This window comes from Taudactylus pleione, unplaced genomic scaffold (genome assembly GCF_031769625.1).
Source record: "Taudactylus pleione unplaced genomic scaffold, aTauple2 ptg000040l, whole genome shotgun sequence".
Classification (NCBI taxonomy): Eukaryota; Metazoa; Chordata; class Amphibia; order Anura; family Myobatrachidae; genus Taudactylus; species Taudactylus pleione.
In genome coordinates, this window is record NW_028284442.1 from 33,056,401 (window position 1) to 33,344,758 (window position 288,358).

Here is a 288,358-nt window from a genome sequence, read left to right on the forward strand (position 1 = left end):
GTCCGGGGCCTCATGTAGGCACTCCCTGTCCGCTATCCCGCTCCACTAACAGGGGAATGTAATCTTTGTCATCCAATTTATCCGCAGTGCTCTCTTTCTATGTAACTTCAATCCACTGTTCTAATGGACAACATGGGGAAAGGGTCGCAGAGTAAGACTCCCCGAAATACACGAGATTGTACCTCCCAACAGAATTTGCGCTCCTATTTGTCCATTTCCCATAGTACGGACCCCTCTGAGGTTCCGCAAGGGGCCATCTAGAGTCCCTCAAATCCCATGGCTGCTGCTCCTGCCCCAGGCGATATTCAAGATCATATGCCTCAACTACGGGGCAAAATCACTGAGATATTGTCCCATGTGAAGTCGCTCCCTTCCAAGCAGGATATGCAAGAGAGCGAATCTCGGATCCATGAATCTCTGCAAACACAGATTTCGCTAGTACAAGCCGATGTCACTCATCTAGGCTACCGTGTGCTCACTATGGAAGAGGACAGAGACGCTGTACATTTGCAACTATCCCTGCCACAGAAACAATAGTCAAATCCGTGGCCTTCCAGAAGATATTCCTCCTTCGGGCCTCATAGACGTCCTTAATAAGATCTTAGGGAAAATCCTGGACTTGGAAACAGACGATTCCATTGAACTCGATAGAGCCCATAGAGCCCTCCGTCCGAAGGGTCCGGCGTCGGACCGTCCACGCGATGTGATCTGCCGGATTTATTACTTCTCGCAGAAACAAAACATCCTTCGCAAGACCCGCAACTTGGAAGGTGTAGAATTTAATGGTACTCGCCTGCAGATATTCCAGGGTCTGTCGTGGTGCACGCTTCAGCAGCGTAGATTATTGAAACCCCTTACAGAAGCGCTTCACAAGAAGGACATTAAGTATAGATGGGAATTTCCACTTTCCCTTCAGGTTTCACACAATGGCGGTCTTCTCAATCTCAAGACTCCCCCAATTTCTGCTCAGCTTTGGGACTAAAAATTATAACACTTGCTAATTGGCAGGCTCTTTCTCTTCCCGATACATTACCACCCAGCCTTCCGAGAAGAGTCCGCTGGGAACAAGTTCAGCACCACAAGAAGAAGTCTAGAGGAGAAGCTTCCTCCCGTGAGGCTGACCCCCCGTGACCTACTGCTGGTTTGCCGTATATGTTTGATCTATAATTGTACTGCATCTTTTTGTATTTTTGTATAATTTGATGTTATTACTGTGAGTCAAACTGTTTTTTAGTGAGTTTATCTCCAGGACTAGCCGTTAGAGCCACTACCCAATATTCGTATTGATTTTTGCCGGCAGTACTTCCTGGTCCTGCTGTCCCGTTTTATAGTTTCCTTATATGGGTTCTCACCTAATTGCGCTGCTGCTTCGGCCATGTTCGCCTTTTGCCCGTGTTCCTCCTCTGTTAGACTATTAGGGTAATCTCTCCCTGGCGGAGAATTGTCCTCTTCTGGAGTTATGTTTAGTTTCATATATTTAGCAGTTAGCACTGTTTTTCTTTTTGCTAATTTGTTATTACTTTATTGTTTAGGATTACAAAGTTATTGCCCCCTAGTGTGCCCCCCACCGCAGAACTTTTTTTCATGACATGGGCACCCTGGTGGTCCCCTTCTTGTCCGGAGTCGGTTTTTCTAGGTTTCTACTGTTTTTATGTATCTTTCAAATTGTATTTTCTCTTCTGATTTGTTTTTCTATTCTTTTTTTTTTTTACACTTTTTTCTTTTACCCTTTTCTTCTTTTTAATTTAGCTCCGGTCCCCTACAGCCTTTTGTGTCCTTCTTTTTTTTATCTATGGCTGCCTCCAATATAAAAATGTATATTAATGCCAGGGGGCTAAATGTCCTGAAAAACGGGCTCAGGTCCTACGTTCCTTTCATGCCGAAAGGGCAGACATCGTTTTGGTACAAGAGACCCATTTCCGCCATTCTGATTCTGCCTCTCCCTTTAGCAATCTGTTCTTCCCCACAGTTTATTATTGCAATTGCACACAATCTAAATCTAAGGGAGTGGCTATTTTGTTCGCTAAACATCTTCCTGTGTCGAATTGGTTGTCCATAGATTGGAGGACGGGAGGTGTTTGCTAGTTAAATGCACTGTATTTACCCAAGCATTTACCATTGTCAATATCTATGCCTGTAACCAGGGTCAGCCAGCCTTCCTCGAAAAGATATTTGATAGGGTCGCCTCTCTTTAAGAAGGTATCTTGATGGTTGGAGGGGTCTTAAATTGGGCCCTGGACCACCAAGAAGATGTGTCTTCTGGTGCTGCTGCCTTCCCAGTTCGTACGTCATGTAAGGTAAGGCATCTTCTCCACACTCACCAGCTGTCCGATGTTTGGCGTACCCTTCACCCCACAGATAAAAACTTTACTCACTTCTCACACCCACATCAGTCCTACTCAAGGATAGATTATTTATTGTTAGGCCACAGATTTCTCCATTTAGTGCGTGACGCCTCCATAGGTCCGATAACCTGGTCAGATCATGCTCCAGTCCTGTTGGATCTCTCTCTAGGGGTCCCTGACCCGTTTTGAAGATCTTGGTGTTTCAACGAATCCCTACTGAATGATCCCTATTGTAAATCCCAACTTGCATAGGCTATAGACGGGTACATTGAGTGCAATGTAACCCCTGATGTGTTGGGGCTTACTATCTGGGAAGCACATAAATGTGTTATTAGGGGCAAGTGCATTCAACTGGGTTCCTACTTGAAAAAACAGTAGGGTTCCCACGGCTTTCTTAGCTTGAGTGTGAGGAGTTGGAGAGGCCTTTCACCATGCTTGAATTAGAGGAGGCTATCAAATCTACCCCTACTGGGAAGAGCCCATGCCCTGATGGTTTTACTACAACCTATTACAAGGCCTTTAAGGATAGACTACTCCCATTACTTCTGGAGGCCTTTAACACGGTCTCTGAACAGTCCCCTTTCTCTAGCCAGTCCGTAGATGCCCACATTACAATTATCCCTAAGGAGGGCAAGGACCCTTCCCTTTGTCCCAGCTACCGGCCGATTTCCCTCCTTAATGTTGATATCAAACTATTTGCAAAACTTCTTGCAAATAGACTAAAAGTTTTCCTCCCGTCTATTATACATAGCGATCAGGTTGGATTTGTTCCAGGTTGAGAGGCTCGGGATAACACCTCTAAGATCCTGGCCCTTATTCATCATATCTCCACATTGAAGGTCCCAGCGATATTATTGTCCACTGATGCCGAGAAGGCGTTTGATCGTATTGACTGAGGTTTCATGGCCGGTGTGCTGAGACATATGGGACTGGGGGCCTGATTCAGAGCCGGACGCTATTTGCGGTTCTAAAAAAGGGGCCGGATATTTAAATTGAGAGCTCACTCTTTGCGGTGTGTTGACGCCTCTATGTCTGAGTGAGCGTCCGAAAAATGCGCTCGCTATTTTGTAAAGATACCCCTTTGCCGTTCGCATCACACGTCATCTCCGGTATTTATTAGATTAATCGGAAACATCGAAAGGCATCTGAACTGCTCGCAGTGCTTGTGGTAGGATTTTCTTCCCGCTATCACTGCGAGCAGTTCAGGCTAAAAGACAACCAAGTGACGTGGTCGATGACGCTCCTTTACTAATTATGCACTCCCATTAAACGCCCTTTTGATCGTTAGGCACGCCTGCGTTCGGATCTCCACTCCCCGGTTTTCAAGCACCTTCCCCAGTTACCACCCACAAACGGTACATTCTGTCAATCAAATTAGCAGCCCCTCGCTGTTTTACGAGCGCACAATTTCCGACCGCAATGACTGGTTTGCGCATGCGCATTACGATCCATACGCATGCGCAGTTGTGCGAACATCGCTCAGAGCCAACTAGCAGCCGCTTACGAGCAGCTCTGAATCAGGCCCTGGGTCCTGTCTTCTTTCAACGTATCCTTTCCCTTTATCACTCCCTGTCAGCCAGGATTAGCGTCAATGGTTCCCTCTCTGAATCCTTTGTCATTAACAACGGTACTAGACAGGGCTGTCCGCTGTCACCCTTGATGTTTATCCTCTGTCTGGAGGCCTTGGCGCAGTCTATTAGACTAAACCCCAATATTTCTGGTTTTGTGCTACAGGATCAGGAATATAAACTTACCCTTTTTGCCGATGATTACTTCTCCGATTACTTCCCTACCCAAACTCCTAGAAGAGTTTAGGTTATTTGGTGACCTTTCCAACTTTAAGGTTAACTACAAATCAGTTGCCCTAAATATTGCTCCACTTAAAATTATGGCAGGACTTAAATCTGCTTTTCCCTTTGCCTAGCATGCCTCTCAATTAAAATATCTCGTAGTGGTCATTACTAGAGACCCTGGTCATTTGTTTGAAGCTCACTTCACTCCCCTTTTAGCCAAATACGTTCAGATTTGCGATCTTGGAGAGCTAGACTCTTTTCATGGTTCGGGAGATTAGGCATTTTAAAAATGAATACTCTTCTAAAGACTCTGTATCTTCTGCAAACTTTACATATTAGGATACCCCAGCGATGGTTTATGGATATTCAGTCCCTTATTAGGGACTTTGGTCTTCATTCAGAGGCGGCCGTACGGTCTACGACCGCCTCGATGTTTGTCCAGTGCACATGCGCACGAGGGACCCAGCTCCTTTATGTGCATGCGTGAGACCCGCTACGACCGACAGCGCCGGTCGTAGCGGGTCTCTTTCCAAAGGGGGCGAGCTGTCGATGTTGATTGACAGCTTGCCCCGTTTGGAAGGCGGGCCAGGGGGGTGGCAGCCCAAACGGAGGCGTTCCCATGGGAACGCCTACCGTTGGGGGAGGCCCCACTGACATCACTAGTGCCAGAAGCCAGAAGCTCTCCGGGGCTTACGACAAGTGAGACCCTACCCTAGGGTCTCGTCGTAAACCCCGATGGTCACGATGGTCTATGACCATCACCCTAGCTGTCGTTAGAGCTGTGGGTGTAAACCCACAGCCTAACGACCGAAACAGAGGCGGCCGGTCAGGATGCAAGCGGCCGCCCAGTTTCTGAGCGACCGCTTGCATCCTCCGACCGCCTCTGAATGAGGGCCTTTGTCTGGGAGAAGGGAGACCCCGTCTTAAACTAGATCTGCTCTACAGGACAACGAATAGAGGTGGCCTTCGGCTTCCCAATATTCAGGGGCATCACCACGCATGCTTCCTGACTAGAATACTTGAATGGTCCGACTGATACTCTGAAGCAATGGGTTTAGATAGAAAAATAGGCTTTAACTATGCCTATTTCAATAGTTCCATGGCTCCCTTCCCCCCCCAGCTCTTCCCAACCTACTATTGGCCCTATGCTATCTTGTTGGAGGTCTCTTCGTAGGAGTCCTTCCATCTCGTCTATGTCTTCCCCATACTTGTCTTTTCTATCGAATGTCCACTTTCTCCCTGGGTTGGACCTTAAAGCATTTAGTTGCTGGTTCAATGGGGTATTCCCCACAATACCACACTGTATACACAGCTCCCCCATAATACTACTCAGTATTCACAACACCCCCCATAATACCACTTAGTATACACAACATTCCCCATAATACCACTCAGTATACACAAAACCCCCTATAATACCACTCAGTACACACAACACCTCCCCATAGTACCATTCAGTATACACAGCACCCCCATAATACCATTCTGTTATACGCAGCACCCCCAATAATACCATTCAGCATGCACAAAACCTCCCGTAATACCATTCAGTGTACACAGCACCTCCATAATACCACTCAGTATACACAACACCTCCCATAATACCATTCAGTATACACAGCACCCCCATAACACCATTCAGTATACACAGCACCCCCATAATACTGCTCAGTATACACACCTCCCATAATACCACTCAGTATACACAGCCAGGGCTGCCATCAGAAATTATGGGGCCCGAGACTGACAAACTAGGCAGGGCCCCCATCCCTTCTCCACCAGGGCCGGTTCTAGACATTGTGGAGCTCAGGGCGAAAGTTCCTAGTTGCACATCCCCCCCCACAAAAAAAGTTTTATTAGATGGCGTTCCTCGGCACGTGCGCTTATGGAAAGGGGAGCGTCCTTCCCTGTGTGTATATCTATAGTGTCAGCCCTCCCCCTGTGTGTGTGTCTCTATAGTGTCAGCCCTCCCCTGTGTGTGTGTCTCTATAGTGTCAGCCCTCCCCCTGTGTGTGTGTCTCTATAGTGTCAGCCCTCCCCGTGTGTCTCTATAGTGCCAGCTCTAGCCCTGCGTGTGTCTCTATAGTGTCAGCCCACCCCCATGTGTGTCTCTATAGTGTCAGCCCACCCCTGTGTGTGTCTCTATAGTGTCAGCCCTCCCCCTCTGTGTGTCTCTATAGTGCCAGCTCTAGAGCTGCGTGTGTCTCTATAGTGTCAGCCCACCCCCATGTGTGTCTCTATAGTGCCAGCCCTCCCATTCTGTGTGTTTCTATAGTGTCAGCCCTCCCCCTGTGTGTGTCTCTATAGTGTCAACCCTCCCCCTGTGTGTATCTCTATAGTGTCAGCCCTCCCTCCGTGTCTCTCTGTAGTGTCAGCCCTCCCCCTGTGTGTGTCTCTATAGTGCCAGCCCTCCCATTCTGTGTGTCTCTATAGTGTCAGCCCTCCCCCTCTGTGTGTCTCTATAGTGCCAGCCCTCCCCTGTGTGTGTCTCTATAGTGCCAGCGTCCCCCTCTGTGTGTCTCTATAGTACCAGCCCAACCCCTGTGTGTGTCTCTATAGTGCCAGCCCTCCCCCTGTGTGTGTGTCTCTATAGTGTCAGCCCTCCCCCTCTGTGTGTCTCTATAGTGCCAGCCCTCCCCCTATGTGTGTCTCTATAGTGTCAGCCCTCCCCCTGTGTGTATCTCTATAGTGTCAGCCCTCCCCCTCTGTGTGTCTCTATAGTGTCAGCCCTCCCCCTGTGTGTATCTCTATAGTGTCAGCCCTCCCCGTCTGTGTATCTCTATAGTGTTAGCCCTCCCCCTCTGTGTGTCTCTATAGTGCCAGCGTCCCCCTCTGTGTCTCTATAGTGTAAGCCCTCCCCCTTTGTGTATCTCTATAGTGTCAGCCCTCCCACCTCTGTGTGTCTCTATAGTTCCAGCCCTCCCCCTGTGTGTCTCTATAGTGCCAGCCCTCCCCCTGTGTGTATCTCTATAGTGTCAGCCCTCCCCCTCTGTGTGTCTCTATAGTGCCAGCCCTCCCCCTGTGTGTCTCTATAGTGTCAGCCCTCCCCCTGTGTCTCTCTATAGTGTCAGCCCTCCCCCTGTGTGTGTCTCTATAGTGCCAGCGTCCCCCTCTGTGTGTCTCTATAGTACCAGCCCAACCCCTGTGTGTGTCTCTATAGTGCCAGCCCTCCCCCTGTGTGTGTGTCTCTATAGTGTCAGCCCTCCCCCTCTGTGTGTCTCTATAGTGCCAGCCCTCCCCCTATGTGTGTCTCTATAGTGTCAGCCCTCCCCCTGTGTGTATCTCTATAGTGTCAGCCCTCCCCCTGTGTGTGTCTCTATAGTGCCAGCGTCCCCCTCTGTGTGTCTCTATAGTACCAGCCCAACCCCTGTGTGTGTCTCTATAGTGCCAGCCCTCCCCCTGTGTGTGTGTCTCTAGAGTGTCAGCCCTCCCCCTCTGTGTGTCTCTATAGTGCCAGCCCTCCCCCTATGTGTGTCTCTATAGTGTCAGCCCTCCCCCTGTGTGTATCTCTATAGTGTCAGCCCTCCCCCTCTGTGTGTCTCTATAGTGCCAGCCCTCCCCCTGTGTGTATCTCTATAGTGTCAGCCCTCCCCCTGTGTGTCTCTATAGTGTCAGCCCTCCCCCTCTGTGTGTCTCTATAGTGTCAGCCCTCCCCCTCTGTGTGTCTCTATAGTACCAGCCCTCCCCCTGTGTGTATCTCTATAGTGTCAGCCCTCCCCCTCTGTGTGTCTCTATAGTGCCAGCGTCCCCCTCTGTGTCTCTATAGTGTAAGCCCTCCCCCTTTGTGTATCTCTATAGTGTCAGCCCTCCCACCTCTGTGTGTCTCTATAGTTCCAGCCCTCCCCCTGTGTGTCTCTATAGTGCCAGCCCTCCCCCTGTGTGTATCTCTATAGTGTCAGCCCTCCCCCTCTGTGTGTCTCTATAGTGCCAGCCCTCCCCCTGTGTGTCTCTATAGTGTCAGCCCTCCCCCTGTGTCTCTCTATAGTGTCAGCCCTCCCTCTCTGTGTGTCTCTATAGTGCCAGCCCTCCCCCTGTGTGTCTCTATAGTGCCAGCCCTCCCCCTGTGTGTGTCTCTATAGTGTCAGCCCCTCCCCCTTTGTGTATCTCTATAGTGTCAGCCCTCCCCCTTTGTGTATCTCTATAGTGTCAGCCCCTCCCCCTTTGTGTATCTCTATAGTGTCAGCCCCTCCCCCTGTGTATCTCTATAGTGCCAACCCTCCCCCTGTGTGTCTCTATAGTGCCAGCCCTCCCCCTGTGTGTATCTCTATAGTGTCAGCCCCTCCCCCTTTGTGTATCTCTATAGTGCCAGCCCTCCCCCTGTGTGTATCTCTATAGTGTCAGCCCCTCCCCCTTTGTGTATCTCTATAGTGTCAGCCCCTCCCCCTGTGTATCTCTATAGTGTCAGCCCTTCCCCTGTGTGTCTCTATAGTGCCAGCCCTCCCCCTGTGTGTCTCTATAGTGCCAGCCCTCCCTCTCTGTGTGTCTCTATAGTGCCAGCCCTCCCTCTCTGTGTGTCTCTATAGTGTCAGCCCTCCCCCTGTGTGTCTCTCTATAGTGTCAGCCCTCCCTCTCTGTGTGTCTCTATAGTGTCAGCCCTCCCCCTGTGTCTCTCTATAGTGTCAGCCCTCCCCCTGTGTGTCTCTATAGTGTCAGCCCTCCCCCTGTGTCTCTCTATAGTGTCAGCCCTCCCCCTGTGTCTCTCTATAGTGTCAGCCCTCCCTCTCTGTGTGTCTCTATAGTGCCAGCCCTCCCCCTGTGTGTCTCTATAGTGCCAGTCCTCCCCCTGTGTGTCTCTATAGTGTCAGCCCTCCCCCTGTGTGTCTCTATAGTGTCAGCCCTCCCCCTGTGTGTATCTCTATAGTGTCGGATCACCATCTTTGTGTCTCCATAATTTCCAGAACCTCCCTGTGTCACTTCCTCACTTACCTGAATCTTCTCTTTATCTTTATTCCTCCTCAGTCACGGCTGCAGGCTCCTCACTGCCAGTCTTCAGCGCGCTCATGACGTCACGCGCGCAGTGCAGGCTCGAAAAAAAAAAAACTTTATTGTGCCGGGTCACGTGATCCCAGCTCCGTGCCTCACCGACCGTTACTGGGAGCCCGGACACAATCAGTGCAGTGAGTGCACTGTTCCTATCAGGGAGGATGGGAGGGAGCAGGTCCGGTCGGGGGCGCCCGGAGGTAAGTAGTGGTACTCGCCCCCTGTGCCCCCTTTATCCAGCTGGGGATAAAGCACAGTGGGATCTGGAATAGCGGGCGGTGGCTAGGGCCTGCTGGCGCCGCTGCCAATACTATGATAAAGAACATTTTAGAGGCAGGTATTTCTATAGAAGGGACGCAACGGCGCCCTCCAGGAGCCAGGGCTCCGAGGAGGGGCGGCCGGGGGAATAGCGGTGGGCACTTGCATGCCTGCAGCGTACTACCATTGGGCCTGTCAGGGGGTAGTAGCGGGCGAACGGACACTAGCAGGTGCCGGGCGGGCCCCCCAAGTGTTCGGGCCCGGGACTCCAGTACCGGCAGTCCCCCCCCTGATGGCGGCCCTGTACACAGGACCCCCATAATACCACTCAGTATATACAGCACCCCCATAATACCACTCAGTATACACAGCACCCCCATAATACCGCTCAGTGTGTCTGATTCATTAAGGATCGCAACTGCTACAGCATACGCAGAGTGGCCGATGGTGCATACTGCACATGCCTATGCACTGCAGTGCGCGTTCATGAGTTAGCATTGCGATCGCTCTGCGATCAACTACGCAGATACAAAGCCATCGCAGACAGAGGGACGGGATGTCAGCGTTTGGGGGAGGTGATAGGGGAGTGGTTGGAGAAACGCAGGCGTGTCTGTCCGTTTGAATGGGCGTGCATAAATTAGCCACTGCGACAGCATACGCAGCTTGTGTACTCACTGTGTGTGACGAGCAATTTCTGACTAAGGTCAGACCTGCTGTAATTGTGCATGAGGTACCGATATTACTCGATGTTCCCGATATATATCCAGCACTGTAAGGAATTATGGATATGAGATAGCAGTAGTGGGTGTCTCTATGCTGACTGTGCGACGGCTTTGTGATTGCACTCATTAGCATCTTTTTTCAGCAGACCTGTGTGCGTAATCGAGCCGCGATCGCAATAGCGTTCCGTAATGAATCAGGCCCAGTATACACAACATATTTGTCACAACAAAGAGCAGCTAGGGGTTGTCTCGAGTGGCGCACATTCAAAAATAAAAATTAACTTTTATTGATTTTTTTAAAATCTAGTACTGAAGCGAAATATAAAAACTCATCACAAACACACATATATAATAAATGGTGACAACATGAAATAAAACAAAAAAAATTGTGAATTAAAAATAAAATCCCACTGTATATCTCGTAGTAGTGATCCAATATTATGATCCCACGTAGAAATATAAATGGCAATGTGCTATAATGACAATTGAATGCACAAGACTACACAATAGACTGTGATATTCTCTATATCTATTTAAGGCACCCTTACAAATAGACTCCCCATCCAATCATATGGGAACATATGTAATTGTTAGTAAACCCATCCAGGGTGCAAAAACATAGCCTTGATTGAGTGGTTTTCATTATAACCTTACAGTCAATATATTGCGCATCACTCACATATCAATAGTATGTAGTTTGGGGTGCGTTGTAGATTTGATAGATTACAGCTTTTCAATGTATTCGTAGTCGAGGGAATAATGTCCCTTATTATATAAGTAATCAATTGTTTATATGCTAGGTCACCACTCCCTATATATTGCATTCAGTTCCACATCGATATAAAAAATCGATGGTTAGAGTATGAAAATGTTAATTGCTTCTCAGCAATACGGAAGCAAATATATATGTGATAAAAGTTAGCACATTGCAAGATTTGAGATATAATATGTTAATCTGCCATATATCGCTGTCAAACTATTCATGTGTTTGTCCTATCACCTATATTAGTAATAGTGTACTGGGTAACTCCAATTCATGATTCCTTCATAGTGGGTTTATCAGATTATATATCGTCCACTACTTATAGTAGGTAATTATTGGATCCTAACCCCCACATCAAAACAAATTACCAACGATCACTGACAATATCCCCTTGTGCGGGTAGATGAAATCATATTATAGGTTAGTTGTGCCTGTATATTTAGCCAGAGTGGTTGGTATTTCAATTATGTAGATAGACACTGCCAGTTCAATAAGGCTAGTGTGATAACTAATTGTTGCCTATACGTTTGGGTCGGATAACTTAGTTCTGTTAGTATTCTTAGCACACAACAGTGTCAATTAACAGACTGCTAGTGGAGAGCGACAATGTTACAAATTATCAGCTGATAGAAATATTCGGCTGCTAGACTGTAACGATATGCAGCCTTATATTGTATCCCTCTCCACTCTTACACGCAGCCTGACCAGACAGCTGAAATAATCAGTATGTCTGTCAGTATAAGATAATCAGTATGTCGCTGCTATGAGCTATAGTAATCTGTACTGGCAGACAGGACAATCCACATTTCAACATAGGAACTCGTCATACATTTAGTAACATCATAATAATATTAACAGTGGGACATTAAGCCAGCCAACGCGCGTTTCGCTACAGACTTGTTTTTTCAAGGCTAACCAGAATGCCTCATTCTCCAGCCTTTAATTCTACAAGAGGACCTATCATAATCCATTCTCTGGTCACATGTTAAACTCAACCAATGATATCGTCAGTCCCTAATACTGACTGCTAGAAACCTTCCCGATAATATTCAAACGTGGGTGATCCTTTCTAATTCACCAATCGGGGTTCTCAAATTATGCTGCATGTTGGAATTATAGTGTTATATCCCAATATATCCCATATATTTAATTAAACAATTGTAATTTCTATTGGAATGATTGCCTAATAATTACGTTTAATCATTACTCCTTACATATAATAAAGAAAAAACATAAATAATACAAAACATAAATTCACCTAATCATTATATAATAATTAAAATTACTACCTATTATTTAAATTATTAACATCAACTAATTTCCTTCATATATATCTCAATGACTAATAGTGTGTTACCTGTATAATTCAATATATTTCAAATATAATATTTAATATTGAATAAAAATTATCCTAATTTACTATAATAATATTCGAAAATCACCTCTTTATGAAAATTAATATTCCAACAACACCAAAAAATATTATACCAATAACAATATTACTACCTATGCAGATCCTATACCTTTATAATCCTATAAATATTTCTATCATAATAATAATTATTAACGTGACGAGGTGACATTATATGTGCTAGTGCTCTCAAAAGTGTATGTGACAATAGCTAAACATGCTATGTGCTCTTAATATTGTATGAGAAAGTGACAACTAAAAACGTTTTCAATTGAGTGCAACTAAATTAAATACTAAATTGTGCAATACATAAATGTACAAAAGAAAAAAATTTAAGTAATATAATAATATTGGTGATAATAAAATAGTGAATTAAGTAAAAATAAGATCAGTTATTAATCTGAATTGGAAATAAAAGTGAAAACACCCAATAAGTGAAGAAGATGTTAATGTATATCCATTATAGCATAAACATAATGAAGAAAATATATTTAAAAAGTATATGTGAGAATATATCAATTAAATTGCTCTGTTCCAAAAAGAAGTGTCACCAATATTACAGTATCTTTAAATTAATATGACTTCCACCCTCATAGTTACTACCCTTAAATTATCGTTATGGTCCTATTAATACATGGTGTTGTAAAATGAATAAAAATATTGAAATATAGATATCTCACCATCATTGATAAAAATATAATCAAAATCCACCATTATTGGTGTATAAATCCAACATATATATATAGGGATAATGTATAGGATATTAGTGCTGCTCCCAATTCCATGCCATTAATAGAAACTACGTAACAGTTATGAAAGGTCTTCCTGATTAATCTAACCATATAATTCTTCATAAGAAACGATCTCCATAAGAGGAATAATCAACCTCACAAAAAGGCGCCATAACTATTCCCTTCATTTAATCCTTTGGGATATATACAGTCCATAAGAAAAATCATCTTAGTTTCCCATTTTAGGAGCTGTTCATCAAGGTCACCCCCTCTAATTCCCAGGTTAATTCTTTTCATACCAAAGGCTCTCAATCCTTGAGGACTCCCTTCATGGTATTTCAAAAAATGTCTAGCCACTGAGGTTAGAGGTTTAAATTTCATTTGATCCTGTCTTGAGTTTCTAATGGTACCAACATGTTCCAGAATTCTGATTTTTAGTATACACAACACCAGTGGCGGATTTTACCTAGGGGCTGCAGCTCCCCCAGTGAAATCCGCCAACTCGGTGAGCCAGTTGCAGTCCGTGACTCCACTGGCTACATTGTGACTAGCAGTGGCTTCCCATTGGAAGTTCTGTCTGCCAGTCACATACACAACATGCAGCCCCAGGGGTAGGTGTCTCCATTTCGGTCAGCCCTACCAGACTACTAGGGGCTGCAGCGACATAGCCCCTAGTAGCTGGTGATATGCGCATGCGCGGCTCCCCACTGCTAGTGCACATGCCCAGCACCTATCAGATCTAATACACAGGCGCCGGGGCCCGGCTGGGAGGTAAGTGTCTCCCCACTCCCCCTCTTGGCAAGAGGGAGTGGGGGAGTAGGAGAGGGTAGGAGCCGCCGCTGCACAACACCCCCCCATAATACTACTCAGTATACACAACACCCCCCATAATACCACTCTGTATACACAACACCCCTTTTAATACCACTCAGTATACACAGCACCCATATAATACTTTTCTGTATACGCAGCCCCCCCATAATACCACTCAGTATACACAGCATTCCCCATACTTCCACTCAGTATACACAGTGCCCTCCTCCATATTACCCCTCAGTGCACACAGCGCCCGATATTACACTGCAGTGTTTTTAGACCTTTTTGTCAGATGTTACTATGGTATACTGAAGCAAAATTACAAGCATTTCATAAGTGTCAAAGGCTTTTATTACATTACGTTTATGCAAAGAGTCAATATTTGCTGTGTTTACCCTTTTTCAAGACCTCTGCAATTCGCCCTGGCATGCTGTCAATCAACTTCTGGGCCACATACTGACTGATGGCCGCCCATTCTTGCCTAATCAATGCTTGGAGTTTGTCAGAATTTGTGGGTTTTTGTTTGTCCACCCGCCTCTTGAGGATTGACCACAAGTTCTCAATAGGATTAAGGTCTGGGGAGTTTTGGTACCAATCTTCATTCATGGCTGTGTTCTTAGGCAAAATTGCGAGTGAGCCCACTCCCTTGGCTGAGAAGCAACCCCACACATGAATGGTCTCAGGATGCTTTACTGTTGGCATGACACAATTTCGGACACACTCCAAGCATTGATTAGGCAAGAATGGGCGACCATAAGTCAGTATTTGGCCCAGAAGTTAATGACAGCATGCCAGGGCCAAATTGCAGAGGTCTTGAAAAAGAAGGGTCAACACTGCGCATATTTACTCTTTGCATAAACTTCATGTAATTGTCAATAAAAGCCTTTGACACTTATGAAATGCTTGTAATTTTACTTCAGTATACCATAGTAACATCTGACATAGCCCCCCTATGTGTGTCTCTATAGTGTCAGCCCTCCCCCTGTGTGTATCTCTATAGTGTCAGCCCTCCCCCTCTGTGTGTCTCTATAGTGTCAGCCCTCCCCCTGTGTGTATCTCTATAGTGTCAGCCCTCCCAGTCTGTGTGTCTCTATAGTGCCAGGGTCCCCCTCTGTGTGTCTCTATAGTGCCAGCGTCCCCCTCTGTGTGTCTCTATAGTGCCAGCGTCCCCCTCTGTGTGTCTCTATAGTGTCAGTCCTCCCCCTGTGTGTATCTCTATAGTGCCAGCCCTCCCCCTGTGTGTATCTCTATAGTGTCAGCCCTCCCCTGTGTGTCTCTATAGTGTCAGCCCTCCCCCTCTGTGTGTCTCTATAGTGTCAGCCCTCCCCCTCTGTGTGTCTCTATAGTACCAGCCCTCCCCCTGTGTGTATCTCTATAGTGTCAGCCCTCCCCCTCTGTGTGTCTCTATAGTGCCAGCGTCCCCCTCTGTGTCTCTATAGTGTAAGCCCTCCCCCTTTGTGTATCTCTATAGTGTCAGCCCTCCCACCTCTGTGTGTCTCTATAGTTCCAGCCCTCCCCCTGTGTGTCTCTATAGTGCCAGCCCTCCCCCTGTGTGTATCTCTATAGTGTCAGCCCTCCCCCTCTGTGTGTCTCTATAGTGCCAGCCCTCCCCCTGTGTGTCTCTATAGTGTCAGCCCTCCCCCTGTGTCTCTCTATAGTGTCAGCCCTCCCCCTGTGTGTGTCTCTATAGTGCCAGCGTCCCCCTCTGTGTGTCTCTATAGTACCAGCCCAACCCCTGTGTGTGTCTCTATAGTGCCAGCCCTCCCCCTGTGTGTGTGTCTCTATAGTGTCAGCCCTCCCCCTCTGTGTGTCTCTATAGTGCCAGCCCTCCCCCTATGTGTGTCTCTATAGTGTCAGCCCTCCCCCTGTGTGTATCTCTATAGTGTCAGCCCTCCCCCTGTGTGTGTCTCTATAGTGCCAGCGTCCCCCTCTGTGTGTCTCTATAGTACCAGCCCAACCCCTGTGTGTGTCTCTATAGTGCCAGCCCTCCCCCTGTGTGTGTGTCTCTATAGTGTCAGCCCTCCCCCTCTGTGTGTCTCTATAGTGCCAGTCCTCCCCCTATGTGTGTCTCTATAGTGTCAGCCCTCCCCCTGTGTGTATCTCTATAGTGTCAGCCCTCCCCCTCTGTGTGTCTCTATAGTGTCAGCCCTCCCCCTGTGTGTATCTCTATAGTGTCAGCCCTCCCCGTCTGTGTGTCTCTATAGTGCCAGCGTCCCCGTCTGTGTGTCTCTATAGTGCCAGCGTCCCCCTCTGTGTGTCTCTATAGTGCCAGCGTCCCCCTCTGTGTGTCTCTATAGTGTCAGTCCTCCCCCTGTGTGTATCTCTATAGTGCCAGCCCTCCCCCTGTGTGTATCTCTATAGTGCCAGCCCTCCCCCTGTGTGTATCTCTATAGTGTCAGCCCTCCCCCTGTGTGTCTCTATAGTGTCAGCCCTCCCCCTCTGTGTGTCTCTATAGTGTCAGCCCTCCCCCTCTGTGTGTCTCTATAGTACCAGCCCTCCCCCTGTGTGTATCTCTATAGTGTCAGCCCTCCCCCTCTGTGTGTCTCTATAGTGCCAGCGTCCCCCTCTGTGTCTCTATAGTGTAAGCCCTCCCCCTTTGTGTATCTCTATAGTGTCAGCCCTCCCACCTCTGTGTGTCTCTATAGTTCCAGCCCTCCCCCTGTGTGTCTCTATAGTGCCAGCCCTCCCCCTGTGTGTATCTCTATAGTGTCAGCCCTCCCCCTCTGTGTGTCTCTATAGTGCCAGCCCTCCCCCTGTGTGTCTCTATAGTGTCAGCCCTCCCCCTGTGTGTCTCTATAGTGTCAGCCCTCCCTCTCTGTGTGTCTCTATAGTGCCAGCCCTCCCCCTGTGTGTCTCTATAGTGCCAGCCCTCCCCCTGTGTGTGTCTCTATAGTGTCAGCCCCTCCCCTTTGTGTATCTCTATAGTGTCAGCCCTCCCCCTTTGTGTATCTCTATAGTGTCAGCCCCTCCCCCTTTGTGTATCTCTATAGTGTCAGCCCCTCCCCCTGTGTATCTCTATAGTGCCAGCCCTCCCCCTGTGTGTATCTCTATAGTGTCAGCCCCTCCCCCTGTGTGTATCTCTATAGTGTCAGCCCCTCCCCCTTTGTGTATCTCTATAGTGCCAGCCCTCCCCCTGTGTGTATCTCTATAGTGTCAGCCCCTCCCCCTTTGTGTATCTCTATAGTGTCAGCCCCTCCCCCTGTGTATCTCTATAGTGTCAGCCCTTCCCCTGTGTGTCTCTATAGTGCCAGCCCTCCCCCTGTGTGTCTCTATAGTGCCAGCCCTCCCTCTCTGTGTGTCTCTATAGTGCCAGCCCTCCCTCTCTGTGTGTCTCTATAGTGTCAGCCCTCCCCCTGTGTGTCTCTCTATAGTGTCAGCCCTCCCTCTCTGTGTGTCTCTATAGTGTCAGCCCTCCCCCTGTGTCTCTCTATAGTGTCAGCCCTCCCCCTGTGTGTCTCTATAGTGTCAGCCCTCCCCCTGTGTCTCTCTATAGTGTCAGCCCTCCCCCTGTGTCTCTCTATAGTGTCAGCCCTCCCTCTCTGTGTGTCTCTATAGTGCCAGTCCTCCCCCTGTGTGTCTCTATAGTGTCAGCCCTCCCCCTGTGTGTCTCTATAGTGTCAGCCCTCCCCCTGTGTGTATCTCTATAGTGTCGGATCACCATCTTTGTGTCTCCATAATTTCCAGAACCTCCCTGTGTCACTTCCTCACTTACCTGAATCTTCTCTTTATCTTTATTCCTCCTCAGTCACGGCTGCAGGCTCCTCACTGCCAGTCTTCAGCGCGCTCATGACGTCACGCGCGCAGTGCAGGCTCGAAAAAAAAAAAACTTTATTGTGCCGGGTCACGTGATCCCAGCTCCGTGCCTCACCGACCGTTACTGGGAGCCCGGACACAATCAGTGCAGTGAGTGCACTGTTCCTATCAGGGAGGATGGGAGGGAGCAGGTCCGGTCGGGGGCGCCCGGAGGTAAGTAGTGGTACTCGCCCCCTGTGCCCCCTTTATCCAGCTGGGGATAAAGCACAGTGGGATCTGGAATAGCGGGCGGTGGCTAGGGCCTGCTGGCGCCGCTGCCAATACTATGATAAAGAACATTTTAGAGGCAGGTATTTCTATAGAAGGGACGCAACGGCGCCCTCCAGGAGCCAGGGCTCCGAGGAGGGGCGGCCGGGGGAATAGCGGTGGGCACTTGCATGCCTGCAGCGTACTACCATTGGGCCTGTCAGGGGGTAGTAGCGGGCGAACGGACACTAGCAGGTGCCGGGCGGGCCCCCCAAGTGTTCGGGCCCGGGACTCCAGTACCGGCAGTCCCCCCCTGATGGCGGCCCTGTACACAGGACCCCCATAATACCACTCAGTATATACAGCACCCCCATAATACCACTCAGTATACACAGCACCCCCATAATACCGCTCAGTGTGTCTGATTCATTAAGGATCGCAACTGCTACAGCATACGCAGAGTGGCCGATGGTGCATACTGCACATGCCTATGCACTGCAGTGCGCGTTCATGAGTTAGCATTGCGATCGCTCTGCGATCAACTACGCAGATACAAAGCCATCGCAGACAGAGGGACGGGATGTCAGCGTTTGGGGGAGGTGATAGGGGAGTGGTTGGAGAAACGCAGGCGTGTCTGTCCGTTTGAATGGGCGTGCATAAATTAGCCACTGCGACAGCATACGCAGCTTGTGTACTCACTGTGTGTGACGAGCAATTTCTGACTAAGGTCAGACCTGCTGTAATTGTGCATGAGGTACCGATATTACTCGATGTTCCCGATATATATCCAGCACTGTAAGGAATTATGGATATGAGATAGCAGTAGTGGGTGTCTCTATGCTGACTGTGCGACGGCTTTGTGATTGCACTCATTAGCATCTTTTTTCAGCAGACCTGTGTGCGTAATCGAGCCGCGATCGCAATAGCGTTCCGTAATGAATCAGGCCCAGTATACACAACATATCTGTCACAACAAAGAGCAGCTAGGGGTTGTCTCGAGTGGCGCACATTCAAAAATAAAAATTAACTTTTATTGATTTTTTTAAAATCTAGTACTGAAGCGAAATATAAAAACTCATCACAAACACACATATATAATAAATGGTGACAACATGAAATAAAACAAAAAAAATTGTGAATTAAAAATAAAATCCCACTGTATATCTCGTAGTAGTGATCCAATATTATGATCCCACGTAGAAATATAAATGGCAATGTGCTATAATGACAATTGAATGCACAAGACTACACAATAGACTGTGATATTCTCTATATCTATTTAAGGCACCCTTACAAATAGACTCCCCATCCAATCATATGGGAACATATGTAATTGTTAGTAAACCCATCCAGGGTGCAAAAACATAGCCTTGATTGAGTGGTTTTCATTATAACCTTACAGTCAATATATTGCGCATCACTCACATATCAATAGTATGTAGTTTGGGGTGCGTTGTAGATTTGATAGATTACAGCTTTTCAATGTATTCGTAGTCGAGGGAATAATGTCCCTTATTATATAAGTAATCAATTGTTTATATGCTAGGTCACCACTCCCTATATATTGCATTCAGTTCCACATCGATATAAAAAATCGATGGTTAGAGTATGAAAATGTTAATTGCTTCTCAGCAATACGGAAGCAAATATATATGTGATAAAAGTTAGCACATTGCAAGATTTGAGATATAATATGTTAATCTGCCATATATCGCTGTCAAACTATTCATGTGTTTGTCCTATCACCTATATTAGTAATAGTGTACTGGGTAACTCCAATTCATGATTCCTTCATAGTGGGTTTATCAGATTATATATCGTCCACTACTTATAGTAGGTAATTATTGGATCCTAACCCCCACATCAAAACAAATTACCAACGATCACTGACAATATCCCCTTGTGCGGGTAGATGAAATCATATTATAGGTTAGTTGTGCCTGTATATTTAGCCAGAGTGGTTGGTATTTCAATTATGTAGATAGACACTGCCAGTTCAATAAGGCTAGTGTGATAACTAATTGTTGCCTATACGTTTGGGTCGGATAACTTAGTTCTGTTAGTATTCTTAGCACACAACAGTGTCAATTAACAGACTGCTAGTGGAGAGCGACAATGTTACAAATTATCAGCTGATAGAAATATTCGGCTGCTAGACTGTAACGATATGCAGCCTTATATTGTATCCCTCTCCACTCTTACACGCAGCCTGACCAGACAGCTGAAATAATCAGTATGTCTGTCAGTATAAGATAATCAGTATGTCGCTGCTATGAGCTATAGTAATCTGTACTGGCAGACAGGACAATCCACATTTCAACATAGGAACTCGTCATACATTTAGTAACATCATAATAATATTAACAGTGGGACATTAAGCCAGCCAACGCGCGTTTCGCTACAGACTTGTTTTTTCAAGGCTAACCAGAATGCCTCATTCTCCAGCCTTTAATTCTACAAGAGGACCTATCATAATCCATTCTCTGGTCACATGTTAAACTCAACCAATGATATCGTCAGTCCCTAATACTGACTGCTAGAAACCTTCCCGATAATATTCAAACGTGGGTGATCCTTTCTAATTCACCAATCGGGGTTCTCAAATTATGCTGCATGTTGGAATTATAGTGTTATATCCCAATATATCCCATATATTTAATTAAACAATTGTAATTTCTATTGGAATGATTGCCTAATAATTACGTTTAATCATTACTCCTTACATATAATAAAGAAAAAACATAAATAATACAAAACATAAATTCACCTAATCATTATATAATAATTAAAATTACTACCTATTATTTAAATTATTAACATCAACTAATTTCCTTCATATATATCTCAATGACTAATAGTGTGTTACCTGTATAATTCAATATATTTCAAATATAATATTTAATATTGAATAAAAATTATCCTAATTTACTATAATAATATTCGAAAATCACCTCTTTATGAAAATTAATATTCCAACAACACCAAAAAATATTATACCAATAACAATATTACTACCTATGCAGATCCTATACCTTTATAATCCTATAAATATTTCTATCATAATAATAATTATTAACGTGACGAGGTGACATTATATGTGCTAGTGCTCTCAAAAGTGTATGTGACAATAGCTAAACATGCTATGTGCTCTTAATATTGTATGAGAAAGTGACAACTAAAAACGTTTTCAATTGAGTGCAACTAAATTAAATACTAAATTGTGCAATACATAAATGTACAAAAGAAAAAAATTTAAGTAATATAATAATATTGGTGATAATAAAATAGTGAATTAAGTAAAAATAAGATCAGTTATTAATCTGAATTGGAAATAAAAGTGAAAACACCCAATAAGTGAAGAAGATGTTAATGTATATCCATTATAGCATAAACATAATGAAGAAAATATATTTAAAAAGTATATGTGAGAATATATCAATTAAATTGCTCTGTTCCAAAAAGAAGTGTCACCAATATTACAGTATCTTTAAATTAATATGACTTCCACCCTCATAGTTACTACCCTTAAATTATCGTTATGGTCCTATTAATACATGGTGTTGTAAAATGAATAAAAATATTGAAATATAGATATCTCACCATCATTGATAAAAATATAATCAAAATCCACCATTATTGGTGTATAAATCCAACATATATATATAGGGATAATGTATAGGATATTAGTGCTGCTCCCAATTCCATGCCATTAATAGAAACTACGTAACAGTTATGAAAGGTCTTCCTGATTAATCTAACCATATAATTCTTCATAAGAAACGATCTCCATAAGAGGAATAATCAACCTCACAAAAAGGCGCCATAACTATTCCCTTCATTTAATCCTTTGGGATATATACAGTCCATAAGAAAAATCATCTTAGTTTCCCATTTTAGGAGCTGTTCATCAAGGTCACCCCCTCTAATTCCCAGGTTAATTCTTTTCATACCAAAGGCTCTCAATCCTTGAGGACTCCCTTCATGGTATTTCAAAAAATGTCTAGCCACTGAGGTTAGAGGTTTAAATTTCATTTGATCCTGTCTTGAGTTTCTAATGGTACCAACATGTTCCAGAATTCTGATTTTTAGTATACACAACACCAGTGGCGGATTTTACCTAGGGGCTGCAGCTCCCCCAGTGAAATCCGCCAACTCGGTGAGCCAGTTGCAGTCCGTGACTCCACTGGCTACATTGTGACTAGCAGTGGCTTCCCATTGGAAGTTCTGTCTGCCAGTCACATACACAACATGCAGCCCCAGGGGTAGGTGTCTCCATTTCGGTCAGCCCTACCAGACTACTAGGGGCTGCAGCGACATAGCCCCTAGTAGCTGGTGATATGCGCATGCGCGGCTCCCCACTGCTAGTGCACATGCCCAGCACCTATCAGATCTAATACACAGGCGCCGGGGCCCGGCTGGGAGGTAAGTGTCTCCCCACTCCCCCTCTTGGCAAGAGGGAGTGGGGGAGTAGGAGAGGGTAGGAGCCGCCGCTGCACAACACCCCCCCATAATACTACTCAGTATACACAACACCCCCCATAATACCACTCTGTATACACAACACCCCTTTTAATACCACTCAGTATACACAGCACCCATATAATACTTTTCTGTATACGCAGCCCCCCCATAATACCACTCAGTATACACAGCATTCCCCATACTTCCACTCAGTATACACAGTGCCCTCCTCCATATTACCCCTCAGTGCACACAGCGCCCGATATTACACTGCAGTGTTTTTAGACCTTTTTGTCAGATGTTACTATGGTATACTGAAGCAAAATTACAAGCATTTCATAAGTGTCAAAGGCTTTTATTACATTACGTTTATGCAAAGAGTCAATATTTGCTGTGTTTACCCTTTTTCAAGACCTCTGCAATTCGCCCTGGCATGCTGTCAATCAACTTCTGGGCCACATACTGACTGATGGCCGCCCATTCTTGCCTAATCAATGCTTGGAGTTTGTCAGAATTTGTGGGTTTTTGTTTGTCCACCCGCCTCTTGAGGATTGACCACAAGTTCTCAATAGGATTAAGGTCTGGGGAGTTTTGGTACCAATCTTCATTCATGGCTGTGTTCTTAGGCAAAATTGCGAGTGAGCCCACTCCCTTGGCTGAGAAGCAACCCCACACATGAATGGTCTCAGGATGCTTTACTGTTGGCATGACACAATTTCGGACACACTCCAAGCATTGATTAGGCAAGAATGGGCGACCATAAGTCAGTATTTGGCCCAGAAGTTAATGACAGCATGCCAGGGCCAAATTGCAGAGGTCTTGAAAAAGAAGGGTCAACACTGCGCATATTTACTCTTTGCATAAACTTCATGTAATTGTCAATAAAAGCCTTTGACACTTATGAAATGCTTGTAATTTTACTTCAGTATACCATAGTAACATCTGACATAGCCCCCTCCTCTGCATACTACCCCTCAGTACACACAGCACCTTCATATTACATTCCAGTATACACAGTTCCCTGCCCCATATTGACCAAAACCACTATCACCTGAACTGCTTCTCAGATGACCCCCTGTCTCACAAGGTCCAAATGCCAAGATTGCATGCATCACATCCCTCCTATCACTCTATTCACCCAGCCTGAATCCACCCACAGAGCCCTGCAGTCCCACACCCCTACACATTTTGTTTGGCCCACTCCTAACCTGGGACAACTGTGACCGGCGCATCCTCCTTCCACCACCTGGATGTCAGCAAACCCCGGTCAGCCAGCAGAGCCTGCTATAATACCCACACAGAGAACTGCAGCGTCTATAGTCTTCACCTAAGACTTTTTTGTCTGTATGTGAGCCAAACATCATCACAACCTAACAAACTGCATTGGACACAGTACTCCATCCATAACATCTATGCTTCTATCCGAAACTTTGTTACAGTGACTCTGCTGATTTTTCACTAACACAGTGAAGCTGCACTTCAATCTCATTCCACTAGAGTGTGCCAAAGGTACTCTGGTAGACTACAAAGGCAGGATCTATGCTCTTTGCATGCCATACCTCTATATTAGCACCAGAAACTCACACTCGGCTTTCTGATTCCTCCTATAGAAAGACTTATTGGCTTCGTATCCTACAAATTTACTACTTCCATGACTATTAGCAATGACAAGACACTGGACAATTCTACTTACAACTTACACCTTCCAAGACATCAATAATTGAACCATTACTCTAGAGCAGTGATTCTCAAACTCTGTCCTCACACAGTTCATTTTTTCCAGATCACCCAGCAGGTACACAGGTGTATTCATTACTGACACATTTTAAAAGATCCACAGGTGGAGCTAATTATTTCACTTGTGATTCTGTGAGGAGACATGGAAAACATGTACTGTTTGGGGTCCTGAGGACCGAGTTTGAGAACCTGTGCTCTAGAAAGAGGGGGATATCAAAATCATAAATGTATAGAAAGCACATGCTTTCCTTTACATCATTGAACGTGCACATTCTGGACACTGGGATCTTAAATATTTTCTAATTAGCCATGTCACAAAGACCAAAACATCCAGTCAACTGCAAGCATCTTCACCAAAAAATAGAAGCACAGAACGTTCCTGCCAACCCTCTTGTAATTCGAAGCCACTATTAATTCTAACGTCCATGCCATGCTGGCATAGCTGTGATCTGGAACATTAAACCTAGTGCCTACTCAGCGTTATTTACACAACTTGAAGGTGCCACTGTAGAAATCTCTATTTTCTCTGTGGTGAGCCATTTTAGGGAAGCTGTGAAAACCTCTGAAAACACTCAAAAAATGGTTATAACTGCTTAATACATGTACCCCTAAACCTCTGACTTTCAGAATTGTTCATGGTTATTCTGAAGTTACAATTCTCGATCTTGTGCAGTCTACTAAGTCCCAGATTTATCAATTAGTGATATTTATGTTATCAATCATTACTAATCTTATATGGTGCTCCAACCAATCAGTTCCTAACTGTTATGTGTTTGAAAAATGACAATTAGGAGTAGATTGGTTGGAGCACCATTTAAGATTAGTAACGGGCGATAACAAGAATTTCACTCGTTGATAAATATGGGCCTAAGGCCCTGATTCAGAGCCGCTCGCTCTGACCAGAGCGCTCGCTCTGAATCAGGGCCCTCCTCCATTAAAATGGAGCGTCCTCCTGGACGCTCGTATAGCTATGGGTGACCACCCACAGCATATACGAGCGTCCAAAAAGATGGTCGCGATGGTCTTGACCATCGCGACCATCGGACTTGCGACGGAAACCCTGCGGTAGGGTTTCCCAGCCACAAGCCCTGGAGTGATTTTGGCTCTATCAGAGCCAAAATCACTCCCACTGACATCACTAGTGATGTCAGTGGGGCCGGCTTCAGACGGTAGGCGTTCCCATGGGAACGCCTCCGTCTGGCCGCCACGCCCCCGGCACGCCCACCAAAGGGGGCGTGCTGTCAGTCACCATCGACAGCACGCCCCCTTTAGTGCGAGACCCGGAGCGACTCGCAGTCCGGGTCTCGCGCATGCGCACGACGGAGCTCCCTCCGTCATGCGCATGCGCAGTGGGGACCATCGACCCACTTGCGAGCGTACTGCCGCTTACGAGTGGGTCTGAATGACCCCCTAAGTTTCCTATTGTACTGGGCTGGCCCTGGCTTAGCATGCATATCTCTAGCATTAACTGAGGCACCAGACCTTTGACTTTTTATTCTGACTACCTTTGTAATCAATGCACTAAGGGCCTGATTCAGCAAGGATCGCTCTTCTGCTAACACGCACGCACCGCAGTTGCTAATATCAGCTGTGAAATGCAAATGTTTGCAATTGCATTGCGATCACAGCCTAACATAAGGACGCCCACTTCCCCTTACTCGGGCAACATAGCGAATTAATCGGTAACATTGAGTAACATCGGACCCATACGCACAGTTAAGGCAGGTCAGACCTCACTCAGGAATTGCTAACTTCAGCGCACGCTATGATGTCTCAGGCTGCGTATGGCCACGAAGTGGATAATTTATGCATTCCCCTGTAACGGCGCTTCAACGCACTGGCACGCCTGCGTTTGCCCAACCCCCCCCCCATCACCACCTCCAAACGGCACTTCCTGTCAATCACTGTGCTCTGGGTCTGCGTAGCCTCTGCAGATAACATTGATGGGGCAACATTTATTATGTTATGATGTGATCAGCATTTATATAGCCATACAATAATAAATGTTGACCATCATAAAAACAGTTTTAAACACCAATTTAACAATTAATATTGCCCCTTTAGTATAATTAGTAAATAACAGTAATACTTTCCACCTAGCATATAAATAAAATAGTATTTCTACCTTTGGAGAATAATCAATGTGATCAATGTGATCTGCCGCCTTATTCAATACATAATGATTGTCCATGTTATAAGTGGATTCCTCTCCTTCTGATTGGCCACATAGTGTAAACAGCGTACTTTCTTTGCTGTCTCTCTGTCTGTGGATTTTGCAGCGGTTTATAAACCTCCCACTTCTATTCTTCTCTGAAACATGGATTCTCAGCAGGAATGCAGTGGTTTGGGCTATAGCTGGTAAAATGGCACAATCCCACTGCTTAGTAAAAATACCCCATAGTCTCAAAAGTCAGTAGTAACAAAGGCCCTGATTCAGACCCACTCGCGAGCGGCTGTCCGCTCGCAAGTGGGTCGATGTTCTGCACTGAGCATGCACACGACGGAGGGAGCTCCGTCGTGCGCATGCGCCAGACGCGACGAGCGAAGGAAAGTCCTTCGCTCGTTGTGTCTGATCAAAGGGGGCGTGCTGTCGATGTTGATTGACAGCACGCCCCCTTTGGTGGGCGTGCCGGGGGCGTGCCTCCCTGACGGGGGCGTTCCCACGGGGACGCCTCCCGTCAGAAGCCGGCCCACTGACATCACTAGTGATGTCAGTGGGAGTGATTTTGGCTCTGATAGAGCCAAAATCATTCCGGAGCTTGCGGTTGAAAACCTCAACCGCAGGCTCCGGCTCGCAGTTTCGATGGTCGCGATGGTCAAGACCATCGCGGCCATCAAACTGCACGCTCGTATAGCCTGTGGGTGGTGACCCACAGCTATACGAGCGTCCAGGAGGACGCTCCATTTTCATGGAGGGCGGCCCTCGTTCAGAGCGTGCGCTCTGCTCAGAGCGTACGGCTCTGAATGAGGGCCAAAGTAGTAGTAACAAAGTAGGAATATCAAAGAATTCCTGATAGGGCTGGATTAGGAGGGGAGGTGGACCCGAAACCCCAGGGCCCCTACACACAGAGTTGGTGTGAACCTGTCGAGAGCAGGTGCCCAATGGCAACTTAGTTACCGGAAGCTCACTGGGGCTTGTGGCAGACGAGACCCTACCACAAGGGTCTCGTGGCAAGCCCGATGGTCGCGACCATCGCGACCATCACCTGGCCGCTCGCAAAAGCTGTGGGTGGTCACCCACAGCTTAGCAAGCAGCCAGGAGGCCGGACTCAAAAAACCCCCCCAAAAATGCCCTTCAGACCTGCGAGCTGCCTCCGGCAGCAAGCAATGCAATGACCACTATATAATGTAGAGAAAACATGGCAGCTGGGGGAGGTGATGAAGGTGGTAGTAGTAGGGGGGTTGGAGTAGGGGTAGATACACACACACATACATACACATAGTCACACGTACATACTGTCATCACATAGGGGCCTATTCATCAACACTAAAATAACGTTTTTAAGGACATTTTCCTTAATCAACGTTATTTTAGTATTCATGAAGTATCTTAACGCAGGAGATATCACTGATATCTCCTGGTTAAGTCCCCCTGCGTTAATTTCCATACTCCCCATACATTAGTATGGGGATATGGAAATTATGGTATTCATCAAATTCTGGAAATTATGTATTTTCGGAATTCGATGGTGTTACCATACACCACTGTGAGGTGGCGTATATAGTAGGTAACACTTACCTGCTTTCAGCTGGGTAGGTCCCACGGCGTCTTCCTCCGTCGCTCTGTTCCCTCCTCTGGCTCCTGTGGCTGCTCTGACACTGTGTTCTCCCAACAGATCACAATAAAGTTTAGAAAAAAAAAAGTTTATTTTTTTTTTCTAAACTGTACTGTGTTCTGCCGGGAGAACACGTGTCAGCATAGCAGACGGAGCCGGAGGCTGCTGCGCAGGCAAGTAAGTCGGAGATGGGGGGAGGTGAGTGGAGGGTGGAAGGGGGGCAAGGGGGGGCACACAAAATGACCGCAGCTGTAGACAGTGCTGCGCATGTGCTGATTTTACATATGTAACAGAGCATGCGCAGAGCGGATTCCAGCTGCGGTAAGTTAGTGTAGAGAGGGAGAACTATCTATTCTTGAAAAGCTGTCATCACAAAAATGACAGCTTTTCGAAATAGATAGTTATGGGGAGGAGGAATGATGAATTCCTCCGGTAATTAGGTAGAACTCCATGCGAGTTCTAAACCTAATTACCCCCAGAGAAAGTTTAGGTATGATGAATAGGCCCCTAAGTCTCACACATACATACAATCATCACAGTCTCACATATACATACTGTACATACATACAGTCACATACACATAGTCACATACATGCATACAGACATCACATAGTCTCACACATACATACTGTACATACACACAGTCACATACATGCATACATACATACAGTCATCACATAGTCTCACATACATGCATACAGTCATCACTTAGTCTCACACATACATACTGTACATACATACAATCACATACACATTGGACATTATTCAGAGGCCGCACGTCCGCCTCGATGTTTTGCCAGTGTGCATGAGCACGAGGGAGCCGGCTCCCTTATGCGCATGCGTGAGACCCGCTACGACCAACAGCGCCGGTCGTAGCAGGTCTCTTTCCAAAGGGAGCGAGCTGTCGATGTTGATTGACAGCTCGCCCCGTTTGGAAGGCGGGCCGGTGGGATGGCAGCCCAAACGGAGGCGTTTCCATGGGAACGCCTGCCATTTGGGGGAGGCCCCACTGACATCACTAGTGATGTCAGTGAAGAGCTTCCGGCTCTGACAGAGCCAGAAGCTCTCCGGGGCTTACGCCAAGTGAGACCCTACCCTAGGGTCTCGTCGTAATCCCCGATGGTCGCGATGGTCTCTGTTCCCCTGATGTCGCCCACTGCCTCTCCCTGTCACCCTTTGCCTCTCACTGGCATCTACCCATCACTCTTTCCTGACACCCTCTGCATCTTCCTGTCACTCACTACCTCACTGCCTCCCATTATCTTTTCACCTCATCCACTGCCTCACCCTCTGATTCTCCTTGGTGTCACTATCTCCCCGTCACACTTTCTCTGTCACCCACTGCCTTTCACCTTCTACTGACATCACCCACTACCTCTCTCTGTCACTCCCTCTTACCCACTGCCTGTCACCCTCTCTCTCTCACCTACTGCCTGTCACCCTCTCTCTCTCACTCATTGCCTGTCACCCTCTCCCTGTTACCCACTGCCTGTCCCCGTCATCCTCTATGTCACCCACTGCCTCTCCCAGTCAGCCACTTTCTGTCCCCAGTGTTGACCACTGCATCTCTGCAGTGTCACCCACTGCCTGTCACCTATTTACTGTCACCCACTGCCTTTCCCCAGTGTCACCCACTGCCTATCACCCACTGCCTTTCCCCCGTGTCACCCGCTCCGTGTCCCCCACTGCCTATGCCCAGTGTCACCCACTGCCTTCCCTATTTGAAGGAGGGTGCACATTTACAGTTTGCAGGGGGTGCCAAACACACTAGCACCGGCCCTGCTGTTGTGTTTTCAGAAGAGTTCTGTGAGTTTGTATTTGTGGAGCATATCAGTGGGGGGGTCTGGTGTACATGATGGACTGGGGGGAGCCTTTGTAATGAATAGAGAGGAGAGGAGTCGGTATTAATTCTTAAACCGCCCCCCCTAAAAGTAAAGTCTAGATCCGCCACTGCCAACACTGAAATTGTACTGGCCCTGGGGGCAGATGGCACCCTGCCCCCCGGCCCAGCCCGCCACTGCTGGGAGGTGTTCACCAGTGACCCCTCCAAGAGGGATTTGGGATTAAGCTGCACCCAGTAGGCAGGTCACAGCCCTTTGGTCAGGTATCTGGCACAAGTGGGAAAAAATGGAAGAACACTACCACAGGGCAAGCACAGGAGAAAGATATTGGAGGATTGTACTGTAGTGATGTACAGAGAACACACTTAGTGGGTTCAGTCACAATGCTGGCACAGGAGATGGTATAATGAGCGAGTACTTTGATGATGTACTAAGTACACACACTGTGGCTTTAGACACAGCACTGACACAGGAGAATGGTATCACGAGATGGTACTTGAATTATGTACTAAGTACACACACCGTGGTCTCAGACACAGCACAGGAGAATGGTATGACGTGAAGGTACTTGAATGATGAACTCAGTACACACACTGTGGCCTCAGACACAGCACAGAAGAATGGTATCAGAAGATGGTACTTGAATGATGAACTCTGTATACATGCTGAGGATTCAGCTGCGGAGCTAGCACAGAAGATGACTCTTAATAAATTGTACTCAGAAGATGTTCTGAGTACACTCACCGTGGAAAACACTAGGAACAAGTCAATAGAAGGAACAAAGCTTGGAACCTGGAACGCTGCAACAGCAAGTTAACACTGGAAGTAACGACATTGTACAGGCAACTTTCTGTTGTCCAGAGCCCGGTTATATACCCTAAGGTAGCAGTCCATTGGAGGACACTGTCAGCTGACCACAACCAACGCTACCATTGGGTAAAGGGTTAGTCAGGTGAAAACAGACTGTCATGGCTACATCCATGACGGTAACCACTGACACCACAACACGGAGTGAGCACATGGATGTCCTAGCAGACCTCAGGTATAATCCTCAGCGCATCACTCACCGCCGCACCTGGCGTCTGACCGCTCTAGAGATCGGGGAAGCCGGCGCTGAGGTGAGGAACGGCCAATCCTAGGCCGCAACCTGACAGGCTATCAGTGAGGTGTGGCACTGTGATATAGCGGTTGGTGTAGTGTGGTACTGTAATATTGCTGGCAATGTGGTGGGCTAAGGCATTGTCTCATCTGCCAGCACCAATGGTGATTAAATGTGTCTCGCCTAGGGCACTAAGGACTTGATTCAGACCCGCTCGCTAGATGCGTACGCTCACACTCAGCGTATGCAAATTCGGCCAAGTGACGGCATGGCAGGCAATAGCACGGCAAGGCATAAGCACGCCCACTATGTCTTGGCGTGCGATCGCTTAGTATATGTAGATGCCCACCAGCCTGTCTTAAGATGCCCACTAGCGGGCGTCATCTCCAGGAAGTGTATGCAACCATCAGTACATCGGGTACCATCGGAAGCGAACGCAGTGCTTGAGGTTGACTATACCCTACCACAAGCACTGCCAGCACTTCAGTGTAAAAACCAGCCAGGTGACGTGTACAATGACGCAGCCTGTTAATTATGCACGCCTCTAAAACGGCGTTGAGACGCTCAGACACGCCTGCATTCGCATCTCCACTCCCCCGTTTATAGTGGCCAGCCCCTGTCACCACCCACAAACGGCTTCTCCTGCCACTCACTCTGCTTGGCTGTCTATGTGTAACGAGCAATCTCTTCCCGATCTCTCGCCCTGGTTCGCGCATGCGCACTGCGATGCATACACAGAATGCAAACAATAGCTGGCTGCGAGCGAACGCATCCTAGCGGGTGGGTCTGAATCAGGTCCTAAATTCTCTAGATACAGCTCTGCGTTCATCCTGGTTAATAAGCTCTTGCCTTTTATCTCTGATATATCTTAAATCTGTATCACCCACTAGTTTCTGGAGAAAATAAATCTACATATACCATTAAAAAAACAGGAAGAGTGGAGCAGTTATCACTTTTGAAGCTGATAAATTGTAACTATAGAACAAGAAATTTCTTAAAATATTTCTGACCCCCCCAAATGCCAAAACATTTAAAGAACAACATAAAACAAGGAAGCTCTATAGTAAAGTAAGGTGGGGTCATCTAATTAAAAACACAGTACAAGTTTTTTTCTTTTTAAAAAATCTGCATTCTATACATATATACATATATTTTGGTGAAATTGTTCGAATACTGCAAGAAGTCTTGTCTACACCCAATGTCTGTCACCAACTACTGCCCAATCCCTTTTCTTCCATTTGTTTCCAAAATTATTGAATGACTTGTTTTCAACCAGCTGAACCTTCTTGATCACATGCAGTCTGGTTTCCACCTTCTTCACTTCACATTGTCAACCACTCTCCCCTACTTGACATTCTCCGCTTCCTTGGCATTCAGGACACTGTCCTCTTGGTTCACCTCATACCACACTGGTTGCTCCCTCATCACATCCAACTCTCTCCTCCAGTCTCTCAAGGCTCTATTCTTAGCCCTCTGCCATTCTCTCAGGCCACTACCTCTTTTAGTGATCTCATATGCTTCACTGGTATAAAATACCACATCCAAGCTGTCAACGGTCAGATCTACCATTTCTCTCCTGAGAGCTATACTCCTGTCTTAGCCTGTGTGTCCAACTTTCTCTCAGCTCTCTCTATCTGGAAGACCCAGTGACACCTCAAACTCATATGTCAAATAAAATCTGAGATCATCTTCCCACACTCTGATGCTACCATCTCCGACATCCCCAGCACTGTAAACAGTAGTATTATTCCCATGCCCGTTGCCTTGCTATGATTTTGAATCTGAGCTTGTGTCCAAATATTAAGGGGTCTGTCATGATGTTAATTATCGGGGTACGAACAAACCCCGATAATTAACATTCTAACTCGCCACGGATGCCGGAGCAATTCATCATTGCTCCGGCACGGAGACAGCAGATCCAAAAATCAGCTGTCCAAGTGAATGGCTTTACTGCTGCTTACGGAGATGGGAATCTTTTCGAAGGATCCCTCTTTACAACCCGGGACTCCTTCCCATAGGGGAGGAGCGGGTAGCGGGAGAACTAACCATCTGAAGATAGCGAATGCTCCTGCAATAAACCTCTGAAAATATTGTATTTTCAGAGCATGATGAATTCTGTCCCCATACTAGTCCATACATATTTGGCCACCCCTGGGCCAAAAGTACAAAAGATTTTTATTGAGAAATTTGGCAAAAATGAAATGAAGTAAATTGTGCTTATATTGTATGTCACTCTTAGGTTCAGTTGTGTGGTGGTGGTTGACAGGACTGTGCTTCTTTTTGTCCACATATTTTTGATAGGCAAAACCAGTGCTGGTGACTGACAATCAGACTAACTAAAAATCATCTTATTTGGTACCGGACCGCCAACTCAAGGCACCCCTGCAAGTGCCCTGAGGCACCCAGTTGGGGAACCACTGGCCTAGAGAATACTAGTCTGTGTTTAGATTTATCATAGCGAGGATCTGACAACTCCCGCTGCACATCCAAATAATTTTCCCCATCTCCTGAGAGGCCAAATAGAGCAACTCAAGGTCCCTACAGCACTGCTCAAGGGCAACCTCCTTACACTTGTGAAACTGTTTCATTTCATCAACCAATTAAAATGACCTAGATAAATGCCTTAAAGGAGTCCCACGGGGTTGTTACATCAGAACAGGAGGCATTGTCCAGGTTAAAAGTTACCAAGTATGAAGTCAAATTAGAACCTGCACCCATCAGTTCGCCAGAAGGGTATAAGTTTCTAGAACCGAACCCCCTTGGGCTGTGAGGTGCAAAGGGAAACATGCACAGAAAGTGATCTGATATATTCTAGGCAAATATATTCCTCCTTTAGAAAACCGGATACTCCAGCACAAGGTCTATGCGAGAGAACGTCTGATTGGTAGTGGAGGGACAGGTAAATTGGCAAGTAGAGGGAAAACACTGTGTCCAAGTGTCAATCAAGCGTAATTCAGCAACGTATTTGGGGAAGTGGGTAGGCAGGGAGGAATGGGGCAGAGGTTACAGGATGCTGTAAGATCTCATCATGATAAAGAATGTGGATAAACACTCTGTACAGCTTTAGTAACATAATGAACAAAGTTGAAATAGCACAGGCGAAAATATCACCGGTGATGATAGAAAGTTGTAGTAGCAAAGAGCCCCCAAACCCCTGCAAGTTATAGAGTTATGAAGGCAGGTAGTGGCAAAAAAATATATAATTGTCTATGGATCAGTGGAACAATTTCTATTTACCATTGATAAAATAAAATTTTAACATATTCCTAATATACGAGCTAATGTTTTACTTTTGCAAATACAATGTTGACAGTTTTGGGCCTTGCTCCAAATGTCACTAACCTTGTATTCGTGATATTATGGATGCAGTTTTTTTTTTTTTTCTCGAATGCACCGGTGCAGGAATAGCCTATAACATGGTTAACGCCAGTTGCACAATATCTCCTGTTGGGGAAAAGGTGAGGGACCCAGGGCAGGTTAAAGTAACACACAAAAATGATTTGGGAACAGAGGGTCAGAGGGTGTATCTGAACTGACCAATCGCAATCATTTTTCCAAAGCTTATACATAAAGTGTCTCCATTAAATTGTCCTTTGAGTTACATTTAAACGATCAACGAGAGATAATCATTGCAGGAGTCTAAACAGTCTACACAATGGTATGTACGCATTTTACTAATCCATATATATTTAATACTCTTGCACTTACAGTGTACGGTTTTCAGTGTCAATTTTGCAGTATTTAAATTTGGCCGACCATTCTGTATCTGAAAACTGAAATTATATATTACCTGTTAAGCATCTTTTTTTTTATAACTATGTTTACTGACATTTTATGGTACAGTGTAGCTAAATCTAATCATATAAAAATGGTTGATCAATGAACGAAAATAATATATATAAAAGTAGGAAAAATAGGGGAGTAGTTAATGCAAAAACTAATCATCTGTTCAAGAAGAGGAACACTTAGCAACAATAATGTATGATAGTCAATTGACATAACAATCGATTTAACCATCTGGACTTGGAAATCATGGATATCCTTAAAACCTGGACTGTAATGGTGGAGTATGGGAACCTGTGCTTTAGATTCATCTTGTAATCAGTCCTCATAGAAAATAATGACATGATGGATATATATTATATGACGAAAAGATAATGAACATGAATTAAATATGTAGCAATCAAAAGCTGCTTAAATAAACTAATACCACACCTCTGGTGTGTCAGGACACTAGAACGTATTATTTTGTTTGGGGTTTTCCTTACACATGACAGCTATGGCTGTATTCGCTCCAGTTCTACATCACAGTTTCTCCATGTATGAGTACAGTAACTGAAAGGGAATAGAAATATCAGTCATCTGACCCTGCTAGAGCTGAAATTAAATATGTTTAAAAGCTGTAAGTCCAGGGGAATTCCGCAGATTTTCTAAAGGTCAGTACTTAGTAACTTGTCTGCAGTAAATCAGTAACTGATAACTTTATCTCATTGATCAATGGGTGCACTTGGTTGTTAGAGCTGTACAAGGCTGAGGATAGTCATGAATGAATACTTTGACAGGGTTTTACTGCATCTCACAAACTCACACTGCATTCCACTGGGAAACTAAACCCTAAAAGACATATACAGTATATTGTGTAATACAACCCTGCCTTTTTTTTTGCTAATTATTCCTAACTCTGTATTACACACAAAAAAACAACTACTAAACATACATACATGTCGTCACTGACATTATTTTCTAGAGCCACTGTGCTGTTGGGCTGGTGTATCTCCATGTGTTGTTTTGCAAGACTGTGCAAACATAAGACCTGATTCAGGTCCCATTTATCACCGCTATTAAACACCAGTGAAATTTTTTGTTTAGTATCGTTGTGATATAAACCAAAAATGTACTGATATTTACCAATATTTACCCCTCAGGTGAGGTCCCGCAAAGTCCTCTTCCTTGGCGAGGTCCTCTGCTGAGCTGCTGGCAGCCTAGCGCTGTCAGCGACGGGGCCCTGGTGTTATGCGCATGCGCAACGGTCCGTCTGCGCATGTGAATGACACGGGGACCCAGCAGTGCCAAGAAGGCTTTGCTGAAGCCGGAAAGGCACCGCCGGGTCTCCATTGCAGGCAATGGGGACCGCATCGCTCTCGCCATCTAAAAGGTGGCATGAGTGATGCTTGACAAACAGCGGTAATCTTAAATCCAGAAACATGGCATGACCCCTTTAGCCTCAGAGTTGTATGCAGTCCCTTATCAGTTGAAATGGACCTATGTTTTGGGGAGTGCGCATGCACCGTGCCCAGTGGCGGGCTGGGCCAGGGGGAAGGGTGCCATGTGCCCCCCGGGCCGCAGCGTCATGCGGGCCGCGGGCAGTCTGTGTCACTGTGACACAGACTGCACCGCGTGTGTAGCGCTGACCGGACGGAGTTCGGTCAGAGCTACACAGCACAAACACACAGCCACCGGAGCCGGCAGCTGTGTGTTTGCTTTAGCAGCTGATGAGAGTCAGACAGACTCTCATCAGCTGCTGCTCCCACTGCCAGAGCCGGACATCTTCCAGCTCCCGCAGTGGGTAATGGGAGTGACCCGTCACTCTCATGAAGCGTCACTCCCATAATGCAAAGCGGCGGACGGAGGAGCTGATCTCAGCGGCGGGACCAGGAGCAGGAGCGGGTGTCAGGTAAGTGTTTTTTTTTTTTTCATATTATGTGTGTCTACTGCGGTCGGTCTGCACTGGCACTATAAGGAGGAGACCACTACTGGGGGCACTACAAAGGGGGGGGACTACTTCTGGGGGCGCTACAAGGAGGGGACTACTACTGGGGACACTACAAGGGGGGGGACTACTACTACTGGGGGCACTACAAGGGGGGCTACTACTACTGGGGGCACTACAAGGGGGGACTACTACTACTGGGGGCGCTACAAAGGGGGGGGCTACTACTGGGGCCACTACAAGGGGGGGACTCCTACTACTGGGGGCACTACAAGGGGGGGACTACTACTACTGGGGGCGCTACAAAGGGGGGGACTACTACTACTGGGGGCGCTACAAGGGGGGGGACTACTACTGGGGACACTACAAGGGGGGGGACTACTACTACTGGGGGCACTACAAGGGGGGCTACTACTACTGGGGGCACTACAAGGGGGGGACTACTACTACTGGGGGCACTACAAGGGGGGGACTACTACTACTGGGGGGCACTACAAGGGGGGGACTACTACTACTGGGGGCACTACAAGGGGGGAACTACTACTGGGGGCACTACGAGGGGGGTACTACTACTGGGGGGGACTACTACTAGGGGCACTACAAGGGGAGGGCACTACTACTAGGGGAATTGCATAGGGGGGAGGGGACTACCAGTGGGGGCACTGCATCGAGGGACCACTGCTGGGGGCTCTATATAAAGGGCAATAGTGGGGGTACTGCATAGGGGGAAGACTACAACTGGGGCCACTATTTAAGGGGCACTGCATAAGGGTTACCACTACTGGGGGCACTATATAAGGGGCTTACTACTGGGGGCACAAGGGGCACTGCATAGGGGGGATCACTACTGGGGGCACTACTCGAGGCCTGCATAAGGGTGTCCTCTCCTGTGGCACAGGGTGGCACTGCATATGGGCACTACGACAGGGGGCTGCCCCTAATCTTTATTTTTACCTTACATTAATCCTATATGGACCCGCCTCCTCCCTAGAACACTTGAGGGGGGGGGGCGCCGTAGCACGCACGTTCTTTCGGGCACCCTGGCTACACGCTACTCTTCTGCCAGGGCCGCCTGCATGCATTTGCCCCCCAGGCTAAAAGTTGCCAGCCAGCCCCTGACCGTGCCCGCAGTGCACATGTGCTGCAACACCACTCAGGGCTTCATTCAGAGCCGCTCGTAAGCGGCCGCTTGTTTGTTCCGAGCGATGTTCGCACATATGCGCATGCGTATGGGTTTTAGTACGCATGCACGAACCAGTCAGTTCGGTCAGAAATCGTGTGCTCGCAATATAGCGAATGCCTGCTAATTTGAGTGACAGAGTGAGGCGTTTGTGGGTGGTAACAGGGGAAGGTGCTTGAAAACGGGGAGTGGAGATCCGAACGCAGGCGTGCCAAATGGTCAAAACGGTCGTTTAATGGATGTGCATTATTAACAAAGCAGCGTCATGACCACGTCACTTGGGTGTCTTTTAGCCAGAACTGCTCGCATGATTGCGGTAGGAAAACCCAACCACAAGAATAGAGAGCAGTTCATACGCCTTTCGATGTACTCGATTAATCTAATAAATAGCGGAGATGACGTATGATACGAGTGGCCAGGGGGCGTTTTTTACAAAAAAACGTCCGCATGTTTTGTTCGCTCGTTCAGACCGAGAGGCGTCAACAGACCGCAAAGAGCGAACGGTCAATTTAAATAGCCAGCCCCCTTTTCTGGACGAGAAAGCGCAAATAGCGTCCGGCTCTGAATCAGACCCTCAGATTCCAGTCATAGTGCCCTGGACGCTGCAGCCTGATTAAGGGGATGCAGCCATTTGGGGGTGGGGAATTATTCAGCAAGGGGTACCATTCCCCAAAACCTTAGGTTTGTGGGAGTGCCGAGGCAAGGGACTGCATCTTCCGATGCAGATTTCCTGGCCCCTGCAAGAGTTCCGCCGCTCATTCTGAATAAGTTTAGACTTACTCAAATGGGTGATGACTGCAGCCATCACAACCAATGGTCACGATGGTGTTCCGAACTGTATCTTCGGATGCAACACTCGGACCTGCGGTGCCAGCTGGAGGTGTCTTTGTTCGTCAGACGCCTCCTGCAGCATTACCACATTTTTGCGATCACGGTACAACTCTGAATCATCCCTGTAGAGTGCTATATCTACCCAATATGAAATACACATGATCATAACACAATTCTATGTTATTTACTTATTTTAAGCGCTATTCTATAATTAAGGTGCACAGGATAAGAATTGATTCTCAGAATAACATTACAGCAAGTGAAGAAGTTCTGTACAATTGTTTAACTAAACAAGGAATCTTATTAGTAACAGAAATTTCTGAGGATATATATTTAAAACCTGGAGCTGTCCCTGGAAATCAGGGCAATTGAAAAATGTGAATCTCAGTTGATACATTAATATAATCCCTTTATCGGTAGTGACTGTGATAAACTGTATTTACTAACTGTATCTTTACTATGGGGCCCATTTATTAATGATTGGGTTATTTGCCACTATTCGCGGGATGTACTAATGCACACCTCCAGGGACAAGCGTCCTCACGATGTGTAAAAGTAAAGTGATCGCATTTCACTTCCTGGGGACTTTCACTTCCTGGGACTACTACGCAGGTGCGAGTAGTAAGTGCTAGGGAGGGATCCTGTGGATCCCTCTCCCAGGACCTTTTAAGAAGTGTAGCCTATAGACAGCAATGGCTAACGCCATCTTCAGATGGCGTTAGCTAGTGAGGCCAAGCTACAGAATGCATTGCATTCCAGAGCTTGGTAAATTATGCAAGAAAGCAGCCCCCATAATTTTTTGTGGTCGAAAATGGGGACTCACAGTGGTCTCCTTAGATACATTCGGGGATACTTAACCCCGTTCCACATTTACTTCCAACACCTCAGCAGCACCCAGACACACAATCTTACCCCCTCCACATTCACTTCCAACAACCCAGCAGGACCCAGACACGCATTCTCCTCTCCCTGCATTCACAGCCAACACCCCAGCAGCACCTAGACACACACTCTTATCCCCTCCACATTCACTTCCAACACCCCAGCAGCACCTAGACACACATTCTCTCCCCAGCTTTCACTACCATCAGCCAGCAGAACCGACATACTCTCACTCTCTACATTCACTCCTGTGGAAAGACCCCAGCAGCAGCACCTACCCCAAAAAACTACCAATACCCCAGCACACAAATATTACTTGTTGCTGATCAGGGTTTTCCAGTCTTACTATTTGCTGCTCCCACAGCAACAGCAGAGGAAGCAAGTCTCATGTGTGTGAGGGGAAGAACCAACAAAGGAAGGAGAGGTCATGCACTCCAGGCACTGTCCTACCCCTTTCATGTACATTAGTGAGGTTTCCTTGCTGGAGATCTGTTTCTAGAAACCCGACTTCAGGGTGGGGGCCCCGGGAGAGGGAGGACTGCGGCACATGCCCCCTGGGCTCCCTGTTTATTCCTGCTCTGGAGCACATATAGCAGAACCTGGAACACTGGAGGAGGTCAGTGTGCTCCCCAGTGGTGTCGCTGTAGATGCTGGGCTGCCCCCGGAGACTGGGCTGTCAGCATTCTTGGCTCCTCTTCTATGACAGGAGCCGGGTGCTGTAGGAGAATGTCACATTGCAGCACCCGGCTCCTATCACTGCAGAGAAGCCGCCATTTTGGTGTCATCCCCTCTGATAGAGACACCCGGGTGCGGCCCGCACCCCTCTTTCCCCCATGACGCCACTGGTGCTCACTTTAGGGCTGGCACCCAGAGGCAACCACCTTCCAATGTCTCCCCTGTTTATACCCCTGTGGATATATATGAACATACTTTGCTTTACTGGGTATAAACCAGGCGTAAAAAAACAGGGTATTGGGGCATACACCCCTCCTGGAACCCTGCCTCCTCTCCTGTTCCCACTCTCTCCGCCATAGCCCCTCTGTCCTTGGTGTAGAAAATAAATAAATTAAAATGTACCTGCACCTAAGGGTTGATCGGTGATCTCCTCTCTGTGAACCGATCAGCTGATGTGTTCAGTCAGCTGAGATGCAGTGAAAATGCCTGCCAGGACTTTACTGCATCTCAATTGACTGCACACATCAGCTGATTGGGTCACATAGAGGAGATCACCGATCAGACGTCCGGTTCAGGTATTTTTAATTTTATTTATTTTCTATTCCTACACCTCTGTCATCAGCCTGTGGTCTATTTAGACACACAGGTTGATGACAGGCATCGGCTCCGGGCTCTGTTCTGCCTGTCAGATGTCAGGCAGAGCAGAGAAGGAGTTGGGTAACTGGAGGGAACCTTCATAACGCCATATGAAGATAACATTATTATCGCAGGGCTTCATTTGTTTATTTTTACATTTGAATATTAGTAAATGTGAAGTAGATCGCATTTCCCATTACATGTATGGGAAATGCAATCTGCTTAATTAAAAAAATTGTAAATTGAAGGGCTTGGAGGAGAATTTTGCGAATTTTCCTCCAAAAGGCCTTTCTTACTTTTAGGTGATACTAAAATAATGTGAAATGGGTGTGAAAACACCAATTTTCACATTAGTTTAGTAAAAATAATATTGACAAATATGCCCGTTAGTCACAAGACTATTATGACAGTGACAGAGTCACAATCAGATAGGAGGAAAAAACTATATACAGTTTGAAATGCACAGCAGGTAAATGGAATGTAAATTATTAAGTATATTTCTGTTATATTCAAAAAATCTGTCCACTGTTAACCCACCTCTTTCAACGTTGATAACGACAAGAGCCTAAAATATATACAACAATATAGACCCTTTTCTCTGTAATAGATGATTCTTCCAGACAAATTTTGTAGTGAGTTACTATTTGCTTAGATAGTACCACCACGCTTGGGTGGAATATGAAATAAAGGATTTGATAAGGACACAGTAATGATAACTTCAGGCTGTAGCCAAGCCTGAGTTAGAAAATACAATCATACATAACTATATACAGTATAGTTAAGATGTAGTAAACACTAATTAAGTGTACTCAAGTTATAATAAAGGTGGTTTAATCATCATCAAACACTTGGCTTAAAGGAATGAGATAATTCATAAAGTATTAAGTTGGTTGAATACATATATGTTGGGCTGGTTTGCAATCACAAGAGGACCAGCTTTGCATTGTTTAGTACACCCAAGTATTGCTCTGGACAGATATTCAAAATGTAACAATCTTATCTGAGTGACAAGCCACATTCACTTCCCTACATAGCTGGAAGTAGGAAATGACAGTATACTTTTTGGCCACAGATCAGTTTGACAAACTTCTGGTACTTTTCAAGTGCTAGAAGAAGACTGGGATTTTAAAGAATAACAAAACCTAAAATAAAAGTGTTACTAGCAACTCTCAGAGATATAACTTTTCAAAGATATCTGAAATATGCGGTGATGTGTGGGAAGGATATTTTCATGTGCAGAACAGACTTCTGTGATGCAGAACATGAGGTCTTTCAGCAAGCTCACCGATGGACCCCTCAGGAACTTCTTGGAGTGTTTTATAGACAACGCAGGGTTCAAGATTTTTCCAAAAATATACAAGATGGCAGTCATCTTATGGAAGTGTTTAGATATTCGTTTTCTAACATTGCACTCTTTTGCTAAAAATTAATCATCAGAAGTATTTAGCATGTTCCATGTCTCAGAATAGAGATTGCTGTATGCAATGTAATGGGAGGAAAAATGTTTTGAACCAAATATATACTATACTATTTCCTCAGATTTTCTTCCACTGATTTAAATATTCATCTTATTTCCCTTCACCTTTAATTTTACTATCAGTAGTCGCATAAATCATTCTTGTAAAAAGTTAAGCAATAAAATTACAATATGTTTGTTTTCCAGACTACTTACACGGACAAGGGGGAGAAGGTAATAAAACAAATACATATTTGTGGGGAATTTCCACTTTTTATCATTTCATTCTCTATACTGTCATCCTTCTTAAATTTAAACTTTTTAGCATCATCTGTATCAATGTTGGACTGGGGCATGAAGGGTCCACCAAGGAATTCAGTGGTAGGAGCCCAATCTTAAGGGATGTGGCCAGTGGCGCCACAAAGGGGGTGCCAGCCGCACCCAGGTGTCACCCGCCGAGGGGTGACCCCAAGGTACAGACTCCCCCTCAGTGACAGGACATGGCTGTTGCACTGTATAATAAGTGCAGCACTCGGCTCCTGACACTGTGAAGGAGCCAGCCGGCACTGCACACAGGGCAGTCCGAACCTCCGGCAACCCCTCTGCCCCCCAGTAATAACGGAACCACAGGGATTCGGCCATGCCCCCTTCCCGTGTGGCCACTCCCCCTTTTAGGCGGCACGCAGAGCATCCCTCCCCGAATCAGGTGACACAACGGAAAGGGATGCCATTGGGTGTGGCCAGCCAACAAAGGGGGTGTGGCCAGTTACCATAGAGGGACTTGGCCAACCATTAAAGAGGACATGCAAAGATCAGGGCCCCTTTATAAAGCAGGGACAGGGATGTGTCAGGACCACCCACTTTGATTGGCAGAAGGGCTAATCTTGGTGTAGTTTCCATAGAAACAAACCAAGCACCCAAGATCATCCATGATCCCGCTGCACCCTAGAGAAGGGGCTGGGGCCCACCAGGAATGTCCCCTGTAAACCTGTGGGCCAGTCCAACGCTGGCTCTTGGCAACTTTAAGGCTCATAGGCCCCCATTTACTAACGAGTTTTATCACCAAAATGAGTGATAAATTTCACTCTGTATGATAAATGTTGCTCCAGCCAATCAGCTCCCAACTGTCATTTTTCTAACAGTTGACAGTTGGGAGCTGATTGGCTGGAGCATCATTTATCATACACAGTGACATTTACCACTCGTTTTGGTGATAAAACTCATTAGTAAATGAGGCCCATAGCGTGTTATATATGTTTCTAATGCAGTTAAACACAGGTAAACATCTGACAGTAGTCCCCATTGTTTATAGAGTTACTATACCTACTGGGCTTTTTTTTTGTTTGTTTTTTACTAGTGTTCCATTTGCAAATGCATTGTGTTCTATTATTATATATTTTTATAGTTTTTGCATTACCACTAACGTTTTTTAAACACAATAAAATCCAGCTCCTAATCTGTCCCATGTTTTCCTTCTGTTCTCCTCTTCTCACACCTTCAATTTAAATGTGACACTTTAATCTGCTCGCACATTTGTGTATTCTGCTCTACTGATACATTAAATACCAGTGAATATGAATGTATTCTGCTTTATTGTGTACTTTGCAATAATAATACAAATGTTTTTATTGATTTCTGTAAGGGGTGACAGGAAGGGGACAGTGAAATGTCTGTCTTCACCCCGGCTGCATATGCTATTATCCAGCAGCTGGATCCTTTCTGTTGTTACTGTAGCCTTTTAGTGCAGTCAGTAAACGTCTTATTTACAATGAGGATTAAGGGTGGGTACACACCTAACAATAGCGGCCCGATTTTGTCGATTTAGCCAAATCGGAACGACAAATCGGGCATATCGTGCAGTGTGTATGCCCGATTTGCGTGTTCCCGCGGTCGCATACGATATCGTGCGTTTGGCTGTGCTGCACAGTTAATCACGCGATATCGCATGTGAGGCTGTACATGTTAATGAAGGACGGAACAGTGATTGTTCCATCTTTCATTAAATCTTTTAAGTGTGTACTGCTAATCATGCAATGTCCAGGGTGAAGACAAATCGCCCTGAACATCGACACGATTGCCGGTCATTAGGTGTGTACCCACCCTAATATTACAGATAACTATCATTTTTGGACCATGCCACCTATAGCAATATATCCTACAATACCAGTGGCAAATGCAGGAATTCTAGAAGGGGGTTTCCAAATGCTTGATTTTAGAGCGAGTGTGCCAGTCCATGAAGAGAGCATAATTAGCACTTATCCAGCTATAATATATTGTGTTGCATAATTCCAGCATATACAGAACCAGCGATCACGGTAAGCCATTAGATGCGGCAGTAAGGCAATCTGCCTGAGCCAAATGTTTTTATTGAGATGTGGGCACCATTCCAGAGCATTGGAGCAAGTCCGGGAGTCTGGGGGAGCAGCAGAAGAACCTAGCACTGCCCTGGATATTTATGTACATATTGGTCTTATTACGTACTGGATAGTGTATTATACCTTATTAATAATTAACCCTATTGATGGTCTATAGCAGTGCACCCCTAACAGTACATGTTTTCCACATCTCCTAGTTGGTGCAGAGGTGTATTTATTACTGGCTGACACATTTTAAAAGATCCCCAGGAGGTGCTAAGCATTTCATTTGTGATACTGAGAAGAACATGCAGCACTAGTAACCTTCTATTATATTACTATTTCTATTGTGGTCATGGTGTGTGCTAGGGGGGGGGGGGGTTCCAGGCAGATGGAAACCCCCCTGCGTTTGCCTATGAATACCCAATATTTCCTGCAGAATCACAGTGTTTGTGCCCAGTAGTCAGTTTAGCTATACACAATATGAAGACATGATATCTTAATTGCATCTTGTAATTGGTCCTCCCATTCATTCTGCTCTCCCTCAGTAACATTGGGTAAAACCATGTCATGGATTAGCCTCCCTGATGGGACGGAGGGGGGAGAGTACTCCTTAGAAACATTTTTTTTTTAGGTAATATTATTATTATTATTATTATTATTACCAGTTATTTATATAGCGCACACATATTCCGCAGCGCTTTACAGAGAATATTTGGCCATTCACATCAGTCCCTGCCCCAGTGGAGCTTACAATCTATATTCCCTAACACACGCTCTCACACAAACACACTAGGGTTAATTTTTTTGCTGGGAGCCAATTAACCTACCAATATATTTTTGGAGTGTGGGAGGAAACCGGAGCACCCGGAGGAAACCCACGCAAGCACAGGGAGAATATACAAACTCTGCACAGTTAGGGCCGTGGTGGGAATTGAACCCACGATCTCAGTGCTGTGAGGCAGTAACGCTAACCATTACACCATCTGTGCTGCCCTAGTGCAGTTTCAAACAAAAAAAATACTATTTGGTGAATTCAACAATATAAAACCAAGACTAACCAGTCCTATGTACATAAAGTGTGCTTGCAAACACAATCCACAATATTATAATAAATAACCTCTTGTTTTTTAATTTTAAGCATGAAAGAGGACGCTTTCTAAGCTTCCATCATCTCACCTTTTGGGTTGGAAATGCCAAACAGGTACAGTATGCAGAATAACAGTGCAGTCCAAACCATTCTTTGAATGGCAATGCAGGGATACTGTTCAATAACTACGTGACAAATATGTAAAGCTAAAGATCATTTAAAAGACATTGAAATCAGGATGCAGAAATAATTTAAAATTAAACTTTGGAAAACTGTTATTATTAAGTTTTGTGTTGCTTTCTGGTGGATAAATAAGAATACACTAAAGCTAATTTTTACGTTACGTTTGTCTGATGAAGTTAAAGCATTGTTTGATAAAATGGCCTAATTTTCTTTTTTATATATATATAATTTTTAGAATGCAGGTTGACTTTTATTTTTTTTGTAGGTTGATAAATATACAAAAGCAAAATATATTAATTTAATACAAATGATGAATTCACATGAAACCCTCTACACTAGCTCCACAGTGGCTTCAAGGGGTTGGTGGTGCCAAAATAAACCAAATTTTAATTCATTAGACAACATAATGGTTTCATAGTCTGTAGTCTCACACCTATAAGATTAAGCCAATGGAACCCTAAAATCTGTTACACAAATGTACATACTGGCACATACTATGCACTCTGGTAGTCAAAGTGTTAACACTTCACATCCTGGCATTCAAGGGGCTAAAGCCTGACACCCACAAATCACTCTGCAGATCAGATAAACTCTCCAAACCTCAGAGCGACTATCTGATCAGTGTGGACCCCTGATCAGTGTGGACCCCGTACACAATGACCTATATTTTTTCTCAGTGAGTATTTTCTTCTAAGGGATTGGCAGTCTGGCATCTAAAATTTTAAAGCTGGTTACACAATGATACATCTATAGGGCTGATCACCCAATAATGAGGGATTTGCCTGATAATTGTATAGGTGTATATGCAGCAGCAGCAGCTAATTAGATATGACTTCCTGATCCGACCGTTGCAGGAACGTTTGAAGCCGGTTATCGGCTAACTCTTCTGCATACGCACCTATTGCAATTATTGGGCCGATCAGCCGATAACGTATAACTGTATAAGTGGGTACCTAGCTTAGCATATCACACCCTAGCATTCAAAGGGTTAACACAGTCAAGCAACACTCTTCTTCATAAAAGGCTTATGGATTTGTAAGGAGAAACCTATTAAATGTTAAATGTAATAAAAGAAGTTAGTTTAAAATAAATCTAACCGATATGACATATAGGGCCTGAGTCAGAAGCTGCAGCGTCCATGTGAAACCAGCTTTCAGCCTCTTCAGACGTTCAAATACCACTCGGTGCAACTTTAGACGCACCATTGAAACGTGTACCATCTCTATGACAGGTGCAGATTATTGAAGGATTGTGGGTCTGTGTATGCAACCACTATTAGCAACATGCCTGTAACAATAGCACGCCCATAGGCTGGACCATCTCCGCAACTCCGCTTAGCCATCTTAGGGGCCCATTTATCAACGTTAATTTGAGGTAAATTCCCCGAAAACACCTGTTTTCGGGGGTTTACCTCAAATATTAAGTATCCCCCGGATGTATGAAAGAGGGACCGCAGCAGGTATCTCCGATACCTGCTGCGATCCCCCCATTGCCGCCGTTTGCCGCCTCCCTATAGGTTTCTATGGGGGATGCGATGCTGCCAAATGTATCAATATCGGGAATGCGAAGCATTCCCGATATTGGCCCCAGCAGCTAACGCTATCTGAAGATAGCGTTAGCCGCTGTAGTCTATGGGGACCTACCACATTTCAGCCGGCAGAGGGATCTCCCAGATCCCTCCGCCGGCAATGGGCGCCGCTCATGTGCAGTCCGCAGGACTGCGCATGCGCAGCAGTCCCGCATGCACTCCGGCCACATCGCAGGGACGGGCTCCTATCGGAGCTCGTCTTCCTGGATGTGCCGGTACATACATTCAGCCGGTATGATCGCATTTTGCAATGCGATCATGGGCGGTACTGTATGCCCTGATCGCATTGCAAAATGCGATCATTAATAAATGGGCCCCTTAGCCCTTTCACCGCACAGGAACGCCCAATGCATTTTCAAAACAACCCCGCTGCGCCTCAATCATACATCTGGCTCTGTGCGTACGGCGGAATCTGGACACATGCACAGTGCGACTTTGATGAATGTGCAGAAGAAAAAGAATCGCTTCACTGTGTCTGACATCGCCGCTGTGACCAAGGCAGAATCCGGCCCCTAGAGTTAGAAAAACAAAAGGAAAACTTACATAAAATAAAACATAAATCGTATAATCTCTATTCAAGGGGCACGGATGAAATGGATCAGCTCTCAATTAGATTGAGCTCCAAGAAGACTGACAGTTCAGAATAGTTGAAGCTGGATTTATCCTTTGCTGTTTGCGTCCCCCCTCCTGCGGTATCATTAAGAAGACTTTTGCTATGCTAATGAGGCTTGCCAAAACACAGCAGCCAAGGATTGTCTTCTTAATTGAAACCTTGCTGATTGGCAGTAATCCCACCTTTATAAATACCAAATCTTCTGGCTTTATATTGATCAGAAGGGTAAATGGATTGTCAGATAACAATTCACATATCTGGTCAGTCTCTGACGTGCATATAATAAGCTAATTACCTGGCAGATTGTGCCCTCTGAAATGTTTAACTACTCCCTGACATAATATAATAACCTGTTTCCTTAGACCAATTGTCCCTTTGATATATTTAAATTAATTCCCTTCCGCCCCCAATTGATCAGAGGAAAAGTTATTCATAGTAAAAAAAAATAGGATATTGATCCTTTAAATGACCCTCTGCCAGTTATGATTTATGGGTGGCGCGGCAGTTTGCGGTACTTTGTATGCTGTGCATTGCTTATTGAATATAGCAGTGACCTCTTCACCGCGTGTCTTGAATTAAAAATAATCCTCATAAAATGTGAGCAATATATATCAATACCTAATGACTCAATTTCCAAAAACGCCAACTGAAATCCACAGACCCTGCGTCCAAATCTGTGCTGCGTCTCTGTGCGGTAACAATCGGGACCCATGCGCTGTGCGACTCCGATACATGTGCAGAAGGACAGAACATTGGCCTTTTGTGTGAATATCGGCATAGCGTGCGACTCCAAATCAGGCCCGTTACCTAGAACTCTGGGCATGCATGTGCTTTACTACAATTCCTTTACTGGCAAAATTATAATTATGAGAAGCAATACAAAAAAATAGATGAAATTGTGTGTATAATGGCTGGGATTCCTCTACAGGCTGCCACATTCTACTGTGACAAGATGGGGTTTGAACCCTTTGGCTACAAAGGCCTTGAGACTGGCAGCCGAGAAGTGGTATCGCATGTCATCAAGCAGGACAAGGTAAGCAGTGCAAGGCACAGAATACACAATATTAATAAGGAATAAAGATATCCAATACAGTTATAGTCTTCATCAGCGAAGTAAAGCAGTGAAGGGAAAAATACTGTAGTAGGATTTAAATTATAGCATAATACTGTGTGCAGGGCCGTAGCTAGGGTAGTGCGGCCGGTGCCATCGCACAGGGCACCACAGGTCAGGGGGCGCTGTTAAGGCCTGTCAAATTTCTGTTTATTATCATTCTTGCTTGTAGCTTCCTCTTATTTCATCCCCAGCATCTCCTGGCCTCCCCTATCTCTTCCCTGGCCCTTCCCCATGAAGCCATGGCCCTTTTTTGGGTGCATTACGTCCCTTTGAAAAATGAGGGGGGCGCCAATGCTCTTTCTGGCACAGGGCACCAAAAAGTCTAGTTACGGCTCTGCCTGTGTGTATAATAATCACAATGATCTTTAGTAAATAAATTAGATGGTGAGATCAAATATACCCCATTGTTTAGCATATCCAGAATTGTGGTCTGATTATGCTACTTTAGTCAATAATCTCTACCAGCATGTCATGGTATAGTGACATTGTTATTATTTTCCTAAATCAGGTATTTTGATAATTAAGGTTCAGAGGTCGGTATTCTATTTTACAAATGTACTTTCTTTTTTAGATCATTTTTGTTTTTCAATCTCCACTGAATCCAGGAAATCAAGGTAAGCTTTTTCGCTCAGACATATTGATCTAACAACTACTGGTCTTTTCTTTTAATTAACTATGAGCACATTAAGAATAGACATTTTTACCCCACAGATTGATTTCATTACTCAACGTTGATCTCAATTTATACACTAAATCTACTTCTTCCCTTCCTGGGTTTATTCCTGTTATCAAGTCCACAATAATACTAGATGTACATTATGTACCATCAACCTAATTCACTCCATTCATGAGCAGGAATCACCTTCTCTGGTTTTAGCACTGGACACTCATAAAACGTTTGAACATATCACTTAGCCGTTCACGATTCAGCTGCTCCAGACTATGCGATTCTCAGGGAAGTTCATTAATGGAATATCAGCTTTATAGCCTTGCCTCACAACATCAGTCATTTCCTTCCCCTTGAAATCAGCAATTTGTGAAACAGGGGTTCCCCCTCTCCCCACACTTTTTTCTTTAATAATCAAATTTCTATCTTCAAGAATACATTCCAATCAGGATACAGTAGATGTAACAGTAGACAGCACAGATTATAAAATTGCTCTTTACATAAGGAATGTAATTCTCCCAGTGGCAGACTCTGTCCTATCTCATCTCCAGGGCCATAACTAGGGATGTGCGACCGTCACTGTCCCACAGGGCACAGGGGTATGTGGGCAGAAACGTCGCTGCTCCATGGCCCTTGCTTCTGACTATCAGGGTTCCTGAAATTGCACCTTGCAGCCAGTAACGCTGTGACAGTACCTCCTGTAGCATCCATTGGACACTACATGCAGGCATCCTGCTGTGAATTCAACTGCACGGACATCTTTGCAAGACGCAGTCCCACTGGCACCTGCAGCCATGTAGTCAGACATTCTGTCTGAGCTGTTGGAAATGGTGTGTGCAGGTGTTGATATTGTGGAGTTATGTAGGCACACACCAGCAGACGACTCAAACTATGAACAGCCCAGTTACTTAAATAGTGGTGTTGGTTTATTGAAATATAGCAGCTACAGCTGTACTCACTGTTACATGCACACTGGTAATGCAGCAGAGCAAGGTTCTATACAGCTCACCAGTGCTGCACCAGCTGCAATGGGTAGCTGTGCAGGATGCTGGAACAACTGTAACTGCAGGTATTAATGCCAGGTCTCTTAGAGCTAAGTGGGAAACGTCTGTCTCCCACTGCATCACTCTCTCACAGTAAAGACAAGATGGCCCCTACACATGCTCAGTAGTGCACTCCTCTTTCAACATGAGCAACCATTGTCTTATCAATGGTGTGTCTTTGGGCACACATTGGTGGTTTCACGCCGCAGCTAGTCGCCATCTCAATAGGGTGCCCATCGGCCACGGCATTACTATACAGCTGCTGTAGCAGCTGTGCCAAAAGTCGCAATTGCTATTGTGTCCACCTCTAAATCAGGCCCTGAATTCCATGAACACAGCACCTAGGGAACCTCATGGACTAAGTTGGGAGGTGGACCTAGGGGAAAGAATGGATTACAATAATTGGCCAGAGATTAGAGAAGACAATGCCGTCTACAGCTTAATTTGTTTATTATTATTATTATCCTTTATTTATATGGCGCCACAAGGGTTCCGCAGCGCCTTACATAGTACAGAAACATAGTACATAAACAGTTGAACAGAACAAGAAAACAGTGTCATACAGTTTAAGACACTACAAGACAAGTACATGGTATATAAACACTGCTGCAACAGAAGCAGGATGGCAAAAGTCACGGGTTAGGTGCTTTAGAGTATAGAGCAGATAGTATAAGTAAAGAAAGGATAAGCACAAGAGGATAGAGGGCCCTGCTCGTGAGAGCTTACATTCTAAAGGGGATGGGCAGACAGACAGGGGTGACACAGATGGGGTAGACAGTGAGCGTGGGACAGAGGGTTAGGATGACAGATGGCTGGATTCCTATTTTACAGTATGTGTGGAAGTCATTTGAATTAAGATTTACGCCACTGACATTCTACATTAAGAGGCAGTTTTTGTAGGTGTTTGTGGAGAGCCATGGCTGTTATATCAGTTTACGTGAAGTCTGACGGGTGGCAGAAGCCACTTCATGTGGGGCTATTTAGAGAGTGTGGTTAACGTGTGAACCAGCAGTCTCAGGTAAATGTCGAAATTGGTGAAAGCAGTTATTGTAAAGAGATGTTCAGATGTAAAATAATAAGTTGTGATCAAGTGTGAATTCTATAAGGCACATTTATTGATTTGGAGGGTGATGGGAGACATGTGAGGTTTGCAGGATATTTTTTCCATAGTATATCCGCTGTCCGTGTGTTGGGCCTGGATTTGGTGATATGTCACCAGATAATAAAAGCAGGAGGATGGAGAAGTAGATATAGTTGTCGGTGTGTAAAAGTTTTTTATAGTGACACAATGAGGCTGTAATTGTCAATTTTTGATGAAAAGAAAGCTCATTAGTTTTTAGAGGAGGTGAGTGACTCAATAGGGCGGCAGTGTGCCCAGAGAGGGGAGGTGCAGGGAGAGTTAGGGATGTTATATCCTTAGAGAAAATACAAAGGAGAGAGTTGATAAAAAGAAATGTGTAGTACATGGTGAGTTTTAGGTTTGTTATTTTTAGACAAATTTGAAAGTAATCAGTTTCTTAATCTGAAATTACCTTAGATGTTGGTTATTGTTTGTTCAACTGTTTGATTAACTGTTATGTAATCACACTTTGTGCCTTTAACACTTGGTGCTTTTAACCCCAGCTGCAAACAGCCCCAGCTGCCCCTAGACCGAATATAAAGTAGAGATGAGCGGTTCGGATTCTGTGGAATCCGAACCGCTCCGAACATTGGGGATCCGAGTCCACCCGAACCCTGTTCGGGTGTTCACCGCCTGACTCGGATCCCCGTTCGGGGCCGAACGGCGGCCGCCTGATGTCGGATTCTCACTAGAGAATCCGACATCAGGTCTCCTCGCGTGTAGGGCAGAGCGCAGTGATAGCGCTCTGCCCTACACAGACACAGACACACAGCCGCCAGCGGCAGCTGTGTGTTTGTTACAGCAGCCAATGAGAGTCACACAGACTCTCATTGGCTGCTGCACGGAGGGAGCCGGCTGGAGCTCACACATGAGCTCCGTCTTCCGGCTCCCTCCTCAGCGTGTGACAGAGCGGACGGCGCGGGAGCGGGGATACAGGTAAGTTTTATTTTTTTTATTTTTTTACTTGTCAAAGGTCCGGGGGCGCTACTGGGGGGGGGGGTCTGCACTACTGGGGGGGTCTGCTACTGGGGGGGGGCTATACTACTGGGGGGGCCATACTACAGAGGGGCCTGCTACTGGGGGGGCTATACTACTGGGGGGGGGGTCTGCACTACTGGGGGGGGTCTGCTACTGGGGGAGGCAATACTACTGGGGGGGCCATACTACAGAGGGGCCTGCTACTGGGGGGGGCTATACTACTGGGGGGGGGTCTGCTACTGGGGGGGCCATACTACTGGGGGGGCCTACTACAGGGGGGGCCATACTACAGGGGGGGCCCATACTACAGGGGGGGCTACTACTGGAGCAGCCTACTACTGGGGGGGCCTGCTACTGGGGCAGCCTACTACTGGGGGAGCCATACTACTGGGGGGGCATACTACTGGGTGGCATACTACTGGGGGGGCCTGCTAATGGGGGACATACTACTGGGGGGGCCTGCTAATGGGGGGCATACTACTGGGGAGCATTCAACTGGGGGCACTGCATAGTGGACCGTACTACTAAGGGGACTGCATAGGGGGCACCACTGCTGGGGGACATTGTGTAAGGGACACCGCTACTGTGGGCATTGTGTAAAAGGGTCACTACTGTGGGCATTGTGTAAAAGGGGCACTACTGTGTGTCGTAACATAAATAAGAGACACTACTTTATGGTGTAATGTGAATCAGGCCCTATGTGCGGTGTAATGCTAATAAGATTGTGCACTGTGACTCCTAGGGCCGTAGCCCACTTTGTAAACAAGTACTGTGACTCTGCTGGCCGTACCCCACTGGGTGGGTGCACTACTTTTCATTTCTGCCACTGCTGTGTGGCAATGTGTCATAGATGTGCTTTATACTGTGGTGTCTGTGTCGTTGTGCCGCTGCTTTGTCGCTTAGTAACCAGTCAGCTCACTGCAACCTTTGGCCAATAATGTTGAAAACAATATTATAAGCTGTGATATGGTCTAAATTGACTGGAAATTAATGTTATTGAGGTTAATAATACTCTAGGAAGAAAAAAAAGACCAATTTATGTGATTTTAGCTTTTTTTGTCAATTTTTGTAAAAAAATCCAAATCCAAATCCAAATCCAAATCCAAAGCCAGTCACCGCAGTTTGGCAAATCCAAATCCAAATCCAAAGCCGGACGACGAATTAGAACCAAATCCAAATCCAAATCCGGCAAAAATGGTCCGGCGCACATCCCTAATATAAAGGAGTGGTATCCTTGATTAAGACAGGCTACAACTGACTCAATTGCTCTGCTGATCAAAGGAGATAACTTGCTCTGAGTTGGAGCAAAAGCCAGGCCAGATATATACCATAAACTATGCTTCACTGAACAGTATAGACTATACATGTAAAAACAATTCTATGCAAGAGATGAAATATCACATACATTTAAAAACTGCACATGATTGCATGAAGGTCTATGCAGAGTATATATGCAGTAGGCAGGATGAGTTTAAAAGTCAAAGCGAATGTTCCTAGACTACTATTTGGATGAAAGACTGCCCAGCTGTTGGGTATTTTCTTCATTTACAATGTGACCATAATTAAATGTCCCCTGTCTGTAGCTTGATCTGTCAACCAGAATGTCACCAAATTTGGTAGGGAGGATTATTAGGACACAGGAAAATGGATTCTGCAAAAAAAATGTTTTATTGCTGTGTTATCACTAGTGTAACACAATAAAGGTAAATCGTTCATTACAGTTTAGTTGTGTGTCTGGCTATTTTCACATTGTACAGCGCCATATTCCTATCGGCGACTTTTTGCACTAAATATTTTTTTGTTCACAGAATCCTGCTTCCCATGTCCTAATTAGTCTCTGTACCAAACCTGGTGACATTCTTTTTGATAGATCTACAGACAGCTTTGAATAGGGGAAGTTTAATTATGGCCACAGTGTATTGTAAATCTGTCCAAAACTCTCAAATCTGGCAAGGTACGAGTATATCTCCAATTTAGGTGGGTAGACACCCTTTTGTCCCTTGGGTTCTTGCTCCTTTGTCGTGGGAGTCCCATCCATCACTTGTCATCAGACAAGGCTCATACGACATATCATCGCTGCTGCTACTGATACTTGCCAGCTAGCGGCTGACTGGAGACAGCCCTAAGTATACTTGTATCAAGCTGCAAATTTGTGATGTTATCCTGCTATACCGTGTAATAATCGGATGTACACTTGTATCAAGCTGTCATCAATAGAATCTGACATAATCAGAAAATGAATACATGACCAGCATACTTCATAAAACATGAATCTTTTGCCAAAACCTGGGAACCCTAGACATCTTTTTTTAATACTTGGGTAAGATCTCCTTTAGAGTATTCTTTCCACTGAAGTCTCCAACGCTTCATATACATATTGAAAACTACATTATGATGAAATTATTTTTCTGGTGAGCCCTCCTGGATCTGACCTGCTGTTTGGTAAACTACCCCACAACTCCCCTCCAGCCACTCTCTCCCCTTCCTATTTATTTACCATCTCATTGGTCATACTCTAAATTCAGCAATATATTTAATACAAGTTTCTGACTCAGGGCCTGATTTAGAGCCGTTCGTAAGCGGCCGCTCGTTCGCTCCGAGCGATGTTTGCCCAACTGCGCATGCGTACGGAACGTTATACGCATGCGCGAACCAGTCAGTGCGGCCGAAAATCGTTTGTTCGCTAAATAGCGAATGCCTGCTAATATGAGTGACAGGAGGAGGCGTATGTGGGTGGTAACAGGGGAAGGTGGAGATCAGAACGCAGGCGTGCTAAAAGGTCAAAACGGGCGCTTTAAGGGTGTGCATAATTAATACTGGAGCGTCATTGACCACGTCACTGGGTTATTTTATAGTCAGAACTGCTCGCAAATTTGTGGTAGCAAACACCAGCCACAAGAATAGCGAGCAGTTCATACGCTGTTCGATGTACTCGATTAATCTAATTAATAGCGGACATGACGTATGGTGCGAGCGACCAGGGGGCGTCTTTTTCAAAATTACAACCGCATGTTTTGTTCGCTCGTTCAGACATAGAGGCGTCAACAGACCGCAAAGAGCGAATGGTTCATTTGAATAGCCACCCCTTTTTGTTGAACGAACGACCGCAAATAGCGACCGGCTCTGAATCAGGCCCTTAGTTCCTCCTTACTGTGGTAAACATGTCATGGCCAACAGACACCGTGGTTTCATCATAATAACCACACAGAAGTCAAACTTACCTGTGGCATATCCCAGCATGCTGCAAGTGAATAAGATTTATGTAGGGTGGCAATGCCAATACTGCTAAGTAGTGGAGGTTTTAAATCCACTGTGTTTTATATCTGTAACAGGCTTATCTGCAATGATATATCTGCAGATCGAGTGTTCTGTAGTTATATCTGTAGATGATGGTCGTTCCTATACACTGAACGACCATCATCTTCCAGGCAGCCGCGGGTCCCACTGACCAGGGGGTGGGTCCGAGGTGGGTCCGCCCCCCACCCCACAGCTGTATGTGTAAGGGCGATCGGCTGATCGCCCGTACACACTTGCCGATGGACACATATGTCTGCAGATCGGCTGTCCATCGGCTGTGCAGCACAGCCAATGTGATATGTCTGTGAACAACGTTGTTCACAGACATATCGCTGGTACACACTGGCCGATGGACAGATATGTCTGCAGATATATCTGTCCATCGGCTCTGCAGCACAACCAATGCAATATGTCTGTGAACAATGTCGTTCACAGACATATCGCTGGTACCCACTGGCCGATCGCCCAATATATCTGTCAGTGTGTACCCAGTACAGAGCAGCAGGAGTGAAGCTAGGAGTTGTCCTCCACACATTGACTAATAAAATGTAAATACTGGTTTGAGATACCCTTTAATAACCTCTGCAGAGCCGAGTAGCACTGGTTGTCATCAGCAACAACCATTGTATAAAGTAACTGTACAAAATAACTTCTCTTTGAACAAGAAGCCAAGTAACTTGTGTGTGACACAGCTGTTGGCCAGTTTGGTAATTGTAATGCACATATATTACCATCTCAACTTGTATAAATAAAAAAAGTGAAAACACCTTCTACTTTCTTTTAGGCTAATGATAAATGGGGAGCTCTCAGCACTAGCACTTTTCCAGCTAGAACTAGGCTAGTTTTCATAGTGCTTACCTGCTGCTGTGCTGACACTTTGGAGCGATGAAACACGGAAAACACTATGTACTAAGCCTTGGGGAGTGATAAAGTACAGATAGATGAAGTGACAACCAATCAGCTCCTGTCACTTTACAGGCTGTGTTTGAAAAATTACAGTTAATAGCTGATTGGCTGGTAATTCATCTCTCTTTACTATCTCCGTTCACTTCATCACTATTTGAAAACAAGTTTGTAATAAGTGTCAAGTTCAAAAATCACCCTTAAGCATGTCAAATAGAAAAACTGCTGCAAAATAGAGGTGGCGCTGGCAGTGAAAAAAAATTGTAAAAGAACCCCCAACAATATCCCCTCCCCTTCTATAATAGCCCCGTGCTTTCAGCATCGGGTCCACTCCCCTAAGTGGTTTCCAAAACATAACCAATCAGGAACTCTGGAGCTCCTGATTGGCTGTGTCTTATCTTGAATACATAGTCACTGATTGGCTGCCCTGACATAAACTTGACAGGCAGCCTGATTGTAAATCACTGCACAGCAGGTGCACTACTCTGTTATTAAAACTATTATAAGGGCAATACAATTAATAATACTTTTATAATGGGGCACAAAATGTATTATAATTATAAGTACCCACAGCCCAGAAGTACCACGATGTGCCCAATGGTATTCAGCATTGGGCTGGTTATTTCCCCCATATACCACCCCCTTCCCACTAGAGTACCGGATCTGAAGCTGAATAGCATGGGCCTATTACAGAAGTAGATGGAAAGGGAGGGGGGCAGGGGCTAAGTTAGTTTTCTTTTTATCTCTCCCCATGGCGACATAGACCAAACCGTCGACAACGTGTGGGTTTTAAATACGCCTTACATCGCTGGAAGTTTGGATTTCCAAATCGCTGGGTATTACCTCTGGCTGTTTGGAGGGCAAAATCGCCATCTATTTACAGCAAGTTAGAACTCACCTAACCACAATATTCGCAGGCTATTACATTTCCCTCAGCCTCTATTCGGCTTAATTATAATCACCCCTGTGTGACAGGAGAAGAGCGGCCCTCCTTCAGTGTGTCAGTACGGGAGCTACAGCACTATGAATGGGAAAGTGCCAGAGATCAAAGTGTCTGTCAGACACCAGCCTTATTTGTATGCAACTCAGAACAGGAGACACATACATAGAACTCTCCGCTACTGTGCAGAATGACATCATTGTTCTAACCATTGTTTGCGGTTTAAACATCAGACGGAATCCCTGGCTTTGATCTCACTGCCTGAATGTTAAAGACGTGCTTGTTTTGTACACAGGCCGTGCCTGGCTCAAAGCTCCGATATATTCTTAGCTCTGTAAATGTTACAATTTTTAACCATTTTCTCTTATGGCATTTCTGTAAATAAATAGTAACGTTAGATGTTGAATTGCTGTCCGTACAGAATAAGCAGAAATGCTGTCACCATACCAAAGACTCAAGAATAGAATAAATTTTAATTTTATGTAGGGATATGCATGAAAATAACTCATTGCAGACGAGGAAGTTTAATTTTTTTAACTTTACGCATTTTGCAAATGGGCTGACAATACATATGGTGCATATACTTACATGTTATTGACAGGGCTTTAGAGAGCTGTGCCGGGCATGGTCTAATGTACGGAGGTGTGGCAAAAATGGGGCACTGTATGCAGGTAAGGGGGGGGGTAAACCTGGGCCCCTCCATCAAGCCCGGTCCAGGTAATAAGTACCCGCCTCCCCACTCTCGGAGCCCCTGGTTATTGATGTGCGCAATCTACAGAATAAGCAGAAGGAAGCATCCATTTAGAAAACCCATTTCTGAACGTTTAGGGGTATATTTACTAAAGTGCAGGTTTTTAGAAATGGAAATGTTGCCCATAGCAACCAATCAGATTCAACTTATAACAGCATTTGTCTAGCCCCTTCTAGAATAGCTAGAATCTGATTGGTTGTTTATTTTTCAATTGGCTGTAGTTTTTGAGATATGCATATGTCTTTAATATTTATGAAAAATTAAATTAAACAATGTTAAGAATAGTTAAAAAGATCATTTTTTTATTCTGATTCCATTTCATTTGAAAAATGTTATAAAAAGACACAGGATATTTACATACAAAAGTGTTAGGAAGCTATGAGAACCGTTTTTTGTAGGATTTTCTATTGTATTCTTGTTGTGGGCAGTCCCTCTGCAGACTCCAACAGTAATCAGCCATCATGTGACGATCCCACCTTCCTTGATATCTTTCTTCCATTACCTGAATATTCTGGTGGAACCGTTCACCCTGTTCTTCGCTTAAATCTCCTAGATTGGACGGGAAGTGATCTAAATGGCTGTACAAAAAATTTACTTTAATACTCATGTTGGCACCTACTTTCTCGAAACATTTTAGCATGATGTGGACTAATTCATGACAGTTGTCTGCCTTGTGATTGCCTAAAAAATGTTGAATGACAGACACATAACTCAGCCATGCTTCAGATTCAGTTTCAGTCATAGATATGGTAAAATTTGGATCCTTCACCAGTTTCCGTATCTGTGGGCCATCAAAAATTCCTGCCTATAATTTTTCAATACTAAGAGATGAAGGGTTCGACAAATATACGTGAAACAATCGCCTGACTTGTCCAATGCTTTTACACATTGTTTCATTAAACCCAGTTTGATATGGAGAGGGGGCAGTATGATTTTTTTCCTATCAATTAAGGGCTCATGAATGATGTTGGCTTCTCCTACAGTTATAACTTCTCTTGGAGGCCATACGGTTTGCTGCTAGTGCTTTTGTTTTGCACGACTATCCCATAAGCATATGTGAGAAGGATACTTAGTATATCCACTTTGCTGCCCAAGAAGAAAGTTTACCATTTTTAAATCGACACAAACAGACCATGTGAGGATGTCCCAGCAGGCTCAGCAGTGCACAGCCAGGCCTCCTCCCAGCATTAGTAAGGAGATATGAATGTGTTGTGTTGCTCCTCTCTGTATGCTGGGAGGAGGCGTGGCTGTGGTCTGAGGATGTCCCAGCAGGCTCAGCAGTGCACAGCCAGGCCTCCTCCCAGCATTAGTAAGGAGATATGAATGTGTTGCTCCTCTCTGTATGCCGGGAGGAGGCGTGGCTGTGGTCTGACGATGTCCCAGCAGGCTCAGCAGTGCACGGCCACGCCCCCTCCCAGCGTTAGTGAGGAGATATGAATGTGTTATATGTTGCTCCTCCCTGTATGCTGGGAGGAGGCGTGGCTGTGGTCTGAGGTTGTCCCAGCAGGCTCAGCAGTGCACGGCCACACCTCCTCCCAGCGTTAGTGAGGAGATATGAATGTGTTATGTGTCTCCAACGTGACTTCCAGCTTCGTTATCACAAATAAAACAAATTCTTGTTATTGTTGAAAGAGGGTAGTTCTTAAAAAAGCAAAACCAAGTCGATTCTGTTAAGTAAAGTGGCCTAGACTAGTAAGGTACTTCAAATGGAGAAAATAATATAATTTTATAATTTTTCATTAGTTTGTAAACTGGAGCCAATTCAGCTATAGCGAAGATCTAATGCGAAAATAGGACCTGCGAGTACTTTCACACCGATCTTAAATCCTTGGCAAGAAAAAAATAATAACTTTTTTTGGTCCCCAGTGTTATCATAACAGTCACCTTATTTGCACAAAAATATTATTTCCATTTATTCCTTTCACTAATGCCATCCAGGATTTATTTTGCAGCCCTGCCATCCTGAACAATAATTAGTATAATTCAACATATGATTCTGTTATTATAATATATTGTGAACAGGGAATTTATACTGTAGTAGCCTTTTGGTCAGTTTTGTGTGTTACAATTGAGCAAAACAACTTTGACTTTTTAAATGAAAGCTTTTATTTGTTAGCAAGATTATACTCTCACAGAAAATAATAAACCTAACCCTAACAGGAATTGCTCACTTCATCAGCCCTTAATAACCAGTGGGCAGCTAAACTGCTTGTACCTTTAAGGGATGTATTAGTAGAGCAGTGGGCTCCTTCTCTACTCCTGAGACATTTTCTTGCCACCATGATATCTGTACTGAGACACCGCTGTTTCTCTCTGGTGTGTATGCACCTTTTTAGTTCTGTGGAGAAGGACCCTCCATTCCCAGGTGTGAGCAGGTGGTATATTAGCACCACCAAGCCTGTTGTTTCCACACACCACCTCACAACCTCTTGGGTGAGCGGCTTTGGGGTAAAGGCCATTTATGCTGAAATCCTTTCTTTACACTTCCTTACCAGAGTACAACATATTAAACGCTTCCCTGTTTTTCTCTCAATCAGTGGTCTCATCCAGAGGCGTCACTAGGGTTGGTGTCACCCAGGCTGTAATGCACGGTGACACCCCCCCCCCTCAACCAACAAAAAAGAAAAACATTTGGGACCAAGGTGCTCTGAGAACTCTTCCCCCTTACCAGTCCAGCAGTCACACTGTGCTCCTCCCAGAATGCCAGGCGCACCCGGCGGGCGTGATGATACCATACCCGATATTCTGGGTAGCAGTGCTTAAAGTGGTCCTAGAGACTTTTACACAATACCCACAGTAGTGCCCCTTATACAATGCCCACAGTAGTAGTGCACTTTATTCAATGCCACCTGTAGTAGTGCCCCTTATGCAATGTCCACAGTAGTAGTGCCCCTTATACAATGCCCCCTGTAGCTGTGCCCATTATGCATTTCCCTCTTTAGTAGTGCCCCTTTATACAATGCCTCCTGTAGTTGTTCCCAATGTGCAATGCCCCCTGTATTAGAGCCCATTATGCAATGGCCCCTGTATTATAGCCCTTTATGCAATGCCCCCTGTATTATAGCCCATTATGCAATGCCTCAGTAGTGCTCCTTATACAATACCCCCAGGAGCTCCTCTTATCTAATCTTCCACATTAATCTATCTTTCTTATGTTTGGACTTTGGGAACGCTGCATATCTGTAGTTTATTATCTGAGCCCAACTGCTGGTACAGGTTGAGTCTCCCATATCCAAATATTCCGAAAATACAGAATATTTTTAGCATAACTGAGACAGTGAAACCTTTGCTTTTTGATGGTTCAATGTACACAAACGTTGTTTAAGGCACAAAATTATTAAAAATATAGTATAAAATAACCTTCAGGCTGTGTGTATAAGGTGTATCAATGAATTTCATGTACATACACAAACTTTTTTTGATGCACAAAATAATTTAAAATGTTGTATAAAATGACCTGCAGGCTGTGTGTATAATGGAGCATACACACGGTCAGATTTGTCAGATGAACGATTGAATGATTGAACGATTTGAACGATTTTACCAAAGTTTTGAACGATTTGAACGATTTTTGACTGCATTAAAATGAATGGAATCGTCCAAGTCTGACTGCAAACACATCAGATGTCAGATATCGTTATCTGACAAACGGGAACGCGCATTGTAGATCGTCCATCGTTCAGGCATGTCAGATATGTCAGATTTTCCTTCAGATATGAACGACTGAACGATTTTTAAATCGTTATCGTTCATATCTGAAGGAAAAATCTGACCGTGTGTATGCACCATAAGGTGTATATAACACATAAAAGCATTCTATGTTTAGATTTGGATCCCATTCCCAAGATAATTCATTATGGTATGCAAATATTCCAAAATAAAGAATATTCCGATATCCAAAATACCCCTGGTCCCAAGCATTTTGGATACAGGAGACTCAACCTGTACTGCTACTAGAACAGCATTACGTTCTGATATCATCACTGTCCTAGTTTCATGAGCTATTTATGCCATCCAGCCTACACTCCAATATGCCCAGCCTCTTCTGGACATTTATCTATCGGTCACCACCGAATGTCTGTCAGACATTTTTTTTTTTTTAAACGTATTTTATTGTGGTTTTCACATTGGTAAATTTTACACATATGTATAATAGTCATATCAAATAAAAAGAATGGTACATTGAATGCAACTGCGATGGTAATTTGTACATGGGTATTATTAATGAAATCAAATGATAATTAAAATGACAAATAAGAATTTAAAGACTGTACATTGTTATATATACAGTATACTTCCTTTCAATTATATAGAAAATTATACATTGAAGTTAAACCTAGAGTAATGAATTTGAGGGGGAGTGGGAAGGGGAGACAATAAGGAAGAAAACACATAAGGGAAGGGGGGAAGTAGATATATATCTCTCATTTACCAGTAATGTACATACAGAGATTAGGTTGGGTTAGGATAAGAAGCATATGAGGTAGTTGGAGGGAGCGTTTCAATCAAGAGAAGAATACAGAGGACTATTATCCTAGCGATGTGTGTTTTAAGAGCAACCAGTCTGTGTTTTCGAATGTCTTAGAGATGTGGTTTTGTACTGAGACATCTAGGGTGTCTGTATCTTCCCCATTTTGAATAAAAAATTTAGCATTTTTGTTTGTCTGGGAGTGTGGAACGACGATCAAAGTAGATCAACTGCAACATCTTCTGTTTAAGTTCACTGATAGATGGAGTTGATCCCGATGTCCAATGGATCAATATCAGCTTTTTTGCTAATGTGATTAGAATGGTTATGACCGGCAGTATAGATTGTTTGCACGGTCCTAAGTCCCAGTTTTTAAAATTTGAACATAGGCATGCAAGTGGGTCAGGGGATGTGTTAATTGAGAATGTAGTGTTAATATAATTTATAAACTTGTTCCAGAACTTTTTGATTTTACCGCAAAGCCAAAAGCAGTGAATGAGTCAGCCGAAGTCATTCTGCACTTTAAATAGGAACCACTTTAATCTGGTGCCATATATTTACGCTGTGCAGGAGCGATATATGCCCTGTGGATTGTGCGGATGTGTACTTCCTGAAGATATGCAGATTGTAGCTGTCGAAGAGTACTATCATAGTGTGAGGTCAAGGAGGAAGCGGATATAGAAAGGGATGAGATGTAATGTCGTACTTGCAAGTACATGTAGAAATGTTGGTTTGGGAGATGATAGGACTGTATGAGGTCATTAAAGGGGATCAGATTGCCCCCTGGGTCAAACATTTTATAGGCACATGAAAGTCCTCTATTTCTCCAGAGAAGAAAGTTGGAGTTGAATAATGAGGGTGTAAATCGGGATTTCCCCAAAGTGGGCCATATATAGAGGTGAGGTGATTTTTATTAAGCTTTTTATTAATAGAGATCGAGGCCATATAAGTGTCTCGGAAGATAATATGTTGCTGAATATTAGCTGGCATGTCTGACTTTTTGGTATGCAATAGGGAGCTTGGTGAAAAGGGAGCGAAAAGACTTCTCTCCAATTGCCGATCTGTGTATGAATTTTTTTCCAATAACTGATGTATCTGAAAAAGACTGACATTGAATAGGATCCTAGGTCTGGTGCCCCTAATCCTCCATTTTGGCGAGTTGTTATTAGTTTTCTCCAAGCACTTCTAGGGCGTTTGTTTTGCCAAATAAAGCAGGATATTAAGTTGTGGAGTTTAGAGATGTCAGGTTTTGTTAAGGAAATAGGCAGCATTTGCATGGCATAAAATATTTTTGGAAATATTACACTTTTTATGACAGCTAGCCGACCTAAAAGAGACAATGGGAGTGATTTCCAGTTATTTAATAGGAGTGTAAGCTTGGAGACAATTGGTGCAAAGTTTGCCTTATAAAGGTTCGATAAATCAGAAGTTATGTTAATCCCCAAATATTTAAACTGAGATTTGGTAATCTGAAAAGGTAGTAGGTTTAGGGTAGAAGTGGAGAGAGTGTGGGGGCCATTAATGAAGAGAAGTTCAGATTTGGTTATACTAATCCTATATCCAGAGATATAGCTAAATGAAGAAATCAACTCCATGACTGCTGGGAGAGAGTGTTCTGGATCAGTTAAAAATAGTAGCATGTCATCTGCGACTAGGGAGATGCGAAGATCAGTGTCTCCAATCATGATCCCCTTAATACAGTTTGATGAGCGAATAGCAATCGCCAGAGGTTCAATTGCTATATCGAATAAGAGTGGTGATAGAGGGCATCCCTGTCTAGTACCTCTATATATCTGAAAAGGGGAAGATATAAAGCCATTGCAAGAGACCTGGGATTGGGATGAGTTATAAAAAGTACGAAGAAGGTCAATAAAAGGAGGCGGGAATCCAAACTTTTGCAGTGTTTTAAAAAGATGAGGCCATAGTATAAGGTCAAAGGCCTTTTCAGCATCTAGAGAGATTATGGCGCTAAATTCAGATTCAGGGCGAGAGTTAATATATTGTATTGCCGCTAAAACCCTCCTGACGTTGACCACCGAGTGCCTTCCCGATATAAATCCCGTCTGGTCTGTATGAATAATGTGAGGTAGGACTAATTTTAATCTCTCAGACAGGATCTTTGTAAATAATTTGTAATCAACGTTCAGGAGGGATATGGGTCTATATGAACTGGGAGATGATAGATCCCTTCCTGGTTTGGGCAGGACTTTTATAATTGCAGAATTGAAGTATAAAGGAAGAGTATTAGATTGCATTATATCATTAAACATGGATACTAGGGAATGTGTAATTTTAGGAGCTAATATTTTGAAGAATTCTCCTTAAAGGCCATCTGGGCCTGGGGCTTTTGCCAGCTTTAATTGTTGGATCACTTTATTGACCTCTTCTTCAGTAATTGGATTTAGTAGGAGATTACTTAATTCATTAGGTATTTGTGGAAGGGATATATTCCCCCATGGAAAGTCTTGGAGTCGTAGTTCAGAGGTGTTAGATTCTCTAGTGGAGTGAGAAGGAATGGTAGAGGGGGAGGGAGATGCGTTAACTGAATTAGTATCGGTGGAGACATGTGGATCTGGGGAATATACAGATTGATAAAAGGATTTCAGTGATCTGGCTATTAGATTGTGTTAGAGTACCGTCAGAAATTTTTAACGGTTGGACTACCATGGGAGTACGGGTCCCAGTGAGGAGATTGGTGAGCAATTGCCCATTTTGTTTCCAAATTTATGGAACTTGTAATTTACATTGTAGACATAATTATCTCCATTAGTCTTGAGAAATTCATCAAAATGGACCTTTGCAGTATGGTAGTTTTGTTTTCTTGTGATGTTAGGGGATATTTTATATTGTTGAAAAGCCGTTGTAAGCTCTTGTTGGAGTGTCAGATAAGTGGTTGTGTGTAGCTTGCGTAGAGATGAGACATAGGAGATAATATTGTCACGTAGGACAGCCTTGGCGGTTTGCCAGAAGAGAGCTGGATTAGATCCGGCACTAGGCAAATTGTTCATATTGTATTCCTCCCATGAGGTTTCCAGTTTGTTGCAGAATTTTATAGAGTGTACTAGATGGGAAGGGAATTGCCAAGAATTGTAAGTGCTTTTGTCTATTGTTAATTGTATTACAAACCCCAAACCAAAGCATGGTCGGAGCGGGATATAGGTTCAATATTAGAAAGTAAAACTCTAGAAAACAGTATATCTGAAATGAGAGTGTAGTCAATTCTGGACAAAGAGTGGTGTGCCGCAGAGAGGCATGTATACTCTTTCTCAATTGGGTTAAGTGTTCTCCATATGTCTAGTAAATGGAGCCGTTTAGAGAAAAGGGGAACTCCCAGTTTTGGAAGTGAGGATAAACCTTTAGTGGATTGTGATTTGTCTAGATATTGTGAGAAAATTAAATTGAAATCTCCGCAAACTATCAATGAAGCGGGGTCAAAGGGCAGAAGTTTGGCCAGTAAGGATCTAAAGAATGATCTTTGGTATACGTTAGGGGCGTATATATTACATAAAGTGAATTTGATGGAATTGATTTTTACCTCTGTTATTAGGTATCTGCCAGTAGGGTCCGCATCAACTGAAATTACTTCCATATACAAGTGTTTTTTTGCTAGAACTACCACACCTCTAGATTTAGAGTTAAATGGGGCAGCTGCTAGTACCGTCCATTGTAACATTTGCAGTTTTTTAATCTCGTCGTGAACGAGGTGGGTTTCCAGTAAAAAAGCTAATTCTATGCCTTGTTTATTCAAATATGTTAGGATTTTCCGTCTCTTGGCTGGGGAATTGATACCTCCAACATTGAATGTACCTATTTTAATATTATCCATAATCTAATAAGATTATTGAGGTAAATCGTATACAAAATGAGGCTGTTAATACTTTAAATGGGTTAGGAAAAAACATGAGGGGAGAGACATTACAAGACAGAATTACAGGAAGGGGGGATGAGCAGAATGCACCTAGAGCTAGTGCATTAAATTGGAACAGTAGTGACTTCAGGTACAGTATAGCAAAGTTTGAAGTCTACAGATCATGACTATTGGTAAAAGCTGACCTACTAACTGTTTACCGGCTAATATTTAACAATCTAGATACTATGAACCAGAAATAATTTGAGAATTCAAATTGTGAATAATTTGTAACAGATTCTAGGCAGTCTAATATATGGTATTAGAAAGATATAGAACATAAAGAACTAACCGTGAGATGTTAAATTTCCAATTAGAGAAATATGATAGAACGAATACATAGGTATAAGCTTTGTACTATAGCATTAAGATTAATTCAACCATATATAACAATAATAAAAAGGAGAGAAATACAAGGTAACTATTTTTTTTTCCCCCCTATCTTTTGCTATCACTCCCCTTTTTTCTTTTGGGGGGGGGACGACAGTAAATGAGATTTACCAGATTACTGTGCTAGACAAAACTGATTACTGCAATCGGCAGAAAACCCCTCTAATACTAAGATGGTAGACTTTTCCTATCCAAACACATTGAAAGGAGTTTATCTTACATTGCGCTGAGTCAAAGGCCTTAAATAAATACTGTGGTACCGGACTACTTGTGTCCAATAATTATTGGGGTGCTATAAGCGGTTGTTGACAGATTTGCAGGCAAAGAGGGCAAGATAGCCACGTTGGAAGAGGTTCAAAATCGCCTTTCCCTTAAAGTTTAAACTTTCAAAAGCGGTGGTCATAGCAATTTTACTTAATTCCTGTACCGTGCAGGACTAAACCTTACTTGAACTAGCGTAGTTGGCTGAAATTAATGAACAGATATTTAAAAGGATTTAAGTGATTTGTTCCTGCTTTATAAAATCCATTCCTAGCTTTGCCAGTAATATGGACATTTTGAATTAACAGTGCTATAAAGACTCAGCAAACCAGTCGCACAATAGTCATCTAATATAGTGAGCACTATGTTTTCACTATTCAGTGTTTCTTCTTTTTTTTCCTCCCTCCTTTCTTTAGAAACACAAACCTGGGTTGTGGGTAATTAGACCTATGGGGTATCGTCATATGCTCCAGGAGGTGAGAAATGTTGACATGTATTAATAGAATCACTATTACTTCAACATAAAATGTCAGTGATTGATGTCGGTGAAATATAACAGGTTGAAATTACTGACAATATTATTATTATTTTTTTTCCCTCCCTTACTCTTTGTGGGTAACTATTCAATATATCATATTGAATTAGAAGAAAAAAAATCATTCCTTCTATACCCCTAGTTCTATAAAGAGGGGCTTAAAAGGGCACCCAAAGCTGGTATGTTTTCCAATATCGAGAAGTCATGTTCCTTTGCCAGATTGTGAAAAATTGAACAAACATACACAAAGATCAAATTTACATGTTCCAGGGAGAATATAAAACAAAACAGATTGTTCTACAGCTCTTTTAGGTTAGAAAATATATTAACCTTGTAGGCCCTAACATATTATATTATATATATCCGTATTATTTTAGTTTCCTCATACATGGGGTTACGTGTAACATCAGAGAAGAAAATTACAGATTTCTAAAGGTCTCAAGAAAGCAGAATGGCATATAACATTTCTCCACGGGTCTCACGTAATCAGTATGATTGAAGAGGGGAGCTATTTTCCAAGGAAATCGGATCAGATGAGGACATGGGGAGGCTCTCAAGATGGGTGATCAGGACGATCGGATGTCGTGACTTGATATTTCTCCTTAAGATAGTTTGCTGCATCATCTGGGTTGTTGTAATCTTTAAATGAGTTACCGTCATATATGAGTAGCTTCGCTGGATACATGAGTGCAAATTTGCATTTGTTCTGTGCTAATATTTTGCAGGCAGGAGTAAATGCCTTGCGGGCTCTCGACAGATCAATTGAGAAGTCCTGAAAGATGTAGATACGGTGTCCTTCCCATGTGAGAGGGACTTTCTTACGAGAGGCTGCCCAGATAGTGGTTTTGTGCAGGTAATTCAAGTACTTGAATAAAGTGACCCGTGGGCGGGAAGAAGCATTAGAAGGTGGCTGACCTTCTCTCAATGACCATATCACTGCATTCGCTTTCTATCTCCAGCAAAGCAGGTAATGTGTTGCGTATAAAATGGGCTAGGGATGGGCCCTTAATGGATTCGGGGATGCCTACAACTCTTATGTTGTTGCGGCGGGATCTGTTCTCAATATCATCGATTTTGTGCCAGAGCTGGAAATTTTCAGTTTGCAGTTTATGCACAGAGTGTTTAAGGTGAGATATGTCCTGAAAATTTGCCCCTATTTTTTCCTCCGCTTCAGTGACCTTAATAGAGAGGTGTTTCAGCTGCATAGTAATGCCAGTCACCGCCTGATTTAAGAGTGGAGCCATAGCTGTTTTGATGGCATCCACGAGGTCACCATATGTGATGGGGGAATCTGGAGCCTGTCGTACCTGTGGTGTGTCTCCATCATCCGCGAGGGAAGCTGCCGACTTCTTTGCTGCAGGTGATACAGCCACAGTCTCGGCGTCCGGCGCCATGTTAGCTTCTGCTCTGCGTTTCTCCTGTCGCTGGTGCTGTGGCGGCAGGGAGTTTTTTTGGTGCTGTTGTTGTGCTAGGAATTTGTCCATAGCAATGTCTAGGAGTGATGGTCTCAGTATAAGCTGGTTTGGAGGCTGCGGCAACAGCCTAGATAAATATTAAGCCGGGAAAGCAGCGGAGCTCAGAGACAGAGCTGCTCACTCTGGCATACCAGAAACGGAAGTCTTCTGTCGGACATTTTAAGTGGCCTTTATTTGAAAACAATTTTGCTTTCCATTGCCTTCTTGTCTATATGGACCCATCTGCACAGAGTATATCTGAGACAAACTAAATTTCTCTCTGAAGTTCTTAAGGCCCCCATACACGGCACGATATATGATATATAGGTGCTATATCTTGCCGTGTATGGGCACGATATCGTACCTGATATTGTGCTGCGCGCTCCCGCGGGATCGTATATCGCATCCCCAGATCTTCCCGCAGGTTCATCTGATCTGGGATGCGATGTACGATCCCATTCAGATGGAGGAGGGGGGAGCCAGCATATTGTGCGGTCAGCGGGGACCGCACGATTGCCAGCGGTGACAGCACGATCAGTCTTACGACGGATCGGCAGTCGCCCTACACCGTGTATGGGCACCTTCAGTCAGTTGCGTAATTTCTCTCTCTCTCTGCAGAATATTCACAGCACATTACTTGGCTATCTAGTCAGTGTTCTCCCAATAGTGGAGACTTCCTGCCACTTGCAGGTCTCTGATAGGTTCCTGCTCATATCCTGTCCTCAGCTGTTCCCTGCTACCTGCAGATCCGTACTGGCACCTCAGCACACCTTTTCATTTTACAAGGGAGGTCTGAAAAGGAGGACAACTAGCATTACCTATAGGGCAAGAGTTACTAAGCAGCAGGTTTGTTCGAATCTAGAAATTGATGGAACCCGGCACACCACAAATACAGCATTTACTAAACATAAATGAACCTGCCATTGATCCCCATCAGTTACTCTCTATCTCACCACAAATCCACCACAATCCTGCTGCAAATCCATGTGGTTTACAAGTGCTGCCAAGATCCCTTGGATCCAAGCAGGTTTATGTTTTATTAAAATGGAATAAATGTTTAAGTGCTAAAAAAAAATGCCCCCCCCCCCCCCCCCCCACACATTTTTAACAAGCCTTACACCTTGAAGAATGAGCTGGATTGAAAAAACTGGAGAGACAAAGAGCATGGGGTACCGTCGATTTTTCACTAACCAGCACAAAGCTTAAACAGCCAGGGCTAGTGGAACCATATATAGGGGAGGCCTGCAGTGTGTTGTTTGCCCACCATCATTCCACCAGCCCCACTAGTTCATTTTGCACTAGGGCTGGCTTCCCCGTTGGGATGCCAGATTGGGCCCACAACAAAATGTACGAGCCCCGTCTCCTAAGTGCTTTTATTACACATACTAACAGTGTAAGGCCGCTCTTTGATTATGTAGTTAGCAAAACTTTTTTAAGTTGAGTACACCACAAGTAAGCTAATTTTTTTTTCAGAAATCGGTCAGTCTATACTATACTATACTATACTATATGTGCTCTGAATCTGCATCAGACTCAAGTGCCTATTCATCATAACTAAAGTTTCCCAGGAGGTAATTAGGTTTAGAACTCGCATGGAGTTCTACCTAATTACCGGAGGAATTCATCATTCCTCCTCCCTATAACTATCTATTCCGAAAAGCTGTCATTTTTGCGATGACAGCTTTTCAGGAAATAGATAGTTATCCCTGCCTGCTCTAACTTACCGCAGCTGGAAGCAGTGCTGCGCGCATGACGTTACATCTGTAAAAACAGCGCATGCACAGCACTGTCTACAGATGCGGTAAGTTTGTACCCCCCCTCCGCTGACCTGCCCCCCCTTCCCCCCCCCTGCTCACCTCCCCCCCATCCAGCACTTACCTGCCCACGCAACAGCCTCCGGCTCCGTCTGCTATGCTGTCATGTGGTCTCCCAGCAGCACACAGTACTGTTTAGAAAAAAAAAAGAAAACGTTTTTTTTTTTTTTTCTAAACTTTATTGTGCTCTGCTGGGTAGAACACTTGACAGCATAGCAGACGGAGCCGGAGGCTGTTGCGTGGGCAGGTAAGTGCTGGATGGGGGGGAGGTGAGCAGGGGGGGGGGGGTTTGGCAGGTGAGCGGAGGGGGGTACAAACTTACCGCATCTGTAGACAGTGCTGCGCATGCGCTGTTTTTACAGATGTAACGTCATGCGCGCAGCACTGCTTCCAGCTGCGGTAAGTTAGACCAGAGCGCCGGAGGGAGACGCCAGGGGACCTGCACACGCTGACATAGGTAAGTGTCACCTGCTATTCGCCACCTCATAGTGGTGAATAGTAACTCCATCAAATTCCCGAAAATACATAATTTTTGGAATTTGATGAATACCATAATTTCCATATCCCCATACTAATGTATGTGGAGTGTTGAAATTAACGCAGGGGAACTTAGCAAGGAGATATCAGTGTTATCTCCTGTGCTAAGTGGCTTCATGAATACTATAATAACGTTATTTAAGGAAAATGTCCATAAAAACGTTATTTTAGTGTTGATGAATAGGCCCCAGAATTTGGGTTTGGTCTGCAATTGCACAAGAATACAATCTGTATGTGTGGCAGTTCCTAATGAATTAACAGAATAATCTCTCAAAGTGATCTCTAATAATGACTATATTTTCTACACAGAGATGGGTCAACATTTAATCAAGCATGGAGATGGTGTGAAGGACATCGCTTTCCAGGTTGAAAACTGTGAATTTTTATTCCAGGTACTTTTAGTTTATGTCATCCCAGATGTTTAAAGAAAGAGAAACTTCACCTGTTTTTGAGAAACCCATATATCCCAGTCTTTTTAGCTATACCTAGTAAACACTTGCAAGCTGACAATTCTCTGTGGTTTTTACCCCAAAATGTAAAATGACATTAACAGTAAATGCAAAATCAGGCATGTTTTGCATTTAATATTAATTGCCGTTTTAAATTTTGCAGTTAAAAATTAAGAATTGGCTGCTTGCAAAGGCCGATGCTTAGAGACTCTTGCCCAGCTTGATAGCGGCACATTGTTACTTAATGAAATAGAAAGCTTTGCCTGAACTGAAATGTAAATGTAATTGACAGTCACATCATTGTTGTAGACTGATAAGGTGCATACACACACAAGAATGTTATTAACCAACGATTTAGTGAACGATTTTCGTTCAGATTTTCCCTTGAAAAAGTGAATGAAAATCGTTCACTAAAAATCGTTGGTTACGAACGATTTTCATGAACGATGAACAATTTTTTAATCATGCATACAGTGAATGGAAATCGTTCATCATTTAACGTTCATTCTATACAACATGAACGATTTTCTGAACGAAAATCGTTTGTTGGACAGTCAGAATGGACAATGAACTACAAGCTACAAATGTGAACGCGCATGAACGATTATCGTTCATCGTTCACCTTAAAAAGATGAACGATTTTACAAACGATTTAATGATAACGACGTCGTTATAGTTAAATCGTTCAAAAAATCTCTGTGTGTGTGTACGCACCTTTAGTACTATTTACTCAATAAACAGTTCAATTTCAAAATGAAAGCAAATAAATGGTCCATTAAAATCAAACCAAACTGATATATAGATTTATTATTCAAAAAAGAGACATTGGAAACAAAGGCCTTTAAAACATTTAAGTTCTACTACTCTGTACAGCAGTGATTCCCAACCTCGGTCCTCAAGGCACACTAACAGTCCTGGTTTCAGTGATATCCATGCTTAAGCACAGATGGTTAAATCAAAATATCTAAGGTACTAATTAAGTCACCTGTGCTCAACTATGGCTATCCTTAAAACCTGGACTGTTAGTGTGCCTTGAGGTCCGTGGTTGGAAACCCCTGTTGTACAGTAAACTTAAGAACTAAAGGGGGGTATCCACTTAGCGATCTAACCAAGCGATTGCACGATAACGACGTCGTTATCGTGCAATCGCTTGTAAATCGTGCATGCATCGTGCATGTTTTGGTCGGAAGCGACCGGCAATGCGCGTGCCCGCTGGTCGCTTCCGACATCCGACATCACCCGTACATGCTGGTCAACTTGACGATCTCGTCAGGTTCAGCATATGCGGAGATGAGGGATGTGCCTGGACTGAACGAGTGAACGTTCAGTCTAGGCACATCACTAGATATACAAACGAGAGCACGACAGCAATGTCGTAATCGTGCTCTCGTTTGTATATCTATAAGTGGATACCCGCCTTAACAACCATAAACACCAAAACAATAGGAATGGAAGATCTGCTCATAGTACCTTAACATGTAACAGTTCAACTAATATCTATTTGATCTGAATATGTGACCTCGGGAGTAAGAAAAGTAGTTGTAAAGTTAGACACACGAACTGTGGTTAGGATTTAATGTAAGAACAAACATGACGGTGCTTTGAAGGACTGGCTTGTTTAATCTAAAAAAAAAAAGTCTGTTAGCAAAAGAGTGAACAAAGTGCTGAGCTCAGTGACATCACAGGCCAAATCAAATAAGCACATGGAATGAGGAGGTGAAGGTGCACAGAGTAGGAGAGAGAAAACAAGCTTATACTACAAATTAATGCTGCGATTAAATGAATATTGTAACAAGGGCCTGATTACAGCCAGATATACACCCATTCGCAGCTGTGGTGTGAAGATATGCTAATGCTGTAGCCGGCTGGAAATGTATTGAGACGCCCACCGGGATCTTTGCAGATCCAAGCAATAGCATACAAACACGCATTGGTGGTCGCAGACCCTTCGATAATCAACCATCTAAGTAACCTTTTCGTCTCTCGCAGAATAGCCGCGGGAACTGATACACTGTCGCCATGTTTTCTGCGTACGAGATTGCATTTGTAGGCTGAGACACGTCCCACCTAAGGCATAAATTAGATCATTTTTGATTGGATTTCACATTTTGCCTTTAACATAAATATAAAATGTTATTAAATGTGAGGTCACATTTGCCATATATAATAAAATTACATACAGACACAAATACAAATTAAATTAATTTATATGTGGGCAATGCCAGTGGCTTCTCCGGGTCTGCTGACACCCAGTGCGCACTTCATATGGCCCCCACGCGTCTGAGCCAAATGCAGCTGTAAAAGGAGTGTGATCTAACATAAAGGGGGCGTAGCCTAGCGGGAAATCTCAATCACATCACTTTGGGGGCGTACCCAGCATCCCTGGAGATGCTGGGTTGCCCCCGGAGACTCAGGGGCAAACACAGGATTTTTTTGGGGGGAGGGGGGTTCCATATGTATATATATATATTGTGTGTGAGACACACATAGCTCACACATACACACATGACATACACACACACAGCGTACATAACATACACACACAACATACTTACAAACACACACACAGCGTACATAACATACACACAACATACTTACAAACACACACACACACAGCGTACATACATATAGCATACTTACACACACCCTAGTTGCAGGGCTGCTGGGTGGCCAGGATGATCCTCCCTCAGCTCCCTCTGGGAGGGCTGTGTGTGATCGCGGTGCACTGCCAGGCCACGTCTGGTTCAGCTGTCATCACTTCTACGTCAGATGGTATGAAAGCACCTGATGTAGAAGTGTTGACAGCAGAACAGGCAGAGGCTGGGCAGCTTCGATCATGGGTGTCCTGCGGATGGTGAAGAGATGGCTCCTCCTCTATGACAAAACCCTGCTTGAGACCTGGGAAGAAATGTCGGGTCGATCCTGGATTTTGCCTTAGGAGCCTTTTCCACTGAGCCGCTGCCCGGGTTGACACGGCAACAACGCTGGTATTTTGGCCAGTGGGAAAGGGGTACAAGTCTCAGCATACTGTTGTTTGAGATCGTAAAGAAGATGCATATTTGACAATCGGGGATCCCCCAAAAATGGTTAGAAGCATGTGTGTTATATTTCCTTTACCGTGGGTACACACTAGAAGATGTGCAAATGACGCGATGGTCATTCTGATTTCCCTTCATCCCGAGAAATAACGATATAGTGCATACACACTGTGCAATCCTCCAAATGACGGAGCTATATATCTTGCATCATTTGGTCGGTAGATTGTTCACAATATATTGTTTGCTTCTTCAACACCATACGACCATCTTAACAATTTCTGGAAAATGGAAACAATGTATAATAAACAGCATGCGACAAGCCGACTGTAGGAAAAGAAAATGGATTATATGGGAGTGGCTTCATGATTTTCTCAAAATCTTTAAATATATCTTCCCATCTGCCGTGCAGTACAGCAGATGAAATGATGTGAGGAACGACGCATTGGAGCGTGTAAAAGTGCATACACACCTGACGATGTGGACGATATGTAGTTCCAAATCGGCTCAAAATGACAAAATGTCCAATATATCGTCTAGTGTGTACCCAGCTTTAGTCTCCCAAGTTTAAATAAGAAATACAAGGAATCACATCATCTTGTTTGTCCGGTTATGCATTCGGACACCCTTGCACCGATTGGGATGAAACCAAAGCGAGATGGTCCTTTTGGATCCTGGCCAGGTTTTAGGGGGATTTGGGTCCCGGTCGGACCTCCTGTTGGTGTACGCTGACAAACTCTTCACAGAGTGGTAACATTGGATCCCAGAAGACATACTAGGGGGTTGAGGTCCCGGTCGGACCTTCCGTAGGTGTACGCTGGGCAGAACTTTGACCTGAGGAGCCTGTTCTGGGCCTTCCACTGGATGGATTTGGATGAAAACTTCACAGAGGGATGGCAATTGGGAGGCCTAATGGAGTGGTTAGGGTCCCGGTAGGACCTAACAGCACAGTGTGCCTGGCAGAACTTTGACCCAGGGAACCTGTTCTGGCCCTTCCACTGGATGGATTTGGACGACATCACATAATAAAACTTAATAACTTGAAGATTAAACCTTTACAACGCCGGATACTTCAGCTAGTATATCATACTGAATAAATACTTGTAGTTGGTTGAATCATCCACCAGATGGCACAAGAATGTTATACATCAGTCATCACATGGTTATTTATGAAACTACTGCAAGTTTGTTATTATGGTTACAGAATGCTGCAAACATATTTTGCTTTAGTATGATATTGGGATAACTTGCTATGTACTATGGGCCTGATTCAGACTCGCTCGCAAGCGCTATGCGCTTGCAAGCGGGGCCCGGAGAGAGCGAGAAATCACTCGCTCTGGGGCTCGCAGCAAAACGGGGCTGCTGTCGATGTTGATCGTCAGCTCGCCCCGTTTTGTAGGTGGGGTGGGGGCTGGACAAACGGAGGCGTTTGTGGGCGGCCCTACTGACATCACCAGTGATGTCAGTAGTGAGCTTCTGGCTCTATTAGAGCCGGAAGCTCACTGGGGCTTGCGGCAGACGAGACCCTACCACAAGGGTCTCGTCGCAAAACCGATGGTTGCGAGCATCGCGACTATCACCTGGCCGCTCGCAAAAGCTGTGGTTGGTCACCCACAGCTTAGCGAATGGCCAGGTGGCCGGTTTTAACAAAAAAAGCGTCCGCCCTGATTCAGAGCGAGCGCTCGCTTTTTGCGAGCGGCTCTGAATCAGGGCCCATGTGTAGTAAGAGCAGTAGTGTTTTGTTTAGCACTTTTTGCAATACTGTTTGAGCAATTAAACTGTGCATGCATCCAAATCGCACTGCGTAAGTGCCAAGGTACATTACCGCATACTGTACTAGCCTACTTTTGAAATGTTCTGAAAACTAGTTTCAGGGAGATTATATTCAATAAAAGAATGCTGCATGTGCGTTGCTGAGGGGGCATGTCATGCTCCGCCCAAAGGGTGTGTCTAACTCCACCTATGGGTCTATCTATTGCCACCTAGAGTTGTTTCCTGCAGTGTCATTTCCCCCTAAGCCCCCATTCTCCAGGTCTTTGCTCCCCCCTAGCTGTATCATCAACCCCTGAGCCCCCACTTTCCATATGTCTCTGCCTCCCCCTCCGCCAGCTCTTACCTACTGTCACTGTGTGACTGGGACAAGTCCTGCTGCTGTTCTTTGCACCCTGGCAGTTCAGCCTTAGATATCATCTATTGCAGCAATTATATGTACATTTATATTATTATTATCCTTTATTTATATGGCGCCACAAGTGTTCCGCAGCGCCTTACATAGTACATAGAACTAATAGGTGAACAAGAAACAAGTAACTTACAGTACATTACAGTGCAGGACAAGGACACGATTTATATACATTGCTGCAATAGCGATTAACACACTCACAATAAGCAGCCGGGAGTTGGCAGTCACGTGTTAGGTGCCCTTATGGGGAGTAAAGATTAGAAGAAAATGTAAAGAGAAGCACATGTGGGAAGAGGTCCGTGCTCGTGAGAGCTTACATTCTAAAGGGGAGGGGTAGACAGACCAGCGTGACACAGAAGGGGAAGATAGGGAGGAAAGAGCATGAGGTGGGTTAGGATGAGTGCTGGAAAGCCTTGATGAAGTAATGGGTCTTGAGAGCCCGTTTGAAGATTTGTAGAGAGGTGGCGAGTATGATGGGGAGAGGGAGAGCATTCGCAGCATGGGCAAAATCTTGGATACGGGAGTGGGAGGAAGTAATCAGTTGCAAGAGAGGCGGCATGCATTTGTTTAGCGAACTGGACGGGCAGGAGTGTGAAGGGAGAGAAGGTCAGAAATGTATGCGGGAGAGGATTTGGTGAGGGCTTTGCAGGCGAGTGTAAGAACCTTGAATTGGCATCTGAAGGGGAAGGGGAGCCAGTGTAGGGCTTGTAGGAGAGGGGAAGCAGATGTAGAACGTCTGGAGAGGAAGATGAGCCGAGCAGCAGCATTGAGAACCGATTGTAGTGGAGAGAGGTGAGAGACTGGGAGGCCAGCTAGGAGAAGTTTACAGTAGTCCAATCTGGAGATGACCAGTGAGTGGATGAGGGTTTTAGTGGCATCCTGGGTGAGTAAAGGTCTAATCCTGGAGATATTTTTTAGATGGAAACGGCAGGACTGCGAGAGGTGCTGAATGTGTGGTTTAAAGGAGAGGGAGGAGTCTAGGATAACTCCAAGACAGTGCACTTTGGGGCTAGAGGAGATAGTTGTGCCATCAATGAATAATTAAATTGTGGGAAGTGATGTAGTGGAAGAGGGTGGGAAGTTGATCAGCTCAGTCTTAGACATGTTAAGTTTAAGAAAGCGCTGGGACATCCACGAAGAGACAGCAGAGAGACAGTTGGAGATACGGGTAAGGAGCGAGGGGGAGAGCTCAGGGGTGGAAAGGTAAATTTGAGTGTCGTCACCATAGAGATGATATTGGAGGTCAAAGGAGTTAATGAGTTCACCTAAAGAGGACGTATATAGGGAGAAAAGGAGAGGTCAAGAACAGAACCTTGGGGAACTCCTACTGTTAGTGGAAGTGGGGGGAGGAGGAATCATGAGAGGACACAGAGAAGGAACGCCAGGAGAGGGCAGTGCCACGTAAACCGAGAGAGTAAAGGATTTGCAGGAGAGGGTTGTCTACAGTGTCAAATGCAGCAGAGAGGTTAAGAGGCCTCCTTCCTGTAAATTGTGAGCAGTGGCCATGGGTCCTGTTTTAAAACTTCTGACAATTTTCTCACACAAACATGTACACCCCTATAGCACACAGTACAGCTTTAGTAACATGCAGCATTTTTTGTAAAAATACCCCAAATACACTATCCATAGTTAGTCAGCATCCATTCTATGCCACCCAGCATCTGTTAGCTCTGTGTCACCCATGTACCACATGTCACAGAGCATCCAGTACAGCACCCCATCTGTGTCACCCAACACTGCTTTCCTTCTGTCACCCAGTACAGCACCCTATGTCACTCAGCACAGCACCTCCTCTGTGTCCCCCAGCACAGCACACCCTCTGTGTCACCCTCCCTCCACCATTACAGCAAGGCAGCCTGCGCAGGAATCAGTATTAACCCGGCCACTTACTCGACCCTCTAGTTCAGATCTGTGTCCCTGGAGGAGATGTTCAGTCTCTTCCCTCACTCTCCGGCCAAGTAATAACTCAGTGCCTCCCTACCTGCGTTTTGGCTGCGTGCACGGACTGCTCCCCGGCTCCTCCTCCCTGTACTGACACGGTAAGCCCACTCTGTGGGATCGGTATGAAAAAACGCCCGCCGCTGGAAGATTGGCAGTAAAGATCCCGACAGGTAAGTATTTTAACTATTTACTAACCTAAACCCCCCTCTAACCCTCCCTAACCATAAATCCACGCCGGGAGCCCCTAACCTAACCCTCAAGCCCCCGCGCTGTCCACGGCTGCCGCCTAGCTTACATTCGATCGGTAAGCCGGGTGTCGGGCTACCAGCGTAGGTAAAATGACAGGCATCAGGATGTCGACGTCTGTCATTAAACTCTTGCCGGGATTAGACAGTCGGGAAGCTGGCGGTCGGCATTTAGGCCGTCGGCTTCCTAACTGCATCATCGCTCTGTCCTCAGTGGCTGCCTCCAGGTCCTCATATCCAGGCCCCGCCCCTGTCACCTGCGCAGTCCGGACGGTTACTCGAAGGGCAGTGGGGAGAAAGCCGGGGGATTTCTTGAAGTCTCCGGGGCAGCGGGAGACTCCACAGGGAATTGGGAGTCTCCTGCCGGATGCGGGAGGGTAGGCAACACTGCTTACCATAGTCGCTCGAATCGGCTTTTTACTCGCAGTGTGATTGACTGTCAGGGATCATTTGGAGAAGGAAACAGGAAGAGGTGGCAAAGCGGCAGACTTGTTGCATCCGTTTTGGGGGGTAGTCACACCCTGCATGTGTGATCGCATAAGCAAGAAAAAAAGGAGATTTATGTGCTTTGCGCTGGGTATAGGTTGGCGGAAAGGAGTCTGGGCACCACACAGTTAACTTTGTCAGGTACAGTCCAGGCTCCTCCTTCCCCCTACATCCTACCCCCAGCCCACCTCAGTTAAGTTAACAAGCCTAAGACAAGGAGCAAGAAGGAGAAGAAGGAAGACCGGCAAACACTCATGTCCATGCACACAAGATATGTGACCAGGAGAACAAAAAACAGAGCAAGCTCCACGCCACATCTCCTGGATCGGCCGTGTTAATGCCGTTAAAATGAACCTATTGCCTCGGTTATTACATCTATTTCAGACATTACCTATCCGGATACCTCCCTATGTTTTTAAACATCTACAACACATCACTGCGCAATTTATTTTGTCCAATAAGCGACCACGGGTAGGAGGTGGGATGATGCAGAGACACACCTCTGCTGGTGGCCTAGGGGTCACAAATTTTAAATCATACTACTTAGCCGCTAGATTAGCACAATGTGTATTGTGGAATGGACCCAAGTCTGAGAGGGTGTAGGTCATGATAGAAACTAATGAACTTAAGCTGCATTTTATCTCTTCATTATTATGGCTTCCCAGAGCGGCCCGCCCTGGGGCTGTCCTGCATCACCCTGTAATTTCTCATTCTCTGGATGTTTGGGATGCGGCTAACCGCCAATATAATATTGCCCCACATCCTAGCCCTTTGATTCCATTGTTTGACAATCCCCTTTTTCCTCCTTAGTGCATTGGAAGAACAGTGGAGTTAAATTGCTAAATGATATTGCGCAGACCTCGTCCTTTCCCACATTTTCTGATATACAGACCAAACTTTCCATTCCCCACACTTTCTTTTTCCAATACTTGCAAATACGACACTTTCACTCAACATTGGTGTCTCAAATTACTCACAGGTCTCTCACCATGTTGGAGGGCTTAGCCCTTCATGTGGCATCCCGTAAAAGGACTCATTTACACATTATACAATTTGCTCTTCCCTTCACCGGACAACAGAGATTCTGATGAGAGGGCCTGGGAGACTGACTTGGGAGAAACCTTAGACAATGATGACTGGACTGATATCTATTCTAACTTGGTCAAAAGCTATGCGTTCGCATAAAAGAAAATGCATACAAGTTATGTTTCAGATGCTATTACGTTCCTACTCGTCTTAACAAAATGTACCCTGGGATTTTCCCTTTGTGTTGGCGATGTTGCATGACAGATGGGACGTTCCTACATATCTGGTGGAGCTGTTCGAAATTAGTTCCTCTCTGGAAGGAATTGGGTACATTGGCCAATTCCATCTTAGGCAGTCAGGTCCCTTTTAGCCCTCAATATTTTCTACTCCCTATAAGTATCCCTGGAGCACCTCCTCATCAAAATAAATTATTTACTCAGATGGCTTTGGCGACCAAATGCGTCATGGCTTCAGCATGGAAGACACCTGAAACGCCTACCATGGGTTTGATAATAGCTAAAATATGGCATGTCCACTCCATTGAATACATTACTAACATAATGAAGGGCTCTTCTACAAATTTTATTAGGGTCTGGGAACCCTGGACCTCTTATTTCCATGCCCCCGCAACAGAACAAGCTCCACAAGCCAGGTGCGTCAGGATGGGAGCCCTGTGTCCCCTATGGAAGAAAAGGATTTAACAGGTAAGCACATAAATCTCCTTTTCTTATTCCTCCATAGAGAACACAGGCTTTATGCTGGGACATCCCAAAGCTGATCCCCTAAGGGAGGGGCCGCTCCTGGGCCGCACAAAAACCCTTCGTCCAAAAGCCGCATCAGGTGTGGCGAAGGTATCAAAGGAATAGAATTTCAGGAACATATAACTGCCCTACACAGCTGCTCTGCAGAAGCAGCACGCCGTACTGCCAACGAAGTTCCCACCGACCGGGTTGAATGAACCCTCACCACGGACGGTGCAGGAAGAACCGCCACAGCATAAGTGTGGCGAATAGTCAAATGGATCCATCTGGTCAGCGTCTGCTTAGTCGCTGGCCAGCTCCGTTTACGAAAGTCATACAGGACAAAGAGAGCATCTGTCCTATGCAGGTCCTTTGTCCTATCTATATAATTCTGGAGGGCCCGCACGACATCCAGAGAGGCCTCCTCTAGAGAAGAATCCGGAGCCTGGAAACCAGGAACCACAATCTCTTCATTGATGTGAAACCTGGAAACAACCTTAGGAAGGTATCCTAGCCGCATTCCAAGGCCAGCTCTGTCCTTGTGAAAGATTAGAAATGGAGAATGACAGGATAAAGCGCGCAAGTACTACACCCGTCGGACAGAAACTATGGCCATGAGGAACACAGTATCCAAAGGCTCAAAAGGCGAAGCCTGCAGGGCCCTAAGAACCAGACAAACTCCAAGGAGCCACTGGCGGTACAAATAGGGCTTGAACATGGAGGACCCCTTGCAGAAAAGTTCGAACATCAGGCAACAGCATAATCTGTTTCTGAAAGAGGACCGAAAGAGCTCAAACATGCACTTTCACTGAGGCAAGGCAAAGGCCCAAATCCAGCCCTGCCTGCAATAAAGAAAGAATTTGAGAAAGTCAAAATGACCTTGGGTTAAGCTTTTTAGTTGAAAACGAGTCAAAGTAAGTACTGCAAACTCGATGGTAAACTCTAGCCGAAGAGGGCTTACGGGCATTAAACATAGTGTTAATGATTGACCTGGAGAATCCTTTAGCTCTTAACATGGATGTCTCAAAAGCCACCCTGTCAAAGCAAGACGGGCCAGATCCGGATGCAAGCACGGGCTCTGAGATAGAAGATCTGGCCATAGTGGAAGATGCAGAGGAGCGTCGACCAAGAGGCTCTGAAGGTCTTCGTACCACGTCCTTCGTGGCCAATTGGGAGCCACTAGGATCACCCTGCTTCCTTCCAACTTCAATTTACGGAGGACCTGAGGAATCAAGACAGATTGTGTCAGGTCTGTATTATTTTCTTAACCCGGGGTGGATGCAGGAGAAGAAACAGGAACGGGTTTGTAGTATTGGAATGCAGCAGGCTTTATAGGAGTATTATTATTCATGAAATGGTAATACAGGGCTCGACAAGCACAACCCCCCATCCCCTCCCCCCAGCGCACCGTAGGGAAGCTCCATTTGCTGGGCGCCCGCTGAAATTTTACCAGCGAACGCCTGACTCCCCACAGCGGCAGCCGGAGCTCACTCCTGAGCTCCAGGGTCTGGCTTGCCCCACGAGCACTATGGAAGAGATGTCATAACGTTTCTCCCATAGTAACGCGGAGCTGCAAACGCCGGAGCTCAGGAGTGAGCTCCAGCGTCCGGCTCCCCCCACGGGCACTATGGGAAAGACGTCATTACGTCTCTCCCATAGTTCAGAAGAGCGGCGGATGGCAGCGGACGCAGGATCATGGCCTAAGGTAAGTATAGTTTTTTTTTTGTGTGTGTGTGCGCGGCAAACTTAGAGAGGGCTTAGTACTGGGGGCACTATTAGAGGGGGCTTAGTACTGGTGGCACTATTACAGGGGGCTTACTACTGGGGGCACTATTACAGGGGGCTTACTACTGGGGTCACTAATACAAGGGGCTTACAAGAGGCACTATTACAGGGGGCTTACTACTGGGGGCACTATTACAGGGGGCTTACTACTGGGGGCACTATTACAGGGGGCTTACTACTGGGGGCACTATTACAGGGGGCTTACTACTAGGTTGAGGGTCACTGAAAGGGCATGTGTGGTGGTCTGTACAAGCTTTCATATATTTTGGTAATGGACGATGGTCTGGCTCCTAAACTTTTAAGATGGCTACTAGATTTAACAAAAAATTGTCGAGCCCTGTGGTAATAAATATATAAACTGGCAGAAAATAAATAAGTCCAAGTGATGTGAGACTGAAAACAAATGTCTGGCAGGGAAAAACAAAGACCAATAATGAAGCTGGGAATAGGTGTCTGGCAGAGGAAAAAAGTCCAATGGAGGTGTGACTGAGGAACAGAGGGCTGTAGTACTGGAGTTGGTTCTGAGAAGCTCATCCAGAACCGCTCGCTAGCAAGGGGCCGCTCCTTGCAGACGTTGTTCGCTAATGTGCGCATGTGTGTACGTGTGCAAACTAGTACGAGTGATCGGAATGTGCTCGCTCGCCTTGCAAAGACAGCCCAGTGAAATGAGTGACAGGAGGGTCCGTTTGTGGGTGGTAACATGGGCAGGCCAGTGGTAATGGGGGAGTGGAGTTGCGGACGCAGGCGAGTCAGAGTGTTTTCACGGTGTTTCTGGGACGTGCATAATTTACAGGCAGCGTAAAAGTACACGTCACCTGGTTGAATATTACAATGAAGTGCTCGCAGTGCTTGCGGTAGGGTACAGTGAACCGCAAGCACTGCGGACAGATTCGATGAAACCCGATTGTACCGATGGTTGGATATACTCCTGGTGATGACGTACGCTAGTGGGCGGCTAAAGACAGGCTGGTGGGCGTCTGTAAACTCAAAGTGATCGCTCGCCAAGACATAGTGGGCGTGCTTATGCCTTGCCGTGCGAGCGGCTGCCTTGACGTCACTTAGCTGAATTTCCATGCGCTGGGAGCGAGCAACCGCATCTTGTGAGTGGGTCTGAATCAGGTCCTGAGTCCGGAGAGTTGGAGGAGTCACAAACAGTGGGGTGAGTAATGGGGTATAGCAGGGTAGATGCGGGTATCCGGGAACAGCCTGAGTTGGAGACAGAGCAGGAAACGGAGCACTGCTGGGACTGTAATAATCGCACAGGGCTCAGGAGCACAGAGAACTCTCTCACAGCTAGGACTGTGAACACATTGCACTGTGAACTAGAGGGCGTGCTGAACACCCTTAAGTACCATGGGAATGTGCATGATAGGCTGCTGAGAGTTCACACATGATGCTCTAACATGATTGGCCCATTCAAGTCACATGCCCAAAACCAAGATGGCGGCACATTGCAATCCCCAGCGCAGCAGCGCTGCCAGACTCGCCTGTCACCGTCACCACATGGCTTGTACCTTTAGGACATCCACGCGCACCTCGTGCCAACCTCCAGACACCATCACCTCCATCGGTAGGACCGCGCCACAGCACCCACACAGGTAGAGACTGCAACTCGCCAGGTATAACAGCTCTGGTCGTGACAGCTTGGAGGGAAGATGTACAGGGGCGGGAAGGTCCACTGGACCACCAAAGCGTCCACCAGAAAGGTCTCCGGATCTCTGGTGCGAGAGCAATACCTCGGAACTTGGGGACTGTGCCGGGACGCCATCATGTCGATGTCCGGTAAACCCCAGCGAAGAACCAGGAGTTGAAAGACATCCGGATGTAGGGCCCATTTGCCCGAATCAACGTCCTGACAGCTTAGGAAGTCCGCTTCCAAATTTTGCACTCACGGAATGTAAACTTCCTCCCTGATGATTTATATAGACGATAGCCGTCGCGTTGTCGGACTGTACCTACACTGGGCGACCGCGCAGGACTGGCAAGGCCCAACAAAGAGCTCTGAAAACTGCTTGAAGTTTCAAAATGTTTATCGGCAGCCGACTCTCCAAATCTAATCACAGACCCTGAAAGGTTTGCTGACAGGAAGCCACCCCCCACCCCCGAACACTTGCATCGGTGGTGAGGAGGACCAGTCCTGAACCCAAAAAAGGACGTCCCTTGACCAGATGGGACTCCTGGAGCCACCAAAACAGGGAATGATAAACTTCCAGAGAAAGAATAATCATCTGGGACTTGAGCTGAAGATGGAATTTGTTCCACCAGGCTACAATTTCCAATTGTAGAGGGCGGGAATTAAACTAGGCATACCATGTCAAAGGTGGAGACTAGAGAGCCCAGCACCTGCATACAAGAATGAATTGACACCCGGCGGTGCTGCAAGATCACCCAAATCCTGCCCCAGAAGACAGAAAGGCTGTCTTAGATGCCACTACTGTAGCCACTATTTTGTCCAATTCTGACCTTCTTAGACTCAGAATCTGCTCACCAGGAACGTAACCAGACAGCCCTCCTGGTGGACACTGAAGAGGCCGACACCTTGGACGTTAATATACCAGTGTCTATAGCAGCCTCCCCAAGATAAGAAGCCGCCTCCCGGACATGCTCCACAAGAGACAAAAGATCATTCCTGTGGGCACCCGAGATAAGGCCAACCTCCAGGCGTCAACCTAGCTACCAATTGCCTGAGCAACCCAGGCAGAAGCAAGGGCTGGGTGAGCTACAGCGCCCGCATTGGAGTAAATAGATTTCAGATAATTCTCTAACTTCCTATCCGTCGGATCCTTAAGCGATGCTGAATTAGGAAGAGGAAGGTTAGTATTCTTAATCAAGCGGAGAACATGCACATCAACCTGGGGAGGAGATTCCCATCTAGATCGTTCGGCAGCCGGCAGAGGATAAAAGCAGTAATGCGCTTGGAAACTGGGAAACACTTCTTAGGGTGGGACCAAGCTTCCGCCTAAAGATCCTCAAGCTGCACTGATGAAAGACATTCTGACAATGCCTTATTTTGCTGTTTAAATATTGGAGCATTGGAAACAGGGGCTGGTTCTGCATTCTTGATTAATAAAACAGATTTAACTGCTTTAATCAAGGAAACCACGTCCACCTGAGGCTGGGAATCCACTGGGATAGACGAAGATTCCCCATCAGAAACCACCGATAAATCTTCCTCCAGATCAGAAGGAACATAGGAGTCAGATTCAATGTCAGACAATGGTGTAAACCTGTCTCTCTTAGTAGGCCTATGCTTAATACTGCGTTCCATATCCAGCATCTGTTTAAAGGACTCAGGCACCTGTGCCAATCCCTGAACTCACTGCGTAAAGGACTGCATCCAAGGAGGTTCCATAGCAGTAGGTAGCAACTGGGACTGCATCGCATTAGAACCCTGGGCCACACCTGAAGGGAAAGCCACTGTGGGCGTTACCACAGGATCTGAGAGTCTATCCACTACATGTAGCATAACCTCTGACAGTAAGAAAATCCAAGCAGGTTCTTGGCTGCCAGTCACAGCTGAGAGGGACCCCTGCTGTGAAGTAGTAAAACAGCGAACACAAGGCCTGATTCACTACGGATCGCTATTCTGCTTATACGCAAACAACGCAGTTGCTAATATCAGCGGTGACATGTAAATGTTTGCATTCGCATTGCGATCGCAGCCTGACATAAAGACGCCCAGTTCCCCTTACTCACCTCAATATACTTGGCCTACATAGAGAACAATCGGTAACATCGGGCAGTTAATGTAGGCCAGACCTTACTCAGGAATTGCTTACTTCAGCGCATGTTATGAATCCTCATATCCCAGGGCAATGACCGCCTTAGCACCCCACTGCTCTGGTGGTCTAGGGAGGATGCGGAAACAACCTGGGTCTCCCCTGCCTGCAACGCTGGTATCTCCCATACAGGCAGTGATAAGCCGCGATCCCACGACTTCCTGTAAACAGGGAGCCGCACTTGCCTTCCTCCTGCTGCGCCGGCTTGGAGCTGCTCCATCGAGATTGGAGCATCCGTCCGAGGACCCTGGCACGTTGCCAGCGCCGAGGCCGCCGGCGCTAGGGTGATGGAGTAGCACTGCGGGCATCCTGTAGCAGGCAAAAACAAAAACAAAGTAAAACTTATGAAGTTGTTGGTACAGCTTCCACAGTGGGCCTCATCACAAGCACCAACACAAAAAACTGAGGTGGCCTGTGGCTGGGATATAGGGGGAAGTAGGAGCCTGGGCTGTGCCTCACATAGTTAACTGTGTGGTGCCCAGACTTCTTTCCACCAACCTATACCCAGTGTAAATCCTGTGTCCCCTATAGAATCGAAGTAAAGTATTTAACAGGTAAGCACATAAATCTCCTTTTTTCTTGCTTATGCGATCACACATGCAGGGTGTAACATGCCCCCAAAATGGATGCAACAAGTCTGCATTCTCCTATGGAGGAAGAATAAATATCTCCCACGGCCATTCTGCATTGCCATAGGGTTACTGTGATAATCATATGATCTGCCACTGATGCGTCTGTGAATGCAGATGCTTACATTTGCAAAGCCACAAGTGAGCATATCAATACAAATCCCGACTACTATAACATGTGTACACAGACACAGCAGCAGCGGCGATGGCATTAGCGCACAACTCTAAATCAGGGCCCACATTCACAGCAATCTATTCAGTTGTACAGTGGATCCCGATATAGTACCTGAATATTGAAATACCACACGACATTTCGCTCCACATTTAAACTCAGTATCTTCAAACATATTATCTGCCTATATTAGAACTTTTCAAAAGAATAAGAAGTTCCTGAAAGATATGAGCACTGCATGTTTGGAGATTTATAAGAGGAGACTCTACTAAAGATGGTATTCAGCATTCTATCCTTGTGTCTATGGTGTGTTGCTGATATTGGATTAATAGTTATCTTATCCATTTTGTTTACTTAAATCATTTGAGATAGATCTGTGATTTGATCCACAAGTTTGAGACTTACGTTTGATTATTAGCGCTATATGACACTAGTGCGTATAGATATATATCCTGATTAGAATTTACTGTCTTATTGTCATTGATTGTGTGTATATGTATTTATTTTATTTTTTTACTTGTGAAATGTTTGAAGGGGGGAAGTATACAGTACATGTCTCATCATTTTAATAAATCGGCATTATTACATTTATTGTGTTATCTTATTTTTGAAACAGCCTTGAGGAAAGTATGTATATACAATTTCCTTAGCATTGTGTCCTTGTTTCTTTTGTTCCCCATTTTCAGGCAGGAGGTAGCAAGCCTCCTGGGGCACTAGCAGCTGGAGTTTATGTGTTCCTTAACAGCTGTAATTTAATTAACTGTGACATCAAATTTCCTTTTTATACAGTGCCCAGAATTTTTTCTAATTTTTTCCACCTTAGACTTGCAGCCCCTAAAGCCTGGAGTGGTGGAACGGGGACAGGCAAGCGTACGTTAGCTACAGAAAGGGTGTGTACATGCAAATGTAACACGTCCCCTGCCGTTGTGGCCTAATGGGACTTGGACACATTCCTAGATGCTACTGTTGTAAAATATGTAATGATGATTGTGACACCTGCAGACTATCAAGCTGCTTCTGTTTGGCCATTTCCATATTGACTCCTGCTGCTGATAGTGTTCATTGGCGCTCTGACTCTTGTTAGACGGCAGTGCGCTCCTACTCTCTTTACTATATATGCTAGGTACTAGGACCCAGAGTCAGCCGGAGGTGCGACCTCCATCCTAATGACATCACTGCTGGTCTACTGCTCGTGCAGCTGGCACCATCTTTACTGAGTAGAGTTTAGGTGCTTCACCTCAGGAGCTAAGGGCCAGATTCAGACCCGCTCACAAGCGCATAGCGCTCGCAAGCGGGTCGATATTTGGCCCCTGCCCATGCGCTGCCTCTGGCGTATGCATGCGAGAGCCCCAGCGAGCGACGGCAGCTCTGTCTCTCCGGGGCTCACTACAAGACGGGGCGGCTGTTGATATCGATTGACAGCTCGCCCCGTTTTGTAGGCGGGGTGGCTGCACAAACGCAGGAGTTCCCTTAGGAACGCCTGCCGTTTGTGGGCGGCCCTACTGACATCACTCGTCATGTCAGTAGTGGACGTTCTGCTCTATTAGAGCAGGAAGTCCACTCGGGCTTGCGGGAGCCGAGACCCTCCTGCAGGGTCTCGCCGCAAGCCCGATGGTCGCGATAATCATGACCATCGCCAGGCCGCTCGCACTAGCTGTGGGTGGTCACCCACAGCTTTGCGAGCGGCCTGGAGGCCAAAATAAAAAAATAAGAAAACGCCCTGATTCAGAGCGAGCGCACGGAAATAGCGTGCACCTCTGAATCAGGTCCTAAGTATTGTGCATTCTAAATACCACTATTAACCCCTGCAATACCGCTATTCTGCTTACTGCTGATACCACTATGTTATGCTGGGTACGCACTAAATGATGTGTACCCAGTACGATCTCGTTCCGGCATCGACAGAGCGGGCCATGCTGCATTCAGATGCTATCAGGTCTGACGGACCTTCTAAAGTGGAGAAGTGGACAAGGTGAAGTTACCCACAGCAACCAATCAGCTTCTAGCTGGCATTTATCAAATGCATTCTATAAAGTAGAAGCTGATTGGTTGCTATGGGTAACTTCTCCACTCTTTAAAATGCTTGGCACATCTCTGCCCACTGTGTTAAAAAACAGAAAAGAATTGTAAAAAAAAAACAAAAAAAAACATCAAACATATTTGGTGCTTGTTGTTTTGGCAATCACCTTTTCATTGTTGTCTATATAGAAAATGACTTGAAAAGTTTTTTTTATATTGTAGTGGTTAGCCTAACATTGCTGTAGGTTCAGACGATAGGGGGTATATTTACTAAAGTGAGAGATTTTAGAAATGGCGATGTTGCCCATAGCAGCCAATCAGATTCTACTTAATATTTAACTAGCACCTTCTAAAAGATAATAGCTAGAATCTGATTGGTTGCTATGGGCAACATCTCCACTTCTAAAAACTCTCACTTTAGGAAATGTACCCCTAAGTATAATTCATCACTTCAGTTTATTACAAATGTCGGTCTACCAAAAGTGAAAAAGCAATTTCTGTGCTGTAACTACCTTAGATATTATTTTACAGTGATACTATTTCCTGAGGCTCAGGATGTTTCCTATATCACTCCTCAACTATATTGGGTAATTTGACATAGGTCAAGCCTGATAAAAGTAGATAACAGATGTTTTTAACCACTCCGGTGCTAAGGAGGAGTCTGATTCGTCCTCAGCATGTACATCACTGCAGCATGGTAGGTAATCACTTACCATACCAGGGACAAATGCGGGATATACTGTCGCTCGGTGCTGCATGCCAAATTTCAGGGCAAGAAAATTAAAAATGATGATTTGGGAGTAATCTAAAGTTCCAACCGTCAGTTTTTTTAGCCACTCTCTAATTAGGACTACTTTTCTACTGTAGTCTATGGGGGATTTTTGGGAAGGCATAACTCGGGGTATAGGACGAATTTAGACCTAGGGTTTGTTTTATTAGGTAGCTCTTGTTCCAAGGTAGAGCCTTTTTGGGTTCAGGTAATTGAGAAAGTTACAGTTTTTAAACTATTACCTCACAAATGCCCCATTATATAGATAGGGAGCTTCAATTGTTGGGCAGCCTCAGTAGGTGCCTTCAGCAGGGAGTGTACTGTGGCTTCACCTTGGTGCACAAAGATGGCTGTCCTTTGTGGGCGGTAGTGGCGGTGGGACCTGGGGGAGGTAACGGGTGTTAGCAGTGTCTGAACCCGGGGGAGGTGGCGGGCGTTAGTGGAGGTGTAGGTGTTTACTGCAGCGGCGGGACCCAGCTTACTTGCGGACTACGGCACCAGGCGTTGGTGCTGTGTTGGCAGCAGGTCTGGATCCGAGAGGATCCCGTCCCTGCCAGCCATTCAGCAGAGTTCGGAAGTGGTGCCCATTTCAAAAATTGAGTCTCAGCGCCATTTTTGAAATTCACACAAGATCTATTGTTCACGATCTAATGATTTGCATATTCATTAGATCATGTGCGATAGCAGACAAATGCAGGCTGGATCAAGGAGATCCGTGATGCCTGCATCTGTGTTAAAAAAAACAAAACACGGAGGAATCCGTCTGTGCTGCTGTGTTTAAAAAAATTAAAACGTGTTTAAAAAAAAATAAAAAATCCCCCTAGCAACGGGCTTTGGAGACCCAGTGCTTGTTATGTTAAATACAGGGGATAGGCAACGTAGGGGTCCACTGTATTAAGCACAATCAGCACCGGCTTTTCAGAACCAGCCCTGGTTTCCAAAATACAAGGGACAAACAACGTACTTAGCGCAACCAGCACTGGGCTCTGATCTGGTCCTGGAAATACAAGGGAATAAAATGAGTAGGGGTCCCGTGTAAATTCCTTTTTCTAGCAGGGGGGTAATTCCACAGCCAGGGGAACCCTCTCGCCGGGTCCCCCAGGCATTGCATTACCCCCGACCGCTAGTCAGCCTGGGCTGGGGATCCCTGGGGAGCTGGGGACCCGCCCAATAAAGGGGTCTCCCTCTCCAGGGCACCCCAGGCCTAGGCTGATAGCACGGGGCTATCCCCGGCACCTCTGGCCGGTGGGTGCCGGGTTGATAGTGTAGTGTGATTGATAGTAAGAAAAATATTGTCTTTTGCTGTGGAACTATAGGTGTGGAGAAGCACAAGTACCAGCATGCAGGGCATTACGGGCCTGCTGGTAGTACTACAGCAAAAAAAATATTAACATAAACACAATACACAATGTAAAAGTTTATTAAAACACACATGCACACACACATGTACAAACACAATATCACATACTCCCCTATGTATCCCTGAATCCATCATGTCCCCTTGTCCAGTGGAATCCATAGGGTACATATAAAAAAATATCCATACTTACCTCCTCCTATGCGTGGATCACGTCCTCTTCTGTCCATGTAGCATCCCCGGGCTTGGCAAAAAAAACCTAAGTTACGCGGACCAGCGAACTTAGTACTGTCTAAGGACAGTACTACCCGAATGACGGCTCCGCCATGGGAATTCACTATAGAAATCCCGGTGCGGATCGCTCATTGGCTAACAGAGGCGAGTCTTCCGCCTCACAGCCAATGAACGGGTCCCACCATTGACTTCAATGGTAAGAACCACAAAGGTAACTTAAGGCTACTTTCATGAAAATTTCCAAAATGGCACCTCAGCGCCATTTTGGAAATTTAAAGACGGCGGCCGCAAGCCAATCACGGCTCGCAACGTCATCGCCCCGTCCCCTCGGCTGGCTTATATAAGCCAGTGTGAGGCAGCAGCATGGCAGTCCTACAGCAGAGGAGGAGCAAAACAGAGCTTCTGTCCCCCGCTGCTGTCCCTGTGTACTACTCTGCTGCTGCCACTGCTCCGCACCCCCGCTGCTGCCTCTGCACTGCCCCACTGCCCTGCACGCCGCCCCCCCCAGCCGTGTCTCCCTCTGCACCCCGAAACACCTCCTGTGTGCTGTCCCCTCCAACACCAGTGCTAATGTACCATTTTGTTGTCCTTCTCCAATGCAGGTGGCCCGGTTTGCTGCTCCCATCCCTGATGGTTAATTAATTACGGTTTTACATGTCTCATTAAGGCTTCTTAGACATGATCTGAAATTTCACAAAACCTACTGAATGTCTGCCACTAAAACTTAAAAAAGCAATGAAATTCCGATCATTAAGGTGGACGTGTTCCTTGCGCAATACAGATATGGTATGCCATCACACCCTGTGGTTAACTGCAGATTCAGCACTCTCATAGAATGAGATTGCTGTCACTCACAAAATGGTGGAGCTGCTAATTCACAGATTGTGTGCTCATTGAAATAAACACATGCAGTCTGTGCAACTGAGATCTGAGCAGAAGATAGAGCTGCGTAGATGGGATAAGAGTGGTGTGGATGTGGGGAGGAGACAGAGTGGAGTAGATGGGGAGACAGAAAGGCATGTAGAGGGGGAAGATTAAGCAGTACAGATGGAGGAAACCAAAGTGATTCAGATCGGTGGAAAACAGTGGTGTGGATGGCAGGGGGGGCAAAGTGATGCAGATGGGTGGGAAGACAGCAGCGCGGTTGAGGGGGAGACAGAGTGGCACGGTTTAGGGGGACATGTATGGAGTGGTACAGAGTGGCATGGACCCGGGAAGACAGTGCAGCGCAGACGGCTAAAGACAATTTGGTGTGAGAGAATACAGACTAGCACAAATGGGAGAACACACAACAGTAGGGATTGGGGAAGACAGATTGGTGCAGGTGGGGAAGGACAGAGTGGTGCGGGTAGGGGGGGAGACAGAGTGGCACGGTTGGGGGGACAGAGTGGTGCAGATGCAGGAAGAAAGAGTGGCACAGATGAGGGGAAGACAGAGCGGCGTGCCTGGGTGGAAGGCAGTGGTGCAGATAAGAAAACAGGATGGCACGGATGCAGGAAGACAGAGCCGTGCAGATGGGGAAAGACAGATTGGTGTGGATGAGGAAATACAGACTAGTACAGTTGGGAGACCACACAGCAGTAGGGATTGGGGACGATAGAGCAGCATGGAGGCGTATAGGGGAAAAAAGTGTACATGTATAGACATAGTTTGATAGTTTTAGAAATTAAGGAGCTGAGGGCCTGATTCAGAGCTGAACGCTCTGACCAGAGCGCTCGCTCTGAATCAGGGCCCTCCTCCAGGAAAATGGAGCGGCCTCCTGGCCGCTCGTATAGCTCATATACAGCATATGCGAGCGGCCAAAAAGATGGTCGCGATGGTCTTGACCATCGCGACCATCGGACTTGCGACGGAGACCCTGCGGTAGGGTCTCCCTGCCACAAGCCCTGGAGTGATTTTGGCTCTATCAGAGCCAAAATCACTCCCACTGACATCACTAGTGATGTCAGTGGGGCCGGCTTCAGACGGTAGGCGTTCCCATGGGAACGCCTCCGTCTGGCAGGCACGCCCCCGGCACGCCCACCAAAGGGGGCGTGCTCTCAGTCAACATCGACAGCACGCCCCCTTTGGTGCGAGACCCGGAGTGATGGAAAGCCCGTCGCTCCCCGGGTCTCATGCATGCGCACGACGGAGCTCCCTCCGCCGTGCATGCGCAGTGGGGAACATCCACCCGCTTGCGAGCGTACTGACGCTCACGAGCGGGTCTGAATGACCCCCTTAATGTGTATTCTGAATGAGATGGATGTATAGAGTGAGAAGGATGTTGGAACCCAGTGGGATTGTTGTGATGACCGAATGGGAAGATTGTGGGCATTAAGTGGGATGTGTATGCCACATAACTGCTCAGACCTCAGTTGCATAGACTGGAATATATGAAGATAAAAACCCTGTAGTACAGAATATATTCAGTTTTCCAGATATGATTTAAGGCAAAGAGGTGCCTATTTTGCTTACAGTCTGCGAAGGTACAAATAGAATCAGCCTACAGTAATAGGCTGATAAACGCAAATCATTGCTGTTATTGCCTAATTGAATCTGCCTCTATGGTATGTGATAATGGGATCTAATGTAAAAAAAAAAAAGAAAAAGCTGTACCTACCATGAAGGTGACCATACAAGGTGATCAGTTTCGCTACATGTATTCTCAGTCAATTTCTGCATATATTTTTGGCGTAAACTGCCTCAAACTCTATATGAGTCTCACGTAGAGGGCTTTTTTTCTCCTCTCCCCGCTACCCCTTGCTCCGTTAAGCATACACTTACCTCCGTTCAGGTGACTCGGTGAGTTCCTCGGTGATGCGGTCAGCTGATCGCTGGGCTCCTGCTGTGACCCCAGTCATCTGATCAGTACTGTAAACTGAGATGCCGGCTGGGGCTTTCACGGCATCTCATTACACAGCATAAAGCAGATGACCAGGTTCACAGAGCAGGAGTCCAGTGATCAGCTGACCGGATCACCGATCAGTGAATGGAGGTAAATTTTTATATTTCTATTTTCTTTTTTAACTTTTTTTTTTTCACTTTCATCAGCCTGTGGTCTATCAGACACACAGACTGATCACAGAAGCCTACTCGAGGCTCTGCGTTCCCTGTCAGCAGGCAGGGAAGTCTGAGCAGGAGTAGGTGAGATGGGGGGGAAGCCTTCATAACGCCATTTCCAGGTGGCGTTTAATGTAGGGCTCTCTCCGTTATTTTTTTTACAATTTTATTTTAGTCAATTTCAGCATTTTTAGCAAATTTCCTATTACAAGTATGTGAAATGCAATCTGATTACTAAAATAATAAGAGTTTAAGGGCTTGGAAGAGAGTTTTGTGAACTTTCCTGCAATTGCCCCATTGATACATTTCTGTAATACTAAAATAATATGAAAAGGGTTTGAAAACACCCATTTTCACATTATTTTAGTAAAAACAAAGATTGATAAATATGCCCCTTAATCTGCTCTATTTTACAATAATTAAAAGGGTGTGCACTGCTAAAATGAAGAAAATAAATGACATAACTGAAGTGTTAATACTTTACTAAACGTCCACCATTCTTTATTTCACTCCCCTACAGCAGGTTGGCATGGTTGGATGGGGGTGCATAAACAAGCAGATAGTGAGTGACTGACAGATAGCCAGACTTGCTTTCAGTAACGCAACGTGTGGATTGGTTGATTCATATTCAATCAGGGTCAGTCACGTGATGTGAATTCAGCCACAGCTTTATGACCTGTATGTCCCGTTAGGACCATACCTACTTCTGAAAAAGCATTTCAGGGAGATTTTTCAAATCCCGACAGCGCATGCCCGGCATCGGTGAAGATCCCGACTGCTGCTAAAGGTAAGTAATCCTAATCTCCCCCCCCCTAACCCTCCCTTGTGGGTGCCTAACCCTAACCTCCCCCAAGTGCCCAACCCTAATCCCCCCTCTAAGTGCCTAAACCTAACTCCCCCTTCCCAGCGGCTGTCCGTGCCCGGCACCTGGCTTACCTTCAATGGGGATGCCGGGCGTCGGGCTCCCGGCGTAGGTTTTATGACCGACGACGGGGTTTCGACGTCTGTCACTAGACCCTTGCCGGGATTAGACAGTCGGGAAGACTGCGGTCGGGATTGCGTCCGTCGGCTTCTCGATTACTTCCCTTATAACCAATGCAAGGAAATTATACCAGTGACCTCATTTGAATGTATAAATCTCTGTATTTTTTATATAAAAGCTTCATAATCGGAGTAAGGTGCAATCAGGGAGATTGCTAGACTCTTCAGAGAGACAGGGAGATTGTCACTATTTCAGGAAGTCTCCCTGACAATGATTGAGAGTTGGCAAGTATGCGTTAGGCCACTGTACTAAGGGCCGGTGCAAGGGTGCAATGATTTTAGGTGTCCTAGGCAAATCTTCACTCTAATCCCCTTCCCCCAGCGATTATAAAATATATTCAGTGATTCTTCCCCCCCATATCCTTCCTGTTTTTCTCACTTACCTTTGCTGACTAGGGTGGATGCATTCAGCTCAATCCTCCCAGACTCCTAGCAGTCTGGCAGCATGCTCCAGAGTCTCGCTCCATATTCTCAGGGCATGAGACGTCATGACATCTCGGTATGCATTTATGATGCCGGCGGTTGCTATGCCGACTGCCGGCATCTCCACTACAGAATCCCGGCGAGGGTTAATTAACCTACGCCGGGAGACCGGCGCCCGGCATCCCGATCGAAGGGATGCTGGGCACCGAGCGCGGACAGCCGCGGGGAGGGGGGAGGGTTAGGTTTAGGGTTCCGGGGGGGGATTTAGGATTAGGCACCCCCTCCCTGGAGGTTAGGTTTAGGCTAGGGGGAGGGAGGGTTAGGGTTAGGCACCCCCGGGGGGAACTTAGGTTTAGGCACCCCGCCGGGGGACTTAGGTTTAGATGGCAGGGAAAGGGGGGGGTTAGGTTTAGGCACTTAGAGGGGGGATTAGGGTTAGGCACAGGGGGAGGGGGGTTAGGGTTAGGCACCCCTAAGGGAGGGTTAGGGGGTAGATTAGGTTAGATAATACTTACCTTTTGCATGATCAGGATTTCCTTCCACGTCGGGCTGGCGCTGACGGGATTTGAGATATGTATTCCTGACATCTCATCCCCAAGTGTCAGTAGTGCAGACGCAGCGCCGATTCATCCCCACCCAACCGCCGGAGGAAGCAAAAGAAGAGTGGCAGGTCAGGTCACAAGTGCCAGGGAGGGGACCGATTCTGCTAGTCTCCAGCCTTCACAGCCGGCAGCAGTGCAGGGCTGCGGAGGCTGGAGATGAGCAAAATCATTCCCAGACCGCAGATCCAGCCGGGGGGGAGCCCGTGAGAGAGGGGGGCCCAGGGGTACTCGCCCCCTGTGCCCCCCCTTAATCCGGCCCTGGGGGACATGTCAGGCGTTGCTCCATTGTCTGCACCAGGGATGTCAGCAGTGCACTCAACAGTTAGTAACAACACACAGCCAGCCAGATGCCAGGGCATGACTGTGAAAAAAAAGAAGTGCGGGGCAGTGGTAGCTGTGGCATCTTGAGATTTGCAGCGACAATAAACATATATAATATTGTCCTAAGTGGCCTCAACGGCGCCCCCCAGGTCCCAATACCCTAGGCAGCTGCCTTAAGCTGCCTAATGGAAGCACCAACCCTGACTGTACTAAAGAAATGGGAGGACTTGCAGCTGTCTGCAATGGAGTTAGATAATCACACTTTACTTTTTTTTTTTTTTTTTTTAAATAATGCTGGACTTGTATTGGTCAACACTGAACAATTATAACTACATAGTTATAATCTGAAAATCTTTAAAGTTGTGGGTGGTGGCATCAGCTGTCTTTTCTGATATGGGGGGGATAATATTCTTAAACTTAACAGCATTTATAAGGCATGCCATGCTTTAACAGCTGAAACGATCTGGTGTGTTATGAAGAGCAAATGTTTGAAGTTACAGTGCGGGTGCGTTTGATCACTATAGAACTCAGAAAACCACAACATTTTAAAAGGCCTGTGTTACATAGCCCTTACTTTTATACAGAGCTGCAGTGGGATTTGGCATTAACATTTACCAATTTAGATTAAGTAGATATTTAATCTGTCAAGTCAAAGTAAAATTAATGCTAGCTACTGTACATATAGTATGCTCTGATATTATAGCAATTAATTTCATGTATTGGCTCTGCTATCATAACATGTCGTCCTAAAACAAATCAGGCACCTCATAATGGGGGGATGTATCAAAACTTCTAAAGAGCACAGGTGGAGAAGTTGCCCATATCAAATAATTAGCTTCTAGGTAACATTTTATGGAAAGTACATGATAAGATAGCTAGAAGCTGATTGGTTGCACTTGCTATGGGAAACTTCTCCATTTGTCCTCTTTAGAATGTTTGATACTCTCCCTTGAATGGGTTGGTTTCATCCAATTCTTATCAGTGTTCATTAAGACTTATTACATGGAGTTGAATGGACTCTGCTAATGTTTCTTTGTGTTAAGGTCAATGGGCAGGAAACAGGAGCAGTTTAAGAGAGGAGGGGGCTCTATGTGGGCCCCCTTCTCTCTGTGGCGCAGTAGACTTTGGCATTGTCTACTGCGCATGCACAGGTCTACAGTAACATGGCTTCCACGCCATGGTTCAGGAAACTTCTTAACGATACTGCCTTTGAACCTCTATACACCCCTGCCTATACCTTCCGATATCCTGCCTATAAACCTCTAAGGATGACGCTATTTTGCGTATGCAGTTATACAGTAAATAAAGACTCCAGACCTAGAACCTGTGGTTCCAAAGCACAAAGTATTATTCAAGTAAAAGCACAGTCAGTTACACGCTATTTATAAGTACAATTTAGCGCAAAGGAATTATACAGACCCAAGTACAGTTATACATACGCAGTGCTCTGGACCAGATGTAGGCATCAGCAAGAAACCCCTCGTCAATCAGCATTCAGCACGAAGACTAGAAACCCAGGGTCAGAGCACACATATTTATACCCCCCAGAAATAGACAACACAATAGAGAAGTTTGTTGCTAATACCATTGGTCCTAAAGGAGAGGGCATATGTTACAAGGCATCTAACAGGTTGGTTCAAATAGACACAGTCCAACCTCTAACAACTGGTGGTCTCTGGTTTCCCGCCTCATGCAAATCCTAACAGTTGGTCATATAATGTACATTTTGTTGCTTGAAGTCTCTGCGGTCCATAAGTTGAGAATGCATGTTGCGATCTCTACATCGATGTTACCGGAATACTGTTGAGAGAGTAAGCATCAGTATAATACCAAACATGGCCTATTTATCATGTATAAAACCTTAGTTACAAAATAATCTTTATTTCATAGCAATTATAGTAAATGTGCATACTTGAATCTTATACCTTAAAGCTTATAGAACCTTATATGTGAATATGTAATGTGTAAGTATGTGGGGTTTGATGTAAAGACGCTAGTTAACTTGGGGCAGATGCGTGTGCATGAAGCTAATATTCAGCATTTTCATACAGGATCTTATGTATTCGCTAATATGCGACTAGTTAACTACGCAATTGTACGTATTAATGTGTGTATGAGAAATGGTGTAAGATGCAATCGCATGATGCTAATAGTAATATCGCCACATGCACTAAAGTGTGAGTTTATCTAAAATGGCGCTTGGGCAGCCATTCGCAAAATGGCGTCTTGCGATTTCATTTCCAAGATGGCATCTTGCGGCCAGTCGCAAGATGGCGTTGCTGCGATTCAATTTTAAACTGATCTTGTCTCAGCCAATAATCCAGCTTCGACAGTCCGCCCTTTGATAGCGAACAACATGCTATAACAATTTGATTTTAAAATATAATCTTTAGGCTTACATTTACATACTATTTAGTGTTATTATGGGATGGCACAAGGTGGTTCTTAATCCATCAATAATGTGTCTCTGAGTGGGGACATAAAACTACTATTACACACACACCACGGATCTTGGAAGATTATGTGAAAGGTGTGGGGATACACCAGTCCTATAAAGGCAGTCTTGAAAGGGAAATTTGAGACTTTACATTATCTGAGGTGTTTTAAAAAAAAAAATAACAATTCAATAATACATTCTATGCAGGTCTAAATATAATACATTAAATGATGGTATTTCCTAGTTCAGGGTTGTAATGCAGTTCTGTATTTACCTCAGTATTCATACTGACCACCATCATAATTTCGTTCTTTCGTTTTACTCTATTTTTACATTTTCCACACCAACACAATAGGAACACACCGGACACATAGGCCAATTACTATGATGACAATCAGTATAAGGATCAAGAATTTGCCTATGCTGGCGATCACTTCCTGACCCATTCCCCTAGACCTGAGAACCATTCACTGGGTTCAGCCATGAAACCCATCCTTCTATCTTCTCCCCTACTTCAGCCACTGAAGAATTATGGTTCTTACGAAATTCCCATTTTAGCTGCAGAATTTCATCCATCTTCCAGTCTATCACTTCCTTAGGGTCGCTGGTATCATTGGTGACATAGGTGCAACATTTTACTCCAAATTGGGTGGCCAACGTTACGCAATACCCTCCAGTAACAGCAGTTAAATAATTTAACACTAGCCTGTGTTGCCCCAGTGCTTTCTAGTACACTTGCAATTCTCTCCCTGTATACCTGAATGTGTCATCGTACATCTCGGTGATATTATCTATTAATTTAGCAAGTTCCTGGATATATCTAAAATTTAATGTACCCCGAGCGATCCTGGTGGGATCCAGTGCTACTAAAACTTGAAAGCCAGTTGTCTCACTAATTAACTGAGTGGCTTTATGAACGTCACCAGGTATCATATTTCATTTGCCTCTGTGTTCATATTGCGTGTGAAGATATGGTGATGGTCTGTTTTTATGTATACCAAGCATTTCAACATGTGTGAGGGTCATAACTTCTGGGACTACTCTTCCCAGGTAACACAAACCTTCGGAACTCGGGGAGAGCCACTTATACGCTTTTCTTCCACATGTAAAATATACATTATCAGGGAGAACATAAGGAATGGTATGCATCATTATCATTAAGCACATTTCCCTTGCAAACAATCCTGTTTCTGGGTCTTCCATCTGGTACATGCAAGTCTCTGGCTGTATTATTTTAGCACAATAACCATCTGGCACCTTACCAATAATTTCTTTGGTGGAACTCAATGCATACCGGTACCTAAAATGTCTCCCAATAGATTTAATTGAGCGTAACAGATCATGGTTTATGGACTCATTATCAGGCCTTTGTGAGAAGGTCATCATCTGATTATTCCCTGTCACTTCCCAACTCCCGGGTTTATTAGGGTTGGTTATGTTTAAACACAAAAGTGATCTATCTACTTGGAATTGATAGAGTTTGAAATGAGGTGGTTTGGATGAGAGGAATTTTCCATCCAATGTCTTCCCTTTCTGTAATTTTAAAATTTCCGTGATATTCAGCGGAAATGACGCCAACCCTACATTATGCTGTCCCTGTGACACATGTGAACACAGCCAGCAATCAGTTTGATTTAACACTTTGCCTACCATGCTATGATAATCCTCTAAAGGATACCCACCCCAGTACGGGTTATATTTAAGCTGGCACCGTTGGATACAATTCTCATCAACTAGGAACCCACAAAGCTCACAAATACAGGAATCTTCAGACATAAACCTCCACACCGTCCCCGAGTATCTGGAATAACAGCTCTCTTAACAATAACAGTACTAAGATTGGTCAGACACTCCCCTGATTGGCATTGCACTCCTTCTGACTCCACTCCATCAGCACTGCCATCAACTCCCCTCTCCACAATCGGTCCCCCTTCACAGAAATCGGAACCGACCAGGATGGTGAACACTCTAAAAGAGAACTTGAAAATGAACACAGCAGGCCCGTCCATTGCCACAACAAGACCTGCAGATTTCTTTTAGTTCAGGTATCTCACTACGACCTTTTCAATCCTCCCGGAACAAGCTCACGAGCGACAGGTCCACGCTATCAGCCTTGTCTCCGACTCGTTTCTCCACCGGTTGGTTGACCTTTTCGCAGTGAGTGGAATGGACCCAGTTTTCTCTCACAGCCACCTTCAAAGATGTAGTACTTGTCAGCAGCACCTGGTACGGACCTTCCCACCGATCAGTCAAACAACCTGAATGCAAGAAATTTCTGATCATAACATATTCTCCTGGTTCAACATCATGACAGTTAGTTTCAGGCATATCATTGAACAATTTCAGTTTCTGCTGCTGTTGTTTTAACTGCTTACTCATTGATATAAGATACTTTACAGTTACCTCGTTGTTACCCTTCAAGTCTTCCTGTGGACTTATAATCAAATGAGGTTGTCTACGGAACAGTATTTCAAATGGGGACAGGTTTAGAGGGGGTCTAGGAGTGGTCCTTATACTATGTAGGACCAAAGGTAACACTTCTGGCCATCCTAGTCCAGTCTCTGCCATGATTTTACTCAACTTATTTTTAATAGTACCGTTCATCCTCTCTACCTTGGCACTGGCTTGCGGTCGGTAGGGGGTGTGAAGTCGATTATTAATACCCATCAGCTTACACATATTGTGAAAAACATCACCTGTGAAATGAGTAACCCTGTCACTCTCAATGATTTTAGGGATACCGTACCTGCATAGAAATTCCTGAACTATTTTCTTGGCAGTAAACGCAGCAGTATTAGTGGCCGCTGGGTAGGCCTCAACCCAATTAGAAAATACATCAGTGCACACTAATACATACTTGAGATTCCTGCAGGGTGGTAATTGGATGAAATCAATTTGTATCACCTGGAAAGGTCCATCAGTCGGTGGAATGTGGGATGGTTCGGTAGGGATCGCTTACGTTCTTCCTCAAGCAGGTCAGACAGGACATTGCTATCTTTTCTACTTCTGAAGAAAAACCTGGTGTGCACCAGTATGCTCTCACCAACTTGCACATACCTTGCTTTCCCAGATGAGTCAGACCGTGTGCTGCCTCAGCCAGGCTGGGGTAATATGCCTTGGGGGCTACTGGCTTACCTTGTCCGTCCCTCCAGAGCCCGGAGGACTCTTGCCCACATCCCTTGGACTTCCACAAGGACTTTTTCTGAACTTAACACAAATTTTGCATCGCAATTAATTTCAGCATATCAATTGTTTGGAAAGACATAATTTTTTCAGTGGGAGAAAACATTTTTAACCCTGCTGCAACTCGTCTCCTTCCACCCTTTGTACATCATGTTGTACATATGGTAAATACCTTGCTGGATTCAGCATGCTGCAACGTTTAACAGTGATGTTTGCAGGTGTGATTAGAGCTAGTTCCCATTTGGTAAACCTAGCCGAAGAGACGTGTCTGGTTTGAGCAGAGTTCATCAGAGCAGATACAGCGTGGGGAGTGTATACAATCAAATCATGACCCAATACTACGTCCTCACTTTTACTCACCAATAGAGCGGTAGCTGCTACACTTCTCAAACAGGTGGGGAGTGATCTCGCCACAGTGTCCAATTGGGCACTGTAGTATGCTACGGGCCTACTGGCATCACCTGTAGCACAACCATCGGCTTCCATACAATACAAATCAAAAGGTTTTTCATAATCAGGTATTCCCAATGCAGGTGCTTTTGTCAGACTATCCTTAAGATTAAGGAAAGCCTGCTCTGATTCCTCTGTGTGTATGACACGATCGGGCTTTGAGGAAGAGATTAAGTCCTGTAAAGGCAAGGCCAAAATAGAAAAACCTGGGATCCACATTCTACAGTATCCACACATTCCCAAGAAGGTACGAATTTGCTGTTGATTCTGCGGCAGTATCATGTTCTGTATGGCCTGGATTCTATCATTTGTGAGATGTCGTAACCCCTGAGTTAGGCAGTGTCCCAAATATTTTACTCTGGATTGGCACGGCTGTAGTTTGTCCTTAGCCACCTTGTGTCCTGTATGCGAGAGATGAAGCAACAAAAGTTTAATATCATTCAAACATGACATAAACGAATCAGAACACAGCAATAAATCATCCACATATTGAATTAGAACAGATCCATTGGCAGGTTGAAAAGATTGTAAACAGTCGTGCAATGCCTGGGAAAAGATACTGGGGCTGTCTATGAAACCTTGGGGCAACCGTGTCCATGTATATTGCACACCTCTGTATGTAAATGCGAATAGATACTGACAGGGTGGAGAGGCACAGAGAAGAAAGCAGAACAGAGGTCAATGACAGTGAAATGGGTTGCATTTGGTGGGATCTGCATCAGGATGACAGCTGGATTTGGCACTACGGGGAATTGGCTCTCTACGACCTTATTAACACCTCTAAGGTCTTGTACCAGCCTATAACCCCTCCCACCACTCTTTTACACCGGAAAGATGGGACTGTTGGCTACACTAGCTGTACAGACTAAAATTCCCTGTTGCAATAGTCGCTCAATTATTGGAAAAACTCCTAATTCTACCTCCTGTTTTAGTGGGTACTGGAGAAATTTTGGAGCTTGCCTACCGCTTTTTAAATTTACCATTACGGGGCTTACGTTTGCCATTAATCCAATGTCCTGTCCATCCTTAGTCCAAATGGAATATGGAATTTGGGACAACATTTGATCTACCTGGGACGGATTTTCATTTAAACTGGTAGAGTGATACATTATCCTTTGGGGAGTGTCCAACATATCCCGCACCTCGTGCGCAACTCTCTCAGGGATATCTAAAAATACACTATCAGGGGTGCAATATATAACACATCCCATCTTACATAATAAGTCTCTGCCCAGCAGGTTAGTAGAAACCGCAGCAGCCAGAAGGAAAGAATGCTTGGTATGCAACGGCCCAATAGTAACCTCTGTGGACTTTGTTAAAGGATAATGTTCCACTTTACCTGTTACACCCATTGTTGGTACTGTCTCATTGGTCACCTGTAAATTAATGGGAGATTTTATCACTGACCTGGTCGCCCCTGTGTCTACAAGAAAAGGATATTCAGTACCAGCTACATCAACCATCATGACCGGTTCTTCCCTAGTACTTCCCGTTAACCTGACTATCTGTAGACTACAGGTATGACCTGACCCCTAGCGTTGGCTACCATTCTCCAATAAAGCATTAACGGCCACATTTGGAGCTGGTGCCTGCTGGACATTTGCTGTTCTCTGTGCATATCCCTTATGGGGATATCCAGGTACTCTCTGGTTTGGGGGTCCTACCCTTTTTACTCTGCAGTTTTTAATTAAATGTCCTGGCTGGTTACAATTAAAACATATTCGTGGATCGGATGAAGACTTGTTGTGAGGTTTGAGCAGGGGGAAAAGGTGGTGGATATGCGTAGGGATATGGAGGATAAGGGTATTTTGGGGTATATAAAGTTTGTGAGTAGTGTGGGACCTGTGATTGTGTAGGGTTAGTAGAATACAGCTGTGTTTGCTGTTGTGTGGGATTAGTGAGGGCATATAACTGTTCAGGTGTAGGTGTGTGTGTAGATGCAAGTGTGTCTGTTGGCTGTGATGTTACCATCATTCCTTCCAGAGCTTGAATACTGACAGCCATTAGTTTTTCGATCTGGGTCTCTCTCTTATTTGAGATGTTCTTATCATGTTCTATGGCAAATTCTATGAGTGTATCTATTGTGACTCCCCTCCAGCCAGGTTCTGAGGTCTGAACCTGAGTCTTTAAGTTTTCCTTAAGACCGTCCATGAGTACCGTGACTATCATTCCCCTGTGGTGAGTGCTATCTTTAATATCTTCTATCCCAGTGTACTGGGTGATAGCCTGCAGAGCCCGGTCGCAATACTCTTCTGCAGATTCACTCTCCTTTTGCTTTATGGTGAAAATTTTGTTCCAGTTAACTACTACCGGAAAATATATACCCAATTGAGTTACAATGCGGGAAATGTTATCTTGGTTTACTTGGTCTGTTAAGGGAACGTCACCATCCAATACACAATCCGTGATAAATTTTGTCACGGCGGTATTGCGTGGTAGACAGGCCCTTAACACCACACGCCAATCTTTATTAGTTGGCTCATGAGAACTACCCAAATTTCTAAAAAATCTTTGACATTTAGCTAGTTCCTTTTTGGGATCGGGGAAATCATTTATGATGGAATTTAGTTCTGCTCTTGTCCAAGGACAATGCATTACCACTTCCCTCGTGGGCACTACACCGTTCGCATCTGCATTTCCATTCGGAACAGTTATTGTCCGAATGGGATGCAGACCGGTAGTGCTGCTACCTTTGACCTTGTTACCTTGCTGGGGGTTTAATCTGTTGCTGCTACGTATGGTATTAACAACTTCCTCTACGGGTGCAGAGTGTGTTAGCACTTCCCTTGCTGTTACCGATGGAGATGGCGGCACCACTCGTGATTGTCGTGGCGTAGCATCTATCATTTGTACAGCATGGGAAATGGCAGACATTACAATAAGCTCATCATCCACATCATGAACATTTTCTTTATAGTTGCTTAAGAGAGGGTACAAATTGCTTGTTACATTTTTATGGGTATTTTTGATAACTGTACTTGCACCTCCATCCACATAAGGTGGGGGTGTTGTGCGTGAACTGCTGGCAATACCTTCCGCAACGCTACCTTGCTGCATGTTTGCACCATTTTGCGGCTCGCCCGCATTGCAATTCAGCGTCGCGGATGTATTCTCTGGCAATGCGCTCGCCGCAACTTTAAACATTCATAATATTTGACCTTTTTCTCTCGGGAGCGCATCAGACTGATGTGATCCCGGACATTATCTAATACATCTTTATCAAAACTACCAATTCTGGGAAACGGTCTAACACTCTTCATCATCATTTTAAACCATACATCACAATACCTTATTGCATAAGTACCGTACTTAGTATGCATAATACGACGGGCCAATCCAAGCGGCGCTTCCATTAGCAGTACATCATTGTCTAACATCTCTATTGTTTGCGTGGCTCCCATTCTGAGACAACTCCTACGTTTTTCAATAAAGATTTAAACTGGTGAAAGACAGTCAAGATACGTTCACTTACCTGCGAATGTCTTGGAAAAAAGGCGTATTCGCAAACCTTATGGAGGACCTCTAGACGCTTCCACTCACCTACGGAAGTAAAGGCCGCTTCCTCTCAGCAATCCCTTTTTTGACTACTTCTCAACTGCTAGGGGGCAGCAAAGTACCCTTTGTGTTCCAGTTGATTTCGTCCACTCTCCCACCAGCTCACAATCACAATCTAGCCAAGATTATGTGGTTCAATTATAGTGTTCAAATAAGCCTAACAGATCACACACATTGATTACTGAACGCTATACTCACGCTGGGGGCTGAACCCTAACAAAAATAGCAAACCATACACCTGCTTTGTGTAAAGTAAACGGTAAGCTGCTACCGAGTCACTAGGCCAACTCCTGCGCCTAGCACTTAAGGGTCCTACGATACCCTTAACATTTAGGTCCCGTGTTACACCCTAAACAAACACTCACAATTACACACCTTTTTCCTGCGCAGAAAAATACACGTTAACCCAGATATTTAGCAACAATTGATAATGTAAACTCAATGGCTTTGTTTAAACATGTGGCAGCACAATCGGAAGTACATATACGCTTTTGTGCGACCAGTCGCATACACAATAATGCGACTACCACACAACCGTATGACAACCTTTAGCTGCGTACACAAAAGTGCGTCTTTACTGTGCGCAAAACTGCGACTCAGCCGCGTGTTCAATACTGCGGCACCCCTTTAAATGTTAGGTTCTATCAACAAAGGAAAACAAACTTTTTCCTCTCTTGTCCCTGGATTATAGTCAGCGTCCCTGGCTCACACGAAAACGGGTAGCGATATCTCAGCACTGAGCGGTTGCAGGTAAACCCTGCATGTGGCCACTCCACCCTTTGGTGAGATATCGATAACCGTATGTGCCGTGTGAGTGGGTAAGTGACTTCACTACGAGCCCCCAACTAACGATACTGCCTTTGAACCTCTATACACCCCTGCCTATACCTTCTGATATCCTGCCTATAAACCTCTATGGATGACGCTATTTTGCGTACGCAGTTATACAGTATATAAAGACTCCAGACCTAGAACCTGTGGTTCCAAAGCACAAAGTATTATTCAAGTAAAAGTACAGTCAGTTACACGCTATTTATAAGTACAATTTAGTGCAAAGGAATTATACAGACCCAAGTACAGTTATACATATGCAGCGCTCTGGACCAGATGTAGGCATCAGCGAGAAACCCCTCGTCAATCAGCATTCAGCACGAAGACTAGAAACCCAGGGTCAGAGCACAAATATTTATACCCCCCAGAAATAGACAACACAATAGAGAAGTTTGTTGCTAATACCATTGGTCCTAAAGGAGAGGGCATATGTTACAAGGCATCTAATAGGTTGGTTCAAATAGACACAGTCCAGCCTCTAACAACTGGTGGTCTCTGGTTTCCCGCCTCATGCAAATCCTAACAGTTGGTCATATAATGTACATTTTGTTGCTTGAAGTATTTGCGGCCATAAGTTGAGAATGCATGTTGTGATCTCTACATCGATGTTACCGGAATACTGTTGAGAGAGTACGCATCAGTACAATACCAAACATGGCCTATTTATCACATATAAAACCTTAGTTACAAAATAATCTTTATTTCATAGCAATTATAGTAAATGTGCATACTTGAATCTTATACCTTAAAGATTATGGAACCTTGTATGTGAATATGTAATGTGTGAGTATCTGGGGTTTGATGTAAAGACGCTAACATTAATGTTAACTTGGGGCAGATGCGTGTGCATGAAGCTAATATTCGGCGTTTTCATACAGGATCTTATGTATTCGCTAATATGCGACTAGTTAACTGCGCAATTGTGCGTATTAATGTGTGTATGAAAAATGGTGTAAGATGCAATCGCATGATGCTAATAGTAATATCGCCACATGTACTAAAGTGTGAGTTTATCTAAAATGGCGCTTGGGCGGCCATTCGCAAAATGGCATCTTGCGATTTCATTTCCAAGATGGCGTCTTGCGGTCAGTCGTAAGATGGCGTCGCTGCGATTCAATTTTAAACTGATCTTGTCTCAGCCAATAATCCAGCTTCGACATCTACTGCGCAAATCTATGGGCAAATGGCAGCCACAACATTTTGCCGTTGATTTGTGCTGCAGCGCTGATGCAGGACTCCAGAGAGGTAAGTATTAAACATGGGTACAAAGTGTACAGTGTAGGTCCCCTTGGACCCAGGGGCCCTGTGCACCGCACCCTGTACCCATTATAAATACACCAATGCCAGGAAAGGTCCATATAAGGCCAGCTCTAAATTGGTTTATCCAGGGCACTGATTGTTATGCCACAAAAACACAATGAGTAACACTAATTCTTTGTTCAGACTATAAAGTTTATTTACTCATTTTTATGTATAAAATTTATTACTTTTTCATTCAATTAAATTCTAAAAAGAGGATCTAATAAACTCTACAAACATGTTATAATATAAGCAGAACAAAAGCAAAACAACATATCTCTCTCTCTAGTGAATACACTTAAAATTAAATATTTCTATAACTAGCTTCTTTACTAAAAAAAAGTAGTTTATAACCTATATATATATATATATATATATATATATATATATATATATATATATATATATATATATATACAGTCGGGTCCATAAATATTGGGACATTGACAGAATTTTCATATTTTGGCCTCTATTCACCACCACAATGGCTTTGAAATGAAACAAACAAGATGTGCTTTAACTGCAGACTTTCAGATTTAATTTGAGGGTAATTACATCCAAATCAGGTGAACGGTGTAGGAATTACAACGGTTTCTATATGTGCCTCCCACTTTTTAAGGGGCCAAAAGTAATGGGACAAACTAAACAATCCTAAATCTAACTTTCACTTTTTAATACTTTGTTGCAAATCCTTTGCGGGCAATTACAGCCTGAAGTCTGGAACGCATAGACATCACCAGACGCTGGGTTTCATCCCTGGTGATGCTCTGCCAAGCCTCTACTGCAAATGTCTTCAGTTCCTGCTTGTTCTTGGGGCATTTTCCCTTCAGTTTTGTCTTCATCAAGTGAAATGCATGCTCAGTCGGATTCAGGTCAGGGGATTGACTTGGCCATTGCATAACATTCCACTTTTTAGCCTTAAAAACCTCTTTGGTTGCTTTTGCAGTATGCTTCGGGTCATTGTCCATCTGCACTGTGAAGTGCCGTCCAATGAGTTCTGAAGCATTTGACTGAATATGAGCATATAATATTGCCCGAAACACTTCAGAATTAATTCTGCTGCTTTTGTCAGCAGTCACATCATCAATAAATGCAAGGGAACCAGTTCCATTGGCAGCCATACATGCCCACGCCATGACACTACCACCACCATGCTTCACTGATGAGGTGGTATGTTTTGGATCATGAGCAGTTCCTTTCCTTCTCTTCTCTTCCCATCACTCTGGTACAAGTTGATCTTTGTCTCATCTGTCCATAGGATGTTGTTCCAGAACTGTAATGGCTTTTTTAGATGTTGTTTGGCAAACTCTAATCTGGTCTTCCTGTTTTTGTGGCTCACCAATGGTTTGCATCTTGTGGTGAACCCTCTATATTCACTCTTGTGAAGTCTTCTCTTCATTGTTGACTTTGACACAAATACATCTACCTCTTGGAGAGTGTTCTTGATTTGGCCAACTGTCGTAAAGGGGTTTTTCTTCACCAGAGAAATAATTATTTTGTCATCCACCACAGTTGTTTTCCATGGTCTTCTGGGTCTTTTGGTGTTGCTGAGCTCTCCGGTGCGTTCTTTCTTTTTAAGAATGTTCCAAACAGTTGATTTGGCCACACCTAATGTTTTTGCTATCTCTCTGATGGGTTTGTTTTGATTTTTCAGCCTAATGATGGCTTGCTTCACTGATAGTGACAGCTCTTTGGATCTCATATTGAGAGTCGACAGCAACTGATTCCAAATGCAAATATCACACCTAGAATCAACTCCAGACCTTGTACCTGCTTAATTGATAATGAAATAACGAGGGAATAGCCCACACCTGTCCATGAAATAGCTTTTGAGTTGATAGTCCCATTACTTTTGGCCCCTTAAAAAGTGGGAGGCACATATTGAAACTGTTGTAATTCCTACACCGTTCACCCGATTTGGATGTAATTACCCTCAAATTAAAGTCTGCAGTTAAAGCACATCTTGTTTGTTTCATTTCAAAACCATTGTGGTGGTGAATAGAGGCCAAAATTTGAAAATTCTGTCAATGTCCCAATATTTATGGACCTGACTGTATATATATATATATATATACAGGATATGCTGGCACTATATAATTAATATGTTATTGATAATAGTAATAAATATAACATAAATATGAAATTTTGAATTCCTCATCCGGTGCACATAAAAGACTGAAAGGAGACTGATTACTTTATATATAGGATAATGAATGTAAGTTGTGGTTAAGATGGACAACTTCTGATCTATATATAAGACTGTTTTCAAAAAATTGTAACAAAAAAATATGGAATCTAAACTCCTTTGAAGCTTGTTTTTTAATTATGTGACATTAAGCTAATCTTTTTAAATGTGGGAAGTAATCATTCATTATAAATGTGATTACTTTGCAAAAATCTGATTGTTTTTTCATTTTGATTCCATAGTGTAAGCTCCAGGGTGGCAGAGATAAATGGGTGCACAAAGTTATTAACCTAGAGGTGCCCACACATTTTGCAATTTGTACGGCCACTTAGGCAGTTTTAGACCAGAACACATCTGATGGGGAGCTACTGTATCAGATGTAGAACCAGACTGATGGTAGATGTGGTTGGACAATGACTACATATGAACAAGTATGCTACAAATATGGATCTCAGACATCTGGCCATGCAAGCCTGGGTACATTTATTGCATATCTGACGGAGACTCAACCACCACAATGTAGCATCAGTGTGGCGCCATGCCTTGACTTATTTTAAAGTGCTAAAATGCACCCTGTCCTTATGGTGGCAGCACCCCACTGATCAGCAGGTCGGTGGGCCTGCTGCGCCCAGCCTCCGGCTATGCTGCTGCATCCCCCCTGCGGGCCACAGTGTCCCACGAGTAAGTAATATGGTGGATGAACAGTCCCCGACAGGTGAATAGATGACAGGTGAATAGATGCCATGCGCATGGCATCTGTTCACAGTGCGGGGAGAGCTTGGGGATAGCCCAGCATCTCCGTGAGTGCTGGGCATGACCTCTAGAGTGACGAAAAGGGGTTGTCATGAGGCCACGCCCTTCCAAGAGGCCACGTCCCTTTATAGGCGGCGTGCAGATGTGCCCTCTGTCATGATTAGCGCCCTGCCATAATTAAAACCTAGACTGAACACTTACAATATATGCCCAGTTTTAGCATTACCAGTGACAAGTAAAGCAATTTAGCAGGTGTCATTTATGGCTATGCACAAAAAAGTAAGCAGACAACTCTGCCACAATATGTGACTGTCAACTATAGAGAAAATAGAGATATTAAATTAAAATATTAATATTCTTTACAATTATTAATGCAATGCAGAAATTCTCTCCAGCTGTTACCATATGGCTAACAACCTATAACTCTGTCTATTTAAAGAAAGCTAAGCAGCGTGGTGCAGTAGTTGTAAGAGAGCCTTGGATCGAGGAAGATAAAGGCGGCAGGGTGAAATTTGCCGTTCTACAAACTGTAAGTTGTGACTCTCACTTGAGGGATGATTGAATTATCAGTTTCTTTTCTGACACTAGAGATTATTGAAAGCTGCTATTTTGTCTCCCTTATCCCCTGGGGCTCTGTTTTGTCCAGTGATTAAACTCTCTGGCTTTGATCTGTGGCTTCTCTCTGATGAGCTAGTTCTCCATTCTGACAGTGACTGGGAGGGAACCTTAATTTCACTTCCTAGGCTATTTGCCTACAGCAAATTCTTTCTAGGAGTAATGATAGAACCACGAGACATTGCTGAATAAATATGCTACTATTTCACTTTTTTTTTCTTTATGCAGTATGGAGATACTACACATACCCTACTTGAATACCTGGGGCCATATCAAGGTGTCTTCCTGCCAGGCTTCAAAGAACCGCTGTACAGAGATCCGCTGCTGCCTTCGTTGTAAGTGAAACTGGTGATAATATTTACAGACATATTCAAATTAGCACAGGAATTATTGAGACAAAATTGTTTTAGGAAAGAAAAAAAACAGAATAAGGAGGAATTTATTTGTAAGTAACGTGCGTGGAGTGGTCAAGCGAAGATGCACTGTGACCAATATCTTCCCTTAGTTTTCCTTATATACCATAGAGGTGCACAGCAAAATGAGCAAATAATTCCCATTAAAAAGCAGTCGGACATTGTGGTGATGGTCAGTGGCACATTGCTCAGAATTGAATTCCCCCTGAGGATTTAGAACAGTTTATGTTCATATGTGTACATATGTAAATAAATATATATACATATATATATATATATATATACAGTGTATATATATATATATATATATATATATATAAATATGTATATATATATATATATATATATATAAATATGTATATATATATATATATACACATATATATATATATATATATTGTCTCTTTGCGGCGGCACTCAGAAAAAGTTGACACGGAGGCAGGGTAGGTCACCAACGTTTCGATGCCTCTCTTTATTGCATCGTCATCAGGGACCTACCCTGCCTCCGGGTTAACTTTCTCTGAGTGCCGCCGCAAAGAGACTGTATGTGGCCCCTTGCGAGGAGACCGACGGAGGGCACCAGTATTTAATATATCTGCACATGGGAGTGCCATCCACAAAGTTTTGTGTATATATATATATATATATATATATATATATTTGAACAGAGTAATGAAGAAGTGGGTACATTACAGAAAAGTAAGGGTGTATTTGTATATAATAATAATAATTATATTAATAATCATAATAATAATGTTATTTTTATAGAACTTTTCTCCCAATAGGGTTCAAAGTGCCATACATTTGCATTTAAAACACAAAATAGAAAATAAACTTAACAGCAAAGAGAAACATTAGTGAAGGGACATTAGTGAAATGCAGGAGGAAACAGGTGAGTCTTGAGTCTGTTTGTGAAGGATTCTAGAGTGGAGGCCTCTCGAACTGTGCGGGTAAGTGAGTTCTATAGCCGCAAATCTAAAAGCTTCCATAGAGTCGAAGCCTCAAATCTCAAAGCTCCACCCTCAGGTGAATTCAGGGAGACTCTAGCCCCTGCTAATAGTCCTTTATCAGCAGATCGCAATAATCGAGCAGGGCAGTAAAGAATCATAAGCCGCTTTAAGTATCTTGGGCCATGGTTATGTATGGCATTGTGTATGTAAAGAGTACAGGTCATTAGACGAAGAAACATAAAGACTATGGGCCTTATTCAGAGCCGGTCGCAAGCGCTGAGCGCTCGCAACCGGGTCGATGTTTGCCCACTGGGCATGCGCACTTCGGAGCCGGCTCCGACGTGCGCATGCGCGAGACCCAGCTAGCAACGGGCGCTCCGTCGCTACGGGTCTCGCACCAAAGGGGGCGAGCTGTCGATGGTGATTGACAGCTCGCCCCGTTTGGGTAGCGGGCAGGGGGGGTGGCCGGCCAAACGGAGGCATTCCCGACGGAACGCTTGCCGTTTGGGGGCGGCCCCACTGGCATGTCAGTGGGGAGCTTCCTGCTCGATCGCCTCTGAATGAGGGCCTATGTCTCTGCCTTACATAAAAGGAGCTTGCAGATAAATAATATAAATTACAAATAAACAGTGCCTTAACTAGGGGTGTACGACCTGTGCCATCGCATGGGGCGCTGGACCTGTGGGCGGCACTGTCGCTGCCCTACGGCACCTGCATGTGGCTTGTAGCCAGGAGCACTACTGCAGAGGATGCTCCAGACAATGTTGTACTTCCCAGAGCCGATGGTCCCGTCCCCTAGGGTTGATGTCATGATGTCACGGGTGTAGTGGGTGGGACTAAGCAAATATATAAAATTAAAAGAAACAATGACATTAAACAATTACATAGATAATGAACCTAAATCCTGGTCATATATTTTGGTCCGGTATAATTTGTTGACAGAATGTCGACATGTTCAGAATTTCAATATTGACATGTAAACATTAAGCATATAGACACTGATGAAATGTCGACATGCTAACAATATTGACACTTGGAAGTGTGGTGATGCGGTAGTTCCGGCAGTAAGTACCTAACCTTACTGCTGCAGCTAATGCTCTGGTGGTTGTGGCTTAAGCAGGGCCGGAGCTAGGATTTTTGTCACCCATGGCAAAGCATTACTTTGGCGCCACAAGTCCAAAAAAAAAATAAAGAGGAAAGTGTGTACGGTTTCGTGACACATTAATGTCACTTACACTTTATGCCACACTATCTAATGCCCCTTATAACACATTGTGAAACACAGTAATGCCCCTTATAACATTATTCACACAGTAATGCCCCTTACACATTAGGCCACAGAAATGCCCCTTACACATTATGCCACAGTAATGCCCCTTATAAAACATTATGCCACACAGGATTGCCCATTATAACATTTAGCCACACAGTAATGCCCCTTATATCACATTATGCTACAGTAATACCCTTACACTTTATTTCGGATTCGGTATGATACACCGCCAGCCGCATGGCGCATGGTTCAAATCCCAGGAACGCCAGCCCGACATGGAAGGAAATCCAGATCGTCTAGAAGGTAAGTACTTACTAACCTAACTCTACCCCTAACCATCCTTTAGGGTGCCGAACCCTAACCTCCCCCACCTGTGCCTAACCCTAATCCCCCCTCTAAGTGCCTAAACCTAACCCCCTCTTTCCCCGCCGCCTAAACCTAAGTCCCCCGGGGGTGCCTAACCCTAACTCTCCCTCCCACTAGCCTAGACCTAACCTCCCGGGGGGGAGCCTAACCCTAAGTCCCCCCCCAGGAACCCTAAACCTCCCCCCCCCACGGCTGTCCGCACCCGGTCTCCCGGCATAGGTTAGTTAACCCTCGCCGGGATTCTGTAGTCTAGATGCCGGCGGTCGGCATTGTGACCGCCGGCATCATAAACGTATACCTTTATACCACACAGCAATACCCCTTATGACATATTATGTCACAGTAGTGCCCCTTATAACACATTATGCCACAGTAATGCCCCCGCGACTTACTTCACAATGTGTCCCTCCAGAAGCAGAGCTCAGAGTCAGGCAGGTAGGCTCAGGCTGCACTGCATGGGTGTTTGAGGGCTGCTGCTGCTTCTCTGCCCTCTCTCCCCCGCGGCCGCTCCCCGAATGTCACGGCCGGCACCGGTATTCTGGGACTCCCAACAGCCACTGCTGTACAGTAACTGTTATAGTAATGGCGACAGGCTACAGCGAGTGGACGCTGGTAGGATAACTGGGCCGCGCCACCTGAAATCTGGCCTCCATGACACTTGCCCCCCCTAGCCCCCCTCCGCCTAGTTGCGGCCCTGGCTTAAGTCAAAGTTTTGCGACATTAACCGCAACCTGTGACTAAAGTGGTTGTGTTGTGTTGGTATGTCCCTATGCCTAATCCTAACGCTAAACCTAACCATGTAACTGACAGCATATCGCAAAATATCAGCATTTCACTTGTTGACATTTGATGGCAACATTCTGAACATTTTGCAGATGTCCACATATTAGATGTCGATATTTCAACAATGTCAACATCATAACTGTCGACATTGTGACAACATGTTGACTGCATGCTTTAATTAGCATTTAAATGGATGATGATCTGAAGTTTACACAAACCCAGCAGTATCACATGATCACTCTCTTTGCAGATACCTTACCGTGAGCTTATTTGGGCAGTAGCACCTTTATCTTCTGTTTCATATCTTCCTATTTCATTTGTTTATGATATGTTATGATCTCCTCAATGTACAGCGTTCTGTAGTATGTTGTTGCATTTTACATAAAAATACCAGCAAATTCTACATTTGAAACCTTTACTCTCTTTTAATTAAACGTTCACTTTTCACAGTTGCTCAAAATGAGCTCTTTTTATAATGTACTGAGCAGTATTGGTGACGTGATGAATTGGCTCATTGGAAATGTTTCTTGATTTTAAAATCCTAGGATGTACAGAATGGAGACTGACAATAAGGTATCTCAAACAAATATGCAAATAAGTATATTTCTTCAAATATAATTATAAAAACATTCCTGCTGAACATTGTCAATAATAATTCATTATTTCTATAGTGCCATACTCATATCCATTGTGTCAGAACACAAGTAACTCCAAAAGGATATGCACTGTCTATGAAGTGGCAATGCTAACCACTGTGCCACCATACTGTATCTAGTTAACTTTACTAATAAAAATATTACTACTTTCCTTACCACAGGCCGTCAGGTTGCCTTAGCTTCATTGATCACATTGTTGGAAACCAACCCGATGATGAGATGGTGCCTGTAGTGGATTGGTAAGCAAGTGTTAATTCCAATAACATATCAGTGTAAAGCTAATGTGATTTTACAACTGAATTGCAAGTTTTCAGCTATAGATGATATATTTTATATACTGTATGTCCCAGTTTATTTTATGAACCATGGTAGTACACTAATTCACATAATGTCACATTGTATGGCTGCCAGTACACATTATGCCACACAGTACCCCCAATTCACATTATGACATACAGTGTCCCCAGTTAATATTGACTCATTACAGTGCCACTTGTTCATAACATGCCACATTATAGTGCCTCCAGTTCATATTGTGCCACACTACAGTGCCCTCCAGTTCAAAGTATGCCACATTACAGTGCTCACAAGTTCATATTATGCTACACTATAGTGCCTCCACTTCATATCGTGCCACATTACAGTGCCCCAGTTCATATTATGTAACATTATAGTGCCCTCTAGTTCATATTATACCACATTACAATGAGTAGGTCAGATTATGCCACATTAATGCGACATAATCTGAACTGGAGGGCATTGTAATGTGGTATAATCTGAACTGGAGGGCACTGTAATGTTACATAATATAAACTGGAGAGCACTGTACAGTGCCCAGTTGAGATTATGCCACACCGGTGCCCCTTTACCATTATAACATCAACTACACACACCACTCACTGAAAATGTAAAGCATCCCATTCAGGCTGGGCAACAGGCCAGACACAATTGCTTAGCAGGTAAATACGGGACATTAGTATGCAACTATACAATCTGGATCCTCTAAGCCTCTGGGCCCTATAGCAATGGGACCCCCTGCACCCACCATAGTTACGCCCAATTTTATAAACCTATTTGACTATCCACTGTGATTTTAGGAAAACTTAAATATATGCAGCAATTTTATCTGTTTAGTAAACACTGCTTAGATACAATTATATTGCAGATCTTAAATCTTTTCTACTAATATAATGATTATTTCCCTGTGACAAATAATTTCAGGAAATTACTTTATCAGTCAGTATATTTAATACTTCTTTTAATATCATTACTTTAATATTTTGTTTTGTGGTGTCGTCTGACACCTATTTGCAGGATATCAATATTAATTTTATACTCCTTATTAAAAGTTATGTTTTAAAATACATATACACTTCAAAGTGCAAAAGAGTCTACTCCTTTTCTCTTTACGATCTGCAACATAGTTTCACTTGAGTCTCAGGGCAACAACAACCTCAGAATTATTAATTAGACCACCAAGGAGGTCATTTACATTTATATGTTGGTTTTCGGCAATGCAATGCGATTTATGCTCATCAGGCTTCAGTGCGGAATCCTCTCTTTTTTGCTTCTAGGCAAATAATAATTCCACTTGTTCTTTCTATGCCTTTATTTATCTTAAGGTGCATACACACTTGCCGATATTCTGGACGACTGAACGATATCGTTATCGTTCACTATACAGGCCAATTTTGAATGCAAAAACGATGACCGACCAACGATGTGCGCTGCCGCAGGTCATTGGTCTTTGTCGTTCATCGCCCGAACATGCAGGCCAACCTGACGATATTGCCAGGTTGTTGCATGTTCGGGAATGAGGGAGGGAGCCCGGCACTGAACGATATCGTTCATGATATCGTTCAGTGTTTGTGCTCAATGTCGTTAACAACACTGAGCACACCCCTGCCAGGGACACACTAGATGATGTCGCTCATGAAGCGAATTGTCTAGTGTGTATGCCCCTTTACATTGTTATATAGTGCCAGAGCAGGTTGGGATCATGATATAGAAAATATATTAATCCAATGAGAGTTAAATGAGTATGGTTATAATAACTTCTGATAACTAATCACACAACATAAAATGAGTACAGTATGCTGTGAAGAAAAATAAAAAATTTTCTTTAGAAAGTAGTTTAGAAGATACAGCTTAATAGACCTTGTGGGCCTGAATCTATGCTGGGTGCTGCAGCGTCTGCTGCAAGTATTGCTTCTGCAACTTTATGCAAATACCGCAACAAAGACCTCCCGTGGTGTACAGACGTGTCTGCATGTGCCAGGACTGAGACGCCCACTTTCAGCGTCTTTACACACTGAAATACCACTTTTTGCATCTTTCAACACAACCATCAGTCGCATCATTAAAACTGGCACCAGCCCCATGCCAGGTGCAGACTGTCCATCAGAGAGGATGCAGTCAGGAAGCCGATGGCCGGTTTCCCGACTGTGTAATCCCGACAGGGGACTAATCCCGACGCCTATCATTATCCCTACGCCGGGGGCCAAACGAAGGTAAGCCGGGCTGCAGGCTCGGACAGCCGTGGCGGGGAGGGAGGGATAGGTTAGGGGCTCCCAGGAGGGATTTAGGGTTAGGCAGCCCCCCGGTAGGGTTAAGGTTAGGCTAGGGGAAGGGTGGGGTTAGTGCTAGGCACCCCCGGGGGAGGTTAGGGTTAGGCACCCCCCCGGGAGGGTTAGGTTTAGGCTGCGTGGACAGGAGGGTTAGGTTTAGACACTTACAGGGGGCTTAGGGTTAAGCACTAGGGGGGGAGGTTAGGGTTAGGCACCCCTGTGGGAGGGTTAGGGGGGAGAGGGTTAGGTTAGTTAGTATACTTACCAATTGGGATCTTCACTCCTGCCGGTCTTCTGGTGTTGGGACTTGAACCGCCGGACATAGGTCCGGCAGTCATTCATACCGTTTCCCCGTCAGAGTATGGCCTCCAATGTGAGTGATTATGCGTCTGAGTTCCAGCCATTTAAGTAACATGCCTGCAACACTCCCGTAACACGCCCAAAATACGAAACCATCTCAGTGCGTCTGCAAAGGGATCTCCCTGTCATCTCCCAAATATATTTTCAAGACTTTTCTGAGACCGTGTTTCTCAATCACAACAGCCACTCTGTGCGCACGGACTCTGGATGTATACGCGGCGTGACTTAGGCGCATGCACAATAGAAAAAAACATTGACATTGCGTCCGACTCAGAATTAGGTCTTGTGTGCCAGTATTTTCATTTACAAGGTGAAGTCATAAAGAATTTGAAATATTTTATGAGTTTCCTTTAAAAATGTACAGACTGAACTTGGCGCTAAACTGACATTAATATATACCAGCGGAATGGAGTTATGTATGGTGGTAAGAGATAAAAAGGGAACAGTAATATATATATCTAATAAGTCTACTTTCTTTATCACGATTGTTACATGAGACTTGCTTAAACAACATGAAGAACATGTCAGTGCTTGCCACTCACCCCTTCATCTGGGCATAGATCAATAACAATACATTATTCCTAAACACAAAAGGAAAACCACGAGTTCCAATGTATTCATTAACTATCTAAAAAGGTCAGAGTAAGAAAGGGCGATCTGTTCCTCCAATCCCTGGGCCGGGATAATAGCTTGTTGCAATGTAAATCACAAAGCACAAATTACTGTGTAGCTGGTTGTCTTTGGCAGATGAAACCCTCACTTAGGAATAAAGATTTCCAGTTTCAGCAACACAGCAATGGCATCATAGATGCATACATGCACAGTATTTGGATTGATACATATGAAATAGCATAATGTGAAAACACTCTACTTCATGTGCAGCAATCCATCTATATCAATCCTTCTAGGGAAGTGGTTACCAAACTGTACCTAAGGATGACATGTAAGCACAATTTGCTCAGTTTCCTAATTTTCGCTGAATTTCTTAATAAGAAACATTTGGCCTAGGGGCGTCTTGGAAAGAATGCTGATACTCCAGGGCACCATGATTCAAGAACGCTTGGAAACCAATGATCTAGGGCCCTCATTCAGAGCCGCTCGCAAAAAGCGAGCGCTCGCTCTGAATGAGGGCGGCCGCTTTTGCTTTGAAAGGCGGCCTCCTGGCCGCTCGCTAAGCTGTGGGTTACCACCCACAGCTTTAGCGAGTGACCAGGTGATGGTCGCGATGGTCGAGACCATCGGGGCTTGTGACGAGACCCTTGCGGTAGGGTCTCATCTACCGCAAGCCCCAGGGAGCTTCCTGCTCTAACAGAGCAGGAAGCTCCCGAATGACATCACTGGTGATGTCAGTAGGGTCGCCTACAAATGGTAGGAACGCCTCCGTTTGTCAGACCACCCCCCCACCCCGCCTACAAAACGGGGCGAGCTGTCGATCAACATCGACAGCCGTCCCTTTTGTAGCGAGCCCCAGAGCGAGAGAATGTCTCTCTCGCTCCGGGGCTTGCGCACGCGCGTGCGCAGTGCCCCACCTTCGACCTGCTTGTGAGCGCATATGTGCTTGCGAGAATGTCTGAATGAGGGCCCTAGGTGTTTATTGCTGGACATGTGAATTTCTATACTTTATATGCTTTTTAATGACATACATTTTATTTCTAAAATTGATTAAAAACATGTAAAGTGCTGTATTAAATCACTGATTTAGGCCTATATAATTTCACAGCCTGCTGCTCCAACCATCTCCCTTCCTCCTGCTCCACCCTCCTCTGCCTTCACCCCTGTCCCGCTCTGCCCCCACTCTCTATCCTGACCACCACTCTGTCCCTCCCCCATACTTACTAGGTTTCGGCGGCCCTGGTCCCCATCCTACTCCTCTCCTTCTAGTCAAGGATCTGTCCCAGCTCCCTAGCAGTGGGCGTCATTCAGACTCATGCTCTGGCTTCCACTGCACATGCACGTTAGAGACGGGACATACCTTAGAGGATTATTATATAGATAGGCAAACTTAACAATAATTGACAGCACAGTCAGGATTTTTGACTGGAAACAGGTGACATTATTCCTAACCCATCAAAATAGATGAACTCAACTGTGCAGGATTGGTGTTTAAACCCCTAATGCAAACTATTACAAGTACATTTCTGCTAATCCAATACACATAGTTCAATAGTCTCTACCTCTCGTGAAACTTACAATCAAATAAAAGCCAGATCTGTTCCAGCAAAAGGAACATAACACTTTTTTAGGTAGACAAAGAATAAAAAAGTTAGTCCCATTAAAATGAACGCATCCCAGAATTGAAATTTAGTCTAGTCACAAACTGGCGAAACGCTGTGGTCATTAAGCAGGTAGATACTCAAACAGAGAGACGTACGTTTGCACTGTTAATTAGTGGAAAATTTCCGTTTTCTTTTTAAAAAAGGCATACTGTTCCACTATTTAACCAATAGATGCCTACCCTCCCGCTTCCTGTGGGAGACTCCTTGTTCAATGTAGAGTTTCCAACTACCCCGGAAAATTAAATAAAACCTTTGGATTCCCAAATGCCCGTCGGGAATCTGGACTGCGCATGCGCGAATCCGGATGTGAGGTGGGTGGTGACCGGATGACAGGAGGTGGCCACAGGACTACATCTCCCAACAAGCCCCGGGTCTGCATCTGTCGATCTCACACTCTGCAGGCAGCAGTTCTGCCTGGGTGGCTTCTCCCCCAGTCACAAAGCAGCGGCAGCCAGAGAATGGGGGCAGGTAGCTGGGGACTCCCGGTAAGGTCTGCAGCTCCCATCACACCCTCTCTTCCCCCACTCCTGGCAGATGACTCTCCGCTCAATTGGGGAAGCCGCACGTCCAGCAGGTGGGAGATACCTGCTCCGCAATCCCTGGGGTTCATGTGAGCAAGGTGTGTTATGTGACAGCTGGCCCTGCTCTCATTGGGCGCTTCGGCCGTCAGTGTATGGACAGGTAGTCAGGGGACAGCTGCTAGCTGGATTGGATTGGTGAGGGCGTGGTCAGTGGGTGTATTTCATACCATAGAGGAAAAAATTTAATAAAAATGTACTGTCGTTGTCATACTGTTATGAATTCCTGGGAAGATTCACACAGTACAGGTAAAGGAACCCAAAGACACTGGATGAGAGCTGGCCAATTGTGTGACCATGGTCGCGTGGCACCCTTGTGGGCTGACGTGTACTTGGCTGGTTGCAACCTGAGGACTAAAGTATACTTGGCTGGTTGCAACCTTGAGGGCTGATGTGTACTTGGCTGGTTGCAGCCTTGAGGGCTGATGTGAACTTGGCTGGTTGCAGCCTTGAGGTCTGATGTGTACTTGGCTGATTGCAGCCTTGAGGGCTGATGCGTACTTGTCTGGTTGCAGCCTTGAGGGCTGATGTGTACTTGGCTGGTTGCAACATTGAGGGCTGATGTGTACTTGGCTGGTTGCAGCCTTGAGGGCTGATGCAGCAAGAGTCTAAATAACAAGAGCATATTTTGCTGCTGGTGGATGACAGAGATAGTCTTGACGTAGAATCAGATAAGGCTCTCTGAAGCTGAAATGCGACTGAGACTGTAGAAGAAAAACACAGTCCACTCTGGCGTTGTAGTGCGGCTAAGACTGCCATGAAGTTGGTAACAGCTATCTGCTCAGACGCTGTAGTGCGGCTGAGCTGCCACTATTGCTGGTAACAAATGATGCACTCTGCCACTGAAGTGCGACTGTAGAAGTTTAGAAGCAACCGTCCACTCTGACGCTGTAATGCGGCTGAGACCGCCGTGATGTTGGTAACAGTTACCGCTCAGATGCTGTCGTGCGGCTGAGCTACCGCTATTGATGGTAATAGAAGATATACTCTGACACTGAAGTGCGACTGGCACTGCTGGAACACACACTGGATAGAAGAAAACACATGAGGGTGAAATCTACACACAGAAACCGGAAGACACGCTCTAGACGCTGTAGCCGGTATCAGAGCAGAAAACCAGCATTGGAGAAAAAGAATTCAATCAGAGCAAGGCGGGGGTGACAGAGCAATCTGAAGGAAGGGCCTACGGAGAAGCCGCCCAGCTTTGTCTCCTAGCAACAAGTGCACAAGAGCATCTTGGTGCCCTGAAGTCCAACAAGACGCTACGTCGGCTTGTGACACATATAGTAAAGTCTGTGCTGTGCAATCGCAATGCCTGTAATGTGCTATAGTCATGTCCTCAGTCATGTATGTAGTGTCCTATAGTCATGTATGTACTCTCCTGTACTCATGTCTGTGCTGTCCTATAGTCATGTATGTACTGTGCTGTAGTCATGTTAGTACTTTTCTATAGTCATGTATGTGCTGTCTCATAGTCATGTCCTTTAGTATATATTATGTTATTAGCCTTAAGGTGCATACACACTAGACGATATGCTCCCTGAGCGATATCGTCTAGTGTGTCCCCGGCAGACTGTGCTCAATGTCGTTCATGACATTGAGCACAGCCGCTGAACGATATCATTAGCGATATCGTTCAGCGCCGGGCTCTCTCACCCATTCCCTGACATGCAGCAACCTGACGAGGTCGTCAGGTTGGCCTGCATGTCAGCCCGATGAACGAGGATGACGAACGACCCGCGGGAACGCGCGTCGTCGTCATCGTTCATCTTTTTTTGTGTTAAAAATGGACGATAAAGTGGACGACTGAACGATAACGATATCGTTATCGTTCAGTCGTCCACTTTAATCGCCCAGTGTATACGCACCATTAGGCTTTATTTACTTTATTTCTGTGCCTCAACATACATTCTTCCGCCAGCCACCACCAACATTTAGTTACCACAGGTGAGCGCTTGGTTCACATAATATAATAGTGTTGCAGGAATGGTTTTGGACTGAGACTCTTAACCAGGCAGATTGGAGGCAATACTGTAACAAAGACTCTGCACCTAGCATAGGGCTGGCGGACTGCCACTGCAGGACACACCCATGGGTGAAGCTAGACACACCCTTTGTGCGGAGCATGGCACAACCCCACGACAGGACTGATTAATCTCCATAAAATCGTTTTTCAAAAGTAGGCAAGTATGATTTAACCCAGTTTATAAATATTGTCATTTAATTCTTCTTTAGCCATTTTTTTTTTTGGTATAACAAGTATGTCTGGACAGAAAAGTCAGGCAGCAGCTCTGCACTTAGTAATGCAGTAACACACATATGTGTGGAATATTACTTACAGCTCATAATAACTGACTAATAATAGAACTAACTATTAAGTACAAATATTATTGTTTTCTACCTGTGTGGCAATTAACAATGCTTGGCATCCATGGAGAGGAAATAATATATATTCCTTGATTTTCATAAACCTCTAGGTATCAAAAATCCCTGCTCTTCCACAGATTCTGGTCCGTAGATGACAAACAGATGCATACAGAGTACAGCGCTCTGCGCTCAATTGTGGTGACAAATTACGAGGAGACTATAAAAATGCCAATAAATGAACCAGCTCCTGGGAAGAAAAAATCACAGATCCAGGTATGATAGAAAGTGACTTCATTATTATCACTGTATGACTGTTTTTATTTATATTTCTTTTAGGTTGATTTTTTTTGCACTAAGAAATGCAAATAATGGTGGGCATACAAGGGCTTGGGAGTGCAAGCTTGGGCACCACTGTGCTAACAAGCCTCCGTTCAGATTATCAAGTGGAACCTTACTTTCAAATGTGCTTATGATGTACTAGGTAGGACCATTCTTTAAATCGAATGCAGGCCTAATCAGTAATATAAAAACTAAAAAACACTCCCTTATGAAAGTTAGACTTTGACAGTGTTTGTTATTTTTTAGAATGTACAAGTAGCTGTGAAGCAAATAATAGCTCCAGTATGTTACCCCTTTGTTCTGAAAAATAAAAAATTATACATGGAAAAAAAAAACCATAAAAAAACCCACATAAACAATGCAAAACTGTGGACACACACATATTACTAAACACAATTACAAAATAAATGTGGCACCCTATAGTAATAAGACTAAAGATATATAAATATTTGATATAAAAAAGGATTTTGAAGCAGCAAATAATATGAAAAATAATTCTTGTATAAAACATTGTAACTATAGAAAATACATATATTTTAAAAATGTTTTTGCCCAGCTTGAAGCCTACAAATTATTAAAAGTACTGGGCCTGCCAAAGAGGTACAGCCACACTCAGGGGCACCAAGAGGGCATGGAGCGACTAATTGCCTGGGCTAGAGTGGCCCGGCCCAGGTCAGCTGCTAATTGGGACATTGGCCCTCATTCAGACCCACTTGCAAGCGCTATGCGCTCGCAAGCGGGTCGATGGTGGGGCACCGCGCGTGCGCAAGCCCGGGAGCGAGTGAGAAATTAACTCGCTCCGGGGCTCGCTACAAACGGGGCGGCTGTCGGGCTCGCCCCGTTTTGTAGGCGGGGAGGGGGACAAAGGAACGCCTGTCGTTTGCGGGCGGCCCTACTGACATCACTCTGTTAGAGCAGGAAGCTCACTGGAGCTTGCAGCAGACGAGACCCTACCACAAGGGTCTCGTCGCAAGCCCGATGGTCGCGACCATCACCTGGCCGCTCGCAAAGGCTGTGGGTGGTCACCCACAGCTTAGCGAGCGGCCAGGAGGCCGGCTAAAAAATAAAAAAAAGCGGCCACCCTCATTCAGAGCGAGCGCTCGCTTTTTCGAGCGGCTCTGAATGAGGTCCCTTGTTCCCATGTGTGCGCCCCCTGTGCAGCGGCAATGAGTCCCCTCCTCCTGCCCAGAGCATCCAAGGGTCATTCTAAACAGACACCCTACAGCCTGTTGAGATACCCGGGGCATCCTTAGGACACTCCAGGCAATTCTCTACTTCCTGGAGCCGGCGGCTGAGGCATAATGTCATGACATCATGTGTTTACGGGGAGGCATTAGGGTGTCATATAGCCGTTATGCTGCTGCTAATGCCGCTACAAAGCCCTTCCCATTCCAGACACTGTGCGTCTGAATCAGTACTGCATTAACAGCCGATACATCGCTTCACTGCGTCTGATATCGGCAGTGCGTACAACTCAGAATCAGGCCCATATTTTGATGTCAACAGGGTTTAGCCAGAAATGACCATGGAACCTGTAAGTGCAATCATCTAGACGATATGTCGTCCGATGCCAAGGATCGGAGCGACATATCGGGTACATTGTCTAGTGTGTACCCATGATATGCACACTCCCATGGGTTGTTAGCGACATCGCCCGTCTGCCCTACTGCAGGGCCGAGAGAGGATGATGCTAACGATGTCATGCTGCAGATTGACGTGTCCTTCCCCCAACCCCGTCAGATCCGGCATCGGCAAGCGTGTATGCACTTGCCGCATGCCGAGTCCCATCGCCAGCTAAATCACTCTGGGTACACATCGGTTAATGTGTACCCAACTTTACACTTCTAATAGAGCCACAACCATGCCAGAAGTGATCCGGCTGCTGTATAGTGGACCTGTTGCCAATGTAACAAGTCATTAAATTTTATTACACTCTAGATTTTTTGTAACACATATAGATGAATACACTTTAAGTAAATCTGTAACTGAAAGTGCTTCCTTTGTATTATGATGCATGCAGTCAGTAATGTGTGATCCTATCATGCTTTCATTTTTAGGAGTATGTGGACTACTATGGTGGTGCTGGTGTACAGCACATTGCTCTTAACACATCCAACATCATCAAAGCAGTGAGTAATTCAGACAGATAGGTACAAAAGGAAATGCAGCGGAGGGAGGGGCGAGCCCTCCTGTGACTAAGGCTTTGATCTTCTTGCTGTTTGACTAAGAGGGTGGTGTGTTTATATATACGAGTCTGTGCATGAATATCTGTATATGTTTTGACACATAAATGTTGTTATGTATTTTTAAGTCTCCTTTTTTGCTATTCGTTATGATGGAATTGAAGTTAAGAATTTTGTGTGTACTGACATTTGTGTTACTGGCAAAGCAGCGAAAATGTACTTAAATAAGTCCTCATTTCCATATTTGTTGTTTCATACAAAATAGGAGAAAGAGGCCCATTATTGGTTTGAACAAAATATATAAATCAAAAATACTTATATACCAGATTGAGTAGCTGAATCTTTCTAGGGGGAATTCTTGCAGTTCCGAAGTTGACATACAACAGTCAGACAATAGCAGTTTTAATATGAAAATCAAATATTAAATAAATATATACGTGTTTGTATATATAACTATATCTATCTATACTGTGTATATATATATATATATATATATATATATATATATATTTGCTCAATGCGTAAATATCTGCATTGTGTTTACATCTGAATCAGGCCTAATATAAAGCTTTTCCCATTTTATTGGTGCTAAATTATCTAATGGAACTAATGATCAGCAGAGTCCCAATGTATAGCAAGATACTGATGGGATTAGGTGACCTCATTTGGAATCAATTTCATATCAGACTTTATCTTTGACTCTAGCTAATTTGAGAACCACATATACTATTAAAATGTGATTTGGTAGATTATGGACTGCACAAAATTTAACATCGGCAGCATATAAATTAACATTGTGCAGCCTCCACAGACGGCTACCTTACACTATCAGTGTGTGACTATACATCAGAACTGCTTTAAAAATCCTGGGTTGATGCACATGAACGCGCATCAACCCGGGATTTTTGTCAGTGTAAAATGATCAACCCGGGTCCAGTGACCTGGCGATCCGACCCGGCTACCTTGCAGGATTGAGCACAGGTCGTTCCCGTGTCACCCTGCAGTGTAAACAGTGCGACCCGGGTCAGGCCGCATGCTAACTGATTGGCCGGCTTCAGCGGCACTTGGAGATGACATCATCTCCAAGCATCCACTGCGATGCTGGAAGACCCGGGTCACTGCTGACCCAGGTTCGGTGTCAACTGTGCCAACTTGGGCATAACCCAGGGTTGCACCGCAGTGGGAAAGGGGTCTGTCCCAGGTCTGATCCGGTTTGGAAACATGTTCCAAACTCCGGGTCAGACCTGGGACTTTTGGAATAGGGGGGGTATTAGTCATACTTACCGACTATGCAGCCAGGTCGGCATAGAGTGGAAGTGGTGGCCAGAAAAGTGGACAGTGCAGGGAGCGTGGTGGCACAATCCCATCATCGTGGCCCCACCCCCCGCTATACAGTGCCGAGAAAACAGGCATTGTATAGCAGGGGTCGGGGCTTCGATGACGCGATTCGCAGCGAATTGCGTCATCGCCCTCTTGTGCTCTGTAAGTGGGTGGCTGCAGGGGGGTGCGAGCGGGTGGAGGGGGGTCCACAGTGGGGTACAGGCGGTGGAGGAGGGTGTTGGAGACTTGCCTACCAGGTGACTGGGAGCGCCTCCCGATTTTCGGGAGCCTCCCGGCCATTCCAGGAAAGTAGGCAAGTATGCTAGTAGTCCTGTTTAACTTTAAAAATGTAGTAAGGCTGACTGTTATATATACAGTTTACTTAATATAGTAATTAATCATTGTTAATGTTTACTATGTAATTACAATTACATGCTATTGTATAGGATACAAGTCTTATCGTTTTGATAAAATAATATAAATAAAAACATTTTACTCTTGGGGCCCTATTTATCATGAAATATTTGCAGGGTACCCACAAATATTAATGATCCCCCATATATACTATGGAGGGATTGCAGCAGATACCTCTGATATTTGCTGTGATCCCTCCATTTTAGGCCCTGATTCAGAGCCGGACGCTCTGACAGAGCGCTCGCTCTGAATCAGGGCCGTCCCTCTGAATTTAAGAGCGGCCTCCTGGCCGCTGGCATAGCTGTGGGTGACCACCCACAGCTATAGCGAGCGGCCAAAATAATGGTCGCAATGGTCAAGACCATCGCGACCATCGTGCTTGCGACGAGACCCTTGCGGTAGGGTCTCGTTGCTGCAAGCCCTGGAGTGATTTTGGCTCTATCAGAGCCAAAAGCACTCCCACTGACATCACTTGTGATGTCAGTGGGGCCGGCCCCAGACGGTAGGCGTTCCCATGGGAACGCCTTCGTCTGGGCAGCCACGCCCCCGGCACACCCACCAAAGGGGGCGTGCTGTCACTCACCATCGACAGCACGCCCCCTTTGGTGCGAGACCCATAACGACAGCTTGGACGTCGTTATTCGGGTCTCGCGCATGCGCACGACGGAGTCGCCTCCATTGTGCGCATGCGCACTTGGCCAACATCAACCCGCTTGCGAGCGCTCAGCGCTCGCGAGCTGGTCTGAATTAGGCCCTTAGTCCACAAATGCAGCCCCAGAGTTTTCTATATGGGTTGTTCTTCTGCCACATTTACCAAGAATGCAAATCATTGCAGAGCTTGGCCCCAATAAATAATACCATATCCAGGGCGTTACCCTATAGCAGTCTATGGGCTATTTATTCAAAATTTTGATGACCGCACATGCGCATTGGCTGCCGGGGGCCCAAACCAAGAAGCAGTGTGTTAGTGTTATGCTATCACACTGCATCCAGCTCTTCACCAGGACGGGCTCTTATCAATGCCCGTCTCTTGGCAAGAGAGACTTAGTAAATACGCGTGAAAATATAAATTTTCACATTGCAAATTTGGTCAAAAAATAGTGAAGACAGCGGTGTATTCATGGCTCGCAGCCCAGCCTAAAACATTTTTTAATGAGGGAATACGAAAGCTCGTTTACAGATGGACAAAGTGTATTGAAAAGCATAGAGATTATGTTGAAAAAATAATGTATTTGTTTTTTTTTCTGATAGTTGATTAAAATAAATTCTACAGCCAGAGTGCAGATAATTTTTGACCCTCTTATTTCTCACATTCGCTTTAAAATTAATTGCTTATTGCGATGCTTTAAGATATTGATTTAATATTTGAATTCCAGATTCAAGCATTGATGATTTGATTTTTGTTTAGAATTAAGTAAATTTAAGTCAAAAGTTATAGAAATGAATTATATTGTACTGGTAATTGTTAAGGCAATGTAATTTTTTATTTTTTTTTAAATATTAACATAGGTCATGAGCAATATATTAAATCAAAGAAATCCTGTAATACCCCTTTTCCACCAAAATTCCGGGTCTGACCAGACCCGGACGCTATTTGCGGACGGTCGTTCCAAAAAAGGGGCCGGCTATTTAAATTGAGTGCTTGCTCTTTGCGGTTTGTTGACGCCTCTATGTCTGACCGAGCGAGCGAAAAATGCACTCGCTATTTTGTAAAGACGCCTCTTTGCCGTTCGCATCACACGTCATCTCCGGTATTTATTAGGTTAATCGGGAACATCGAAAGGCATCTGAACTGCTCGCAGTGCTTGTGGTAGGTTTTTCTTACCGCAATCACTGCGAGCAGTTCAGGCTTAAAGACAACCAAGTGACGTGGTCGATGACGCTCCTTTACTAATTATGCACTCCCATTAAACGCCCTTTTCACCGTTAGGCACGCCTGCGTTCGGATCTCCACTCCCCCGTTTTCAAGCACCTTCCCCTGTTACCACCCACAAACGGTACATTCTGTCAATCAAATTAGCAGCCCCTCGCTATTTTGCGAGCGCACGATTTCCAACCGCAATGACTGGTTTGCGCATTATGACCCATACGCATGCGCAGTTGTGCGAACATCGCTCAGAGCGAATGAGCGGCCGCTTACGAGTGGCTCTGAATCAGGCCCAGTGTTCCAATCCGGAATTAACCAGCGCCGAGTCAGGATATTCACGAGTCGGCGCCGCTCACACCGGAGTCGGGTCTGCATAGACCCGGCTTTCCTGGCATGAAAGTGGACGCTTGGAGATCTCCAAGCGCCACTGAAGCCGGACCAATCGGCCGGCTTGCAGCGCACTCCAGGTCATCGTGACCCGGAGTGCGCTGTTCTCACAGCAGGGTTTCACGGGCTGTGCCCGTGTTAAACCCTGCTATTTACCTGGGTTGGATTGCTGGGTCACTTGACCCGTCGATCCACCCCTCTCCCCTTTTACACCAGGGAGCAAACCGGGTTAACCATGCAATAACCCAGGTTTTAGCTCCGGTGTAAAGGGGGTATTAGTGTGCAAACAACAGTCTTAGTAGTTGAGTTTAATTTTTCTTAGTAGATTTTAGTTGGGTACACATTAGACGATCATTTAATGTGTACCCGGCTTTAGGGGGAATACAAATAAGCCGCTTTTATGCGAAAAAAGGCTTATCGTGTGAGTTTATACTTATCGCGCAATACAATTAGCTGCGGTTTTCACGGGTGCGAATTCTCCATAGCATAAAGTTACAAAAAGTTTTCACAGCCTCCTGAGTAGGTGAAAAGTTGGGAAAAATCCTTATTTCAAGGTAAAAATGTCGAGACTTGGTTCAGAACCACTAGGACATCCTCCTTAAAGACTAATTAGGCAAAAATATGTTTTTAATCAGCTTAAATAGGCCAATAATGACATGTCACTTTTGGGGTGAACAAGTGCAAAGTACATGAAAATGGGATAATTGATGTGGGACAGTTTAAAAAGACTTATTGTGCAAAAAAAAAAAACACTTGCTTTCTATAATTATTTGACTGTTTTAGAAATATGTATAAAACAGCTATTTGACACAATTTAAGGACCCCAAATAATTTTTTTAGGGTCACTAATACACTTGTGTAATGTTATCCTATATCACTTTGCCTTTCTGGGGTACAGGCAGATTTCCCCATTTTCACCTATACTTACGTGGGTAAAACCAGGAAGAATTTTTGACCGCTTTGCGACTTTTGGAATTGAATTACGTGAAAAACGAGAGCGCACATAAACGTGATAAGCAAAATTCACAAGCAAAGGGTGCGAAAACTTAACACGTGATAAATTATCACATTAACACGACTAATTGAATTCCCCCCTTAAGATTAGCTTATATATAATAGAAAATGACGGGTTCCGGACTATAGGCAGTAAAAAAGTTGACAATGTCTAAATAGACATTGTCAGACAGTCAATAGGTCGACAGGTACAAAAGGTAGACAGTGTCAAAAGGTCAACACAAAAAAATAGTTGACACAAAAATAGTCGACACGTTTTTTTGTTGTTGTTTTTTTACGGCTAGGCACTTACCCCGATGGTTAAGGTTAGGCACTTACCCCGAACGGTTAGGGTTATGCGCCAGGAGGGAGGGATAGCCACTTTCCGGAGGGTTAGAGTTAGGCACAAGGAGGGAGGGTTAGGGTGAAGATTAGGGCTAGGAGAAAACTCACATGTAGCCCATTTTTGTGTTGACATTTTGACCCTGTCGACCATTAGTACCTGTCGACCTTGTTAAATGTCAGCCTTTAGTGTGTCGACCTTTTGTCCTTGTCGACCTTGTGTCCCAGTCGACCTATTGACTGTCTAACTTCTGGTGTCTATCTAGACACTGTCAACCTTTTTACTGTCTATCTGTTAATCCACACCCGAAAATTACATTGCAGTCTCATCATTCATACATTTTCAAAAGAAATATTTTTAAAGACACAGAATAAATTATCTAATCACAAATACTTAAGTGCTGTATGTTATGTACATTGTAAAAAGAGAAGGAAAAGTAAAGTCATGACTTATTCCCTGGACATGCAGGACAAAGGAGGCATGGTCACGAGGCACAGGGAAGCGTCCGCAAATTATACAAAGACTGCCGGGCTGAGCAGAGTACAGGGAGGCGGAACTGCTCGGCCACGCCTCCAGACAGCCGGAATGGGCCATCAGATTAGAGGCCCTTCTGGCATTTGCCAGAATTTCCAAATGGCCAGTCTGGCCATAGACAGCACCCAGTATACCCCCCAAAAAATTTGTCATCTCATTGAGTCCTTATTTATATTTTTTGCTATCATCATGATATTTATTTCAAGAATTCCTGTGTTTTTTCTTATCGTACAAACAGGTAAAATAAAAAATATACCCAGTAAAACGTTTTGCTATTTCTTACTATTCTAAGCTATTGCCTTAACTAATTCTTGCTTGTCAATACTAGGAGTTTAGACAAGGCATTTACACAGATATCTTTGCCAGGGACAGTGGATAAAATTGAAGCACAACTGCTATTAATGAAATGCATACAGCTGATTTAATTAATGCCGTTCCTGGAATCTAAGCACACCTTTTTGGCTCTGCATCATACAAATGATCACTTGAATCCTTGTTGCATATAGTAAAAAAGTTAATTAATTCTTCTTAACAATAATACTATATCACTACTGTCAATCAAACATTTCTGCAGGTGAAACATCTGAAATCTCGTGGGATAGAGTTTCTTTCTGCCCCAGATACCTATTACGATGAGCTGAGAAAAAATTTAAAGAGTGCCAAGATCACCGTAAAGGAAGATATTAGTGTGTTACAGGTATATACACATATCTGTAATTCAGAATGATGAATGCTATAATGTATATAAAGACTAATACTGCCTTATTTCTTACAGGAGCTAAAAATCTTGGTTGATTATGATGATAAAGGCTACCTTCTTCAGATCTTCACCAAGCCAGTGCAGGACAGACCAACTCTCTTCCTAGAAGTTATACAAAGACACAACCATTATGTGAGTCACAAAATGTATATTTAAATATGTTCACCGAGGTGTTATTACTAACGATGCACATTTGCACTGAAAGTACAGCGACCAATCAGACATTTGCTTTCACTGGCTTGCCTACACTAAGCAGATCAAAGCTGATTGGCAGCTGTTTAAGTGCATATAGTAACTGCTCCTTTGAGCAATATTAGTAAATAGCATAAGAGGTTATTCATTACCATTTTTTTTTAAAGTGGTAGATGTGCACTATACTACAGTATAGCAGCCAATCAGACATTTGCTTTTATTGTCAAAATTGCACTAGCAGATAAATGCTAAGTGGTGACTGGTTGCCTCATATTACTGCACATTTCAGCCTTTCAATAATATTCAAAAATAATCCTCACAAAGTATATAAAAACTACAACAATCTGCTTCTGTACATTCATTTGGTTTGGGTACAGGATCCCGACAGTTGGGATGCTGGCAGTCAGAATACCGTCAGCGGCAGTCAGACCCCGACTCGTGTAGGTAAGAGTCCTAACCCTCCCCCTAACCCACCTTTCCCGCAGCCTAACCCTGATTCCCCCCCCCAAGCCGTACCATACCCCTTAGTGCAGGGGTGGGGAACCTTTTTTCTGCCGAGGACCATTTTGATATATATAACATTATTCGCGGGCCTGGTGCAGACCACGCCTCCTCTCTGTATGATGTCTCAAGGGGCGGGGTCACAATCACCGGTGATTACAGCAATGCCTGGAGCATCCTGAGGATGCTCCGGGGAGCTGTAAGGGCAGTGGTGTGACCATCTGAAGCATCCAGATGGCACTGCTGCATAGATTCTGGCTGCAGGGTGCCATTGTAGGCACCTAGCTAGCCAGATGAGGTTAGCAGAAAAAAGCTCAGAGTGCCAGACCAAATGACTCCGAGGGCCTTATACGGCCCCAGGGCCGGAGGTTCCCCATACCTGCCTTATTGCCTAGGCCTAGCCCTCCCCCTAACCCTAATACTTACCGTTGGGATGCCGGCGGTCAGGATTCTGGCACATTTATCTACCTGAATGAAAGCTTCACATCAGCGCTAGTGACACTTTGCAGTTGGTGAAGAAAAAGATTTTATTTTGTAGCATACATAATAAATCATAAGGGACAGTGGGCCTCATTCAGGCTGGATCAGCAAGTCTGCGTTCGCATGCACCCGGTCGATATTTGCGTTCTGCGCATGTGTATGCACCGCAGTGCGCGTGTGCGAAACGGCCACTGCGAACGCGAATGCAGCGGATACGCAGAGACGCTAAGAAATGATTGACAGGAAGTGACTTTTGGGGGTGGAGAGTGAGGTGGTCGAAGGAACACAGCCATACCTGTGCGTTTGAATGCTGTTACAGGAGCGTGCATAATTAAACCCCAGCAACAGCATAAGCAGCCAGAGGTCTAGATGGCGACAGGAAGTTTTGCAGTTTGTGAGTCAGGTGAAACTCAACCACAACTGTGCGCATGGGTCCGATGTTACAGCTGACTTGCGGATGTATGTAATGGGAAGTGGCCGGTTTTATAGGCTGGTGGGCGTCTTGGTTTAGTGCTGCGATCGTAGTGCAATCGTATTCATTTGTATATTTTTGCAACGCGTGGGTGCATGCGATTGCAGACTTGCGATCCAAGCTAAATGATGTCGTGTCCACCCGTATCACACTTACCCACACATTAGACTATAACAGTTGGCGTTTAAAGGTCTCAAATCAGACCACAGACGAGTTCTAGTAAACGGTTCGTGTCCATCGACACAACAGCCAGAATATTACAGGTTTTACAAGAGAATACATTGTAATGACTTACCTTTCCTGAACTGTTCTTTGACATGTTACTACTTTTTCAAACACTGGGCCTGATTCATCACGGATCGCAACTGCAACAGCGTACGCAGATAGGTCGATGGTGCATACTGCGCATGCACCACAGTGTGCGTCCGTGAGTTAGCATTGTGATCACTCACGCAGAAAGAAAGCCATCACAGAGTGAGTGAAGGAAGGTCAGCGTTTGGGGGTGGTGAGGTGGGAGTGGTCGTAGAAATGCAGGCATGCCAGTCCATTTGAACACCGTTGCATGGGCGTGCATAAATTAGCTACTCTGACGGCATACGCAGCCTATGTACTCACTGCATACAACAAGGTTAGCAATTTCTGAGTTAGGTCAGGGCTGATGTAATTGTGCGTGAGGGGCCGATATTACTCGATGTTCCTGATGCGAGGTATTAAAGCTGTGGCTGTGTGATGGCTTTGTGGCTTTGCGATTGCAGTCATTAGCAGACCTCTGAGCGTAATCGCAGCTGCGATCGCAATAGCAATCTGTAGTGAATCAGGCCCATTGTTTTTATTTTGCTGCTAACTATAAATTTAAATCAGGGAAAATTTGTGGAATACTCATTCTCCAAGCAGCAAATGTTCTTCTTATATTACATAAAAATACTTACATATTACATAAAAACACTTACATATTACATAAAAATACTTACATATTACATAAAAACACTTACATATTACATAAAAATACTTACATATTACATAAAAACACTTACATATTACATAAAAACACTTACATATTACATAAAAATACTTACATATTACATAAAAACACTTACATAGTACATAAAAACACTTACATATTACATAAAAATACTTACATATTACATAAAAACACTTACATATTACATAAAAATACTTACATATTACATAAAAACACTTACATATTACATAAAAACACTTACATATTACATAAAAATACTTACATATTACATAAAAACACTTACATAGTACATAAAAACACTTACATATTACATAAAAATACTTACATATTACATAAAAACACTTACATATTACATAAAAATACTTACATATTACATAAAAATACTTACATATTACATAAAAACACTTACATATTACATAAAAACACTTACATATTACATAAAAATACTTACATATTACATAAAAACACTTACATAGTACATAAAAACACTTACATAGTACATAAAAATACTTACATATTACATAAAAATACTGTGAGAGTCATATTTTGCTTCAAACCTTAAATACAAGTTGAGTTGCCTTACAGTAAGAGAGCTAGGAGTAAATTAACCAAAGTGAGAGTTTTTAGAAGCGAGTTTTAAAAGAGATGTTGCCCATAGCAACCAATCAGCTTCTACTTAACATTTAATTAGCACCTTCTAGAAGATAATAGCTAGAATCTGATTGGTTGCTATGGGCAACATCTCTTCTAAAACTCGCTTCTAAAAACTCTCACTTTAGTAAATTTACCCACTAGTATTAAAATATATATATATATAAGTAAAAAGTTTTAGAACCATATGCTGAATATGCAACAGTTTAAGAAAGGGGAATATTTTAGTTCTATGCACAGCAGGTTTCCTACATTTCAGATTGCTACTAGACAGTGGTAATCTCTTATAGTATGATGCATAGCAAATTAAAGAAATTTCAGTTCTATCACAGTATGGAAAACGATACATACATAAAAGTTTGGCCACAGCAAATATCTGTCTCATGTATGGAGGATTTGTTTCTTCTCAGCAGGGGCTGATGTAGGATTGGACTCATTTTATGTAAAATACATAGGTATAAGATGCACTGAAGAAAATGATAATTTTTCACAGTATGCTTAGAGGGATACATAGGCTCTCCCCCCTCCCAACATTTGAGAGAGGCGCCAGTCAATGTAATGGGTCGCAGGGTGCCAGTCAGTGTAGGGATGGAGATAACACACAGATTTTATTATTAGACTGCCTTTCATTGATTTGTTTGGTCCTCCCCCTCTCCTGGCACCAGTTGGATAATTGCCTGTACAGGTATTGGCTGCATTTTTTCCCAGAGCTGCGCGGTAGTGCTGTGTCAATGTTGTGTATGTGAGTGAGGAGACTGGGAGAGAGCAGTGATGTCCATATATAGAGCCCACATTTTTAAAAGCAAAGACCCCTCAGGCTTACTGATCTGAATCATTAGGTAGGTGATGTGGCCGGCTACTCCAGCTGCACCTGAGAGATATATGTCAAAATACGTAAATTAGCATATGTGCCAGATTGAAACAGCAGTATATGCGCCAGTTTGATGCAAGGAGAAAATTTTAGCATATGTGTCTGGTTTATACCAGGAGAGGAAGCTTGACAGTGTTAGCATGAAGATAGTTACATTTATACATTTATACACAATATAGTACTATATTGAAGTGTCATATACTGTATATGAAACACTCTCTCTTTATTTGGACATTGTTATTAATAAATACTAAAGTCACATTTACCAGGCCAACATACAAAAATGTACTAATTAATCTGAACTTTAAGCGTTCGGTTGAATGGCCAGATCTTAAAGATAACATTTAGAACAGTCAAACTGGATATACCAATTAGATGATGAACAGGATTGGCAATTTTTGGTGCCCAAACAAACGGCAATATGTGGCAATTAGGCTAGGAGCCACTGTGTTCGCTGGAGGCTACAGTGGATGGTGTTACAGTAGTCTAGATGGGATATCGTTAAAGCCTGTGTATGTATTTCAGTTCAGTTGTCTCCTGTTTTGGAAAACGGTTGGTGATGTGAGAAGTTGCTCATGCAATAAGAACGTTTGATTGTGAATAGCGGAAAAAGAGGATGGAACTTAAAATGCCATACAAAAGGCAGAAGCAATTGGAATGTTATCTGCAGTGATTGTTATGCCATTACAATTATTATATAGTAATGCTATAATTGTATGAATTATTCCATCATACTTATTTATGAACGCAGATGAACAAAGTAAATATAAAGCTTATCAGTGAAGTACTAGTGAATTATAGTCTCTTTATATTACTATACTAAACAGTAATAAGTACTCCCTATAATGATGCACTATTTATATTACAGGGATTTGGAGCTGGAAACTTCAAGTCTCTGTTTGAAGCTATAGAAAAGGATCAAGACGCCAGGGGTAATCTCACCATCTACACAGACAATGGAGAACAACATGTGTTTTATTGAAGCTCTAACCAAGGAAGGATGAGTCTATTAATTCACTGGAAAAATATTTTCAAAAGGAAAGATATCCTCAGATGGAACAACTTCAAATACCAATACAATTCAGTTAAGATGTTATGTATTTTGTTGAATTTAAGTAATATTTCTGGTATCTCTAAATACACTCTTTTTTGTGCATCCTGTTTTTATTAAAGGTTCCAAATGAACAGATATACAAAAGTAGTATAATACAAATACATCCATATGAGGACAGATAATGAAGTAGACGTATACAAATACTGGAATCCAATACAATTAAATTCAAATAAAAAATGAGAAAAGAACTAGGGATCATTGGACAGAGGGGGAGGAAGGAAAGGTCATCGTATGTGGGGTAAACTGACGTTGGAGGAGAGATGGAAGACGTATAAGTTTTACATTCCGCGGTGGACTTATATTCCAGCCATGGGAACCAAATACTGGTGAAAGTGAAATCTGTAGAGGAGCTTAAAAGGTCTTCTATCGACATGTAGTAATCGATCCTCTGTAACCAAGCTTTATGGATAGGTGGGGTGCGGGAATTCCAAAGTAATGGAATAACCTCTCGGGCCGCATTGCTATGATGGCGTAGCAATGATTTCTTGTAGGACCCTAATGAGGTATGTGAATGATTAAACAGCCAAAATGGGATCAGTAGGGATGGGGAAACCTAGAATTTGTTGCGAAATGGAGATAACCTCAGACCAAAATTTAGACAATTGAGGGCAGTCCCACCATATATGTCGTAAAGAGACATCTCCAACAGGAGCCAGATATCGTTGGGTACATGGTATAGAGTAGGGAAGGATGCCTATATAAAAAATACACTTTTTTAGAGAGATTTTTTTATCTTTGCAATATGGATATTGTGTTTTGCCTTTTCTGTATGACACCATTTTATCATGCAATAATAAAATTAATAGTAATATAAGGGATCCGGTCTAAAGACCTACAGTAAAAAGGAAGACAATGTAGACACCAGATGTTAGACAGTCAAAGGTCGACAGGGACAAAATGTCGACAGGGACAAAAACTTACACACTAGATGTCAACATTTAAGAAGGTTCACAGGTACAAATGGTCGACAGTGCCAAAAAGTCGACACATTTAAAAAAATAATAAAAAAAACATTTTAGGGTTAGGCACCTACCGGAGGGTTAGAGTTAGGCACTTACCCTGATGGTTAGGCAGTTATACCGATGGTTAGGGTTAGGCACCGGGAGGGAGGTTAGGCACTAGAAAGGACGGTTAGGGTCAGGCACCTACCCAGACGGTTAGGCACCAGGAGGGAGGGTTAGGCACCAAGGGAGCGTTAGGGAGAAGATTAGGATCAGAAAAAAAATGTGTCAATCATTTTTTTTGTCGACCAAGTTCATGTTAACCTTCTGACCCTGTCGACCATTTGTACCTGTCACCTTCTTACATGTCAACATTTTCTCCCTGTCGACTTATTGACTGTCTTACATCTGGTGTCTATCTAGACATTATCTACCTTTTTACTGTAAATCTTTCAATCCACACCCGTAATATAATATATGAGGCCTTCATCCAAATAATAGGTTGACAGCAAATCTCTAATTCTGAATAATGCTCAGCTGGAAGGCCAAGGAACCTATTGCGAGCAATGAAAAAGAACCACCTGATATTATCTACCTCAAGAAAAGTGAAAAACACATTGTGCCAGTTAATAAGAGAATAAAATACTTTTGCTGCTTTTGGAAATAAACCTATAATTATACCTGTTCTATTACATTGTTTATGACAGAATTTTCAATAATGATAATGTAATTAAAAGTAAATAAAGTGTGAAGAACCTGAGCAAAAAAAAAAATACTTCTGATTGCTACTTATTACATTTAAGTTCTATTCTACATTAGGGTTGGGTACTGGATCCCGGCGGTCGGGATGCCGGTGGTCAGAATATCAACAGCGGCATCCCGACAGTCAGAATCCCAAAGGTACTGCGTATACAGCAAGTGGGGCAAAGCAGGCATCAAGTGGGACCTTCCTTCCAGTTAACGAGCGGCATCTGACGTCATCAGAAGGCACCACACTGCCACGCGTGCTGTATAGCGGCCGGAGAAGAAAGAAGACCCACCAGCCGAAAAGGAAGACTTTGCTCTAAGGTAGGAGCAGTTAGGGATAGAGAAGGGAATTACTACCCTTGACTAAAGACCAGCTGTATCCTAAAAAACAAAACTGTTGAACCGCCCATACCCACTCCTACACTAAGTACAGATAAGGACTATAAACATTTATATTATTTTTAGTGTCATGGATACCATAATATAACAAAGTTTTTACATTTGTTTTATGTACTTTTCACCTATAGCGCTCGTTTTTTAACCATTCCTACAATGGGAGCAAAGAATATTAGAAATAAAAACTATGGAGAAAAAGTATTCTAAAATCCTACAGGTTTCCCTTCATTGGTAGCAAAAAGTAATTCAGGTCCAAAATTCATGATCTTACATACATTGCATGTTTATTTCATTTTGCCCACTCAAAAAATGTTTAATTCAAGTAGACTGATAACTAAGGCAGTTGTCTAATTATATTTTCATAGCCATATCTGTTGTCTAACATACGTTTTTAATAGCCTTGAGCTCTAAAAGCAGATTTCAAACAAATAACTTTTGCAGAGCTCAATACTAGGATACTGCACACAAATCTGAAAATGATCAAATAACCAACATTTACCTGTATGTCATAACTAGAGATGAGCACTTTGGTTCTGACTCGGTTCTTTTCACCAAATTAGTGCAAGTTCAGAATTATCATATTGCCTATCCAAAACACGTGAATACTGTACCATTTAATATAAGTATCTGACAAAAATTGAAGCCTGAGGGCCTGATTCAGACCCGCTCGTAAGCGCTATGCGCTCGCAAGCGGGTCGGTGATGGGGCACTGTGCACACGCGGTGTGCGCAAGCCCCGGAGCGAGTGAGAAATTCACTCGCTCCGGGGCCCGCTACAAACGGGGCGGCTGTCGATGTTGATCGACAGCTCGCCCCGTTTTGTAGGCGGGGAGGGAGGGTGGCTGGTCAAACGGAGGCGTTCCTGAGGGAACACCTGCCCTTTGCGGACGGCCCTACTGACATCACCAGTGATGTTAGTAGTGAGCTTCCAGCTCTATTACAGCCGGAAGCTCACTGGGGCTTGCAGCAAACGAGACCCTACCACAAGGATCTCGTCGCAAGCCCGATGGTCACGACGATCACCTGGCTGCTCGCAAAAGCTGTGGGTGGTCACCCACAGCTTAGAGAGCGGCCAGGAGGCCGGTTTAAAAAAAAAAAAAGTGGCCGCCCTGATTCAGAGCGAGCGCTCGCTTTTTGTGAGCGGCTCTGAATCAGGGCCTGAGTTTTATCCATTGAGAAGTGCGCCATGGGTCATCTTGCTTAATCTATTTACCACTACCCAAACAGTATTAAAGGGCAAATTTATCACAATCTGCATTTTCTTTTTTAATCTTTATTTATCATAATAGATGACCGAAACTTTCAACAATACCATAGCCAATTATAAATTGTGTACAAAGAAATACAAAAAAAACTAACAAACATGTTTTCTGATAGGTTAAGGTGCGTACACACTGGGCGATAAAGTGGCCGACTGAATGATAACGATATCGTTATCGTTCAGTCGTCCACTTTATCGTCCATTTTTAATCCCAAAAAGATGAATGATAATGACGACGCGCGTTCCCGCGGGTCGTTCGTCATCATCGTTCATCGGGCTGACATGCAGGCCAACCTGACGATCTCGTCAGGTTGCTGCATGTCAGGGAATGGGGGAGAGAGCCCGGCGCTGAACGATATCGTTAATGATGTCGTTCAGCGGCTGTGGCTCAATGTCATAAACGACATTGAGCACACCCTGCCGGGGACACACTAGACGATATCGCTCAGGGAGCATATCGTCTAGTGTGTATGCACCTTAACATGTACAGCAATATTATTATTCAACTATTTGTTTAAACTTTTAAATCTATATTGTCAAAACTGACATAGCTTAAAAAAAACAACAAACTTCAAAAAGTGAAATAGAAATAAGAGGTAGGGAAAAAAAGGGGGGGTGAGGGAAAAAGGCAACAGACATTGCACATCACAACGCTGTGAAGACTAGCTTCACTCTAATCCGAGTAGCCGCCTGTGAAATGTGGAATACCAAGGGTCCCAAATTGCGTTTAATACAGTATCATTGAGAAGAGCAGTGATATATTCCATGAAGGCTAAGAACCCCACTTTGTTAATAAGAGCTTGCATTGACGGGGCTTCGATTTGCTTCCAGTTCACAACAATTAATAGTTTAGCCGCATTACAAATATGGCCACAGAATTTGTTCTGAAGTTTGGAAAGGAATTTAGAGGCTTTACAGAGAAGCATGTGTAATGGGTCCTTGGAGGGGGAGACACCAATCGCCTTATTCACCAAAGATACGACTTCATCCCAGTATTTAGATATTATGGGACAGTCCCACCACATATGCATAAAAGAGCCAATGTGACCACACTGCCTCTAACAGAGATCTGAGGCCCCTGGAAAAATCTGGGGCAACCTGGTAGGGAACAACTACCACCGTGAGTATACTTTATAGGAATTTTCTTTTATGTTCTTATTAATGGATGCTCTAGCCACAATCTGCATTTAAATGTGGATGTGATATTTTAGGCGTAACATCGCAACTTGACAATGTAAATTTTCACGTAAATTTAGCATTAGGCTCTTGTCAGGAGACAGGCTCCAATAAGAGCCCGTCTGAGTGAAGAGCTGGAAGCAGAGAGATAGCTTACTCTTGTGCTTTACCATTTGTGGGCTGCTTTGCAGTCAGAAATGGAGATACTGCGGCAAATATCATAGGTCCCTCCATGTTAAATATGCGTAATCCTTAATATTAGTGGGTACCCTTTGAAAACATCCATTCTTGTGGGTACCCACAAATATTAATTGACAAATAGGCCTCTAAAAGTTTAGACAGGGATAGTTTTTCATTATAAAATCCATTCATAAATGTGTCCAGGGCCTACTGGTCACTGGTAAAGGCATCAACTGCCAGGTTGACCAAACTCTGCCATTACAGTCCAGGTTTTAAGGATATCCATACTTGAGACCAGATGGTAAAATCAAATTGACTGAGGTACCTATACTCAAACATGGATATCCTTAAAATGTGGACTGTAATGGTGGAGTTTGGGAACCTCTGTGAAGTCATAGTGTTTCCTAGCAAAACCCTCCCAAGCTATTATGAATAATGGAATCGGGCTAGTCATGGTCTTCACTTTTAGCAGCCCGCTTCTCTTACATCATAGGATGCTCACAGATACTTGGTTGCCGCCAGGTCATAGGCACGTAATAGAAGGCGCTTATTTTGGAACCAACACTAGAGCAAGGATCATATAAAACAACAATCACAATACAATACTGTGAATAACAACGTAGGTACTCATATATGTCCTGTGCAAAGTCTGGCAGAATTCAAGGAATTGTCAAGAGACCAATCCAGTGGTCCAGGATGTAAAAGATGCAGAGAGCAGTCAGGGTCCAGAGCAGAGGTCAGGGTAAGCAGCGATCTAGGGAGTAATCAGAGTCCAAATCAGGGTGCCAGCCAGAATCAGGACTGAATATACTGACAGGCAGACAACTCACAGGAACAAGGTAAGCGGCACAGCACTTCTGAGCAACCCGCACTAAAAAGAGCAGTGCCGGACCGGCTTCTTAGATAACATACAGAGCAACAAATTGAAGAGTTATTGTAGTGGAGCGCTTCTGCGCCCATGGCTCCTTACACAGATTTGTGCTGGTAGGCACTGACGATAACGTTCTTTTATTATTTAATGAAATTGCTTGCTTCCCATGGGAACAGAAACTCTTAGTGAGGAGTTCAGACACTGACTTGCTGGTTATTTAAACTTGCAATGGGGGCAGGTAAAAAACATTAAGGAAAAGTAGCAAGATTTAAAATTCTATGTATACAACTTCTTGTTTAGGAAATAAGCGCCGTGAACTGGTTTCAATTATGTCAAAGATAGTTTAGATCTCATAGCTATTAGTGAGTCATGGTACAATGATTTACTGTACCAACATTGCCCTCACCACTTAGAAAGTAATCTCTCATGAGCAGGGTCCTCTCTACCCTCTCTTATGTCAACCTCTAATGTACTTGCTCTGATTTTAAGTATGATTTGTTTTCTTGAATGATTTACTACTGTCTAGTACTGCTGAGTTTAGTGGCGCCTTACAAATAAACGATAATGAGATGAAAGCAACATTAATAAAAGGCACAGCAGATAGGATTGAGTATTTGGATAACTAGATAATGGAAGGAGAGAGGATTCACTAGATCAAGATGACACTGAGACATCAATGATAGGTGAGGAACTAATTATCGGAGATAGTGGCCTGGAATATGCCAATTGCTGAATAATTAGTGACATTCTTGATAGTTTGCATGATGCATCTATAAAGCAATTAGTTAGCGAACTAACACTGAATATGCACACATACATGAGGCATGTTTTCGTATTGCACGTTGTGCAAATTGGCATCAGTTCAACCCATTGTGTTTGTGATTCAAGTCTAGTGGTCATCAGTTAATATACAGCAGTAGTAAAGCAGAACTGGACCAAAATAAGGGTTTTAGACTTTGTACCAAATGTTTTAAAAGCTGAAGGAAGAGATAGTCAATATGATTCTCCAAGAAAGCGACAGTTGTTATAAGTGAGTTCCAGCAAGGTAAATAAAGCATGTGGGAACTTTGCAAATAATGGTTAAAGCAGACATGTGAGTCTCAAATTTATATTAAGTTATGTTAGTGCTAACAGGGTTTATTCACAGTTCTGGTGCAATCCATGTTATAAATTGGATATCCAATATGCCCATTTTAGTCTGTTCCCACTTGCACACTACAATCAATAACCCGGGTTATTGCACGTGAACGCGCAGCAACCTAAAATATTGTGCAGTGTGAAAGGGCCAGGTTGAAATAAGCCGGGTCGAGTGAACGGGTTACCCGTTCACACTTGTGCAGTGTGAACGGGTAACCCGGGCTGATGCGACCCAGGTCCCTTTCACTGCATAGGAAGAGCCGGCGCTTGGAGATGATCTCATCTCCGAGGATCGGCTCAGCACGTTAGGCGATGACGTTATCGACCCTGCATTAGTGCCGGGTCAGGCTCCAGTCTGAAAGGGGTCTCAGCCGGGATGGACGCGTGAACAAAATCCCGGGTGCGACCCGCATTCAGATTTAAAAGGAGTGTTATTCTGTAGACTGCAGAAACCAATTAGGATTCTCTGAATGAGATGCAGCCAGAGCACTATTAACTGTTATAATAACCATGGTTATCAGTTCTAGATCTCCATACCTAGTAGTCTTGTTGTCCCTACCAGCAGCAGGTCTAAAGCTGGGTACACACTGACAGATATATTGGCTGATCAACTGATCAGCTAATACAGGGCTCGACTAATCCCGGGGGCCAGGTCGCCATGGCGTCCAGATTTTGCTGCCTGGCAACCAGATCTAGGGAGACAGGACCCACTTTTAGTAAATGACTGGGTCCGTCCCACAGGACACACTGCCTGCGCTGCAGCTAATCACCGCCTGCAGTGTCTCCCCAGCCAATCACCATGCTGCCTTTAGTTTCTCCTCAGCCTATTGCCATGCACCTGCAGTGTCTCCCTCCCTCCCTGCCCGCCAGCGCACCTTCTGCTATTTGAATCCAGCATCTCTTCAGCGGTGCCTCAGCATCCTACTCCTCGGGCTCTGCACCTCTTCCCTGCCGGCCACCCTGTGGCCCTCCCGGCTGCAGCAGCAGCATTATTGCCCCTTTTATGTTGTTGGTGTCGGGCTCCTCCAGCTGCCTGCGCTCCACCCTCGACTTCTTCAGCCAGCTTTCCGCACACAGAAAGCTGGGGAGGTGGACACTGCCCGGGCCTGGAACGAGTTGGAAGGACAAGCTGAGGCTGCGGCTCATGCTGTGTGAGATGGCTTTCAGCGGGAAGGAGGTAAATACAGCACCCAGTACTGCCTGCCCCTAACCCCTTACTTGCCCCTAGTGCTGCCCCATCTACTATCTACCTTTACTACCTACCCCAGTACTGCCTGCCCCTAACCCCTTCCTTTCCCCCAGTACTGCCCCAGCTGCTATCTACCCTCCCACCCTTCCCCAGCACTGCTTGTCTCTAACCCCCTCCTTGCCCGCAGTACTGCCTCACTGTAATTTAATTAATAAGACTCCTGCACCTTGCTCCTTCAGTGCTCAGGTAAAACTCCCTAAGTGTGCCTCTCCCACCACCCCTCCCTAAGTTACACGTCTCATCATATGTACTTATATAACTCATCATCCCACATATGTATGAATTTAGTCATACTGTGGGGTATACTATGTATGTTGGTCCTACAGTATGGCATATGGATTTGGGCCCTAGGGTGTGGCAAAATATGGATTTGGGCCCTAGGGTATGGCATAATATGGTTTTGGGCCCTAGGGTGTGGCACAATATAGATTGGAGGCAGGTATGGGCATGTGGCAGAATCTAATGACCATTGAAGACACGTGTGGTAGTCTGAAAGCATGTGGGGAGGTTGAGGGGCATCGATGGGGCACGTGTGATTGTTTATACAAGTTTTCATATATTTTGGTAGTGGATGATGGTCTGGCTCCTAAACTTTTAAGCTGGCTCCTAGATTTTACAAAAATTTGACAAACTCTGAGCTAATATATCTGCTGCCCGTCGGCCAGTGTGTACCCGCGATATGTCTGTGAACAACGTATTTCATAGACATATCACACTGGCTGTGCTACACAGCCGATGGACAGATATATCTGCAGACATATCTGTCCATCAGCAAGTGTGTATGGGCGGTCTGCAAACCACCCGTACACATGCAGCGGCAGCCACGGGGAAGGGGCCAGAGGGACCCGCCTCCTCCCACACACTGAACACAGATGATGGTTGTTCAGTGTGTACGAACAACCATCATTTGCAGATATATCTGTTTAGTGTGTACCCAGCATAATACTGGATACACACTTGTCGGTATATCATTCGTTCGTTAGACAAACAATATTATTGTCATGAGTGCACCAGCGGATATGTACACCTGATATGTCTGTGAACGACATTGTTCACAGACATATCAGGCTAGCCCTGCAGCACAGCCAATGCCGACATATGAAAGGTATATCGGTGCATCTGCATGTGTGTATGGACGACCTGCCGACCACCCATACACTGGCTGCAGGGACCGCCGACACTGAAATCTCAACTGGACGGGCATATTTAAATGCCCACCCAGTTGTGATGTCAGCCCAGACATATAGAGCGGCCAATTGGTGTGTATAGCTTACCAATTGGCTGCTCTGACAGAGCATTGTTCTGCTGACTGATCCGTCATCTCAGTGTGTACTTAGCATAAGGCAGGTCTGTATAATACAGAGGGCATGGAAGCTGAACAATATGTAAAAACTCAAAGCAGTAACTAGAAATTTTAGAGCCTGGGGCAAGAAAGAAAACTGACACCAAATAATCCTCAAGTATAACCAAATTAACCTATTAATTTCCTTGTGTAACGCTTTACCTTTGCACAGTCCAAGTTACAGCTCTAGATAAGCTACACTGGACACTTGTAGAATGGTAGATGACCTGTGCAGTGGTAGGGCCAAATTAAGGTTTGCTGGGGCACAAGAGCAACTAATTTGTGGGGGAGCCTGCTAATAAAATGACATTATGTCATACACTATAGTACTTACCAGTTCACATTATGCCACAGTGCCCCCAGTATGCACAAAATGCACAGTGCCCCCAGTATGCACAAAATGCACAGTGCCCCAAGTATAACATTATACTACAATGCCTCCAGTATAACATTATCCCCCAGTATAGACATTATGTAATTGGTCACACTATAAACATTTTGCCACACAGTGCATACCCACTACTACTAGTACTCACCTTCTTTTATTGGTATGCACAGTACATTTGATTAGGGTGTGCACTAGAGAGAGGGTACTCTGCGCCCAACACTCTGCTGCTCCTCCATGGGCAGTAATAATTAGGGAGTGTGGGAAGGGTGCACTGCTTCTTGTGAGTCACTAACTCACTCACTGATGCTGTCGCCTTAACAGGTTGCCGGCTTCACCAGTAATTTTGCGGACAATGGGCCTGATTCAGACCCACTCGCGAGCGGCTGTACGCTCGCAAGTGGGTCGATGGTCTGCACTGAGCATGCGCACGACGGAGGGAGCTCCGTCGTGCGCATGCGCCAGACACGACGAGCGAAGGACTTTCCTTCGCTCGTTGTGTCCGATCAAAGGGGGCGTGCTGTCAATGTTGATTGACAGCACGCCCCCTTTGGTGGGCGTGCCGGGGGCGTGCCTCCCTGACGGGGGCGTTCCCACGGGAACGCCTCCCGTCAGAAGCCGGCCCACTGACATCACTAGTGATGTCAGTGGGAGTGATTTTGGCTCTGATAGAGCCAAAATCACTCCGGAGCTTGCGGTTGAAAACCTCAACCGCAGGCTCCGGCTCGCAATTTCGATGGCCCTGAGCGCACGCTCTGCATGAGGGCCGGGCTCCTTTTTCATGGAGCGTCCTCCTGGACGCTCGTATAGCTGTGGGTCACCACCCACAGGCTATACGAGCGTGCATTTTGATGGCCGCGATGGTCATGACCATCGCGACCATCGAAATTGCGAGCCGGAGCCTGCGGTTGAGGTTTTCAACCGCAAGCTCCGGAGTGATTTTGGCTCTATCAGAGCCAAAATCACTCCCACTGACATCACTAGTGATGTCAGTGGGCCGGCTTCTGACGGGAGGCGTTCCCGTGGGAACGCCCCCGTCAGGGAGGCACGCCCCCGGCACGCCCACCAAAGGGGGCGTGCTGTCAATCAACATTGACAGCACGCCCCCTTTGATCGGACACAACGAGCGAAGGAAAGTCCTTCGCTCGTCGTGTCTGGCGCATGCGCACGACGGAGCTCCCTCCGTCGTGCGCATGCTCAGTGCAGACCATCGACCCACTTGCGAGCGTACAGCCGCTCGCGAGTGGGTCTGAATCAGGCCCAATGATATGGCGTCCAACATTAGGGTGTACCTGGGTACACCCTGGACCCTATGGGGCTGATTATGAGTGGCCCTCTAGTTGTTGTAGTTGTGGGCAGCTGCAGAAGCCTGATTTATTACCTTATGCTAATGCGAGATTCCATTCAACTAATGCTGGGGTTTGTGCGTGTGCAAGCGAAAAGTCGTGCTCCCCAGCAAGTTTACACTGGCCGCCATCATATTTGCGCTTACAGCAGCCCCATGCTAGGTGCAAGAGATATGTAGATCAGAAACCGGCTTCTCCTCTCCATACGCTCAATTGCACAGAGCATGATACACGCACACAACACTCCCACAAGTCAGAGCAGTTAAGTGCAATTGCATTGTCACCAAACCAGTTCCCACCTCAAAACGTCCTATTTCATGGGACAGATCCAGGTAAGTTCCATCTGACTCTGAATAGGAATCCGCTTCTGCACATGCGCTATAAGTATAAACTCACCATTTGTGTCCGCACTAAGCGATCAGTCTGACTCAGAATCAGGCCCCATGTACGCATGCCTATGCCTCCTGGCAGTATACAATCGGGAAGCCGGCTGCCTTAATACCGGCAGCCGGCTTCCCGACTGTCATATCCTGGCGAGGGTGAAATGCAGGGCGTCTAGATGTAGAAGGGATGCCGGGCGCCGCGAAGGGATGCCGGGCGCTGCGAGCGGACTGCCGCGGGGGGGGGGAGGGTTAAGTTTAAGGCACCCGGGGGGGACTTAGGGTTAGGCCACCTCCCGGGGGACTTAGGTTTAGGCAGCGGGGAAGGGGGAGGTTAGGCACTTACAGGGGGGATTAGGGTTAGGAACTTGGGGGGGAGGTTAGGGTTATGCTCCCCTAAGGAGGGTTAGGTTAGTCAGTACTTGCCTATCGACGATCGGAATTTCCAGCGCTGTCGGGCTTCCGCTGCCAGGAACTCTGCTTTGGTCGGCCAGGCGCTGCCGGGAATCGAACCGCCGGCCATGCGGCTGGTGGTATTTCATACCGATTCCCTCCTGGCCTGTTGTGGTGTGCTCTTGCTCTCCTTCGGACAGAGCTGCCGCCGATGTAGTGTGAATGCAGACAAGCTCTCAGCTCCCTTCAATAATGTGGGCATGGTGGAACACTAAAGAGACTCATGAGCCGTTCAGCAGCATTCCACATCCGGGCACTTCTTCTTGGGAAGTGATGAGCTAGCCCAACTCTCTGTGGGGGTCCCAGGATGACTGCCATGGTCACCCCCCTCCCATTAATCTGTAGACTGGAAGCCATGCACTGTACAGTTAGGCCCTGTATTGAGTAATATAATGAGAGTTATGTATATTATATACCAAATAGTAGGTTCTGTACTGTCAGCATTCATGACAAGGGGACGAGTCCGTGACTGGTCTGATTGATACTAAAATATTACCTGCCATAAGCGATGACATGAAGCCACAGTAACCTGGATCCCAGTCACATGAATACAACAGGGTCACAGATGAGTTTAATGCCTAGTGACCTATCTAACTCACTGATAGCTGGTGTATTACCCTGAGACAGACTATACTAGTAATACATCATAAAATAATAAAGCATGATATCCTAAAATGACATGATATAATTACATGATCTATTAATAAGACATGATATAATAAAAGGAAATGATATACTAATCATGTGACATAGTATAATAATTACATGATATACGAATGAGACATGATATAGTAAGACATTTATTAATTAATATGGCATATCATAATGATATGATATAATAATACATGATATATACTAGACAAGAGGCTAGTCGAACCTCCCGCGCGTTTCCTGCTCGCCGTCACGTGACGCGCCTATCTGACGCTATTGGACGGAGCCGGACACCGGTCCTCCCGTTACACCGTCAGTCCCCCTCTACATAACTAGCTCGGTGTCATTGTGCTGCTCCCCGTATTGGTAGTACTAAAAATCCCAGCATGTCTTACCAGCTCATAGGTCTACAAAAGCTGGAGAGCCACAGGTTCCGCGTAACCCCGGCGGCCAATGGTTCCTGGATCGGGGGGGGGGGGGGGGGGGGGACACCTGCCTGTAGTCGCGTAAGTGGTGTCGGTGGCAGTTACCGTCCTCGCGCCCCCTTCCCCGCACGTGCGGCGCCTGCAACAGCTCGAGGCCGGATTGGGCGACAGGATCCCGGGTGAAGGGTCCTCTGTGCGTAACGTTTCCGTCGATCGGTTGGAACGGGGCGCAGTTCGGAGAGAACCCCGGGGCTGAGTACAGTGCCGGGACGGCTCTGATGAGGCCCTGCAGCGGGTAACGTCACTGTTGGATCGCATCATCCTGTACCTAACGTGGCCCACGGGTTGTCAGCGATTTGGTGGCTTTAACCTAAAAGCAGCACTTGGGTTTCTTAGCATTTGATACTTTAGATCAATTATATTTTCTGTTTAGAGGAAGTAATATATATATGTGTATATATAGATATGTATATATATTTTTAAAGAGAGCTATAGTACAGTCACATCCATTGGGAGGCCAAGATAAGGGTATAGTGCACAAATGAAGTGACATACTATAGAGATCCTGGAAGTTCTCAGCATTATCTGTGTGCAGACAGCAGCCTCGGGCTTAGCGGGACCTCACAGACTTTGCCATTTCTTTCTCATTGTAAATATTCCACGGTTTATTTGACCCGTCTAATGGATGTAGCGGATGCTCTTCTGTCTACACCCATAAATCCCAACAATTTCCCAGCCAAGCTGTGGCGCCTTGTGAATAGCCCCCACTACCAGTCCATCCGCTGGGACTCCTGCGGAGAAGGCGTCATCGTTGATAAGCAGCTATTCGAGTCCGAGCTGCTGTGCCCTTCAAAGCCAATGAATGATGCCATTGACTTGTTTAAGACAACAAACTTCACCAGCTTTATCCGCCAGCTCAATCTCTACGGCTTCAGGAAAGTGATGGCGGGATCCGGGGAGAACCCCAGCTCCCACCAGCCGGGAGGGGACCTGGTAGCCGGAGATGGCCACCTCCATCATTTCTACAACATCAACTTCCGCAAGGAGCATCCAGAACTGCTGGTCAATTTGAAGAGACTGACCAGTTCTAACAAAGCCAAGATGGCTGCTGGCCTCGAAGTGAACACCAGGCCGCCAAACCGCTTCCAAAGACTGCTGACCAACTCATTGGCAGACCAGAGTAAGTGCGAGAACCAGGGTAAGACTGGATCGGGGCGTTATTTGCTTAGATGGGAAAGTGAAATTACGGTTGTCAAAAAAATAAACTTTTGACGCTCATCAAGATTGTGGACAAAATATTGATCTCTGAATTTTTATTTTGTCATTCAAACAATGGGATTACAACTGAGTGTTATTTTTAGTTACGCTTTGTGGAATGATTATGTATGCACAGGTCATTATTTTAATTTATTTATTTTTTTCCAGGTGAATAAAATCAGACTTTTGCTTTTTAAGGCATATTCTAATTAGGCAAAGCAAGTGTAGAGGGATTCAAAGAAAGCATTTCCTTCTAGATGATAGCCAAACATTTACTGAACTCACTCTGACTTTAAGCCATCACCATCCAAATAGTTTCCGCCTGGGTGAAAAACAAACTCCTGCTGCCAAGTTGTCTGTGCCATACTCGCTGACTGCACATGCGTGGCCTCCATTGGCAGAGAGGGTTCCTGGGGAACCCTCAACCGGCTAATTCTGCAATGTGTAACCCATAGGCTACAGCAGGCTACCTCCATGAGATGTCAGTAGCTGTGGGGCTAATCTCCGGAATGCATTGCATTCCGGAAGTTGGTAAATACAGCAGCATCGCATCCCCCATAGAAACCTATGGGGGTTGGGGCTGCCGAGAATGGAGGGTTTGCAGCATGTATGGGAGATATCTGCTGCAGCCCCTCTGTCATACATTTGGGGGATACTGAATATTTGCAGTTACCCCCTCCCCCGAAAACACCTGAATAAGCCGAAAATATTTATTGATAAATGGGCCCCTTAATCACATAAACCTGCTTGCATAGACAGCAAGTGACAATTTTTATTGTTACTTCTCTAGCTACTGAACTGGGATGGAAGAGATGTGAATTATTTTTGGATAAGACAGCGGAATGATTTCAGATCATTACAGTGTTTCAAATTTATTTTTGTTTCGTTTGTAGCTTCAATGACCATTGAACAGAATCACCGTGTTTTCAGACGTGACAACCATTCACCATATCTCTATGGTAGTCCTGCATCACGCAGTCATATTGGATTTCCTTTAAAAGAACTAGATCGCACTCCAATCCCTCCAAGGACATGGCCAAACTCATTGAGTCTTCTCCAAGGACAGTTAGACTCACGATCATCTTTCCCAGGAAATGGCATCATTTACCCATTCATGCAGCGCTTCCCAACAGAAGTTAGCTACACACTGTCATCCAGTCCTACTTCTGTACATGTCCAACAAGGTCACTCCGCCATGTCAGGTGCTGTGCAGCAATATGGTAGCTATGTTCCACCAACAGCAAAGTACTCTCCTGCATATTATCCAACAGGTGAGCTCTACTAGACGGAAACAAATAGAATTGATAGGGTGGTGTTTTATATGGGCTCTATTTGCTAGGTACATTGGCATAAAATGTAGACGACAGTAGTCATAAATGAATAGCGTAGTTCTTGTAAATGCTAAGGATATTAGAAATCAATGAGCAGTTCTGTATGGATAAAGGTAAAAATTTATCATTTGTTACATTTTAGGTCATAGTTTACATCACTATGCAAAATTAATAGGTATAATACATTGACTTCTAATTCCTTACCTTACAACTTAAACTGTATGCAAATGATGTATCATTTATATCATATCATATCATATCACTTATATCATAAGCATGTTATAAATAGACATCTATAATTAATAAGGCTATTTAATCAGATTAGTTAATATTCTAAATGATCAAATTCTATTTTATTGCTTCCCTAAAATGAAAATGTGATCTGCACTCTTGTTATTAGTAATAAGAGATAAGGCAAGAGGGGTCTCTTCCTTAAAGTGAAACTGTTCTGTAACTTTTTGTGTGAGAAAACACAAAAGGTTTTTGGTTTTTTTGTAATTGAAGCCCAAGGTGTGGCCTCCAAAAGCCCAGTGCAGTGCAAGACTATGCTAGGGCCTTGGGTCTTTGGACCCTCTCTAAAAGGAGAAGATCCCCGTATATCACCATCCAATCTGTAAAGGTAGGAGGGACCCCTTAACAACCTTGACCCCTCGGAGCCAAAGAACCCCTTAGGGGACTAGGACCCTTCAGGCTTTCCTCCACCACATGGCTCAGGGTAACCACTTTCTCTAAAAGGTTAGCCAAAACTTCTCCCAGGAAACAAATTCTTCAGCTGCCGCTAGAAGGAGGGTAGCCTCCGATAACTTGGGGAGAGGGCAGTTCATAAGGGTCGCCTCCAAACCCCTTCAAAAAATGTGATACAAACAATACACAAAGAACATTAAAAACCATGGATACGTGTAGTCCAAAAAATGCGCAATAATTAAATGTATAGTGCCATAAGGCTCAAGCCTTTCAGCTGGGAATATAAAAATTGTCCTTGGCCTGGACAGAAGGCAAAGGAAAATTAGTCTGTCTGAAAAATAAAAGTGTAAGACAGAGCATAAAGGTAGTTTGCATATCTAAAATTCGGTATGTAGTCATTATGACGACATTCAGAATTTAAACATTCAGAATGTTGACATAGACAAAAATATTGACAATGGAAATGACGATATTTACAATGTCAACAGTGCATGTTAAGGTTTGGTCTGAAATACTCTAAACTAGAGGTTCCCAAACGCGGTTCTCAAGGGACTCAAACAGTTCAGGTATTGGAGATACCCTAAAAAAAATAATTACTGCCACTGATTTTTTTTTTGAGTGCTTTTAAATTTAAAATTGTTTATAGTTTAAATTGACCCTTAAATTACAAATATATCATATTACATTATCCAGATATTGGGCCAAATGTAATAGGGTGAGAGTTTAGAAAACACTAGAGTTTAGCAGTAACCTCTCACATTGGTCGAGTTTTATCTTCAAAATTGAAAAACATCTGGATGAGAGTTTAAATTGTGAGAGTTTTTTGAGTGTAAAAACATGAGAGTTTGCATGTTCTCAGACTCTATTACATTAGCCGAGTTTAAAAAGTGTGAGTTTTCTACTACACTCTCACATTTTCTAATCTCTAACCCTATTACATTTGGCCCATTGTGTCTGCAAACAGTAATACGTAATGTACACCTTTTTATAACATAGCTTTGTTCACATAAGCTGGGTACACACTATGCGCTCCGTCTTACGATATATCATTCAGACGTGGATCGGAACGACGTATCATACGGATCGTATGGTGTGTACGTCTAATCGCTCATGCATGGCGGTCATTCATCACATCGTCCCGTCTGCTATGCTGCACTGCAGATGTGTTTATGCAATGAATGACACCATGTTGCTAAATGCATCATGGCTCAATATATAGGGCCTGATTCAGACCCGGACGCTATTTGCGTCCGCTCGCTGGCTAAAAGGGGCTGTCTATTTAAATCATGTGCTCGCACTGCGTCGCGTAAAGCTGCCCGCTAAGTAATAGCGAGCGGCCGCACTATGCGCTCGCACCTGTATAAAGACGCCCCTTTGCCACTCGCAACACACGTCATCTCCGGCAGTTGTAGGATTAATCGGGAACATCGAGAGCCATCGGAGCTGCTCGCAGCGCTTGTTGTAGCCTTTTCCCACCACAACATTGCGAGCAGTTCTAGCTAAAATACAACCCAGTCACTTGTGTAATGACGCTACTTTGCTAATTATGCACACCCATTAAACGCCGTTCTGACGGTCGGGCACGCCTGCGTTCGCACATCCACTCCCCCCTTTTACAAGCACCTTCCCCTGTTACCACACACAAACGGCTCTATCTGTAACTCAAAATAGCGGCCCAACTGCGGGCTACGGGCGAGCACTTTCTCATCACAATGACTGGTTCGCACACGCGCATTGCGACTCATACGCATGCGCAGATTGCGAAAAATCGCTCAAATACGAGCGCAGCATAGCATCCGGGTCTGAATCAGGCCCATAGTGTACAGTCGTATAACAGATCGTGTAGTGTGTACAGCCAATGCGATAACTTGTTCCATCGCATCGTGCCATCGCTGGGTACACATATCATATAGTAGTGTTCCTTCTAGGGTGGGCAGGGTGGCTATCACAAAAGGGCACTCCTGTGTGCGTGCCAGAAAACCCATACGCATGCGCAGATGTGCGAACATCGCTCGGAGCGAAACGAGCGGCCGCTTACGTGCGGCTCTGAATCAGGCCCTCTGTACGAATCTGTGGAGTAATTTGTCCATTTTTGATTGTACCACTGAAGAAGTCCCATGCTGGAGAAAAAATGCGCAGGGTCTGTTTTGGTGCCAAAATCCATCCGCCACCAGTGAGGTTTTCAACCATAGAGCTTACACCCTTTGGGGTGATGGTGTGAAGTTACATCTGCCCCACATAGGCGTTGGGTATTGGTCACTATTTTATTGGATGAAGTTTCATTTAACCCATTCATGGGTCTCCCTAGAACTGATACAAGAAGGATCCACCTTTCTAGCGCCCTCAAATGTTTTTTTATTGTGTATATATATCACATCTCCCTACATCACAACTCACTTATGAGGCAAAGGAACTGGCAAAGTATCCCGCCTGGGATGAGTATAAAGCTGTATGCTGCCCAGCAGGGGCGTCTTAAGAGAGGAGGGGGCCCGTGTGCACTCCCCGTGCGGGGCCCCCTCCTTTCTCCCCGGTGGCTGGCAGCCGACTGACGCGGCTGGCTAGCCACCGGAGCATTAGTAGACTCTGGGCACTAGAGTCTGCCCGGAGTCTACTGCGCATGCGTAAAACACCGGAAAAATGGCAGCGGCGGACATTTTTCCGGTGTTCTGAGCAGCGCTGACACCCGACGTGGGACCACGGACAGGTAAGTTTAAAAAAATATGGGTGCAGTGTGTGCGGTGCGGGGCCCCCCTGGACTCGGGGCCCATGTGCCCCGCACACACTGCACCCATTATAGATACGCCACTGCTGCCCAGCTCTTAAACCAAGTCAGGGCACTTCTTATCAGCGCAAGACCTTATTTCTAATATCCCACCTCTCAAGTCACGGCACTTGTTTACAGCGCAAGGCCTTATTTCTAATATCCCAACTCTCAAGTCACGGCACTTGTTTACAGCGCAAGGCCTTATTTCTAATATCTCAAGTCACGGCACTTGTTTACAGCACAAGACCTTATTTCTAATATCTATTCTGATTGAAAGGAAAATAGAAAAAAAAAGTCCTCTTTTCTCAGGTGTATCCAAGTGACTGCCATCTATTCACATTTAATTACCACATCTCATTACATGAATCTCAGACTTACGGTCCCTACACAATATACGATTTTGTTAACGATTTGGCTAATTCCGACCCATCGGAATGACAAATCGTTAAAATCATGCAGTGTGTAGGCAGTATATTGTGCAGTGCACGCTCCCGTGCCGTTGTCAGTCGCATCGCCTGATTTTTTTTGTACATGCAGTCAAATCAGGCGATGCAGCTGACGATCCTATGTGGCGCGGGCTGACATATCAGGCGGTCGGGCACCAGATCGTCCAGTGTGTACGGGCTGCCCGATATGTCGGCGGGGGGGGGGTCGTCTGTTGCATCGCTGGGTACACACGTCGTTTAGTGTGTACCGAGCATTATTTTGCAATGTTCGTTTAGAAGTCTGCTAAATTCTATATATTAGATTGTGTCATTTTTCTATGTTGTTTTTACCTAGCTGTCCTCCCGTGTTGCCCATCACAAGCTCACATGGAACGACTGGCCAGCTGCGCCGATCCTGCCTTCTCTTCATACCAGCATTGTAGCTATTTTCAGGTTAGTATAATTAAGCCTGTCTATGAAAATTAGAAGCATGGAGTTGCATTTAGCTGGTTTTACATTTCTTTTCTCATTTGTCAGTGTCTCTATATGAGTAAATGTTGGAGATTTCTTAACAAAAACAAGTTGTGTAGTGTTAGGGCACTGGTGAAAAAGAATAAATATTCTTCATTTCGGAATGTGGTTTGCTATATTTTAGTCTTTATTTACTGCCTCTAATATCTATTCCCTAAATAGTGCCATTAATATATTTATATATACTACATTTTTGCATTTGTACCGCTTTCCCCAAACTGCTCACTTTTAACCTCAGAGTGTAATGTAAGCACAACTTTCTCTTTATATTATTGTGCAGGTGCGTCTTTTTGAGATGTGCGTCTTTTCGCAATGTGAGCCTTTTGCCATAGCAGTTAAGCCCCAGTTTGCACCTATGGCGCCCTCCTGGGATGGGATTTGGGAGTAGCGTGTAGACCTAGCCAAAGTACAATAAAGGTTTGTTGACCTGAAATTGGCCACCTACAAGGCACAAATGTGCCTATTTGGAGGGATGCAACTTGTAAGTACTCAAACTCTAGTGCAAGTTGGGAACTGATGATGGTGACAGGTGCGTCTTATCCACACACCCAGTTATGCAAATATAGTGAAACTGCTGATGCTCAAATCTAATAGGAGGACTACAGTGTACTGATCACTCGTTTTTAGAAGCTGCTCTTATATTACTTGATTTGCATTTCACAGTCTCCAAACAACTAGAGTATTTCTTATCTACACTTTCCTGCCATTGTACTGTAATGAGTTACGTATTGTGTGTTTTTAGCATTGTTTCTACTCATAGTTTCTACTCATAGTGCAGCCACACCTCCTGACGTAATCCTGGCGCATCTGCTCCTGTTACCTGCATGGGAAGGGAAGCGCGTTTGCTACCTATACAGAGTCGGCCGCGACTCACATTTGCAGCCAACTCTGCGGTAGGAAAATACTAACATTAATCCTACATTAAAGACACAACGGACGCCCTGAATAAACTACAGAATATTCAATGGAATACTGAATATTGGTTAGTGACAAGTGACGTTACATCACTATATTCTGTAATAAACCTCGAACAAGGATTATCAAGCATTAAAAATCATCTTCTCACAGATCCAAGCATGATCCAAGCGAAAATAATTTTCCGCAAAGCTCCAGATATCAAGAGGAAATTAATCAAGAACCATATCCCACCCAAGACTACGATCCAGCATCTACTTCCCATGCAAGATACACTAAAAAGGGGGATTTTTTCACTGTGGAACATGTAGAGCCTGTAAAGTTACGGGACAAAAAAACACCAAACCCACACTATCGATCATTTCCCCAAGCAACAACAATAAATTCACAATTAGGAGTAGGATTACGTGTCACACCAAAGGTGTAATTTATACATTGTAATGTCCCTTTCCCAAGCTATATGGGCAGAACCATTAGATCACTAAAGACACTCATATAAGAACATGTACTTAATAGAGAAAAAGGCACAGAAGATCACCCTTTGTCAATCAGGTTCATTCTTGATCATAATTATGCATGGTTCAACTATATCCACTATCGGCAAGTCACCGGGACCGCGATGGGAACGAGATTTGGGCCAAGTTACGCAAATCTCTTTATGAGCACATGGGAGAACAATTACTTCTGGTCCCATGGCGAACTTGGTGCAAATCTTGTCCTCTGGATATGCTTCATAGATGATGTGCTTTTTATTTGGAACAGCACTGAAGAATCTTTGAAGCAATTTCTTACGTACATAAACAATAATGACAATAATCTCATCTTCACATCTAAATACAGCAAAACCATAGCTGAGTTTTTAGACTTGAATATTTTCATTGAAGAGAGGCAGATCCACACCAACACTTTTCACAAATCTGTAGATGTAAACAGCTTTATTCTAGCCTCAAGCGTACACCATCCTAATTGGCTACAAAACATACCTCTAGGACAATTTAAAAGGATAAGGCGCAATTGCTCCAAAATCAGTGATTACAATAAACAAGGAGACAGCATCCAGACAAAATTGATATAAAAAAAATATAATAGCAGATTAGTCATGAATGCCAAAGAATCTGTCAAAGAAAAGGCTAGGGCACCTCTCCTCCAATACAAACCGAAAGACACCAATAAAGACACCGATACCAATATTTGCTTCATCACACAGTACAGCAAACAAGGCAATCAAATGAAATGTGTCATAAACAAACATTGGCACATCATGTTCCAAGACGATATCCTGGGTGACATTCTTCCACCCAAACCGAAAATAATTTTCTGCAAAGCTCCAGACATCAAGATGAAATTAGTCAAGAACCATATCTCACCCAAGACTACGATCCAGCATCTACTTCCCATGCAAGATACACCAAAAAGGGGGATTTTTTCATTGTAGAACATGTAGAGCCTGTAAAGTCACGGGAAAAAAAAACACGAAACCCACACTATCGATCATTTCCCCAAGCAACAACAATAAGTTCACAACTAGGAGTAGGATTACGTGTCACACCAAATGTGTAATTTATACATTGGAATGTCCCTATATGGGCAGAACCATTAGATCACTAAAGACAGGCATATCAGAACATATACGAAATATAGAAAAAGGCACAGAAGATCACCCTTTGTCAAACCACTATAAGGCTCACCACAAATCCGAAACTACTAAAATTCTATGGGCTAAAAGAAATCAAACAGAGATGGAGAGGGGGTGACTACATACACCTCATCAATAAAGAGGATGTATGGTTGAACTAGATACATTAGCTCCCAAAGGCCTTAACTTGGATAATGAAATCCGTTCAATTACATGCAAATAATTACATTAGGTTAATGCTATCGTATTGAAACAAATAGGTTTCATATTAGCTATCTTGTTCAGTATATACACTGCACATGTTTTCACCTATTTTATATTTTATATAATATATATGTACCTAGGTTTAATACTACGTAAATTGCAACATCATATTGAAAAATGCAACAACAGATTATCCCCACCAATATGGCTGATTAACCTTCTATAGGATGGACGGAATACTATACTATCTATTGCAATGTCTACAACAAAATGGCTACCAACGTCAGGACTAAGCTAGAATGATTGACTGACACAATAAAGTGTGGGCACTCCACACAGGATTTAAACATCCAACAGCCAGGCAAAACAAGCACACACCCCCAGAGGAAGACCGTGAGGTTGAAACGCGTTGGAACACACTGCACAATATCCAGACCCTAAAGAACATTTTGAGTACTCAGCGACCATTCGCCCAGCCGCGTCACGTGACTGGACTGTATCCCGCACCACCCGGAAGTGAGAGGAGATCAGCTGTGAATCCAACGGAGACAAGTGTAACCAGCTACACACTCGTAGGAGAGGCAGGAGAAGGACCCCCACGGTGAACCCTAACTGGGGTGACCCGCGGCAACACCACTCCGACCACAGACTCCAAGCAGTGGTAGATGCCCAGCGGATCACCTGAACAAAGTGCGCCTTTGCTGCATCCCCTGCAAAGGAAGTCTGGACACCACCACTCCAAAAATGCCAGCTACATCCACCGCGTCATGCGGGACTGGTTCCAGGGATCAGGTACAGACAGGCGACACTAATGCGCTGCTTGTCTTCTTTTTGAATATCACTGAAGGATCAATAGTGTGGAGCGGGACGCCGCTACCCACCACAGACCCTACTGCCATTTGGCACAAGCACTGACTTTGAGGCACAAGCACTGAGTTTGAGTTACCAGAAAATTTACTTATATTTGTTATACGCAAAAGTTTTTTTAAGTATACTGTCTTTTTGCACGTAATATTCCTACATGCATATTGTTAGACCGTTATTACCTATTTAATACGATTACTTTTTGTTATCTCACTTGACATAAAGTGATTATTACTAGATATCTCATTTATCTGTTATCTGCTTGTATTGCCACCTACTTTGATACCATGAGGCAGTCTGTTTATAATGAATTCACATGTGCATGTCTTCTTTAATATATTAAAAAGGATTATCATTCTGCAGAAGTTTCTTTAGATAACTAATTATATCATTCAAGACATTGTTTTGAGGTCGCAATAATGCAAATTAGCATCATATTTCTAGGCCTACTATCACCTAGAACTCATTGAGGGGTGAGCGCAGTTTTCTCTGTAATATTGCATCTGAATCTGTATAAGAACAGAAAAGTGAAGGTATGCAGAGACTAATGAAGTGCATCACTCATAAAATAATGGGCAAACTACGCAATCTGACAGACTTTGAGCGCGGAATGACTGTTGGCGCTCACAGCAGCAGTACAAGCATTAGCAAAATGGCTGCAATGGTATATTGTTTGAGGGCGCCAGTTGGTAAAGTGTACACAGAGTGGATCAGCAGGCAAAAAACTGGGTCTGAGCACAAGGCCTGTGGTCATAAACAGCTACCAGATGCTTGAGCAGAACGAAGAGTGGGCAGACCTGTTCAGTCTCACAGACGGGCAACAGTACACCAAATTATGGATAATCTGAATCGGGGACCAATTCAGATGGCCTCTTAATGAACAGTACGCCACATGTTACATTGTATGGGCTACAGAAGCAGAAAGCCTGTCCAAAATACATTGCTATCTGCTGCAAACAGGGTGAAACGCCTCCAGTTTGCTCAGGAACACAGGAAATGGAGAGGAAATGAGTCATGTTGTCTGATGAATCACATATTCAATTACACCATACAGATGGTAGTGTGAGTACATGGTGATAACAGCACGAAAGTATGGATCCTGCTTGCATCATCAGAATTCTTCAGGCTGGCGGAGGCAACATTATGGAGATGCAGAACATCACATTTGGGTTAATATTCCAGGAAACATACCGGCAGTGAGTAGAATCCATGCCTAGAAGGTGGGCCAACAAAGTACTAACCCAGTGGTCATAATAATTTGGCCACTGAGCTGAACAAACAACCCGAACATCTTCTCGGGAGCATCTCCATAGTAATCCATTAACAATCCATTCAATACATGCAGTGTATTAGAACATTCACATGTTTAGACTGGGTTGGGTATGGGTTTCTGGCGGTCAGGATGCTGCCGGTCAGAATACTGACAGCGGCATCCCAACATCAGTAGTTAAGTATAGTACTACTATCCCTAACCCTCTCTCCCCAGTGCCTAAACCTAACCTCCCCCACTAGTGCCTAAACCTAACCTCCCTCTCCCTGCACCGTAACCCTCCATCCCCGGTGCCTAACCCTAACCTCCCCCCATAGTGCTTAAACCTAACCTCCCCGCACCCTAAACCTAACCCTCCCCCCTTAGTACCTAACCCTCGTCCTTGTGCCTAAACCTAACCCCTGGTACTTACCTTCGGGATGCCGGCGGCCGGGAAACTGGAGCCAGGATCCCTACGCTGTCGGGATTCCATCGCCGGTCTTTAGACCGTTGACATCCCGCACGCCAGGATGCTGACCTATCCTGTTTAGACCAACTTGTAGCCAGTCAAACCATTAGAATATTGTCAGAATTTATTGTATCTCCAAAGCTGCAGAAAACAGCCTCATGGTCAGTAAATTTATTTATTTTCATTTTTTATCTAATTTAAAATGACCACACACACATTTATTAAGATAAAGGAATGTGCCAAGTCATTTACCTGTAGACTTCTGCAATATGAAATGGAAGGGCTTATTATCCACTTCATTTTCATTTTTCATCATGGTGTTATGGTGCAGTACAGTAATACAGTATCCTCTTATTACTTTGTGTAGAGCCCTCCTCCAATGCAGTCTTCCTTGCCTTTGGAGTTTTTCCATCCAAACTGGCCAGCTAGTGATTCAGACGAGTCCAAGAAAGAGGAGATGAATGTGGAGGCTGTTTTCCAGTTTGTGGATGAGCTGCAATCTTCTCCCCTACTGGAAATGGTGAATCTAGATGCTGAAGAAGATGAAATACAGTCATCACCTTTAAAAGATGAGAATGTAGCAGTGACACTTTTTCCAGAAAATGATGACGATGCTAGTAGTCAGACTAATCAGCTGGAATCCTTAGTACCAGTAACTACAGGCCTCACCCCCTATGACTTAGGATCCAACCAGTCAGTTCCTTGCCATGTGCCTCAAGCTTCAAACAATCACACTATAGTAAGTAACATGTTTCCTCCTGTCAGCTGTACTAGCCTGAATATATTTGTACTTTTGAAAAAAAAATATTTCTCTAAAACTTTTTTTAACTATAGATAAAACTTGTAGTGTACAGATGTGTCCTCATACACTATTTCTGCAGTTTCGCCAAACAGCCCTTCTTAGCGCAGGTCGCAAACAGCTTCACGAGACACATGTATAACATTGTGCGACGGAGTCTTTATCTGTATACGTACTGCTACAATGCAAAGGTCCCAGCTTTTATTCACGCCAAGTTCCATTGTGTTTCATATGCAGACTCAGACGCACACAAATATAGAAGTGTTGCTTAGGAAATGATGAAGTGCAGTCTCGTGACGGTTTGTCGCATCCGCTTGCGGCTAAAGGGGCCTATACACCTGAGCCGCAATTCCCCGTTCTGCCGACGCCGACCCAACCAAAACCCAGACATTGATGATCGGCGATCCATCAGCGAATCAGGGAAATTCTTCATGTTAAAACTAACTAATTGCCGTTTCCCATTATTTTTCGTGTCGAGATCGGGGAATCAAGATTTTCCAATATTATGAATTTTCCCGAACCCCGAGTCCTGAAGTCGGCAGATCGGGACATTGCAGCAACCCGTTGCATCTGCGGCGCAAGCCAAGTCGCACGGGACCTGGCAGCTCACTTGTGCCAGGCGTCTTGCGCCCCATGGCACATTGAGACTAGGGGGTATATTTACTAAAGTGAGAGTTTTTAGAAGTGGAGATGTTTCTCATAGCAACCAATCAGATTCTAGCTATTATCTTCTAGAAGGTGCTAGTTAAATTTTAAGTAGAATCTGATTGGTTGCTATGGGCAACATCTCCACTTCTCAAAACCCACAGTGTAGTAAATATACCCCTAGGTGTATAAGAGCACATCTGTATCTGCCTTAGGCATATGTTGACTAAATATCTGTTTTCACACTGCTTATCATCTTAAGATAACGGGATATATTTGCAATCCGTAGGTTGACATGAATGCTTTCTCAGATGCATCAGATAAAACGCTGGCTGTTGAGCAAATTAAATTGCAAGTTTCTGATGTTCCTTCTATGACTAAATTTGTAAAACAGGAAGAAATGACAGTAACAAGAGCAATGTCAAAAGTGAACAAGCCTCCTGGTAAATACAAATGTTTGTTAGCGACACACGTATCTGTAAGCAATGGGCTTTTGGGTTTGCGATGCTAAAAACAATTGGTATTGCAATGCATTTTTTATGTACATTTGTGCATGTTACCACCCTGCACATACAGTACATAGGTACATGTCTCTATTCCATATTTTATGGTTGGTACCATGCACCATGGAGTTTACATACATATGGTTGGAATGCTTATTTTGGTTGTTTACATTTTGAGCACCCCCGTAATTACAGTACCTAAAATACAAGTTGTGTTACAATAAAGTAAGGAGAGTTATGGTAAAAGTTACCTTTGTTAATTCACTTTCTTCGAAGTCCAAAGGGAGACAGTGGGGTGTAGGTGGGACCTTGGAGGACCGGATGCCAACAGCAAAGCTTTTTTCTATCCCAGGATGCTCCGGTCCTTCCTCCTATACCCTGCCCACAGCCTGAGGGCAACTCAGTTATGTTAACATGCCCAAGTCAGGAGCCGGGTAGGAGAGAAGGAAACTGGTACACTGAAGAATCACACTCTCACACAGAGAAGGAAACAAGTGACCAAGAGAAGAAACCCATAGAAGCCAGGAGCGTCAGGGCGGGTGCCCTGTGGACCCTATGGATTTCAAAGAAAGAGAGTTAACAAAGGTAAGTTTTACCATAACTATCCTTTTCTTCTTCAGGGCACATAGGGATCCACAGGGAGACAATGGGGATGTCCCAAAGCAGACGTTCAAGGGCGGGAACCCCGCCCCGAAGGAAGCATTTTGAGAGGCAAATGTATCAAAGGCATAAAACCTAAGAAACGTGTGGACAGACGACCAGGTGACCGCCTTGCATAGCTGTTCAGCTGAGGCGCCACGCCGGGCTGCCCACAAGGGACCCACTGAGCGAGTAGAATGAGCAGATACTGTAGCTGGCACAGGAAGGCCAGACTGCGTGTAAGCCTGTGAGATAGTCATGCGAATCCATCTGGCCAGAGTTTGTTTGTTAGCTGGCCATCCCTTGTGGAATCCATATAGGACGAAGAGAGAGTCCAATTTCCTGATGGAATTAGTATGGTCCATGTAGAGCACGGACCACATACAAAGAGGCCTCACCTGCCGAGAGGTCTGGATTGAAAGGCCGGACCCACAATTTCCTCATTTAGGTGGAAACGAGAGACCACCTTGGAAAGGAATCCCGGGCGTGTTCTAAGAACCGCTCTGTCCCGATGAAAGATTGGAAAGGGGGAGCGACATGAAAGCTACCCTAAATCCGATAACCTACGGGCAGATGCGATAGCCAGAAGAAAAGAGTCTTCGCAGTGAGCCACTTGACATCCGCTGATTCCAGGGGCTTGAATGGAGGTTCCTGAAATGCGTGAAGCACTACTGCCAAATCCCATGTAGCCACAGGAGGGACAAAGGGAGGTTGTATACGTAGAACACCCTGCAGGAAGGTGTGAACACCCGGCAGAGGAGTAAGTCTGCGCTGGAACCAGATGGACAAAGCAGAAAGGTGTACTTTCAGAGATGCTAGACCGAGGCCTAGATCTAATCCAGCCTGCCGAAAGGCAAGTATTCTAGAAACCTTAAAAACTTGAGGGTCATAGTTTCTAGGAGCACACCATTGGAAATATGTATGCCATATTCAGTGATAAATTCTGGCTGAGGCCGGTTTACGTGCTCTGAGCATGGTCTGGACCAAAGAGCTGGAAAATCCGTTAGCCGTTAGGAGGGATGTCTCAAGCCAAGCCGTTAAAGACAGACGGGCCAGGTCCGGATGTAGACATGGACCCTGAGACAACAGGTCTACTCGTAGAGGAAGTTGAAGAGGAACGTCTATGGAGAGACTCTGAAGATTGGAGTACCAATGGCGTCTGGGCCAAGCCAGAGATATCAACAGGACTGTGCCCCCTACCTGCTTAAACTTTCAAAGAACTTGAGGAAGCAGGGATATTGACGGAAAAAGGTATGCCAAATGGAAGGTCCATTTCACTGACAAGGCGTCCACGAAGGCTGCGTCGGGGTCCCTTGTCCTAGTTCCATATACTGGTTTGTTGTTGTGTGTAGAGGCCATGAGATCCACATCCGGCAGACCTCATTTGTCCACTAGGAGCTGAAAGACTTCTGGATGTAGAGACCACTCTCCTGCATGCACGTCGTGACGGCTGAGGAAATCTGCTTCCCAATTGAGAAGTCCCGGGATGAATACAGATGAGATGGCTGGGAGATGGCATTTGCCCGATTCCGAGTGCCTCCTTGGTGATTGAGGTAGGACACTGCCGTGGCGTTGTCGGACTGTACTTGTACTGGCCTGCCCTGAAGAATGTCTTGAGCCAGAGTAAGAGCTCTGTAGATGGCTTGAAGCTCCAAGACATTGATTGGTAACTCTACCTCGACTGGGGTCCAGCGGCCCTGGAAGGAGTGTTGGCTGGTCACTGCGCCTCACCCTCGGAGGCTTGCGTCCGTGGTGAGGAGAGCCCAGTCCAGGATTCAAAAGGGGTGTCCCTTGTTTAAGTGGGACGTCTGTAGCCACCAGGCTAGGGACAGGCACATTTTTGGGCAGAGGCCCATCGTCTGGGATCGAAGTAGATGGGTTAGCCTGTTCCACCTGGAGAGGATCAGGTGTTGATGGGGCCTGGAATTTAACTGAGCGAACTCCACCATGTCTGCATTGCAGTGTGAATTGACACTCTGCGACTGCGGAGCAGTTTGCGCACTTGGTGTTGTATTAAGGAGATCTTGTCTGTTAGAAAGATCCTCTGAACTGAGAGTCCAAGTTGCCTCCTAAATGCACCATTCTTTGAGAAGGTGTCAGGGAAGACATTTTCCAGTTGATTAGCCACCCGTGTGTCTGTAGGAAGGCAGTTGTTACCTGCAGATGGCGGGGAGCTTGCCAACAGCAAGAGGTCATCCAAGTTTGGGAGCAGTCTGATCCCTTGGCTGCGAAGAGAGGCCACCATAACTGCCATGATCTTGGTAAAGACCCGGGGGGCCGTTGAAAGGCCGAACTGCAGAGCCTGAAATTGGTAGTGTTGCTGTAGTATAGCAAACCGGAGATATTGTTGATGAGAAGGCGCTATATAGTACATGTAGGTAAGCGTCCTGAATGTCCAGAGACACAATTAAATCCCCAGGCTCCATAGCCAGGATAATAGAACAGAGGATATCCATACAAAACCTGGACTACCTGATAAACTTGTTCAGAGATTTGAGGTTGAGGATTGACCAATGAGACCCGTTGGGCTTCTGAACCAGGAAAAGGGTGGAATAATAGCACTTGCCTCGTTGTGAGGAGGGGACCGGAATTATTACTGCTGAATTCAGTAAGGACTGAATGGCTTTTTGGAGCAGCAGTGCCTTGCTTGGGTCTGATGGAGGCCCTGTGCAAAGAACTGCTGGGGGGTCGCCTTAGGAAGGATCCGTGGGAGACCACTTCTCTTACCCAGGCGTCTGATGTGGTCTGACACCAAACCTGGGAGAATTGAAGAAGTTGGCCTCCCACCCTGGAAGACCCCCAGGGAGAGGCCCGCCCCGTCAAGCTGTAGGCTTGTCTTCAGACTTGGTAAGTGGATGTCTAGTAGCACAGGCTTGTTTGGCCCTAGGCTTGGAGGCCTTGGCTGATACCTGCTGCCGTGGAAAGGACTGACCCGTAGCTTTTCCTTGAGGACGAAAGGATGACGTCCGAGGCTTTGTATTATATATAGAGGGAAGGAACGCCGTCTTGGAAGCTGCCAAAGTAGTCACAATTTTATCTAATTCTGGACCAAATAGGATATATCCAGAATAAGGAAGAGACCAGAGTCCTTTTGGAGCCTGAGTCTACTTTTCAGGAATGGAGCCAAACAATACAGCGGTCCACTACCAAAGTGGAAGATATCCTGGAGGCCAGGAGAGCCGTATCCATAGCCACTTCTCCCAAGTGGGAGGCTGCATCTCCTTTAAGAGAGTATATGAATTTGTGACAAGCTTCTATACGCCTATCTGTAGTCTCCGTCAAGGAAGTTGCAGTATGGATGGGTAAGGTGGTATTCTTAACCAGCCGTGTTACATGAGAATACACTGTTGGGGGTAGTTCCCATTTAGTGCAATCCGTAGCTTGAAGAGGGTAAGAGGAACTTAAACGTTTTGGAATTTGAATTTCAAACTTCACTCGTAATCATATAGCTGATCAGAGTGAGGGAACTCTGGTATAACTACCTTTTGTTGTTTAAAAAGTGGTTGTTTTTTCTTAGGAGCAGGTTCATCCTCTTCTATTTGTAAAATAGATTTAACAGCTCTCACAAGAGCAGGTATATTTAATTTGTAGGGTGGCTCCTCATCTCCTGAGACGGAGTCAGAGTGAGAGAGGTCTGTGTCTTCTGCACCCCCAGACGATATATTAGAATCAGATAACTAGGTGGACTGGGAAGATATCACAGCACGTTTAGTAGGTAAAGGCTTTTCCTTTTGCAGCATTTGCTGAAAAACTGTTCGTAGACAGTACGTCTACCCATGGAGGAGGCAAAGGATTTACAGGGAGTACCTGCTGTGGCCATCCCACTGGGGGGGCTACCACGGGGACTACTAAGTGGTCCGCAATCTTTGTCAGCACCTGAGAAAAGGCTTCCCAGGGTGGAACACCGGGACTGAGGGCCATGAGTCTGTACAACAATTTGTACAAAGACCATCCTGAAAGAGGTCCTCTGGGGTTGAGCAGGACTTACAAGACACCAGAGTAGGAGCAGCAGCATCAGTCTGCTTGTTATTCTTTCCTCTACCAGACATAACCACAAGAATAATATAATACACAGTATGATACAGTGCAGTGAACACCCTGCAATATGTGTAATATGGCACAGTGTAGTGTGCAACCGTGCTATATAGTATGTGACAGCCCTCACTAATATATAGGAGATGTGAGGTACAATGAATCCCCTCTACCTTAGTATATCAGGGTAAATTAGAATAAAGGGAAAGGCTGACCGTATAGAAAGCAGAGATCAGCGCTAGCACAAGTCACATACAAACGCAGAGAAAAACTAATATCTGCAATTGGCACTACAATCAACTACACAGACCGCAGTGGCTAGTTGGATATAGCGCTGTGCCTGTGGGAGAGGTATACAGGGAGACAGGACCCAGCTTTCAATGAAGCAGAAAATGGCTGCCGCGCTCCTCTGAGGGGACTGAAGGTGAGAGAGGAGCAGCTCAGGGAACGGCTAGACCGCAGTGGAATGGCGCCCTGAGCTGTGGGATGGGCTGCAGGGAGAGTGCCTTCTCCCCGTGCTGACATTAACCACCGGGTCCCCTGACCTGTAAATATGGCTCTGCGCCAGTATAATAATTGCCAGGTGGTCTAGTGGAGTCGGTGGTGCATCAGTGTCCACATCAGCGCCTTCAGTCCGTTTTACCTGTCCCCTGGATTTCGGACTGCAGTCTGGGGTCCGGGGGAGCTTGCTAGCTAGTCCTCCTCAGAGCCCCGCCAGGAGTACCTAGCCGGGGCTTGGTGTCACGGCGCTGTGGAAGGGTGATGGAGCAGCAGCGCAGACGTCCAAGGGACAGACTTTTGCTGCTGCTTAGTTTAAAATACTGGAAATAAAAATTAAACCATAAAAATAAGCTTGGGCTGTTTGAAGCATTTGCTATGCAGCTCAGTGTAACGCTGTACTCTGACATATTTACCACAGATATCTTGCAACATATTATTATTATTATTAATATCCTTTATTTATATGGCGCCACAAGGGGTCTGCAGCGCCCTAACACAGTACATAGAAAACAGTGACTTTCAGTACAAAACATTGCAGGACAAGGACACGATTTATAAACATTGCTGCATCAGCTGTCGTAATACTCAAATAAGCAGCAGAGGGGCAGAAACCAAGGGTTAGGTGCCATTGTAGGCAGTATGGAATAGATGATAGTACAAGTAAGGGAAGGAAACGCTTATAAGGGAAGAGGGTGCTTGTGAGAGCTAACAGTCTAAAGGGGAGGGTCAGACAGATGGGGGAGGTAGTGAGCATTGGGCAGTGGGTTTGAATGAGAGCCGGATGGCTTTGATGAAGAAATGCTGGGTGTCCGACCCAGCTTTTTACCAGTGTCGGAGACTCAGCATTTTCGACCCGGGTTGACCCTTTCACACAGAAAAAAAAACCTGTGTTGATCTGCAAATTACCGGGTAAAAGTGCTTTACCAGGTAATTTCATTTTATGTGTGAAAGGGGTATAAGGCTAGAACCGGCAAACCCACCCAGCACTCAAATGTCGGGTAAAAGACGGTATTTCTGTGTGAAAGCGGTATAACTTAATGAATGGAACCACATACTGCTAGAGCCTGTACAGCACAGACCAGTCCGCTCCAGCAGTAAAAACTGAGCCAAGACTGTTGGTTCAAAAAATGTTGCCAACCATTTGCTAATTAATTGCCATCCACAAAGACAGACGGATATAGATCTGTATTAAAGACCTCAGGACCTCATCCAGTGCCGGTCGTTGAGGCCGCTTGGCCGTATGCAACCGATGTTTGCTAAACTGCGCATGCGTAAAATTCGCAGTGCGCGTACCCAAACTAGCTATTACGATCAGAAATTGCTCTCTCCTTGAACACAGCCAGGTCGTTAGTTTGAGTGACAGGATGAGGCATTTGTGGGTGGTAACAGGGGAAGGTGCTTGTGAACGGGGGAGTGGAGATCCGAACGCAGGTGTGCCTGACTATGCGAGGGGAGTTTAATGGGAGTGCATAATTAACAAAGTAGTATCATGGCACATGTGACATGGGTGGTTATTACACTGAATAGATCGTAGTGCTTAAGAGATGGTATGGTCAACCTTTAGCTCTGCGATCAGCTCCGATGGTCTCGATTAATCCTTATATGCCCGGAGATGACGTGTATTGCGAACGAGAAGGGGGAGTGTTTTTAGTCTTACGGCCGCATCCTCCCCTCGCTCGTCCAGCTAACGATCCCATCTTAATGACGCAACTTGCGAGCGCTTCATTTGCATATCCGGCCCCTTTTGCCTTACGACCGAGTGGCCACAACGACCGAGTCTGAATGAGGTCCTCAGTATCTACTAGGATATTGTATTCTAACAACAAATAACACAACTAATATGTTTCTGTTTCTTGTAGATCTCAGTCTCCTAGTAGATGTAATGTGTAGACAACAGCAAATCACAAAGGAAGAAGGAGAGTAAGGCATGAAGTCGTACTGTACTACAGTCAAATGCTCTTGATAGCACCACAGGCAAAGTTGTAATTGATTTGGATTCCGTTTTAGAGATGTGTTTGCTTTGATTTTATTTTCCTTGTTCAGGTAATATTAGAAATAAACTGTACAACATATTTTTCTATTATAGTGATTATAATGCCACCGAATCAAAAAGTTATTATTACCAAGAACATATGATTCTTGACATTAATAAATTAATAAACTTATGTAAGTATGTTTTTGTTGTTTCTAAGTTATTTTAGTATTTTCAGCGTCTAGGTGCAATTTTTTTCTGACATACTAGGTTTGCAACTTTCCTTCTAAAATACATTTATGTTTGCATGGCTCTTTTTTTTTTTTTAAAGTACTTTTTTATTGACTTTTCCCAATATAGGGCTGTATTCAATTACCCGCGATAATTTTGCTGCCGTCGGCGGAATCTAGTTTCCGCCTGCATTGCGTGTTTTGGTGGCGGAAACTTATCGGTGTTATGATATGCAATGCCTACTCCATGTGAAAAGTCTATAACCAGGCTAGCGAGATTTTCTGCCAATAATAACCGCCCGTTGTTCCCTTAGAACTGGGATACTTTCACCGGTACTTATAGCTCGAGGTAGTAGCAATTCGCATGGAGGAGCAAAAGGATACAATGGTGAGAGCAACAGATGGATTGGAGACTAAATCGTGGATAGTAGATATGAGAATAGATCCAGAACAGGAAGTGGTACACTATCGATGCGGCAAGAAGCTGGTTCAAGATGCTGTTGATAGTAAATGCGGTATAGTTATAAGAATAGAATAGGCTGCTTGAGGCCCGTACTGAAGAGTCAAATAATTGATTTGGCTTTGAGAGCCGTTGTTGTGGCTTGGAGCCTGTGCTGAGGAGAGGAAGATATTTGAGTTGGCTTTGAGAGCCGATGGTGCGGCTTGGAGCCGATGCTGGAGAGTTAGACAATTGATTGGCTTTGAGAGCCGATGGCCGATGTTGTGGCTTAGAATCCGTACTGAAGAGTTTGACAATGGATTTGGTTTGGAGAAGCAATGTTGTGGCTTGTTGACTGAACTAGATACAATGTCCTGATAAATAGTACACAGATTGGAGTATGAGTTTATGTACAAGTTAGTGTACAAATTAGCGTCCAAAGTCCTGACAGACAGTACGTAAGTTTGAGTACAAGTTAGTGTACAAATTAGCATCCACAGCCCTGACAGACAGTACATAGGTTTGAGTACAAGTTAGTTTACAAATTAGCGTCCAAAGCCCGGATGGACAATACATAGGTTTGAGTACAAGTTTATGTACAGGTTGGTGCAAATTAGCATCCAAAGTCCTGATGGACAATACATAAATTTGAGTGCAAGTTTGTGTACAGGTTTGTGTACAAATTAGCGTCCCAAAGTCCTGACTGACAATAAATAGGTTTGAGTGCAAGTTTGTGTACAGGTTTGTGTACAAATTAGCATTCACAGTCCTGACTGAAAATGCATAGGTTTGAGTACAAGTTTATGTACAGGTTGGTACAAATTAGCATCCAAAGTCCTGATGGACAATACATAAATTTGAGTACAAGTTGTGTACAAATTAGCGTCCACTGGCCTGCCGAGAATGCTGATTTGGCTTGGAGGGCCGTCACTGCCAGTACAGCTAGGAAGCTGCAGGTGGAATAACGAATCCGGAGCACAGCACGGGAGTTGATGGTGTGGCTAGGGAGCCGTAGGAGAGGCCACAAGAGTCGGAGACAGCTGGGAGACAAAACCGAAGAGATGGAGATCTTTCCAACAGAGTCGACAGGATACTGCTCGTGCTGCTGAGCCTAGAGAACCCACAGGAACGCTATAGTCAGCGAGGCGGCAAAAGTCCAGTGTGTACAAACTGGAGAACGGACCAATCAAGCTGTACTGAGGATGATACATCACTTCCTGAGGCGTGCCGATCGCCTAGCAACAGAAGAAACTGGAGTAACCCCGTCCTGACTGGGTAATCTGGAGACAAGTCGTGACCGCAACTTGTAACAGCACTCCCCCTCCTTGACGCGGGGTTGAAGAACCCCCAGAACCCGATTTGCTTGGGAATTCTAGGAAGAAGAGTCTCTTCAGCCTGGGAGCGTGTAGAGCCCTTTCAGGAACGTTCCTCTGTACCATAGCCCTTCCAGTGGACCAAGAAATACAAACAACCCATGAAATCTTAGAGTCCAAGATCTTTTCTACCACGAACTCCTGTTGACCGTGGATCAGAACTGAGGCTGGCCTCGATGGGAACTTAGGCTTAAACTTGTTGCACCTCAAGACTGGTTTGAACAATGAAAGGTGTTATTGATGCAGAGAGACTTGGGTAACTGAAGTTTGAAGGCTACTCGATTTACCTGTGAAGTATGCGAAACGGGTGAATGAACCTTGGGCCCAACTTCTGAGTGAGCTGGCAAAGCTTAATCTTTGTGGAGAGCCAAACCGGATCACCCTTCTTGAAATTACACGATCTCCGATGTTTGTCCACGGCCTTCTTGGAGCGAAGAGAGGCCTTCTGAAGGCTTTGATGCATCTTGATCCAGATGCAACGGAGTCGAGAAACAGAGGGTGACATAGAACATCCGGAATCAAAAGAATTGGCTCTGGGATGTTGGCCGGTGACGCAGAAAAATGGGGAACTGAAGATGTAGAATGACACGAGTTGTTAAATGCTAATTCAGAAAACGGCAGATGAGACACCCAATTGTTATGACACTTGAACACGTAGCAACGTAAGTATTGTTCTAGACACTGGTTGACTCGCTCAGTTTGCTCATTGGACTGCGGATGGTATCCAAGAAAGGCTGATGTCAATGCCCAAGGAAACGCAGAAGGCCCTCCAGAACTGTGCCACAAACTGTGATCCACGATCCGAAACAATATCCCTGGGTAAACCATGCAGGCGGAAGACATGTTGAAGGAACAGATCAGCAAGTTCTTTAGCAGATGGTAATTTGGAAACGGTACAAAATGCGCCATTTTACTAAAACGATCCACTACCGTCCAGATCACGGAACATCGGTCAGAAACTGGAAGATCGACGATGAAATCCATGGCGATGTGAGACCAAGGAATCTTCAGTATGGACAGAGGGAGCAGAAGACCTGAAGAAGCTGTTTGAGGCGTCTTGTTCCGGGCACAGACTTCACATGCCAGGATGAACTCCCGCACATCTTTGGACAACCGAACGGGAAAGCAATTCCAAGGTTTTTCCGATTCCCGGGTGACCAAAGACTCGACGGGAGTGAAAATCCAATAAAATAGATCTTCTGAACCTCTCTGGAACAAAAAGAAGACCAGCAGGTCTTTTCGGAGGTGCCTCTGACTGACAGTCACAAATGAGTTCGGCCAAATTTCGGGTGATTGCACAGTGGAAGAATGTGTCCAGAAAAATAGGTTCATCAAAATTGGGAACCAATTGCACTGTTTCAAAGCTCCTGGAGAGGGCATCCGCTTTGATGTTTTTTGAACCTGGACGGAAGGAAATGACGAAGTTAAACTGGGTAAAAAACAGTGCCCAACGTGCTTGCCGGGAGTTCAACCTCTTAGCAGACTGGATGTAGGAAAGGTTCTTATGGTCAGTAAGAACTGTGATCTGGTGATTGACCCCCTCCAGCCAGTGCCTCCAGTCTTTGAAAGCCCATTTAATTGCGAGCAACTCCCAATTTCCTATGTCATAGTTACGTTCTGCAGAAGTAAACTTGCGAGAAAAGTAGGCACAGGGGTGCATCAGCAAGATCTTTCTGCGAAAGAATGGCTCCGGCTCCCACTTCCGACGCATCTACTTCCAGCATAAAAGGATGATCAGGGTCTGGTTGACGGAGTACTGGTGCCTGAGTAAACGCGAGCTTGAGTGTTTCAAAGGACTGAACCGCTTCAGCTGATCAATTTAAGGTATCCTCTCCTTTCTTGGACAGTTCCACAATAGGTGCCACAATGCCTGAAAACAACTTTATGAATCGGCGATAATAATTGGAAAGCCGCGGAACTGTTCGATTGCCTTGAGAGAAGTTGGCTGACCCCCTTCAGTATGGCCTCAACTTTACCAGGATCCATTGCAAAACCTTGGGACGAAATGACGTATCCTAAAAAATAGATCTGTGTGACATCAAAATCAAATTTTTTCAGCGTGACATACAGATGGCTTTCTCGCAATTTTTGAAGGACCAAACATACGTGCTGATGATGTTGATCAATCGATTGGGAAAAAATTAGAATGTCGGCAAGGTACACAATGACAAACTTCCCAAAAAAATCTCGAAGGACACCAAGTACTCATAATGCCCCGAGTGAGTACTGAAGGCAGTCTTCCACTCGTCCCCACTCCTGATACGAATCAAGTTGTAAGCTTCTAGAAGGTCAATTTTGGAAAAAATGTTAGCCTGACGCAGCTGGTCAAACAGTATGGAAATGAGAGGTAGCGGATATGATTTTTTTTGTGGTGCTGTTATTGAGGCCTTTGTAGTCAATACAGGGATGAAGGGTCCCATCCTTTTCCACAAAGAAGAAGCCAGGTGATTTTGAGGGGTGAATGTACCCTTTAGCTAACGCGTCCTCAATGTATTCTCGCATGGCCTTATCTCTAGGTATTGACAGAGAGTAAAACCAACCTTTAGGCAATTTAGCACCGGGAACCAGGTTGATTGCACAATCATAGGACAGATGAGGAGGAAGAATATCTGCCAATTGTTTAGAAAAAACATCAGCATAATCGCGGTATTGGAGAGGAATGGTGGGAGATGGTTCAGCAACTGCAGGAAGAATAGATCGGACTGGAATGGCCAAGCATGGCAAGCCGGACTCTAATTATCTCTCCGGAGGACCAGTTGATGATGGGATTATGATCCCTTAGCCATGGGAGACCCGGAACGAATGGGGCCAAAGGACACTGGAGAAGATAAACTGAAAGCACTTCCGAGTGCAGAACTCCAACCGTCACGTGGAGAGGAGGTGTTTTGAATTTGATATGATCACACGAAAACAAACCACCATCCAGTCCGCAGACCGGGATCTCTTGTTCTAAAGGAACACCCAAGGTTTGAAAGAAATGAAAATCCATATAAATACCAGCTGCCCCACTATCTAGAAATGCTGAAGTGGCACGAATAGATTTGAGGAGTTGGAACTAATACCGAATTTTTGGAGGAAATGGGAACTAGGCCTAAATGTAATTCCCCCTGGACACTTAGGCCTTGCCTTTTACTGGTCTGAGCAGACAGTTGTTTACAGTATATGAACACCTAAATATTTGAGGGTATGTGAAACACCATGACAGGAATGTATAGGTAACAAAGAATCAAAGTAAGCTTTTGATCCGCAGATAGGCATTACCTCAGATTTATCTACATTAACTTTATATCCTGAGATGAATCCAAAGGAAGATATTATATCCATCACCACCTGAAACGCATTATGAGGATTAGAGATGAACAGCAACATATCATCAGCGAATAAAGCAATTTTCAAAGTTACATTACCAATCAAAATTCCCTCCACTAGTGGAGATGTTCTTAATGCTATAGCCAAAGGTTCAATCGCCACAGCAAATAGGAAAGGGGGCAACCTTGTCTTGTTCCACGATATATCTCAAATGGAGAGGATAGATATCCATTACAAGATACCTGCGAGAGTGGATTTGTGTATAATGTTTGTAAAATGTCAATAAAAGATGTAGGAAAACCAAACTTAATTAATGTTGAGTAAAGGTGTGTCACAAACCGTGCTAGAGACCTTCGCCCCCGGACCCCTGCATCTTCCCATACGTTTGCCATCGTTGTCCTCTGAGTCGTCGGCCTGCTGCTCCAGTGATTTCTGATGCTGGGCCTCTGCTTCTGGATCGTCTGCAGCATCCCCGCTGTTGCCTGTGTCCCTCTGCCGCACGGCGCGCCAGTATACAAGTTTCCGGAACATGGGCGCAGTCATCTTGGGCCAGGTCAGGTGATACTCGTGCATCCAGTCAGCAGCAGGCTAAAGTTGCGTCAGCCTGATGGTATAAAAGACCTTCCTGTAACACATGCTGGTTGCCAGTGCAACAATGTCCATTTGTCCATTGCTGCTGCATGACTTATGTTCCTGAGCTCCCGGTGTGAAACCTATGCTCCCCAGCATAGCAAGGCTGATTCCGTGATCTTGACCTATGTTCCTGAGTTCCCAGTGTGTTACCAGTGCTACCCAGCACAGCGAGTCAAATACTAAATTCTTCAAGTTCAATCCACGTTACTCCAGTCCGGAATCAAATTCCAAGCTCTTCAAGTTCAATACTCATTACTCCAGTCCTGAGTCAAATTCCAAGTTCTTCAAGTTCAATCTACGTTACCCCAGTCCAGAGTCAAATTCCAAGTACTTCAAGTGCAATCCTCGTTACTCAGTCCGGAGTGAAATTTCAAGTCCAATCCACGTTACTCCAGTCCGGAGTCAAATTTCAAGTTCGATCCTCGTTACTCCAGTCTGGAGTAAAATTCCAAGTACTTCAAGTTCAATCATGGTTACTCCAGTCCAGAGTCAAATTCTAAGTTTTTCAAGTTCATTTAGTTCCAAGTCTACAGTTTCTTCCTACAGTTCCTTTTCCGAGTTCAGTGACTATCCAGAGACTTTTTCCTACAGTCTTATTCAGCATCTTCTAGTTGCGTTATCTCTGCACAGAGGACTTTATTATATCATCTTATATCACAGTCTCTATTACTGTATGAGCAGTCCAGTTTCAAACTACTTATTGGTTCCGGTGTCTCTGTCTTACAACCAAGTTCCGGTACACAACTCCAAGTTCCTCAGTCCATGACAAGGTCATTCCAAATCACAAGGTCAAATGCCTTTTCGGTATCAAAAGAAGCTATCATACTAGGATCAGTGCATTGGGAAGATCGAAGACGTTGCACAGCAGCCAACACTCTCCTAACATTTACCACAGAATGTCGCCCCATGATAAATCCAGATTGGTCTGTATGTATAATTTGCGGGAGGATTTGTTTCAATCAATCAGCAAAGATTTTCGTTAATATCTTATAGTCAACGTTTAGCAAAGATATTGGTCTCTAAGATCCCGGGAGCGATAAGTCCTTACTGGGTTTAGGTAAAACTTTCATTATTGCGGTATTAAAATAAAGTGAAACAGATTTAGTGTTAATAATATGGTTATAAAAAGAGACCAAAGTGTCCTCAATCCGTGGTTTGCATGGCTCTTTTATTAATTTACTATACAGTCAGAAACCGTTGTAATTCCTACACCGTTCAACTGATTTGGATGTAATTACCCTCAAATTAAATCTGAAAGTCTGCAGTTAAAGCACATCTTGTTTGTTTCATTTCAAAGCCATTGTGGTGGTGAATAGAGGCCAAAATATGAAAATTCTGTCAATGTCCCAATATTTATGCACCTGACTGTATATAATAGGTAATTGCACATATACATTTTAGCCCTGATACTGTTTTAGTGTTTCCACGTAAGGCTGTACTACCACCTACTGAAAGTATTTTACTAACCTGCTCCTCGCCGGGGCTGGGCTGCTAGCAGGATTGTAGAACCAGCAGAGCCTCAAGAAAAATGGCTGCATTGAGCAGCCCGCAGAGCTCCTGCTATGGGACAGAGCACATTAGAAATGCAGCTTTAAAGCCAGTTTAGCACAATTACTGTATATACAGTATAAGAGAAAGCAGATAGCAGATGCGTTATGTGAACTGCCAAGCACTGCCTCCTTACATTAGCATTGTATTTTTCCTTTTGAGTAACGATTCATACATTGCCTGTTTCTAATTTTCTCCTACATATCTTTGGTGCACACTGAGGGCCTGATTCAGAGCTGAACGCTCTGACCAGTGCGCTCGCTCTGAATCAGGGCCCTCCTACCTTTTTTTGGAGCGTCCTCATGGACGCTCGCATAGCTGTGGGTGACCACCCACAGCATATGCGAGCGTCCATGATGATGGTCGCGATGGTCTTGACCATCGCGACCATCGGGCTTGCGACGGAGACCCTGCGGTAGGGTCTCGCTGCCGCAAGCCCTGGAGTGATTTTGGCTGTATCAGAGCCAAAATCACTCCCACTGACATCACTAGTGATGTCAGTGAGGCCGTCTTGAGACGGTAGGCGTTCCCATGGGAACGCCTCCGTCTGGCAGGCACGCCCACCAAAGGGGGCGTGCTGTCAATCAACGCCCCCTTTGGTGCGAGACCCGGAGCGATTGAGAGCCCGTCGCTCTCCGGGTCTCGCGCATGCGCACGACGGAGCTCCCTCCGTCGTGCGCATGCGCAGTGGGGGAACATCGACCCGCATGCGAGAGTACTGCCGCTCACGAGCGGGTCTGAATGACCCCCAGAGGCCCTGATATTCCATACACCATGGCATGGCGCGACTGGTTATGGAGCAGCTCATCTGGGCATGCACCAGAGATCCCATTGCAACCCCTCGGAGCTGCCACCACCACAGCGGAGATGTGCCAACATTAGTGCAAGTTTACGTTTTTAAACACACAGTTTGTAATACAGAGACCTCTCTCTTAAACAGAGCTCACTACTAGTTTCTAAAGTAATCACTATGGTGTCTAAGTCTGGGACAGTGCCGCTGTGTGACTCCCGACCCACTGGGCATGCTACTAAAGTCATGAAATCACTAGTCTTGGACAGCACCGACATTGACGCAAGTGTGCAGCTTCAAACACAGTGTGTAATACAGTGCTGTGTGTGCCTGTGAAATATTTTTATAAAAAAGTAAAGGACTCACACACTTAATGATTTAAAACTTTATTAGACATTCTTCTACAGCCCTGATTCCATGAGGAAAACGCTGTACTATAGTGTACTGAATCACCGCTTCTCTCAGCCTATCATCGGGCGGTGATATAGAATATGCATTGGAAATCAGACGCATGCGCTGTGTAGTTTAGGAAAAGTGACACCTGGTGGACAAAAAGTTGTATTACACGTTATGACTTTTTTTTTCAGTGCTACGCTACGTTCCCTTACGAAACTTTCTGTGTGGCGCGACTCATGACGTAGTGTGTGGCTCGCCATACATGGCGAACGGAGCAACGAACTAGCTGGGCACATCTGTAGCTGCTCTATGGTGGCATAACAAAAAGAAAGTGGTTCACTTTTGATTAGAGATGAGCTGTTTGGTTTTACTAGGATTTACTCAGATATGTTTGGTTCTCAAAAATGGCAGAACCGAATTAAACCGTACCTGCACATCTCTACTTTTGATACAGCAGGTATTTTGCACAAGAAAATAAAAATAAATAAGTATACTCCTGGTATACAACATAGAGGGTGAAATATCCAGCCAGATGTCCCATTCTCATTTCAGCAAAAATAGTCTTTAGACATTCCTGTTTACATGTTATAGGTAATGCTGTTACTCAATATTTACAAAGCTATAGGCTATGTAACAGCTGTAACTAGACTTTTTGGTGCCCTGTATCAGAAAGAGCATTGGCACCACCCTCATTTTTCAAAGAGACATAATGCACCCAGAAAAGGGAAATGGTCTCATGGAGAAGGGCCAGGGAAGAGATAGGGGAGGCCTGGAGATGAAAAAAGAGGAAGCTGATAATAAACAGAAATTTAACAGGCCCAAACAGCGCCCCCTGACCTGTGGTGCCCTGTGCGATGGCACCGGCCGCACTACCCTAGTTACGGCCCTGCTATATAAACATCCATAGTTGAAGTATTTCCTAAAATATTAACACTGAATATAAGTGTTTTATGTTGTGCACTATGTCTGTGTTAGTTTATCAATATTACAGCATTACTATACTTATACAATACTACAATACTTTGTTTACAGCAACTACTGTATACTGGCAACTACTTGGGTCCAGACCTACATCAGGTTGTACAGTTACCTTCCAGATTAAACTTTGGGATGAAAAATTAAAAATCCATGTTAAAGATGAAAGTACCAATTCTGTTATTGAACAGGACTGACTTTCATTTGAGATACTTCTTAATGTTGTGTCTAACTGTTGGCAGAAACGACATCATGCAACATTGTAGTCAAGCAGGCCTGGATTGGCCACACTGGCATTTACCAGAAGGGGTAATGTTTTCGAGAGTATTCATTGACTGATCTGGGCTCACCAGCTTTTGTTAAAATAGGCTTCAGAGTCTCAGTCAGTCTACCTCGCTATTAGCAGAATGTAGTAGTCTTGTACTGCAGTGATTGCACCGGGATTAATCACAGAGTGGACTGTGTACCCACAGAGTGGCCATGTATGTAAATGTTGGCCGCTGTGCTTCTCTTTCCTGGGCTGCCTAGTAGTCCCAGTCCAGCCCAGTAACCAGGAACTAAGTAAATGGGAACCTAACAATATAGCTTTGCCTGGCAACAAAGAAACATAAATAAAACACAAATATATGTGTAAAATGCTTACACAAATATAAATCAGTAAACTGCCTGTTTCTGATCAGTACGACATGCTTTTCATTCGTAACCACTTGTCTCTGAAATAACTAAAAAGGCCGACAGCAATTAATTTACATTGTAAAAAGTAGATTACACATAAATGTACTTAAATACTGCTGCTATGGAATACATTAACAACACCAGGTGTGAGTCAATATAACATCAGTGTCTCAAAGTCTCATGATCACATTTGTATGTTGCTCCTAGGAAGTCTCATCCATAAACTAAAGTGGTGGTTATTGTTGTCCCAAATTATAGACGAAATGACTCGGAAAAGTAAGACAGATCACACTAAGCATGCCTGGGCTGGTAGATTTGTTAACATTTCCAAAAAGCTTTTTCATGTAGCAATATGCTGTGTTGATTCACCGTTCCCCTTATCTGAGGAACATCTGCAGTAGTTCAACACAAGGGAAAGCTGATTCTAGAAAGATTACTTTCACAATGGTCATCACATTCAAATAGCTCAATTCAGTACCGTAGCCCTTAAGCTGGGTACACACTACACGATCCATTGCACAATATATTGTTCCGATGTAGAACAGAATGATATATCGTGCGGAAAGCATAGCGGGTACGCCCGATCGTATGTGCCCATGGGTCATTTATCGCATAATCCCATCTGCTGTGCAGCACACCAAATGGGACGATGCGACTAACTACACCATGTTGCTAAATCTAGCATAGAACTACACATTGCGCCATCATCCACTGCATCGTACAGTGTGTATAGACGGCGCAATGTATTGTGCCGTTTCTGGGTACACACATGCAGAATGTTATAGGGCTTTACAGCTGTAAATACAACAGGTTAGTATTATTGCATATGCACTGTGGTGCCAATACCAAATTATTGCAAATAACTTGCTAGAATGTTTACATTCAAGTTGAAGCCATCACCAAACCCTTGTTTCAGTTTCCTGTTTCACCAACCTGGCGAATTCCCAATACCACCTGCAATATAATCAGCTCTCACAGGCCGATAGGAAAAGCTGCAGACAGGGCCGTCTTAAGAGAAGAGGGGGCCCGTGTGCACTCCCCATGCGGGGCCCCCTACTCTCTCCCCGGCAGTCGACTGACGCGGCTAGCCAGCTACCGGAGCCTTAGTAGACTCCGGGCACTAGAGTGTGCCCGGAGTCTACTGTGCATGCGCAGAACGCCGGAAAATGGCCATGGCGGACATTTTTCTGGCGTTCTCCGCATACGCTGTAGACTCTGGGCACACTCTAGTGCCCGGAGTCTACTGCGCATAAAACCGGAAAAGTGGCCGCGGCGGCCATTTTCCGGTGTTCTGAGCAGCTCAGACACCCTATGTGGGACCACGGACAGGTAAGTCTAAAATAATATGGGTGCAGTGTGTGCAGTGCGGGGCCCCCCTGGACCCGGGGCCCGTGTGCCCCGCACACACTGCACCCATTATAGATACGCCACTGGCTGCAGAACTTATAAACTAATGCTCTCTTTATGAAGCCTTATATAGAGTGAGAACAGTTCTAAAGAATTATTGTCCATATCGTAAGCAGTGGCGTATCTATTATGGGTGCAAATGTAAAGGTGTAAACAGGCCCCTGGGTCTATTGGGGCCCACACCGAACATCCTGCACACATGTTCTTCAATACCTGTCCGAAGTCACTTGTCGGCAGCGGCAATGCTGCACAAATCTCTGGGATAATGGCAGCCGCACCATTTTCCCGGAGACCTGCACATGTGCAGCAGATTCTGGCACAGCTTTGACCTTTTTTGCCTGGATGTAATTATTGCTATATACTTCCTCAGGAGCTGGACCCCAAATACTTCCAGTGAAACGCGTTGAGCGCTTATATGATTGCTATCTGGACATACCATTCTTAACTCCGTTTGGATACTTACTTGTGACTCTGGACTGAATTATACCAGTTATTGGTAGCAGCAAACAGCATCCGGAGGATTAACATAAGCCTACATCTTTGCTTTAACTCTGTTAAGGACTGAATGAACTTTGCTATTCCTGAACCGGTAACATTGTGCTGCCTTATGAGTCTTATTAATACCAAGGAGTCAGACTGAATATTACTGAGACTTAACAGTTTCCTGTATGGTTGTCCTATACGATCTATCTTTCGTCCTATTGGTTTATTTTCTGAAGAGGTTATATGTCCTTTCTTAGATGATGTTTATTGTTTTATTGTTGTATTAAACATTTATACAATTTTTAAGTAACCGTCCATTTCACAATCATTACCTAGTGTAGTGATATGTTTTAGCGCTGGTATTCTATTCCTTTTCTTGTCTGTACCCTTTAGGGGCTGACACCCCTATACCAGCTGCTCTCATACAGTGCTTTGGCCTTTTTACTATACTCCATTTTTAGTCTGGCTTTCAGCAAGGTCCACAGTTATACAAAGATCATCATAGTGCACATATCGATGCAAAAAAAATAAATTCAAATGCTAATCTTTATTACATTCTCATTTTAAAATAATTACAAAAAAATTACAATTTAAAAACCAGCAATATTAATAAAAAAATATATATAGTGGATCAAAACAGAAAGAACATTGTAACTTAAAATATGCTATTAAGACTGGATATAATTTGTTAATAAATTATTATTTATTGGGTTTTTATATATGTTTGGTACCTCTTTCCTTATAGGTTTTTATCTGTATGTTTTGGTTCACTCTTTAATTCCCAAATCCGTGTATACCAGTGACAATTCTTTGGTTATTTTGTATAAAGAGGATATTGTCCAAAGTTACTTAGGGGTAAATTTACTAAGAATCGTGTCTGGGCGAGTCTTAAACACACTGGACATCCTTGGGACAGTGAGTTTTTCCCAATCAAACACACAAATTTACTAAGAATCGTGTCTGGCTGAATCGTGTTTGGAATTGTGTTTGCGTGTGTGAGTTCAGTTTTATTTGGTCTGAAATGTATAGGCCTGCCTGTGAGCTGCATGTTTAGCAGAAGCACTGCACAGATCAGTGTGATCTGTGCAATGCTTCTGTGTGCCATAGGGTAAATAAAGGGTTACATTTAGAAGGATAAAAAAGGCATGCCCCCCCTCCCAAAATAAATAAATAAAGCACAACCAGCTCTGGACCTCAGTCTCTTTCTGGAACAGGAAAATGGGGGAGGAATGACGTGGGGTTACCCCAATGTTTCTATAACCAGCACAAGGCTGAACCAGCTGGAGTGGCAATAGCACAGCAGGGTTACACACAGTGTGGGGTCCCCCTGCCAAACCATTCTCCATCTCCAAACTGGTCAGCCCAAGGCTGGCATTCCTCAGAAACAATGAGTCCCCCTTCTGAGGATCAACCAGCCCTGGGTTGTAAACGTTGTTAGCAGGGATACTTAGTTAAATCAAGTGCTAATATTGTTCTTCACAGTGGGACTAACAGTCCCAGCCAGCCTGCCCGGCGGCACTTGTAGAACCACAAGCACCACCAGGTTGCTGGCACCTGTACCCCTACTGACTTTCCTGGAACCCACGGAATGCTATACTGTAAATGACAGGAAACCCACAAGGTTTCCTGCGCCTTAGCTGCTCTTAGCCAAGCAGTGGCCGGTTACTGTGACAATGGCTGCTAATTGGCTAAGAGCAGCCAGACTCTTAGCCAATCAAGTGTAAGCTACAGGAAACCCATGTAATGGTTTCAGGCGTGGACCATGTGGAGGCTCTGAATACAGTCGTTGCTATTAATTACTCTGCTACCTAATGTAATAACAAGAAAAACTCCTATAGCCTGCTCGTGTGCCCATGTAATCAGTGTGCATAGAGAAGTTCCAAGCTATTGTAATACTGCTGCTTCTGTGACATATACAGATGGATGTCTGCTGATCATTGCACTGTGACTGCGGTCCAGTAGCAACTGAGGGGCCTGTGTAAAGTGAGAAGGCTTGTGTTTTAGATTTAAAGTACACAAGAACAAGCAGATTATGAACCTGATTGTCATTTGACAGTCTAGATGACATACAATTCTGCTATAAGAAACTACACAAATAAGCTGATACAAGCAAGTTTTGCAAAGACTCTGGGGTAGATTTACTAAGGTGCGGTTTGACCAATAGTCTTAAACAGTAATAGAAATAAATGCTAAACTAGCCTGGTTTAGCATTTACAGTATTTCTATTGCAGTTATAAAACTATCACCGGCGGCTTTCACAATCAGTGCCTTAGTAAACCTACCGCACTATGGCCCTGATTCAGAGCCGGACGCTCTGAAAGAGCGCTCGCTCTGAATCAGGGCGTTTTTTGGGGGGTTTTTTGGAGCGGCCTCCTGGCCTAATATCGACCCGCTCGCGAGCAGGTCTGAATCAGGCCCTATGGCTAGGTCGGGAATATGTGCAGGCAACCGAATCGTACTGCGCATGTGCAGTACAGGTCCTGCATGATCGCACGCAGATTGGCAGCAGACTATCAATGATTGACAGTCTGCTACCATTTGTGGGTGATGGCTCCAATATCCTGAAAAGGAGCGCGTCGCTGCCATAGGGGGGGGGGAGGGAAAGTCCGTCAGCTGCGGCAGCCGGCTTGCGTAACCCCATGGGTCACTTAGCCGTCCGATGTTCCCGCAGACTATCCAATGTCTAATGCAGCTCAGATGAGTAATGCAGCAGGAGGCGTGATACCTCCTGCTGCATTACCATAATTGCAAGAACGGAATTGCGTGCATCTTTGCAATTCCGTTCAGTACTGAATCAGGCGCTATGATGGCTTAGCTGTGTGGAAAAAAAGTGATCGATATTGTTAGCAAAAATCCAGATCTTGGGAACTTTTTGGCATTGATTGATGTGTTATAAGGGAAGGTCAGCAATTCCCACAAAAGGAAGCACGTGTCAAAGTTTAAATTTGTGCCTTTGACTTTTTTTGATGTGGAACAAATCTTTTCTGCTTACAAACTAATTTGAATCGACAAGGTATAAGTTAACACCTGAAAACTTGGGGAATATGTTGGTGTTAAATTGTATCATGAATAATAAGTAACAAATATTGCTGGCTACATTTTATTTTGTGACAATAAATAGATTTTACTGTTCCCACAATCATATTTTGATACATACACTGTTGTTTTTCTTCTCTAAAATGTAATATTATTACTATCCTTATTTTTATTATCCTTTATATGGCACCACTAGTGTTCCGCAGTGCCTTACATAGTACAAAAACAGGTAAGTGAACAAGAAACCAGTTACTTATAGTACAATATAATGCAGGACAAGGATGACATTTATATACATTGATGCATTGGTGATCATAACACTGAAATAAGCAACAGGGCGTACAACCAGGTGTTAGGTGCCCGAGTGAGGAGTAGATGACAGTATAAGTAAGGTGAAGCACAGAAGGGTAGAGGGCCCTGCTCGTGAGAGCTTATATCCTAATGGGGAGGGGCAGACAAACAGGCGTGACACAGATGGGCTAGACATAATAGATTTTATTGATGCCATTACTGATGCCAGTGATGCCAATGAATTTATAGAATTATGATTTGGTTGACAAAATGGCTGCGCCATTGGTGCCATTCATACTTAACACTCTTGGCCTTGCTTAGAGCTAGGGGCAAAGCTAGAGGTGGCAAATTTGCACATGGACACCCATGTTCTGTGCAAGGGGAGCAAATGTATTTAGCTTGCTGCCTGCTTTTGCACATAGCACATAAATACTTGGCAACCTTATTTTTACATTGTGGTTTAGGGCAGAGGTGGAGCAGTGCTTCTCGGCGCCCTGTGCCAGCCCTGCCACCCAACCGGTGATGTCACGCGAGGAGAGGGGCCGACGGCAGAAGATGTGTAGAGAGCCACCCGGACGCTCCAGGCAGCTGTACACACGGCAGGGTGCATGCACTGAAGCTGCACTACTGGCCGCAGGGTTCCGTTCCAGGCACCCTGCTAGCCACATGCAGGGGCCATGGGGCAGCTATAGTGCTGCATCCTGGGCATCACTCACACAACCCTCCGTATGGCCTTGGTTTAAGGTGGAACTAAGACATGCCCCCCTGCCAACTCTAAACCTGCCTGAACATTTTAAATTTGACCACCACCTCTGCACATTTACCATCCACTAACTTTACTACTAACTCTAAATGGGTCCCTAAGCAGGCTAAATATCAATATAATTCACAGGGATAACATTACTCAAAACAACAATAAATGTAGAGTCAAATAAATTAATAAGATTGCTATAAAGGTGACAAAATCACAAACAGAACAACAACAAAAAAGAAACTATAATCAAACACTAATCAAGTCTGTCCACTGTAAATGTTTAATACATATGCATCATCCCCTGAAGCGTACAAAAAGTATAAAGAATCTTAATTAACCCCTTTCCCCAGGGGAAATTACTAGTGCTTTGAAAATATATGACTTTTCCGTCTGTGCTCACATGATGAAATGTAATAAAACAGGTTGCTTTTACAGGGCCACTTGCAATTACTTGTGTCTTCCAACAATGACCATATTAACCTGTGTTTTGTTTAATATTTTGGGGGCATGGGATAGGAGCTTTTAACAACAATACTAAAGTGTGAAACGTTCTTTCAGAACTGTATTGGTATCCACCGGGCTGTAGTAGTAGCAGCAAAAGTTGGAATTAATATGAAAAACTTTACTAGATAACTGCACAGACATTTCGATTTGAAGTGAAACTATTTTGGTCTGTCCTGAAGGCACAACAAAGATCTAAAGGTTGCTAAGGAACAGGATCCAGATTACCCTCACATAAAGGTATTGGGCCCATGCTGATCCACCATAATGTCCATCTTCCAACCATATTGCCCCATAAAGATTTGATTGGAGATTATCTGACATAGCAGTAATTTTGAGGCCACCCACCCACGCTGTGATATCCACCCAACTGTTTGATATTAACCTCCCCCGATATCCCAGCATGTATGGCTACAATAAGCAGTCTTTTTTGTGTTTTAAATCTGTTCAATAAAGCAATAAATCACTTTCATGTCCCTTTCTTTTTTAAAAGAAAATAAATACATTTTGCATTCTGTCGTTGTGCCAATAATCTAACAACCTTGAAAACAGTGACAGTGGAAGCAAAACTTTAATTAAAAGAAAGTACATTAGAAAAATGACTTACAATGCATCATAAAAACACTTTACAATAGGCATCGTGAATCATGCAGTTACATAATTATATAATGATCCTGCTTATATTAAAATTTCACCAGGAGAAATAGGACAGAAGGTGTGCCAAGATTTATTATTATTCTTGCTATGAATGAGTTCATATAAGTTTAGTAGTCTAGGAGGATCGCTGAAATGTCCTCAGTTTATGAAATTCCAACCTGTCTTTTTTTCTCGTTAAATAGTATAGTCTCCCTCATCTTAATTAAGGCAGACTATACAGGAGCTGGTTTTAGGGATGTTTGTAGGGTTAGTAACTGGGCAGCAGTTTACAGAAAAGCTCAAAAAAATCTACCCTGGACTTTATGCACAGTTTGGGCTAGTATTAAGTTATGTGGAATTGGTATGCATGGCCGGCGGTTCGATTCCCGTCAGCGGCAGCCCGACAGGAGCAGAGTGCGACGCAGCGGAAGCCCGACAGCGCTGGAAATCCCGATCGTGGATAGGTAAGTATTTACTAACCTAACCCCCCTAACCCTAACCCTCCTTAGGGGTGCCTAACCATAACTTCCCCCCCAAGTGCCTAACCCTAATCCCCCCCGGGGGTGCCTATCCCTAACCCTCCCTCCCCCTAGCCTAACCCTCCCGGGGGGTGCCTAACCCTAAGTCCCCCCCAGGAGCCCTAAACCTAACCCTCCCCCCCCCGCGGCTGTCCGCTCGCGGCACCCGGCATCCCTACGATCGGGATGCCGGGCGCCGGTCTCCCGGCGTCGGGGAAATATGGGCGTCTACATCTAGACGTCCGGCATTTCACCCTTGCCGGGAAATGGCAGTCGGGAAGCCAGCTGCCGGTATTTAGGCAGTCGGCTTCCCGATTACCTCCCAGTTATGTCAGTATACATGGAGGCTGAATCAGAGATGTAAGCTAGTGCCACTCACCGCAGCTGCAAATTCATACACAGCGACTGTGCAAAAAATATGCAAATTTAGCAGCCACCCGGATTTGTATTGAGATCCCCGCCGGCAGCTTCGCAAATCCAAGCACGCAGCATTGGTCGCAGATCAGTCGATAATCGGCCTTCTTATTAACCCTATAGTTGATATTGTGCAGAATGGCCGCAGGAACTGGGACAGAGCTATTTTTACTGCGTACGGGAACGCAGTCGCAGGCTGAGACAAGCTCCCATCCCCATCGTACACCACCACCCTAAAGCATGGAGAATGATAATAGATGGTAAGAACTGCATATAACCTATAAAAAAAAATTGGAATTTTATTATGCAGTTGGTCAATACTGAAAAACTGAGACTTCCAGGACAAAAAGTATCCAGGGACAATGTGTGCCTTGAAGTGAGGGACAGTTGGCAACTATGCAACACATTTGACTGTAAATACCTTTGATCTTTAGAAACCAGCAATTGTTGCTAAATGACTGCCCTTGGGCATAGGCTTCTGAGCAAACAGAAATTTGTTTTGTGTACTTTGCTGTGTTTTTATTTGTGTTTTACATCACTTGGATTTGGGGTCTAAATGTGCTGAACCAGTAAATGTGTTACACATTCACTGGCTTTTTTATTTTATTTTTTTAAATGCTCAGAATTTTTTTTTTTTTTCTTTATGATTGAATCAGGTAAAGAATATCTATTTAAAACTTATCCAACCAGAATTACAAAAAAAAAAAAAAAAACACATAAAATCAATTTTGATTTATAAAAAAATATCGATTGGTGATATATATCGAAATATCGATCATCAAGACATCGCGACTTTACATTTCCCCGGCGGCTGCACCTCTCTGCAGCCACCAGTTAAAAACTGCGGGGCTGAGGGCTAGTTCATTTACAGTATATTCCTCCAGTGGCTGCTCTTCTCTGCAGCCGCCAGGTGGAGGGTCCTGCCGTGCTGACCGATCTGCAGTGATCAGCAGCACAGCAGACACTGGGTTTGAAGGGCCAGGAGGCCCCTCTGCCATTAGCGGCTGCGATTCTTACTTTTCGCATTGCTTGCAACCATGTCAGGTAACGCACATGGCCACAAATGATGCGACCACGCCAGGCAAGTGGTTAAAAGAGATTAGCAATGGGCAGTCACTTGCACACATTGGGACTGATTCACAAAAAAAAATAGCAACCGAGGAGATATTTGCTCCCGGAACAAACCCTGTCGCAATGCAAGGGGTGTAGATGCATTTATTTTTTTGAATGCAGGAAAATTACTGGCTGCTGTTTCATGTACTGTAGCAAACAAATACCGGGCAGCTTTGTTTTTACACTGCAATTTAGAATGTTAGGACACACCGCTTCCAAATTCTAAATCTCTGCACATTTCATATCTACCCCATCTGCCATGCACCACAGTTTTACCAAGGTGCAAATTACTCTTTTTATTATTATTATTATTATTATTATTATTATTATTTTGCTCCTAACACTAAATCAGGCCCATAATACATATAAGTAACTGTGTAACCAGTAAGGAATTTGCATGCTGAATATTTTGCAAAGCAGTATTTTCACTTAGATAAAAAGTAATTAAAGAGCAGTAAATATATTTGTTTAGTGATGTAGTTAATTTACCAGCGGCCGGGATGCCGGATGTCGCAATCCCGACCTGGGACTAAAGACAAGCGTTGAAATCCTGACGCCTATCTTTAGCCCGACAACAAAATCTTGACAACCGGCATCCCAAACAAAGGTAAGCGGGACCCTGTAAGCTGTTAGCCGGGGGGGGGGGGTTTGTTTTTTTTGTAGGGGCCCCAGGGGGAGATTAGGGTTAGGCACCCCCCGGGGAGGGTTAGGATTAGGCTACGGGGAGGGGAGTTAGGCTTAGGCTGGGGCGCCGAGAGGGGGGGGAGCGGGTACAGATTACCAGGGCCCGGGCTTCCTGATTGGCCCGGCGGGGGCCCGGGTACGGCGCTGCTTCCCCTCCCTCACAGGAACCCAGCACACTGCGTGTGCTGAGCTGCAGTGGAGACTGCTGTGGCTGCTGAGCAGCAGCCACAGCAGTCTCCTATGCCTGTGGGGGGGAGCGATCACACTGATCGCGCCCCCCCTGGCTTTGAGCTTAGCCCCCTGGCTTTGGCTAAGCGGCGCTGCAAATCTTTTCTTTTGGAGGGGACAGGGGCGTGGCCACGCCTCCCGCGATTAGGCCTCAGCGGGCCTGGGCTTAGGCACCCCGGTGGAGGTTAGAGTTAGGCACCCCCGGAAGGGTTAGGTTTAGGTGCGGGAAGGGGGGTTAGGCTTAGGCACCACCGGGGGGAGGTTAGGGTTAGACACCACTATGGGAGGGTTAGGGTTAGAGGGGGGAGAGGGGTATGGTTAGCATACTTACCACACCTGTCGGCATCTTCATTCTTCGGGCTTCCGGCGTCGGGATATTCAGCTTCCGGGACTTCATACCCATACCTATTTGTGTATTGGGTAAATAATTTTAGATTGTGAAATTGCAAGAGGGGAATGCAGAATAATAATGATAATCTGTTACCTTGTTCTTGGTAGCTAGATGCTTTGAAGGATTATTTTCAGTTAATAACTTTTCAGTCGGGTTGAGCACTATCAAACTGATGCGGCGTTGTCGCAGTTGTAACATGGCATGCTACCATTGGTTAGGAAACCATTTGATGTTTTAAGCTATCAATGCTGCAGGAGGCAGAGCTGGTTTGCGCATGCGCAAAGGAGCACTGCCAATGGGTGGTGTATTACATCACCACACATCGGGAGAACAAACATCGAAAAGAAGCATACAATCGTGGAACCAATGGCAAAAGCATCTCCACCAGAGGGTTGTGAGCCATCAATTTTGATGGCCATCCCTACTTTTCAGTCTGTCACGCTATAGTGTGTTTATAATGCATATGATATTAAGAACTCCACTTAAATCATTTTTTAGTTTCCCTTCCCCAACCTAGCACAAAGTGGGTTGAACAAATTTAGGGGAGATTAATCAAAGCTTGGAGAGAGAGAAAGAACCAACCAATCAGCTTTTAACTGTCATTTTACAAGCTGTGTTTGAAAATGACAGGAGCTGATTGGTTGGTACTTTATCTCTCTCCAAGCTTTGATGAATCTCTCCTTTAATCAGTAATTAAATGCTGATTGGACTGGCTGCTGTTAATATTATGTATTGGGAGTCATTCCCAATGAAGATGGGATCATATAACAAATCATGAGACCCAAATAGAATACAATGGTACATAAATCTACTATGACTAGAACAGCAGTATAAAATATAGAGCACACGTATCCTTTCTGAAACGCATCCCTAGGAGCGAGCATCAGAAGGCGGTTAGGATAAAGAATGCATAACAGGAAAATCAACTCCACCTAATATTAGATTTTATATTTATTTTAAGAGATTGTGCAGCTTTCTTCTCCGAAAATGCCTTGATATAACTGACAGTTTTGAGAAGGGGAGATTCAAGCTCCCATGTAACCCCGCCTTCTACGGCAATGACTTTCCTCTTCAAAGCTATGCCTCTGATCCATCGGAAGCAGGACTCAGCATTTACAGAGTAGGAAAGTATAAAACCTTCTAATGACGTTAAAATATTATAATATAAAAATATTATGTTTGTTCTCACCAGCAGAGAAGTAGACTCCACAAAAGCCATTTAATCCTTACTTTCATTAAAAAGACAAAAGCAAAGTTATTTCAAGGAGTATCTCAATGTCTCAGACCACACCCACAAGAATAATATATAGTTGTATGCTTAGCGCAGTGCAAGTATGTGACTTAGCTTATGGTCTGATGAAATTGCGCTGATGTTTACATAAGGAATGTCTTGAAGAAACAGCTTTTAGAAAAAAAAGTAAACCAAAAAAATCAGAAGCTGCCGATGTTTAAATACACTTCTAGTCAGCACTTGTTATTTTATTCTATTTGAGTTAGTGCACTATTGTAAGCCAAAAGTGATCCTGTTGTTGAGACTTCCACTGATGTAATTGCAGGAATCTTCAACATTCCTCCGAGTCTTGCTGTGAAATTACTGGATACAGTTCCATTATTAAAATATCTGTACCTTCAGCTCAGGCCTGTTAACTGTTTACTACCATAGCAAAGCAGTGTCGGGACTTTTTGTAAGAAAGCTTATGTCCCTCCTATTCTTGTAATGATTTTGAGGGATTGTAGGAATCCTACAAAGGCCTGGTGCATGTGTGTGGCACAAAGCTCAAGAACAGCTGCTAAAAGCCACACGATTGATGCCTCCATTCTTTTCAGGTCCATGATATAGCATTAAGGTCCATTCAGACTTGCATTTTGATGCCTTCTTTTTGAATGCAGAGAAACTGCATAATTTTTTCTTCTCAGACTTCTTAACTTCTTAGTTTTTACTTTGTTTTACCCTTTGTGAAAAAAAAACTGTTGAAATATGTGTACTGTTGGGGTAGACTCTAAAATGCTTATTTAATAACATGGCTCAAAGGGCCTGATTCAGACCCGCTCGCAAGCGGGTTGATGGCCAGGCAGTGCGCACGAGCCGCGTGCGCACTGCACAAGCCCAGGAGCGAGAGAGTAATTCCTCTCGCTCTGGGGCTCGCTACAAACAGTCCGTCTGTCGATGTTGATTGACAGCTCACCCCGTTTTGTAGGTGGGGAGGGGAGGTGGCTGGCCGAATAGAGGCATTCCCGAAGGAATGCCTGCCGTTTGGGGGTGGCCCTACTGACAGCACCAGGGATTGTAGGAATCCTACAAAGGCCCAACCCTAACCTCCCTTCCTGCAGCCCAACCCTAACCTCCCCTCCTGCAGCCTAACCTCCCACTGCAGCCTAACCTCCCACTGCAACCTAACCCTAACCTCCCCTCCTGCAGCCTAACCCTAACCTCCCACTGCAACCTAACCCTAACCTCCCCTCCTGCAGCCTAACCCTAACCTCCACTCCTGCAATCTAACCCTAACCTCCCACTGCAGCCTAACCCTAACCTCCCACTGCAGCCTAACCCTAACCTCCCCTCCTGCAGCCTAACCTTCCCTCCAGCAGCCTAACCCTAACCTCCCCTCCCGCAGCCTAACCTTAACCTCCCCTAACGCAGCCTAACCCTAACCTCCCACTGCAGCCTAACCCTAACCTCCCACTGCAGCCTAACATCCCCTCCCGCAGCCTAACCCTAACCTCCCCTAACGTAGCCTAACCCTAACCTCCCACTGCCATCTAACCCTCCCGTCCGCAACTCGAACGTTGACATTCCATCAATGTCGACATTTCACATGTTGACATTCTAACAATGTCGGCATGTTGTCTGACGCCATTTTAAGTGTCAACATCATGACTGTCCATATTGTGTTGTCGACATTATGAATGTTGACACTGTAAATGTCAACCTAATGACTACATCCCAAAATGGGCTGTCTTGATAATAATATTTACTGATCACAGACATTGCCGGTATAGTTGGTTAATAACCATTGGATTCGCCTTGCACAGACTGTTCACTTCACACATACAATTTAGGGTTAACAAATCAGCAGTTTACTACAAATTAGTATAAATTGATGCATCACTGTAATGTGGTGTTAGACAAAGTATACTGAATATTGCCTTATTGTTCAGAATCCACTGGCCTATCATGTACTAATGATATGGATGGGCTACTTTCTTTTCTGACATGATGTTGTGAAGTGTTGAAGCACTTTAGTTCAGTAGAAAGGGATAGTGTGTAAGGGTATTGGGTTGCCTCTTGTGCCCTTGAAGACAAACACTGACCTTTGTAGACTCACTGTGGGGTCAGAGGTCACTTGCAAAGCATTAGCCCCATCAGCCGAGCAATGTCAAAGGATGGGAATAACTGAATTCCTGACCCTTGACATCTGCTTGATCCTTATTCCGATTAGGATTAACATGACGAAAAGGAGAAAAAAAAATATTTTATCCCAGGCTGCAGCAATGCACAGGAAAGTTGGAAGGCAGATGTGGTGTATTTTCAGGAACACTATAAGAATGGTATAAAGCACATTATTAGGATTATTATTACAATGCACATTGCACAGGGGTTTCAGCCATCTGTTATCTTTATAAATTGACACTTGCAAGGAAGTGGAGAACAGTTTGCCTGAGGACATTAGCCACTAGGCTGCATTGGGCAGTCATTCCTCATCAACTGAAACAGCCAAGGCTCCTCTTTCATGTTTTCCTGGCTTGTCTAGTCAGGATGTTTACAGATAATCTGCCGTTGCAGCTCAATTTAGTACATTGTTTATGTCACCTATATATAATTCACCTATGCGCAATAAAGGGCCCATTCAATTAGCCGTAATTTCACCTTGCACAACTTTTCATGTCAAATACCCGCGGATGCGTTAAACAATTATTCAGCAAAATCAGTGATTAAAATATTGGATTAAAAATGCATAATTAGCCTGTTTTAGCGCACCAAGTAGAAACTGCAAAATGCATAAGCAGAGGTTCCCAAACATGGTCCTCAAGGCTCCCCAACAGTTCAAGTTTTAGAGATATCCAGGTATGAGCACAGGTGACTTAACTAGTACATCAGTCAATTTGATATATCCACCTGTGCTCAGCCATGGATATCTCCAAAACCTGAACTGTTAGGGAGCCTTGAGGACCGCATTTGGGAACCTCTGGCGTAAGAAGGTATATGTTCTTGGATGTGATTTGGAGATAATTAAAAGAAGAACTGAAAAGAAGGCAAATTAATCGCCTTAATTAATCCTTTTTATTAATAAAAAAAGGGTGAAGTACTAAGTATTTCCGGCAATCCCATATTACAATATGCTGGATTGCCATTAAAGGCACCTTGTGTGCTTTGTACCACTTTGGGTAAATCTGAAAGGAAAATAAATGTAAGTTGCCTGGGATGCCTTTATTCCTTAGACGCCAATCAGGCATACCAAATCTTTATTCAGCATAGGTGCATGATAAGTGACCACACTGGCAACATTCTCAAGTCTGTTGCTAGACAGGTTCTGATCATCTCTACTATTGCACAAGAGAAACATCTTCCCCATGCTGCATAAATTCAATTTCAATTATCATTTCATTATCTCTAAATCCCACCATTTAGCCAAGAACATGTACGATGGAAGACAATTTTTTGTCCATGAATTGCACATGGATAGTGTCTATATGGGATATGAATGTTTTTTTTTTCCTTTCTTTGTGTAGCATATTGGTATATGTGTAATTTTTTTAACTATTGCAATATAAGTAATATTTTTGGAGTATTGTAAAGTAATAGGTAGGTGTGCCCCACAAAACAGTATTCCTTTTCTCTCTTTGAACTTACATGTCTATTACGGGTTGGGTACGAGCAGGGGTGCCGAGAGGGGGGGGGGGACGGGTACAAATTACCTGGGCCCGTGCTTGCTGGAGTGGCCCAGCAGGGGCCCTTGTCTGGCACCGCCCCCCGCCCCTCTTACATCACAGCAGTCCAGCACATGCTGCTGTGTGCTGGGCTGCACTTGGAGACTGCTCGCGGCTACTAAGAAGCAGCCACAGCAGTCTCCTATGCCTGTGGGGGGATCGACCAAGCTGATCGCTCCCCCCACTGGTTATGCGCCGGGCTGAGGGGGCTCACTGCGCCCCCTCGCCAGCACGCAGCAAAACTTTTTTCCTTTTTTTTAACCTAAGGGGTACTTACCTGCCCGGTCAAGTACTCTCCCGCAATTAGGCCACACCCCCTTTTTTACCGTTGCCCGGCTCTTGACGGGCCTGGGTACGGGATGCCAGCGCTCAGGATCCCGGTGGTCAGAATCCCATCACTGGCATCACGACGAGGTTAGGATACCGATACCTGATGGTAAGTACACTAAACCTAATCCCCCCTCCCCGCAGAATAAACCTATCCTTTCCCCCCGCAGCCTAACCCTCCCTCCCGCAGCTTAACCCTTCTCCCTGCAGCTTAACCCTCCCCCTAGTGCCTAAACCCCTCCCTAGTGTCTAGCCCACCCCTTAACCTCAATACTTACTGTAGTGATGCCGGACTAATCTTGTGCGGAATCACCCTGTTTTCCTTACTGATGTCCTCCTGTGTTGAGAGTCGGAGAGATCTATGCGGCTGCACTGCTCCTATCCATCAGCTTGTGAGATTAGCCATCATCACTATGAGCATGCATTTGCAGCAGCAATATCCTGGGTGCAAGGAATCTGTCTGAAATCTCCAGGATCTACATGTGCAGTGTGAAAGATGGCAGAGGTGTCCGCTTTCCCTGCAACTCAGGCCCTAATTGCTTAGTAATACCACACTATTTTCTATAACAAGGTCTCTCACTAACTGCAGACATTTATTATTACCTCCTCAGAAAAGCAGTCTGACAGCTTTCATATTTATAAATCCAAATATGGTATAAAAAAATCAGTGTTATTCTCTCAGTCATATCATACTCTTGATTATATGTTCTACTGAGTGTTTATAGAAAATAAATACAGAAAGGAACATTTATGAAAACTGCGGCAGAGGAAATACTAATGTATGGGGAAGCGACTTTTACTCTAATCAGGAGCACTGAATAGGGCGAAGAAGGGAGAAGCCTTGTTATCAATGACAGAGCTTTTCACTTCATGAACAGAGGGCCTGATTCAGAGCCGGACGCTATTTGCGCCCGCTCGTTCAGAAAAAGGGGCCGGATATTTAAATAGAGCACTCGGTCTCTGCGGTCTGTTGACGCCTCTATGTCTGAACGAGCGAACGAAACATGCGCTCGCTATTTTTTTAAAAACGCCCCCCTTGCCGTTCGCATCATACGTCATCTCTGCTATTTATTAGATTAATCGAGTACATCGAAAGGCATCTGAACTGCTCGCAGTGCTTGTGGTTGGATTTTCCTACCGCAACCATGCGAACAGTTCAGGCTAAAAGACAACCAAGTGACGTGGTCGATGACGCTGCTTTGTTAATTATGCACACCCTTAAAACGCCCGGTTTGACCGTTTGGCACGCCTGCGTTCGGATCTCCACTCCCCGTTTTCAAGCACCTTCCCCTGTTACCACCCACAGACGCCTCATCCTGTCACTCAAATTAGCAGGCATTCGCTATTTTGCGAGCACACAATTTCTGACCGCAATGACTGGTTCGCGCATGCGTATTACAACCCATACGCATGCGCAGATGTGCGAACATCGCTCAGAGCGAACGAGCGGCCGCTTACGAGCGGCTCTGAATCAGGCCCACAGCCCTTAATCTACAGGAATGGGATTGAAATACCAGCGGCTGTATAGGATGCCCGACAGGATGAAGATCCCGATCGTGGCAGGTAAGTACCCTAACTCTCCCCTGCCCACCCCTAACCCTCCCTTAGTGGTGCCTAACCCTAACCTCCCCCCCCTAGTGCCTAACCCTAACTTCCTATTACCGCTCCCTAAACTTAACCCTCTCGGGGAGTGCTTATCCCTAATCTCTCCCTGCCTACCCCTAACCCTCCCCCCTAGGGGTGCCTATAAATAATTCCCCCCCCCCAAACCTAATCCTAACCCCGCTAGATTTCCTAATCCTGCCCCCCCCCCCCGAGCTGAGGGGGGCCCATCTTTCTTGTCAAAGCTGCGTGTGTTATATATTTTTCATTGGTGCATCGGGGTCCTTACAAACCTCCTGTACGTAGCAGTCTGTGCACAGGGACACAGTGACATTGGTGTGAGTGGTGGGTGTATAGGATAGGCTACATAGCAGTCTGTGCACAGGGCACACAGTGACATTGGTGTGAGTGGTGGGTGAATAGGATAGGCTACATAGCAGCCTGTGCACAGGGCACACAGTGACATTGGTGTGAGTGGTGGGTGAATAGGATAGGTTACATAGCAGTCTGTGCACAGGGACACAGTGACATTGGTGTGAGTGGTGGGTGTATAGGATAGGCTACATAGCAGTCTGTGCACAGGGCACACAGTGACATTGGTGTGAGTGGTGGGTGAATAGGATAGGTTACATAGCAGTCTGTGCACAGGGACACAGTGACATTGGTGTGAGTGGTGGGTGTATAGGATAGGCTACATAGCAGTCTGTGCACAGGGCACACAGTGACATTGGTGTGAGTGGTGGGTGAATAGGATAGGCTACATAGCAGTCTGTACACAGGGCACACAGTGACATTGGTGTGAGTGGTGGGTGAATAGGATAGGCTACATAGCAGTCTGTGCACAGGGCACACAGTGACATTGTTGTGAGTGGTGGGTGAATAGGATAGGCTACATAGCAGTCTGAGCACAGGGCACACAGTGACATTGGTGTGAGTGGTGGGTGAATAGGATAGGCTACACAGCAGTCTGTGCACAGGGCACGCAGTGACATTGGTGTGAGTGGTGGGTGAATAGGATAGGCTACATAGCAGTCTGTGCACAGGGCACACAGTGACATTGGTGTGAGTGGTGGGTGAATAGGATAGACTACATAGCAGCCTGTGCACAGGGCACACAGTGACATTGGTGTGAGTGGTGGGTGAATAGGATAGGTTACATAGCAGTCTGTGCACAGGGACACAGTGACATTGGTGTGAGTGGTGGGTGTATAGGATAGGCTACATAGCAGTCTGTGCACAGGGCACACAGTGACATTGGTGTGAGCGGTGGGTGAATAGGATAGGTTACATAGCAGTCTGTGCACAGGGACACAGTGACATTGGTGTGAGTGGTGGGTGTATAGGATAGGCTACATAGCAGTCTGTGCACAGGGCACACAGTGACATTGGTGTGAGCGGTGGGTGAATAGGATAGGCTACATAGGTGTGAGTGGTGGGTGAATAGGATAGGCTACATAGCAGTCTGTGCACAGGGCACGCAGTGACATTGGTGTGAGTGGTGGGTGAATAGGATAGGCTACATAGCAGTCTGTGCACAGGGCACACAGTGACATTGGTGTGAGTGGTGGGTGAATAGGATAGGCTACATAGCAGTCTCTGCCCAGGTCACACAGTGACATTGGTGTGAGTGGTGGGTGAATAGGATAGGCTACATAGCAGTCTGTGCACAGGGCACACAGTGACATTGGTGTGAGTGGTGGGTGAATAGGATAGGCTACATAGCAGTCTGTACACAGGGCACACAGTGACATTGGTGTGAGTGGTGGGTGAATAGGATAGGCTACATAGCAGTCTGTGCACAGGGCACACAGTGACATTGTTGTGAGTGGTGGGTGAATAGGATAGGCTACATAGCAGTCTGAGCACAGGGCACACAGTGACATTGGTGTGAGTGGTGGGTGAATAGGATAGGCTACATAGCAGTCTGTGCACAGGGCACGCAGTGACATTGGTGTGAGTGGTGGGTGAATAGGATAGGCTACATAGCAGTCTGTGCACAGGGCACACAGTGACATTGGTGTGAGTGGTGGGTGAATAGGATAGGCTACATAGCAGTCTCTGCCCAGGTCACACAGTGACATTGGTGTGAGTGGTGGGTGAATAGGATAGGCTACATAGCAGTCTGTGCACAGGGCACACAGTGACATAGGTGTGAGTGGTGGGTGAATAGGATAGGTTACATAGCAGTCTGTGCACAGGGCACACAGTGACATTGGTGTGAGTGGTGGGTGAATAGGATAGGCTACATTGCAGTCTGTGCACAGGGCACACAGTGACATTGGTGTGAGTGGTGAGTGAAAGCACTGCTGCCACCAGTCTGTACAGCGTTGCTGGTCACATGGGCCACTCCCGTGGCATGGCCCCTATGCAAAGCAATATAACTAGAACACCACAAATAAATAAAATGTTGGCAGAATCGATTTCATCATGTGCGGAGCTACGGGCAACAGCCAGTATATATATATATATATATATATATATATATTTATTTATGGTTTATCGTTTCTGTAATTGCACTTTAATGAAATACTCAAAAACAGTATCACTACACTATAGTATCACAAAATTCTACAGAACCAAGAATGGGAATCATTAACGTTAAATGATAAAATGTAATTACCTGCAAATAAACCTGATTTCACTGATGCACAGTAAACCCAGAAAGAGGATAATTAATGATTAAGTGAATAAAAAAATAAAAGTCTCATTTTAGTCTTGTAAAAACATCAAAACTGAAACTGCCCATCAAAGCAATGTATAGTAGCATGAGAACTATATATGATTTAAAGGTAATTAAGTTTAAGGGTAAATTACCTTTTGGGTGTAGTTGCTTTTTGATTAACATAACATGTAGCAAGGTGATAATTACCCCTTAGAAACATTCCAGAAACATGTTTTCACATTAGAGCGTAGCAACAGATATAACCGCCCATATACTCTATCTCTTTGTTCGTGTACACAGGGCCTGATTTATTACGGGTGGCTATTGCAATCACAGCTCCATAATCGCACGCAGGTCTGCTGCGAAAATGTGCTAATGAATGCTGTCACAATGCTGTCACACTGCCATCATAGAGACTCCCACTGCCTCCCACTACCGCTATCTCACATCCTTGCAGTCCTGCGTACACATTGGAAACATCGAGTACCATCGGCCCCTCACGCACAATTACAGCAGCCCTGACCTTACTTACTAATTGCTAACCTCATTGTACGCAGTAAGTACTCATACTGCTTATGCCGTCGCAGTGACTAATTTGTGCACGCCCGTGTAACAGCGCTCAAACGGACAGGCACGCCTACGTTTCTCTAACCACTCCCCCGTCACCACCCCCAAATGCTGACTACCTGTCATTCACTCTGCGATGGCTTACCGTGTTCTGCATAATTGCAGTGGTGACTTAGCGCACTGCGATGCATATGCATGCACAGTACGCAACAATCGGCCAACTGCGTGCGCTCCGTAATAAATCAGGCCTACAGACAGTAATTCTGGACATATCTAATAAGTCATTCGCTATATTTTCATATTAAGCTCACTTTTCCCTGCATGTACATGTACTATAGTAGCAGAGCCTCCCCTGTCATACTCCCTCCCCTATCAGTTTTGATATAAAAACTGTGTTTTTATACATGTGTGCCTCCCCAGCCATTGACCTGACCGCACGTCACTGTATAGTAGTGGTATTACATGAGCCACATACGGCCATCATGCAGTGTCAGATTGTAATAGGGGCACTTCAAATGCTGTAAGGTGGCACAGACCAACACCAACCAATGCAAATGCTTTAGGGGAGGGGGGGCACAGACCAACCAATGCAAATGCAGTGGAACAATTTTGAATTTGTCAAACTGTTACAGCTACAGCCAAATTCAGATGAGGGGTTTGCTGTACACTACAATAAGGTTTGGGACTCTTGCTGATTATTGGAAACTATTTGCAATACAGGTATTACTGTGTAAATCCAAACATTTAATTTGAGGAAATTGCGGTGTGGTCGGTGGTCAGACAGGAAAAAATATGTACAACATGGTCCTTGGCTTCCGTTCCACCAAGAGCTGACAATAGTTTAAAGCTGTCACTCCTCTCTTATCTGTGATCCACAAAAATATATTCCATTTTCAATGGCAAAATATTAGCATGGGACAGTCACACAGCCTGTGGGAGTTATTTATTAAAGCCTGAGCTTATGATTAACTTTTAGTAATACAGGGGCTGATGTCAGGGCCAGATTAACAATGGGGCGGATGGAGCTACAGCTCCAGGCCTCCACATAAAAATAGGCCCATTGCCATGACAACATGATGTTGACTGGCCATCTGCTCTCCACACGGTCAGCCATAAATCATAAGTAGTAAATTTGTATTTCTATTTACCTCACAAAATGAAGGATTTTTTTCCTTTTACATATTTAGGGAGACATGGGAACAGAGAGTATAGGGGGTACATGCCCACATGGCACTGACCACACCCACACAGCACTGGTCACGCCTCCTTTGCTTCTCATAATAGGCCCTTTGGTCATTTTCAGCTCCAGGCCCATTTGGCCATCAATCCGGCCCTGGCTGATGTACCCTGTAATAGTGGAGAAGTTGCCCATATCAACCAATCAGCTTCTACCTGTCATTTTTTAGAATGTACTTGATATATGCTAGTTATAAGCTGATTGGTTGCTATAGGCAAACTCTTCACTTATTAGGAGGCTTGATACATCTCACCCACAGCGCCATCACACTATGCAGCATTATACAGTTGTTTATCTCTCATCTGTCCAATCAGCTGCGTGGAGAAAAAAAGCTGTTTTATCTTCTACATCTTGAGTCAGGAAGCATTTACAAAATTGTGGGATAGAGACATTGATATACTGTAAGGTGCATCGTGGCCTCTCTTCCTATATGGCCCTGTAATTAGATGACCCAAAAGTCCTGATTCCTATAAGTGGAATGCTGCGAGATATTGCAACCTTACATAGGCAATGTTCATGAATCAATGTCTGGACAGAAGTGGACACAGGCCGGCCCACTTAATATTATGTGAGCAAAAGGTCGCAAACCAAGAAGCACAGTCTTGAAATTTAGCTTGTAATCAGTTGACATTGTTGTCCGTAGACATTTAACTGTGACTTAACACAGTACAACTACTCTCCATCTGCTGTTGCCATTATGATACGCACAACCTGATTGATAGGTAAAACCTTCAGTGCAGATGAGGACCCACTATGGTGCAAACATTTTATACTGGCTGGCTAATCTTGGAATGGAATCAAATGGGAATCCAAGTTTTCACCAGATATCACTTCAGATGGGCGTTTCCTGTGGTAACTAATACCTCTTTTCCACCAAAAACCTGGGTCCGACCTGGGTTTTGAGACATGGTTCCTACCCAGGTCAGACACCATTTACACAGCACCATCGATCTGAGTTATTTTCAGGTCATCCCCGTTCACACTAGGGATGTGCAGGCTCGGATAGGTTCAAGTTTGCACGTTGAGTTCGGATTTTTCCCTCCAAAAAAAGGGAACTCAGAAAGAGGCAAAACATCATCTTACATGGACGAACATCATCATTCCTGGACAAAAGTCCAGGAATGATGATGTTCATCCATGTAAGATGACGTTTTGCCTCTTTCTGAGTTCCGTTTTTTGGAGGGAAAAATCCGAACTCAACGTGCAAACTCGAACCTATCCGAGCCTGCACATCCCTAGTTCACACTGAACCTGGGTCTGCCCTGCTAAACTTGTGAGGTCATAAAAAGTGGGAGGTGACTGCTCCACAACCACCAATCAGGTAATTTTAGGCATGACCCAGGTCGGATAACTCAGATTGCGCCGTTTACACTGCACCATTACCCGGGTCCATCCTGGGTCTGACCCTGGTAGCTACCTGGGTTGGATTGCCGGGTTATTTTTCAGGGACCCTTTTACACTGAGCTGCGACCTGGGTAGACCCAGCAAAAACCCAGGTTTATGCTCTAGTGTAAAAGGGGTATAATAGGTCACATCAGCAAGGCTAGTTTTGCTAGGTAGCTACGGACTAATTCAGCAAGGATTGCAGTTGCTAATATGCACGCAATCGGACGATTCTTGCATACTGCGCATGCGTATGCAGTGCGAGTGCGCGAACCGCCCACTACGATTGGGAACGGCTACGCAGATCCATCGCAGAGTTATTGACAGGAAGTGCCGTCTGTGGGTGGTGAGGGGGGGGGTTGGCCGGTGAAAAGCAGGCATGCCAGTACGTTGCAGGGGCGTGCATAAAGTATCCATTACGATGCCGTACTCAGCCTGAGGCCTCTTAGCGTGCGCTGAAGTTAGCAATTTCTGAGTAAGGTCTGACCTTGTGCAAGTGTGCTTGAGGCTGCGATGGTACTCGATTGTACCTATGTTTTCGCAGTCTTGCTAAACATTACGGACGTGCGTAATGTAAAGAGGGTGTCATTATGTAGTGCTGCGGCAGCATTGTGATCGCAATGGATTAGCATACTATCGCAGTTGAACTGCGTGCGTAATCGCTATTGTATTCGCAGTTGCGATCCATAATGAATCAGGCCCTAAACCAAGGTTATTAGAGAACAGGCCGCGGATGGGGCTGACAGCACAGTGTTAAAGTCAGTGTAACATCCAATGGTTAGGGGCAGGCAACACAGCTATGTAAATAGCAAGCAAGGCCGAGGTCATGATCATAGGCACACAAATGTATTCATAAAAAGACAGTTTGGTACACGGAGTATCATATAGGATAAATTTGTAAACAGGTTGAAGCACAAACAGACAGTTACTGAATCACTGTAACGCAAACAGGATTAAATAATAAAGCAAACACTAGGGGCCAAATGTAATAGGGTGAGAGTTTAGAAAATGTGAGAGTTTAGCAGTAAACTCTCACATTGGTTGAGTTTTATCTTCAAAATGGGAAAACATCTGAATGAGATATTAAATCTTGAGAGTTTTTTAAGTCTAAAAAAACATGCAAGTTCGCTCTGTTACTTTGTTTTTGGACTCTATTACATTGGCAAAGTTTAAAAAGTGTCAGAAACTCTCACTTTTCTAAACTCTCACCCTATTACATTTGGCCCTATAAGAGAGACAGGCATCTGAATGTGTGCTTACATGAAGCTGTGCCTCAGTAGCTGTAACCAGAAGAGAATCACCCATCCAAGCACTTAATGAAAGATGCAGGGGGACACTTGTCAAATTTGCATTCTGGATCTTCCTAATTAAGTTTACTAATATACATGGAATTGAAAGGCTTTAGCATAACACTTTCTATGCTATACACTCACTAAACATCATGGGTAATTCATAACTCTTGCACACTCTGCGCCTGATTCACTACGGATCGCAATTCTGCTTATACGCACGCAACGCAGTTGCTAATATCAGCGGTTATATGTAAATGTTTGCATTCGCATTGCAATCTCAGCCTAAGATGAGGATGCCCACTTCCCCTTACTCACATCTGTACACTTTGGCAACATAGCAAAACAATCGGTAACATCGAGTAACATCGGACCCATACGCACAGTTAATTCAGGTTAGACCTGACTGAGGAATTGTTTACTTCAGCGCACGCTATGAGGCCGCAGGCTGCGTATGGTATCACAGTGGCTAATTAATGTACGCCCCTGCAACGCCGTTGAAACACACTGGCATGCCTGCATTCGCCCGACCACCCCCCCGTCACCACCCACAAACGGCACTTCCTGTCAATCACAAAGCCATGGGTCTGCGTACATAATGCGACCTTATTCCCGAACGCAGTGGCTTGCTCGCGCACACGCACTGTGATGCATACACATGTGCAGTACGCAACAATCGCCCAATTGTGTGCGTCTTAGCACTTGCGGTCCTTGCTGAATCAGGCCCTCTGTATGATGTCATTTGGCATGTATGTACTACATCTCCCAAAAAAATACCAGCCAGCACGAGAGAAAGAATTGTCCTTTGGAACGAAGGGAATGAATCAGAGATGGACGGAAATCCGTTGGGACTGCGATTCCGTACACAGCGGACTTGCGAAAATATGCTAATGACCAGGGGTGGTTTAAGGAGGGAGCTGGGGTGCAGCCTCTGTGCGGGCACCTCCTCTCTGGCAGTGCAGTAGACTCTGGCTTAGTGCTAGATCCTAATGCACATGCACAGTGCTCTGGGAACATGGCGCCCGTGCTATGTTCCCATAGACTTCTCTACTGCGCTTGCGCAGATCACAGGGAAAATGGCCGTCACACCATTTACCCTGTGCTTTCTGTCTGCAGCGCTGGCCGACATGGGACTCCAGGGAAGAGTTAAGTATAATTAAATATGGGTGCAGGGTGTGTGGTGTGGGCTCATGTGTACTGCACACCCTTCACCCATTATAGATATGCCAAAGCTAATGACTTAGCTGATGTCTTGTGCACTGACGCCCCCCCCCCCCACATCCGCCGCTTATATACAAAAGCAAAAACATTGGTTGCACCGAGCTGTCGTATGTTTTCAAATTGCCCTGTGTATGGCCCGCATAAGGTGCATCTGTGGGAGGGGCCGTACATTGTAAAAGGATGCACAAGGGGGTATATTTACTAAAGTGAGAGTTTTTAGAAGTGGAGATGTTGCCCATAGCAACCAGATTCTAGCTATTATCTTCTAGAAGGTGCTAGTTAAATGCTAAGTAGAATCTGATTGGTTGCTATGGGCAACATCTCCATTTCTAAAAACTCTCACTTCAGTAAATATACCCCAAAATATACCAGTACACCTTCACAACTAAGAAAATAAGCCTGGGTTATAAATTGTCATTTAAAGATAAAATTGAGTTCTTAGATAAATGAGGTATGACTAAGCCGTCGGTCACTAGGTCACTAAGCTGTCGGTCACTAGGGTCTGCGCAACTTTATTCCCAGGTGTTTCATGAGGACAAATAGACCCAGGAGACTCTCAGTGTATAGAGACACATGGCTGGACCGCAAGTATACTATACCGTCCACCACCGATATAGTACAGGGCATCACTGCTGCTATCAGCTGGTGTATATATATAATCTGTATACTACTGTTACACCTGTGATATCTCTGTGTTATTTGCCACTTCTTCGACCTGATCCAATAAATCTAAGAACTGGGCAAACTGCACCACGTGTGGACTAACCGCCACCAGCATCAACAAATGCGTTACATACTTACCACATGCATCATGGACAAGCACACTATACCCTGGTTTAACTTCTGTCTAGAGAACTACTGCTCCCAGCACAATTTGCTTCCGCATTATTCAGTAATATTCAGCAAACTCTGAAAACTGATTGGAAGGAGTGCTGGGTTGCTTGTCTTGTTAGTGCAGACGTGTATTATTACAGATACCAAAGTATACTACTCTCTTGTAGTTTCAATAATATTTTTTCATCAAGTGACTTTATCATTCAGCTCCTATATGCCTGTGTCTGGAACTTGTGGATATTAACTCAACACATCTCTGAGAAAAGGATTAAAGGTCCTGAAATGTTAGAAACCGCTGTGGAATCAATGTGTTTTATAGTGCTCCGAGCGTCGCCCCTTCAAGTATATATATATATATATATATATATATATATACATATCAATATCTACTAACCGCAGTTGCATTTGTTAAGAGATATCAGCTTTACTATATATTACAGCTTATATTATTGATGTGGATAAAACCTGTTTCTGCGATCACTGTGTATCTTTTACTATATAGATTTGTTTGTATTAAATATTACATTTTTATTCAACGTGTCTTGACAACATTTTTCTGCCATATCAGCTTGGTATTTATTTATACAATTTATATTAAAACAGTTCCTTAAATAGTGTTTTGTACTTTGGATGTTTTTGGTTGGACTTATCACAGACCATCACTGGAACTAGCAGCAGCATCTATATAAATATTATACAGTATTTTAATATTTATATTATTTTTCCATTTTTTTTTAATGATTTTTCGCACATATTTTTATTAGCGCCTAGGAATTTTTTGTCTGATGTTCCCTTATAAAGACAAAATGAAATCTGTTAGTCAGGGTAACTCCTCTGTGACCTTAGCTAACTCTAGTAAAGGGCAAGTGGCTTACTGTGTTTGCAGAATGGAATTCAAAGTAAAGCAATATATATGCTAGATCATGTATTATATGCTAGCTGTATTATCTCCTAGATGACAAGCACAGGCTTCCTGCACAAGCCACATGCAGAGATCAGACAGCAGTAGCAGGCAGGGTAGCTGCCATCTGTTGGCCAGGCTGCAGAGGGAGTCTGGGAGCCAGCAGAACCGCATTCTCCAGTTGGGGAGGGGGAGGAGGAGAGTGCCTGCAGCTGCTCCACCCTCACTTTGTGTCAGCAGGTAGAAGCACAGCAGCAGTCCCGGGGGAAGGAGGGCTCAGTGCCCTGGGAACAGTCCATACTAAGAATGCGAGACAGAGAAAAGTGCTAATCCCACCGTCAGATTTACAAAGGGATCGGTGCAGAGGGGACTATCCCAGTCAGTGCTGGATCCCGCACGGATTGGCTCCTGTGGATGTGAGTGGGGCCAGAGGGGCCTGCTTCTACAGTCAGAGTGTGTGCAGTAGGGGAGGAGGAAGGAGGATCGCATCGCCTGGCTACACACGGCCTCATCTACCTGTGCATGCTCCCCTGTTGACTCCTGCACTAGCTCCCACGCTGGGGGCTCGCTCTATCCTGCGCCCGGTGGGGTTGGATTGCCAGCGTCAGGCACCTCTGGTTGCTGCTTTCCACGAGTGATGTTGCTGGACGACTACCAGGCTGAGCCCCCCCTGGTTGCACTAGCTGAGAACAAATGAATGGAGAGTGGGCAGTGAGTGGGCTGTGACTCCACGCGGGACACCTCACTGGTAGCGATCAGCGGAATCAGAGAGGCCCTGCTGTTGCTGTCATGGGTGGGGGTGTATGCGGCCCCCTGCCCTGGGGGTAGGCGGTTGGCACTGCTGGCACGCAGGGTTCCCGGGACTGGCAGGCTGCGCTATGGATGCCTGCTGCTGGCTGCAGTATGAGTAGAGCCTGGCTGCAGCTGGCATCCCACTGGCTGCTGCTGCTACTGATAACCCTGCAGCCCACTCTGGCGGGCACGGACCTGGGGCAGAGGCAGCGGGCACGGATCGCGGTCTTCCCCTTGAAGATGGTGTCGCCAAACTTCACAGTGGAGGGGATATTCGCCAGGGTGGCAGAGGCGAGCCCGGCAGAAGGCAGGCTGTTCCAGGTGAGTAGCCTCATGCCATCAGGCCCTGGCATCCACACTGAGCTGTGGCAGTGTCCTCATGTTCCTACATGCATGTCATCTATAGTCTGAGGCCCAGGGGGCAGATGACCCCATTGCTAGGACTGCGTGGTGTGGTACTTCTAGACAGGTAACTTACAGAGGGGAGAGACATAACTACATCCCATGGTAATAACTAGATTGGGTCTAGCCAAAAATAACATTAAAGGAACCTCAGCTGCAGCCTCTAATTACCCCGCTGCTCCTCAAAGGCCATAATGTAACCAATCCTAAATGCTTAAGTGCAGGTGACTGTCATTATCACTGGAGATGTGGTCTGCCAGTGCTTCTGTCCTATCTAATAAATACCATAAAAATGTACAGTAAATAGTTATCCATGCCTTTGACAACTACAAATGCAATTTTAAGATAAGGGTTTGATGTATTAGGGCAACATTCATCATGTTGACACTGGTGAAATGTCGTCATGGTCACCCTAAAATGAACCTTAATACTAATGTCAACATTTCATAGTTTAGCATTTTCCAGGTGTCGACATTTAACCAACTCGACACAATACATGTCGACTTTCTGGCGTAGTCATGTCAACATTGTCACTGAATACCCAAACCTTTGGTTTTGAGTTGTGCTTCTTTGATCTTTCTAATATGCTTATAGTATACGTGCTAACCTGAAACATGCTTGGATAAAGTTGTATTTTGCAGGATCATTTATTTTTATTATTATTTAATAAATTTAGACAAAAAATGTTTGTATAGGTAACCAAATGAAAGTGCAAGGAACTAGCAGAAGTTGCTTGGTAAAGTAATAGTACTACTATTATTCTTAATGAATGTGTACAGTTTTTTGTTTTTTTTTGTAAATAAGTACATTGATATAATTGAGCATAATTTGACATATTTAGGATTATAGCTGCTTTAAAATGCTGTGCACATGACTTTTCTACTGTCCTTTTAATAAACAATAAAACATTTTGAATTGTATAATTTTGTAAACAGGCACAGTATAACTGATTATACAAAATAATAAAATCAAATTGTATGGTGAATGCAAGCTTTATAAAGTTGTACAAGCATATCTTTGTTTTATTTTGGGAATCTATTGTGACTGTATGACCTTGGCTATAGAACTATGGCCTTTCTCATTTTCACCTACTGGGTAATTACAATCACATACAACTCAATTTGCTTACATAACCTGTTTATTAATTGGATTAAATGTCACTTGTGGGGTCTAAGGATCAGGGGGCTTATCTATTCTAGATTTACAAAACAAAACTTTAGTTCTAGCAGTAAATCTGAATGCAGTGTAGCTCCCTTGCAATATGTGCAGATGTGGTAGTTAAACATTATACATGCGTGAGAGTAATTTAGAGGTTACTGTTCTAGGCTCTGCACCCGTGTAGGTGAAATTGGTCACAAGGCTCTGCACCCAAGTGTTGTATTTCTTAATATATAAATTATTTATGTAGTAAAATATATTGAAAGTAGTATACTGTTTACTCCTTTTATGCATATAATTAATTTGAAAATAGAAGTGTAAATGCCATATAATACTTTCTTATTTCCATAATAAATAATACAGTGCTCATCCTTTTATTAAAAGGATTGATTCCTTGCAAATGAGCCTACATTTCTATATCATATGAATTTGTTAATTCAGTTTGTCACATAGATTTTTTTTTTTAATTTATTGTTCCCTCCCCCCTCCATACTTTATTACATTGCGCTTGCCAATTCGTAATGCTGTAACAATCTGATTACTTTTGTGAGTTCAAAAAGTTAGGATAAGGATGAGGGCGAACTAGGACGTAAGTGTATTTTTTATGTCACTAGATGAGTAATACATCCTACTGCAATCTAAGTTCAGGTGTCCTCCTGTTTACAGGAAATGGTAGTAAATTAAGGTTTTGCTGTCCCCTTCTCATCTAAAAAAAAAAAAAAAATTCCAGCCAGGTAGGCACTAATGTAGAATTTTGAATCAATCTTTTGTTTACTTATCTTCAAGTTATGGAACTTGCATTCCGATTTCTCAATCATACCTTTTATGTATTTATGAGAAAATTGAATAATAATCACATGTTCTTAGTCCTGGAGCAAATAGCTTGTAAACGTCCTAAAACGTTCGCACCTTCAATGTGTAATACAGCTGCTGCTGCTGGCATTTGTGAAATGCATTTGACAAATTCCTGCAGCATTTCACAATCTGAGGTTTGTGGGTACCTTAATTGCATGTAAAAGGCTGTCTGTCTACTCTTCACACGTGGAGACTCTTCCTGGCTCTGTGAGATGAATTCATTGCTGTAGTGGGCACACTTTTATACCTGTAGGAAGAACTTAGCTGTGACATAACAAAAGCAGTTGCAAGGTACAATACTTGTTTTATCACGGACACATTTTTATTATGTCATTAATATTACAACGTACATGAGCTGGGTAACTTCTCATTACCTGCTTCAAGGTGTCTGTCAAGTTTCAATGCCAAGGAAAATATATTTATTTACAGAACAATTGAATTTTTTTTATGAGGGTTTTCAAAGCCTTTATTGAATAAAATTAAATAAATGGGAAAATATGTAAGTCCTGTCCCTCCTTTTTTTTTTTTCTTCAAAATTGTGGCATAGACTGGGGTAATGGTTAGCATTACTGCCTCACAGCACTGAGGTAGTGGGTTCGATTCCCACTTCGGCCCTAACTGTGTGGCGTTTGTATATTCTCCCTGTGCTTGCGTGGGTTTTCTCCCACACTCCAAAAATATACAGGTAGGTTAATTGTCTCCCACAAAAATTAACGCTAGTGTGTATGTGTGTGAGCATGTGGTAGGGAGTATTGGCTGTAAGCTCCACTGGGGCAGGGACTGATGTGAATGGCCAAATATGCTCTGTAATGCGCTGCAGAATAAGTGTGCGCTATATAAATAAGTGGTGGTAATAGTTAATAATCCCCATTTGAGGCGTACCGACTTTAAAGAATACCATTTGGTCCAAAATTTACATCTGCCATATTGTGAACCATATATCTGATTAGGCCCTAAAATAAAGCTACTGATCAAAAATGTGTGTCTATATAAATTTTTATTTTTATATTAATCTATTGTATCATTTTTCTGTTTGCCCTGCATCTGTTATAATTTACACTTTGGGAGGAAATGTAATACAGTCCACATTTGCAGACTTTTCAGCGAATTTGCATCAGAATTCAAAGCAGCAATTCTTTTATAGACAAAATTAGCACTTTTGGAAATTCTGAAACCTCTTGCATTCCCCCAACCCACCCCCATAGTCCTGAATAATTTTAATGAGCTTACTCTGTTCATTCCTGCATTAGAAAAGACTGATGGGCCACATTAATGGATGTGATTAAATCTGTAAACACAATGGTATTTTTTTTTTTTCTTTTTAAATCAAGACAGTGAGGTCTTTGTAAATATTGTGTAGAGGTATTTTTGTCATATGATTAATACATAGACACAGATTTTCATAATAACTTCACACGTACACACGTTTTATGTAACTTCTGTGCTTTTTACTATATTAGGGCTATTAGTCTATTAGTCGGTGTGCTTTGGTTTTACATTTTCATTGTAATGTCTTCTTGCCACAGCAGATGCTAACTATATATTTTGTGCTTTACTTCTATACTTCAGTCATTGCTCCCATCTGATCCCATATAGACTACTCGCAGGCACCACCATGCCCACTTATACTAGGGAGCATACACTAGAGGGGCCTCAATACAGCATCCTTAACTGGGTATTAGTGGCTAGGGCACCTGGGTGCTCCGAGAAAGTGTGTGTCTGTTTTATCCTTTATGCACGGCCAGAGTTTTGTACCTAGCTCCACCAAATTTGGCATAGTGGTGTAGTTTGACCAAGAGTAGGTTTTTGTGTTTGAAGTTCATCAGGGCTATGGAAGTCAACATGGTGCCCACCAAGTAGGCTGTGGAGTCTGATTTGAAATGTTGGTTTAAACAAGTTTGCTCAGGATGTCTTCCAGTGCCTAAAACTGCACTGATCCAAAGACACAGACTGATATATACCAGTGGTGGGAAGGCAGAGCTCCAATGGAAGAGCAGTGAGTCGGTGGATCAACTGTCGCACTGACAGTTACTAATTTCCTCCAAGCAAATTTTTATATGCCATGGTCTCCCCGGGTAACGCTAGGTATCCCAGCTAGTAGATAACAAAAGGGTAATTGGAGAACATCAGAGCCATGGGAGTTCAATTTGAGGCAACTTATGTGTTTGAAGGGGATCCAGTCAATATCCCGACAGTCAGGATGTCAGGGCCGACATCCCGATGGTAAGTGCTGGAGTTAGGGGGAGGGTTAGGCACTAGGGGGGAGGGTTAGGTTTAGGGTGCTGGGGAAGGTTAGCTTCAGGCCCTGGGGAGGGAGGGTTAGGGTAGGGAGAGGGGGATGGTTAGGATACTGACCCCGTGACAATTGTCAGTATCCTAACCCTGATGGGATGCTGGCGCCAATATCCCATATCCAACCCCTTTGACGGCTTAGAGTGTTGTCAGTGGTCTATTTCTGTCCTATAGATCGACGTCTGGGATGGTTTTGCGCTTCAGGTATGCAATGTCGATGGTGAGACGCACAGTTAGACAAACATCACCATAAGTGTGTGGTGCGGCAACTGTCACAGGCTGCGAAATGTATAGCTGTAATGACAAAATGTTTTATTAATACAAATTTGTATATTAGTTGCTTCTACATCATGAATCTAATAATCATGGGCAATATTTGTCTATTATGATATACATCACATAGGCACTAATATTTGTTTGATCTGGTCAACTGAAAATCTTGATCTGAAAACCTTGAACTGGTCATCTGAAAATGTATTTATTACCAGTTATTTATATAGCGCACACATAATCCGCAGCGCTTTACAGAGAATATTTGGCCATTCACATCAATCCCTGCCCCAGTGGAGCTTACAATCTATATTCCCTTCCACATGCTCGCACACATACACACCAGGGTGAATTTTTGTTGGAAGCCAATTAACCTACCAGTATAATTTTGAAGTGTGGGAGGAAACCAGAGTACCCGGAGGAAATCCACACAGTTAGGGCCATGGTGGGAATTGAACCCATGACCTCATTGCTGTAAGGCAGTAACGCTAACCATTACACCGTCTATGAAAATCAGGACTGACCAGTGAATACTGGGGCTGTTGGGAGATATGATATAAATTGTCCACTTTCAGGACATTTTCAGGACAGTTGCCAAGTTTCGCCATCGCTTTCTCATAATCCCCTGAGCCTTTCTCTATATCTTATTTATGTGTGTGAAATTTTTTCATGATTCAATAACATGGGGTGTTATATTCTGGCAAGGCATGGGTATGCTGCCATAGTCTGGGAATAATTAAACCTTCGGACTGGGATTAATTAAATCAGGTTTTAAAAAACATGCTAGACCACACTTCTTCTGTATACTGCCCATGACGTCATCCCATGGTAGGCTTCTAATTGTGGCTGTTTGTGGCCACAAGTGCTGACTATGTGCAGAGTGTTCCTGTGGTTGCAACTCAAGAGTCCAGCATGTTATTGAAAACAACTGAGACTCGTGATCACAAGTTTGGGAGCCAAGAGCAGACTGCGTAGAGTAAATCGCACTAGCTCTTGTGGTAAATAACTTATTGCCAGCATCATGCCTTTATACTGTCATTGGTGGTAGGGTTTGGCAGACTGATTTCTGAGGGCTCGTTCACACCAATCTGAATGGGCCAGCATAGTTGGTGTAGAGGTTGGCATTACTGCCTGTGGTGTAGTGGTTAGCACTGAGGTCTTGGGTTCGATTTCCACCAAGGCCCTCTCTATGTGGAGTCTTTACGTTAATTCCAAAACCTCAGGTAGGTTAGCTGGGTTATAACAAAAATTAACCCTAGTGTATGTGTGTGTACATGTGGTAGGGAATATAGATTTGAAGATCCACTGGGATAGGCATTACCAAACTTTCTCTTTACAGTGCTGCAGGATGTGTGCGCGCTATATAGAAAAGAAGTAAAATCACTAATGCACACAGTAGTTTTTGTTCATTCTTTAAAAAAAAAAATCTCAATTTTTAATTATTTTCTCAGTGCATATGTATGAAGGAGCCGGGAAAATATTGTAGAGATCAGGCAAAGTGCTGGCAGACATAATTGCGAAGTTTGCTTTTAGTGATAATACTATGATAAAGTGATAATACTATGTCTAGCACATGACTTTCCCTGTACTAGGCATAACTGAGAAAACAGGGTGTTTGAGAGGGGTTTTGATATTTACAATTTAAAAGGGGAAGCGGTGAAGAATTTGTTCTTCGTTGCATAAAATAGAGGTATATACAAAGTCAGCAAATGCAGAACAGCAGCTAAGATTATCCCTAACTTGATTTAGTCAGTGCAGCACATCCTTGCTGGGTGCATCCTGATGGGGGTGTCCTGGAGCTGAGGTTCAAGTGGTGAGACCTGGGGGGGAGCGTGGTGATGCAAAATGCGTCAGAGTCCTGAGAGGGTTCCCTGCTCTCCCGGGAGTTTGGTATTGCTGCAGTGTTTACAGCATGTGTGGTCCAGGATAAGATAATGCCCTTTTTATGTGTGTGATGTGGTTTATTTAGTATGGTTTTTTGTTATGTATAATTTAGACCAACTGAGAAGTCATGGTTGATTAAAAATAATGGAACTTGTTAGTCATTTCTAGTAAGTACTTTGGAATATGGAAAATGCAGCAATAATTAGTATTAAAGGTTATTTTGGCAGTGGGTTTTAATTTTCCTTGTTTTCACAAGACATTCCAATTTTTACACACTGTCCTAGTATACATCATAATGCTCCTAATATTTTACCATGACACTAATATAATAATTCACCTAACCATGTTGGTTCTGCGTGAGTAATGGCATCCTTTGAGATCCAATTACATAAACATACACCGCTATTTCGATGCTATGTATGTTTTATGTAATTGGATCTCCCAAGGATTCACAAGGTATTTAAAGCAAATTTCATGTTGTTGGGGTGTCCAGGTTATAGTCATTGGGTCCATAACAATGGCGACATTCAGGGGGTGGATCCTGCCTGTAAAGAATTACTGATTAAGCCGGGGGGGGGTGGGGGCTCAAGTGAAAGAGAGAGATATCACCATGACCCCATTGTGAAAGTAAGGTCTGCCAGCAGCTGTTGTCCTGGGCAATCTGTCGTATTGCTGGGTGAAGGTTTGATAATCCAATACACCCAGGGACAAACTGGGGCTAACAATTTGCCCTGTTATTTCCTTATCACCGAAAAGGGGTCATGTCCATGAGTCACTAGGGTGTGCTGTGAGTAACAGGTGCGTGGCATTGCGTTACGTCCTGTCTTCGAGCAGCTCCTACAGTATGAAGTTGAGTGAAGTGATGTAATGATGTCACGTAGCGCCTGCAAATGAGAAAAAGCCTGCCAGCCCAGCAGATCGCTGGTCTGGCTTGCCAGTAGGGCCCATCAGCCCTACTGGCATTTTCCAGATGGCAAGTCCAGCTGTAAATACACCTATTGAAAAGCAATGACTGAACAATCTAGCACCTTCTCCCACCAACCAGCCCCAACAAAATAAAATACCAGAACAAACCTAGAAAATGAAAATGTACATATAATACACAAGGCCAAGATGTCCTACCTGCACTTGCTGCCTTGAAAACTTGCTGGTGTTCCAGGTTCTGTTGGGGCTTGTATAAATTACAGAGAGGTACAGGCCTGTTTGGAAAATATATATAGGCATTAAACACCTTTTTAAAAAGCCTTAGCTCTCACTGCCCCCTACCTCCATACTGTATATCTCTGCCTACTCTCTCCTTAGCTGTCTCCTCTCCACCTGAGCACCCTTCCCTACACATCTCTCTCATTATGTCCTCTGTATCTCTCAATGACCCCTATTTTTCTCCCATTGCTCCCTTCATAGCTTTGTATTGCCCTCTATATAGCTCTTACTCCCCACTGTGAGACGCACTTTCTCCATATCTCTGCATCCTCCCTTCCACAGCAGTCTCATCATGCCCTCTTTCCATATCTCTCTGCCCCTCCCCCTCCATATATCGGTCTCATCTCCCCCTCCATATTTGTAACTGCCCCTCCATATTTCTCTCACTGACCCCTACCTACATATCTGTCTCCCCCCTCCATATCGTCTTACAACCCTCTGAGCTCAAGTCGCTCCATATCTCACTCCTTCCCCTCCATAGCAGTCTCATCAACCCCTTCACATCTCTCTGCTCCATCTATAGCAGTCCCATTGCCCCGAGATCCCCTATCTCCGTATCTCTCCACCCCTACCAGTCCTATTGCCCCCTTCTCTCCAAATCTCCCATATCTCTTTACACCCCCCCTCCTATCCTACCCTGTATAGCAGTCCCATTGCCCCGAGCCCCCCAATCTCCGTATCTCTCCACCCCCCCTCCATACCAGTCCTATTGCCCCCTGAGATCCCTTCTCTCCAAATCTCACATATCTCTTTACACCCCCCCCCCTCCTTTCCTCCCCTGTATAGCAGTCCCATCCAGCAGCTCTGTGCACTCATTCCAGCCGCACTCCAGCATCCATCTATTTTCTGGCTGCAGCTAACAGGAAGGGGAAGTGCACTGCAGACTGAGGCAGAGGGGTGCGCGGGGCTTGTGGGAGTGCGGCTGCCTCCTGAGTCCTGACTTCTCCTCGGATTGCTCAGGAAGCGATCCGCGGAGGCAGGCTAAAGGCCTAGGTCTAACTTTATAATGTTCACAACGCAACCCGTAAGTCGCCACTAGAGAAGACTCTAAATTCTCTACAGGCACAAACTCCAAACATATAGTGCCCTGTTCACAACTGAACCCATGTCCCCAGCTTTGTGAGGCAGCAATGCTAACTTCTGTGCCACCCTGGCTTATGTTTCTGGAATTAACAAGTTGGGTCTAAAATTTCCGTTTCTTATAGAGAACTTGTTTTACATCCAGACGTAGGCTGGCTGGCATGTGCAGAACTACAGTAAGGCGTCTAGAGAATTCGAAAACATGTTTTCCCTGCACATATACAATTAAAAAGAAATCTGTGCATTCTAGACCTTACCATGCCCAATGCCACTCAATGTCCGTCTTGCATTCAAAACTGCAATATCCCCATTGGTTGGGCTGTTTCGTCAGATATTGTCTAACAATTGTATTTATTTTTGGGTCGCCAAAAGTCTTTGCATTGTTTGAGTTAGTGGAGTTGATGTTAATTCACCATTAAACTGTATTCCCTATGATACCACCATCATATCCTAGAGACCTGCTTGACCAAATATTGATTGAGGTAAAATTTAAGCTGCATATTTTATATTTACAGTTATTAAAGGAAGTGAAAAAAAAGGTTTAAAATCTTCTGTGACATTAGGTTAGTGGTGAACAAAACATTGTTGAATTTCCTAGCCAGTGAGTCAAACCCAGGAGCCAGCTGTGCATACATTGACCCTGATTTAGAGCCGGACGCTCTGACCAGAGCGCTCGCTCTGAATCAGGGCCCACCTCCATTAATATGGAGCGTCCTCCTGGACGCTCGAATAGCTGTGGGTCACCACCCACAGCATATACGAGCGTGCAGGATGATGGTCACGATGGTCTTGACCATCGCGACCATCGAAACTGCGAGCAAAAGCCTGCGGTTGAGTTTTTCAACCGCAAGGCCAGGAGTGATTTTGGCTCTATCAGAGCCAAAATCACTCCCACTGACATCACTAGTGATGTCAGTGGGGCCGGCTTCAGACGGTAGGCATTCCCTTGGGAACGCCTCCGTCTGGCAGGCACGCCCCCAGCACGCCCACCAAAGGGGGCGTGCTGTCAGTCAACATCAACAGCACGCCCCCTTTGATGAGACACTCCGAGCGAAGGAAAGTCCTTCGCTCGGCGCGTCTTGCGCATGCGCACGACGGAGCTCCCTCCGTCGTGCGCATGCGCAGTGCGGACCATCGACCCACTAGTGAGCGGACAGCCGCTCGCGAGTGGTTCTGAATGAGGGCCATTGTCTTCAGTGGAGATAATTCCCAATAGTTGTGCACCAAGAGCAATTTTTTAGTTCTATTGGCTACTTGTATCCTGAGATTTGTCTAGCCCTGCATTAGATAACTTTTTTTCTAAAGAAACGCATGGCATAGCTTTTTATCGCATTGTCTTGGGACCCAATTCATGTTGGTGACTGTTCAGAGTTTTCTGGTTTATTTTCAGATCAGTCTGCTTGTTTTTTGCCCCACAGACAGACCAGTTTGTTCGAAACCATTAAAATTGTCCAATTGTCCAGCTTGCTATGTGTGTAACCCAAAGAAGTGTATTTATTGCACCTCTGCAGTGTTTGGTTAGTCTGGTTTTATGACTTTCGGTTGTCTCTGTTGTGAAAGTAGATGTTTAGCCTGTCACTAATATAAGCCATACAAAGATTATGCTTCTGTGTACTGACAGTGTTATGCTGCCACGTGCGCGGCACTGCAGAGAGCTTGGAGCCAACCAGAGCCGGCCCTAGGCATAGGTAAACTAAGCAAATGCCTAGGGGCATCCAAGCCTGCCTAGGGCGGCAGAAGTTTGGGGCAGGCACAGCCGGGGCACCTGCTGCCGGGTGGGCAGAAACTCTGGCAGTTGTTATTGCCGCTGCGCATCATCCACAATCGGAGCTAAGCTAACGGGCCGGGGTGATGGGTGCTGTGCTAGGAGAGGAGTGATGGGTGCTGTGATCTGTGCTGTGCTGTGCTGGGAGAGCGGTGAGGGGTGCTAAGAGCACAGCACAATGGGGGATGGGGCCACAGCAAAGCGATACCCTGCCCCTTCCAGGAGGCCACATCCCTTTTCAGAATCCCTCTGGGGGGGCAGGAGGGTCACCACCCAAACTCTTGCCTAGGGCACTAATTTGGCTGTGGCCGGCTCTGGAACCAACTTGGCTACTGGTGCTGGGGAGTCAAGTAACAGCCGATATGCCACCCCCTTTGCCCTTGCTACAGCTATGACTAGGGGGAAGATTAATCAAACTTGGAGAGAGAAACTTTATTAGGGTGATTCTCTGTGTGACGCGCAGGACATTTACATACATTCAAGCACGTGAACTGTCTCTATACTTTATTTTTCTGGTGTCCAAGTCTTAAATACTTCATTGGTAGAAAATATACACCAGATAAAATGTCCCTACAGTAAAACCGTTCCTTCTGGAATTTTAAAAACTCTGCATGATGCACAGGACTCGGAGAGTGATGCTCTGTGTGATGCACAGGACTCGGAGAGTGATGCTCTGTGTGATGCACAGGACTCGGAGAGTGATGCTCTGTGTGATGCACAGGACTCGGAGAGTGATGCTCTGTGTGATGCACAGGACTCGGAGAGTGATGCTCTGTGTGATGCACAGGACTCTACTGTGCATCATGCCGAGTTTTTAAAAATAACTGAAGTATTTAAGACTTGGACACCAGAAAAAAATTATTGATATAGAAACAGTTCAGTTACTTGAATATATGTAAATATCCTGTGCTTCACACAGAGAATCACCCATTAACCAATCCGCTCCTAGCTGTCATTTTTCAAATACAAAGGCCTTGATTCAGACCCGGTCGCAAGCGCTGAGCGCTCGCAACCAGGTCGATGGTGGCCCACAGCGCATGCGCACGACTGAGCCGGCTCCGTCATGCGCGAGACCTGGCTTGCAACGGGCACTCCGTCACTCCGGGTCTCGCACCAGAGGGGGCGAGCTGTCGATGTTGAGTGACAGCTCGCCCCGTTTGGTGGGCTGGCCGGGTGGGTGGCTGCCCAAACGGAGGCGTTCCCATGAGAACGCCTGCCGTTTGGGGGCGGCCCCAATGACATCACAAGTGATGTCAGTGGAGAGCTCCCGGCTCTGTTAGAGCCGAAAGCTCTCTGGGGCTTGCGATGGGCGAGACCCTAGCACAAGGGTCTCGTCGCAAGCTCGATGGTCTTGACCATCGCGACCATCATCCTGGCCACTCGCATTAGCTGTGGGTGGTCACCCGCAGCTATGCGAGCGGTCAAGAGGCCGCTCCAAAAAAAAAAAAAAGCCCGGCCCTGATTCAGAGCGAGCGGCTCTGAATCAGGCCCACAGTCTGTAAAATGACAGTTGGAAGTTGATTGGTTGGTATTTTATCTCCAACCACTTTATCTCTCTTTAATGTTTGATACATATCCCCCAAAGCCTTTATTTCCCTCACCTGATACTACTTCCCGTATGTGTCCTGCCCCATGCCCACTCCTGTCCCACTAGCTTCTATTGTCTCAGCACTGCCCTCTCACAGGCACGGCCCTCTCTTCCATTTGGTTCACGTCCATCTTGTTTGTTCTCTTCTAAGTTGCAATTATATTTTAGATGATTTATAATTCTGATGGCTGCAGAGTTTTGTTGATGATCGACATGACTGGTCAAGTTGTAACTGACCCTAAAGCTGCATACACACGTTCAGATAAAGTGAACGATTTAAACGATAACAATAAAGATCTTATTGTTATCGTTCAAATCGTTCACTTTAATGCCCCTGCAAATGACCAAACGATGGTCGATGCGCGGGCACGAATGGTCGTTATCGACCATTGCCCAGGCAAACCGGCATACATGGTCGATTTCGACCATGTTAGCCTGTTTACTATAGGGACCCGCAATCGTTAATCGCGGGTTGTTATAGGTTAATGCATGTGTTGGATGTTCGATAATGATCATCCAACACATGCAGAACGATCAGATAACTATCGTTATCTGATCGTCGTGCCGTAGTCCCGTGTGTACGCACCTTACGAGCTCAGTCATACAGCAACACCCTAGAGGAAGAATATCTGAGCAAAACACTTATATATAAACAAAGTATACATGTTTTTCTAATGAAAATAAATACCATTCACAATGCTCAATGCCCAATCAGATGCCATATTCTCTAAACACCTCCAGCAGTGCCCAGACTTGGCTGCTGATTCTACTGGTGTTTGCTACTTGCCTTGCAAATATTCCGGGACGATTGTTCAAACCTTCTAAAGTAGGTATTACCTGTAACAACCTATTAACTACTAGCTATCATTTTATAGAGTGTACTAGATACATGTTTACTACAGTGTGATTGGTTGCTATGGGCAACACTTCCACTTATCTTCGTTTGAAGGTTTGCTGGATCTCCCAACATTGGATTCTACTGAAAGAGCTGTATTTTCCAGTTTGGAGTTTCCCACTAGGAATAAAAAATGGAGGAGAAAAAGGGGCACATGACCATTTCTTTAATTCGTACTGTGCCCCGTCATCTAGTGGTTAAGCTTCAGACAGATATCCTGAGTATGACAAGCAAATGATCACCCAGTGATGTTGGTTTCCTAAACTCCTTACCGTATATCATTATGATTCAGACTATTGTATGATGTCATTTGTGGTGTTTTTATCCTGTTGCTGGAAATGCTGTTTTGCTCATGAATACTTAGCCTTTCTTCCTAAGTACAAATCGTTTTCCTCTCCCAATGAAATGCTAGACTCTTCCTTATTACAGAACTGAAATATTTATCTAAATAGCTCCGTATTTATACATAGATGAGGACTAAACCATGACGTTTAAATTGTTGAGTATAAATCCTGTAGTTATTCCATGTATGTGAGTCAGCTCTGCAGTTCCCAGCCTTTGCCATATAGTTGTCAGTGGCTTTACATATTCTTTAACTAAACCTATTCATAGATGGAGCAATTGCAAGTCAAGAATTTGCGGCTTTTGATTGGCTGCTCACACCCCTGTGTCTCTTTTAAGCTGTTGCGCCAAATTGATTTGCTGGCTCTTTGTTCCAGAACTGGCAACCCTTGGCACTAGTGCCGCAAAGTGACACTCAAGCATGTGTTGTGTGGAACCAGTGGGTACCCTCTCCTATTCCGCGCAGTGCTTTGCTTCTCCCCTCTTAAGCCACTTCGGCATGCTTAACCATATCCAAACTGGAGATCCCAAGTGTGGCCTGCATACCTAGCAAAGCATGGGCCTCTGTTAAGTGCGTGAACCCTGTCACAGTTGGACCTGATCATAGTCGAATAAAAGTACAAAATTCTGAAGCAGATCTTTGTTTCCACACTGCAAATTTCAAACCTAAACTGAGCAAACTAGCTTCAAAAAAAGGAAAAGCTAGAAAGATACTGATATTTTTGTCACCCATCTATTTCATTACATTTGTTAATGTTTGCATGTGTTCTGATGGTGCTGGCACTCCGGAAACGTGTATTTTGTTTTCTTTTTGCAATGTTGAACGTCTGGCACCCAAAGTGGAAAATGTTGCCTACCCCTGTATTAGTTTATTTTTAATTCCCAGACTTGCTTAGGTTTTCACAAACCCATATTTGATAAATGCACACACTCACACAGGGGCAGGGCCAGTGATGTCACAGGAGCTTAAATGACTGCAGCATTAGATTTGAAATGCTTTTTAATAGAGCAGCAATCGACTGTCAGGCAGATGAACAATCTGTTTGACCTTCATGCTTCATTTTGGACATTTTAAACTTCTGTGGTCTAGTGGTCCTATTGACCCACAAAAATTACAGTGCATGTGTCCACCTGAACATTTTAATGTTGTGTTATTGATTAATTTGTCAGTGTTACTGTTCTACACTTGAATAATATTTGTTATAACTGTTCAATTAAGACCGTGTTATTAGAATAATTCCTGAGCATTTGTTTTATGGCAAACTTAAAGTATAAATAGTATATAAATCACCTTGCAAGGCCATGATTCCATTTTCTTAGTACAGTGGCCCCTCTTTATGCTACTTTTATTTTTTTAAATAATACCACCTAGTGGGACTGATTCGCACATTGCTGCGACCACTTTAGTGTTTTTTCCTGCAGTCACATCTGCGACTTTATACTAATGCTATTAAAGGCCCTTCCCCTAGTGTACAAGCATGCGGCTGAATGCACAACTGCTGTGACTCCCACTTTGAGCGGCTGCAGTCCAACCATCGGAAGCACCATCGGGACTTGCAGATTGCTAGGTGCAGAATCTCTGTCAGAGCATGTATGCGATTAAGCGTCTTGAGTTCGCACCCACTCCCATAACACGCCCATTAGACAAAATATTTTTGTGCGTCTGCTTAAATACATTCCAGCGTCAGAGTGCCTCAATCGGTCCCGCGTCTCTCTGTGCGTAGACACACGTGTGTTTTTTAGCTATTAAGATGTATGCGCTAATTTATGCGAACATCGTCAGTGAGCACGAATCAGCCCTGTGTATTCTATTACATATCCTCTTTAGTCTCCAACCCTGAAATAAAATATGTATCCTGTCTGTATGCTGGCATGCCATATATACTAGTAGATAGATTATTTTTTTTTATAACCTCTTCACTGTAACTTTATAGTTTTATACACATGTTTCTGTCTGGCTGTGTTTGGGGGTTGTGGAATGATCTAGCATTAAACGGGGGATTATTCTCCCTTCTACAGCTGTCTAATGATTAAACGCAGCACAACCCAAGAACGCCACCCTGACATCTGTATTGTAAGAATGGAGTCTCAGCGGGGTTAAAGTGAGGGCAGGACATAAGTAACTTATAAAAACACTGTTTAAAGTAAATAAAAATGTCACTACACGTCTAATAGGATTAATATTATTAGGCAGCTCTTTGAAAAGTTTAAGCATTTGTTATCGGGATCACTGTACAGCTCAGCACATGGCAAAGCACTGGCATATTCGTGTTACACAGCGGTTCGCTGTACTTCATTTGGTGTGAACATGGTTTTGGACAACACGGATGTGTACTGTAATATATCCACATCAAGCTTTATTCTTCCTGATTGTACACACCTGCAGAGCATTTCATATTATTCCTTCATTATTCCTGGTTGTAACCACTTCAGAGGCATTTTATTTTACCCAAAGAGATGTTTGTGCTACTAATGAACGTGGCATGGCAAAGAGAACAGACTCGAAGTGGTTTGGTTCTGTCCCAGCAAATAGACCTTTAAAAGTAATCACACCCCCCCCATCACTTAATTCCAGCATGCCTTTATCTGCAATGTCAGAATGGAGATCACATCCCACACGCACATTTATTGGACATAGTCCCTGAAAAATAACTGTAGCATGACAGCTGTCACTTGTGTTCCCTATCCTGACAAGTGTTTGTATACATAACCAATAACATCTCGATTGGCAACATGTATATCATATCCCGACGCTGGCAACCCGAAGGGAGAAGGTCCCAACAGGGCAGGTAAGTACCCTATCCCTACCCCTCTAGTGGCACCGCTGTAGGGGGCATTACCTGAGGGGGCACTGCTGCAGGGGGCATTACTATGGGGCATTTCTATAGGGGCACTGCTGCAGGGGGCATTGCATTACTATAGGGGCACTGCTGCAGGGGGCATTACTATGGGGCATTACTATACGGGCACTGCTGCAGGGGGCATTACTATGGGGCATTTGTATAGGGGCACTGCTGCAGGGGGCATTGCATTACTATGGGGGCATTACTATACGGGCACTGCTGCAGGGGTGCATTACTATACGGGCACTGCTGCAGGGGGCATTACTATGGGGGCATTACTATACGGGCTCTGCTGCAGGGGGCATTCTATACGGGCACTGCTGCAGGGGGCATTACTATATGGGCACTGCTGCAGGGGACATTACTATATGGGCACTGCTGCAGGGGGCATTACTATATGGGCACTGCTGCAGGGGGCATTACTATACGGGCACTGCTGCAGGGGGCATTACTATACAGGCACTGCTGCAGGGGGCATTACTATAGGGACACTGCTGCAGGGGGGGGGGCATTAGGTGTAAATTGCATAATATGTGGCATTTTGTGTAAAGGCATTACAATATGTGGCATATGTAATATGTTCTGTCTATATTTGTAATTTTAATAAAATAATTTGGACATTTGCTGGTTTTATTTAAGAAATCTCAACTAATATTTTTGAGGGATGGATATTAAATGTGTCAGAAAAGGCCATCTGATGATGGACAGGGGGGGCGCCAAATTACTGTCTTGCCCTGGGTGACAAAAATCCTAGTTTCGGCCCCGCCTACACCTAACCCTCCTCCCGGGGGGGGGGGGGGGGTGCTTGACCTTATCCCTCCACCCTAGGAGTGCCTAACCCTAACCCCCCCCCCCCCCCCCAAAAAAAAAGAAAAAGAAAAACCTAACCTTTAACTTTGCTACACTCCCTAAACCAACCCCCCCCCCCTCCCCCTCCGCTCTCTGCGGCTAATGCTAAGGGCGCCACGGACTTACCTCCTTCGGGCTGATGTCCTTCGGCGTTCCGGCGTCGGGTTTAAGATAGGTGTCAGTATTTCGACGCCTATCTTTAGTCCCTTGTTGGGATTCGGATGTCTGTATTGACCACTGGCGTCACTAGGGGTGTGCGGGCCACACTGGGTGACACCATCTGAGGGGGTGACAACAAAATAGCAGAGCTGCTCTGCTATTTTGGTGTCACCCCGTCGGATGGTGTCACCGTGGAGTCAGGACACTGAGAGAAGCAGAGGAGAGACACTGGGCTGCCCCAGCAGCTGCAGGAGCGCTGGGGAAGCCCACTGTGTGCCGAGAACTGGAGGCGGTAACGCCACCAAGAATGTCATTAAGTTTTATGAGCAGTCACTAAATACTAAACCTGGGTCATTGTAGGATGCATTGTCAGGTCTTTGATCTCAGCACAGAAATGCTTGGATAGAATATCCACTTCCCTCACAAGGGAGATTATTTCTCCAATGCAGCTAAAAGGTTCACATGTGCATCTGGGATAACTATGGTGGGGTATTAATGCTGTTTGTTGCATGGAGGAGACATAGTGGTGGCTTTTGCATGTCACACACACGTACTATGCAGCTTTATTTTTACCACATGGTTTTGCCAAGGTGCACAAGTTAGAGTATACTCCTAGCTCCAAAATGAGACCCAGTCACTACGTACTCCTAGCAATTAGTTTGTGGTTCATCCAGTCCAGGTTAGCCTATATGAGATTGTTGCTATGGGTTACTGCGCATTGTGTATTGCTTGAAATATGAAGGTCACAGTTTAAGTGATGTGAGGGATCATGGTACTTGTTTGTCCTTTCTAGGTTTTTATTTCTTACTTTGTACCTACCACTTTACGGGGGGAGATGTACCAAGCCTTGGAGAGAGATAAAGTACAAACCAATCGGCTAGTGTTCATTCTAGCACCCTGCACCTGTCACAACCCGTGCAGTTTCTCTTTCCCTACCTGGTGTTTTGCTCTCTGCTCTGGTGCTTCTAGCACACTCAGCTGATGCAACAAACTGCTGAGATACAGACCAGAGTGTGCTAGAGGCACCAGAGTAGAGCGCGACACCACAGGCAGGAAAGAGGAACTGCACAAGTTGTGACAGGTGTAGGGTGCTAAATGAGCACCACAATCAGCACCTAACTGTAATTTTTCAAACACAGTCTGTAAAGCAGGAATGGGGAACCTCAGGCCCGGGGGCCATATAAGGCCCTCACAGCTTTTTTCTGCTAGCCTCATCTGGCTAGCAGGGTGCCTAGAATGGCACCATGCAGCCAGAATCTGTACAGCAGTGCCACCAGGTGTGTCCTTAGGATGCTTCAGACAGTCACACCGCTGCCCTTACAGCTACTCGTTGCTGTAATCACTGGCAATTGTGACCCACGCCCCCGCGTAGGACTTCACACGGAGGGGGCATGGCCTGCACCAGGCCCGCGAGTAATGTTATATAAATCAAAATGGCCCTCGGCAGAAAAAAGGTTCCCCACCTCTGCTGTAAAGTGAGTTAGGAGCTGATTGGTTGGTACTTTATTTCTCGACAAGCTTTGATAAATCTCTCCCATATATCTGAGTACGATTCAAAACAGATGCGTGAGAAACAGAATATCCACTATTGCTTTGGAGATGTGTACTTTGTGGTAAAGTAGAATAATCCTTATTTGACTTGCTAGACACCAGTATGTGGTATTTTCAAGCTAGAGTGCTATCCTCTCTATAAAGTCTTTGTGGAATGTGGAAGAATGTTTAGACGCATAGGTTGTGAATGATCTCATGAGGTACTTTCCGTATACAGGAGACACCAGTCTTCCTGTTTTCCTTGGGCAAGGGTGGGCAAAAAAAAAAACTTTATTAGCAGAGCCTGTCAGGCACATATTTAGGGACTAGTTCTAGTCCGAGTAGCTGACTTGACTATGGGCTTTGCCAACCCTTGTATTTATTATCGTCTCAATATGAACTCCAGGAAGTCATTTTAAACAACAAGCTCCTTCTTCCCAGTGTATGTAATATCAGTGGTCCTGTCCCTTAGAGACCAGTTCACTTGTGTAGTGGGGATACATCTCGAGGGCACATGTTGTCTGGCTGTAGCTTTTGCTATTTGAAGAGGAAGTAGTGTTTTCCAACTCCGGTCCCAAAGGTACTCCTAAAGTCCGTGTTTTAAAAAGACTTGTGTTTGGGCACAGGTGACTTTATTTAGTGCTTCAGTTGCTTCGATCCAAGCATGGCTATCCTGAAAACCTGGACCAGGTTGACTTGACTGGATTTTGGATCCACTGGTTACTGTTCTTCCAAATTCTCTTTTTTATCATTCTTTTATTTTTAGGTCACCCCAAGGGCTCTGAATTTGCCTTGCATAATAAATATTTAGATGCAGTGCAAACATAACAAGATATTGACTTACCGTACAGTGGTTTCTGCATGCGCACTCTCACTTAACGCGTAATTCTATTGCAAAAGGCTTATCCCGGTGGTAGCGTGGTAATTCCGGACTGGTAATACACGCGTTAAGTTTGGGGAGAAGTAGGGAGATCACCCTGTACCCCCCAAAAGGCGCCAATTAACATTGCAGAACTGTGTAAAAGGCTATTAGGGACCATAAGCAAAGTATTTAGGGTTCTGCAAATGTGTCAAATGGCTGATTTTTATTTTTTTGCTAATGCTGAAAGAATGATAGAAAGCAAGTGTTTTTCAGCAATTTAGAGGCTGTAGGTTATTTTGGGTGCATAAAGCTGCTTGTAAGGGGATTTTCGTGCCATTCCCAGACACTTTGAAAACTGTGTCCAAAAACACCTGTAACTCCCACCTGCACGCTTAATAACACCTGTCCCATCAATACAACACTGTGATAATCCCTGTGGTGAGTTAACACGGTCGTTTAGTTAAATCATAAAAAATTGTGCCCGATCACGTTCTCCCCCGTAAACACGGATGATTGACTTGAACCCATAAACTGCTAAAATTTACAGTTCAAAACCATGCAAAACATAGAAGGATACAAGTCATTAAACCCTACTGCATTTATAGTTATCAACCCCACAAAGCCAGAAGGTTCAGCGCCACTGTTAGCAAGGGCGAGGAGATAATGTTATAAGTGTGCAATGATTGTAATAAGGGAAGAGGGCCCCATTCATCAGCACTTACAATCTATAGATCTTTTTAACTGTTTTTCTAACCACAGGATGGGCCCCAAATCTAAAAAATAATATAAAATGTCCCTGAACCTGATCAATGACGTTTGAATGACCTCAGACTTTGTTCCCCAATTTTTTCTGTATATTGTGGTCATTGGTGTCAAAAGTTCAAAACATTCAGTCTCTGCCAGAGTGTTCGGTGGTCACTCATGATTTCACGCTCACATTTTCCTAATGTCCAGTATGTTGGATACATTCTGATACGGGATTCTGTCTATAAAGTTGTCAGTGGCACAGGTTTCTGATCTAGGTGTAATTGCTGTGACAGCTAGATGCCCACACCTTGCTGGAACACCCTAAAGAAAAGGTACTATGTATGTTTAACATGATTGCAAATTAATGTGTCCGATATGTTGTTTATCAAAATAAACAGCCTGTGCCCCTCCAGCTGTTGTAGAACGACAAGTGTCAGCGTGTCATGGCAGCTTGAAGCTGGTAATACAGTTCGGAGAGACCTGGGTTACCTAATCCTCTTTTTAAATCTCTGGCATAATATTTTTTTAATCTGGTTATAACTGTGCTGCTTTCTGCAGTCCTTGCGTACAACCTTGGGATCTGGGGAAAAGCAAATATTACGATTGTGGACTGTTTCCTGTGAAACAAATGCACTAATGGATAGCAACGTGTACTGTACCTCTCCCCCTCCCTTCTTTCTCACATTGGTATATAGTCTTCATGGACCGTATTTCATAAAACAGAACAGAACCCCGAGGGAGGAATTCAGTTGTTATTGGGCATCCGTTGTTCCCATCTAAAGAGACTGGATCTATTCAATTGCCTATGCCGCTGGGAGTGAGTGTAGTGGGTGCCCATTACCTTCTGCCGATTTCTGCTCGCAGCCTCCTGAGGCACAAACAGAAATCCGACAAAATGAGGGCTTTTGTGCGCTTTAACTGAATCACGTCCAGCTAATGGGTGCCTTAACATTCTCTTTAGATAGGATTAGCGGCTAATCCCCTGCATTTTGGGCGTGACACCCGCAGTAGTGATGGGCGCCTGCGGCACTCGCGACTGTGGGCACACACAATTGAATAGCTCTCGTCACTTAAGGCGGGAGTTGTGGCCGCTATAATACAATTGAATTCCCCCACAACAAGTCAAGATTATTTACTGCCGTTCTGTCATTAGGCCTGTTCAACAATAATATGAAGAAGTTAAAACTCTAGGTTGAGTGTTGGCTCAGTGCGGATGGGTGTCCTTGTAGGGTAGGCACCAGTAAAATACTCTTACAGCCCGGCCTAGCTCAGTTATGTGTTTTTATGGGGATACAGTCAAGATACTGGGGGGCGCTATCCTGCCCGACGATATCCCAACACTGACATCCTGACATGGGACTAAAGACAGGCGTTGGGATTTCGGCACCTATCATTGGCCCCATTACAAAATCCTGGCATACCGAACAAAGGTAAGACTGGTGTTCTAGCGTTTAGCCGTGGGGGGGGGGGGTAGGTTTAGGGGACCCCGGAGGGACTTGGGGTTAGGCACCCCCCCCTGGGAGTGTTAGGATTAGGCACTCCCACTGGAAGGGTTGGGTTTAAGGTGCATGGAGGGGGCGTTAGGTTTAGATACTAACGGGGGGAGGTTAGGGTTAGGCACTAGGGCGGGAGGTTGGGGTTAGGGTAGGGAGAGGAGAGGGTTAGGGTCGGGATCTATCCATCGGGCTGCCACTGTCGCCGGCTTTACATACAGATTCCTATGTACTTAAGAATGGTCATTTGGTTTAATACGAGGCGCTGGTGTTATTGTACGCGGCTGCAGTTTTAGTGTTCATTCTAGCACCCTGCACCTGTCACAACCTGTGCAGTTCCTCTTTCCTGCCTGGGGTGTCGTTTTCTGCCCTCAGCTGATGAAACAAACGTCTTCTATACCGACCAGTGCGTGCTAGAAGCACCAGAGATGAGATCGACACCCCAGACAGGAAAGAGGAACTGCAGGGTTGTGGCAGGTGAAGGGTGCTAGAATGAACACTACAGTTTACTTTGTGGTTGAGAAACTCTCCGCAGATGCTACACTTTTGGCTTGTTATTTTTTTAAAAAATATACCACACACACTATATATATATATATATATATATATATATATATATATATATATATATATATTGTGCTTAATGATTACAGCACTGGAAAACAATGACACCGTACAGTATTTTTTGTTTGCTGTTTTTTTTTTTACCTGTTGTCACCTCCTCATATCACTACACAATATCTGGTCACCGTTATTCGCTACATTGTAGAATAGAGCCCACGGGTCTGAGGTGTATTAAATAATAGATGCAATTCTATTTTCACACTGCAATTCGTGTTCATGAGAGAGGCTCCAGTTGTAAAATCACAGTACTCAGTACAGTATGATTTTTTTTTTTCTTTCTTTCCCTCCTTACTCAGATAAACAGGTTGTAAATGGGTGTACATAGTAACAATTGTGCTTTGTTTTGGAGCATTAGCTAATAGGTAATCTTTTTATGCCTCTTGATTTTTCATGAAAGACAGAGCTGATAGTGTTATCACAGTTGTCATAAGAAAGTTGACTTACAACCCAGAGATGATGGCCATTTAGTAGAAGCACTGGGGAACATGTTGTAATTTCCTTTTATACAGGTGTGTGTAAAAACCAATGTCCGCTAGAATTTCCACTGCATCTCCCTGTGAGTAACCAACTGACCGGTGTGCAGTCAGGAAGCCTTACGGTCGAAATGCCGACCGCCGGCTTCCCGACTGTGTAATCCCGACAGAGGACTAATGATAGTTGTCGAAATCCCGACGTCTATCATTATCCCTACGCACTAGTCGAACATGCCTCGAGCCGGCCCTGCCTTTATGGTGGCACTAGGCTGAAACAGCCATCACCACAGTTTCCTGCCGGGGGTGGGGGGGATGTAGGGAGCGGGGTGTGAAGTTCCCGTGAAATGTGCATGGCATCTGTTCACACTGCAGGAAAGCGGGCAGCCCAGTATCTCCGTGAGTGCTGGGCACGCCCAGTACAGTGATGAAAAGGGTGGTATCTCTTAATGACATGCCCCTTTTCTAGCAGCCATGCCCCTTTTTCAGGCACACAGATGAGAGTACCCTTCTGTGATAGCCGCCCTAGAGTGAACAATATAAAAGATATGACTGATTAGCTTACTTGCATACATTGTATTTACTTTTACATGTGTGCATAGATGCTCTGTATGGTGTCCTTTATGGGGCCTTGTTGTGGAAAAATTGAAATAATTATTTTCTATCGAACATCAGCAGCGGGATCTCTACGACGCTTTTCATCACCTCCCTAATCCATGGGGGTTGCCATCTGAGTAAAGCAGTGTTGGTAGAATAAAAAAAGCAAGAGGCATAAAAATGTGCAACGCTTTATCAATTGCAATTCTTTTTCTGAATGAGACAACTCCCAACCGTTGTGGTATCTGCATTTTACAAGTTGGGGGGCGGGGGGGGAGTTATAAAAATTTCCGGCTTTTTTTTTTTTTCTACATTTTCATTTCCTTTCCAGTTTGGCATAGGGAACCATTAGTAAATAGGAACACTTATGAGCTGCAAGGCAAGACATGACCTTCCTCTGCATTATCTCACTCCTCTTATAATGGAAGGATAATATACTTCACAGGCACCGCTCAATTCATTTTGCCTTCAAAACATGCCCTGGGAAGAACTTTTCTTTTTTTTTTTCTTTTTATTACAACTGGAACAAAAGAAATAGTTTTATAACCCTGCTACGTGCAGCTGCTGGCAGGAGTGATAAAAGGTAGCGTGTAGGTAGGGGGGGGGGGGAGCGAGGGAGCCTTCAGATAATTCCTTCATAGCAGAGACCTGCAGAGCTTTGTTCATTGAACTGTATTCCAAGGTGAAGAAATGCTGAGGAGTCGTATTATAGGAACTAGCTCCATGCAGACATGTGGGAAGGCATGTCGGGATATGCAACCACAATGGAATTTTGAGTGTATTTATGTTACACACTCAGAAACACACATATATGTACATAGAGCAAAACATTTTTATCTGATTTCTCCATGTTTTAAAAGGTTAAAAAGAAAATAGTGTCATAGGTATCTTGATAAATATCAGTCATTTGAATAATCTAGACGTTTGTGGTTATTTTACAAAGATTTTCAAGATTATTTTACTTTAATAGGATTGCGAGGGGTTTTAAAGCAGCAATACCATTTTCTTTCTTTAAATAACCAATGAGGTTAATTTTAAAGCATGCTTAGCTTAGCTGTCGTCCTACATATAAATTATCTCCTTTTCAAAATGTATCTGGAGGGCAGACAAGTAAGGCTCCAATTAGTGCTGGTGCTATCCTTGGAAGCACCCTAGACTGCTTCCAGCCTTCTCATCAGAAGTGGTGCACCCTCTGTAGCCTTGCACTCCCAAACCCGCTGTACCCTTTCCTTTTGGAACAGGGAGTGAGGTTATCGGCTGTGACGACATAGCTAAGAGCTGCACCTTCAGAGTAATGCTAACCTGGAACAGTAGCTGTTTCTCCTTGTCAGTGACTGGCTGGCGCTCCATGTATGGGCCCTGCGGCAGCATAAAGTCTCTGTATAAGTGCCATTGTGGACGGGATGTATCAAGCATCGTAGTTTGGATGTGATACATCCTGCCACTTATTGGGTGCATAGCAGCATTAATAACCCCAGTATGCACTTGGATTTGCGATTTAAATTGCAAAGAACAGCTCTTTCGAGAAGACCTGTCCTTTGAGATGATAGGATTTCTGGGTTTAGGACCCGGGAGTCTTGTGCATGGGCCGTGTGGGACACTGGGAGGGATCCGATTGGATCCCTCTTGGGGAACATTGTGAAGAGACGCCCATAGGCTTCTATTTTGCAACGCCATAGCCTAGCTGGTCCAAGCTCCGGAAAGTGTTGCATTCCCGAGCTTGGTACATATGGGGAATGTAGCTAACACAACGAAAACTGCAGTTTTTCAGAGCTTTGGCCGCATTTTTCTTTTAGTACATTTCGTCCTGTGACTCATTCAGTGTTTTTGGCACCCCTTATCCATGGTGCCTTAGGTTCACTTAGTTTTAGCACCTGCTCTACTGCTGCAGTCACACAATAAAGACCCTCAGCATGTCATGTGATGGCAGAGAGGGGTAGTCGTAGAATGATTTTACAGTTCACAAAGCAGATTGAGCTAAGAGTGGCATTCCAAAGCCTCTCTGCTCCCTACATCATATGACTGCCACATGATGCTGTGGAAACTTTGCAGTATTATAAATCCTAATGAACAGTCTGAAAAAACAAACCAAGTAAAACTATTTTTTTTTTTTTTAAACAACATAAAACACTTTTTCATATGCTGGCAGTTAAAGGAGTGTGCATAGCATAGTTCCCAAAATGTGCAGTTTTGTGGAATCCTATGAATAAATGTTAATAACAAGTGACCGATTCTAAGTGATTGGGTTGGCCCAAAAAGGTCTCTTTAATCAAAATGTTATATGGCCTGATTCAGAATTGTATGCTATTGCACAGCCACTGTGACTTTGTACACAATGGCTGTACAATAATGTCAATGCCTCTTGTGTAAGTAGATGCCTCCTGCCAGCTTATGTGATCTGCTGCTGCATCAGTAGAGCAGCATCGGATCACTCTACATGAACATCCATCATCTTAGTAACCTTCGGGTTATCAGGATGGCCGGTGTCTTCACGCAGTTGAAGCCAGTGATGCTGCGTACAAGGACGCAGCCACTGACTTCAGCACGCCCAGAAAACAGGCCAACATGTACCCGTTTTCTGGGATGCTAACTGATGCCGTCCCTGCTCTGTCCAACAAGGTTGCGACGTCCAGGCACAGCGAGTGATCTCGCATAAGGATGTCTGCATGTGTGCAGTACAGAGCCTGCACATTTCCAAACATCAGCCCCTTAGTGAAAATACAGTCTACCAACGGCTACATGGGTCTGTGCTGTCATCCACCGACCGCAATGCATGGTGACTGATGGACAGATCTGTACATTTTGGCAGTGGTGTAACTAGGGTATTTGGAGCCCAGGGCAAATTTGAAAAAGGAGCGCCCCCCCCCCCACACACACACACACACACACACACACACACTGTGCGCGCGGTGCAGGCACATGCGGTGAAAAATGGGCGTGGTAACAAGGGGCGTAGCCACTGAAAAATGGGGCGTGTCAACATGACACACCCCTTTCTTGTAATTGGGAACATTTCTTTCCATTTACATCTTTAATGCAGTGCCCCTTATACGGTCCCCCCTATGCAGTGTCCCTAGTAGTGGTCCCCCTTATGGAGGCCCCAGTAGTACCCCTTATATAGTACCCCCAGCATACAATGCTCCCAGTAGTGGTCCCTCTTATGCAGGCCCCAGTAGTACCTCTTATACAGTACCCCCAGTAGTGGTCCCCCTTATGCAGCCCCCGATTAGTTCCCCTTATACAGGCCCCCAGTAGTGATCCCCCATATGCAGTGCCCCTTACACAGTTCCCCCTGTAGTAGTACCCCTTATGCAGCCCGCCATTAGTTCCCCTTATACAGTGCCCCCAGTAGTGATCCCCCTATTGCAGGGAATCGGTATGAAATATGCAGTCGGCTTCCCGACTGTCATATCCTGGCGAGGGTGAAATGCCGGGCGTCTAGATGTAGATGCCTGACATTTCCCCGATGCCGGGAGACTGGCACCCGACATCCCGAATGAAGGGATGCCGGGCGTCGCGAGCGGACAGCCGCGGGTGGGGGAGGGTTAGGTTTAGGGCACCCGGAAGGGACTTAGTGTTAGGCACCCCCTCCTGGGAGGGTTAGGATTAGGCTAGGGGGAGAGAGGGTTAGGCACCACTGGGGGGGACTTAGGGTTAGGCACCCTCCTGGGGGACTTAGGTTTAGGCAGCGGGGAAGGGGGGGTTAGTGTTAGGCACTTGGGGGGGAGGTTAGTGTTAGGCACCCCTAAGGAGGGTTAGGTGGTTAGGTTAGTATATACTTACCTTAGCGACGATCGGGATTTCCAGCGCTGTTGGGCTTCCGCTGCCGGCCTCTGTTCATCTGTCGGCCAGGCGCTGCCGGGAATCAAAACGTCGGCCATGTGGCCGGCGGTATTTCATACCGATTTCCTTTTCAGTGCCCCCTGTAGTGGTCCCCCCTGTGCAGTAGTTCCGCCCCCCCTCCCGATAAATACGCACAGAAATTAAACAATAAATAAAAGAAGAAAGAAAAATTCTTACCTGAAACCACGCCGCCGCCGCCGCCATCCACACGCCAGTCCTCTCGGGCTGGCGCGCTCTGCACTATGGGAGAGACGTCATGACTTCTCTCCCATTACCCACTGCAGGAGCCGGCTGCTGCTGTTTAACATGCACATCGCCGCCAGCGCTGGCGGTGATGTGTGTGCAGCAGCAGCAGCCAATGAGAGTCTGTCTGTCTGACTCTCATTGGCTGCTGATTCACACACACATCGCTGCCGCTCAGCGGTGATGTGTATGCAGTAGCAGCAGCAGCCAATGAGAGTCGTCTGACAGCATGAGCTAACACACACATCGCCGCCAGCGCTGGCAGCGATATGTGTGTTAGCACAGCATGAGCTCGCCTGCCACCCTCCTTCTGGTGCTATTGGGCAAGCGCTCAGGGGGAGGGAAGGGGCTCGGCTGTGCAGCACAGGACCGGCACTGGAAGCCCAGCGCCGGTCCTGTGTAAATGTGTAGCGCTGACCGCACTCACTGCGGTTGGCGCTACACTGGCTAACTAGGGCGGGGCAGTACCTTGGCCGCCCCCCCCCCCCCACACACGCTCACCGCCGGTCCCACGGCACCCAGGACACGTGCCCCGCTTGCCCTGCCCTAGTTACGCCACTGGTGCATGGCCAAATTGGTCACTAATTGGAATTAAGTATTGTATATTGTGTCTCACTGTGGGCGTATGTACTAAGAAATGCGATTAAAATCACAAAGGACAGCGCTCCTGATAAGAGCTGTCCTTTGCGATACGACTGGATGGAGGGACTTTGGGGCTTTAACACCCGGAAGTCCTTCTGCACATGTCCATTTAGTCTCTTACACTGGAGCTTCAAGCCATGTGAATGAGCCCTATAAGTGCATATTTGTCACCTCAAAGATTCATAGGTTAAAAAAGGTAGGGCGCACATTCTTCGTGTCCTGAAGATGCAGTCTTGCAGACGAGGCTTATAATATACACTACATGGACCAGTGCATCAAATTGTAGGATTTGGGATGCATACAAGTATGAAATAAGGTTGTATGTTTGTACAAAAATAATGTCAAAAATTGTTTTCCTCTGTCCTTGTTTTATGGTGTTGAGGTATAATTGATGGGGTTAGAAATTAACCGATAACTTGGCCTTATTAATGTCGCTAGTATGCAGTTTTCTATCATTAAGCCTTGGCAAGTATAGCTAGGAAAAATTCAAAAAGTTATTTTCTGGTTGTTACATTGAAATGTTAAAAAGGAGACTGATCTATCAAGTTCATCCTTCCATAAATTCTACTTGAGGTATTCCACTTAGGGACGCCAATCCTGGGATCGGCGGGATCCTGGGATTTTGGCCTAAAAATGGCTGGGATTGAATCCTGGGATCGGAAGCTTCCAATCTCAATCCCGTGATTGGACATAAATGATTCTTTTTTTTTTTTTTTAAGATGCCGGGCAGCGCTGAGCACATCACATGCTGCCCGGCTCCTGTGTGCACTGCGCAGTGTGACGTGAGGACAGAGGTCACGCTGCGCAGCCCGACTCCAGCTGGACCGGCCACCCACCTCTACCAAACATCGACACTGCCGGCGAAAGCCATGCCGCCCGCAAGTCACTGTGGGGACTAGGCGGGGGGGACATTTTTTTTATTTTTTATTTATTTTTTTTAAACCAACCCAATCCTGGGTATCCCGAGATTTAGTTTTTTCAATCCCGAATCCCGGGATTGAAAAAAAAGCCCCGGGATTGGCCTCCCTAGTTCAACTCCTAGTGACAAAACCTTTGGTGACATTTTTTTTTACCTCAGAGGAGAGGGTTGGGGAGCTTTTCTGACCCCAAAATGCAACTCATAAATTTCCTGGATCGTCCACTTCATTAATGCCCTTTTACTAGTTCTAGAGTAGAGATCTTTTTTTTTTATGTTTTGTGTGTTTGTTTTTTAGCATCTAAACCTATATTTTCATTTTCTTTAATGTGGTAATTATTTCCACAGCCTAACCACACTTACAGTAACATGCTGATGGTCTACTATTTGCAACGAAAGATCCCTTTTATGAACAAAAAGACCATTAGAGAAATCTTTGTACAGATCTTTGTTTGTTTATTTAGGGCATTTTTTAAAGCCTCTTTTTTTTTTTTCTGATGTAAATAAACCTAGCAATTTCTAACATTTCCTGATGGTGAAACCCATTAATTCCATATGCTATTGGGGTGCCCATGTTTAAACCTTGTTTCTTGAATTCAGAATGTGGTCTAATTTAAGTTACTTATACAATGAATCTCGGGGGGGGGGGTTCCGTCCTTGCAGCCTCTGCCTGACACTGTACTGCTTACTCTACCTAACCATTGAAGTCTAGATAAGTCTTTGTATTCTTTCTCCCAACCAGTTCTCTGCCCACACACATACTTTCACCCTGGACCTAGTACTCTAATGTTATGCACATATAAGACTATTATGTGAAAACGTATCTAACGTTTCTGAAAATCAAAATATTACATTAGGTGGGCTACTAAAATCCAATTTGCAACTGTTTACATTCAAGAGTCTTTTTTGCACAGCGATGCGAATAGGATGCACAAGCAGCTTCTGTTGATTAAAATGATATGCAGCATGCCTATATTCTATGTGCAACTGCGGGTGTATCTGCATGCAAAGCGCTACGTCGCAGTGTCAGTGTTACTGAAAGTAAATGTTGAACAGTAGTCCACCAGTGATAGTTACTCAATGTGTAAATGATCCATTAATTGAACTTCTAATGCAAGACAACTTTCCTAGGGCGCAGCACAGACTATGTAATGGTTAGCATTACTGCCTCGCAGCACCGAGGTCGTGGGTTCAATTCCCACTTTGGCCCCCAACTGTGTGGAGTTTGTATATTCTCCCAGTGCTTGCGTGGGTTTCCTCCGGGTGCTCCGGTTTCCTCCCACACTCCAAAAAAATAATAAAAAAAAAAATATATATATATATATATATATATATATATATATACTGGTAGGTTAATTGGCTCCCAACAAATATTAACCCTATGTGTGTCTGTGTGTGAGCATGTGATAGGGAATAGATTGTAAGCTCCACTGGGGCAGGGACTGATGTGAATGGCCAGATTCTCTGTAAAGTGCTGCGGAATATGTGTGCGCTATATAAATAACTGGTAATAATATAATAATAGTATGGGGCAATTATATCATCTAGTTTCCTGATTAATAAGTACCTATTCCTCCTCGCATTCTTTCGAAATGGAAAACTTTGGACAGTTTTGGAATCCTATCCCTTATTAGCTTAGATCATGCCCGATCCAGCCAGCTTATCCTCTTTAAATCAGTCCATGCAAACAGATGTAGCCCTAGTCCGCACACTGTCGGACCTTGCCCCTTTTCATTGCCAAAATCTGTTACTCTCTTCTATAGGAAAGGACAGCGGCTATGGGTATGGTGTGTGGTACACCAGCTTGTAGAGAATATCGGGCATGATTTTAGGGGTTTTGTACAGGATGTCAGTGGTCAGAATCCCAACATAGGCATCCAAACAGGGTTAACTCTACCCCTACCCCCCCGAAAGCATAAACCTAACCCTCCACTCAACCCCAATACTTACTGACTGGTGTCGGGATTCTGTCGCTGGCATCCAGCCCGCCGGGATTTGAACTGCATCCCGATTTATAGCATATGCTCAGATTGCAAACTCACATATATGTATGATTATAGACCCAGGCATATAATACCTTACAATCAGGGAGGTGAAAGGAGTGGTCTCAAGTAGGAAAATTTCTGTAAGGGCGTGTTCATGCAGACCAGCAGTTATTTGCATGTACGCCATACTTGCCAGCTTTCTCGGCAGGGGTCTCCGGGAGGATCCAGCGGAGAGGGCAGCTATAATCTCGTCACAATGGACCCACCCCCCGCATACAAAGCTGCGATCCACGGCCTGGTAAAGTAGGGTGCAGAGCCACAATGATGTAATTCAGTGCAAATTACGTCATCAAGCCGCCCGGACCGCCCACTTCACTTGCAGTGAATGGTCAGCGATACACAGCAGCGGATTCCGGGAGTTTTGCTTGCTTCTCCTGTAGTCTGGGGTTAGCATCTAAGATTCAGGCATCTCCCAGTCGTGTCAGGAGAATAGACAAGTATGGGGTTAAGGTGCATTCACTGTCCAACTAGTTGATTGGTTGGAATGAAAATCTGGTAAGGTATGAAAGCAAATGACAATCAGCAATTTGCTCCCAAATGCTGGAAAATGGACAAGAACTGTTGTTTGAACAAATTGTTTAGATCAAAAATTTTACAAAGTTGTCTGACGACCATTTTCATCTATTTTCTGGCATTTAGGAGCAAATTGCTGATCATTTACTCATATTCCTTACCAGATTTTCATTCCAACCAATCAACTGGTTGGTTGGACAGAAAATCTTTACGTGTGTACCCAGCCTCGGCTCCATATCTTCTGCACTTGCTACAGGACACACTGATGATGACTTGTTGTAAACATAATAAAAAAAAAAAAGTATGCCCACATTGCTACTAATGCTGCATCAGCCCCATTGTGTTCATATTTATTTTGTGACTTCTTTTCAGTCTATAAAATGTGGCAGGCAAAATAGGGTCAGCTGTTAAACCGGTGTAAAATTGGTACCATCTTTCCATGCTCGGTCTGAGGTGTATAAGATTTAACTTTTTTATTTATTTTACTGTTCTTTAAATACTTTTTTGTGTTTGTTAATCATGTTGTTTATTTAGACTTTTTATACTGAAATTGTCAGCTAATATAATAAAAATATATATGTTTTAAAAGTTCCTATTTAGGCCAAAAAGTTATGTCCATTACATTTTATGATTTATTTTCTAAATCTACTTGTCCTTTTTTCACCGGGTAGGGTGGGGGGAGTGTTTTGGTTTATTTTTGAATCTGCTATTCTGGAATTTTATAGTTGAAAACAAGGAAAATGACTGAAGTGTGAACATGCCGGAGATTTAATTTGTGCTTGGTTGGTTGGACCGTTTATTTTTCAAAGGGGTAAACTAAGCCCGGCGTCCGGGGCTAATGTAGCCATAGACAACAGAGGACACATTTTTAAAGTAAGTACAATAAAATAGTAGAGAGCATAATGTAAACTTTATATAATGTGTTCTTTGACGCATACTGGCTCATGGTACCAGTATAATTGATGTATGGAAGATAAAAATCTCTCACAGGACTGTACCCAAATGCACTGCAGCTTCATTATTGAAGCCGCAGTAATTCCCTAGACTTACCGGTTAATGAGGCATTCACATTCCCTATATCCAGAGGAACAGGATGTAGTTAATAGACCGGCGGGCGCAATGCCGCCGGTCTAATCCAGTCACTACTTGCCTGACACAGGATTTAAGATAGGCGTCGAAATACCGACGCCTAACTTAATCCCGATGCTGGAAGACCGACCCCTGCCATACCATTGTTGTGTGCGGGGTAAGTATAACAGTTTGCCCAGGATGGGGGGGTTAGGCTTAGGGATCCCCGGGGGGGATAGGGGTTTAGGGTTAGGCGCCACTAGGGGGAGGTTAGGGTAAGGCACCCCCCTGGGAGGGTTAGGTTTAGGCTGCGGGAAGGGGGGGTTAGGTTTAGGCACCCCTGGGAGGAGGTTAGGCACTAGGGGGGACATTAGGGTTAGTCACCCCCTAAGGGAGGGTTAGGTTACTCACCACCGGTTGTCGGGATCTTCTACTGTTGGCCTTCCACTGCCTAGAGTTGAACTGGCGGCTGTTGAGCAGTGGATAGTTCAATCCTATTCCCAGAGGAACAACTACTAGTGACTGCAGTGATCTCTATATGCCGGCTAATGTGACGAGATTACTGATGAGAGCGCAAAATAAAAGGGTTCAGTATATGTTGTGATGAATTATGTCCACATGCAGAATGTCAACTGCCGGTGACTTCCAACTGTTCCTGCGGTGGTTCCGGCAAAACCCTTATCTCCCCATAGTGCCCAACCCTAACCTCGCCACCCACAGTCTAACCATAACCCTCCCCAAAGTGCCTAACCCTCCGTTGCCGCAGTCTAACCCAAAACCTGTGCTTCATGAAGATGTCAACATGTTCCATGTCATTGTGGTGTCGACATTTATAATGACTGCACCCCCAAAATAAAAGTATATAAAGCACAAATTGACTTACAAGGGCACAGTGTGGTTGGCACTGGGAATAATAATAATCATGAGGATAATATTGCTACCATGCTTTGGCTTTGGTCACTTTCTCCATTAAGCTGCAATAACATAGGTTATAGCTTATAGTGCATAGAAAACACTGAGAAAAAAATGCAGAGCAAGAAATGGTGCATCTCCATTTGCTGTTTATTACGCCAAGCATGCATTGCCTACTTACCCGCTGTAAGGAGGTGGTGTGATGAATTAATGAGAATTCAGCCTATCACGTCACTGGAACTAACAATATCACATGGGCATATAGTATCGCTCTCTGCACAGGTTCTTATTGGTACATTTATATGGGCCTTTTGCCGCCTTTAGCATGATACTCTAGCTTGCTATAAGGTGTGCCACAGCCTGATGTCAGATGGGTGCTTTATAGCGCCTGGTAGTTTTCCAGCTAGAAGAGGGTTAGTGTTCATAGTGGCTGTGCTGACACTTTGATGTAGATGGAGGAATGTTACATGCAGTTGTTTTATTGTTCCCGTGAACCAGAGGAGAGAACGAATGTACCCCATTAATGTTAATGTATTAGTAGGTGAGCGGTGGTGTTCTGTAAATGCTATTGTATTTGGGTACCGCCCAAAGACTGGCTTGAAAGCCATTGAACACTTGTTTAAATTCAGGGGTCTATCTTTGTAGACCATCACTATCTAAGTAACTATTGTATCACAGCCATGCAGATTTTAGTAGCGCTGCAGTACATTGATCTGTGGCTCCTTTTGGAGCTCTGGCGAAAATCCTATGAGGGTTTTCTATACTTTATGCGCATGCATGGCCAGCACAGTAGTTTGAACCGGGTTGGGTACGGGATCCCAACAGTCAGAATCCCGATGCCTGCAGGCAAGTACCTTAACCCACCTTTCCCAAAGCCTAAACCTCCCCCCACAACACCTGCAGCCTAACCCTCCCCCCGCAGCCTAACCCCAAGCCTAATACTTGCCGTCAGAATGTCAGGATTCTGACCTCTGTATTCTGACTGCCAGAATGCCAACTACATCCCTTTGATGGGTTGGGTACCACCAGGGATCAAGCAAAGCCTTTTCAGCTCTCCTATTGCCTGATATAGGTAACTCCATCTGATGATGGGGTCACCAAGCAGTAAAAAGCGATGCAAACACAGCAGTAACCAAAACAGGCGCCATGCTGCGGAAATACAGGGGCCGCAAATGAAACCGGTGAATTGTCCGTGGTATCCCTGTTGCTAAATAAGTGGTAGTGGTGATAACCCATTCCTCCAACGTTTTGCTGAATAAATGGGTTATCACTACTCCATAAATAAGACCCCTCAGTGACCTGATTTAGTTTATCGCTTGCCTTAGTTGGGCAAAACACAGAAATTTTATATTTTTGTTTCTTTTTTACCTACTGCCATCGCCTTTATTTATATATCTGTTTATTATTTATCAGGAATAATCAGCCAGTTTTAGCTCTCCCATTGCCCGCTTGTAAAATAATAGATTTTTTTCATGTAATCCATTGTGTGGTCCCCCTACACCTTACAAATGCAGTACGTATGCTGCCATCACGGTGTCCTTAATGCCTCGTCTAGAAGTCCAATCTGAAAATTCAACTTTAGTCCAAAGCTCAGACGAGGAATCCTCCCCCTGTTTCTTCTCAGCGGCTGCCCCTGCTCGTTCCTTTTATCAGCATGTTGGCTTCTGTGAGAATGTGCCACGGGTGTGTAAGAATTTGGGCTTACAGCCAAGACATACACTGCCTGCAATCGTTAACTACGCTCTGCAAAGAGTTCAAACAGCACTAAAGGGGCCGACAGTTAATACAAAATGGAAAGAGAGAGAGAGAGGCAGGTCACGGAGGAGAGAGCTAAAAATCTCAGCCCCCTGCTTCTCTTACATGTCATACATATCAATCTCCCCTCTGTCTCTCACTGACTTTTTCTTTCTATCTAACTCCATGGGGCCTGTGTATTAATAATCACGGCGCTGTATATATTTATTGTAACTGATAATTTTACTGTGAATGGTGAATGTTAATATCCCCGCTATGTACTAATTGTATCTCGCAAGCAAATGTGCCGGTACACCACTGTCCCTGCGAGTTACATCCCCGGTACTCTGGTGGAGTCTCTCACATCTGTATCTGTGCACAATAGCTTTTGATGGTAAAAGCACAATACATAAAAAAAACACACATAATGTGTTTATTTGCATTAATTTGTTATATTTTATCCATTTTTCCTGCATGTACAGTATGTATGACCTAGCCGTGCTTTGCAAACTTTCTTGAATAACGAAACACTAAAGTAGCAGCATTTTTTTCACGGAACTCCTAGACCAAATATTTCTAGCGTTCTAGGCTGTTTTAGTGGGGCGCGGTGACCTGCCCTCCTTCTGGAGGACAAAAAGCGCCCTGCCCTCACAGCCTGCAGGTGCCGTCTTCACCCGCACGTCGCAGTGTCCCATGGGTGGGGAAATGTGCGGTGACCCGGTCACCGCCGGTGAATAGCGCCCGGCATCTATTCTGCCTATCAGCGCTTGGGGGCTGCCCGGCGTTGTCCGTAAGTGTCGGGCACACCCCCAAGGGTGATGAAAAGGTGACGTGTCTTATAGATACGCCCCCTTTTCAATGGCCATGCCCGCTTTCCAGGTGCGCACGGAAGTGCCTTCTCTAGCTCCGGCGCCCTGCCTGCCGCCGGAGCTAGAGTCAACACTATATTTCTTATTGAGAAATGTATCAAAAATGATTACATTGAGTAATTTTGCTTGCCTGTCCTACTTAGGGTCAGTTATGTGATGGTGGGCAGGGATGTGCTGCTGTTTGTCCGCATATTTTATGATCAGCTAAAAGTTAGTGGCTGCCAATCACATGGATCATAAATAATTTGATTTGGTTCTGGATCCACCAACCCAAAGTGCTGTTTTAAGTAACTTTGGGGAGATTTTAATTGTTTTTGCCGCCCTTAAGTAATGAGACTGGCAATATTCCGTTGTTTTGTTGATGGGTGCGAGTGCTGCCGGTGCACATTACTTATCGCGCATGTTGTGCCAAAACCGGAATTAGCCACATAAAGTGACTAAGCTCGTGCAAACTATGCATCGCAATTTCAGCTTGCCACCTTGGGAAGGTGCAAGCAGAAATAATGGGCGGCCCCTCGGCTCTCGTGCCTTATGGGACAAACAATTAAATAGCTCCCGTCACTTTTCGATGGGAGCTGCATCCTCGATAAAACAATGTAATTCCTCCCTAAGAGTTGTGCATTATGCACCTTTGTTCCTTAATTTTCATGCTTTTACAGTGACATTTGAAAAGACAGCTACGTTCGAAAACTGTAGAGCATGGCTTTCACAAATAAGTTTGCCAGTCCTGCAGCACACTGTAATACTGAAGTTCCCACAGGGACAGGGCCGACAACAGAAATCTTGTGGCCCGGGTCATGTTTTTGGGGCCCCCTTTTCCCTTACCAGTAGTAAGATGCAGGCTGCCCATTGGCTCATCCCCTGTGTCTCTCCAGTCTCATCCCCTGTGTCTCTCCAGTCTCATCCCCAACTGTGTCTTTCAGTCTTATCCTCACTTGTGTTGCACCAGCCTCAACTCTCATCTCTCCAGCCTCATCATCGCTGTCCCCCCAGCACCATCCCAGTCTCCAGCCACATCCCCCTGTCCCTCCATCTCCTGCCATGCACTCATCTCCCGAGTGTCTCCACATCATATCCCCCCCACAGGTCTCTCAGCTTCATCATCGCCCCTGTGTCTTTCAGCATCATTCCCCAGCCCCTGTGTCTTCAGCTTCATCCCCCCCCCACTCCATCTGCAGCCCCATTATCTGACCCGTGTCTCTCTAGCCTAGCCCAGCCAACACTTGCCTGCTGTTTCTCTTCCCTGATGGCTCGGGCCCAGCTCCTCTCTGATCCAGCAGCGCAAAGTCATGATGTCACGCGCACTGCGACGGGCTGCCGTGACCTAAAGACTTGCAAGAGGATGAATCACTGAGCTGACATCTTACATTCCAAATTTAATTGAAGCTCCAGTGGCACATAACCTATCCAAGGAGCTCATTTGGGCAGCTACTTGAGAATTTTTTAGTCCCTCTGTATACACCTGAAGTGCTGCAGCTTGAATACAAAAGTGGATTTTTAACTGTAAACCCGCTTATCCATCTTCATATATGCCAGTTGGCCATTATCAGTAGAGCATTGAGTCTCAAGATTTGAGTGTGCAAGATAAATTTGTACTGTACGTAGTTTGCATGTTTAAATACATGTCAAATGCTTATTGCATTTAACTAAAAATCAATATACACTTTTGGAGGCCTTTTTTTAAATCTGATTTCCAAGAAGGGTTTCTTTGCTTATTGAGGACTGAATTTGTGAGCAGTGTGCCATGATGAAGATTGTAAGCTTGTGAGCAGGGCCCTCTTACCCCTATGTATATCTGTTATTACCCAGTCTTGTTCTATTAATGTTTGTTCCCAATTGTAAAGAGCAACAGAAGATGCTGCACTATATAACTGTTAATAATAATAATTAAGCCTATTGCATTAAATCAAGCAAGAGCCTAGATATCACAGTTTAAATGGAGGATTGATGGATCAGTGAGTCTCCGCTGACAACTGGAAGAAGACTGCACACAGGGTTGGTTTTGGTAGGTTGGATTACGTGTGTGCACACAAAATGGTGTGTGCGCAGGTGCTCCAACCTATACAACGTCTCTACGCGGAATTGCCATTTTCATGTCTGTGATTCCTTGGACACTATTCTGTTGTGGGATCCTTCACCTGAATAAGCTTGCTTAATTAGTGAGGATAATGTTCATGTGCCCAGGTCCTAACGATAAATAAAACTGATGGACCCAATTTGCTGTTTGCCTCTCAGGGACAAAATAACAATTCCATAGGCGGTGAAGATTTAAAAGTGCAGAATGGCTTAAAACTTCTCAGCCACAGCTGTAATCTCTTTCAGAGATTGGCAAACTGTAGCTCCTCACCTGTTGCTGAACTAAAATCCCAAGTTCTCTTTATCTCTTTAAATGTGTTTGTTTGTACAGTGTAATGGTCGGTGGCGTCTTGGAAATGCCCAGACGTGCATCAGTTGTAATCTGACATCTCGGGGTATGATAGTGGGTAGGCATTACCACCCACCTTGGACAGCGCAGTGGCCAGCCATGGGGGCTTAATGATCGTGACCAGTGACGTCTGGCCAGAATTGTCCGTGGTAACAGACAAGCGAGACTGGCTCTAATCAAAAGCACATTTAATGCAGGAGGTACCAGACACATATCCAGCAGGTCAGTTCTTTAGCTTCCTTGGGATATGGGAGCAGAAGACCCATCAGAGTGCACCTGTTAACACTTGGACACCGGACACAGCGCCTCACCTGGGCTTGTGACATTGCTAATTGGACCTTTAAGTACTGGCAACGTGGCGTGGCCCAATAAGTCAGGGTTCCAGTTGTTTCGGGCTGATGGTAAGGTTTGGGTGTGGTGCAAACTCTGAGGCTATGGACCCCAGTTGTCAACAAGGCACCGCTTAGGTTGGTGGTGGTTCCATAATGGTGTGGGGTGCGTTCACGTGGCATGGGTTGGCTCCGCTGGTCCACCTGAACACGTCATTGACCGGTAACTGCTACGTTGCATTGCTTGATTACAGTTTGTAGCCCTATAAAGTCGTCACATACCCTCACAACAATGGAATATGCCAGCAGGATAATTCACCGTGTCATCGGTCCCAAGTTGTCCAGAAACGGTTCGAGGAGCCCAGTGGCACAAACAATTGAATAGCCCCCGATCACTTTTGACGGGAGCTGCGGCCGCTCGAAACAATTACCCTCCCCAAACACTGTAGTATTACTCACATAGCAATATGTAAAAAGCTATGGGAAAAGTTCCAAGTGATGCACCTTTTGCTTTTTGCCCTGCAAGAACTCCAACTGAGTGTGCATGTTCCAAGTGGGAGCTACATTAGTTCTGAGCATTTACATAAGCATGGTATTCTGGTTAGTAATAGATCTCTTCTGTCAGACAGGAAGTGTGCAGCCCAGTCTTGTTGTAGACTTGTACCTTTTTGCCATCTAGTGTTGGAATATGCTCTAGGGGGTTATTTCAGATACGTCCAACAGATATGTCACTGATTTCATTTTTTAATTTTAAATAATTGCTTCCTGTATTTGCTGACATGAAACAAAAAAAAAATGTAGAAAGTTCAGCGACTCTGTTTTTCTGTTCATATAATACAATAATACAAGCTCTTAGGAGCTGAGTAGGAGAGATCAGAGGGCTCCGGCTTGTGGTCTAATTCCTCTCTACTGTCATACTGATAACTTGTGTGAGACGAGCATCTGACAATCATCCCACACACCGTCACAATCATCTGTCTTCATATCTGCACCCAATTGGAACTCACGCTACACAATGCAAATAAGGACTGAATAAAGGTTACACTTGGGAAATGGTTGAGAAAGTGCTCACACGGGTGGTCATGGCGAACGTCTGTCAGAAAAACATATATTTAATCATCATCTGTTTCAATCAGATCAGAATAGATCGGAAGGATAATCCAGTTGGCTGATTAGCTATATTGACAGAAACGGCTAAGATACAGATGTTTCATGAGGCCATATTAGAGTCTCTTTATATGGCATACCTGCTGGTTTGGTGATCTGAACTTGAATGGACACTTTTTTTTTTTTTTTTATTGAAGCATCACATGTATATAAATAAGAAGCAAAATATTGATACATGGCAATAAATCAACATAATAAACAGAAACATCCGTCAAGTAGTCAACAAATAGAGCACACAATGTCAGCATAAATGCAGTATTGACTGCATGGTAAAACAGAGTACAGAAAAAAAATGGACATGTTAAAGGATTGTGGAAAAACATACAATGCAAACTCTCATCTCTCGTCCTAACTCCCCCCGCCACCCCAGGAAGGCCTCTCCATTAGGGGCGAGGTAAAGGGGTTTGGCGCCCAGGACAAGGGAATAAACTGCACCCCCCCTATCGGTGCCACAGGCCTAATTACCCCAGGGGCCTAGTGCCCGACAACCTGGTGGTCTAGGGAGGTATTAATGGTAGCCTAGCTGCTCCTCAGCCGCATTCTTCTGCTGCTGACCCGTCATGGCCAGTTATACCACCTCCAGAGCTCTTTTCTCTTGAGCCGGGCGACTTCTGGCTTCTTCCACAGCGGCTGTAGCTCTTCCTCTGCCCGCCGCCGCTGAACTGACTTTATTGGCCAGTGGCATCTGACATCAGACACCGCGGGCAGAGCCAGCCATGACACGGCGAGCCATGATTGGCTCGTTCTAGCCGCTTTCTATTGGCTGCCTGTCCGCAAGCCGTAATTGGCTCGTGGCCAGCACCAAATTGAAATGTCCGCCAGCTCACAGCTGCGCCAAATATCACCCGCTGCTGGGAACAGTCCGGTGAGATGTGTCCTGCCTGCAGGACTTCCAGTTCTGGGATCAACACTTGATCCCAGGGCTGGACATTACCCAGGCCGGCGGCACCCCCCTCTGCCAGGATGACTCCCATGGCAAGGTGCCCCACACGCACCCCCTTGGTACACCACTGCTCTCCATACATCTCCATGGACAGCCTATCATGGTACGATAGGAGTATCACTAGCTATCACTAGTGACAGATACCAGGAGGTATGTTGTAGACACTTCTGAATCTGGTGCTTCATCTCTGTGGATTAAGTGTTTATATAACTTCCCAGATTGTGAAAACTTGTGCCATCTTAGATTCTTTATTTGAGGTCACCTCTACCTAGTTCATGCAAAAAATATGAAAATGTTTTGCTTTAAACAATGCCAATAAGGGGGCATTGGGGCAGTTTCAGGTCTGAAGAATGGCCTTCCGAGCCGCTGCACCAACAGCCAAAGCAATCATCTGCCACCAACCAATACTGGGATGACTGAGGACAATACCAAACATGGGCCAAATCGGGTGCGAAAGGCAGAAAATTGACCAGACAAGACTCCACATAATTTCTGACCTGTAATCAAAAGCTCCTAACCAGGGGTCCTTGATCAAAGCTCACAAAAAGGAATCACTGTTGTATTATTATTTGTGCCCCCCCCCTTATACAGTATTGCAATGCATATCAGCACCCCATAATTAGCACCTGGGTTTATAGCATTGCTTGCACTTTTATACAGCGGCCCTGCTCACAGTGAGCATTTGCACTGCAGGGCTCAGGATAAAAGGGTTAAAGCATAAACTTGTACAACTTTCCTAAGAGGCAGTCATTTGGAACTATGGACCTGATTCAGACCCGCTCGCTAGGATGCGTTCGCACGTAGCCTGCTGATGTTCACAATTTGCGGATGCGTATAAGACGCAGTGCGTGCACGCGAACCAGTCACTGCGATCGCAAACCAATCGTCCCTTGCACACAGACGCACCGAAAGGATGAGTGACAGGTCGTGCCATTTGTGGGTGGTGACGGGGTGGTCGATGGTAACGGGGTTGTGGTGGTGCGAACGCAGGTGTGAGTGTCTGAACGCCGTTCAAGGGCGTGCATAATTAAGACACATTGTCAGCATACATGTTACATGGCTGAAATACACACATCAGCACTCGCAGTGCTTGCGGGATGGTATGGTCAGCCACAAGTGCCGCATATGGGTCCGATATTGCCAGTTGTTGAATACACTTCCTGGAGATGACGTGTTACTAAGGGAAAATGGGCGTCTAAATACATACCGCGATCGCACGGCAAGACATAGTGGGCGTGCTAATATATTGCTAGTGATCGCGGAATTTGCATACTTTGGCAGCTGATGGCTGCGTGCGAACGCATCCTAGCAAGCGGGTCTGAATCAGGTCCTATGATCCATATCTCATAATTTAGGCCATATACATTAATGACAGTGATCACCCCATAAGCATCCTCCTCCATCTGAATGTACCCTATGATCCATTTGAATGAGGAATATGGCTGGTCTGTCTGTGTACATAGCATGTTTACTGCAGCCGTTTGAGAGCTACCTGGTTTTAATGAGCCATTGACTGTTTAAGTCTATTGGCCTTGTACATAAGCATCTGTGGCTTCATCTTTGAGACACAACTAGGCTACTGGCAGAATCAACCAGGTAGTTCTGTCTGTGCATCTGTGATCTTCCTTCTATACACTTTATTGCAAACCTGAGTGCACAGACAGTGCTTGTGGCTGGATTGGAGCGTGCACTGGAGCCTTTAGTGTAATTAAAATATTCCCGAAGCAGATTTGTGATGCTTTCAGTGTCTGGGGACATTCCTGACTAATTATATTTTCTTCTTTTGTTCATGTAGCACCACAGCCTAGTTACCCAATACTGTCCATTCTACTAGTAAACATTTAAGGTGCCTATCCACTAGACGATTAAAATGAGTGATTGAACGATACCGGTATCGTTATCGTTCGATAATCGTTTGCAGATAGTTTAAAAAATGTCTAAAATGACCAGTGATGCGCGCCCCACTGGTCGTTTAGACATCTATCATCGTGCAAACATGTTGGTCAACCTGACTATAACGTTCAGCGTGTTTGCAGATGATTATTTGTGCTCGCTCAGTGTAGGCACATCACGGATTGACAAATGACTGCACGATTACAATGTCGTAATCGTGCAGTCTTTTGCCTGTCTTCTAGTGAGTAAGCACCTTTACATTGCACTTCTCCCTGCTTGCCCACTTATCTCAGTTTCACGATCTCACTTGTATGTCCTCTTTTTTTTTTTTTTTTGTCTATAATGTTCAGGCTGTTGCTATAATCAGCTCCTGAAAAGTTCACAATTTTCCTAAAAGTGCATCCTTCACCTGCACACAGCGTGGTCTGATGAATCGGTATGCAGCATAATAATAAAGCCTATCAATTCACTTTTGAACTAGTGCCATAACTGAGGCCTTCTGTTCCTCTGCATTAAGGTTAGCTCCTGCTGTACTGATGCTGACTGGGAGATTATAAGTTGCATTCTTTTTAACATGAGCCAGTTTAGCCCACTAAATGGCTGCCTTCACTGTGTGCAAGTTAATAAAATCCAAATACTGTACAAACTTCTAACACTCATTCCTTACTAAAGGCCTGATTCTGAGTGGCACGTAATGCAAATGGAATACTAATCTGACTTTGCGCCCGTATTCTGAGGTTATGCGACCCACCACCCCATCCGCCAGCCGTGAGAGCATCCTGTGCTAGGTGCAGGAGAAGGGACAGAATGTGGCATGCACGGTGCATATGTATGACTGAGAATAGGTAGTAATTCTGGCTACATGCCCATGACACACCCACGGAACTTTTCTCTTGTGTGCGATTGCCCTGCTGCCGACATTTTGCCACCCAGTACCACAGGAAGAAATTTCGGCAACGGAAGGAAACGCGCTACAGCTTTGAAATGTGTAGCTTCCACGTTTAGGCAGGGTACACATTAGGCGATCCATAGCGCGCAATATCGTTCCGATGCAGATCGCATAGCGTGTACGCCCGATCGTGCCACACTATCTATGCCACATCTTGGCCGCTTAGCCAGGCCGGCAATTTGTAAGACAGATGGATGTGGCTGCACTGATTAACAAGCACACTGCATCCGCATCTTCCAGGTCCCAGCTGGCAGCACTCCAGGTGCACTGGTAGACGGGTTGCACACCACTATTTGGCAGCGCTTCACAATACCAACCTCTCCACAAGAATATCCCGGTGAACGTTACACCCGAGGTCCCATGTTTACGGAGGAGAATTACCTTTCTGGGTCAGAACACTCCAATTTGCCTGCTATACTATGGCGTTTCAATTCGGTTCCGGACTATAGATAGACACCAGATGTTAGACAGTCAGTAGCTAGATGGGACAAAAGTCAGACACACTAAAGTTAGACATGTAAAAAGATCAACAGGGGTCAAAAGGTCGACATGAAAATGATCAACATTTATTACTTTTTTTTTTGTTAGGGTAAGGCACCAAGGGGAGGGTTTAGGTTAGGGTCAAGATTAGGGCTAAAAAAACACAAACAAATTTTCTACCATTTTCATGTCGAACTTTTGACCCTGTGGGACCTTTTGTACCTGTCGCCAATTTTACATCTCACTTTAGTGTATCTGACTTTTGTCCCTGTCGACCTTTTGTCCCTGTCTAATGGTGGGTACACACTGGCCGATATATTGGCCAATTAATTGATCAGCCAATATATCTGCTTCCCGTCGGCCAGTGTGTACAGGCGATTGTGTACAGGCAATTGATCTGCAGATATATCCCAAGGTATGTACCCACCTTAACTATTGACTGTCTAACATCTTTAGTCTATCTAGACATTGTCTATCTAATTACTATCTATCTCTTATATCACACCCGTTTCAATTGAACAAATGCATTTTGTATACATGCACAAACAGTATGTGCTATTTCTGGATATTAAGTATCATTTTGGCTTCTAAATGACTATTTAAATATCAGGCTTCTTTTACTTCAAATATCTACACAGTTTGGTACAAAACAGGTTTAAAGGAAATTATATTTTATCAATTTTAACTGTGGACACCTCAGACCATTTGCACAGGTCTCCCAAATGGATTTAGGGTTTTTATATTATTATTTTATAATCCTTGCTATTTTCTATTACATTTATCATTCATTATTGTTCTACATTTATGCTTTTATATGAATTAAAATTGTTTATATTTTAAGCATGTTTACAGCATGATTTTTGTAATCTTTTAATGGGATAGAATGAAGGCAGCGCTGTCTTTCATATATTTACCACCCGCTATCGTCCATTCAGCGGCTGCAGTGATGAGTATGAATTTCTCTTAAGTTCTTAAGGATGTGTATACAGCTCCGCAACTTATGCACCGTGTCCTAATAATCGCCAGGTGCTGTCACATTTGAACTTGCATGCGTGCCATTCCGAATCGCAGCCTAAATGTCTACATGCATTTCCCTGAATGGATGAGTTTTAAGATTCCTTCCAATTATTTTTACTAGTACATAACAAAAGTATGTTTTTCTGTGCTATTGTCTGGGAGTCTCTGCACTTTGTACAAGCTCTGACTTTCTTATTACCCTAATCCTGCAAAATAACCATCACTTCAGAATTGTATTGTATTATTTAATGATGGGATTCATTAATCTTGTAAGGAAGATACCTGAGTTGATTCCTAATGTATGTATCTCTCTCTCTGTATAGTTTCACCCGCTGTCTCTTTGCAATGCCAGTGACGACGATGTGCCGAAACTTGAATTCATCTCCATCGTTAAACTGGAGAGTCCGGAACGCTCCCCCCAACCATGCCTGTCCCTGGCAAGCAAGGTAAATCCGTGGAGCCCGAGGCTTGTGTACTCTTTAGGTGACCTCCCTGTAATTCTATCATGATGCACTGTTTTCCCTGCATAGAGGTAATTGGATATGCATGTTCCAATGACAGACTTGACAATGGCATTACGCAGCTTATATTTAATATGGGAAGTATAAACAGCAAGATCATAAACACTTAGCGCATAAGTGAAACAGCAGAGTGTTACCAGATCGCAGTTCATAGCACGTAGTTACATCACCATAAACTATTGTCCGTTCTGCATCCTACAGTCTCTATGGTGGTGTGTCTGTGTCAGACTGTAGGTCCTCCCTGGGTAATTTACCATCTTTTGTTTGATCAAACAGCTGGCTGGTGACCTCCGACCCTGCACCTGAAACATTGGAATGCAATAGGGGGGAAGGCCGTAAATGCCATCTGTTCTCCCTCCCGTCGTCTGTGTATATATTATATACTATATATTTGCACATTGTACACAAAGTTTGAGTTAGTCAATTTTATTATATTATTTATTGGCTACTGTTTTATTTGTAAATGTTGCTGGTCTTGCTTTGGCGATAGAAATAAGTAAGCTGAGAAAACGCTTGTAGCCAGAGGGGAATCCTTGACCTTGCAGATTAAAGGCCGTCAAACTACACACGGCAGACTGTCATTTTGTAGCTGAACCAATACTTGACCTTATAAAATATCTGGGACATAGTGACAAGCTGAGGCACGAGGCACTGGTTTCTGGTATAAGATGATAGACTACATGGTCATCTATTTTGGCCCAGCTCACAAAATGTCTGCCTGCTTTGTGAGTAGGATACGACAAGTGAACTTTAAAAGAAACTCTGAAACATGGGGAGTAGAGACTAGTGACATGTAATACAGCAATACATGATGCAGATTTAGGGGGGGAGGGGGTGGGGATTACCAAACCTTCTAATGAGGACAAGTGGAGGCTACTAGCTAACATTAATCTAATACATTCTATATAAATAAAATCTGATTGGTTTTTAGGGCCACACCCCCACTTGTCCTTTTTAGCAGGTTTGATAAATCTTCCCCATAGTTTTTCAGCAAGTTTGCCTTCTTGAAAGTGATAGATAAAAGTGTGCCGAGCTGCTCTTTGTCCTGTCACCCTCCTCTCTCCCCAGTGCTTTGTGTCTCTTTGTACTTCTGGTATCTGCCCTGCAGTAATCTCATGGCTCTTGTTTCAGGTTCAGCTTGCAGAGAATAGGGGATCTCGCGCTATACTCTTTGATATTAGTGATGATGAAGGAGCTGTGGACCAGGTATTGATAGCGCATTCTGCTACTTATACCACTTGTTGTTTTCTGTGTGCGTTAATAAAAAGTCATTTCTATTACATATACTCTTACACCAAGGGTGATAGGAGATGCGCTGAAACTTCTAAATCGAAAAAGTTTAAAAAACTTTTATGGTGTTTCAATAACTTTATGGTTTTCTAAACCGGAAATGTATAGGTTTAAGGAATGCGACTGGAATCGGATGGATGGTAGATTTAAGAATAAGGGGTCTATTTACTAAGCTGTGTTAGAAGATAAAGTAAACGGTGATAAGGTACCAGCCAATCAGCTCCTAACTGCCAAGTCACAGGCTGTGTTTGAAAAATGACAGTTAGGAGCTGATTGACTGGTACCTTATCACCGTTCACTTTATCTCCTAACACAGCTTAGTAAATAGACCCCAAAGTCTTGGATAGATTCAAACCTCTAATTTAGTTCTGTGCATCACTCTTCTCCAGTGTTTTTTTTGTTTTTCATATTGTCCCACTTTTAAGAGCATTTTAAAAGAGCGTTTCTCAGTTCTTACCACATATACAGATGTGTCCTTACCTATCTTTGCTGCAGTCTCGCTAATAAGCTCCTCTCAGCGTGCCAGGTCCTGTGAGACTCTGCTAGCGCTGGCTCTTTTTTTTGATCTTTTTTATTTTTTCTCCCAAAAATGCGTCTTAAGTCGCAATGTGACTGACACACCAGCAGACTGATTAATTTGATATGCGACACTTGTATATCTGTGTGAAACGGTGTCTCTGAATCTGTATGCGAAGTGCTACGATGTAGCGGGCGCGGCTTTTTTCAATCTAAGTTCCGTTGTGCTTCATATATAGGGCAGGATGTACTAAGCTCAAAAATGCTGTAAAACCCCGAAAATGCGGTTTTCCTGGTTTTAACTGTATTTCTCATATGTACTAAGCACTGGAATGCGATACATTCCGGATGCTTCGACCCAGTGGGTAAAGCCACCTTAAGGTGGCATTACCCAATAGAAGCCTATGGGCTTATTTTCAGGACGCCCCCTGAGAAGTATCCAATAGGATCCCTCCCAGCTCCCCCGCGACGCCTGCGCCAGAGGGACTTCTGGGTCATAAACCCGGAAGTCGCTCTATTGCAAAGGACCGCTCTTACCAGGAGAGCTGTCCTCTGCGATTTCCTAGGTACATACCGGCAATCGTGTTCTCTTTAAGGCACACCAAAGAGAGCTTCATTCACCCTACAGAACAAATCATGGACGTGTTTTGTTTTTCTAATGAGTCTGTTAATGGATGAAGTGATGTTCCGAAGTATTTATTCGATCAATATATTTGTTTATGGTGCTTCAATAAATGGTCGGAAACAAAAAAAAAACCCCAAACTGCATTTTGTTACAGGTAGAAGTTTTCAACCGCGAGTACCATTAAGGCAGATTTACTAAAGTTTCTAAAACAGACACGTGGTGGTGTTGCCCATAGCAACACCACACCACCACTTGTTTATTATCGAAGCTTTGCTGTATCTACCCCTTAGAAATTTCTACAAAGAGAATGCTGACTTTGGAAGTTATGTTCTTTTTTTTTTTTTCCCCTCTACCGCTTAGTTACAGCAACCAGCCGGACTAAATAAACCTGTAGTACTGGTGCGGGGCCATGATGCGGAGAGGCTGATGAACCTTGTGCACAATAACACAGAGGCTCTTGTGAAGATAGAGATTCAGGAGGAGCCCAAGTGGGTGAGGCAGGGACTATAACTGTGCTTATACTGGGGGGCAGGATGGGGAGGAGACTTGTACATTGCTGGGGTGGTAGGTGATGGTGATTGGTCAGAAGGAAGACGCTGCCATAGTTACTGATGGATGACTGATGCGCTAACACTGTTTCCCCTCTCACAGCTTCACCACGACCTCTGGATTCTCATAACAGTGTTTGGTACAGTCTCCGTCCTTATCTTATACTCTGTTATTCGTCTTCGGTGCAAGCGGAGCCCCGCACAGGTAATGGCCACGTATTGAATGAAATATGATTTCTCTGTACACTTGCTTAGACATGTATATAGTTTTAGAAGGGACATGAGCTCACAGTTTGGTTCCTCGGATCGTTGCATGATGTTTGTGCAGAGCTTTACAGGGATACAGGATTTCAACCGGATTAACAATTTAAAGTGCCCGAGGAAAATACTCTGCAGGCGGCTTCATGTTGTCGTTGTGGCCATATGGACATTAGACAGGGTCACAACAACAGCTGCAGTGTATGAGCCGCAGCTGGAGTGGGAGAACGTCCCACCACAATCCGTACAGATGGCAGGAGTTTCTCTCCTATTTGTTCTTGCAGTGTTCACTACCTACCAGGGTTTTAAGCTTCTTGGCTGTATCCTGAAATATTGCTGCATTGTTTGTAAAAGGGATAGATACTACGCCCCTGCTGGACAGCTCGGCAGCAAGTAAACCTTTCTAATGTCAGGGAAAAGATGTTTAATTAGGGCAGTGGTTCTCAACTCGGTCCTCAGGACCCCACACAGTTCGTGTTTTCCAGGTCACCCAGCGGTATACAAGCGGGAAACCGGCTGCCTTAATACCGACAGCCGGCTTCCTGACTGTCATATCCCGGCGAGGGTGAAATTCCGGGTGTCTAGATGTAGACGCCTGACATTTCCCCGACGCCGGGCGCCGCGAGTGGACAGTCGGTTTTAGGTTTAGGGCACCTGGGGGGGACTTAGGGTTAGGCACCCCCCCCGGGAGGGTTAGGCTAGGGTTAGGCACCCCCGGGGGGCACTTAGGGTTAGGCACCCCCCCGGGGGACTTAGGTTTAGGCAGGGGGGAAGGGGGGTTAGGGTTAGGCACTTAGAGGGGGGATTAGTGCTAGGCACCCCTAAGGAGGGTTAGGTTAGGCTATACTTACCTTAGCGATAATCGGGATTTACAGCGCTGTCGGGCTTCCGCTGCCGGGCTCTGCTCATCTGTCGGCCAGGCGCTGACTGGAATCGGCCGGCGGTATTTCATACCAATTCCCACCCAGCAAGTGCATTAGTCATTGACACATTTTAATAGAGCCACAGATGGAGCTAATTAATTCACTTGTGAATCTGTGAGGAGACGTGGAAAACATGCACTGTTTGGGGTCCTGAGGACTGAGTTTGAGAACTAGAATCTAGGAGATCAGGTGGCTCAGAAATGGAAACCAGTCCATGCTTTTCACTAGCCACTTTCGTAGAGTTATTTATATTCATTGACACATATAATTATGTATATGTGTGTTTATACTCCATGGGGTTGATGTAATGTAGCCTGTGAGATGCAGGCTCCGGCGAGTCTGGCCATATTGTAATAATGCGGCAATCATTTAAAGGACAAATCAACCTGTTTTTGCCTCTTAAATGATTGCCACTTTAAAATACGGGCAGACTGGCCGGAAATGCACCTTTTATCTGTATCTTGCAGGCTATTACATAAGCCCCCATGTGTTTTCCATTATACTTTGATGATAAATCAACCTCTTGAAGGACTCTTGCACAACCACTCCTTTAATACAGATCTCCCTTCATTTGCCCCTAGAGATTGCCACAGCTTGCTATTCTGCAGCTCGAAAACACATACTGCAATAAGGCTAGGCTGAGCGTATTGAGTCCTCAGCAATCACTGTTGGTTGTACAGGGAGCCAATGGCTGATTTCAGGCAACAACGGGGTTTCCCGGGAGGGTTATAGGAGGGGATAGGGGAAAATTATGAGTGGCGATTTTCCATAAGTGGACAACGACTTTACCTGTATTTTGTCTATCCTTCCAGGACTCGGTACAGCAGCAGACTGCAGTGGCCATAAGCCGGCTTGGTACCAGAAAGTACCAGTCTCGGGTTTCAAGAGATCATTGCGCAAGGATTGCAAATGGTTGCCGACTGGAAACCGCCAGCACCAGCAGCTCTGTACCTTGCGCCATATGTCTGGAGGAGTTTTCAGATGGGCAGGTAATGCTTCTGCAGAGCATTTAATTTGAATCGGTCATCAATGAGAAATTACTACGTTTCAGTATATCATCTGCAACATTTGCTACAGATCAGACATAGAATTCAACCTGGTAACCTGATAAGTGTAGCAGATATAGCTTTCAGGGTTTTGACATTATTGCAAAAACTTCTTTGTGACCTTTAGCTCTTTTTTTTTTTTTTCTTTCTTTCTAGGACTTGCGGATTTTGCCCTGTTGCCATGAGTACCACCTGAATTGTGTAGACCCTTGGTTGAGGCAGAATCATACCTGTCCCTTGTGTATGTTTGACATCTTGGGTAAGTGAGATTGTACCGTATTGTCTAATAAGAGTATATGTTATGGGTGTTTATTGGATATTATTAATTTCTCCTTGTCCGAGTAGAACAGTATAGTAGACAGAGGCACAAATAGAAAATACTGAGCCCCACTGCAAAATGTTTGTAGCTCCCCAAACACCACAAAGATGACTGAAACCAAATCCTTGCAAACACAGATTACTGTATTCTTAATGAACTGCCCACTCCTCCCAGCTGTCATATTGAGTCTGCTGGCTCCCACACACACACAGCTTTCTTAGCTTCTGTGGTATAATTGCCGGAGATTGCCGCCTTTATTAAAGCAGTAGAGCAATCAGGCCCAGAGTGCAGTAGCCAATACCAGCAATCTGACAGCTAAGTGATCCGCAAGGGCGTTCAATGGGAATAAAGCAAAGTCAACAAATAATGATCGGGAAAGGAGCTTTGCTAAATCGTCTATGTGGTCATAGTTGCAAAAATGTAAATTTATAAATACAAACTGACCTGGCGTGTGTATAAACTTTTTTTATACTCATTTGGTTAAATGTTATTTGACGTGTTAGAGCAAAAAGACTGATGCTATTTTCTGAGACTGAAAAGACTTCTGAAAGAAAAACGAGGTACAATTTGTGTGGGTACTGCACAAGAAAATAGGGATTTTGGTTTTGCGAAGAGCACAAATGTGAAAAAATGGACTCTGCACAGGAACGGGTAAACCCTCAGCAGCAATAGGGTTAATTAATAACCCGCCATGTATTATGCTCAGATGGCAGCTGGCCTTAGAGCCTATTACGAACAGGTGAAGTTGAATCTGAAACAATAAAAAGGAGCAGCGCCTAATAGGATAGTGTATAAAGGGCCTGATTCAGAGCCGGACGCTCTGACAAGAGCGCTCGCTCTGAATCAGGGCCCTCCTACCTAAAATTGGAGCAGCCTCCTGGCCGCTCGCATAGCTGTGGGTGACCACCCACAGCTTATGCGAGCGGCCAAAAAGATGGTCGTGATGGTCAAGACCATCGGGCTTGCGACGAGACCCTGCGGTAGGGTCTCGCTGCCGCAAGTCCAGGAGTGCTTTTGGCTCTATCAGTGATGTCAGTGGGGCCGGACCCAGATGGTAGGCTTTCCCATGGGAACGCCTCCATCTGGGCAGCCACGCCCCCGGCACGCCCACCAAAGGGGGCGTGCTGTCACTCACCATTGACAGCACGCCCCCTTTGGTGCCAGACCCATAACGACGGCTGGCCGTCGCTATGCAGGTCTCGTGCATGCGCACAACGGAGCTCCCTCCGTCATGCGCACTAGGGCACCATCGACCCGCTTGCGAGCGCTCAGCGATCGCGAGCGGGTCTGAATCAGGCCCAAAGTTCAATAAATGGATTGTGCTGTATAAAGTGCAGGTGTGCACGTACATAATAAAGATTAGTCCAGGCGTTTGTCTCTGTCTGTAGTCCACAATCTCTTGTATCTGTCTGGAATATTTATTTGATTCGTTTCTCAAATGTGGGGAAAGCCCAATAGATCTACGTAGTGTAGTTAAATGTAGTTCAAACTTATACTGACGACCGTTAGAATTATTTATCTAACATTAGTATCGTTTCTGCATACTCAGCTCAACATCACGCTGTCCTTCCATTAAGGCAGGGATGGGGAACCTCAGGCCCGGGGGCCGTATAAGGCCAGCGGAATCATTTGGTCTGGCCCTCTGAGCTTTTTCCTGCTAGCCTCATCTGGCTAGCAGGGAGCCTAGAATGGCACCATGCCATAAGAATCTATGCAGCAGTGCTGCCTGGAGCATCCTTAGGACGCTTCAGATGGTCACACCGGATGCTCCGGGCATTGCTGTATTCACCGGCGATTGTGGCCTGGCTCCTGTGTGACGTGTCACTGAGGGGGCGTGGCCTGCACTGCGCCCGTGAATAATGTTATATATATCAAAATGGCCCTCGGCAGACAAAAGGTTCCCCACCCCTGCATTAAGGAATGGACCCACCACCAGCGCCTGGTTTCCAAAGCACCGCTTGGCTGCTCTCTGTATAAAATGTAACTTGTTGTTGTGCAGCCGTTTTTCTGAATACAAAAATCTACGAGGGGTAATTTACGGTTGAACATTAAAAAACAAACACACGCCTGCTTTCATAGGTACGTTTATTATATCATATTTTCAGTTATAGGCATTTTGAGATACTTGCAACTTTATATATAGTGTACAGATTTGTCCTCCTGCACTATTGCCACAGTTCCACCAAACAGCCAGGTCCTGTGCCACACAGCTTGCGCCAAGCCTCTTTTTTGCTCAAATGTGCGTTTTAGCATATCTATGCACGACCGAGTCTAAATCTGCATACAAAGCACTACGGTGCAGCTTTTTTCCATGCCAAGTTCGGAGGTACAGTCGCACACAGATATACACGTGTCGCATATCAGATCAATCAGTGCAGTCTTGTGAAGAGGTTTTGTCACATTGCGGTGCGGCTTAGATTAACATTTGTGCGAAAAAGACGCTACACCGCTCAGCGCCGCGCCGTGCCCTTGCACCGCATGACATATTGAGGCTAGGTGTCCGAGGACACCTCTTTCTGAAAAAAATATCTAACAATCATTATTAGCTGTCAATAGTATATAACAATCATTATTAGCTGTCAATAGTATATAACAATCATTATTAGCTGTCAATAGTATATAACAATCATTATTAGCTGTCAATAGTATATAACAATCATTATTAGCTGTCAATAGTATATAACAATCATTATTAGCTGTCAATAGTATATAACAATCATTATTAGCTGTCAATAGTATATAACAATCATTATTAGCTGTCAATAGTATATAACAATCATTATTAGCTGTCAATAGTATATAACAATCATTATTAGCTGTCAATAGTATATAACAATCATTATTAGCTGTCAATAGTATATAACAATCATTATTAGCTGTCAATAGTATATAACAATCATTATTAGCTGTCAATAGTATATAACAATCATTATTAGCTGTCAATAGTATATAACAATCATTATTAGCTGTCAATAGTATATAACAATCATTATTAGCTGTCAATAGTATATAACAATCATTATTAGCTGTCAATAGTATATAACAATCATTATTAGCTGTCAATAGTATATAACAATCATTATTAGCTGTCAATAGTATATAACAATCATTATTAGCTGTCAATAGTATATAACAATCATTATTAGCTGTCAATAGTATATAACAATCATTATTAGCTGTCAATAGTATATAACAATCATTATTAGCTGTCAATAGTATATAACAATCATTATTAGCTGTCAATAGTATATAACAATCATTATTAGCTGTCAATAGTATATAACAATCATTATTAGCTGTCAATAGTATATAACAATCATTATTAGCTGTCAATAGTATATAACAATCATTATTAGCTGTCAATAGTATATAACAATCATTATTAGCTGTCAATAGTATATAACAATCATTATTAGCTGTCAATAGTATATAACAATCATTATTAGCTGTCAATAGTATATAACAATCATTATTAGCTGTCAATAGTATATAACAATCATTATTAGCTGTCAATAGTATATAACAATCATTATTAGCTGTCAATAGTATATAACAATCATTATTAGCTGTCAATAGTATATAACAATCATTATTAGCTGTCAATAGTATATAACAATCATTATTAGCTGTCAATAGTATATAACAATCATTATTAGCTGTCAATAGTATATAACAATCATTATTAGCTGTCAATAGTATATAACAATCATTATTAGCTGTCAATAGTATATAACAATCATTATTAGCTGTCAATAGTATATAACAATCATTATTAGCTGTCAATAGTATATAACAATCATTATTAGCTGTCAATAGTATATAACAATCATTATTAGCTGTCAATAGTATATAACAATCATTATTAGCTGTCAATAGTATATAACAATCATTATTAGCTGTCAATAGTATATAACAATCATTATTAGCTGTCAATAGTATATAACAATCATTATTAGCTGTCAATAGTATATAACAATCATTATTAGCTGTCAATAGTATATAACAATCATTATTAGCTGTCAATAGTATATAACAATCATTATTAGCTGTCAATAGTATATAACAATCATTATTAGCTGTCAATAGTATATAACAATCATTATTAGCTGTCAATAGTATATAACAATCATTATTAGCTGTCAATAGTATATAACAATCATTATTAGCTGTCAATAGTATATAACAATCATTATTAGCTGTCAATAGTAGGCCTTTTGTATAGGCGCCGAATTTACACTTGTTGGGGAAAGATATGTTATACTCAATGTAAGGCAAATCTGTGTGTGCTCAACTTGCTTTACCGCATGAGGCAAGGCTGCTGCAGCTATTAGATCTGTGCTGCTCAAGATAATGGCACAAGCTGTGCACATGCGCTATGTAACATTATTACCTGCAAATGCTCTTGCACCCAGCTCCATCCAGATCACCTTTTTGTGTGCAGCATTTTACTTGTATAAGAGGCATATGCGCTGAAACGAGGGGGCGGCAATGGGGTGACCCCCCCAAAAACATTTGAAAGGTCGCCACTGTGGAACGGTATTCACAGATGATCAGGGGCTGGTGACGCGTCTTATAGACATGCCCCCTTTTCAATGGCCACGCCCCATTTTGGGTGCAAACTCGTGCCTTCGGCGGCTCACCCCTGCACTACACGAAGGAGGAGGAGGTGTAATGTGCGGTGTTTAAGTTGAAAGACCTCACATTACACCTCCTCTTTCGTGCAGTGCCGGGGCCACGCACCCTATTGCAGTAATGCACAGCCCCTGACCAGCCGCCGCTCCAGTCCCTGCCTCCTGCTACTCCGCCGCCTATGCGCTCATCCCTACTCGTATTGTGAAGTTAGACTTACAGTTGTATCACTTACATTTATGTTTTCTTCTTTCTTTACAGTGGAACCGAACTCACCCTCACGTCAGGCGCATGTGCGACCTCCCTCGCAGCCACCGTTATGGAGGCGCTACCCTGGCACTGCTCATTTCCAGTGTCCCGCTCAGCCTTCCACTACACCATTAATGCATCCCCCCCTGAACAATAGTATATTTTTGTCTAGCTCGCCCTATTTTCTTGGTGCTGGGCATCATTGGGAAACAGCAGTGCCCCGTTCTCACCGTCGTACGCCAGAGGGACCCAGGGAAGTGGTAATCCCTACACACTGTCAGGTGTCCAGTGGATATTTGCCGGATGACCCAGGCAGTGACAGCAGCTCGGGCCCATTTAATGGCTCCTCCAGCGAAAACTGTACAGATGTCAGTCTACACTGCTTGCAAGGTTCCTCCTCCTCTTCTTGCCACAGCTCCCAGAGCAACCCAGGGGACTCGCCCCCTCCAGCACTTGCCTCTATTCTTCTACCTCCGAATGATCTTCCAGGATTCAATACCGTTGGGCCAAGCCAGAGTTCCTATGCTAGTCATGTCCACTTTCACCAGCATCGGCATCACCACTACAAAAGACACCAGCCTAATCTGCCCCACCCTCACAGAGCCAAAAGGAGACCTCGGTCTTCTAGAGGTGTGACGAGGACAGATTTGGGGTGTCACAGGGAGCACAGAGTACCTAATGGCAAAACTGGGGAATCTAGATCACTTTTGACTCAAAAAGAACTAAGGACTCAGTCTTCTAGACCCTACCTTGATCCAAGGACTAACAGAGCGGCTGTGAGACACAGCCAATCTACGCCACTCTCTCCTTCACCAGCACATGAGCCAAATGAACCTGAAGCCCCAACTTCTTCCAGGGGCCACAGGACAGAACCTCCAAGCAGAAGTCATCGAAAGAAAAGATCTGCGCCTGCACAGCTTCCTCCCTACAGCACCCGTCACCTATGCCCAAACCAAGGTGTTCAGCACTGTGATAGAGCCCAGCCCCTATGGGCAGAAGGTGGCCGACTTCTGCTTGCTAGAGTGAACACACACCGTGAAAACACAGCAATGATGCACTTGTATCACCCTCCTCATCACAACCTTGGTAAGCATTGATGTCTATCCCTTAGGGCTTGCTTCTACTTGCACTTATGTGTGTGACTTCAAACTGTGCGGGAGAGTTGCTACGAAGCTGGAACAGGAAGCAATGATCCCTATGCCCATCTCCATTCCCACTGCATATTGCGTACACACGCGCCACACAGGACCAGTCAAAATTCAAAGCTGACAAAGCATTGGTGGTGTCTACTAAGTGGGAACCAGCGTTTCATTAATTTCTGTTTAGGGAAGATTTTCTCCAACCGTTATATATATATATATATATATATAGAGAGAGAGAGAGAACAATTGTGATCCGGCACTCACATGACCAAGACGAAGATACTTGCTTCGGTGCCCTCCCTTACAGGGAACGGCGTCCCCACAACAAAAAGCTAAATGAGGCGGCACTCGGAGTCTTAATAGTAATATAAATAGTAATATAAAGTAGTGCTGTTTATTCAAACATGCATCGACGTTTCGGGGGCCACCTGCCCCTTCTTCATCCTGAAGAAGGCACTACTTTATATTACTATTAAGACTCCGAGTGCCACCTCATTTGGATTATATATATATATATATATATATATATACACACACACACACACACGTGTATATATATATATATATATATATGTTTGGGTAATGTCTTCCATTTTTTGGTGTGGGTTTTTCTAACAACTCCTATGTTTGTTTGAGAATGGTTATAAACATTTTGCTGAATATAGACTGTTTTAATGTTGAAACGTGTCATCTCCATATTCTTTAATACGAGCAGCTAGACAATGATCACTTGGATCCCACTGCTGATTAAAATCACCTAAGGGCAGATGGAAGGGTGCTGGGACCAAGTGGAAGGAAGTCTCTACCTTAAAGTATACTTTATATATACAAATACAGGGTAAAGGGAGAGTGGCTTAGTCCCAGCACCTCTCCCAGCTGCCCTTTATGTGCTCATTGTTGTCTACATATTAGAGGGCACTATTATGGTAAGTGCTCAGATAATGTGTTCGTAACTTATACCCCTTTTACACCAGAGCAAAAACCTGGGTTTTTGCTGGGTCTACCCAGGTTGCAGCTCAGTGTAAAAGGGTCCCTGAAAAATAACCCGGGTCAAGTGACCTGGCAATCCAACCCAGGTAGTTACCAGGGTTGGACCCTGGATGGGCCCGGGTAATGGTGCAGTGTAAACGGTGCAACCCGGGTTATCCGACCTGGGCCATGCCTAAAATGAGCTGATTGGTGGTTGTGGAGCATTCACCTCCCACTTTTTATGACCTCACAGGTTTAGCGTGAACGGGGCTGACCTGGGAGTAACCCAGTTCGAAGCCGTCGCTATGGGTCTCGCTACAAAGGGGGCGTGCTGTCGATGGTGAGTGACAGCACGCCCCCTTTGGTGGGCGTGGTTGGCCAGACGGAGGCGTTCCCATGGGAACGCCTACCATCTGGGGCCAGCCCCACTGACATCACAAGTGATGTCAGCGGGAGTGCTTTCGGCTCTGATAGAGCCGAAAGCACTCCAGGGCTTGCGGCAACGAGACCCTACCACAAGGGTCTCGTCGCAAGCCCGATGGTCGCGATGGTCTTGACCATCGCGACCATCTTCCTGGCCACTCGCTATAGCTGTGGGTGGCCACCCACAGCTATACGAGCGGCCAGGAGGCCGCTCTAAAATTAGGAAAGACAGCCCTGATTCAGAGCGAGCGCTCTGTCAGAGCGTCCGGGCCTCAGTTATACTCTATATGCAGAGCTTATTATATCTGTTTGACAACCAGTGTACTTAGTGCTTAGAGTGTGCACCGGCATATTTTTTCCCTGCAAAACTTTATACATACTAAGGGGTAAATTTACTAAAGTGAGAGTTTTCAGAAGTGGAGATGTTGCCCATAGCAATCAATCACATTCTAGCTATTATCTTCTAGTAGGTGCCAGTTAAATGTTAAGTAGAATCTGATTGGTTGCCATGGGCAACATCTCCACTACTTAAAACTCTCACCTTAGTAAATTTACCCCTAAGTGTTTTATTTTTTTCACTTTTATTTTGTTCCCCTGTTCCAGGTGCTGGCACTGAAGAGATTGAAGCTGTCTGTGAACATACAGTGTAACTTCAGGCATTCCGCCCATGTTTGGCTAGAACCAACAGCCCAGGTTCCAGTGATGGGGGCACCAAAGTCCCCAGCACACTGCCTCCATATCCAAGCTTCTAGATCCTTCCACAGCCACGAGGTCACTTTACACCCGTAACATCTCCAGAGTCTGTGCAGCTGCTGGCTGCGCCCAGAACATCTGTGCATGTGAGTCTACACTTCCGGTTTCCAAGCCTGATGAGAAATGCCTAAAACATGTAGCAATTCCTCTGAGAATATTAATTACATGCTGCGTTCCTATGCCGAGAGTCCCTTCAGATTTAGCAGGTCGGAAAATCACGTGTATGACGGATTAAAGCAGGCATATTGCTTATATGTAATAGGAAGGGATAATAGTTTGGGCAAATGAATACTAAAGTGCTCCCTATAGATATATTTTGGTATTTAAAGTGGAGAATAAAATGATTGGAATTAATCTGATTTGGACAGCCTATAAGAAACAGATGCTGTTCTTGGTAGCGATGGACATTGAATAAGTATTTCCTCAGTATTTTGCCTCTAACACACAAGTATTCGATGTGTAGCCGTCCAGCTGGTTAACCACAACTGCAAACGTGCTGTGCCAAAGTATCTTCGCATAAAGCAGATACAGTCGTTACAGATCTTTCTGTCAGGTTCCCTAATTATGGCTATATCTGCTTTATCCTTTCACTGTTGCAGTCTCGCATTGTTTTTTATGTAAACTTATTGAACACACTTACCTAATTTTGAATGTACAATGCCTTTATATGGTCACAGAACTGCTATGTGACTTAATATCCATACAATACAGTAGGGGGAGATCCTATATAGACAGTAATGTTATGGCCTGTTCAGAGGTTTTTGATGAGATTATTCTGAAAAACTTCAACTAATAAGGTGAACTTAGCCATTATTTATAGTTGTGTTCTCTGACATCATTTTATTTCTCCTTTTAAACCATGTTTTTGCATGGTCCTATACTTGTCGGCTATGATCCATTCTGGTGTTCTGTGAATTTGATCTATCGAATATAGAATGCGACATTTAATCATATTTTAGTGCTGCATTCACACAGGTTTATTATATGCTAACATAGGGATAAATAGTTATTTTACTATAATCTGTGTCTGTTTAGAATTTTTCTGGAATTGGAATTGATTGCTGCCGACACAATGCACGTTCATCATGTCAACATTCACACTGACAGAATGTAGACATGGTATAATGTTGACATCATGTCAAAAGCCGATGTTCGGGTTAGGCTGCGGTGAGGGTTAGTTAAGACGTCTGTGGAAAATCGCATGGCCAACGGTCAACATTCTGGCATTGTCGACATTTGATATTGCCCATCCATGTCCCGTCTGGTGTCGACAGTTTAAAAATGATAGTAAGCTAGTGTTTTTCAAAAATTAAAGCCTCTAGAATACTTTGGGGTACAGAAGAAGGTAATGTGATTTTTAATTGTTATTAAGCTAAGTTTACAAAATATTTGAAAAACACAAGGTAAGTCCCATTTACAAGTTCTAGCAATTTTCCATATATACAACGCCCCGAAATATGTCCCACTTAAACCCGTTTTTTCCGAAAATCACCTGAAAAATGACATGCCATTGCTCAACTTATGCTATTAAAATGCCTCCTATTCCTTGTGAGGAGCGTGTCTGAGGTTCTGCGCTGAGCCCTTTAAACTACAAATGTGTTCCTACTTTTTAACTACTCTGGAGAGTAGGTAAAATAGAAGCCATGATAACTCCCATTAAGAGCCACATAAACCCAGATTTTGTAATTGAATATCAAAATGTTGCAGCCACTGTTTTTTTTCCCCGCGGTAACCCATATTAGCAGAACCCAAAGATGATTGAAATCAGGCTTAAGTATTGTATTATGTCCTTTTTTATCTTTACTGGAGAATTTTGTTGCTACTGCCCTTGCCTTTGATTTTTTTTTTCGGCTTATGATGTCATCATGCCTACAAAAAATCAAGCAAGAGACTGAAAACACCTACCGATTGTAGAGTAGTATACTAAGAAGTGAAAAAAAAAAACACTGACTTACCTGTGTACCAGAATTGCCCCATAGATTGGATAGATGGATGCAGTGGCGTCTCCAGAGGTGGGGCTGCAGCGCAGTCCAATGTTCAAATAGGGGAGCCACACCAGCTGCCAGTGAGTCCCGTTTAGCGATGTGGAGGGGCAGTTGATGGGGCTCCCCTATTTGAATTTTGGGCAGCGCTGCAGCCCCACCTCTGGAGCAGCCACTGGATGGATAGATCGGATTAATATTGTTAGGACCTGGCAACCTGGTTCTGCACTTGGACTTCTTGCTGTGGCTTCGGTCCCGGGATTCTCGCATTCCCCTGGTGGCTTCACTCTGTCTTTGTGGCCATGCTGTGCCTGCCTCTGGCATTCCTCCTGCCGTGTTTCCCGGTGGAATCGGTCACATGGCCAAAAGCATCAATCTCAGGACAAAAGGACATCTTGGGACACTGGTCAGTTGCCAGTGCAATGTTGGACATATCTTACGTCCTGTGGTTCCAGACTACAGGTCTCATTCCGTGGACTCTATATCCTGTGATTAGCCAGTCCCAGGCTGGTATCCTGTGCTTAGCCGGTCCGAGACTGGCATCCTGCATCTCATCTACCACAATTCTCAGCTTCAGAGCTTACTTCTACACTTCAGTCACCAGCCTGACCTCTTGAGTAGAAACTACATACGACCACCCAGCTTCTTATATACTAGTCACACCTCGTCTTCGGGAACACTAAAACCCCCAAACCTGACAGTTTGCACTGGCCAAATTAATCTGTAGGGAGATCTGAGTGTTAGTCCATGTGCGCTGCAAAGCCTCATGGACAGGTTTGAAAATCAGGAATCTACTCAGCAGCAAGTCATGCGGTTTGAGGGATCAACTTGATTGGACGGTATTCAGTCGTCACTTGCCACTGGTGTATCAGGTTCAAATGTAGCTTCAGTATCTCACTCACCTCATGAGTAGAAGCTACATACGACCACCCAGTTTCCTACACACTAGTCACAGCTCTGAACCAACCCAAGAGTCATCTTCGGGAACACTAAAACCCCCAAACCTGACCAATATAGAAAGATCAGATAAATAGAGTGGATGGATTGGATGGATGGGTGGATTAGATATAAATAGATCATATTTATAGATCCAGATATTTTTAATGATAGAAAACCTGTAATACATTTTCAACCACACAACTATAGAGTAGAGGAAGTTGTAACGGAGTTGGGATCAAAAATTTGGGTGCAGTTAAAAAGGCGAGTACACCATTCTAGATTATCTGTAAATAGGCCTGAAGCTTATTTGTTAATGTTTGTTATCTGTAACTGAATAAACAAATTGCTCTTTTAATTATAGAATTTTGAGGCCTACATTTTAGTTTTGAACTTGGTTATTTGTTCCTAGCTTGAAACTTAAAACTGTTCTGTGTGCCGTGCTTGGCACGTGTGCTGGTGGTCACTGACCACTGCTTTAGAACGTCTCACTAATCGTAGGACCACAGTTATATTTATTCTGCTTTCTAGTAATCAAACTTACCAATGTTTTTCTTTTTGTTACAGAGTTTCATGTGTTAAGACCTGAGGCTTTCAGGGCTCGGTTCATTACCCCCAATAGTGTCAACTGAAGTGACTGCAGAGCCATTATCCGCAGACCACCATCTACAGTATCAATCTGCAAGCGCCCCTTTACAAAGGAGATCTTCTGTGTTTGAACTGATCTGTGAGGAAAACCTGACCAGCATTGCTCTGTGACATCACTGCTAGCCTTAAATAGGACATATTTTTTGGAGATATACAGAGCAAATACCATTCATAGCATTTTCCCAGCACTGGACCATACCATTCATAGCATTTTCCCAGGACAGGACCATACCATTCATAGCATTTACCCAGGACAGGACCATACCATTCATAGCATTTACCCAGGACAGGACCATACCATTCATAGCATTTTTCCTGGACTGGGCCATACCATTCATAGCATTTTTCCTGGACTGGACCGTACCATTCATAGCATTTTCCTGGACTGGACCATACCATTCATTGCATTTTTCTTGGACTGGACCATACCATTCAGAGCATTTTGCCAGGACTGGACCATATACTGGCAACAGAATTCCAAGAACATACAAACCCAGCAGGCCAATGACCAAATTGGCAATACAATGCATACTTTAGAATATATAATCCATATTACAACAGGTGTTCAATGTTTAATAAGTATAATATACACTTAATAATTCACTTCTTCGATTGTATAAACAAACGCCGGTCTTGGCCTTAAACCCTCTGTGGAATGGGGGTAAAACATTCTCAGTGATACGGCAGCTGTAGTTTGAGATTTACCAAAAAAAATTTATTAAAAAAAATGTCTCCCCTAATTGGGTAAGTTTACTATAGGTACTTCTCTCAGGTACTGCCTCTGAAGCTTCAGAATAAGATCATTTTTTTAAGACTTATTTTACTTTCCGTGCCTCGCATCCCAAGAGAACAGATTGTAAACATTTAGTGCCTCTTCTATGCCATGTAAAAAATGTATAAAAAGATATGCTTTGTATATTTGTAATAGTATTATATTTATGAAAAATGTGGTTCTTTGAAGAACTAATGAAGCAAATTTTCCTATGGATATCCAGCTTGTTGGTCGTTCATTGTAATTCTGATAATGGTTCAGTCAGAAAACAAGAGAAAAATGGATTATTACTTTTATTTTTTTTTTTACATGGAATAACTTGAATTGGGCAGTAACAATTGACTTTTTAGATGATTGTTTCTCAATCTGCACTACGGGTACACCAAAGGGTAAAAGATGAAACAATTCAAACTCTAATATGGTGTAGATGTATCAAAGCTTGGAGAGGGTTAAAGTACAATCAATCAGCTTCTTACTGTCATTTTACAGGCTGTGGGGGAAATGTACTAAGCTCTGGAACGTGATAAACTACCAGCCATTCAGCTCCTAACTGTCATGTTACAGGTTGTGACAGGAGCTGATTGGTTGGTAGTTTATCACTCTCCAATTTATCACTTTCCAGAGCTTAGTACATCTGCCCCTGTGTTTGTAAAATGACAGCTAAGAGCTGATTGGTTGGTTCTGTACCTTTCTAAATTTGATAAATCTGCCTCTTAATCCTGTTGCATTTCCTCAAAATACTAGATTACAGTGTTATGCAGCCCATCCACTAGGCGATTATACCTAGCGATGGAGCGATAACGACGGTCATTATCGCTCAATCGCTTGGTAATTGCCCGCAAATCGGGCAGTAAAATGTTAAAAACGACCAGCGATGCGCGGGCCCGCTGGTCGTTTTTAACATCAATCATCGCCCGAACATGACTGTCAACTTGACGACCGCCGTCAGGTTGCCATGTTCGGGGATGATTGATCTGCATACACTGAACGTTCAGTGTGCAGTTCACCCCGCTGGAGACGACGGCGTCGTAATCGTGCCGTCGTCCCCCGCATCGTTAAATGGATGGGCAGCATTAGATTGTAATAAATGTAGGAGGAGATGACTGGAAAATGTTCACAGTCACAAATGGTGCTTTGTAAATATTTACAGCCCAACCATATGTAGTTTTACGTTATCAGCTCCTGTATGGGGCTCCTTGGCAAACCACACAGATTGGTTATTCAGTCTTTCTGCTAGAAGTGCTGAAAATTCACCACCCAGTAAGGATAGAGAACTCACAACTGTCGTTAGGGAAACCAGAAGTCTATGGAGTCCTGTAAGTTTGGTTTAAACTTTCTGTACTGTCTCTCTCCAACTTTATTTTGTTTGGTGATTCCCTGTTTTCATCAGATTCCACCGCTACTCTGTAGCTTTGGCTATGAGGGGCCTGACAACAATTGGTACTGATAGGTCCATCTTCACCCTTGTCCAGACTACTTGGTGATGCTTGCATTCTTATTACATATGAATAGCCAGACTTTGAATATATTAGGTGGATTTTGCCATGTGGTAAACTGTGTAATCCTTTCTGTTTGCAGACTCCTGTTTGGTATGCAATGTCTGCACACATTACATGCACCATTGGATATCTTGCCTTTTTATTGTCTAAAACAGAGGCTCCCAAACGCGGTCCCAACAGTTCAGGGTTTAGAGATATCCGTGGTTGAGCACAGGTGTTTAAATCAAATTGACTAAGGTACTAATTAGGTCACCTGTGGACAATCATGGATATCCTTAAAACCTGCACTGTTAGGGCGCCTTGAGGACCGAGTTTGGAAAACTCTGGTCTAAAATATTTGTATTGGCCATCAACATGTTGAGTATAGGGGCAGACATTGTCGAGGATGATACTAGGCAAAAAGAAACCCCTAGAAGTGCAGAATTGTATTGACCTGATCTACTTAAAATATTGTACACTTCTAACCCTACTCTTGCTAAAACAATTATTTTTAACAGCCTAGTGATATTAATGCAGGGATACATCCATTACCACTGGATTTATGTGTGTATACATAACACATCTGTGTATGTAACACACACACACAAACTCACTCCTATATATATTACAGAGATACTATATGAGAGTAGGACTGGCGTGTAATTGTGCAGCACATTTAATTTTATCCAATTGCCAACACAAAGCCGCATTTTAACTATCCTGATTTATTAACCTTCTTTAGCAATATTTTTTTCACCTCTTATCATAAAACATAATCCTCCACAATTACCTGTTTGCCTATCTCTCTTTATCTTGCTTTAACTTGGGACTTTAAACCGGAGATTATGGTTTAACTAAGGTTTTCGACACACATTACACAGTGCACAATACTTAATGATGACTCTCTTCATTTTAGCATCGGGGCCTTCAAAAGGTGCGCTGAGTGACCCCTAATACCTGCAGATTATGATTTGGCTTAGGTGCAAGAGCAGTATTATTCTAGCTTTTATCATTGCCAGTTTTTTTTGGTCGGTTTTGACCTTAAAAAATTGCTGCTTTATATCTTGTGGCTAAATTGACGAAATCTCGGTTGCTTTTGTAAGTAAAGGCCCCCATACATCAGAGATTGATTGCAGCAATCGTGCAATTTGCAATCGATTGTGTATAAAAATCTTTCCCTTTTTCAATCGATTGCAAATTGCACGATTGCTGCAATCAATCTCTGATGTATGGGGGCCTTTACTGTAGTTTCCATAAAGTATGTGATTTCAAATAGGAGACACTTAAAGGTATTTTTGCACACATAAAGCTAATTTATGTGCACTAAAGCATAGTGTCTCTCTCATGTTTACTGCAGAATGACTTTTGTCAGACGACTAACTACACTTGGGAGAGAAGTAGCAGAGTACAATAACAATGTTTGGGTGGTAGCTCAGGGTTCCAGCCCTTTACCATTCACACCCATTGCGGCAAGTTTGACATTGATGAGTTAAAGTTATCTGTGGGTCAGGGACTTACTGTACGAGACCTTGGATGTCTTTGCCTATTGAGAAATATTTGTAATTTAAGTGGGCGAGCTGAGAAAATAGTGTGTGTATGAATTTTATACACCCAGTAAATGTGAGTCTCACTGCTACCAGACCCTTCATTTACGAATATACAAGTACTGTTAAGGCTATTGTTAAAGCCGACCACCCGTACCGCCGATGACTGACAGCTCAACTGGGCTGGCAAATTCAAATGCCTGTCTAGTTCTGTCAGGGAACGCACATCAAGTGGCCGATCGGTAAGTCTATATAGTTTACCTGATCGGCCGCTATGTCGGCGAATCCGCCTGTCGGCACAGTGTGTAGCCAGCTTAAGTTAATTGTTTCATCCTGAAGTTTAGGGAAGTTATTCGACAGCAAGCATAACTGACTTGTTAGGTTTCGAATTAGAGCTTTTTATCCTGTGTAAAAACATTACATTAATAACCTAACAACATGGGATGCAGCTTCAGGGGTTTTGCTTAAATCCTGATCTTTCAACAGAGCGCCAATGGCAATTTACCGTTAGAGAGAACCATGTATTTTATGCAAATGCTTCATGAATGAAAGTTCCTGTCTTAGGTTCAGTTGTAAACATAAAATATGGGTTGGCTTTTAAGGAATTATAAAGATTTACAATATAGGTTCTTTTTAAACATTTCTGCCTCACCTGTGATTGCCCGTATTGACAGAAGTACAGACACGACCCTTAATTATAACAGGTACACTACAGCGATATCTGCACGATTTGTTAGTTCCAGACAAATTAAAACGACAAATCGTGCATTGTATATGTATGATTGCGCGCTCCCGCGGGTTGTACATGATATCATTTGGCCGTGCAGCACAGCCAACCAATCAGAAGATATTGTGTACAAGGTGGTGCAGTTTAATGAAGGATGGAACAAGATATCGTTCTGTTGTTCATTAAATTGGCAGTGTTTACGGGCAATCACCAGGGTCGTAACTATGATGGTTCGACCTGTGCCCACAGCACTGGGCACTGCAGGGCAAGGGGCGCTGTTTGTGCCTGTCAATTTTTTTTTTTTGTAATCCTTCTCACTTGTAGCTTCCTCTTCTTTTATCCCCAGCATCTCCTGGCCGCCCCTATATCCTCTCTGGCCGACTCCCCCTCCCTCTGGCCACCTCCCAAGCACTTTCAGTCACAGCCTCTTTTATTTAACTCGCACAGCTACCGATTCCCAACCCACGTGTTGCCAGCAAACCACCTGTACCAGAGCCGGTGAGTTCAGCTGCCGGCACAGGGTACATACACGGACCTCCCCGCCGCTGATATTTGCTGCATATACTGTACATTACAAGCAGCGCTCTTTGTATACCTTCAGTCGGTGATCTACACTGCCGACTCCAGGCTTGTGCGTGGCTGTTCTGATCCTGCTGCAGCTCCTCCAGTGCTCTCCTGCCATTACAGCTGGTCAGTTATACTGTATAATTATTGTGTATCATCACTGCAGTCATTGGATACACACTGTATTTGGCAGTGACACCTAGACAACAGCGGTACAATGGGATCACTACCCCTTCATCATCATAAGGGACAAATGAGAGTTGTCATGGCCTTTCTCCATGAGGCCACGCCTCTCTTCCGGGTGTGCGTTCTATGTCCCTATTAGAAAAATCTGGTAATCACGAATGGTCTGAGATGAAGGCAATTAGTACCGACCATCGTCCCGATTACCCGTCGTCGTAGTGAGTATCCAGCCATACCTTTGAATGTAATGCACATGGCACGCACTCTACATATAAACATTTGGACATGTACCCGAATTACTAGACTGCTACAATTTCCATGCAGGAGAAACATTGTTGTTCATTCTTCCATAACATTTGCACTAATGTCTAATTTATCATATCTCATCTGGCAGCTCGGCTACAGCAGGGAGGTAGGATCTGCAGTAACACATAGGAGGCTCCAGAGGGATATCATAGTGTGGAGAACATGTGGCCTGGTGCAAAGCTGCATGGAATTATGTGTGTGTCAGTCCAGGTGATTGCAGCAATTCTCCACAATTAAACTATAAGAAAGTCACAACATGCTACTGAAATCTCATTCCGGTGCTTAGGGGTCTGTTCATTAAGATATGCAGTAAAGAATTGTTAATTATCGCTATATATCGCATCACTTCGATGTGATCTATAGTTTTCATGGGATGTAGTTATGTCAATACCGCCATCCCGACGAGGGACTTAAGATAGGGGTCTGTATTTCGACGCCTATGTTAGACGCTGGGATGCCGAAGGACGCCAGCCCAAATGAGGTAAGTCCGGGGCGCCCTTAGCGTTAGCCATGGGGGGGAGGGGGGTGTTAGGTTTAGGTAGTGTAGTGGGGTTAGGTTTTGAGGGGGAGGTTAGGGACCACTGGGGGTTAGGCACAGGCACGAAGGGGAGAGGTTTAGGCTACAAGAAGGGAGGGTAAGTATGCTCAACCCGACCCCTGTCGGTATACCAGCCATCTGGACAGCCGGCATTACATACACATTCCGTTTTGATAAGTAGCAATTCATGTACACTTACCGGGGGAAGCTTGGATGGAGGTGGAGCTAGAGGGGACCCCCGCATATACCTGGTCACCTTACAATACTGGCGGCAGGGGAAGGAACGGGGGGCAAGGAGCATCCTGGATGGAAGTGACCCGGCATATGAAAATGTATTGTGATGCTATACATACAGGAGCAGGTGCACCACTGCAGAAGTAATAAGCTTCTCCAGCGATTGTCCTGCTCTATGAATAGCTTGATGCAGAGAAGAGCCCGGTTTTCAGCTAAACAGGACAATTCACTGCTTCATGAATAGACCCCTTAATTTCTTATTTAGATGTGCTCCATTCAGTGGCGGAACAATGGGAGATAGTGGAGGTGGTCACCTCCGGGCGCCAGCCCTGAAGGGTGCGTCCTGATCTCCTTCAGGACTCATGACAGGACCTCCGGGAGGCAAGATGTGCTGCACATATAGTGGGTAAGCACGCAGTGCACACTTGCCCCCTAACTCCTTTGTCAGCCCCAGCCAGGGCCGCCATCAGGGGGGGACTGCCCAGCCTGTAGTCCTGGGCCCGGAGAGAGGGGGCCCGGATGTCTGCAGAGCTCGCGGAACAGCAGCCAATCAGGAGCGTCCTCTCCTGATTGGCTGTCAATCTGCGAGCAGCCAATCAGGAGCGGACGCTTCTGATTGGCTGTCGGTCCGTGAGCTGTGATTGTCTCGCGGCTGAACCATATTCAAAATGCTGCCAGCACTGTTTCTTTTCCCTTGCTGCCAGTGCAGTACACATTGCTGACATCCTTGCCCGGTTTTCGCCATGCCTGACTGGCAGCCAGTGACAGGTAAGTACACTGACCCTTCCCTGCACCCCCTTTCTAGTCCAGCCAGCCTTCTCTGCACTTCTCCCCTTAGTACGGCAATCCTTCCCAACCCTGTGCCCCCCTAGTCCAGCTAATTTTCCCTGCCCTGTGCCCTCCCCTAGTACAGCCAGCCTTACCAGCCCTGTGCCCCCCCTAGTACAGCCAGCTTTCCCAGGCCTATGCCCCCCTAGTACAGCCAGCTTTCCCAGCCCTGTGCCCCCCCAATCCATTTTTCCTAGCCTTATGCCCGATGTCCAGCTTTCTCTGCCCTGTTTCACCCCTCCTCTACCATTCTAGGTCCACCTCTCCCAATTGATGCATCACCCATGATGTAGCTCCGCCTACCTATGACCCATCCCCCAAAATAGGCAGGGGGGCCCTGCCTATTTTGTCAGTACCGGGCCCCACAATTTCTGATGGCAGCCCTGGCCCCAGCCCCTCTGCTCTGGCTGTGGGGAGGTGGTACACAGCAGCACACTGCTATCTCTGAATCCTGATCAGCATCAATGAGTGAAGGGGGGTGGGGGGGAGTATACTTATATTGTTTTTCTGAGTGGTATTCTTAGCGCCTTTAGCTTGAGGATGTGGGTGCTGCCGGGGTGTTGGTAGGGAGGCTGTGTGTGGGTGCTGCCGGGGTGTTGGGAGGGAGACTGGGTAATGGTGCTGCCGGGGTGTTGGCAGGGAGGCTGTGTGTGGGTGCTGCCGGGGTGTTGGGAGGGAGACTGGGTAAGGGTGCTGCCGGGGTGTTGGCAGGGAGGCTGTGTGGGTGCTGCCGGGGTGTTGGCAGGGAGGCTGTGTGTGGGTGTTGGCAGGGAGGCTGTGTGTGGGCGCTGCCAGGGTGTTCGCAGGGAGGCCGGGGTGTTGGTTGGGAATGAAGGGGGTAGAAAACTTTTGTTCCTCCTGTGACCTTTTTAATAATTTGAGTGTAATTATTAGTATAAATATTTCCATAAAGCCATTTTTCTGTCAAAAAAGGTTTCCGTTGCCCATGTTTGTAACTACAGTATAAGCCTATATGGGTGATAAAAGCTATAGCATTTGTTTTAGCAGATAAGGAAATAAGTCATCAGTCCATAGTGAAAGCAGCCATTTTGTGGTCTGAGCCAATATTGATGAGAATGCAGCCTATTGTTCCACTGGGGACCAGTAAGATCACTGAGGTATGAGGCATAAATAAGTTCCTTTTTCCTCAGTAGCTCCCATTTCTTTACAGCAGTTGTCATCTGCCATTTTAGTATATGATTTCTAAATATCATATCACCCTTGATTTTAACATGTTGCCTGCACCATGAACATGCTAATCGGAAGAGTGCATCTGTAACACTATATGCATTAATAGGTAAGCTCTCCCACTAAGGCTCATGTGTTCTGATTTTCTATTCTTTTCATACAGGGAGAGGCAAATAGACAAGTGGTGGTGTTGCCCATAGCAACCAGATTCTAACTTTAGCTTATCGAGTACCGTCTATAAAATGATTCTGATTGGTTGTTAATCTACTTGTCCTTTGTCCTCTTTAGGTTTGAGATAGATATAGATCTATCTATCTATCTATCTATGTAGATTTATCTTGCAGCCCATGTTTTTCCAAATGAAAACTCGTGATGCATCTGACCATGATAAGCAGGAACAGGTCTTTAACTTTTTCTTTACGTGGAACCAACAAAAGTCTTAAGAAAACTTAATTTCACTTTGGCTTCGCTTTTCTTCATATCAGAATTATGGGAGCCTTTGGCGCCATGCAAGTCATGGTCTTTGTAAATGATCCCCCAATTTGTCTCTCGTATCAAGACGTATATAATCAGCCCATACAGCCTCCTCAGCACAAGGACTCGTGGGATTATTGCATGCTGTAAACATCAAAGAGCTGGCCTCTTTCCTAGTATCCATTTCTCTTTTTTTTTTTTTTTGTTAGTGAGCTGTAAAGAAAGAAAGCAAAGAAGAGAAAAAAATCCTATAGCCCAACATAAAACACACATATTAAAATACACCAGAAAATAGCTTATAAGTGAAAGAAATAAAAATGAAAGGCCAGTAAGCAGGGCTGCTGACATTACTGACGGGCCCGGTACTGGGAGGCAGCGTGTCCAACTGGGAGTGATCACCCGACCTTCCTCCAGAGAGAGAGAGAGAGAGAGAGAGAGAGGGGAATGCCTCTCTCTCTGGCACACACAGCAGCATGTGTGCTGGGCTGGGGAGATAGACCACTGACTGCAGCAGCAGCCCCCTATTTACTAGGCCTGGGATGGAGAAAAAAAGTGAATGACAATAAAGTACCAACCAACCTGCTCCTAACTCATTTTTCAAACAGCCTGTGACATGGCAGTTAGGAGCTGAGTGGTTGATACTTTATCTCCATCCAAGGCTTAGTAAATATACACTTCAGTCCTCTCTCTCCCTGCCCAAAATACCGCATCAGGTGTGGAGGGAAGGTGGGGGCTGCAGGACCTGGGCCCCTTCAACAGGTCCAGGTAAAGGGTACCCGCTCCCGTCCTCCCTCCCTATGTACACCTGCCTGGAAGCCAAAAGTCAGTTCAAGGAAACTGAAACCTGAAATCATAAAAGGATCTGTGATGTCCCAAGGTTCCTTGGCAGTGTTAGCCTGGGGCATGAAGGGCCCACCAGGGAATGCAGGGGCTCAAGCTTAAGGAGTGCAGCCAGCCACCAGACTTGGCCAACCATTCGAGAGGACATGCAAAGAACAGGGGCTCTTTATAAAGGAGGGGATGGGTGTGTCAGGACCACACATTTTATTTGGCAGGAGGACTAATATTGGTGTAGTTTCCATAGAAACACACAAAGCACCCAAGTTCATCCATGATCCTGCTCTACCAAGTTACTGACCCCTAGAGGGGGAAGTGGGGCCCACCGGTGATTTCCCCTGTACACCTGTGGGCCAGTCTGACCCCGTTCCTTGGCTTCAGTTGAATCTGACCCACCAACTCTGTACAAAATGCTCTGGTGTAATTAATTCTGGAAACATCTCATTCGTTTTCCTATTGCAGTCACTGGTGCTGATTTAGCAGTAATGAAACACTTCTCATCAATTTATTCAGCCCAACCAAGTTACTCTAATAGGGGGATAAATAGAAAGTCCAACTACAACTCTAATCATGAAAGGGGACATGTTGGAATGCCTCCTAACCATGCGTTGCCATTCATCCAGCAAAGAGAGAAAATTGCAGACAGAAAATTCCCAATAACTTGAAATTTTAAAGAAAACATTTCTCTTATACAAATGTTTACATTGATTTTTGGATGGGATGTAAGAGCTGTTGTTTTGGTTGCTTCCCCAGAATTGCCTAAAACCCACCCTTGATGCCAGCTATGATTTAAACAGTTTTCATTTCCGACATCTCGGTTGACAATATGCCAGGGAGTTGCTTAAAATTGGTATTATTATGCCTGGAGTTTTGTGTGTATCGCCATGACAACATGTGAGCAGTAATGACTCACTGCAGAACATGTACCTGGAAATTTGTACAGACAAGAGAGATGTAAAATGAGTTTCATTTCCTGAATGGCCCCAAGAGCTGGTGCTCTGTGTGGGAAAAATAGAGAGAGAGATTGTATTTAGTAGTAAAACCTGATGTATATGTCAACTAGCGCCCTCTTGTGCCCCCTGGTGATAATGCAACTAGTATGCCTCACATTTATATAATGAAAGAAAGATAGTGATATAATAATAGATACCAATGCACCAATAAAAAACACAGTACGAAATTCTGGGCCTGATTCAGAGGTGGACGCAATACAGATGTTTACGCAGTTGAATGATATTTTGCTACTGCGTATGCGAGAAAAGTCAGAGAAACCCTTACTGTGCACGAGTGAACCTAACTGTATGATAGCTGTTGGATACGGGATCAGTATCATTAGAAAAGGCCACTGATGATCATGGGGTGTTTTTGAGATGCGATTGGGAGGTGACCTGAAGTGAATGCA

The 288,358-nt window shown here is 44.6% G+C and overlaps 3 protein-coding genes across 3 annotated transcripts; all 3 read left to right on the forward strand.

Moving 5' to 3' along the window:
• The first annotated feature begins 48,867 nt into the window (after positions 1 to 48,867).
• Positions 48,868 to 140,551, forward strand: LOC148538512 (4-hydroxyphenylpyruvate dioxygenase). Its single transcript, XM_088454239.1, has 11 exons — positions 48,868 to 48,963; positions 49,616 to 49,658; positions 72,419 to 72,501; positions 113,516 to 113,605; positions 113,920 to 114,026; positions 118,294 to 118,371; positions 126,391 to 126,553; positions 128,677 to 128,748; positions 135,235 to 135,357; positions 135,436 to 135,552; positions 140,438 to 140,551. The coding sequence occupies exons 1-11, from the start codon at positions 48,883 to 48,885 to the stop codon at positions 140,549 to 140,551; spliced, it is 1,071 nt and encodes a 356-aa protein (XP_088310365.1). The 5' UTR covers positions 48,868 to 48,882.
• Positions 140,552 to 154,303: 13,752 nt separating this feature from the next.
• On the forward strand, positions 154,304 to 174,994 carry HSF5 (heat shock transcription factor 5). Its single transcript, XM_088454248.1, has 6 exons — positions 154,304 to 154,820; positions 155,773 to 156,150; positions 160,439 to 160,536; positions 166,319 to 166,690; positions 167,685 to 167,838; positions 174,930 to 174,994. The coding sequence occupies exons 1-6, from the start codon at positions 154,304 to 154,306 to the stop codon at positions 174,992 to 174,994; spliced, it is 1,584 nt and encodes a 527-aa protein (XP_088310374.1).
• A 38,006-nt stretch (positions 174,995 to 213,000) lies between these two features.
• On the forward strand, positions 213,001 to 278,271 carry RNF43 (ring finger protein 43). The gene is made up of 10 exons (XM_088454259.1): positions 213,001 to 213,931; positions 259,830 to 259,952; positions 261,159 to 261,233; positions 262,819 to 262,950; positions 263,110 to 263,211; positions 265,000 to 265,176; positions 265,390 to 265,492; positions 270,443 to 271,516; positions 273,568 to 273,803; positions 277,203 to 278,271. The coding sequence occupies exons 1-9, from the start codon at positions 213,701 to 213,703 to the stop codon at positions 273,612 to 273,614; spliced, it is 2,064 nt and encodes a 687-aa protein (XP_088310385.1). The 5' UTR covers positions 213,001 to 213,700; the 3' UTR covers positions 273,615 to 273,803; positions 277,203 to 278,271.
• The last annotated feature ends 10,087 nt before the right edge of the window (positions 278,272 to 288,358 follow it).

Coding starts and splice junctions, on each gene's coding strand:
- LOC148538512 (XM_088454239.1), top strand. CDS start 48,883: ATGGGGTTTGAACCCTTTGGCTACAAAGGCCTTGAGACTGGCAGCCGA. Junction 114,027..118,293: donor GATCCGCTGCTGCCTTCGTT/GTAAGTGAAACT, acceptor TCCTTACCACAG/GCCGTCAGGTTGCCTTAGCT. Junction 135,553..140,437: donor TACAAAGACACAACCATTAT/GTGAGTCACAAA, acceptor TTTATATTACAG/GGATTTGGAGCTGGAAACTT.
- HSF5 (XM_088454248.1), top strand. CDS start 154,304: ATGGATGTAGCGGATGCTCTTCTGTCTACACCCATAAATCCCAACAAT. Junction 154,821..155,772: donor GAGTAAGTGCGAGAACCAGG/GTAAGACTGGAT, acceptor TTTCGTTTGTAG/CTTCAATGACCATTGAACAG. Junction 166,691..167,684: donor CTTCAAACAATCACACTATA/GTAAGTAACATG, acceptor TGCAATCCGTAG/GTTGACATGAATGCTTTCTC.
- RNF43 (XM_088454259.1), top strand. CDS start 213,701: ATGCCTGCTGCTGGCTGCAGTATGAGTAGAGCCTGGCTGCAGCTGGCA. Junction 262,951..263,109: donor TTCAGGAGGAGCCCAAGTGG/GTGAGGCAGGGA, acceptor CCCCTCTCACAG/CTTCACCACGACCTCTGGAT. Junction 271,517..273,567: donor CCCTCCTCATCACAACCTTG/GTAAGCATTGAT, acceptor CCCCTGTTCCAG/GTGCTGGCACTGAAGAGATT.